Source organism: Nesoenas mayeri (assembly GCF_963082525.1).
Source record: "Nesoenas mayeri genome assembly, chromosome: 10".
Classification (NCBI taxonomy): Eukaryota; Metazoa; Chordata; class Aves; order Columbiformes; family Columbidae; genus Nesoenas; species Nesoenas mayeri.
In genome coordinates this window covers 22,440,976-22,697,576 of record NC_137560.1, presented here as the reverse complement: position 1 = coordinate 22,697,576, position 256,601 = coordinate 22,440,976, and the positions used below count along the sequence as shown (strand labels likewise).

General features: G+C 55.6%; 11 protein-coding genes across 19 annotated transcripts in view; 9 read left to right on the top strand and 2 right to left on the bottom strand.

Moving 5' to 3' along the window:
- Nucleotides 1-26,110: 26,110 nt before the first annotated feature.
- Nucleotides 26,111-44,151, top strand: IP6K2 (inositol hexakisphosphate kinase 2). Its single transcript, XM_080350782.1, has 6 exons — nt 26,111-26,196; nt 37,316-37,614; nt 39,726-39,948; nt 40,759-40,934; nt 41,833-42,008; nt 43,367-44,151. Exons 2-6 carry the CDS (start codon nt 37,413-37,415, stop codon nt 43,862-43,864), a joined length of 1,275 nt encoding a protein of 424 aa, XP_080206908.1. The 5' UTR covers nt 26,111-26,196; nt 37,316-37,412; the 3' UTR covers nt 43,865-44,151.
- A 9,342-nt stretch (nt 44,152-53,493) lies between these two features.
- NCKIPSD (NCK interacting protein with SH3 domain) lies at nt 53,494-95,954 on the top strand. 3 transcript variants are annotated; one of them, XM_080350543.1, is made up of 13 exons: nt 53,494-53,705; nt 68,165-68,277; nt 68,971-69,172; nt 73,276-73,363; nt 74,964-75,577; nt 82,131-82,301; nt 83,595-83,681; nt 85,039-85,177; nt 88,869-88,949; nt 89,872-90,000; nt 91,749-91,841; nt 93,613-93,785; nt 94,325-95,954. In XM_080350543.1, exons 1-13 carry the CDS (start codon nt 53,535-53,537, stop codon nt 94,526-94,528), a joined length of 2,265 nt encoding a protein of 754 aa, XP_080206669.1. In that variant the 5' UTR covers nt 53,494-53,534; the 3' UTR covers nt 94,529-95,954. The 3 variants fall into 3 exon arrangements, with proteins under 3 accessions (XP_080206669.1, XP_080206670.1, XP_080206671.1); XM_080350545.1 differs by lacking the exon at nt 53,494-53,705 and adding an exon at nt 55,492-55,517; XM_080350544.1 differs by lacking the exon at nt 91,749-91,841.
- A 2,716-nt stretch (nt 95,955-98,670) lies between these two features.
- Nucleotides 98,671-131,859, top strand: CELSR3 (cadherin EGF LAG seven-pass G-type receptor 3; the record flags this gene model as incomplete). Its single annotated transcript, XM_080350542.1, has 34 exons — nt 98,671-101,791; nt 108,180-108,812; nt 110,677-110,899; nt 111,869-111,984; nt 113,066-113,154; nt 113,548-113,705; nt 113,916-114,079; nt 114,512-114,637; nt 115,265-115,434; nt 115,633-115,818; nt 115,938-116,048; nt 116,306-116,474; nt 116,658-116,799; nt 116,985-117,105; nt 117,803-117,986; nt 118,077-118,178; nt 120,812-120,930; nt 121,629-121,838; nt 122,772-122,955; nt 123,439-123,588; nt 123,777-123,957; nt 124,218-124,385; nt 124,694-124,820; nt 124,978-125,184; nt 125,292-125,466; nt 126,433-126,545; nt 126,856-126,935; nt 127,531-127,657; nt 128,268-128,381; nt 128,990-129,126; nt 129,213-129,319; nt 130,086-130,259; nt 130,401-130,601; nt 130,778-131,859. 34 exons carry the CDS (start codon nt 98,671-98,673, stop codon nt 131,857-131,859), a joined length of 9,471 nt encoding a protein of 3,156 aa, XP_080206668.1.
- Nucleotides 131,860-136,262: 4,403 nt separating this feature from the next.
- SLC26A6 (solute carrier family 26 member 6) lies at nt 136,263-144,196 on the top strand (the record flags this gene model as incomplete). The annotated part of the gene is made up of 20 exons (XM_080350192.1): nt 136,263-136,277; nt 137,703-137,845; nt 138,388-138,527; nt 138,655-138,765; nt 139,005-139,180; nt 139,271-139,435; nt 139,565-139,717; nt 139,897-139,979; nt 140,075-140,222; nt 140,721-140,834; nt 140,921-140,998; nt 141,127-141,222; nt 141,347-141,453; nt 141,542-141,611; nt 142,175-142,267; nt 142,370-142,474; nt 142,955-143,140; nt 143,267-143,321; nt 143,590-143,711; nt 144,061-144,196. 20 exons carry the CDS (start codon nt 136,263-136,265, stop codon nt 144,082-144,084), a joined length of 2,184 nt encoding a protein of 727 aa, XP_080206318.1. The 3' UTR covers nt 144,085-144,196.
- Nucleotides 144,197-144,895: 699 nt separating this feature from the next.
- UQCRC1 (ubiquinol-cytochrome c reductase core protein 1) lies at nt 144,896-154,534 on the top strand. 3 transcript variants are annotated; one of them, XM_080350444.1, is made up of 13 exons: nt 144,896-144,975; nt 145,418-145,558; nt 146,146-146,232; nt 147,229-147,358; nt 148,657-148,855; nt 149,489-149,568; nt 149,712-149,827; nt 150,199-150,342; nt 151,080-151,240; nt 152,231-152,316; nt 152,747-152,835; nt 153,415-153,490; nt 154,331-154,534. In XM_080350444.1, the coding sequence occupies exons 1-13, from the start codon at nt 144,904-144,906 to the stop codon at nt 154,393-154,395; spliced, it is 1,446 nt and encodes a 481-aa protein (XP_080206570.1). In that variant the 5' UTR covers nt 144,896-144,903; the 3' UTR covers nt 154,396-154,534. The 3 variants fall into 3 exon arrangements, with proteins under 3 accessions (XP_080206570.1, XP_080206571.1, XP_080206572.1); XM_080350446.1 differs by lacking the exon at nt 144,896-144,975 and adding an exon at nt 145,211-145,310; XM_080350445.1 differs by lacking the exons at nt 152,231-152,316; nt 152,747-152,835; nt 153,415-153,490; nt 154,331-154,534 and adding an exon at nt 151,860-152,091.
- A 14,264-nt stretch (nt 154,535-168,798) lies between these two features.
- On the top strand, nt 168,799-199,149 carry COL7A1 (collagen type VII alpha 1 chain; the record flags this gene model as incomplete). Its single annotated transcript, XM_080350191.1, has 106 exons — nt 168,799-168,883; nt 168,988-169,168; nt 169,246-169,405; nt 169,496-169,589; nt 169,670-169,828; nt 170,040-170,203; nt 170,301-170,430; nt 170,505-170,627; nt 171,285-171,443; nt 172,148-172,267; nt 172,576-172,722; nt 172,893-173,009; nt 173,084-173,233; nt 173,826-173,954; nt 174,029-174,175; nt 174,336-174,461; nt 174,534-174,674; nt 174,757-174,882; nt 174,955-175,101; nt 175,176-175,304; nt 175,400-175,546; nt 175,924-176,043; nt 176,130-176,276; nt 176,358-176,494; nt 177,008-177,134; nt 177,214-177,357; nt 177,431-177,579; nt 177,686-177,733; nt 178,309-178,335; nt 179,002-179,073; nt 179,505-179,558; nt 179,780-179,848; nt 179,939-180,052; nt 180,624-180,650; nt 180,797-180,850; nt 180,960-181,022; nt 181,152-181,211; nt 181,427-181,462; nt 181,826-181,861; nt 181,982-182,026; nt 182,131-182,166; nt 182,759-182,818; nt 182,928-182,963; nt 183,152-183,232; nt 183,471-183,515; nt 183,606-183,677; nt 183,802-183,846; nt 183,954-183,980; nt 184,061-184,102; nt 184,809-184,889; nt 185,034-185,069; nt 185,174-185,209; nt 185,293-185,373; nt 185,506-185,541; nt 185,737-185,808; nt 185,959-186,003; nt 186,207-186,242; nt 186,739-186,774; nt 186,864-186,974; nt 187,309-187,344; nt 187,472-187,603; nt 187,727-187,936; nt 188,031-188,066; nt 188,254-188,298; nt 188,453-188,524; nt 188,882-188,944; nt 189,025-189,069; nt 189,340-189,375; nt 189,647-189,682; nt 189,868-189,912; nt 190,138-190,170; nt 190,323-190,385; nt 190,477-190,512; nt 190,623-190,703; nt 190,796-190,864; nt 190,968-191,003; nt 191,105-191,146; nt 191,478-191,522; nt 191,673-191,717; nt 191,816-191,851; nt 191,978-192,037; nt 192,182-192,307; nt 192,432-192,503; nt 192,714-192,749; nt 192,996-193,055; nt 193,233-193,277; nt 193,347-193,382; nt 193,511-193,546; nt 193,634-193,690; nt 194,020-194,091; nt 194,334-194,405; nt 194,506-194,541; nt 194,624-194,704; nt 194,778-194,831; nt 195,051-195,104; nt 195,181-195,243; nt 195,333-195,395; nt 195,666-195,782; nt 196,101-196,178; nt 196,258-196,311; nt 196,538-196,586; nt 197,127-197,213; nt 197,527-197,610; nt 197,879-198,004; nt 198,775-198,954; nt 199,074-199,149. 106 exons carry the CDS (start codon nt 168,799-168,801, stop codon nt 199,121-199,123), a joined length of 8,514 nt encoding a protein of 2,837 aa, XP_080206317.1. The 3' UTR covers nt 199,124-199,149.
- A 5,473-nt stretch (nt 199,150-204,622) lies between these two features.
- COPG1 (COPI coat complex subunit gamma 1) lies at nt 204,623-224,281 on the top strand. The gene is made up of 24 exons (XM_080350781.1): nt 204,623-204,719; nt 207,638-207,690; nt 208,332-208,412; nt 208,514-208,585; nt 209,140-209,219; nt 210,096-210,171; nt 210,312-210,404; nt 210,717-210,803; nt 210,953-211,110; nt 211,693-211,826; nt 212,556-212,623; nt 213,378-213,566; nt 214,040-214,135; nt 215,500-215,743; nt 216,130-216,205; nt 216,553-216,656; nt 216,766-216,891; nt 217,315-217,383; nt 217,686-217,828; nt 219,168-219,339; nt 220,351-220,448; nt 221,774-221,912; nt 222,891-222,989; nt 223,738-224,281. The coding sequence occupies exons 1-24, from the start codon at nt 204,683-204,685 to the stop codon at nt 223,866-223,868; spliced, it is 2,625 nt and encodes an 874-aa protein (XP_080206907.1). The 5' UTR covers nt 204,623-204,682; the 3' UTR covers nt 223,869-224,281.
- Nucleotides 224,282-224,456: 175 nt separating this feature from the next.
- On the top strand, nt 224,457-230,638 carry HMCES (5-hydroxymethylcytosine binding, ES cell specific; the record flags this gene model as incomplete). Its single annotated transcript, XM_080350696.1, has 6 exons — nt 224,457-224,639; nt 227,196-227,339; nt 227,705-227,824; nt 228,349-228,509; nt 228,891-229,083; nt 229,478-230,638. The coding sequence occupies 6 exons, from the start codon at nt 224,457-224,459 to the stop codon at nt 229,682-229,684; spliced, it is 1,008 nt and encodes a 335-aa protein (XP_080206822.1). The 3' UTR covers nt 229,685-230,638.
- Nucleotides 230,639-232,209: 1,571 nt separating this feature from the next.
- Nucleotides 232,210-235,903, top strand: LOC308044143 (histone H2A). 2 transcript variants are annotated; one of them, XM_080350630.1, is made up of 3 exons: nt 232,210-232,238; nt 232,323-232,765; nt 235,794-235,903. In XM_080350630.1, exons 2-3 carry the CDS (start codon nt 232,389-232,391, stop codon nt 235,849-235,851), a joined length of 435 nt encoding a protein of 144 aa, XP_080206756.1. In that variant the 5' UTR covers nt 232,210-232,238; nt 232,323-232,388; the 3' UTR covers nt 235,852-235,903. The 2 variants fall into 2 exon arrangements, with proteins under 2 accessions (XP_080206756.1, XP_080206755.1); XM_080350629.1 differs by having other exon boundaries at nt 232,212-232,242.
- Nucleotides 235,904-236,962: 1,059 nt separating this feature from the next.
- On the bottom strand, nt 236,963-239,034 carry H1-10 (H1.10 linker histone). The gene has a single exon (XM_080350541.1). The coding sequence runs from the start codon at nt 238,958-238,960 to the stop codon at nt 238,316-238,318; it is 645 nt and encodes a 214-aa protein (XP_080206667.1). The 5' UTR covers nt 238,961-239,034; the 3' UTR covers nt 236,963-238,315.
- A 9,334-nt stretch (nt 239,035-248,368) lies between these two features.
- RAB7A (RAB7A, member RAS oncogene family) overlaps nt 248,369-256,601 on the bottom strand; it is an 18,837-nt gene continuing 10,604 nt past the window's right edge. For all 4 annotated transcript variants that reach the window (XM_080350477.1, XM_080350475.1, XM_080350478.1 and 1 more), the window contains 5 exons: nt 252,175-252,235; nt 251,015-251,141; nt 250,107-250,325; nt 249,472-249,600; nt 248,369-249,323 (listed from right to left, as the gene is read on the bottom strand). In XM_080350477.1, coding sequence (XP_080206603.1) covers nt 249,228-249,323; nt 249,472-249,600; nt 250,107-250,325; nt 251,015-251,141; nt 252,175-252,227 — 624 coding nt within the window. In that variant the 5' untranslated portion in view covers nt 252,228-252,235 and the 3' untranslated portion in view covers nt 248,369-249,227. The remainder of the gene's footprint in view (nt 249,324-249,471; nt 249,601-250,106; nt 250,326-251,014; nt 251,142-252,174; nt 252,236-256,601) is intronic.

The following is a 256,601-nucleotide window of genomic DNA, read 5'->3' as shown; positions in this document are numbered from 1 at the left end:
CCGACTCAACGTGTTTCACAATCCTCTTGGACACGAACCGTGTTTCATAATCCTCTTGGACACAAACCGTGTTTTTCCCATGTACAGCCCCTCTTACTCACTGTGGGGGTGCCCTGCAGCCCCCCATTTGTGTCCCAGCATACCAGGGCACAGTGGGGACACGTGTCCCCCTCATGCCTCTGCCTCCCCATGATGTGACAAGGGTTCCCTGCCCAGCTGAGACTTATGGCAAATATAAAGAAAACCTATAGGATCTGGTGGATTGTTGTTTTGTTGGTTGGTTGATTATTTCCCTTTGGTTGTGGTTGTTTTTCCCCCTGGGGGGCCCTTTTCGGAACACCAGCCTCTCCAGGGAGGTTTGGGCTTGTTGGTGGAACACTTTGCTCCCTGCCATTCGCTGCCCGACAGCGCTGCCTGCTGCTGCCTCTGCCTGCTGCTGCCTCTGCCTGCTGCTGCCTCTGCCTGCTGCTGCCTCTGCCTGCTGCTGCCTCTGCCTGCTGCTGCCTCTGCCTGCTGCTGCCTCTGCCTGCTGCTGCCTCTGCCTGCTGCTGCCTCTGCCTGCTGCTGCCTCTGCCTGCAGCCTGGGACATGGAGAGCGAGCCTGGACTTCTTTTCCTACAGAAAAACTTCATCTTCAGCCATTTCTACAGGGTCACTACCTTTTTTCTAATATTATTTTGTTAATGCCCAGCAAACAGCTGCAAACAGGCCGCTCTGAGCAGCACTTTGGCTGCTCCCTGCAGCCGGGTGCCCGGCAGGGACGATGACATCGGCCGCTACCCGAACCTCACTCTTTCCCAGAAACATCCAGAAAGCAGCACCCACGCACGGCCCTGCTGTGCCGCTCTATCGATTTTTCACTTGTTTTCTTGCATTCTGGGAAAAGCTGGACGGGAGCGTTGGGTGAGCCGGCAGGTTTCCAGTAACAACACGGGGATTTGTGTTTTTCCCGGGTTCGCGGGGCATTCCCTCGCCCCGCTGCAGGTGACCTGCCCTCCTGGGGGGCAACACAAAGGCCTTGCAAGGGACGGGCAAATAAAGCTGCAGGGGAGCTTCACCCAGTCTTGCCTTGACCTCTGCTTTGCCAGCCGAGCGCTGAGGAAGCCCAGGAAGGGCCAGAATTTGTGCCTGTGCCCTGAATCACAGAATCACAGGATGTCAGGGGTTGGAAGGGCCCTGGAAAGCTCATCCAGTGCAATCCCCCCATGGAGCAGGAACACCCAGATGAGGTTACACAGGAAGGTGTCCAGGCGGGTTGGAATGTCTGCACAGAAAGAGACTCCACAACCCCCTGGGCAGCCTGGGCCAGGCTCTGCCACCCTCACCCCAACAAGTTTCTTCTCATATTTAAGTGGAACCTCTTATGTTCCAGTTTGTACCCACTGCCCCTTGTCCTATCACTAGTTGTCACCGAGAAGAGCCTGGCTCCATCCTCCTGACACTCACCCTTTAGATATCTGTGAACATTGATGAGGTCCCCCCTCAGTCTCCTCTTGTCCAGCTCCAGAGCCCCAGCTCCCTCAGCCTTTCCTCCCACGGGAGATGCTCCACTCCCTCCAGCATCTTGGTGGCTGCGCTGGACTCTCTCCAGCAGTTCCCTGTCCTGCTGGAACTGAGGGGCCACAGCTGGACACAAGATTCCAGGTATGGTCTCCCCAGGGCAGAGTGGAGGGGCAGGAGAACCTCTCTGACCTACTGACCACCCCCTTCTAACCCACCCCAGGTCCCATTGGCTTCCTGGCCACAAGGGCCCAGTGCTGGCTCATGGTCACCCTGAAGGAGGAGCCTGTGCTGTTTCACAGCCATTTCATGGGGTAGAGGTAATGTAGGGCTGGGAGAAACCTTGAGACATCATCCAGAACATCCCTACATTGACACCCGCATCAGCCCCAAATGACCCTCCCGGCCTTGGACGTCCCAGGGCATCCTCACGAGTAGCTGGAATCTCAGATGAAATTTAAGCTTATTGCTTCTCCTATCCCTGTCGGATGCTGGGAACATGGTGATAATTCCCTGTGGCACCTTCTTGTGGGTTCACAGACTTGCTGTGTCCAGGATAAAATCCTGCAGGCTCTGCCGCACCTGGGTTACACGGGCAGCTGGGGACAACCTCTGCACTCAGGCTCCGCTGGCTTCAACCAGCGGGTGTCTTGCTTCACGAGTGTATTGAGAGCAAACATGCCAGTTAGCTCAGTTTTAAAATAAATAAATAGTAACAATAACAAAAACAGCTCCCCTAACCCCCCCCAATGACATTGCTCAGCCCGTGAGTCACCCTGTCCTGCAGCCCTGCTCTCCATTCTCCCCTTGCTCACTGATTAATCACACCTGAGAGCACAATCCTGCATTGGTCTTTCCAGAATTATCTCCTCCTTTCTTTCCCCTCAAACCCCATGTTGGTGGGTTGGGGTTTGTTTGGTTTGGTTTGGGTTTTTTTTGGGGGGGTGTGTTTGGTTTTGGTTGTTTTGTTTTGTTTGTTTGTTTCATTGTTGGTTTTGTTTGTTCGTTTAATCTCTTTGCCCATATAACCTATACCCCCCCCAGCCCTCCCCTGCACCCCCTTGGGCGGTCTCAGCTGTGGGTTCATTAAGCACCCTGTCCCCCAGCCCAATTAGTGAGTTACTGGTGGAGCTGTGAAAAACAAGGCGTCTCCTTCCCCTCCCACAGGGAACCACCAGTAACGAGTGAGAATAATTTTGCTGCATGTTTTGCAGCCACCTTGCAGGTTGAATTAATATCGAGTTTCCTTATCTTTCCAGCAAGAATGACACAATCTCGCTTGACAAAAACCCTACTGAAAAAAGAATACAGTCCCGAGTGCTCTCTCTTTGCCTCAGGGGCCTGTTACCCTATTGCAAAAGAAAATTGATTTGGAGTAATGTGACTAATTCTATCACCCTGCTGGCTTCTAGGTGCTTTGCATCCCTGTTCCCAAGCTGTTCTGGGACACTGCGGGGGCCACCTCCAGCTCCGCTGCCCGGAACAGCCACCTGCCATGGGGGAATAACCCTCGGTGGTGTCCGGAGGTTGGGAAATATTTGGAGTCCTGGCTTTGACCCCGTAGGCAGGAGAGAACTCACTGGCCTGTTTGGAGAATAGGGGAAGGTTGTTCTTGGGAGGGCAAGTGGAGCTGGTTGGGGCCGCAGGTGTTGAGGGTGGGGATCCCCACGTGTGCTTTGCATCCCCACCCGTGACGCCCGTGGCATCCCCACTTTCAACAACCTGTGTCACTTGTGGTGAGGTGGCAGCAGGTGGCAGCAAGTGACCAGCGTGGGGAGGTGTTGCAGCAGCCTGGGGGAGCAGAGGGGAGCCCCAGCCTTTCCGTATGTCCCCAAGCCGTGTGTCACCTGTCCAGGGGCAAAGCTCCTGTCTTGTGTTTGGAGCTGGGTGCTCTCAGGGTCAAATTCTCTCCTTCCAGAAGATGTCCAGACTTTGAAGTTTAAGGGCAAGTCACCCCTGAAAGGAGTTAAATCATTAACTTGTTTTGCAAGAGCCTTGCTTTGGTCTGCAAGCAAACCCCCCCATGCTCCTGGGGACACTGTCACCAGCTCACAAAGGCTCTTTCTGAGCTCTGGTTCAGAATGGGGATGATGTGAGGGATGAGAAAGGAGAAAACAAGAGGGTGTTGGGCTAGAGTAACATCTATGCATGCACCCCATTCCTGAGGGGGTGATGCATGCACTGAGGATGGTGAGAGCCTGGCCCAGGGTGGCCAGAGAGGTGGTGGATGAACCATCCCTGGAGACATCTCAGGCCAGGCTGGACGGGGCTCTGAGCACCCTGAGCTGGTGAAGATGTCCCTGCATTTCCCATCCTTGCACCCAGAATGCTGTGGCTGGGGGGGGCTCCTGCAAATGTCCCTGCAGTGGTTGAGAGCCACCAACCTGGTTTGGGTTAGTGGGAGATGCACCTGGCCATAGGTACCTGGAATATTGTCCATATCTATCCTATCAAAAACGAGAGCAGAGGAAATGGCCTCAAGTTGCGCCAGGGGAGGTTGAGGTTGAATCTGGGGAACAATTTCTTCCCCAAAGGGCTGTGGGGCATTGGAACAGGCTGCCCAGGGCAGGGCTGGAGTCACCATCCCTGGAGGGCTGGACAGACGGACATGAGGTTCTCAGGACATGGGGCAGTGTGGGGTAATGGTTGAACTCAATCTCAAGGGTCTCTCCCGATCAGATTGGTTCTGTGACTCTATCTCGCTGCCGGACCGCGGGCTCCGCTGCATTCGCAGCCGGGACGGGCAGCGCTGGGTGGAGGCTGGCGCGGTGCCGGCCCCGAGCAAACGGGATCAACAGCTTCTTCCTGTTGTGCAACCGCCCCGCAGCCCACAGAGAGAATTTTTGGGAGATTTGTCAGGGCTTTTGTGTTTCCAGATAATATTTATCTGCTTGTTTCAGGTCTTGCTTTCCCAAGCAAGGGATTGAAACAGCACAGGCTGAGAGAAGGCAGAACCTCACCTGCTCTTCCCTTAAGTGCCATGTGCTGCCCCAGGGGCTCCCCATGCCCACCCTGGCAGCCCCCCAGGCCTGGCTACCCGATCTAGCTGGCTCTGGACCTGGAATTCTGTCACAAACATTATTCGGGTTTCACCCACAGCCCACACGTGTTCCTGCCCTTGTGCAATAGTTCAGCCCCAGGTATGAGCCCGCTCATCCGTCCCCTGCCAGCACAGGGGGCCTTGGGCTTTGGGTATCGACACCCCCACCCCAGACCTTGTGCTGAGGACAAGGGATGGCTGAGCTCCTCACGCTTGTGGGGCACCAGGTGAGCTCTGCCTGGGGGATTTGGGGCTGCTGGCTGCGCAGGACTGAGGTGTGAGCTCCTCTCCACTCCCAAACATGCCCCTTCGCCACTTCCCCACTCCCCAGTTCCATCTCCGTCTTCTCCTGGTTGGTACTGGGATGCAGCTGGGGCCGGGGATGAGGTGCAGAGCTGTGTACTCTAACCAGTGCCTTCTAGCAAAACCCATATTTACTTGATTTCCAGACATGAGGAAGAATTTGTTGGCCCTGAGGGTGGTGAGAGCCTGGCCCGGGTTGGCCAGAGAGGTGGTGGATGAACCATCCCTGGAGACATCCCAGGCCAGGCTGGACGGGGCTCTGAGCAACCTGAGCTGGTGAAGATGTCCCTGCTCATGGCAGGGGGGGCACTGGGGGAGCTGGGAAGGTCCTTCCAACCCAAACTGTTCTGTGATTCTACGAGTTCAGACGTTTTGGCTGCACATACCCCTGACCTTGCTGCATTTCTGCTTGTGGTTTCCGGAGCAAGCAGGGGGTGCAGGGTGCCCAGGCATGGGTGCGTGGCAGGAGAGCTTGGGGCATCGGACTTCCCGGGGCAAAGCCGTCCATGGTGTGTGGGGGAAAAGCAGGGCAAAGTTGCAAAAAGCAGGGTGAGGATCTGAGCGTGAGGTGTGTGGGGACACATGCTGTGTGTGGTTCAGCGGGGGTCAGGGCTGTGGGAGAGGGTGGGGGATCTCCTCAGCCTTTTGGGTGGGTGCTGTGGGGATGGGGTGCAGAGGTGTCCAGAGCCGGGTGCAAGCGATGCGTCAGATGAGGCAGGGACCAGCCACCTGCAAAAAAATCCCTTTGCTTTTTGAGGCTGTTGTTTTAGCTCATCCCCACGGCCCCCAGGAGCTGGGTGACCGTGCCCTGGCGCTGGGCACACTAGAAACCAAACACTTGTCGCTTGACTTCACTGCGACCGTGGGACGCTGCTCTGGGTGGATTTGCCTTTAATTTAGCAAGCGAGGCGCCTGCCAAACGAGCAGCTCAGGGCAGCTCCAGCTCTTCCACAGCTGATCCTCTGCCAGGCACGGAGGAGGAGGCCAACACCTCGCCCTGCTGACCCAGGAGGTCACTGTGCGAAACGCAATCAAGGGCTGGCAGGCAGCGTGCCCAGGCAGCACCTCCTGCCCGCTCTGAGCTGCACAGGCAGGACCAGGCGTTTCAAACCACGTGTGTTGCAGTGGGGTGGTGGGTCGGTCCTGTAACTGCAAAGGTTGTAAGAAGTTCTTTACCCTGAGGGTGGTGAGAGCCTGGCCCAGGTTGGCCAGAGAGGTGGTGGATGAACCATCCCTGCAGACATCCCAGGCCAGGCTGGACGGGGCTCTGAGCAACCTGAGCTGGTGAAGATGTCCCTGCTCATGGCAGGGGGAGCATTGGGTGGGCTGGGAAGGTCCCTTCAACCCAAACTGTTCTGTGATCCTATGGTTGCTGGCTGTGCCAGTGGGTGCAGCAGGAGTTGTTCACATTGCTTCAAGAAACTGAGGGATCCCTGGGAAAGTGGACAAAGCCAGCGTATTGGCAATGGCCAGCCCCTGGGATGGGAGTACCACCCCGCTTTGGGGGGACAAGCCCTTAGGGAGACGAGCATGACGATACGGGTGCCATTGGGAAGCACCAGCCTCTCATGAGGCCAAACCCAGCCACATCATCACCTCTCCATAATCGCAAAGTGCTCTGTCCCTCTGGGGTGGATCTGGGCACACGTCTGGCCCGACCTGGGGCATCCTCCCACACCCTGTCCCTGTGGGACCCCCATGTCCCCAGCGGTCAGACAGAGAGCTGAAGCAAAGGAGAACCACAGCTGCGAGGAACCTCCAGAGGTTTCATTGGAGCATTTGGAGGAGAGTGCGGCAGCTCCTATGCGTTTTCCCGATGGGAAAAGCCTCCTGATGCCCTTTGTTTGGTTTCTGTGGTGGGTCCCCCTGCAAAATGTCTCATTACGGAGGGAGTCAGTGTTTTCAATATTTTTAGATGCCGCTTGGGACTTTATAATTAAAGCAACTGTTTTGGCAGTCAGATGTCGCCAAGCTGGAGCTCTTGGTTTGAAACCTGCTTCCCCCCAGAAGGATGTGCCGCGTCCCGGTGAGGGCACGGCGGTGCCGGGAGGGACAGGTCCCTGTGGGCGCCCGGGAGGGATGGAGGGGCTCTGGGCTCATAGCCGGGTGGGCTCCAGGGTTTTTATTGAGACCTGTGAATCCGCAGCTGTGCGCTCCCTATGCTGCCCTGATGGCGGAGGCAGGAGGGGACCTGCCAGGCAGGCAGGGTGGCACGATGGGGACCAGCATGTTGGGACGTGTCCTGCTGCATCCTCTGCGTGTCCCTCCTCCATCCCCACCTCAGGAGTCACCCCACGTTCTGACAGGCTGGGCAGCGCCTAAGCCAGCAAAGCTGAGAGATAAACCTAAAAATAACCTCGTTATCTTCCACTTGATCCAAATCAACACCAGCCCCAGCTATAAATAACCACATGTGTGTCTACGTGGATCAATGGCGGGAAGGGCCACGCGTGGGGGTGTGTTGCAGGGGATGGGGGCTTGGTGGGGCCACTGTCCCACCGGAGGGTCTCTGTACCAGGCTGCAAAGTCACCGCTTTGCCGCCACCGTGGGGCTGAGGTGCTTGCCGTGCTGGGAAGGGCTGTGCCCCCAAGGTACCCACATGCCGATGGGCATGGAGGTTCTGCCCCATTGCAAAATAGCTCCCAAAAATAGTCTGGGATGAGTGCTGAATAAACACTGGCTGACGTGGGGCCTTGCGCAACTCGTCACCTGAAAATCCCCTGGCGCTGTGACGGCTGCAGGACCCTGTCCTGGGGGGCTGCTCAGGGGTCCTGCCCCGTGTCACGCTGTGCCACCCGGGCTTGCTGCAGCCCCTGCGCTGCCCATGATGGCCAAGGGCAGGCTGCTGGCACCTCCTTGTTTAATACCTGCACCTTAGGTCTGGCTGTCCCCCCAGGGAGGTTGTGCCTCCTCCCAGCTGCAAATGCAGAGGAAGCTTTGGGATGGAGGCAGTGAAAGAAAAAACCCTTCCTTGGATGAGGGAACGATGGGGTTGGATCAGTGAGGGGTGTGAGCAACTGTCCAGGAATGGGACTGGGAACCCCACTGCTCCCCACAGGCTAAGGGGGAATTACTGCACCATTAATCCTTTGGCTCACGCACTGGGAGCAGCCAAAATGGGACAAAGCCGCCAGGATAGGTCTTGGTTTTCTGTATTTCATTGATCTCAACTTCATTTTTGTGACTAAGATTGTGCACTGACAGTTGGGTACTAAGCCGCTTGCTTTGAGCTTCTGGATTTTTTTCCACCAGCTCGTGGGGCAGTGCTGGAGTCACCATCCCTGGAGGGTCGGACAGACGGACATGAGGTTCTCAGGGACATGGGGCAGTGCCAGGGGTGGGGTAACAGTTGGACTCGCTGATCTTGAGGGTCTCTTCCAACCAAAATGATTCTGTGATTCCACAACCATGCGGACACGCTGGGAATGGGCCACTGTCCCCTCACAGCATGGCCACCTGTCCTTGTCCCCATCACCAGGGAGCAATGTCAAGCTGGCGCATTCCACACAAGCCTCAGAGTGTGATTTCCCCTGCCCGGCAGGAGGGTGCCCGGTGGTGGTGGCAGCCACATGCCCACCCACAGCTCTTCCCAGCTGCTCCGGTCCGGGAAACCCCCGCGGTGACACGCTGTGTGGGGGAAATGATGCGGAGATCCGCGGCGTGCCGGGGGAGCCCGGCTCGTGTGCTGGCACCGGCGGGGCAGGAGGGGCAGAGCAGCCTGGCACCGCACCAGCCCTGCGGGCGTGTTTGGGAACGGGTGCTCTGGGTGGTGCTGGTGGGGGGACCCCCAGCATGGGGCTGTTCTGGGGCCCGGGGGCAGCAGCAGGGCTGGGGCTGTGCAGCACGTGGGGACAGGGCAGGGAGCCCGTGGTGTCCCCAGTGCCTCAATCAGCACCTTGCACTCGCTGCTCCGAGCACCGAGATTAGCCACTGACATCAAAGAAGAGCAAGGGGAAGAAAAAAAGAGGTAGAGGCTTTGTTTACTTGAATCAAAAATAATTTGTGGCAACACATCTTCTTCCAAGGCAAACAGAGCGGGAGCCTCTCCCTGCTAATTTGGGAAGCTGAAAGGGAATTAAATAAAAATATGGACCTCTGACAGGGAAACAACTGGTGTCCTGTGCTAAAATAGAGCTAGGGGTGCGAGTCAGCTGGAGCTGCAGGAGCCGGGAAGGGCAGGGAAGGCGGGTGAAGTCCAAGGCGGCAGGAGGGAGGCAAAGCGGCTGTGTTCTGGCACCGGGCAATAAACGATAACGGCAGCCCCGGGCGGGCAGGGCTGGGTGCTGGCATGGGTGGGCCTGCTGGTGCTTGTATACAAGGTGTTTATATAAATATATATCAATATGTGAGTATATATATAAATATATATAATATATGAGTTCAGAGAAGGAAGCAGAGCTGGGGAAGGGGCTGGAGCACAAGTGTGATGGAGCGGCTGAGGGACCTGGGGGGTTCAGCTGGAGAACAGGAGCTGAGGGGAGACCTGATCTCTGAACTGCCTGAAAGGAGCTTGGAGCCAGGGGGGTCGGGCTCTGCTCCCCAGGAACAAGCGCCAGGAGCAGAGGAAACGGCCTCAAGTTGCGCCAGAGGAGGTTGAGGTTGGATGTGGGAACAATTTCTTCCCCAAAGGGCTGTGGGGCATTGAACAGGCTGCCCAGGGCAGTGCTGGAGTCACCATCCCTGGAGGGCTGGACAGATGGACATGAGGTTCTCAGGGACATGGGGCAGTGCCAGGGGTGGGTTAGCTCTTGGACTCGATGATATTGAGGGTCTCTTCCAACCGAAGTGATTCTGTAGTGTGTGTGTATATGTCTGCCCACTCTCCTTAGGACTTAGGCTGGGGACCCAAATCGGCCATTGCATGAGACACAAAAACCCCCAGGAGCTCACGTCTGTGGCCAGGATTGCGGGAGGTGAAGTGTCACCCCATCTCTCATGGGACCCCAGGTGGCTGTTGGTGTCCCAGGCATGGATGTTGGCACTGGAAACACGTCACTCCCCTTGGTGGCACCCTAGGGTGTCACTGTGCCACCAGCACCCATCGCCCTGTGTGACCACAGGGAGCTGGATAAGCAAACCAGCTGGTTTTATGGGTGCGGTGATGTGTGTTTGGACACTGGGAGGAGCGGGGCCATGTGTGTGACATTCACACCTGCGGTGGGAACAGCATGGGCTGAAAGACAACCTGTCCCAGCGGCTTTCCAGGGGTGGACCTGGGAAACACCTCCAGTGTCAACCCCACCGGGAGCTGAGGGACTCCCCAGTGCTGCAGAACTTTGCAGGGAGCCCCCACGATGTGTCAGGGGTATGGGACCTCCTGGCATGTGCTGCGGATGGGGACAGTTTGCTCCCATGAGCTGCAGGAGCATTCTCCATTAGGGAGGGCGCCGGGCTCAGCCTTGCTCAGCTCCAGCCCCACGGCAGCTCTACTCTGGCTAAAAGCAATTTAAAAGTTGCCCATGGGGTCAGGTACTTCCCAGCAGCACCCAGACCCTCCTCTGCATGCTCCTGGGACACTGTGCTGGTGTCACCTGGACTGAATGACCTGAGATGGTGGGACGCTGGGGGCCACAGAAACCCCTTGTCAGTAGCGCTGGAAATTGTTTTCCTCTTGGGTTTTCTGAATTAATGGCGGAGAGGAGCCCTGGCCGTGCAGGGACGGGGGTTCTGAGCCCCGTGTTTTCCAGCAGAACCGTGCCGCCCTGCAGCCGCTTTCTCACTCGCTCGGGGTTCTGTAACTTGGTGTGGTTTGGCTTCACCTCCCCACCTGCTCTCCATGGAGGGGAAAAGGCCCATCTCGCAGAAAGGGATTAATTGCTTGTCAGTACCTTTAACTAGCAAAGCCTGAAAATCTCAGAGCTTGGAGCGAAGGGGAACGTGGCGTGGGGGCGGTGGGACCTGCAGGGGCAGCTGGCTGAGCTGGGCTCCTGGGCACGGCCCAGCCAGAGCTGCGGCAGAACACACCGAGGAAAACAAGCGCATGAGCAAAATCCAAAGCAAACAAAGCCACCCACACCCCCGAAATCTGCACCTCGGCTAATGACAGGGCTGGCTGGCTCTCGGGGCAGGTCGGTACTCCAAAGAAAGCCCGTGTGCGGCTGTCCGTGCCAGCTGCTTAAAATAACCGGATAGCAAGTGTGTTTAGTGCAAGGAGACTAAAGCAAAGGCGGTTTCTCTTTGGTGTGATCCCGAAGCGGGGGCTGCAGGAGAGCCATGCCGGCCAAGCCGCGGCATCGCCTCCGCCATCTCCCCAGGTACCAAGACACTTTGCAAGGCTGAAGCGCACACGCCGCTCCGGTGGCTGCCTGTGCCACCTCGGCGTTCTCACCTGGGGTGAATGTAGGCTGATGCCATCGATAATGATACGACGTGCGCTCTTCCCCCTAAGGGTTATTTCTCTAACTGAAAAATTGGGCTGAGGAGAGACCTGCCAGCAATTAGAGTTAATTGCGAAGAGGAGCAGGGAGTTGAGGGGTGTCAGCCCTGATGCCGGGGGTGGGGGAGCAGGGTGATTCAGCACTCCCCGAGAAAATAAATTGACAACACTTTAAATAAAACAAACCAAACCAAACCAAAACACAAAGAAAGAAAGAGGATGTTGGCTCTGCTCTTGGAGAGTGTTTTGAAAGCTGGGTCATGGCGTAAATGAGCAGGGCAATGCTGCAGCTGGGCGCAGGTACCAGAGGAGGGGTTGGGGACATGGCAGAGGAGGCTGCTGGGCTGGCAGGGTGACCAGGGGGCTGCTGAGACCGGCGGGACGGCAAAGCTGTGGGTGTCCTGGGGAGGATGTGCTGCAGCTCTTGTCCGGGGCGGTGACCGCAGGTGGCCGTGCCCAGGCTTGTACCGGCTGGCAAGGAGCTGATGGCAGCAGCTGTGACACTGCTTATTCCTACAGACCCTGAGATTAAACCCCCCGGTGCAGGGTGTGCAGGATCCCGCTGGGGACCAGGGCTGCCTGGCTTGCCAGAGGGACTGCGATGCATCCCACGGGATGCTTGGGAGCTGGTGTCACCCAGAGCTGTGGCCAGGGTGACACGGCTCAGCCCTGCCGGGGACAGGGACCCTGGGGTGGGTGAGGCTCTTGGGAAGCCATTGTCTGGCTCCAGCGTCAGATGGGAGCATTAGTTCCAGTGTTTTCCTGGAAAATCATTAAGTGTTGGACTCAAGTCGTTCCCCGGGGGAAGCAGCAGGCGTAGGCTGGTCCTCGCTGAGCTGCACAGCGAGGAGGTGACGGCACATCCGTCGGTGTCACCCCCCGTGCAGGACATCACTGCCCCCCGTGGTGTCAGCACAGGGGGGTGCCTGGCAAACCGTGATGCACTGGTGCCCGCAGCCTGTTCAGCTCCCGGCATGCAGGAGGAGTCCTGAATGTGCCCCGACAGAGGGAAGAGGCTTTGGGTTTTGCTCTGTGAGTCACCAGCCTGGGGGGCGACTTCTTTGTGGCTTCTCCCCATGACGCTGGCAGATGACGGCCAATTTTGGCTGTTCCCCCCGCCGTGCCCACTGTGAGGGTGGTGGTGGCTGCTGTGGGAGCCCAGGCAGGGGAAAGGGGCTGCTCTGCGCCTCGCTTCTCTCTGGATTTCTCCCCGTGAGGTTTCTGTATAAGGCTGAAGGGTTACAATCACTGAAACCAGCACAGTTGAACCCAAAATTTACTGCTGCCTGCACGAGTGAATCCTGGATGAGGGACGCAGGCAGCTGCCTCCTCCCTTGGAAGAGCTCTCACCGCTGGGCAGGGAAAGGTTCATTTCCGCGGACATATTATAATCTATTAATGAGGTAACAGACACTGTTGGTTGAGGTTTGGGTTTCAGCCGCCAGGATGTCAAACGGAGGTCAGGCTCTTGGCTCGTCCCCTGCCTGCCCTCGTTTAAGGGCTGTGCTGCCCGCAGCCGTCCCTCGGGCAGCGGGGACATCTCCGCCACCTGCCCTGTCCCCCCGTGCTTGGCACGGGCTGGCGTCCGTACAACTGTTTGCAGTGGAGATGCTTCTCTTTGGGATCTCAGAGGTGGGGAAGGAGCACAGAGGGTCCCCAGGATGCGGGTTTGAGACACGGGGGGATCGCAAGGGCGTCGGGGTGACCTTGGCATCACTCCACGCTCAGGGCGCTGTAGCCCGTTTTGCCAGGCGAGGACGGGCGCGGGCGCTGCCAGCTGGCGCGGCGGCGTTGGCCACAGCCCAGCCCCGCTCCGGCCGTGCCCACAGCTATTTTTACAGCCCAGAAACATTGCGATCCTGATTCCATGGGTTAGCACAGATACTGGGATGGGTTGGATTAATGAGGGCAGCTTCTTCATGACCTGGAAAGCTGCAAGGAGCTGAGGGCCAGTGCTGGGGGATCCTGAGGACCCTGGTGGGGGGTCCCAAATCTTCATGAGCTGTTGGGGACCCAGAGCCCATACCTGGAGTGGGGGTGACGTGAAGCCAGGCTTCTCCTGGGGTGGATGCTGGTGAAATCCTGGCTGGGGAAGGCAGACGGGGGAGAGCTGGCTGTCCGGGAGGCCTCGCTGCATTGCTCACTGCTGCAGCCCTCCTCTCATTTTAATTTGCTCTTCTCGTTTGCTGCATTGTTATTTTGTTCCGAAAGAGCTTTAGGAGGTCTCTTTGCATCCAACCCACCCCTCTGCTCTCCCTGCTCCCTGGTGTAAGGAAGCCTTTCTTTTCCCCCTTTATTTTAGTGCTTTGATGTCCTTATAATTTATTTTTGCCGCAGAGTTGTTTTCACGATAAAATGGAAATGTTTCCCGTGGGTGGCTTTCAAACGAAAGGCTGAGCAAGGAGGATAAAAATAGCCCCGCTTGAGCCGCTGGCTGCCGGCCTGCAGAGCTGGGGAGGGGACCTGGTGGTCCCCAGGGCTGTGACCAAGGGGACCCTCGCTGCTGCTTAACCCCCCCGCTCAAGCTGGAGCATGTGGGCTGAGCTTTGGGCTGTTTTGTCTAGAGCTAAGCTTGGTTATGCTGCCTTTGGGGCAGAGATGTTCCCTCTCCTGCGTCAGCCCAGTGGGGACGTAAAGGATCCCCGTGGGACCGCTGCTAATGGCAGTGAGGGGGTGCTGGGCCCCCCAGTCTCTCTCTACCACCAGGAAGGAGAAAACAAGGAGCTGATGAGCAGGATGACGCTGATGTGCCAAAACTCGGTAGCTGGGTCTGCTCAGCCCCAGCCTCTCTCCCCGGGGGTGCACGGGGGGAGCTGGATGAGCCTGGGGTAGGACGTGTCTGTCTGTCTGCATCTGCTGCGAGTGATGCTGCTGGGGACAGCCCTCCCAGGAACGTCTCTCGATGTGAACCAACTGCCCCGCCAACAGGAAAGATCAGCCCCGTTTACCCTGCTGACTCATCTTCTCCCCTTTCATCTTCTCTCAGACGTAGCTTATTATATAGGGCTATAAATAAGATTTGCTCCTGTTTACATGTGCCCGGCTATTGCCGTTTCTCGGCCAGGTGTGACGTGAGCCGAGAGCCTCCCGGCAGGGATGTGTAATGTTTGGTTATGGCTGTGGGAATGGGAGTGCGCGGGTGGGCTTGTCTGGGGCTACCTCCTGCTTTTATTTTTGATGGCAACAGCTCTGCAGGTGCCTCTGGCTGAATCTCACCGTGGCATCCCTTTCTCACCTGCATCTCTTCTGTCCTCCAATTTGTGACCCCAAAATTCCGCTGACCAGCTCCTGGGCCAGCAGAGCAGAACCATCCAGGCTGTCCCCTTGCTCTGCAGTCGCTGTGAGCGGCTGGGCAGTGTGACAGGTCCCTGTCCCTAGGGATGGGGATGATGCAGCTACTTGGCATCTCACGCTTTGGTCACATCTTATCAAGATTCAGGGCCCTGTACACATGCCAGGGCTGGCAGGGACACCATCGCGGGACGTTTATTCCCCGTGTAGGTGCTCGCAGGCTGTGATCACGCCACCCTGCAGCCGCCTCTGACAAGGAGGTGCCGGGCACAGCAATGCTCCCGGGAGGCGGTGACACATCACTCAAAGTTGTTTGGTATAAATAGATGGGAGGCTGAAACTGCAATCTGTAATCGTGTGCGTGCCAGCACGAGACGGGAGCGGGTAAACACAGGTGGCTGATATGTCCGCCAAATGGGTCCCTCCTGAAATGCAGCTCGATGGCACGACCGGTGTGCCACAGGAGTGGCCCGGTGACACAAATATCCCCAGTGTGGCTGAGGTGGGGAGCGGGATGCAGGCTGGGATGGCGGAGTCAGCAGCGCTGATGGGACCTTCAGCCTCCTCCTCCATCCAAATCCAGCCCTGGGAAGTTACGGACATTGAAAATTCCAGCAGGGATTGAGCTGATCCCCACTGCCTGCCCTGCGGTGCTGGGGGGTTTGGGGGCTGGCGATGCAGCTCACATTCCCCAGTGTGCAGTGAAGTCACAAATTTCCTTGGCAATTTCTCTCAGCTGAAAGCTCGCAGAGGTTAAATTGCAAATGAAAGTCAAATATTTACAGCATTCAAATGAGCACCGAGATCTCCTGGGCTGGGAGACCTTGTGCATGGATTGCTACGCTGCACAGAAATGTTTGCCCAGAGAGCGGGGGCCCGGGTGGCCTCGTGTCCCAGTGCTGCCCTTGGGACACACCAGTTCCCTGCGTGTTTTCGGTGCCAGTCGCAGCGGGTGAAGGTGCTGGGCTGCCCTGCCAGGTTTTTAAGGCCAGGAAGAACAATGATCTCCATTTAGCGGGACTGCTCCATAATAGCGACTATTGTGACTCTGGCATTTCTCGGTCACCGTTTGGGTGGTTAATTACCCTTGTTCTTAAGTAAACAGATAATTGTGCCTCATTGAAGGGTGGATTTGAAGAGACAAAAGATGGGGTATGGGCTCTGTTTCCCTCGTTTCTAGCAGCTCCTCTTGGCCCTGCTGTGGCTGGTGCCAAGTCTCTTGGATGGGGCTGCATCTCCGGACCACGAGCCACCACTGCAGCTCTGCCCTCAGCCTCCTCCGACACCGCGATCTCCGTGGGCCCCGGGTGATTCTTGATGAATTTTCTTGATTCTGTGAACAGGGAACTGATCACTTGCCAGCAGGGCTGGCGTCACTGGCTGATGTGAGGAAAATGGGATCGGAATAACCAGTATTTGTGAAGGAGCTGGCACTGGAAGGGCAGCACCCTGGTGAGAACCCCGGGGGAGAGGCTGGGACCGGAGACGCTGGGTTTCCCAGCAGATTTAGGCAGCTGGATCCAGGCAGGCTCAAGCCGGTAGAAGCAGAAGACTTAATTGCCCTGATTACTGCCATGCTGTGGTTTCTGCTTTTCCTTTGCATTGATGGCCAGAGACATGGTGGTTTTAACACCAGGGCTGAGATGCTGGAATCCGCTCCAGTGATAAGGAGCCAGTCAGGGCAGGGACATGTGAGCTCCTGCTGTGATGCTCCCAGTTCCCCATTTCCAAAGCTCTGAAATGAAAGCTCTGTAAAGCTCCGATAAGAAAGGCAGAAAAACTTAAAGAATCACAAATCCACACTCTGAAGAACTTCTCTCTTTGCCTAAAAGAAAAGGGGGGAAAGAGCCTGAGCACCTTTTGCATCTTCCCCGGGACGAAGCACAGCGGCAAGGCTGCCTTGAAGCCATCCAAGTAGAAATATGAGATATGGGGCTTTGCAGGCAGGTGAGGAAAAGTCTCCTGGATGGAGGGACCTGCACATCAGCAGCCCGGCTCTGCTTGTGATACCGACCGGCTGCAGCTTTGCTGCATGGACTCCGGCAGAGCCAGGGCAGTGACCGTCCCCCTGTGCTGGGCACTGGGCAGCACCTCGAATCCTGGGGGCAATTTTCGGCCCCTCGTGCCAAGAAAGCCCTTGAGGTACTGGAGCGAGTTCAGAGGAGGGAACGGAGCTGGTGAGGGGCTGGAGCACAAGTGTGATGGGAGCGGCTGAGGGACCTGGGGGGTTCAGCTGGAGAACAGGAGCTGAGGGGAGACCTCCTGATCTCTGAACTGCCTGAAAGGAGCTTGGAGCCAGGGGGGTCGGGCTCTGCTCCCCAGGAACAAGCGCCAGGACCAGAGGAAACGGCCTCAAGTTGCGCCAGGGGAGGTTGAGGTTGGAAATTTGGGATAATTTCTTCCCCAAAGGGCTGTGGGGCATTGGAACAGGCTGCCCAGGGCAGTGCTGGAGTCACCATCCCTGGAGGGCTGGACAGACGGACATGAGGTTCTCAGGACATGGGGCAGCACCAGGGGTGGGTTAACAGTTGGACTTGATGATGTTGAGGGTCTTTTCCAACCAAAGTGATTCTGTGATTCTGTGGCAGCAGCTGCAGCAGGGTGGCCCCGCCGGGCTCGCGGTGGCTCACGGCACATGTTCACACCGCCGGCCTCGTGCGTCCCCGCCGGCACGGCGCCAAGCCGCGGGTGATGAGGGAACCAAAACACTGTGGCCAGGAGGATTTTGCAGGCTTTTTCATTAACCTTGGCCCAGATAGAGTTTGGTTTAATAATCCCTACACAGATTGCCCAGATCAGGGCAGCATTGGCCTCGTCTCTGCGATGAGAGAGAGAAAATGGTCAGGAATAACTCTGCCAGCTGTGTGACCCTGCTGACAGATGTGGCCCGGGAAGGGGAGCAGCCTTTGCTCCGTGCTGGCCATCACTCGCATTCCCCCTATTTCCAGTGCGGCTGCTGTGCCCGCGCTGCTCGCGACTCTGCTCCGCTTTGGATCAGCCCACATCATCCCTGACTTTGAGGCGGTGACAGCTGCTGGCAGGCCTGGCCTTACGCTGTGTTGACTTTTTAAGCAGCTCAATGCAAATACAAATAGAACAGCTTCCTTGGGCTGCTTTAACTGTTTCATTATTCCTGCCGAGGAATTGAGGATGAATTAGCATGGAGCTCACAGTCTCCATGCAGCTGCAGCCGGTTGCACTGAATGAGTCTTTGGTCCTTCAACTTAATCCTGGGTTTGGTTATTGAGCCTTCACTAATAACTGCTTTAGGTTGGGCTCATGTATAATCCGCAGCATAACTCTGTTCATCCTTTTCCCTCGGAGGATGGAGGGGATCTTTGCAGCTCTCCGGTGACCTTCTGCACCCTGTTCCCTCCTGGGGATGCAAGGCTTTTTCTGGCAAGGTAATGCAGCCCCTGCCAGCTCTTCCCCGGGCAGAGGCACCACGAATCCCCGCTCCAGTCCTTCTCCATCAGCCAAACCCCCCTGCCGCCTCACTGGGAGAGCCTGGCCCCGTGGTGACAGCAGCTGGGGAGCGGCAGGAGGCCAGCAAGACGTCATCCCTGTGCTGGGAGCACATGCTGTTCCCTTCTGCAAATGACTTGGGAGGAAGGAATTTAACTCCGAATTTCCTCCTTAAGAGCTCCAGCTCTTGTTCTGGGCAGAGTCTTCTGGAAGAGGGATTTTGGCCGGCTGGGGTGCAGGGGAGGGTGGAGGGCGGCTGTGGGGGGCGGGATGCTGCTGGGGAGTGTGCTCAGCCAGCTTGGAGCCCCCAGTTTCTTCATTTCTGCAAATGGCCCCTGCGCAGGTTTCTGTAGCCCTGGCTACTGGGCAGGCTCAGAGATGGCGAGGTGGGAGGACAGAGATTAAAACTCGCCATGGCTCAGGCAGCCCTCGTGGGGCCTCGGAGGCCCTGGGTCGCGGTGACAGTGTCAGCGTGCCTGGGGAGGCATGAGAAGCATCTGCAGCCTCGCAGGCACGCCGAGGGCTGGCTGCCGAGATCCCCACCTCTCCTCGCTGCCCCCAGCAAGCCTGGACCCCCCCGCCCAATGCTCAGCATCTTTGAAAAGAGGTACAAGGCGAACTGTCCCCTTTGCCACGTGGCTGCTTGTGCCATGTCCCAGCCAAGCCACCCTTGCATGTGGCTGGGCAGCACGTGAGATGCTCTTGCCCAAAAGCAAGAGCCAGTTGCCAGGCTGGAAATTGTGACCTTCCTGTAGGAGCAGCTCCAAAGCCCTGACGTTCAGCTTTTGCTCACTGCTGCTTCAGCTCCACAGTGGTCTGGGTACCGGCAACAACCAGCATAATTAGCGCTTTTGGTGTCACTTGCTTGTCATGGACATTGAAGCCCTTTGCAGATTTCTCTGTAAGAAGTAGGTCAGCATCAACTCCCTCTTTGGAAAGCAGAGAAGCAGAGAGGATTAATTAACTTGCTTGGTTTTGCACAGCCAGGCAATGGTGATGCTGCCGGACAAGCATCCCCAGCCCCAGGGCAGCGGGGGCTCTCGCGGCAGGACACTCGGGATCCAGATCCTTCTTGTTTGCTCTCCCAAACCTGGCTCCGTCCAGCAGCTCACGAGTGCAGCCTGATCATCTGCTGGCCCAGTGATAAAGTTCCCATCCTCAGCCCCGTGGCTCACGGTTGCTGACTCCTGGCTGTTCAGAGTCCGTGCCTGTTCCAGAGCAGCAGGAGCTGGCGGTGATGTAACCCGGCACTAAAAATAGCCCGAGGAAAAATCCCTGAAGCAGCAGGAGAAACTGCAGGGAAGGGATAGATGGGATATATTTCACAAGAAATGACATTCCAAATCGATGCTGATTCAGCTTGGCCTCTTGGCATCCATCGCCCGGAGTGCTGGTGCTCTGGGGGCGATGGGCCAGGAACGCTGGCTGCTGCCCACTCTGAAGCATGTTCGTCCCAGCTGGGAGAGAGCGCTGCTTGTCCTCATCCTTCCAGCTCTTGTGTGTGTCTTCTGGTTTGCACCTTTAGCCGTGGAGAGCTGGTGGGGAAAACTATAGCTGGGTGGAGAGCCTGCAGCAAGGGCAGGAGGGTGCAGGTCCCAGCCATGGGCTCACACATTACAGCAATTTTTGGCAGAGGACGTGTCTGCTATTGAGTGGAGCAGTCTGCTACTGAGTGGAGCAGTCTGCTAGGGAAGTCCCCCATGAAATAACCACAGAATCTGCAATAGCTGAGCTCACAGCCGCTGCCAGCCTGTCCCATGGCACCACGGGCTCTGCCACCAGCACTGTCACCTCCTCAGAGGGGACAAACTGTCAGGGGAAGGATTTTGCTCTCCTAGGAATAAAGAGGAGGTGAGCTGGACCTCCTCATTTAGGAGAACTTGGTAGTTTTCCCCTTCGAAGTGGAATGAAAAGGCTCATGGGTGAAGCTAAAGGAGACGTGGGGGGATGTTCTGACTTGTTCAGCATCACCTCCTCCCTGATGGCTCGAGTGAGTTGGCTGCTCAGAGGGGAAGGAACAGGAGGAAAAAACACATCCATGGGAGAGAAAACAGGAGAGGGATGTGGGAGATGGAAGGAGAAAGGGAGGGAGGTTTTGGTTCCAGCGCAGGGTTAGTGCTGGAGCACCTGCAGCAGGATCCTGCGGTGGTTTGGTTGCTGCGGGCTTGGCGGGCAGGGCCGGGGCTGCCGGGGGCTGTGTGGTCCTGAGCCACGCGTGGTTTCTGCGGGGAAGGGGCATCGCAGCCAGCATCCCCCAGCTGCGGGGAGCGAGGCGTCACGAGCCATGTCCTTCCTGCGCAAAAGGCGCCCTGCGAGGTGTGAAATACAGACAGTCCCCTCCCAGTTGCTATTTCTGCTGGCGTTTATTTATCTCGTCTGACTTACTGGTGCAAAATCTTGCAATCGTTAAATTGGCTGAATGGGAATGAGAAGTTATCTGCAACTGGTTCTTCACGCTGGGGGGGCTTGATGAGGGACGTCTGCAGCTGCCGAGGCAAAGCTTCTGACCTTCCCTCCCCTGTAAATGCCTCCAAAAGGGCCTGGGGCTGTCCCTGACCCACAGAAATGCAGCGGGAGCACGATTTTGGGTGTATCTCTGGGCGAAACCAGGCTGTGCAAAGCAGCCGCAGAAGTGAAAATGGAACTCGAAAGCTGGGGGTGGCAGGTTCGGAGCAGCTGAAGGACAAGCTGACTTGTTTTTGATTGATGTTTATATCTGAACTGGCTTTTCTCTGCCCGAAATAGCAGCACCGGTGGCATTTCAGCAGGGCCAGGCAGGGAGGTGTGGCGGGGGCGCGACCGTGTCCCCCAGCATCCCCCACATTGGGAAGTTCACAAATTGTTCCCTGGGGGAATTTCAGCTCTGATTTGTGCTCCTCTTTGCCCACTGGGAAGTTTGGGCTGTTTTGGTGAGAACAGGAGCTGCTTCATGGTGAGGTTTGGATGTGCTGGTGACCGAGGGTCTCCAGGCAAAGCCTGGGAGCCGAGCAGAAAGCACAATCCCAGACACAGGAGGCTGGCACCACCGTGATAAACATAATTATTCCACAAATAATAACATAAATAGAGATAATTAGCCCAGCCTGCTGGAACAACTCTTGTGCTACTACCCAGCCCTATGGGATGGGGAAAGGAGCGGGGGGATTTATTCACTGAGAGAGGCTCGGAAAGAGGAGAATCAGGCGGCGAAGCTGCAGGAGGGCAGGCGGCGGGGACGGAGCTGTCACAAGTACAAGTGCCAAAAAGGGGAAACCAAAACCGCTGGCTCTTCACGGCGTCAGCCACCCCGTGCGGTAACGCCGGCTGTTGCCCACAGCCGCACGAACGCGGAAGGCAGGAGCGAGGGGCTGCCTCAAACCTGTGGATTTGGGTTCTTTCTCCCTGGCAGGGCTTTGAGCTGCCCCAAACACACACCCCACCGGGCCGGCAGATCTCTCCAGAAGAGCTGGCAGACCACGCGTGGGTGATGCCACCGCGCCGGAGTGGCCGTGGCTCCTTCACAACCATCCTGTGCAAAGCAGGGGTTATTGGAACGTACTGGGAAGGGGTCCCGAGGGAAGCTCTGTCTGTGCATTTAAAGGCTCTGACCTGCCCCACAGGAAAACTTAGAAAAGATTGTATGGAAAAAACCTTCCGGCTTCTCCTAACCTTTGGGCGCTTGCTATCTATGTATTGTTCTTTTCATGCGTGTCTTGGCAAGCGATTGTTTAATCCTATGATAACGCAAGAATTCTGCCATGGCAGCAGTTCCAGAGGTAAGAGAGTCCTGATGGCCTCGGCAGGACGGATAGAGTGAGGAGACACAGCAGTAATCAGTTTTGTCAAAGGGAGCGCAAGCCGGGTCTCCATGAGCAGCCCATGGACACCATCTCTGGGGCTCAGCATGGCCGGGTGGGCAAGTCAGGCTTTCTGGGGCTGGGGGGCTCATCCAGGACCCCAGGAGTGGGTCTGGCAAGAGTCTGTGCTCTCTGGAGAGGCTGAAGATCTTGCCAGGATGGGCTGGGGGGTGGTTTGCATATGTCACTGGCTCAGAGGCAGATCATTGTTGCTACTCTTCTTTCTCTCCTGCATGGTCCCCAAACAGCAGAGCAGGACACAGTCACACGCAGTCGGTCCAAGGGATGGAACAAGAGGAAATGGCCTCAAGTTGCAGCAGGGGAGGTTCATATTGGATATTATGAAACGTTTGTTCATGGAAAGGGTTGCAAAGAGCTGGAACAGGCTGCCCAGGGCAATGGTGGAGTCACCATTCCTGGAGGGGTTTAAAAGACGCAGAGATGAGGTTCTCAGGGACATGGGTCAGTGCCAGATTTAGGTTACGTTTGGACTCTTAGGGGTGTCTTTAAACCAAAATGATTCTACAATTCTGCAGAAACCCGGCAAGTGCAGGTGGGCTGGGCTGTGGCATTTAACAGTTGGACTCGATGATCTCGAGAGCTTCTTCCAACCAAAAGGACTCTCTGGCTCTGTGGTGCAGCCTGGCCAGGCGCTGCCATCCTTGTTTCCAGCACACCGAGGATCGTGTGTGCTCCGCGCTCGCCTGAAGCGCAGCCAACAAATTAACCCTTAAACCATAAGGTACAGATGTTTTTTTCGCTTGTGGTTCCTGGGTCTGGTCAGCTCAGTTAAAAGGAACTTGGGGTGGAGAAAAACCTTCCCATTAATCACAGATCCTTCACCTGCGACTGCTCGCGCCCCGGCTTGTCCAGCAGCTGTCAGCTCTTCATCCCCGCAGCTCTTGAGAAATCCCAGAGCTGAGCTTCCACCCCAGTAAACAAAGTCCAGTTGTGTTTTTCTTATGTGACTCACCCATCAATCTGCAATTGCTTGGGAGTAATAGAAAGTGCCTGGCAAGGGACAGGTCTGCCCGGCGGGCAGCTGGCAAAAAACCCCCATCGTTATCCTCCTTCTTCCAGCTCCATACTCATTATTATTATTTTTGACCCAGAGAGGCCTGAGGACAGAGCATGGAATCTATTTCCGTACAAGACATCTTTAAGGCATGACATTTCGCTGCGACTTCATTAAATTAAGTGCTGTCCTCCTTTAGTGGCCTGGCTTTTTGAGTCCTGAATCAGACACACCATCTGATGAAATGTTTTGCAAGTAAATAATAACTAGAACCATATGCATTAATTTGAACAACCGTAGGCACGGTAAAAACGGCAGGAACCACACCGTGCAGGCAGAGCACAGGATTAGGATTATGCAGTTAGAAAACTGTATTGGGCTGGAACAAGGTTGATGTGGTTAAGAGTGGCTGGATTTGGGGGGTTTACATCTTTTGATTCACGGTCTCAGTTTTCATATAAATTTATTTTGCAACGTTCATCATGGCAAGGATAATACTGAACCAGGGAACTTCATAACATTCCGCTGCTCTCTGAAAAAGAACAATTCCTTAGCAGAAGAGGCCAAAAAAATGAATATACATGAACTTTATGCTCAAGGGTGTTTCCTGTGGGTCACAGATTTGACACAGCCCAAGGGAGAGGAGTTTTCTCGGCCGCTTCCTATATTGTACCAGTCCTGTAAATAACGGAAAGTGCTTGTTGCTTTAAACTGTCAGTCTGGCACTTCTCACCAGCTCTTTAAAAGGTATATATATTTATATACATACACAGTGCACACACAGCGTTTGTGGAACCGGGTGTTTATTGCTGATTTATTTTGTGAATGGTTTTGGTAGCAGGAGGAACAGGCACCTTCCTGCTCGCCTGCCTGAGCCGATCCCAGGGGCTCCGAGGCTGCATCTCCTTTGTCTCGGCGACAGCGGGGTTGCTGTTGCAGTGACTCCCAGAGCAGCCTCCCCGCTAATTAAGAAGAAGGGAAAGCAGCACAACGAGGAGCATGGGGGAATATTCCCAGCCTCTGGAGGGACCATGCAACCACCCATGGGAAGGGGTCCCATGGGTACCTTGGCTCGCCTGTGGCTGGGGAACATCCATCAGATGTGAGCTCTGGGCTTGCAAATTAGGATTAAAATTAGTAGCACGTGTCAATAATCTCCAGCCGTAACGGCCAGGCTCCTGAGTAAATTACAGACCTGCTCTCACAACCAGCTTCAGCCCAGAGAGACATGCGTTTAAAACAAAATCATTAAATACCCAAAGAAAGTCACCAGTTTTAAATGGGGACAGACACATACAAGAACAGTTTTGAAATGAAGAGAATCGTGACGGCACCAGCCACGTAAACGAGGAGAATCTCAACAGGCGTTGGAACAGGCTGCCCAGGGCAACGGTGGAGTCACCATCCCTGGAGGGGTTTAAAAGACGCCAGAGATGAGGTTCTCAGGGACATGGGTTAGTGCCAGATTTAGGTTATGTTTGGACTCTATGATCTGCTTGGCTTTGACTGTCCGCCTGATAGACAAGAAAGGCAAATTTCAAGCAGAGAGAACCAAGGGGTATAGTTGTTTCACATACAAGATGTACGTGTTTTTGTACTTTAGAATAAGGAGAAATCAGAGATCTCTTGCCCCCTGAATCTCTTTGGTGAACCGATGGTCCCATCTCCAAACCGAGGAGCCGTTCCCGGGCCGGATGAGCCCTGTGCCCGCGCAGGGACGGGCGGTCGCGCTCGGACATGGGAGGTTTGGGCGAGACGCTCTGTGCACAGCCCGGCCTGGGCAGCCCGTGGCCAGAAAGGCTGTGTCCCCTCTGGGAACAAAGGATGCCTTTTGCTGGGCGTGTTGTACAGCAGAGTCGTGGCGGCTTGTGCAGCTTTTAGCTCCCTGACCTTTATTTAAATGAAATGCAGAGTAATTTGTATCTAAGTGGAGTTGTTCTGTCTCATTAGCGTGATTAAATAGATGGCAGAGCGTTACCAAGTTCATTGTCAAAAAGACTGTTGCTTAGTAATTTAAACTGCAATAATCTCATTATTCTGTCTTTTTGCCTTAACGATGGTGGCTCTGTCCTTAGGGGCGCATTGGTGGGCTTGCACGCAAACCCCAGCTGCGGAGATGGAGAAGTCAGTCGGGGTAAAGCGGAGGAGGGGGAGCCTCTGTGTATGTCTGAACGAGACTCTTGGTGGTGTAGAAACATAAATGCCGAACTAATGCACGAGCTCCTGTGAGCCTCCTCTAATTCCAGGGCTCAGCAGATGCTCTTCATCTCTCTCGTCACTGGGGTGAGGGGCAATGGCACTAAAAGCCACCTGGCAGCCAGGCCTTGGTTATGTAGGAAACGATTACCTTGCCAATAGAATAGGCCCAGGCAGCATCTCTTAGCAAAGCATATTTTATTAACCATTTTGCAAGACCGGGTGTTCTACCTAATGGTAGGCACACGGAATAGGGCAAAAAGCCCCCACTTATATACCCCAAAATCCCAGCCACAAATTGCCCTCCCTGTTCCCCGTTGGTTGGTTCTGCAGGTTTACAGACCACCCAACCCTGCCTCAGTTTACCTGTCTCGTTCATCTAATTCTTAACAACCCCCTCCTCTTATTGATTTATTTAAAATACGGATTCCTGGCTCTTTGGCTACCCTTTCCTCTATCTTAACTTTTCAAATACAGTAATTGGTTTGCATTCCAGGATTCGTTCGAAGAGACTTTGTTTTACGTTAAGGATGCATGGTCAGACGTCTCTCGGTCCTTCCCGCCCCGGCTGGGGTCTGGCACCAGCTACCAAGTTTTGTAACAACAACATTTCTCTTCAATGGCTCCTTGCAGTTGTGTCCGAGCTAACAGCACACCTTGCACACCAACTAACTGCTTTCCGGTGGGCAAAGTTAACGAGAGCCCCGTCTGTGGCTGCGAGACCAGGAGGCACAAACAGCTCCAAAGATCATTAAGGAAGAGGAAACCGAACCCATCCTGCACGGGGCGGGGGGACACCAGGGTGCTCGGCTGGGACGGCTCTGGCGGAGACGTTCGCCTCACAAAAGTGGAGGCCACGTCCCGTGGTTCTCCTCACAGAGGAGGCCCTCCCGGGCCGGCCATCACCGGCTCCCCGCGGCAGGAGCGGGCGGCCAGGCCGGGATGCACGGCCGGCTCCCGGGCCTGCGGCACCTCCGCCCGCCGCGGCTCCCCTAGCAACAGCGGCGCTGGCGGCCGACCAATCAGCGCGCGGCGGTGCGGGCCCAGCCAATAGGAAGGCGGAGCAGGCGGGGCGCGCTGGGGCGGAGGCGGGTCGGCCCCGCGCCGCGCCGCCATCTTGATTCCTGAGGAACAAAAGAGGCGAAGCCGCGGCTGGTGCCGGCCTGACATCAGGTAACGGGTCCGTCCCGCCGCTCCCCGGGCCTGCCGGCCGCCCCGCGCGGCCTCTCAGCGAACCCATTTCCGGCCCTTCCCCCTCCCTCGGCTCTGAGCGGGTGGCCGGGGCTGCCGTTGGCGTGTGAGTCGCGGGGGAGCCCTCCCTGTGCAGGCCCCGGCCCCGCCCGCCGCGGGAGGTCGGTGCCCGGAGCGGCGGGGGGGGCGGCTGCCCGGCGTCCCGCTGGGGATGCTCGGCGGAGCTTCGGGCGGGAGGAGGGGCCTTGGCGGGCTCAGCGGGCGGGGGAGGGCGCTGCCCTGGTTCCCCGCAGCGGGGAGGCAGCGGGGCCCGGTGTCACCCGGGATGCGGGTTTGCCCCGGGGACGGGTAGGGCAGCACCGCTCACGGAGCATCCGTGTTCGCATCGCGCTCCCTGCCGGGTCCTGCCCGCCCCCGCGGGCCGTGTGGGGCGGCGGGAGGGTCACCGGGCCTGGAGGCCTCGGGCAGCTCAGCCCGGAGGTCGCAGCGCTGCGGTTTTGCGTGTCTGCGTGACCCCGGAGCTGTTGGTTCCCTGTTACTCAGCAGTTCTTCTGAATCATAAGACGTCGGTTTTCCGTCTTGCCCGGGTGATGGATGTGCTGCAGGTTTGGCGGCTGTTGCACACACGGTTCATTACAGAATGGCAGCAGTGCCGGGGAGGTGTTGCGTCACTGGATGAGCTGCTCGCAAATACCCTTTTTCTGTGTAAAACGGAAATACTGGGTGATGTCTTGTTACGAGCTGTTTTGAGCATCACAGATTTATAATACCTTGTTAACGTGGCTTGCGGCCCTCAGACTGTTAAACAAAACCACTTACCGTTGAGGCTTTGGAATACTGCTTAAGAAAATAAATGTTATCGTTGTTGATAGAATAACAGCCTGTTAGTAGTTACGCCCTGATATGTCCTTGGCCTTAATTCCACTGTGAAAAGTACTCGTGTTTAACACTGATACCTTTCCTCGTATATGCTGGAATTTAATTGCCCTCTCCTTCTGGCCTGTCTTTTGGTTTTTTTGACAGAGTGCCTTATGTGTGCCACATATTCAGGTGTTAATGCATCTAGTGCCTGCATGCTTTTTAGACTCATGAATGTGTATGAGGGCAGTTCTGTATCAAATATTGTAATTAGAAATTTTGCTTTAATATTTAGCTCTGTAACAAAGTTAATGTGAGTTAGGTTTAACTTTTCAGCCAGCTGGTGTGTTATTGATCATTACTCAACATGTAACTGAAGTGTGAGCACAGCAGTTCAGATTTGACACTTGGTGATAAGGGGTTCTATAGGATCAATTAAATAGTTACCCTTTAAAATCTTTAATTCTTTACTATCTGAGCGCTTTTAGTAGATTGAATTAGATAAGGTCTGGGCGAGTTCTGGAGTAACTGGTATTAAATGTCACTCGTTTTTCGTGATTCTCATCTGGCGGTGTTTGGAAATGGGGAGGCAGCTGAGGTGTTTCTCCGGGAGCTGGGGAGCAGTTCCAGATCCAGAAAAGGCAAAACAAGTGTCTCCTTGATAATGCTTCTGATGCTGTCCTGCCCAGGGACCTGCGCTTTGCTGAGAGGGGCCAGGGGCAAAGGCAGGGTTGTGAAGTGAAGCATGATTTGATGTGCTTTATAATGCCAAAGCAAGGTGGAGCTTCTTCCTTTTTGATCTAGTCTGTTGGTTTCCTTAATATTTCTACACCAATGTTTGAACACAGAACTTGTGTAATGGGTAGGAACATATTCCAAAAGTTTGGATAAGGCATCAAAAGATTGGAAGGGCAGAAATTGGGTTGCGCCTAAAAATTTTGACTCAAATGCAGTCTACTGCACCCAGACGTGTGGGAGTAAGAGCTAAACTGTGGTGTTTGAAGATTAGACTGATATTTTATATCCATAATGATTCTTGTGTGTCTAGCAAGCATGGGCTAGAACCGTTATCTGGAAGCTATCAGGTTTTTACACTGGTGTGTGGAAAAACTTGCTGCCTCTCATTCAGTTCATCCGCTTATCAGTTGTTGAATTTGATGCTTGGCTCATCCCTGTTGGCAAGAAGCTGCGGTTGGTCTCCAGGCAACGCAGGTCCGGCTGAGCATCTCTGTGTCTTGCTTGAAGAGATGAAAATTTTCCATTGCGGGGAGAGGATTTTTCCTCTCTCGCTAATTCTTTTATCTGGCTTTCTGTCTTGTGCAAGGTTATTGTATCTTTGAAACAATATAGGGATGGCTTTCAGATATTAAGAGGTTACATTTTAGAGTTATAAGGTATAATTGCAGATATGTGTTTCTGTAGCTTTTGTTAGAAATATCTCATTAGAATATTATTTTGGACCTTTAATAATAACGGTTTTGTTTCAAAATAATTCTTTCTTTCCCCTTTTTTTGCAAAAAGCTGTGTGACACAATATCATGCACTGTAAGTAGCTAGAAATTTCTCCTGCAAAGTCTGGAATACTGCAGACATAATGGAAGGAAAATTGTTTATTCAGATGAAGGTCTAACATTGGTTGTGTTTAATTGGGTGTTTAGGAGCTTGAAATCATCAATGAAAGCCTTTGCAGCTGCTTGAATTGTATAGCGCTAAGTCTTTGAAGCCCTGACTGTGTCTCAGGAAGATGGGCTGTGTTAGAATAAGGTAATCATGATCTTTCTAATAGGTACAGAAAGTACTCTTGCTCTGCTGTTATCAGATATTCAATCTGCAGCCTTTGATGACTCTGGGTCTGGTGCATATGGAAGCTTGTCTGTTGGAGATGGTTGGAAACAGTGCCCAGTTTTTCACAGAAAATCACACTTAGAAGCAGCAAGAGTCTGGGGGGTTTATGCTGAAATCTGTATTGGAATAAGCACAGCAAAAAATGTTGGTTTTATTTTCTTGAAGACAGAGGGCTCTGAGCATATCTGAATAGCTGTGCAGTGCTGTAATGCAGAAACTTTATCAGGAATTGTGAGTGCTGCCTAATTTTATGCTTATTGAAGATTACATTTGCTTTTTTCCTTTTTCACATCTATTTCCAGAAGAACGTTTTGGATATATAGGAAGAATGTGAGGGCAGTTGATTTTTTTTTTCCAGTGACATGAATTAGATTAATGTAGTTCCTTGTTAGAAAGGTGAGGAGTGAAACCGCTGACATGATGAGCATCATGGTGATGTGTCTGAGGTGTTAGCTCCTTTAGAAGATTGATTCAATTTAACTGAAGATAGGAGGATGATGGATGATGTGCTCATACTGAAATAACTAGCGTTACAACTGGGAATCTGCTCAAGCTAATTCGGGAAAAAAATTGGATCTGGCTTAATATAACCAGTCAGTTTTCTGAAGAGACATCTGTGAATACTAAAGTTGAGGGGATAGTTCTAGATGGGGAAGGAACAAGATGTTTTTGGAGAATCATTTCAGAATTCATGGAAACAAGCGGTCCCTCAGGAGTGAGGAGAAATGAAGGAAATGCTGATGGAGCTCATTTGTGTGCTGAGAGGAGCACTGTCTTCCATGTCTGTTGAAACAAAACATTTCTCATGTTTAAATGTAAATGCTGGATGGTGATTTCTTGTTTTAAAGTACAAACAGTGATTTAACATCACTATGCACAGTTTGCTTCCAAAAAATAAAATGATCTTTCATAAGCCTGACTTTTTTTTTCTTCCCTGACAGTATGCTGGTTTTTAGAAATACAGAATTGCAACATGAGCACAGTGTGGATTGCAGTGCTATTTTGCCGGTTTTTGAAGAGAAAATGGGTTTTTGACAGTCACTCTGTCTGAGTCTTCGCTTTTGGTTAGTGATGGTCTCTCTTTGAAGACACTTGTGCAAACCACACTTCCTTATGCTGTGAGGTCGCTGGCTGCTATAAAAATTGCCTATAAGGCAACAGATGCGTTTAAAGGAAAGAGCTACTGTAGTTGTGTCTCTTTACCTGGGCTAATGAAACTGGCTCTTTTATATCATTAAACATATTTCAGTCTGCAGGGGCGATGAGAGCAATACAGCCAAGCTCCTGCAAAAGCTTCCTTTAATAGGTTACTGAAATTGAAAGGATTTTTTTCAAGTGTTTTGCACTGCTGTTTGAATATGTAAACTGTATGAGATTAAAACAGATTAATTATTTGACACTGATTATTATGGTGAGCCTATAATTGGCCACAGATGGTGTACTATGAGATCACTGAAAGATGAAACATGAAATACGTAAACATTAAAAAAAAAAGGCATTTTTGAAGTACCGTGCATGTGTGTTTGTACAAAAGGTCCTTGTCCATTCTACTAGGGAGAAACTATGTTTAAAATGAGTTACATTTACTGAGGAAACGTCCATGACTTCCTTCTCGATTTTGTTTTGTCACATCAGAGTCTTGTAAGGCTCTTCTCCTGTCTTCACTTGCTTATGTCCAATCTGCTGCAGTTTAGCAAGAAGCACAGTGAAATTATTCTTTTGTATTTTGGGGGTTTGAACTTCTATAATTGCTCAGTAATCCTAAAAGGAACTATATGTTCAAGGTCTTAGGACCCAGTTATTTTCGTAACTTTTGAGGGAAAGAGCATGTAGAGGTCACTGAATCATATAAACTCTTTCCTTTAAGATGCAAGTCTGGGTTGTGTTACCTGATTTGAGATGTGCTTTCAGTAGTTTGAAATGTTTTGAAACATAAATACTATTTTAAAAAGATATCTTAAATGCATATAATGAACTTGAGCTGTTCTGGAGCAAAAACTCTCTCATGATCGTCAGAAATCTTGGAACCTACACTTCAAGAACATAGTTAAAAATGTGTATGGGCTGTCTGACTATCTGAGCTACTTTTTGACCCTTTTCTACAAAAAGGGACCAAACGTCTTCATGTGAAGTAGATTGATAGTATAGATGAGTATACACATACGTGGGATGTATGAAATATGGGACTGCGTTTTGGGCACTATTCTTCCTGTAACAGTTTCTTTATAGATGATCTTTGCTTTGTGCTCCTCTGGAAATTTTTGCTGAAGGAGTTAGACCGGATTGCAGGATTTGGACATCTAAGCTTAAATTTAACAATCTTGTCCTGTGGGTTGCTTGTGCTTCTTGTTTAAAAAAGTATTAGGGATTGAGACTTCTGAACGGAATACAGGTGGAGAAAATCTTTGTGCAGTTCAGTGAATGTGACCTTTGAACAGGACTGGACAGGTGTCCTCTTGAGCAAATTCTCATATGTGGTAAATTGCTCACAACACAAGGGTGTCACAAAGATACCGTGTTCTTTTATTGAGTGACTAGAAATACAGTTCCCAGTCTGCTAAATTCATGGTAATGACCAAGGCATAGCCTTGGATTTATTTTAATCTAATTGCTGGAATTTCTGGCGGGTTTTGGTATCTTGAATAACACTTTCGTGTATGTAATCCACAGAATTTAGCTCTTGCTGTCATATTTTCAGAAGATTAGAGGCTGAATGCTATTTTGGTTTCTCCACGACAAAGGCCAGTATTGTCTTTTTATAGCAACTAGTGGTTTTAGCTGCTGGTGACAGAATACTCTTTTAAGATGGATCCATTTCTAAATAGGAAGTTTAAGTAGCTTAGTTTTGGTGGTTCAGGTTTCTTAGTTTCCATGGCATTTTCACTTGGAAAAGAGGCTCGTTCTTAAATTACACAATCCCTAGAAAAACTGCATGGGTCAGAATTGCATGCTCTTTTCTGGCTGAATATGCTTAGTAACCTGTAACTTAGCTTTATTTTGGTTCTAGGGAGACAAAATAGCTTTACTTAAGAAGTAAAACTCTGGCATTTCTCCAGAGCTTTGTATATGTAGTTGTTAAGCTTACAAATTACAGATGGCATAGGGAAAGCTGAAAGCTGTTGCTTTTTGGGAGGTTGAAATTTGAATTGTACTGAGCACATAACCTCCTCGCTGAGGTTTAAGAAGGTCCTGCTGAGGGTTTCTATGCAGCTTCAGTTGAGAAAATCTAGAAGCTCTTGGAGACCACCTTGGTGCCTGCTTTGCTTTTCCAGCCAAAAGGTCTGGGGAAGAAGATTTCTCCTAGTAAAGTAGAGCTGGTTTGGAAGAGATAGAGATAATGATTGTGCATGAAGAACAATAATAGAACATTATGCAACTCTTTTTTTCTAGTTTGTTCCCTTAATATGTTATGCTTAGATATATCAGTGTTCTATAACTCTTAATATCGTCTGTTAAAGTTGTATTCAAAAATCTTTCAGATATTTGCTACAAGAGGTGGCTCTGCAGCTGTGGGCTTAAGTTTACAGGTATAAGTGCATGTCTTAACCTGTGTAGCAGTGTTTATTTCTCATAGTAACTCTTGCTGCGTTTGGGTTATATTTAAAGGAAGACAAAACTAGAGGTCAGTGTTTAGAAAGTCAAAGGAGATAGCGGGAAAATGTTGCTATTTCCCAAAAAAAAAAAGGTTTTATGCTGAAAAAGTACACTTTTTTACATTCATCAGCATCTCTGTGCATTGTCTTTCCTTTGTGTATTATAGACAAAATTTCTACTGGGTAGACCTGATTCCCTCTTTACAAAAAGTGGTATGTTAAGCTGTTAAATGCTTACAAAATTGTTGGAACAATTTTTTTTTAAAAAAATCTAAACACTATTTCAGCTGTGTTTGCCTTGTCGTGTGCCCGTGATAGATGAGCTGTGGCACAGAGCATGGAACTTTCTTAAATTGTTGTTGGGTCACATAAGGACTTGTAAAATTCCTGTAAATATTCCAGCTTGACAAGCGTATTGTAGGTTCTTAAAATGTGTTTATTCTGCTTCAGTCATGAAGGGTCATTCCCTTTGAGCATTGTAATGACTTACAAACTCAGACCCGAGGCACCTTTTCAGTTCTGTGCTCAAAACAGGTGCTGGGCTCTCACAAACTTACCATGCACTTCCCACATTGGTGTTTGCATCTTCCTATGTCCTTTCTTAGCTGATATTAATAACAAATTTCTTCCTGAGTATTCTTCTGCTTGAAGCAGCTTTTTCTTTGGCTTCTCTAATGGGTCACTAATGCTTTTTTTTCCCCTCCTCCTGTTTGGGCTCAGCTTTGTCTGGTTCAGTGGGGTTACAGTGTCCCTTCCCCTTTCCACAACCCCGGGACCTGAGGAAAGGATGGCAGAAAGCTTTGCCTTGCTATTTCTGTCTCTGTAAAGCTGATTTATGGTTATTTGGAGCTGCAGGTACTGACTACTCAAAGTAAAAAGTCTGCACTTGAGATAACCCAATTTTAACAGATAGGTTGGGAGGGCAGATCTACATCAGTAATTGTGCTGTTATGAAGTTTTGGGAAGAAGTGTTATTTTTGAGGTTCTTATGAAGGAAGGAGCTGCTGCTTAATTGAGAGCTGCGGTTTCCAGAGGATGTGTTCATTAATGCCATTATGTACGGGACTAAGCTGAGAATCTGTAATACCTTCCAAAGAATGCTGTCAACTGAGATTAATATTAAAAGTCTGAAAACATCAGTTCATTGTGATATTTTTTTAAATGGTCTTTGTCACATGTGAATGAGAATAAGAGGTGTGTACATGTCACTTCTGTTTCACAGGTTTAGGTTTTAAACATCTTTTGCTGCTTACTGTAAGAATGACACTGCTCAAGCTGTTGCTGTGTCTAGACAAGTTTTTATTTGCTTCCTCCCAGTTATGTCAGATTTTTCTTTTAAAATGCTTGCCATGTGAAGGAACAGTACATCTGCTTTTTTTGGCTGATGTGTCCTTTGAACAAAATATCTTGGCCAAAGGCACTTAAAAGCACGTAGGAGTAAAAGGGCAGAGTACGCTGAGCCTGCATTTGGTATCTGGGAAAACTGCCTAAAAACAGCTGTTCTATGCTCTTTTTTGACCAAAGAGCATTGAAAACAAGCTGGGTATAGAATGGGAAGAAAGGCAGCGAAGAACTGCATTGTGCTTGTGCTGCTCAGCATCAATGCCACGTGAAGGTGCTGGTCTTGGGTCAGAGTTTTTATTTCTAAGGAAGTGCAAACAATTTGACAGACTTGTGTGATTGTTTATGGAAGTAAGGTATTTTTATAAAGGAAAAAGTGCAGAGCATTTCTGACGGGCGTTACAATTGTGCTCCAGGTCCTGAGTGGCAAGATTCCCAATAGTAAGTAGAGCCAAAATGACAAACAAATCCTGATTGATTGTGGCACTAATGTTAAAGTGTGCTGCAGAAATAAACTTTTAAGATCTTACTCAAAATTTTTTTGCGAGTGAGAAGAACTTCATTGGATGAAAGCAAACCGAATTTATTAGATACAGTGCTGCTTGTCTTGAAAAGCTAAACTATATTAAGTGTTCAAAGTGCAAACTAAAACCTGAATTCATTAAAATCTAAATTACTGATTGTACAAGCTTGCTGCTGCTTTCTGGAGCACTGTTGCTTTGTTCAAATCATATGCGTTATGGGTTGATAAGAAATCAGTACGTGCTTTGCACAAATAAGGGATTTAGTTCAAGGCTTTATAGCAAGGAGCTACTTGCTCCCACTGTTCAACAGTCCTCATGCACACTGTTTTATATTGCATAGCTGTATTAAAACAGCTTTTTCAGCAGGGACACATACTACAGAAGATAACCCTGCCTCGATATTTCATAACTGATAGTTTTATTATATCAGAGCTATAAAAAACTTGCTTTGTTATCCCTTGGGTGGGAAGTTAAACTGCATGATGTGCTGCCAGATGTTACTTTTTCAGGAAGCGGTGAAGTCGCTGGTGTAGTCCTGTCCCACTCTGTGCTTGCCAGTTCCATTGCCGAGTGAACGTGGTGCACCGCGTGCAAGCGTTGTCCAGAATACTTGGGAATATATGAAAGCAAACAAGCTGAGCTGCTACTAATGAGCTCCCTGAAGATGCCTTTTGCTAGACAGCAATTTCTCTAGCGTAAACATCTACAAGGCTTAACTCCTGATGCAACCCTGATGCAGCAGGACTTGGACTAACTATGTGTTTGAGTTTGAGGGATGTTGCAAGGTACTTTCTCAGTTTGAATCACTGCAGCTGCTGATCAATGTCCCTACATTGGGGTAATTAGGAAGGCGGCCACAGGATGGTAATGCTATCTTGGAAAGAGTGGCTCTTGTGATGCTGAGGTACCATGATGCTGTTAAAAGTGGCTGTGCCAGTGTCAAGCTCTGTCACCACAGGATCTCGTGCAAACGTAACTGTGCTTCCCAGGGAAAGCCAGCAGACTTTTGGCTTTCCCTGGGAAATTCCAGAAGACTGGAGGTGTTGTTGGCTCTAGGAGATCCTAATGGAAACTCTTGGGACTTTAAAACCACTTGGCCCTGCATGGAGTGGGTGGCAGGGAGCAGATTGGTGACTCCAGAGCACTCACACTGCCACCTTCTGACTGTGGCACCTGCGGAGCTGGGCTGGCCAGTGACAGAGGTCAGGCCTGGGGACACACATGGATGTTCACATGTGATGGTGCTCAGCTTGGCTGTAGTTAAACAGGTTTTTGAACATGGCTTGTGGCCAGAGTGGAACTGAGAGGCTTTTGTCTGTGTGTCTCCAAGTTGACAAGTTGTTGAGGTAGATGAGAAACTTCAGTCCCCACAGTATGAGAAATACCAGGAAAGTAGTACAAACAGAAATGGGAAGTTGGCTGATTTTGTTTTCATCTTAAAGTATAAATACATTATCAGAAGATAGTATTGGTTTTAGGTAATACGATTCCAGATTAAATTTTACATAATCTTGCAGAGAGGGCCTGGGTTTTGTTCTCTGTATTAAATAATTCATTTAAAACAAACAAACAAAAAAAAGATGGTACTTTTTTTTTTTTTTTTAAAGAAAACAAAGTTAACTGGTGTGCACTGAGTAAAACTCTATTGATCTGTTATCCTTAGGTGCAGTAAACATTCCAGGAGCTGGAGTTCAACTGATTGATCTGTTGTTTCTTTGAGCAGCCTCATTTAATTCCCTCGCTGCCCTCTCGTACAGCCCATGCCGTAGGCGTCCATAGTCCTGTTAGTGCTGCTGCGTTAAGCCCACAGGTCTCTGCATTTCCAGTTAATGTAAAGCTGTTAGATATCTAAGGAGGACAAATAAAAATAGCCCTGTGACCTAGAACACTATGTAGTCTCTTTGAATTAAGTGCATTATTGTTCGTGTAATGATCTTCAGACAAAATAAGTACGAGGTTGTTTGTAGCTTCAAAAAGTTAATGATTAAAGCTCAGGTCTAAAATTAGAGCAACTCGACTTAAAAATTTACTGGAATGTCCAGACCAGGGACAGTCATGGTTTTGGGTTTTTTACCTTTGCTCTTTTAATTGTGCATTGAAGTGCAAGTTGGATGAAACTAGAGGCTGCCCAGAACAGAGCAGTGTGTAGTCACAGGGTACAGTAGCACACCCTTGGGATGCAGGTGGCACAAAATACTCTTGCCTTCTGCTACATTTATGCAAAATTAAGGTTTTGGAAAATAGCTTATTAGTATTGTTTTCCATGTGAAAAGTTAGCATTTATTAAATATTTTAAATATCTGAGATGTTGTTGTGAGTAAAGTAGTGAAATAACTGCCCAGCCTGGACTTGAGCAGGTTTTCGTGGCTGCTGTCGTTGTCTGGAGGGGAGAAATCGTAACTCGATTTAATTGGGAATTTCTCTGGGGTGTGCTGGGTTAGAACCGTGTAGTGTCGGGGAGGGAGGGATCGCTGGGAATGCTCATCCGTCTGGCTCCGGGACGGTACGCTGGAGGGCGTTAGGTGTTACTTGAAGTAGAACTCGGTCAAGACTTATCGTCAGTGGGTTTTAATTTAAAAAAGGAAAACAAAAAAGGCACCAGGACTTTATCCCAGCTCACCCTCTGCCCAGCGCCGCCGCTGCGCATGCGCGACCACGCAGGGCGGGGCGACTCTCCCGCGGGGGTGTTGGCCCCGCCCCACTCCGCTCACGCCCCGCCCCGCGGTGACTCCCATTGGCTGCGATGCGTCGAAGGGCGGGGCCGCGGCGGTGCTGTCCGGCTGCCCCCCGAGCGCGCCCGCAGTCCCGCGGCGGCAGCGGTGGCAGCTCCGCCTCTCTCGGCTCCGAGGAGCCTTCGCCGCCGGCTTTGCCAGCGGCACCGCGTCCCAGCGGCTCTCTGCTAACTGACGGCCAGACGCTCTCTTGTGTTTGTTTTAACAGACTCTTGTATCGGAATAAAAACCTTCAGGTCTCGGAGGCTTCTGGCTCTGAACTGCCTTCACTACTGTCGCCGCCTTCTGTCTAATGTGCTACAAGGATGAGCCCAGCATTTGGAGCTATGGAAGTGGACCACTATTCCAAGGGAGTCCTGCTGGAGCCTTTTGTCCACCAGGTCGGAGGACACTCCTGTGTCCTCCGGTTTAATGACAAGACCATCTGTAAACCCCTTATTCAGAGAGAACACCAGTTCTATGAGACTCTCCCAACAGAAATGCGTAAATTCACTCCGCAATATGAGGGTAAGTTACCAAACCTTAAGATGACGTTGGGCTTTTTCTTTCTGTAAATGCAAGTGTGCTGTGCTCTCTGTTATCTCTGAAATCTCTTCTGTGTGGAAGAGATTTTAGGGTTTTCTTTTCATGTATTTTGATGTTGTCTGAGGCAGGCTGTGGAGATGCAGGGTGGAAATGCCTGCCATGGTGTTTGGGCTGACTAACAGCATTAGAGTAGAGCTGCTCTGCTGGTGATAGCCCATATATCCCCCTTAGGCACAGGTAAGTAGCTAACAGCTTGTGAATGTTTTCAATCATTCTCTGCTGCTTTCATTGTGGATTTCTTTTTTTTCTTTTCCATTTGTTTAATGTTTGTTTACGGAGATTGGGTAAAATTGGTTGACAGTGTTTTGTGTAAGCTTAGTTTGTGGTCTCTTGTTTTTGAATTTCTCCTCTGACTCTCATTTTGATCACAATGAATACGTGTCAGTAAGGTGTCTTGTTGAACATTTGCGGTGTTGTTTCTGCCATTAAGGAAATGAAAATTCATGGCATTTAGGCAGGCAAGGATCAAGTAGCCGTGATGAGGCTGAGTCAGATGTTATGTAGGAGTGGAAATTCCAGTTCTCCTAAGCATTGTGCTAGTTAACAGAAACACTTTTCTTTCTTGTTGCTATTCCATCAACTGCTGCCTGGTGATTAATAAATAATATGTCTGAAGCACTTTTTTTGAATGGAGTTGCTTTTTAAAGCACATTGATTTTAACAACCATAAGGGCGTTGCATACTGTTGGTGAAACTGGTGGAAGACTTCAGAGGAGATGTTTCAAAGTTAATACTCCCTGCTTGTTTACAGAGACTTTTTGACATGTCTGACTACAAGTTCTGTTGGACTGGAAGAAAACTGTGATCTTTGAATGACACTTCTCAAAATGTAATAGAACGATTGTACTAGTGTATATGGCTTTTTGGGCAATGTGGGGAGGGGTTTAGGGGTAAGGGGCCTCACTTGGTCCATCTCTGTTATTTTTTCCAGGATAAAGCCAAAGGCCATTGGCTATCTGGCTGTCCCCTTTTTTCCTGTTGTCCTTTGTGGCAGCAGGACTGTCACTCGGAGCTTCTGCGCTCCCTGTCCCGCTACTGCAGGTCTCGGAGCCGCCTGCCCAGCTCAGAAGTGCCCGTCTCTCGCCGAGACCTCTCCCCTCTGGCCTAGTGATGAGCTGCAAGAACTGTGCAGACTGATAAGAGAATAAAGAGAGAGGACTGAAAAATAAAATAGAGAACAATTCAGACAAGTGTTATGGCTTCATTAACCACTGAAACTTGCTAATGTAGTGCTGAGTGCATCTCGGAGTGCTCCACTAAGACAAAATGCTGTGCAGTGCTCCAGAGACTTGAGGGATGAGAAAATAATTTACTTTCAAAGTTCACCATGTTTCTGTACCACAAACAGATTTGTTTTGTACTGCGTTTTTGTTATTTATTTCACAAGACTGCTGCATAACCCGTATCAATAAAATATATTCCAAAAAGGAGAAGAAAATGTGTAATTAAACGTGGTGATTCGAAGTGGAAGCTTTTGGACTAGTTTCTGTTGTAATGTGAAATTTCCTTGTTTTGCTCTACTTGCACATCTTCCCTTTTCCCTGAGGATCTATTGACCAAATCTTGTTTGGATAAGTGCTTTTTGCTTTGCTGTCATGCAAGACTTGAAGCTTTTGCTATGGGTGGTTTTTTTTTTGTGCAGGTCACTTTTCACTGCAAGATGTTAACAAATGTTCTACATCTCACTTAGGGTCAGACCAGTCAGGTTTTTTAAATTAATAAAAACTTTTATTAATTGAAATTGTCTCCTGTTATTATTTGATTCTTACTTGAACACATCAGAGAGAGAAAAGAACCTTTTGCTTCATTGTTTTGTCAATATGATAAATTGTCTTTTGTGAGGTGTTATTTTTGTCTAGGTCCTTTGATATTTGTTAGGTTGGCAGATGGGGTTTGGCGTGTGGCGAGATAGAAACTAAGGACCAGGGTAAGAGAAAAAAAGTTGCTATATTCTTAGTGTAAAATCGTGCATTCTAAAAGGCTTATTTGTCACTTCAGCAATTCATGACTCTCCATGTCCTTTCTCTCCTCAGGTGTGGTGTCAGTGAGCTTTGAAGAGGATGAAGATGGAAACTTATGTCTAATAGCTTATCCATTAAATGGGGACCACAATAATTTAGAAAACTTAGATAATTCTGACTGTGAACCCAAAAGTAAGCTGTTACGATGGACTAACAAAAAGACAATGTTGTTAGAAAACGAGAAGATATCTAAGGAGTGGGTCCGACAGCACAGGAAAGAGGAAAAAATGAAAAGGTAAGTTTGTTGGGGGAACTGGAATGTGGAGCGTTGAAGCATAACGTCTTTTGCTGTCAAATTGCAATCTGGTCTCTGGAATTCCAGAGAATTTTCCAGAACTCTTCTACTTTCATTTTCTTCTCTTGTTTCTTTTTCCTGACCCCTTCAGTACAACCAGGTTGAGTGGTGAAACCAGTATGTTCTCAGCCTGGTAGCACATTGAGTCTTTTCAGTATGTTTTTGCTGTGGTCAATTGAAAAAGGTTTGCCAGTGTTACTTTTGAAGCCTCTGCAAATAACAATAATAATAATAATAATAATAGTAATAATAAAACCTGCAAAAGCACAATAGTTGTATAGAAATGAAAAAAAAGGTGTTACTCTATATGGCATAGTTGTGTAGCCATCCTGCTTTATCCCTCTTAGTGATGTTTTCCCCCTCGTTCATATATGTTAATTGTGCCTACTGTAAACTACTGGGATGCATTGTGCCAAAAACAGTGACCTTAACAAAGGGTAGAGCTCACAGCGTATTGCTGCTGCTTCTGTTACTTCTGTGGAAGTAATTCACACTGGTAAAGAATATATGAGGAGAGCTACTCTGTGTTTTGTGACATATTTGGCTATAAGCTAATTTATATGGAAGTAGTTTTATCAAGATTTAAATATTACTGATGGGCTGCTTGTCCAGTTATACAGACAGCAAAATCAAGCTTATGCTGGCTGTTAATGAAGGTGCACAAATGTAAAGTTAAATCCATTGACAACCTCTTTAAAGTGATTATTTTTCTACTTGGCCTCTAATTTGCTGCTTTGTTCTGTTTTCTAGTCACAAATTGGAGGAAGAATTTGAGTGGCTGAAGAAATCTGAAGTCTTGTATTATACTGTAGAGAAAAAAGGAAACGTCAGTTCACAGTTTAAACACCACAATCCTTGGAGCATGAAATGTCACCAGCAGCAGTTACAGCGAATGAAGGAAAATGCAAAACACCGCAATCAATATAGTATCCTTTCCTTGGAACAAGGGAATGAGTCAGGCTTTGCTTTTTATTCCTTGAACGTGCCAGATAAAAGTACAGCACAGCCTTAATCCAGAGAGGCTCTGAAGTCGTGATTTATTTGGTGACTTTGAAGGGATTACCCTTGCTTCCCAAAGCATGGGCTTTTCCAGCATGTAATAAAGCAGCTGGGCTAGGAAATTCAGGTAGCTTAATCCAAAAAAAGAGATCTTGCTGTATGCAGGCTTGGATGCAACCGATAAATCCTGCAAAAATATCAATATCTGTATAATCGGGTTAACAAATTCCTCACGTGTGAGGGAGTTTCAACGAATGGGTCACTAGAACATCTCTGACTACTAAACTGCTGAAAACGATGGAGAGCACTTCATGGCTGGTATCCTCCCCAGCTCACTGTAGCTGATTATTAAATGACCCAAGTAAAGTGCGTGATACCTCTGGAACTGTTTTACTGCAAATGTTCTGAAGAGGGTTTTTAACCTCTCTGTTTCAGAGGTGGTGTGAAGTTTCACAATTTTAGACTGGTAACTGAAGCACACAAATTCTTAACTTCCCCCCACAAAAAACCCTCTTGCTAGGCAGGAAATACCTCATAATTCCATGTCTGTGCCTCAGGTGCCAAATTATATTTCTCCAAGTCCCTGGTTACTACTTTTTTCCCCACTTAATATGGAAATTCACCTGTCTTCTCTAGAGAACAGTGAAACTGAAACTAGATACCCACTCTGCTTTATGCCAGGTTTATATAACTGTCATTTTTCACTGTTATATACTGGCTGTGTTTTGGGTCTGCTTAAGGTTAAGACTGTGACACGCTAAAATCTTCGGTGAGGGTTTTAAAACCTGTATTCCTCATTGTGTGGATTGTTCCTTAACTAATCAGAATTCATTTTGTTGGAAAACCTAACATCTCGATACGAAGTACCGTGTGTGCTGGACCTGAAGATGGGGACCCGCCAGCACGGGGACGACGCGTCGGAAGAGAAGAAGGCGAATCAGATCCGCAAGTGCCAGCAGAGCACGTCGGCTGTCATTGGCGTGCGGGTCTGCGGCATGCAGGTGAGCGCAAAACCACTTCTGTGGAGTGCAATAGACCCATTTCTGCCATTTTTTTTGAGCTACGCAGTCAGCCCACATGTTGCTGTCTTTGGGACGCTGTGCTTCGTTTCCTTCAGCGAGGGGAACGAGGCTTTTGGGTGTTGTTTATCAGTTGAAGGTGGCAGCGCTTGCAGGAGCAGCCTCTGCCACGTGCTTCACTTCTCTGAGCGCGTAAACAATCTGCACGATAGCAGTTCAAGATTGCGTAGTTAAATTACTGATTGGATTAATGTTTTGGGAAGGTGTAGGAAACCGCTGGCAGGAGGATCTGCCAGTACCTGCATTTTGCATGAGGCATGTGCAGATCTGCCAGAATATTGAGAAGCGATCGGTTCTGTCTTGTAGACTTGGAAAAGCCACAGATCTTCCGCTGTTTCAGGTAGGCGTGTTGCAGGCAAGAAGTGGCTTGGTAAATGTGATAAGACTCGTGGTCAAATAAGGAGATAGAGTTGCCTGGACTTTCACCTGAGTTTTTTGTTTACTTGATTCTGTATTCCCAGAGTGACAAATGGGAAACAACTTGTTTGTATTCGAGGCTTTTCTGGAGCCTCTCTCTTCCTGTCTGGTCGATTCCAGGAACGCCAGCAGTGTTTGCTGGGATTTGTTCCACTGTTGGCACGTGTGACGTTCAGCTCCCTGTTTAGCTTCAGAGAAAAGCACGAGGCAGAAAAGGACGCGACCCTGTGTGCTGGGGTCTGAGTGGGGCCTGCTCATTGTTCCCGCACTGCAAAACAGGGACTCTGGAGGCACCCTCTGTCCTGACTTGACCCAGATGTTGAGGCATCACCAAGCTACGTGGTTCATGGACTGTCCTGTAGGAAGGAATCTTCCCACAGGAGCACCCGTTGTTGTTAAACACACAGGATTTTGGGGCACACTGTGGTTCCATTCGGTGTTTGGTGTCACTTAGAGCTCAGCACTCCGTGCATCGGCCGCTGTGCCAGGGAGCAGCAGCTGGTCAGGAGCTGAGCGAGTGGCTGCGGTGCAAGTTGTAGCTTGACTGTGCAGATCTTGGCTGCAGCTTTCCCAGTTTCACTTAAACTCCTCATTCTTAAATTCGTGGTGGTAAAGCCCAAATCTAAACTGAAGGAATTTTCCGTTTCCTCCGTGCTTCTGAGTTCCACAGACACTGCTGGGTCTGTTGTTGCAGTTTCTGTAACAATGCAAGAAAAGTTTTAAGAGAGTAGTATCTCATCTTGTAAAAGCTTTCTGTAGCATGTTGGTGGGTTTTTTCCTTTCCTGCCACCCCCCTTCAAGGCTCTGTGTCACTATTAGCAGCAATTTCAATTATTCTTTTTCTTCTGTGTTTGTATGTGCAGGTCTACCAGGCAGGCACTGGCCAGCTGATGTTCATGAACAAATACCACGGAAGGAAACTCTCAGTCCAAGGATTTAAAGAAGCACTTTACCAGTTCTTTCATAATGGCAAATACCTGCGCAGGGAACTCTTTGAATCTGTTATCAAGAAACTGACTGAACTCAAGTCTGTCCTGGAGAAGCAGGAGTCTTACCGCTTCTACTCGAGCTCCTTGCTGATCATTTATGATGGAAAGGAAAGGCAGGAGGTCGCTGTCGACTCGGACCCGGAGGACTTGGAGGATCTTTCGGAGGAATCTTCGGATGAGTCTGCAGGAGCATATGCCTACAAACCAACCGCTAGTACTGTCGATGTCCGCATGATAGACTTTGCCCACACAACCTGCAAGTACTACGGAGAAGATAGCGTGGTGCATGAGGGCCAAGACACGGGTTATGTTTTTGGACTTCAGAATTTAATAGATATTATTAAAGAAATAAGAGACGAAAGTAGCGAATAAACAGTGGGGATGCACAGCAGTAGAAAGCACTATTGTGACTCTTTGTATTCCAGAATTATTGGCCACTTTCTGGTGGTAGGAATCTCTACAGGCTCTGCAGGGATGGTCCCGTCAGAGCCAGACTTGTTCAGAGGGCATTTACTTCCATTGGTGCTGGACCTAGCACTGGCAAAACTTGGTATCCTTATTTATTTTAACTTTCTTAAACATTCCATATTTGATTACTCAGATACCTCTGTTATCCCTGTGTGTATACGTTCCAATAAAATTCTTTTTGTTCATTGTAAGTGATGCTTCTGTTGTTGCTGGTGACCGAGGAAGAGGTGAAGCTCCACGTTCTCTCTGGTGTGATGCAGAAGCAGCATGTGAACAGCAACCTCCAGTTGCACTGGGAAGGTTTAGGTGGGATACTGAGAACAATTTCTTCCCCAAAGGGCTGTTGGGCATTGAAACAGGCTGCCCAGGGCAGTGCTGGAGTCACCATCCCTGGAGGGCTGGACAGATGGACATGAGGTTCTCAGGGACATGGGGCAGTGCCAGGGTGGGTTATGGTTGGACTCCATGATCTTGAGAATCTCTCTTAACCAAATTGTTTGTATGGGAGCTCTGGAGGTCCCTTCCAACCAGAATGATGTGACTTAGATAAGTGAGAACTTCTACCTCCAAAAGCCTGTTTCCTGTTTCAGGATCTTGTAAACTCGATCTCATGCTGTGGAACCCATTTCTAGAGAGGCTGTTGATTTTTTTAATCTAAGACAAGCGAAAAACGTGTAAAACTCCGCCAGAATCAGCTGCAGTGGCAGCGACCGAGGGGGAGCTGCAGAGCTTGAACCACTTCAGATCTTCCTTGGGACAAAGAGATGGGAATGAAGTGTTTGAAAGTGAGAGCAACTAAGTAATGGAGCAACTCCAAACCACTGGTTGTTCTTTTAAGAGGACCATTTATTTATTTAACCATTTTTAGATAGATTATTTCTACCCGGTGAAGCTTGAAAGTCATCGGGATTGTGCAGGAGTCATTGGGAGTGTGGAAGTGCCACGCTAAGTGCGGGAGTGTTGCTGCTTGTTGGGCTTGTCCAGGGTAAAGCAGCAGGTTTAGGTAGCAATGAAGATTTTTGGGGAGGTGGGTGATGCTGGGATCATGTCCCCAGCCTGTCTGGCTCCCCGTGGGACAGGTGGGATGTGCTGGGGAGGCTGCAGATGTGCTGCGAGGTCACCCTCTGCCATCCCCTGCAGCTTCAGTTTCCTATTCCCCAGCTATTGCTATCAAGTTCTCCTGATCAAAGTCTCTCTGCTGGCTGACCCATGTTCTCTTGGACTTGTTGAAGAGGCTTTTTACCTTTGCTCTTAGAACGTTAGTCTGTGATTGCCTTTTTGTTTGTTTCACAGCATTCAGGCACAAACCAATGTCGATATTAAACCGGCATTTTTACATCTTGTGGCCACCTCACTACTTTGTATCAATGTGGTGAGGATTTATTTCGCCATGAGGTGGGTTTGTCCATCCTTAACTTGCCATTTTTTGCTGTTTCATGAGTTTCCGGTGCTGGGTGCAGCTGAGGGACCCTGAGCTGCTCCTGGCACCAGGGGTGGCATGGGGCTGGTGATTCTTGGCACGGGGAGGCAAAATGCTTTGGGCAGTGACTGGAGAGGTTCTGATAGGATGAGAGGAAATGGCCTCAAGTTGTGCTGGGGAGGTTTAGATCGGATATTCAGAAAAACATTTTCCTGGAAAGGGCTGTGGGGCATTGGAACAGGCTGCCCAGGGCAGTGCTGGAGTCACCATCCCTGGAGGGTTGGACAGATGGACATGAGGCTCTCAGGACATGGGGCAGTGCCAGGGCTGGGTTATGGTTGGATTCTATGATCTTGAGGGTCTCTTCCAACCAAATTGATTCTATCATTCTGCCTGCTGTCCCCAAGGTGTGTGCCGTGGGTGTCCTGCTGTCCCCAAGGTGTGTGCCGTGGGTGTCCTGCTGTCCCCAGGGTGTTCACTGCAGGCGTGAGTCAGTGCCTGGAACACAGAGCGGCCGTGGCTGCAACGTGATGTTTCCTTTTCAGTTCTCCGGCTTAGGATGCGATGCCCTCTGCTAATGAGCTAACGAGCAGCCTCTTGGCAGTGGCGCTGCGTATGAATAAGCCCGCCTGTGCAGATTCATCTGATACACCGTTTGACTTTGCAGCCCGAAATTAGCTCGGATAAAGCCCTCTAATGTACTTGTGTTACGTAGGAACTCTGGAGGGAATTCGTACAATCCGATGAGAACAATCGCATTTGCTGTGATGCAAGCTGCCTCCAGAACAAGTCCCCTTTGTTCCGCTGCCTGCAGGCAGGGCCCTGGGGACGGGCAGGGAGCTGCCTGTTCGGTAAAGCTGCCAGGGGTTAAGCTTGGGTCTAGACTGGGTCTCAGACCAGTGCAGCCAGAGCCATTGGGGGTGCGTATATAGTAGTAATAATAATAATAATAATAATAATAATAATAATCTGGGTGGAATTGGTGCTGCTGCAGGAAGGCAGGGGGACAAACCCAACCCCTGCACTGCAAAAATCCATCTGCCAATGTTGTCAGAGGATTAGCGAGGGCTGTGCCAGGGCTGCAAAGCAACAACAAGGTGGTTGGGAGCTTCCTGCAGCGTTGGGAGGGGGGAGCAGGAACACAAATGACCTTGTTTATTAGTTGCTTTAAAAGCTTCAAAATATCAGGAGGAAAAAAAATCCCTCATCTGCACATTGATCTAAACCATGGGCATCCCAGGCTGTGTACTCAGGGGTTAAAGAGGGGGTGACCCACATGGCAAGTCGCTCTGAATAACATATTTTCTTGCAAAGTTCAAGAGTGGGTTTGTTTTGCTTCCATGCTGTTCTGCACAAACCCCTGGGAGCAGTTCCTGGTGCTTGCGGAAAGGCCACTGTGTCACTGCTGGGGGACACGCGGGGGTGGAGTGGGGATCCCGCAGCCCCTCACCCTGTGCCTGGGCTGCGCGGGGAACGGCGCTGGGACGAGCAGGTTGTAACCTTGGAGGATCTGGGACGAGCAGGTTGTAACCTTGGAGGATGTGTTGTTGTCAGGAGGTCCAGGGGTTGCCCACCCCTCAGGCCATGGCTGGAGTGGCTGGCTTAGGAGAGAGCAGCAGCCGGGCTGTGGAAGAGACCCAAGGGCTTTTCTGTTCCTGTTTTTCCTCCGCTGTTGTGGGGCCACAGGACAAGGGGTGATGGTTTTAACCTAAAGGAGGGAGATTCAGGCTGGACATGAGGAAGAAATTGTTGCCCTGAGGGTGGTGAGAGCCTGGCCCGGGTTGGCCAGAGAGGTGGTGGATGAACCATCCCTGGAGACATCCCAGGCCAGGCTGGACGGGGCTCTGAGCAACCTGAGCTGGTGAAGATGTCCCTGCTCATGGCAGGGGGGCACTGGGGGAGCTGGGAAGGTCCCTTCTAACTATTCTATGATTCTATGGCCTGAGCATAGCTCTGTTCTTCCCCAGGCACTAACACCCCAGCTGGGCACCGGCTGTGCTGGCAGCAGTGCTGGGAAGCAGCAGCCAGGCTGGGTCGCTGCTCTGTCCTGGGGAGCACTGAGCCCTGTCAGAGTCACCTCTATGGGGCAGCCCCATAGCCGGCCAGGGGATGGGGAGCTGGGCAGCCTGTGCCCCTGGCAGGGACGCCCCACTCTGCAGACGCTGCAGCTCCTGCAGCGAGGAGGACGATGCTGAGTGCACGTCTGCCTTCCTCGCGGCTCCCCCGTGTCTGGTCCCCTCCCTGGCCGCTGCTTCCTGCGCCTCCGAGGGGACCCACCTTTTCCTGCCAGCCCAGCCCGAGCGAGGCCGTTGCCGCCCTGCCCCGGCTGCTGTGACGCGCTGGGCCTGACCCCGTGCTGGGCTTTGCGGGGCCTGGGTGAGCGGCAGCGCATGGTCCAGCCTGGCTGGACCTGAGCACCCCCAGCGTTGTGTCCCCATGGTCCCCCGAGCGCCATGCTGCGCTGGCCCCGGGCTCACGGGGAGCTGGCCTGGCGTAAATAGGTCACTTCCAGCCCAAAAGTGGGGCGGCTGCCGGGAATCGCCTTGGGTCAGCTGGCCAGAGATGAAACACATTCCTGCGGCCGGCGCCGGTTTCTCCGGTGAATTGAGCTCAGCTTTACTGCCAAGTTGCTGGGGACGGGGACAGGGGGTCGAGCGGGACCCGCCAGGGCCTTTTGACAGGTGGCAGCCTCAGCATTGGGGCTGAGCGGGAGCAAGAAGAGGCAAAGGACAACCCATGGACCCCAAAGGAGAGGACACCTCTGTCCCCACACTGTCCCCATCCTGCGATGCTGCCTCTTGAGTAGCCACTGGACGTCATCCCCCAAGCTGAATCGCTGCTGGCAGAGAGGGACACACAAGTGGCTTTTTGTGGAGTAAGAGCAAAATATTTCCTCACGGCCAGGCAGCAGCATCCCCGCAGGGCGGTGGCCCGATGTCCCTGTGACCCCTGCCCGAGGGAGAGCGCTGTGTCCCGCTCACCCTGTGCCCTGGCGCTGCAGAGCGCTCGCTCCCCAGCAACGCCACGGGCACGTCCTCCTGCCCCGAGCCGTGCTGGGGACATGGTGGCTCCTGCTGCGGGGGGACAGAGACCCCCTGTGCCCCCATGGATCTGCAGTGCCACTCCACAGGGACGCAGGTGTGTGGCTGTGCCCTCGCTGTTCCTAACGCTGCTGGGTTCAAGTTTGTGTAACTGGACACTAATACAACTGGGTTTAAGCTGTTTGAATGGTGATGCCATCGCAGGGCTGGGGGCAGGCATCCATTCGTCCCGCATGTGCGCCCATCTCCTCTTGTCTTCCTTGGGTTTGCGCCACAGCAGTGTCCCCACCGGCCGAGCTGTCACCGGCTGCGCTGGCCCCGTGGGGTCTCTGCAATCTGTGAAAGGGGAGCCGAGGAGCTGCTGCTGCACCCCAGGGAACCCCACATAGGCAGGACCAGAGGAAACGGCCTCAAGTTGCACAACGGGAGGTTTAGATTGGTTATCAGGAAAAATTTATTCCTGGAAAGGGCTGTGGGGCATTGGAACAGGCTGCCCAGGGCAGTGCTGGAGTCACCGTCCTGGAGGGTTGAACAGATGGAGATGAGGTTCTCAAGACATGGGTCAGTGCCAGGGGTGGGTTATGGTTGGACTCAATGATCTTGAGGGTCTCTTCCAACAAAATGATTCTATGATTCTTCCCTGGCCACCATCCCTAAACTCTCCTGACCTTCTGTCTTCTTGGTTTCCAGGAAGCGCAGCTGTTGGCAGCCGCTGCTGCTCCTTCCTCCCGGCGCAGGAGGGACCTGGGTCCGGGCCAGCCCCGCGCAGGCCGGTTGCGCAAGGAGCCCGCGACACGGGGCGGGCGGAGCGGAGCGGGTCCAGAGCCGCCCGCACCCCGGCAGCGTCGGCTCCTTCGTGCTCCGGGCTCTGCGGGGAGCGCGGCCTCTCGCTGGTGTTTTTAGGCTGGACATGGAGTGCACACCCCAGGCCAGAGGCAGCAGGGGGGTTTGCTCCTGCCTGGCAGGGCGCCTGTCCCTGCTGCTGGAACCGGCCCTTGCTGTGTGGCTTCTCCCGTAAGGGAGCAGATGCCCTCATTCTGGAGCAGGGACACGGTGCAGCCGCCTGTCCCCATGTGGTGCCCAACTGCCCTGTGCAGTGGGGGAAGCGATTGTCCCCCTGTGCTTGGCACTGGGGAGGCTGCACCTTGAATCCTGGGGTCAGTTTTGGGCCCCTCGTGCCAAGAAAACCCTTGGGGTGCTGGAGAGAGTTGAGAGAAGGGAACAGAGCTGGTGAGGGGCTGGAGCACAAGTGTGATGGAGCGGCTGAGGGACCTGGGGGGTTCAGCTGGAGAACAGGAGCTGAGGGGAGACCTTCTGATCTCTGAACTGCCTGAAAGGAGCTTGGAGCCAGGGGGGTCGGGCTCTGCTCCCCAGGAACAAGCGCCAGGAGCAGAGGAAACGGCCTCAAGTTGCGCCAGGGGAGGTTGAGGTTGGATGTGGGAACAATTTCTTCCCCAAAGGGCTGTGGGGCATTGGAACAGGCTGCCCAGGGCAGTGCTGGAGTCACCATCCCTGGAGGGTTGGACAGACGGACATGAGGTTCTCAGGACATGGGGCAGTGCCAGGGATGGGTTATGGCTGGACTCAGTGATCTTGAGGGTCCCTTCCAACCAAAATGGGACTCTATGCATGATGGTCTGGGCTGGCACAGCCTCGCACTGCTCACCCTCCTGCTGCGCTGCAGAGGCGCCTCTGCTCCCTGGCACCTCTCCCACTTACAAACGTCCTTCCTGAGAGCTGGTGGCCACAGCAGGTGCCAGCATCACTGCAGGAGCTGCTGGCAGCCTCCCTGGCACAGGCACGGGCATGTGGCCCTGTCTGCCAGGGGGGCCGGCACTGTGCCCCCCGCCAGTTGTGTCCTGAGGCTGCAGGAGCAAGGCAGGGCTGCCCTTCCTGGCTGTGACACTGAGGGCACTGACTCCCCACAGGTGGCCCCCGCTGCTCTCAGCAAGGTGGCACAGGAGGGTCTCAAGGCATCTGGTCAGGGCACCCCATCTCCAGCCTTTTAATGAGGTTTTCCAGGAGGAAGGGCTGCTCAGGACATCAGGACATGCTCAAGGGGACATTCAGTGCCTCTCCGTCCTGCTCACACGCTCCCCCAGTCCCCGTGGGACACGCTGGTGATGTTGTCCCCAGAGCCACAGGCCTGTGGTCCCCACAGCACCATCCACCCTGCGTGACTTTCCACCTAGAGACGGCTGGTGGGAATACAATAATATTTGTACACCTAAAAGCAGAGCGATTGATCTTGCTGCTGTTTTGCAACGTGTTGACGGCCGGGCAGTGCAGAATTATACAAGTGGAGCTGGCAAGTTTGTGTTCCAATCATATGAGTGCTGTTGTGCAACACTTCCCCGCCGCGGCCCCAGAGGAAAGCGGGTGCACGGGGGATGCACCGAGCCCCGCGAGTGCTCACCGCCATCCTGGTGCCCACGGCTCTGAGGGCAAGGGATGCAAGTGTGATTATCTGAGGTCTCAAGTTCGGCTTTAAAAGTCACTCACGAATGACGCAGCCCATTGCTCCTTGTCCCTCCCCGTCTGAGATAAATCACCTGGCGCTTGCGATTTGGAGCCGGTTCCTCAGGAGCAGAAATCTGTCCTGGGGTTCCTCGGGGGCTCTTTGGTCCCCGTGTAGTGTCCCCAGGAGCAGGGAAATTCGGGCTGGCAGAGCCAGGTGGGCAGGCGGTGGGGATCCTGGTCCCATGGGACCTGGGTGACAGCCAGAGTAACAACCCCACAAGCTTGGTTTGCCCTCCCATGGTGCTGCTCGCCGCCTGCCCACCCCTTGCCCACCGTCACACTGTGGGAAGGACGGTGACTGGGGACAAAGCCCAGACCCCGAGAGGCTCCTGCAGGATTCAGCCCCACCTGCATCTCCCAGTTCCCACCCAAAGCACCTGTTGCCCCCCCAGCCCCAGCTGCAGCTCACTGGAGCTGTTTCCAGCACACAGCCTGGGCAACCACCGCCAGTCTACCCTCCGTTCCCACTGCTGGGACCCGAATCACTTCACTGGCAGCTCTGGGAAAGCTGGGGGGCTGCGGGGCCCGTGGGGAGCAGGCAGGGGGCTGTGGCAGCCACAAGCCTGGCTGTTATTATATAACCACCGGCTGGATTTGATTGTTGATGGTTTCTGGATGAATTAGACTCCCCCGTTGCTGGGAGCTGGGGTTTGTGGACTGTTCGGTTTCTGCGTCTCTCCACCCCCGCACCCCAGCGGGATGGCAGGGGAGGGCAGGATGGGTGGGGGTGTCTCTGCAGGGGGCTTGGCTGTGGGAGATTGTTTACCAGACTCATAGACATCATAGAACCACGGAATGGTTTGGGTTGGAGGGACCTTCCCAGCTCCCCATGCCCCCCCTGCCATGAGCAGGGACATCTTCACCAGCTCAGGTTGCTCAGAGCCCCGTCCAGCCTGGCCTGGGATGTCTCCAGGGATGGTTCATCCACCACCTCTCTGGCCAACCTGGGCCAGGCTCTCACCACCCTCAGGGCAACAATTTCTTCCTCATGTCCAGCCTGAATCTCCCTCCTTCAGTTCAAAACCATCACCCCTTGTTCTATCACAACAGGCCCTGCTAAAAATTCAGAGGTCCTGGGCTGTTGGGGGATGACGCAAAGGGTCTTTCTCCCAGAACGGGGTGTTGTGTCACAGAGATGCGTGGGGGCAGCTGTGTGACCTCTGAGAGCTGCTGGCCCAAGGGGCAGCACACCCGTGTCCCCGCGGCCACGTGCCAGGTCACCGTGTCCCTGCAGGGGACAGATTTGGGCCATGCCCAGCTCTGGCTGTGCCCCCTTTCTGTGCCGGGGGGGGCTGGGGAACCGCAGTCGTTCTCCATGGGGAGAATGGACAGTCCTCGGGGACCTGACCCGGGTGATGTCCCCCGGGTGGGGTCTCACTGACTTCGGGGATTCAAAGGTCGCTGCAATGGGGGATCGAAACCCCGATGGCCCGTGCCCGGGTCCCGCCGCTGCGCTCCGCTGCTGCCCCCTGGCGGCCGGCGGTGGGTTGGTCTGGAATATCGTGTCCGGTTGTGGCCCCTCAGTTCCAGCAGGACAGGGAACTGCTGCAGAGAGTCCAGCGCAGCCACCAAGATGCTGAAGGGAGTGGAGCATCTCCCGTGGGAGGAAAGGCTGAGGGAGCTGGGGCTCTGGAGCTGGACAAGAGGACACTGAGGGGGGACCTCATTAGTGTTCACAGGTATCTATAGGGTGAGTGTCAGGAGGATGGAGCCAGGCTCTTCTGGGTGACAACCAGTGACAGGACAAGGGGTAATGGGTGCAAACTGGAACACAAGAGGTTCCACTTAAATTAGAGGAGAAACTTGTTGGGGGTGAGGGTGGCAGAGCCTGGCCCAGGCTGCCCAGGGGGTTGTGGAGTCTCCTTCTGTGCAGACATTCCAACCCGCCTGGACACCTTCCTGTGTAACCTCATCTGGGTGTTCCTGCTCCATGGGGGGATTGCACTGGATGAGCTTCCCAGGTCCCTTCCAACCCCTGACATCCTGTGATTCTGTGTGACAGCCGGTCACACGTGTTTTGACAAAAGACAATGAATTTTGGGAAATGCAAAGGCCATGCTGATAGCATGCCTTTAGCTACCCTGAGCTCAGACCTCAGAATATTAGATATAATCCTTCCTTTGGTGATTCTGGTTTTCCTTGGGGTTTTTTTTAATATTTATGGAGATCTAGATCTGGATGAATTATACTTTATTTTGTATGGGATTTCAGAAAGGGAGAGAAAGAAGCAGTATTTTGATTAAATGGAAATTCATGATAAATTGCATGCAATGCCTTTCTACAAGAGTGGGACGTTTTTAAAGGAGTCCTTTCCCTTTCTTCAGTCAATTTATAACCTCAGTGTTGTAACGTGCTGCGTACGCATTTAAGCATGTTTTTTAAGTGAACTCCTTTTTCTAAAAGGCAATGTTGACATTTGACGCTGCCGCCCCCGCCGCGCCGCCAGGGGGCGGTAGGGTGCGCTGCGGGGGCGTGGCGGCGATGTGGGTGGGCGTGGCTTTGGCGTGCGGGGGCGTGGTTGTGACGTGCGGGGGCGTGGCGCGCCGGGCCGGGCCGGGCCGCGGCGCTCGGAGGTGCCGGTGCCGCCGCCGCCATGTACCGGGCCCTGTACAGCTTCCGCTCGGCCGAGCCCAACTCGCTGCCGTTCGCCGCCGGGGAGACGTTCCTGCTGCTGGAGCGCAGCAACCAGCACTGGTGGCTCGTCACCCGCGCCGGCTCCGGCGAGACGGGCTACGCGCCGGCCTCCTACCTCCAGCGGCTGCAGGTGGGCCGGGCCGCGGGGCCCGAACCGGCGGGGGAGGCGGCTGTGCCCGGGGGGTGGCAGCTCTGCCCCGCACGGGAGGCGCGGCCGGGGGTGCGGGGGGGTGTCAGGCAGCCGGGCTTCCCCTCAGTCCAGCCCCGGTGTGGGTTCGGCGGGGGGTTGCACTGGGTGATGTTTGCAGGTCCCTTCCAGCCCCTGACGTTCTGCGGTTCTGTGTGCGGGAGCAGCTGCGCGGCCCCGAGCGACCCAGCGCTGCCCCAGCCGCTCCCGCCGCGCTCCCGGGAGCGGCGGGTGTGTGGTTCTGCTGGCCGTGCTGCCCCCTGCAGCGGGCTGGGGCACACAGGGACCGCCCAGGACATCGTGTTCCCACTGAGACTGGGATTTGGGGGTTGAAAGGGAGATGGGAGACGTCTCCTGGGTGTGTCATGTATGGAAAGCGAGGCCCAGGGAGCACCAGCTGTGCGGGTCTGGGGTAAAATGACAGCTCAGCAGCTTCATCCAGAGGATGTGGCCCAGGTGAGGGTCCCCAGGCCACCACCCCGTGGTTCAGGAGCCAGTGGACTGAAGGACTGCAGAACTCTCAGAAAAATGCCTTGGGGACATGGCAAGGGTGGTGGTTCCCCCAGGAGCACACACGATGGTTAGATAACCTGGAGTCTGCCAGCTCGCAGCTCGGGTTGGTGTGAGCAAGCAGCGCTGGTGTGGCCATCCCCACACCAGCTGTTCAACCACAAGAGTTTCTGCCTGTGTGGTTACCCTGGCACTGGGAGGGCACTGCGGGGGTGACGGTCCTCCCACCAACACAGCAGGGCTCTGACAGCACACCTGTGCCGTCCTGGGGGCCGGGAGAAGCCACAGCAGCTGCTTGGGGTTGTGATGACACTAATTGCAGCCAAGTCGGTGACGTGCGCACCTGCAGAAAGTCGGAGCAGGCTGCTGCAGCCCTGCCTGGACAGGGGGAGGGAGGGGACCCTGCGAGCCCCGGGCGGGGGTCACGGGAGAGACGTTGGTTACGGCTCATACAGCGCAGGGGCCGTTTGCTGGAGGCTTCTGAGGGACAACGCAGCTTCTGAAATTAAAGCAGGCCTTTCATAAAGGCTAATTCATTGTTTGTTTGTTCATTTGTGGTTTTGTTATATACTTCTGGGCCTCGGGATAGCTGTGGGAACTGCACGCTGAAAACTCTTTGCATCAGTGAATGGGTAACCACGCACAAATGCATGTGAACGTTATAAATGGGCCTTTTAATGTCTGGCTGCAAATGGTGACAAACCCCTTTATTCCAGCGCGCTGCTGACGCTCCTTCGGATGCCGTTGAGTTTCTGATGAGCGGTAACTCAGCCCGCACGTGAGCGGGGGCGTGTGCTTTGCAGAACGCTTTGGTGAGCCCGGCGTTACCTGGGGGGCACGGGGTGCTGGGCGCTGCCGGGGTTCTTCTGCAGCCCCGCGGAGCAGCCTGGATGGCAAGGACATCTTGCGCATCAATAAGCCGTTAAGCCATTTACGTGAGCTATTTAGTTACAGCCAAAGACCTTATGAAAGTCCTGGATTTTAAAAGCTGGCGGTGGCACAGCTCCAGGCTGGGGCTCGCACGTCTCCGGTCTGCAGTCCCTGTGCTGTCACATCTCGCTGCCTTTTGGAGCAGCCTTCCCCCATCTCGCCGCCTCGCTCATACCAGTTGCAAAAATATTAACAGGAAAGGGGTTTATTCACTGACTTTACCTTCATTTCTCAGGTTCTGTTTTGCGACGACAGCGTGCAGGCTGACTCCTGACAGCCCGTTAGCGATGTGCTAATATTTAAGCAGCATTGCAGGTGACTTTCTGAGCGTGCTCCTCTCATTCAGAGGTAACTTTCCCAAATGCCCTTAGAGCTGGTAGCAGGAAACAGAAGAGCCTTCCCTGCATCCGTTCATCTTTTTTTGGCCATTAAGTTTCCGCCACCAGAACTTGCCGGATGATGCGTGAGGCAGCAGGATCCGATGTGTTGCTCTGCAGTTGCAGTAATGCTGTCTGTGATTTTTTCCTTCCTTCTGGTGTTACATCCTGCCAGCTCCAAAGAGCAGATCCAAAGTCAAAACCCGCTTTTGTTCACAGGAGAAGGCATCTGCTCGCTGAACACTTGCTTGAGACAGTTTGCTGAATATCTGGGATGAGAGCGCAAACAATTTGTCACCCAGTTTCGGTTTAATAAGGACGCTGAGACTAATTAGTGACAGTGATTTGGTAGACAGTGCTGCTCCAATCACAACAGGGAAGAAAACACAGCTAATGATTAGTGTTATCTGTTTAGCAGAGAGAGAGAGCGGCCAACAGGAGCCACCGATGCAGAGTCAGCCCCGGGTGCCAGGTGAGCGATACCTGCACAACAGCCACAACCAACAGCAGCTGAAGTCCCCAGAGCCCCTTGTAGGGGATGCTCAGGGAACTCGCTTGGGCTGCTATTGGGAGCATTGGCTTTCTTCTGAGCTCCTTTGGATTTTAATTTTTTTCTGGTTTATTTTTGTTGTTTTATTTTTTCTCAGCTTTCAGTATGAGAAATTTATGCCTTTGCTTCTCTAGATGAAAAAATAATTCCTATTTATTATTTAAAGCTGATTCTTGGCCGATGTCTTTTTGCAGCAGAATTTTGTACTGAAATGCTTGTGTTGCTATTAAAAGGGGGTTCGTTTGGGTGGTGGAAACAACAAACAAATTCTTCTTAGAAACACATAATGCATCTAAGAGGCAAGTCAGGGCCAAGCCGGGGCGCCAGAAGGTGCAGATGATGTGAAGTTAATTTGAGTCAATTAGAAACACCCAACTTCAGCTGATATTCCTGCTGATTTTGCTCTTCTGTAGTTCCCTTTTAGCTCAGTTGCGGGTTATTAAGAGTCGTTTGGAGTCGAGTGCCAATCTGGGGGAAGATCCTGAGGCAAAATCCTGCGAGCGCTGCCGCAGCGAAGCTGTTGGCACGGCTGCTGTGGCTTCCGCTGGAATGGAAAGGTGCCCATCAGCACGAGGTTGGTCTTTAGTCTCCAGCCGTGAGCTGATGCTTCAGTGATGTGTGAGCAGCAGAAAAACGTGGAGGTTAAACTGGAGCTGAGGGTGTCCCTGGAGTCAGCGCTGCCGCAAACGGGACGTTCAGAACTTTACATTGAGCCGTAAAAGTTCAATTTAGGGAGATGCTTTAGGAGCAGCCGGTTCGCTCGGTGTCAGGATGGGACAAATGCCGAGTCTAGCAAATAACGAGAGTCCTTTTGGGTTAAATAGCCCAGATGTTGCTATCGTTACAATGAGACATGGAAGTTTTTAACGGGAGCCTGGAGTTATTCCAGGTTTGGATGAAGGTTTTGGGCTGTACCGCAGCAGCGCAAGGAGCACAAAGCCAGTGGCTGTCCAGGGGGACGCCAAACCCATGGGTGACACTTGGCCGAATGGGATTTTCTCTGTTCCCAGTGGGGCAGGGGCTGGTCAAATGCTGTTTTGGTAAACGCCAGGGGTGCAAAAATAAGCACTTAGTCGCAGGGGGATGTTTCTTGGTGGCTTGATGGGAATGGTTTTATGCTGCACCAAAGAGACAAATCAGCTCAGCTGTGCGAAGCCATTAGGAAATAGCTTTGAAACTATTATTGACAGCCTTTTCAAAACAACTTGAAATTTATTTGGAATAACTGAAAAAGTGTTAGAAACATGGGTTTAGGTTCTCCGGTCGGTCTCACTTTCCCGTTGAGCTCTGGGGCAGCGAGGAGGGGGCTGGTGGAGCGGGAAGGTGCTTGTGCTGATGGCCAAGCAGCTTTGGCCCGTCTGCTGGGAGAACAGACCCAGCTGAGAGCATCATGAGCATTTTGAGGATGCCTCGGGTTGCTGTTTGCTGTATCTTTTTTCTACAAGAACAAACAGGCGTGTGATAAAAATAAGAGAGAGCTTTGTGCAGCCTAGCAACAACTCCGAATTGTGCCGCAGGCTGAGCAGATGCGGTGCCAGGGTGCAGCGAGTCCCGGCTGGGCAGGAATGGTGTTTCACCTCCCGAACCGCAACGAGAAGAGAGGTTTCTGCCCTGGAGTCAATTTTGAGGTCTCTTTGTTTGCAGGAAACCTTTTAATCCCAGCTGGTTACATCAAATCCAGCTTAAAGCATGGTGAGCACCGTGCGGAGTCGTACGGACCATCTCCCGCGCTGCAGCCTGCGTCGTTATTTGTCATCTGCGGGACATCTGAAGCTTCCGATGGGCGTGAGAGCTTGATCGCAAAACTCACACAGATCCTGAATAAGCGCTTAGGCTGAAAATAACATTTTATTTTGGAGCACGAGCAGCTGGTAGCGTTTTGCAGCTGAGGCTGCATTTCTTGACACATGCAAGAAACTGGAAGAGCGAAGCGTTTTTCTGCAGGCTGTCACGGTAGCGGAGATGCCATCGTGTCAGAGCTGCTCATGCTTTGAGATGAAGTTTTGCTCTTGAGACTGAGTTACACAGTCAGGGGAATTATAACCATTTCTAATTTCCATAGCTAAAGACTTGACATTTTAGCCAGACGTTCTGCAATCTTGCGCAGTTTAGAGTGGTTAAAATAGAAATACGCTAGTGGTATTTAGCCGATGCTTTCACTTAGTTGGGAAGATGTCTTGTTCTCGCTTTGATTAAAAATGCTTAGGCTTTTTGATATGAGATAAAGTTTGCCTTTGTGACCCGGACACCTGTGTATGAGTGATATTGGAGGTGGTGGTGCTGGGGGGTGCTTGGGTGGTCCCGGGGGGTTTGCTTTGGGCTGGAAGCATTAATCTGGTTTTGGGGTTGGACAACGTTGGTGTCACGGTCAGAAGCACAGGAGGTGTCTGAGGGCAGCACCGAGCGGTGTGAGCCCGTTCGCCCGGCTTGGGCTGCCTGTCACGCTCACAAGGTGTGATTGGGAGGGTGTCTGTCTGTCCATCTCCGCTGCTTCGTCCCTCGTTCCTACTCCCTGGGCTGGGGGGTGTGAAAATGGACCGCGAGGCGTTGGGGTCTGTGCCTACAATCTGGAAATGCCACCCTAGGCTGATATTTTAGTTTGTTCAGCTGCTAATGGGTTTAATTTAAAATAAAGTCAAGCTGTCGGACTAAGCGTGCTGGATAATTCCAGGCTGTGGGTTGTTTCTTGTGCAATCACTGGTTCCAAGTTCAGATTACATCTCTTCTGAGTAATAGCTATTAATTGTTTCTTGTACTTTTTTTTCTAGTACAAGTGGAGACAGTGCCTTGTAGTATGGAAACTGAGGGCAGAGCCCAGCTCCAAACCTCCTATTATATTGAATAACAACAAAGGGATGAGGGAGAAGAGGAGGCAAGAGCTGCAGAAATAGCCGCTCGCCCACAAGGAGGAGGGAACCACAAGGAACCTGGGGTGATGTCTTGATAAAAATAGGCTTGAATGCTTGTCCCCTGGGTTTGTCCCTGATACCTCCAGAGCTGTTGGGGTTTGGGGTGTCACCCCCCCTGTTCTGCCCCAGCCCTGCTGAGCTCAGCCCTGGAGCTGCGTCCTTCTCTGTGGTGGGAAGAAAGTCTTGGTGGACCACACAGGGGATGTTGAGCCGCTCACATGTGCGTCCCTCAGGACAAGAAAACCCTTGAGGTGCTGGAGTGAGTTGAGAGAAGGGAACGGAGCTGGTGAGGGGCTGGAGCACAAGTGTGATGGAGCGGCTGAGGGACCTGGGGGGTTCAGCTGGAGAACAGGAGCTGAGGGGAGACCTTCTGATCTCTGGACTGCCTGAAAGGAGCTTGGAGCCAGGGGAGTCGGGCTCTGCTCCCCAGGAACAAGCGCCAGGAGCAGAGGAAACGGCCTCAAGTTGCGCCAGGGGAGGTTGAGGTTGGAGCTGGGGAACAATTTCTTCCCCAAAGGGCTGTGGGGCATTGGAACAGGCTGCCCAGGGCAGTGCTGGAGTCACCATCCCTGGACGGTTGGACAGACGGACATGAGGTTCTCAGGACATGGGGGAGTCCCAGGGGTGGGTTATGGTTGGACTCAGTGATCTTGAGGGTCTCTTCCAACCACAATGATTCTATAATTCTAAGCGGTGGGCAGGTTTTTGGACTCTGTCAGCGCGGTGTCTGTGCTGTGCTGGTTGTTCCGAGACCTGGGGCAGCTCCTGTACAAACCAGGCGGCTCCCGGAGGAGGTCGGGTGGAAGCTCCGCGCCGAGCAGACAAACGCAAACCCCCCCGGCCTCTCAGTCTGCTCTGGTGACAGTTCTTTTTTGAGTGAACTCAGTGAATCCTGTGGTTTTCCAGGCTGGATGGAGATACCCTTTTTCTCTCACCCCTGAGGAAAGGGACGTGTTTGCAGGAGGAGGAGGCGGCACCATGGTTTGAACATCATGCGATACCACGGTTTGAACATCATGTGTACTGTGACCAGGTCATAAATCGCACCCAAGACAGGCCAGAAGGCAGGTCCTGTTCCCTTCCCTCCATACCCAGCCTGGGCTGTCCCTCAGGAATGTGTGGGGAGAAGCTCAAGTATCAGAGAAACCCATGTTTTTCAGCATGCAAAAAGAATAATTTCTTGAAAACCCGGTACCTCAAATAAGAATGATGATCATAAAAATTCATTACTTAATGCAGAAGCTCAGGGATTTCCCTGAGCCTCACCCAATCAGTGTTTATAGCTGAAGACTTTTTCCATTTCACATAGTGCTTCAAGGGATGCTGTTTTGTCTGAGTTCTAAGTAATGAAGTTTTTGTCTGCCCCAGAATCCTGCTTGTTGCCTTACGCTGACAAATGCATCCCTTTAATTTGTTATTTTGAATTGATTTCATGTGTCTGCCTTCCAATAACTTGATGACAAGATAGCAGTATTGAAATAATTCTGCAGTCGTTGTCAAGGGGCCTGTACAGTATAATTCTTTACATCAGGGATGGAAAGAAACCTCTCCATCGTGCAGCTTTGCGCTTGTCTGTGGCCTTGGGCTCTCTTCAAAGTGTTGCCCAGTTGGCATCTGAGACTTGGACATTCACGAACACACGTGAACTGGCTGTATTCTTGAGCTCCTCTTCAGAAGCTTAAGATCTCAAGATGAGACCAAACTCTGATCAGCTTTTAAACACTATTCATGGGTGAGAAAACAGATCTTCTGGCAAAACCACAGTTGCAGCGTTTGGTTCTTGGTTGGTCCTCCACATCTGACGGGTCACACAAGCGTCTCGTAGGTGGGTTGTAGGGAGCTGTGAGCAGCAAAGAGTGATCGGCCATGGCCTGGGGGGGTTTAGAAGTGGGGAAGGACAGTGACAACCTGGGCTGTGCAAACCACCCGGCTTGAGGGTTCAGTGGCCCCTTGGTTGCTGTCGGCAGCTTTCTGTGCCCCGCGGTGGCCTTGTGCACCGGAGGGTTCCTGCTCCGCGCCCTCTGCGCCACCAGCTGGGTCCAGGCCACCTCCCGTCCTGCAGGATTTGTCCCTCTGGAGATGAACTGGGGAGATGTCTCATAATTTGGTCCCAGCGGTAGCGCTGAGCGGGGTGGGTGCTGACACGGGTGAGAAGGTGAACGTGAGAAATCGATGCTGTGATGGGGCCTGTGAGCTGGGTGAAAGTTTTCCACATGAGAACAGCCTAACAAACGCACTTTATTTTGTCCGCAGCCGGAGGAAGCGAGGAAAACAGGATTATGGCTGCTCTGCTGCCTGTAGCACAGTGTCCTAAGGGGACATTCCCCTCCTGTTCTCATTTCGTGGTGTTTGTGGGGCGCCTGTGCCGCTCTAAGCTGCGAGAGGAGATGGGATTATAACCTGCAGCTGGAGCAGGCGGCTCTTTTTCCCCTGCAGATAGTGTGGAACACTAATTAATTGCTTTTCTTCCGTGACCCACCTCTCACTTCCTCACAGGTGAAATGTCAGCAAATCCACTTGAACCCCGTAATCTTCTTTTTTAAGGTGAAAAAAGCCCACTAAACAAACCCCTGGATTTGTTCTCGGACTGAATCTGGAGATAACAGTAAGTTAGCCTCATTCCTCTGATAAACGCAGCTAAACTTGCAATTCTCAAGGTCCTTTTGTAGGTCAGTGGAAACTAAGTGTTGCAGCCCAGAAAACTGTGTCCGCTCCCACCGTCTGCCGGTCAAAAACCAACTCGAGAGGCTGCGGGGTCCTTGGTTCACCATTTTCTGGATATTTCTTTGCTTTGTGCTCTGTCTTTATGATCCAACACGTAACAGTTGTAGTTATGAGACATTGCCGCAGGTCTCAATGGTATCTTCATTTCTTTTTGAGCATTAGCATTAGCTTGATCATTGTCCCCATAAGGCTTGATGGTGTTGACTCCCTGAGTTTTTAAGTGTCTGGGTGCCGATTGCTTCAGCAAAAGCACCCACTTTACCAGGAATAAATGTGCTTGCGGAGCAGCTCTCGGTTAACAAGCACTTTGTGGCATATTTGGGTATTTTATCTATGGCAAATTAGCATCTTCAGCCTCTTGACAGGAGTATTTCAGCCCCTCTCGTACCCCTCCCTTGCCACCCTGCACCTGCACCCTCCACAGTCTTTAATTGGCTTTGCCATAATTAGCCAGCACAGCGAACTTCATGCAATTTTTGTGTATGGTGCTAATAAGCCAAAAGAATGAATAGCATCCCCTGTTTGATAGTGCTACCATGGACGTGCTGAAATATGTATAATAGCTACCGACATCCACGGGAGGGGAGCAAGGGAGGTGCCTCTTTGCTTTCAGAAAACCTTCCGTGTTTTGTTAGCTTTACACCTGAAAGCAAAGGGGTGTTTGAGGGTTGTTCTTCACCAGGAGCACAGCCATCGTACTTGTTTAAATCCCTCAAGGAGTGTTGGTCAGGTCAGATCTGTTTGGCAATGACGTGCCAAAAGGACGCTGAAGGGGTGACCCCAAGCGGGGCAGCGCTGGGGGCTGTTCCGGGGCCTGGCCGAGCCAGGAGTCACTGCAGCACCGGGAGTGGTGAGAATTAAGGCACCAGAGAACGGCAAAATACTTCGGTATGTGTTGACTGCTTTAACTTAAATACCTCTGTCTCCACATTTATCATCCTGGCGTGTTTTGGCTCAAGAGACGCGTTCTGGTTAGATGTTCTGGTTAGATGTTCTGGTTAGATGTTCTGGTTACTGGAGGCCACAGAATTGCCAGGGAAGGAATCGGTGGCGGATCCTGATGGTTGTGGCCGGTACTCGGGGTCTGAGCGTGACTGGAGACCCAGGACGAAGCGTTTCCAGCCCTGGTGGGTCGGGCTATTTTGTTGTTCCTTAGCAGGTCTCCGCACCCTTCACTCCGACTCTAGAGCTGCCCGGGACATAAATCAGTTGCAATCTGGTTGCTGTGCATCCCTCTGCTGCTGTCAGGGTTCCATTTATTCCAAGTGCCACTTGTGCCTGTACTGTTCCTAGTTAGTACATCTCTGGCTTTTGCTTTAGCACAATTTCAACCCTTTCCCCGTCTCTCGTTTCTCCTCGTTTCTGGTTTTTGCAGGCTGCAGCAGAAAAGCACCGAGCTGTTAGAAACCCACCGTCGCGTATCAGCGGGAATCCCAGCTCTGTTTCTGGGCTGCCTCTTTGTCGGGAGAGCTCAGCCATGTCTTTGTTTGCTCGCTAGCAAGCCAGAGATGCTGCAGGTTTGTTTGAAGCTTTTTTCGTCTGATTTACTCGGTAACCAGGACAGTTGCTCATTGTTTCACTTGCTTTTTTTGTCGCGCTGCTTTAAGCGCACAATATCTTCATGCTGACGAGAAGTTAATGCGTATCTCTTGGCTAAACTAAACATTTCTGATTGGGGCTGCGGAAAGGGGAAGAGAAAGGAGCTGGATTTCCCATAGCGATGCAAAAAGCAGAACTCGGCCCATTTGTCTGAGCTGAGCGGTTCAGGAGGGGGAACCCATATCTGGTCCATCACTCTGCCACGGACAAAGCCGGTCGGTTTTTGTGCGCTGCTGCCACAATCATTTAAATCCGGAAGGAATACAGTGTGCAGACAGCCGGGCGGTGACTGGGGACGGGTGGCGTGTGACCTGAGCGGCGGCGTTCGTCTCCGATTTGAGTAACAAAGAGCCAGCCTGTGCCTGTGTACGCCAGTGGGATAAATACCCTCATTTCAGTGGCGTTCCGTGTCAGCGCAGCTGCGTGAAAACCGAGCTGTCGCTGCAGACAAAACTTTGTCTGTGCTTTATTGTGAGAGCCGGAGCAGTGACACGAGGGTGACAAGCGGCAGCGCTGCCCGGGCACCCCTGTGGCTGCGGGAGCCGCTGCTGGGATGAGGGCACCGATTCCTGCGCGTGCGGGAGAGCGAATGCCTTTGATCGCTAAAAACTGGGGAGGCAGGAGGGAAAAAAGTCACGTTTTCTCGGCTCAGCCCCCTGCGGAGGCGAAGAAAAGCTTGCGGTGCATTAATGGGCCACTTTCGCAAACGTGGGAGCCTCGCAGGCGCGGGGTGGCTCGGCCTGTCCGCGCCGCCGCAGCCGTCAGCTGCTGGGGGGGAAAATGCTTTTCTGAAAGGTATGATTATTCTAGACTGTTGAGCGAGTTCTTCTGTGTGAGCGCGTTTCAACAACGCCGGCGGCACACGTGGAAGGACTCCCAACGAGGAGGGAGGGGGTGACACTTCCCATAGCCCCGGGGGAACAGGAGAGGAGCTCACGCAGCCCGGACGCCCGCAGCGTGTTCAGAAACGCCGGGATCTCTCATCAGCCCGCGTGTGGGAAAGCAGGATGTGCCACTCGTCCCATGCACGTGTGGGTTTTTTGGGGAGGCTGCTCACGGGCAGGGACGCTGAGAGCGATGTGAGCGCGGGGACAAACGCATCCCTGGTCGTGCGTGACTGTGACTTGTGTTGGCTGCACTGAGGTACCCGCAGGACATCCTGGAAGGACGCTGTTTAGAAGCCTGGCTTTGGTCCTGGGAAAGACGTTCTCTGCAAAAATGATCTGAGGCTGGAACAGCTCTGCTGGGAGGACAGGCTGAGAGAGTTGGGGTGTTCAGCTGGAGAAGAGAAGCTCCGGGGAGACCTTATTGCACCTTTCAGTGCTTAAAAGGGGCTGATAAGAAAGATGGGGACAGACTCTTGAGCAGAGCTTGTTTTGATAGGACAAGGGGTGATGGTTTTAAACTAAAGGAGGGAGATTCAGGCTGGACATGAGGAAGAAATTGTTGCCCTGAGGGTGGTGAGAGCCTGGCCCAGGCTGGCCAGAGAGGTGGTGGATGAACCATCCCTGGAGACATCCCAGGCCAGGCTGGACGGGGCTCTGAGCACCCTGAGCTGGTGAAGATGTCCCTGCTCATGGCAGGGGGGGCACTGGGGGAGCTGGGAAGGTCCCTCAACCCAAACCATCCTGTGATTCTTTGATTCTCTATGATTCTCCGCCTGCCTCGGGAATGGGGATGTGCAGAGCACCCCAGGGCAGCGCTGAGGTTCTGGCTTTGCCCCCGTCATACAGGGAGCCCCCCCGCAGACAGGGGCAGGAGGAAATTGGCAGCAGGCTCTGGGGAAACTCTTTGTTTGCTCGTGTTATTAGCAAGGAGAGAGGAAGTAATGATTTATTGATGCTTCTGTGATTCTCCTGTGCTGGGCTATAAAGGCAGAAATTGGGTTTCCTGGCTGATACCCGTGGCTCTGATGCAGCTGTAACTTGCCCGCAGGGCGCCGGTGGTGCCCCAAGTCTCTGATATGGTGCCCATCAATCGTCTGGTCCGTGATCGTCAGGGGTCACCGCTCTGCCCCTTCCTCCGTGTGGCCAGGCTGGTCCGCACAACTGTTTCTATAGCCTGGCATTTCTCTGCTGCAGCGTTTTACTTGATCAAAGCAGCGATATCTGATAGGAGGGGTGGTGGCCGCTCCTTTCTGGGGTGAGTCACCACATCCATGTGGGTCAATACCTCAACAAAACACCTCTCTGTTTGCACGGTATGTTGGGCAGAGGGTGACGTGTCCTATTGATGCCTCTTGTCCACACCTGATAGCTGTGGACCCCGCGGAACCGAGGAGACCCCCGGCCCTCACCCCGCAAGGTGGGCACGCGTGACCGGCACCTTCCACCACCACCACAGAGTCATACAACAGTTTGGGTTGAAGGGACCTTCAAAGACAACCCAACGCCACCCCTGCCGTGAGCAGGGACATCTTCACCAGCTCAGGTATGGCTGTAGGGCAGGGGATCCCCAATGCGGGGTGTCTTGCAAGCCCCAAATGCGAGGCAGCCCCTGTGCTGAAGACCCTGAGCTCAGCTGAGCAAGGGAGGAGGAGACGATTCACGAGAAGCATCAATAATGTCACAAAGTGCAAGTGGCATGTTAATGCTGCTTTTTTATTCCAGCCCTTTTGACAAGGCCCTGTTAATAGAGGGTTGGGGAGAGGAGACAAAGGAAAGAGCGCGGCAGCTAAAAGGTGGTTGTCACAGCGCTGCTGCATTAGTGTGCAAATGCGATGTTGTATTAGAGGAGAAGCTCCCCCTCCATAACAAATGGATCGCACGGCGAGCAGCAGCTCCAGCCTGTGGATTCCTGGGGATTGGGGGTGATGTCAGAGGATCACAGAATCATTTGGGTTGGAAAAGACCCTCAAGATCATCAAGTCCAATCGTAACCCACCCCTGGCACTGCCCCATGTCCTGAGAACCTCATGTCCGTCTGTCCAGCCCTCCAGGGATGGTGACTCCAGCACTGCCCTGGGCAGCCTGTTCCAATGCCCCACAGCCCTTTGGGGAAGAAAGCAGCAGCGTGCCATAAGAAAACGAGATATATCCTCTGAAATAACTCACCTTTCCATACAGCACTTGTTTAACTGCGTTCAAATGAGCTTTGCCCCATTTCCTTCCTTAGATCTGGAGTGAGAGGTGTTAATGCCACCGAGGCCATATGGGGCTGCTTGGAGCCTTCATCCCAAAGTTGGCTTCTGAGTGTTGGTTTTGTCCTTGATCTCATACTTTTAATAAATCTGGTAGATACATTTTAACACACATGGTTTTCTTCTTAAAGTTCTTCCCAGTTGCTTTCTTCCCTATCTCTGTTTCTTGGGAAAACAAACCCACAAAAAAACCTCCTAAATTTTCCTTCTTCAAAGGCGTCGCAGCAGGGGCATCTCATCCCCACCTTGTTTGGAGGTTGTGCTGGTTCGTTGTTTTTGTTTGGTTTGGTTTGGTTTTTTCCCCACAGTCTGCAGTTGCTGTTAATTCACATTTGGTTTAGTAATTAATCAGGACATAAATAATACATAGCATGTTATCAGAAAACTGCATGCCAGTGCTATGCAGGCAGGCGCTTTCCGCCCTGTTGGGGGGGGTTTGCCTTCTGCTGCTCTGCAGCCCCCAAAGGCCAATTAAGGTGCATCCGTGATGAGGTTCCAGCCGCTCCTTGGCTGGATAAATGGTTGTTGTGATGCAGGGAGGGGGCAAAGGAAGCCAAGATGAAGGGGGTTTAGTGTTCAAACAGCTGCAGCGAGCGCTGGAGTCCGAGTATCCCCTTCCTCTCCTCCTGCTCACCCAGGCCAAGGCTGCTGGTACCGAATGGATGGTGCTGGTACCGAATGGATGGTGCTGGAACCAGATGGATGGTGGTGGAACCAAATGAAAGGTGCTGGTACCAAATGAATGGTGTAGGAACCAGATGGATGGTGCTGGTACCAAATGAATGATGCACGAACCAGATGGATGATGCTGGGACCAGCTACAGGAGACCTGCAGCTCTGCTGGATGCAGGGCAAGGATTCAGTAGCATCTCCTTTGCCTTCAACCTTATTCCTGTAAAGGTCTTGTCTTCTGAAGGCACGTCAGCTGCTGCAAACAAAGGCGTGGAGCATGGCCCAGGTGTGGGAACCTGCTTTACCTTCCCATGGCCCTTGGCCACAGCTCTCCCGGCCTCCCGCGTCACCCCGGGGAATGGCACCTTTGGTATTTCTTGCTTCAAAGCTGATGTTTATTTCAGCTGCAGTGGAGAGTGCTAAACCGGCTGGCAGGAGAAATAAATGTTGCTATGACAGTTTGGGTGGAGATTTGGAAAAGGCACTTCGAGTTGCAAAACAAGCATAAAAACCATCAAGGAAAAAAGCGAGCGAAAATGCAAACCTAGAGGCAATGGACCATGAAGGGCACTGGATTTTGAGTAGGTCTGTAGCTCTGTGTGTGCTCCACAGCTGGGCAGCAGGAGCAGAAATAATTGAGCTTGGGATAAGCTGGGCTTTGCAGTGTGGTCTCAGCAGGTCCCTGCAGCCGCTGCATATTCAAGGCCTGGTCCTGGAGCTCCGTCCCCGCTCTTCTAGAGCCATCACTGGATTTCGGTGCTTGTAACAGGGACTTGCAGACTCGGTTTGAAGCAGGGCTTCAAGTGTGTTCCCTCGGGAGGAAGGAAGGAGGGAAAAGTGAGGTGGTGCTGAGATGGGTTCTGGCTCTGGGAGCTGGTCCTTGGCCCTTCGGCGGGTTCTGTGGTCTCTCCTGCCTTACGCTCCGGTGCGAAAGAACCGCAGCTGAAGCAGCACAGTGTCGTACGGGATTTTTTGTGTGTGTTTTTTTTCAGGTGCTGGAGCAAGATGTGGTTCTACAGTCTATCGACCGTGCCATTGAGGCTGTGCACAACGCGGCCATGAAGAACGGGGGAAAGTACAACCTGGAGCAGAGGGATGTCCTCCAGTAAGTGCAGACCTGGTGCTCAGCTCTTTTGTGTTCTTGGGGGTCAAGTTGAACGTCGTTGAGTTGAGTCCCTGTGCTGCAAAGCCCATTGGAGCTGGTGGCCAATGCTGCTTCTCCTGTCAACTGTGTCCAGCAAAGCGGGGCTTCCATCTCCCCTCTCCATCCCTGCGCATGTGAAGAGGAGCCAAACTCCCAGCTGTGCTGTAGGCTCAGAGGAGAAATCCCAAACTTTTCCAGATGTATTTTCTCCTCTTACCAGCCAGGAATTGTTGAGGTTGTTGGCATGTGGCACGAGGTCCTTAATTTGTTCTCGAATAATTGCTTGTGAGAAGGTTCTTTTTGTTCCTCTGCCACCTCGCACTCTGCGCTGGGGCACGCTGGTTTAATCTCAGCTGAACACTGATTCTAAAGTGCAGGCAATTTCTGGAGCTTGCAATGCAATATGTTGCTCTCCCCTGAGGAAGAGGCATTTTTCTCCAGCGAACTGATGAATAAATCATGGACTCTTGCAAAGCTTCTTCCTTCCTCCCCCAGAAGTGCTTCCTTAGTTGTTAATGAAACCGTAGTTGGTGCTCAGAGTAATATAACCCATTCTGGTATATATAGCCCAAATGCAATAAATCATTTAAATCCATCATGCAAACGTTGCAGCGCGGTCGCTCTGCTGTTCCTGACACTGCCGTCCCGTTTCAGAAAGCTGATCCATCACCGCAAGGAGACCGTGTCCCGCAAGGGTCACTCCCCCGCGCCGCAGGGGACGGTGATGACACAGTCCTCCAGCGACCACCACCTGGACGTGGCGCGGCAGCCCAACGGCGTGTGCCGGACCGGCTACGAGCGGCACCACAGCCTGCCCAACACCGAGTTCGAGGAGGAGGATGAAGGTCTCTACCAGGTAACAGCAGCTAAACGCTTTCTAGCTTCCTCCTTTGCTGGTGTGACCTCGCTTGTCCTGGTCAGTAAAGTGCCTTTGCAGCTGGAGGCACAAATCGAGCGCTTATGCTGCTCACCTGGGGTCACCGCGGTATAAATTGATGCTGTCTCTAAGAAATCTAGAACCAGTGCTCTGCCTTTCACATTTGTGTTGGTTTTGGGGATCCTTGAGGGTCTGTGGTTTTATGGAGATATGTGAGATCCACTCTAGTCTCTTGACAACTTTCTCAAAGAGCTGCACGCTCCCCAGAGGATACTTTCAGTACTGGTTTTGATGTGAGCAGAACCACCCCCCGAGTGCTCAGCGCCGCTTTGTTGCCCCCTTTTAAATCCACACAAGAAGGTCTTTGGTCCTTAAGCATTTCTCTGCTGTGCCTATTTGTACTGCTCAAAATACGAAAACAACAACACACAAAGATCCTGCTTTGTCTGAATGTTCCGTGTCATGATGAATTAGAAGTAAATTGCAGGAAATATGATTTAGAGCGGATTTCTTGTATCTCGGTGACGCACAGCACCGAGGTCACTGCGCAGCACCAGCGAGGTTGGCACAGGATGGTGCGCGGTTGCTGGGGCGAGCAATGCGGCCGATGGTGCTGCGCAGGCAGAGCCGGCTGTTAGGGCTTCAGGCTCCGTGCAAGGATGAGCACGGAGATATATATATATATATATTTTCTGCTGCAGATGAACGTGTGCACTGTAGTTTTTCTTCATCTCCCTGGAATAAGCGTTTATGAGCTACTGAAGCGCTGTCACTCCTGGCAGATGAGGTGTGTTTTACACTTGAAGAATTGCGAGTCCGCAGAGACGAGCGGTCGCTCCGGCTCGCGCAGAACGCGGCAATCCCTCCAAACCCCGTTTTTCTCCTGGTGGTTGTTTTCTGGGCAGCCAGAGCAGCTCCATTTGCATTACGGGCAAAGCCAATGCAGCACCTTACGGCCCGTTTGCCGTGCTGATTCCCATCTTTATCTGGTCTGTGGTTTGGTTGCCCACCAGATTCCTTGGCTACAAGGAACTGTTTCTGGCTGAGTGGCACTGAGGGCGCAGTCAAAGGGCTCCCAGCGATGCCCTGTGCTCAGGGGGCTCCTTGAGGTTTTAACAGCTCGGTTGGGGGATTTCCCGTGCGCTTTGAAAACCCGAAATGCAGGAAGCAGCGTTGACTCTGCCACGGGTCATGCAGCTGCCTAAGAGACCTCCTGAAATCTAAATGTTCTCGCCAGCTCCAGAGAAAGCACGTCTTGGGATGTGCTTTTCATTGCTTTGCATTTTCTAGCGTGCTCAGTGTTTGCATCTGGGAACTTGTGCGAAAATTGGAAGTGCAAATCTCCCATGGCTGGCTTTGCTTCCCTAGGGCTGAGCCGGCGGAGGGACTCAGCGCTGGCACCGGTGCTGAGCCTCTGGTCAGCTCTGCTGTCATTAGCAGGAGCTGGGACAGTCACACAGCAGCTGCCAAGCGAGGAGGTTGGGCTCTCAGGGTGTTTTTAGTCAGCCCGTGGCATCCGCAAACACTCCGTGGGCTGTGATGCTGTGGACCAGTGCGCCTTGGCAGAGCTGGCTGAGCGGAGGTGGTGGGCGAGGGAGTGTTGGTTTGGTTTGTTTGGGGTGGTTTAGTTTGTTTGAAGGTTCCCACCCCACTAGCAGGGTTCCCAGGAGCTGGGGCTGAAGGAGGGTGCTGGTCTGTGCCCCCCAGCAGCGGGTGGGAGGGCCGTGGTTGAGTCGTGTCTGCAGCGGCGCTGGGAGCGGAGCCGCTGCAGCAGCCCCTGCAAAACGGGACGCACGCGTGTCAAATCTGTGCATTTGGGAAGTTCACAGCCCCCTCGTAGACGCTTGGGGAAAGGAAGGGTTTTAACACGTGTAGGTGCTTCTCTCTGCACCTTTGACAAGGTTCCTCCTTCCCACGGATGGGGGGTCTGAGCTGCAAGGGCTCCTGCACCATCACCTTCCCCACGGCAAATGGAGGATGCTTTTCTCCCCTTTCCTCGCTTTCCCTGGGGGTTTTGATGCTGTACATCACCCCCTTGGCCCCGTGGGGCGGAGGGAGGGGACACCCGTCAGTTGTCCCTCGTGGCTCCGGGCCGTGCGGCCGCTCTCAGCTCGGGGGAGTTCACGTGGTGCCTCACGTCTAGACGAGGCTGGCAGGGCTCTGAGCCGACATCAGCCATGCGCCCATCAATTTAAACCCTAGCCTGTGATAGCTGTGTTAAACTTGCACGGTGTGTTTGGAAGGGCCAGTGAGGCCATGGGAACGCTCCCAAATGCCAACCCAAGCTGTACCCAAACCCGTCACGCTGGTGCTGAGCTCTGAGCGCTCCCGGCTGTGAATCCCGCTGCACTGTGACCGCGCCGAGCGGCTCCAACTCGTGCCGCTGTCCCCACCGTTCTGCGGAGGGGACTCTGCTCTTAGCACAGCTGAGCTCTCCGGATTTGGGACCACACGATGCAGAGACCCCTCCCGAGCTGTGTGGCCTCTCTCAGCTGTGCATTCTCTCTTTCTGGACTGACACAGGTCATTTTTGAAGCCGTGTGCAAGTATCACGTAGCGTTTTACCCAGAGAACAATGTGGGAGGGATTGACAAGAGCAGCAGAGCTCGGGCTGGGATCTCCTGCTAATCCACCAGCTAAAGGGGCTTGTAAGGGAGCGACTTGTGATGTGGCACAGTAAAAGGTTGGATGCGTTGGGTGGGAGGAGAGGACTGAGAGATCCTTTGTCAAAGCCTTGGTAAGCTGTGCAAACTGCTGCGTCTTCACTCACCTGGGGAGCACTGTAGCGTCAGCTTTTGGCATCGAGTCTTGAACGTTTGAGGTGGCTCCTGGAGGTGTCTTATTCCCAGGAATATCTTTGCTTCCATTTCAGAGGAAGTTTCTACCCTTCCTGGATCCAGGGAAGAAAAGAAAGCACATTTTTTTTCATTCTCCTTGTTCTGAGCCATTTAAAATAGACCTTTCAGAGGCATGTTTCAGGTTTTCATTGCAGGGACTGGCAGCGCTGCTGGTGTTACAGAGCAGGTCACAGAAAAACTTCTTTTCCAGGGCTAAAGAAACGTGGGAAATTGGCACCACGTGATGGTCTGGGTGTCACTATGGCAGGTAGATTCCAGCTGGCTTCAACCTGGGCCACCTGAGACGTTCTGACCATCATCTCCATTCCCATCCCGCGCTGCCCGGGGCGGTTTTGCTGCAGCAGCGATTGCAATATTCCATAAAAATAAGGATGTGTTTTGGGCAGCAGGTGTCTCTGAACTACCCGAGTCCTGAGAGTCTCCTGGCCATGGGGTGTGAGGATTTAGAGTATTGATGCAATGTGCTCCCACCCAGCCGATCAGAGGTCACCCCTGCGGTAACACCGCACTGGTGTGAGCAATGCTGGTGATCACGGTGTCTGGATCCAATGGGAAAAGACAAGTAAAGGAATCTGGGTGGCTTGGCGTTGCTCCTGGAGACTTGCAGAGAGATCTCAGATGTTGAGAGTTAATGCAACTCCTTGGCAAAAGCTTTTGCCAGCGGGTCTTGCTATAGTGTAGGATTGCATAGAGGGTCTAGCCCTATTTTCTCCCTCCCTGCATGAGCAGAAATAGCTCTGAAAGCATGGAAAAGGCATTTATGTGTCTCCAGTCCTTGGCTTTGTCTTTCTGCAAGGGTATTTGTGGCTGATGTAATGGATCTCTCCAGAAGAGCGTCTAAATACGGGCTCTGTTTGCAGCCGCCGCGGAGCTGTTGAGAGTAATGTGGAGTCACGGCGTGGGTTCGTGTGTGGGTTCGCGTTTGGAATAAAGGAGGAGTAAATGCTTGACAGGTCTACACGACGTGTGCGCTGAGTGCAGCCGAACACGGCAATTAAACAAGGGCTGCTTTGCCTGTCACAGGGAGGGGATGAAGCAGGCGTGAGTCCTGCTTTGTTCTTCTAGGAAGCTGCCTATTAATATCTGTCCTCCTGAGAAAACTTCCCCAAATGATGAGAGAGATGTAAGGACAAATCTACACACGCACGCGAGAAAGGAGGTTTCAGAACAGACAATGTCTTTATTGTCAACCGCCTTTGATTGCTCTGAAATCTTGCCTTGCAGATCCCGCCGCAGCCGCGGCGCGCGGCGCCCGTCACCCCCCCGCCTCCGGAGAAACGCAGGAACGCGCAGATCGCCGGTCCCGTTAAAAGTAAGGACGGACCGCTCTCCGGATCCTGGGCACGAAGCGGACACTGCGTGATACAGCAGTCACTGCGCCTGGATGCTTTTGCTTTGTGCTTAGGAGGACATCCTTATGTATACCCTGAATTTATATAGGGGAGGTTGAGGTTGGATCTGGGGAACAATTTCTTCCCCAAAGGGCTGTGGGGCATTGGAATAGGCTGCCCAGGGCAGTGCTGGAGTCACCATCCCTGGAGGATTGGACAGAGATGAGGTTCTCAGGACATGGGGCAGTGCCAGGGGTGGGTTATGGTTGGACTCCATGATCTTGAGGGTCTCTTCCAACCAAAATGACTCTGGTTCTCTGATCCAGGAGGGTCTGGGCACCTGCGGATGGCTGATGGGTACAATGTCCTCCTCCTCCATTGTCCATGGCCCTTGGGGAACATCGTGCTTTCCAAGGAGCAAATTCTCTCCCTGCTCTTGTGGCTGCTCTGGCCAGCACACAACCTTGGCGATTTACTCCCACAGACACCGTGGCCATCTCCCACGGCAGAGCTGTTCTCTGCCCATTGCAGCAGGGCCACAGGCTGACGGCAGGAGCTCCAGACAGTGGTCACTCTCAGCGCTGTGACGGTCACAGCACCGAGTGGCGGATGGAGTGGTTGGAGGGTTCCCAGGAGCAGTGGGGCAGGGGGGTTGGGAGTTGCCTGCAGAGCTGCAAAGGTGTCTGTGTCTGTCCCACAGCCCTTCCTCTGGTGTGGGGAAGCTGCCTTTTGGTGGGGCACATTCCCCCCCAACATCAGCTGCTCTCCTGAAGCTCTAGATGACGGTAAACCAGTGTTTGCCCAAGTCACTGTTTTCATAGTCAGGGAAGGACTTGGATACATTTCTGCTTCCTGGAAACAAAGGGATAAGCTTTGCCAGAATTATATACTAGATCAGGTTAAAGGGGAGAGAAATCTCAGCATCTCTTTGCTTGTAGCAGATTTTTTTCCTTGGAAGGTGAGACAGAACCGTCACTGGAGATACGCAGAACAAGAGCAGGGGGACAAATACAGCAGACCAGATAACATGGAGGCTTGTGCAAGTGGTGGATGCTCATGGGGTTCCAGGGCTCCAGATCAAATGTTGGGGAGTCCCACAAGGGAGAGATGGGAGCTGGTGTCAGCCAAACGTTTCCTTCCCCGCAGGGCTGACTGTGGCGTGGTCGCTGGGGTTCCTGCAAGAGGGAGCTGTGAGCTGCTCTGCAAAGGCTTCGGTGTCTTGCAGTTCTCAGACATAATAATTCCGAAGTGAGGGCTTAGAACCTGAGCGCAGAAGAAGAACCCTCGTTAAGCCTTAGTCCTGTCCCCAATTCCCTTCCCCAGTAAGACACTGAGCCCTTTGAAGGGTATTCATCTCAATAGAGCAGTTTTCCCATTTCTAAAGAGGTGATTGTGTGGGAATGCTCCAGAGAGAACTGGTGTAATTTTGCTTTGAGATAAGTAAGGCAGGAAGAGGAGTTAAACTGCTCTGGTCGCATGCACAATGAGCCTTTTAATGGACTGTGCTGTAGCAATTTGTTTTTTTTCTCTTTTTTTCCCTTTGATGCTGTTGCTAAGGCATTTTTAATTGTTCCCTTTCAGATGCTGTTGAAATCATCCCTGGGTCAGCTTCTAGTGCCTCCTCCATAAGCACCACGTCCCTGGACACCTTGTACACCGCGTCTTCTGCGTCAGAGGCCGCTCTCCCCACGGCCACCTCCAGCCCCGCCAACACGCCGCCCCCCGTCCCCAGCCGCAGCGTCCACACCACCATCACGCGCAATTTGGACGCCGGTTCCCGCTACGGGACTTCCCCGAAGGACGGGGCCAGCAAATCTCCCCAGAGCAAGAGGGCTGCCCCAGCACCCCCGGCTGACGGAGGGACCCAGAGGTCCCACACTGTGGATGGGGAGAAGGCTTCTCAGGTGAAGAAAGCAGCCCCGGCCGCCCCTGCGAGCCTGGACGCCTTCAGCTCGCTCTGCCTGGAGGAGAAGGCGGCCGCGGTGGAGCCGGTGCCACCAGAACCCAGTGGTTTGGTGGCATCCGTGCCCAAGACAATAGGTGCCGAACTGATCGAGCTGGTGCGCAGGAACACCCACCTCAGCTACGAGCTGTCCCGCGTGGCCATCGGCGTGGTCATCGGCCACATCCAGAGCTCCGTCCCAGCAACCAGCGGCATCATGGAGCAGATTCTCATCTCAGTGGTGGAGAGTAAGGTAATGCCTGCGGGGCTGGGCTGGGGGGCTGCTGCAAACCCCCTCCCGGCATTGGGCAGATGGTCTTACAGGCTCCATGAGCTCTCCTAATGTTTGGGATGAGAGGTGAGATAGAATCACACAATCATTTTGGTTGGGAAAGCTCCTCAAGATCACTGAGTCCAACCATAACCCACCCCTGGCACTGCCCCATCTCCCTGAGAACCTCATGTCTGTCTGTCCAACCCTCCAGGGCTGGTGACTCCAGCACTGCCCTGGGCAGCCTGTTCCAATGCCCCACAGCCCTTTCCAGGAAGAATTTTTGCATAATAACCAAGATCTTAAACAGAAGGAGAGATGCTTGGTGGGCTGGACGTCTAACCAAGGGAACCAGGGCTTTAAACCAGCTCTGAGCGTGGTTAGCAGGGAAGTGGCAAACAGAGGAGTTTATTCCCCAAATGAGCTGCAGATGACGGGCAGAACCTTGAGTTTGGCGCTGAGCGGGGGGGGTGGAACCAGCGGAGAGGGTCCCTGGTGCCCTGTGTGGAGGGGTGAGTGTTGTGGGTGACGCTGCGGTTTGGGTGGAGGGTGATGGGGTGGATGGCAGCGATCTGAACCACAGGAGCACAGCGGGCGGGAGGTGACAGCCTTCCAGGTCCCGGGGACAGCGTTGGGGACAGCGCAGGGAAGGGATGCGGCAGGACTTGGAGTGTCCTGCGGAAGCTCTGACAGGAGGTGTTGAAAGCTCACAGAGAACCGTTGTGGCAGCGTAGAATCAGAGAAATAAATGAACGGTGGCTTTTTAAAGAGGTGTTTTTAGTTATGAATGCGACAAACAGAGGCTGAGGAAAGTGAAGCTTTTGCAGTAAGTGCTTCTTTATGGAAACCTTTTATAAACCAATGCATTGTATAAAGTTGTTCTCCTCTACGGTGCTACACATCCTCTGTAGATTCAGCGTGCCTACGCATGCTGTAAATCCCCAGGGGTTCTTGTCTCTTTTGACAATGGAGCATCCAAAACTTTTCATGTGTCTGGCCTGGTCTTTCATCCAAGTGATTTAAAGTTTTCCATGGATGTGAACCTCTATTCCATAACACAGACCTCAGCCCTGCTTTTTAAAAAGAAACACAGAAGAGTAGTTTTTCAGCCCCTGGAAGAAGAGCATTATCTTGAGCTTGTTCAAAATAAACCTTATGCCAAAACAATTGTCTGTTCCTCCTTGCTCCGCTGCAGACACGCGAGGAGGGAAATAAAAGGCTGATTCTTGTAGCAAAGCGAAATGCACCTGGGCAGCTTCAGTCGGAGGGATAATAAATGGCAGCTCCCACTTGCTGAATACAGCCCCGAGGAGAACGTTTCATATAAGCACCTATTGGAGTTCCATCGCTAATGGCAGGATGATAATGAACTGTTCAGAGGCACTGGGATATGGAAAACTAATGGCATTCAAATTTTAGATCAAATCGTAATCTGGGTAACTGTCTGCGCTGAGCAGAGGGTCCTAGGAGCAATCAGCACGTCTCAGTTTGTGGCCATAGCCCAACGGTTAATTGCTTCCCACTTCAGTAACAAAACCGTGTTGATGGGCGATCGAGATTCAGCACAAAAATTTTGCTGTTCCAAGCAAATGTTCTGGCTCCAACTCACATGCTAAGAAGTTCAGTTTTCTGCTACTTGGACCTTGGATGAGCTTTGTATATTATTTTTATCTTTAATACCTGTTCTTGAGATACAATAAGCTGAATTGCACAGAAGTGAGTGCCAGGTTTCTGCAGAGGGGATTTGCAAACCCCAATTTCATGGCCACAGCTGCAGTGGAAAAGATGGGAAGAAATTCCCATGCTGGTGTGGGGTGAGTATGGATCTACCTGTAATTGATGTGGTTTATGTCATTTAAGACATCCACAGGACTTAAAGGTGGCCGGTAGAGTTTGGAGACCCGGCAGAAGGTGCCGTGGCACCGGTACCAACCCTGAGCGGTGCTTGGGACAGTCCGGGTGGGCTCGCACAGTGCTCAGGTGTAAATGCTGTGTTTGCAGTGGCTGTTTGTCCCGAGTGTCCCACGCAGAAGATGTGGCTGTGCCGACACATCGGTGCCCGGTCCCAGACCAGGTTGTTCACCTGGTGCAGAAGGACCAGCTCTAACAATCGAAAGGATGGTCTCACGTCACCATGGGGCGGCCGCACCGCCGTAGTTTAACGGTACAGATTATCACAGTTGACTTCGTGTTGATCATTATTCCAAATTGTTCTGCGATCTCAGGGGCTTCTGTGTGTAATTGTTGCTGAGTTGTCAGTTCTAGGTCAAGGGCTGCTTTTTCGTTAATTTGTAGCTTCTGAAATCCCTTTATGCCCCAGTCTGTGCAAATACGCAGTCAGTCCTCCCTTTGTATATTTTTCAAGGCTTTTCCTCCACCCTCTGGAACAGCGTGAGAGATCAGCTTTGATTTGAAGTTTTGGTTTGCCCGTGGCAGGTAGTGTACCTGCTTCAACCTTTTGTATCACGTTGTTTACTTACTTATATCCTTTCTATTTCCATTCCAGTCCTAATTTGAAGTCAGATCACTGGTTCGCTAAATCAATTCCAGAATCCATTACCTCGCTCCTATCCCCAGTGCCTTCTGAGGGTTGAAATGTGGTGGCACTTCCCTCTTATTTACCTTCTTCTCCACCGAGGAGTCTGCCCAGGAACGTGTTTTTGGCAGAACAGAAGCCTCTTCTGCTGGGACACCTCGTGCTCCTGCTTTTCCAGAGGTGACATAAGGCTGCATTGGGGGAACAGCAAAGACCAGGAGGCTGCTGAGGTGCTCACACCTTAGGAAAAGCACTTCAGAGGTACCGAACTGCTTGGAGAAGCCTCATCTGCAGGAGCAAACATGCTGAGTTGTCTTCCTCAGGTCAGGATTTGACCTGGCCCTGAAAATGTCCCCTCTTGTCCGTGAACTGACGAGTGACGTGGTGACCGGGCAGGATGTGCAAAGAGTCTGTTGTGACAGGACAAGGGGTGATGGTTTTAAACTAAAGGAGGGAGATTCAAGCTGGATATGAGGAATTGTTGCCCTGAGGGTGGTGAGAGCCTGGCCCAGGTTGGCCAGAGAGGTGGTGGATGAACCATCCCTGGAGACATCCCAGGCCAGGCTGGACGGGGCTCTGAGCACCCTGAGCTGGTGCAGATGTCCCTGCTCATGGCAGGGGGGGCACTGGGAAGGTCCCTCCAACCCAAACCATCCTGTGATTCTATGATTCTAAACCTCTCAAAGGCATCGCTGCAGTGACCGTCTGAACCAGAGCTGGCTTTTGTGGAGCTCGTTTGAAATTTGGACGTGACTAAAGATAATGTCAATGCCGCCTGATTTTTTTCCAAGCATCTAGAGAATCGCTGGGATTAGTGTGTATGGGTGATGTGTGATTGCCTTCAGCTCTGCTGAGTGATCTCCTGTCTGAGGGGGGGCAGTACTGTAGATGTTTTGCCTTGGGAGGCTGATTTGAGAATGTATTAAGCGGAGTGTGAGGTGAGCAAAATTGCCTAATGCACAAGCCAGCTACACCTTGGGAGGGAGCACTTAGAAATCACTTATCTGCTTTTTATTAAATTAGCATTGCTATATTGCACTTGTGACTCAGACTCGTCTCTGACTGCCTTAAATTTAAGCCGGAAAACCGCTGACAAAGGTGTATAACTCAGTTCAAGCTCGGAGATGAGCCCAGGCTGGTGGGGTCGAGCGGTTCCTGGATGTGTTGGAGATGGAGGGTCACGTTTGGAAGTTGGTGACGTGTTTCTGGAGGGGTTTCTATCGCAGTGCTGGGCTGTGACTGGTGCTTGGTGGCTGCCTGTTGTCCCCAAGGGGCCGTGACAACCCAGTGGCTGATGTGGCCGAGCTCCCTCCGCTTCCCCGGCCCCCCGGGCTGCCTCTGTTGGTTCATCGATTCAGCTTTGCTTAAAGGAGAATTGCTTTGATGAGGCCAGCGCTGCTATGGGGCTCGGCTTCTCCCGCGGGAGCTTTGTCCCTCTGCTCGCTGGGGACAAAGCGGGGTCACCGGGGCGAGCGCTTTTAATGCTGCCTCCTTAGGCTGGACTGTCAGCCTGCCTAGGCAGGGCTCCTCCTCTGTGAAATGCTGTAACAACAGTGAGTGGGGAGGGTGGGAGGAATGCGTTAGTGCTTAGGCAAGGCCTTTCATTAGTGATAATTGCTGGGGGAGCCTTTATGAAGGGGGCATTGCCGACCTGCCCCACCGCGGGGCTGTGTCCCCGGGTGCCCAGACCTGCTGCTGCCCAGAGAGGGGAGTTAGGCCTGTCCTGGGGAGCTGGGCTGGCCCAAGTCAGGAGTCTCTCTTGCTCCCTGTTCCGCCTGGTTTAGTGGCTGCACAGGAGCCCGAGTGCAGTGTCAGCGCTGGGTTTTTGTAGTGGGGATGGTTTGCTGGCAGAGAAGGGGTGAATTCCCAAAGCAGTTCCCCTGCAATGTGTCTGAAAACCTGCTGTATGGTTTGCCCCAGGCACATCTGGGCTCATCTGGAGGGAAACTGCTGGCAGATGTGTGTGTGTCCGCAGCACTGGTGATCCAGAGACTCACAGAACAGTTTTGGTTGGAAGAGACCCTTAAGATCATCAAGTCCAACCATAACCTAACTGGCACTAACCCATGTCCCTGAGAACCTCATCTGTACATCTTTTAAATGTATCCAGCATGTGGGATGGTGGAGAGGAAGGTGAGGAAGAGCTTGGGATGATGATGGCACCTGGGCAGGTGTGGTGACCTCTGAGCAGTGTGGGTGCGACGAGGTTCCCAAAAATGGGTTCAGGCATCTCAGGAGGAACAAAATTCCTGCAGCAGTTTGTTCTGTGGGGCTGGGGGGAGGGAACTACTTGAAGCAGCAAGATAACGCGAAGTGGTGGTGTTAGAAATACCAAAACCTCCTCCTGTGCACAAGCTCTCCAGTGGATTCCTGGAAAGGACCTTATGATGAGGCTGCAGGTTGGAGCAGCTGCCAAGATGTTTAATAAGCAGAGCCCTGACCTGGTATGGGAGGGCTGAGGATGGTGCTGAGACAGCGTCATCGTTACAGCGGTGGGATTGACGAGCTTGTTAATGGGTTGATCTCATCCCAGTCCATTAGGCGCTTGATGCTCGGCGGAGCCGTAAGGGCTGCAGATGAAGGATTGGGGGAAGCAGATTAGCGATAAGAGGCTGGATAGAGTGGTCATTAAAACGAGTACTCGTTAAAATGCTCATCCAGAAAGGCTGAAGCAGGACCAGCCCTGCACTGCTTGGCGTGAGTAAGACACGTACATGGAGCACACAGCTGGGACGCACAGGGACAGGCAGGTGACACTGCGGTGTGGTAGGTCTTCCTAAAAAAAAGACGGGATGGCAAGAGCAAGCGAGCCTCTTAATTAACGCATTTGCTCCTGTAATAAATCACTGTTCAGTGGGATTTCTCTTGGGTTTGTGCTCGGCTCCAGAAAGCCGCCGTCCTCTCTCGCAGCCGGTTACATGGGTTTCTGTGGGGCCATCCACAGCTCCCCAAGTACTCAGAGCTCACAGAGGCTTGTGCCCACCCGGCAACGCTCCTGCCTCCCTACCTGCCTGCCTAAAATTATGTCGTGAGCAGCAACAACAAGAATCCCTTTTTATTATAGAATTGAAGCACCGAATTGAAATCCTAATTAGTTCACCCCCCAAATACCCTGAAGAAAAATACTACCATGTAAGAGTTTTGGCGTGTCCTCTGAAGGGCTCTGAGCACCTGCCCTGTGCCCATGGTTCATTTGTTTCGTCGGGGGGTAACAGGGTATTATAAATACCTGTGGGTTTGAGGCTGGGTTGCCCTGTGCTCTTGGTGACCTGTTGTTGTGAAAGACGCAGCGTTGTTTGGCCACCCCCTGGGAATGGAAAATAAGGGTTTAGCTGGTACTGAGCGTCACGCTGTGGCCGAGCGGTTTGGGTTTTCCTTTAGGTGTTAGGAAATGTGCAGGGGGCCGTGGTCACCTGGGTTGGCTTCTTGCCTGAAGTTCCCCTCTTACAGGAATGATAATTCCCCTTATGGCAGCATTTGCCCTCCGCTGGTTTGTGGCAAATTGGGAAGTTTATGACCTGCCCGTGTGCTGGGAGGTCACAATTCTGTGATCTTGGGGCAACTCGGGCACCAGTTCCCGCAGCTTTGGGAGTGCCGGCTTGTCTGGATCAGCCTTAAGTTACTGAATGCAATAAGGAAGAAGAGGTGTAGGTTTGTTTGAGCTGAGGTTTCTCGGGTTCTCTAACAGCCTCAGAAGACAGATAACCATCCGGCAGGGTGGCAGCAGCTTGGATTTAAAGACTTTCTGACCACACACCAGTTCTGGTAACTATTTTGGTTCATTTACTGCATTAGCTGTGCAAGGAAAGGAGGCCAGTAGAGGACCCAAAAATACAGAGCTGAAATAACGCGTGTGCCTTAAACTTGCTGTCTTTTCGCTGCCAGCTCTTGACTGAATGAGGTCAGCTGCCAGTCCCGAGACACAGATTAGAGGAAACAGGCACCCACACAACCCCCAGCTGTCTGGACCCACTAACGCGCGGTTTCGCTGTCGTGCAGAACCTGAGTGCGGGGCTGCCCTCGGGCCAGATCTGCCACGACGAGCAGCGGCTGGAGGTGATCTTCGCCGACCTGGCCCGACACAAGGACGACGCTCAGCAGCGCAGCTGGGCGCTCTACGAGGACGAGAACGTCATCTGCTGCTACCTGGAGGAGCTGCTCCGCATCCTGGTGAGCGCGGCGCTGGTGGAGCCCCCTTCCTCTGGCTCCTTCGCCCCTGTGCTGCCGTCGGATCTGCTGTTTCAGAGGACATGGGTTTCTTGTGCGTCCTTTATTGTCAACGTGAAGCCCTGGCCTGTTGTGCAGGGTCTGCGGCGCTCTTGAGCTGCCTTCCTCTCCACCTCACAGAGCGGTTCTGCAACGAGCTCTAGAGCTGTTCTGCAAGGGGTTCTAAAGCAGTTCTGCATCATCTCTCGAGCAGTTCTGCAATGAGCTCTAGAGTGGTTCTGCAGGGGTTCTAGAGCTATTCTGCAACGAGCTCTAGAGCAGTTCTGCGTGGGTTCCAGGGCTGTTCTGCAACGAGCTCTAGAGTGGTTCTGCATGGGTTCTAGAGCTGTTCTGCAAAGGGTTCTAGAGCTGTCCTGCAGAGAGCTCTAGAGCTGTTCTGCAAAGAGTTCTAGAGCGTTCTTCCCAGTGTCTGTAGCATCTGCAGAATATAAACCCTTCACCTCCAGGCAAACCCAGCCTCCCACAGAAAACCTACGAGTCTGCACTCCCCGGCTCATTTAAAACGTCTCCCGTGTATAACATCCTCCGTGACTGGAAAGTGCCCGCGGGGTGAGGCAGATTAAATGCAACCAGAATTCTTTGGTTACCTCGAAAGTGAGCTTTCAAAGTATTTTTTGTGGGAAAGTATGAAGCATCTCGGCACATCTGTGCGTACGGGAGAGGCATCCGCACAGTGAGCAGCCGTGGGACATGGTGTCCCCGCGCTGTCACCAGCACGTACAAGCTCTGCATATGGCGAGTGTGACGATGTGGGAGCTGCTCCTTAGTGCAGTGACATGGTCTGTCTTGTGGGTTCCTATGTGGGGTTTGCTCTGGCCCCTATTTTGTATTCCTCTCCAGTTCTGACATAAGTAGAACTGATATTTTGTTTTGCGTAATAAATCCCAGTGTCTTTATCCCTCATCATACGGCCTGTGCTGCATCAGCGGGATTTTGTGCAACCGTTTCCTCCTAATTTAGGGGTGGGAGGAGATGTGCAATTCTTCTCGGGATAGGAACGGTGCTGGAGCTGCTGTGTGCAGCTGCATGTTGTGCTCATCGAGGTGCTGCTCAGGTCGTGGGGTTTGTAGATATTTTCAGCCCAAAACATGCTGCACGGCAGGGAAGTTTCTCAAGAATTCCCTTTGATGCCGAATCTATGGGGCGATGGTTCTCGAGCTGTCTCTGGGCTTGCTTTGGTGGGCACATTGTTGCTCTGACATGGCGCTGGGCTGACTTGTTCATTCCTGCTTCCAGACAGACGCAGACCCAGAAGTTTGCAAGAAAATGTGCAAGAAGAATGAGTTCGAATCCGTCCTGTCCCTCGTGGCGTATTATCAGATGGTAAGGTGGCAGAACGCATCCTATCTCTCCCTTTTTGAGATCTCCCTGAAGATGTAAAGGAGCAGGGTTGCTATGAGGAATATATCTAAGGTGTTCCCCCCGGATGGCGCAGGTCTGTGAAGGAGATGGAGCTGCAGCACGTCCCTTTGCGTGCTGGTGAATGTCAGTGCTATGGATTTGAGTCGTATGGGAGAGCAGAGGATGCTCGAGACGTGGAAGCGGTCGCTGGCGCTGCTTTTATTAGCTGCGCTGAGGGACAGAACCGGCGTCGCTAATATCTAGAGGAAGGATTTCCGAGGACGCCTTGGGAAAGCTGACAGGCTGCGGCTGCTGTGCATCAGTAAATAGCCTTGCTCAGGAAAGTAGGTTGTGAGCAGAAGCCTTGGGAGCAAGGAAGGAAATCAGTATTCAGCGGAAGGAATGGAGGTGTTGCCTTCAACGCCTCTGCGGTGTTGCTTTTCCCCTCTCCTTCCTGCAACGTGCTGTTGTGGGACTCCGGGGGGGTTAGAAACTTGTCCCCATCTTGTCCCTAAGTCCCCAGCTACAGCACATTGAGCCTTGTGGCATTTAGCTTTCATGTGGCACTCGAGTGTCTGAACCTGGAGCTCAGCACCATAGCGTGTCCAAGAGCACTGGGAAGGCAGACTGGGCATACTGGAGCCTGCTGGTTTTCACTGCCTGCTCTTTGACTGGGATTTTGAGGAAGCCTGAACAGCTGGAGAGCAGACGGGTCTCCTGTTGTGCCAGGGCTTGGCTCACTTGTGTTTTCTGAAGCCCGGAGTTGTTGGCTGAGGCTGGAATACAGAGGTTACCCCAGCACCAGAGCTCTTGTGTGGGAGCTGCAGGTTCAGCATCATCTTTGCTGGAATTCCCTGCGTGTCCCAAAACTTGTCTGGTTATACTCTCTGCTCCCAGCACAAACCCGACAGCTCCACAGTGGAGGAGCTGCTCCCATCCTGTTCATTAACCATCACACACCGAGGATTTGCAGATAGGTCAGGAAACCTCCTTCAGAGCAGCGTTTGCAAACCCTCGGTGTGCTGAGGGGCTCCTCGCTAAACCTCAGTTTGCTGGGGATGGGTGTAGGTTGTTGGTTTGTATTCACGTTTAGGGCATGAACTGGGGCATTTCAGATCTGAGCTCTGATTGTGCCAACAACCTGTAGCCAGCCCACTTGTGAACAGTATAAGAAAATGACTCCTATGCTGTAGCTACAAGCAAGTAGATCTTCTGGGTTCAGCATCAGCCTGGGAAAGTCTGTGGCTGCCCAACAGTGGGAATTTCTAGCCGTTTATGTTTCTGCCTTAGAGCGACCCCCATGTGGGACAGTGTTTCATGCAGTGAATTGTTTTTGCAGGAGCACAGGGTGCCGTTACGGCTGCTACTGCTGAAGTGCTTCGGAGCCATGTGCAGCTTGGACGCCGCCGTCATCTCGACGCTCGTGAACTCGGTGCTGCCGATGGAGCTGGCGCGGGACATGCAGACGCACACACAGGGTGAGCAGAGCGACAGGCACGGGCTGGAACACAGGACGTTCCATCCGAACGTGAGGAGAAACGTCTTTGCTGGGAGGTGCCAGAGCCTGGCCCAGGCTGCCCAGAGCGGGTGTGGAGTCTCCTTCTCTGAGACATTCAAACCGCCTGGGATCCTGTGTGATCTGCTCTGTGACCCTGCGTGAGCAGGGGTTGGGCTGGATGATCTCCAGAGGTCCCCTCAACCCCAAACGTTCTGGGATTCTGTAAGCAGGTGAAAAGTGGCTCCGCTGTGTCCTGAACTGCCAGCCCGCGGCTCTGCAGCATCTCTTCTTTCCCTGGCATTGTTTCATGGTGAGGAGTTTTTCCCTCCTTGCTGCAACACATGGGCAGGACAGGCGCAGGGTGAAAAGCTGCCTTTCCTTTGCTGACAGGCCACTTTTCGTCACAGGAGCCTGTAAATCGGTGTCCTGATCCCCTCAGCTTACGGCAGGCGCTTGCACAGATGTCTAGTCCTCCTGGTGACCCGCCTTGACCCAGACGTGTCCGTCCTTCAGAGGTGGTTCCACTAGCGGTTCCCTCCTGCCATTGTGGTGCTTAGTGCTGCACGTCCTGCCAGCTCATGGCAGGCGGTACCTTGTGTGACAACATGACCTTGAATCCTAGAACAACTTGGCACTTATTTTGGTACTAAAACCCGGGGAATAGCAGCTGATCCGTGACATACTGCAGAATAACTAATCCCTCCCGCGGATGGCGGGGACCGGAGCGACCGGTGCCAGCGCTCAGCAACTGGGGAGCGTCGAACTGGCTGCGGCAGCTCTGTGGGATCCCCCCTGGCCTGTTCCTGAAGAGCAGGCGATGCAGAAGCTCCGTGCGTGGCTGCTGGGCCCCTTTGATGAGAAGGCGCTTTACCCTGGGGCTGCTGCAGGCCCATTGGCCGCTGGCCAGTTCTGCTGCCAGATGCTTGGGTCTTATTGCTCCTGGACAGCCGCTTCCCTCTGCTGCCGCTGGCCTGCGCATCCATCAGTGTTAGAAGAGCTTATAATAAGCCACAGTGAGGCAGAATTAGCCAGAACAATTCCAAAGAAAACAGAGGGGGATAATCCAGCCTGTAATTGTGACTTTCTCCCCGGTCGCAGCTCAGTGTTCAGCTGTCGGGCTCCTTTCACTTCAGCGCAGACAGTCGCGTGTGCTCCTAGCGCCTGCGTTTTGCGCTGCTGCGTTTAGAGGTGAGAAGCAAGGTCTTTGAAAGCCTCTGAGAAATACATTTCACACATAATAGCAGCTTTCTTACCGGCACCTCAGCAGGCTTCGGAAACGCAGGATGCTGAGCAAACAGCCGCGTCTCTCCTGCCCTTCACGGCCACTCCAGCGGTTCCTTGTCAGCAGAGTCCCCCTGCTCCAGGACAGTTGTATTCATGCTGTTTACTTTCTTGCAGCCACTGGTGCTGCTCTGGAAGGAAAAACATAAATAAAAAGCTGTGCTTTGGCTGGCAGGGACTCTGTTCTTCAGCATGGTGAGTCTTGGATGTCTCGCTGCAGCTGGGACGCTCCAAAAACTTGTAGCATCTGTGCTGATTTCACTGGGTTAATGTGCCCCAAGTTCAGCTTTCCGGCTGGTGTTCAGCACCCTTTGATTCCGCATCCTCAGGCAAATACAACAAGATTTGCCGCCTTGTAGTGGAGTCTGCTGTCGACAGAGCCGAACGGACATCAGCGCATGGCAGATGGGCCAAGGACACGTAAAACCACCCTCCCCCCTCCCAGCTTTAATTAAGCTCTTCCTCCATATTTGCTACAACCATTGCTGGCTTCTGGTTCTCAGATCATTATCTCATTGCCTTTGATGTGATGAGAGAAGATGTTTTGCTCGTGAAAGCCTTGCTGGGAGCAGCAGGTCCCTGTGTCTGCCCCTGCAGCCTCGGGTACCCAACTCCTGAACCCGGGGAGGAAAACATGGAAAATCGTGCGGAGAACAGTGTGTCAGATTCTCTTTCTGCTGCGGTGAGCTTTGGCATCGCTGGCACCTTGTAGCCAAGAGCTTCTTATATAAGTCTGAACGATATTTAAGTCATTGAGTATCCTCCATCTCCATTTACCAAGAGTAAACAGCAGTCTCAGCTTCCCTTTGCTGCCGCACGGTCCAGAGCGCTCTCCTGCAAACTCTTTGTGCTGTAGTAGCTCTGATTAAGCCCCAAACGAGCTATTTTTACTCAAAGCATTTGGTATTTGAGAACTCGGGCGTGTTGCACAGCGCTGACAAAGTCTGCATGCCCTTTGTTTAGCGTTTTTCCCCCGTGCTTACAGTAAACCCAAGAGCCGCTGAGTGTTGCGAGTCCTTTGGCCCAGCCCAGGAGCGAGTGGTGACAGCAAAAGCATCAGCCTGTGCGCTCAAAACCAAAGTGCAGGTGCTTGGAGGTGGATGGATTTGTGCACCGAGAAGGAAAACATTTGGAGGGGGCACTGGAACCAGCAGGTGTTGTGTGGGAAGCAGCACTGTTGGGAGGAGCATCATATATTGAAGGGACTTTTTTTCCCCTCTAATGAAAAGTAGTTTGGGTAATTTTTTTTATAAGTACACCCTCAGTTTCCTTGTAACAAGTGCCCCTAGGCTCTTTGGGCAGATAGAACTGAACTTTATTTAGCCAGTATGTGTGGTAACCTGATTTATAAAAATAATCCTCCTTTTCCTATAGTCTTCAGACTTGCTGAACTGGATACGGGGGACAAGGGGGATATATAGGATATGAGGGATGCTGACACGTGCGAATGCGGAACAGCAAAACACCACGGCTCAGCCCAGCTCTTGCTGGCTCTGGTAATGGTACCTCATTAACCTGAGAGCAGCTCATGGCAAACACGTAGTAAATGTTTATTTTCCATAGGAAACCAAAGTCCCAGATCATGTCCTCCTTGTCTGCCATCAGTTAACACCCTTTAATTTATCGCAAACCCAGGGAGCAGGCATGGGTGACCCCCTTCCAGCAGCTCCTGCCGCAGGGACCAAACCCACCGCGTTTCCCACCCCGGGGCGGGTTCATGGTCATGCTGAGCTGGACAGACCCTATGCCATGATGGCTTATTTTTCCTTCTGCAAATATCTGTTAATTAAAATGGAGGGAAGGCTGCGGTTCCGCGGGGCATTCGGGTCGAGGTGCTGCCAGCGAACGCTGTGCCGGACCAGCGGGAGGTACCGGCGGCCGGGAGGCGGGCAGACGCGCAGCCCCAGTGGCGAGCAGCGACCTGGGCTCCCCGGGGGCCGTTGGCGGCTCCAGGCAGAGCCGCGGTGGCGATCACAGCCACGGTGACGAGCGGCGTTGCCATCCGGGGGCGGCGGCGCTGGGAACAGGCGGCGTTTGGAGGTGGCCAGATGGATGCTTTTTCTGGGTTCAGTAATTACATAACTACGGGACGTGTCCTGGGACTGCGCAGGGGAGGTTTTTAATTATTCGGATCGAGTTTGCCCAGAAAAAAAAAAATCAAGAATTCTTGTTGTGGTTATTTATAAATTGCTTTGGAAACACGTGGCACAGAAGGTGCGTGGTGTGCTTAAACAGGGGGGAAAAAACACCCTTATTGCTCAGTAAATATAGGAGCGAGGAGCAGTCTAATTGGTTAAATGTCTGTATTATACGTGTGGCTTGCCAGCTGCAGCTGCGAGACATTTTTTCCCATCTGCAGAAGAACTAATGGCAGGACCTCGATCTTGCAGATCACCAGAAGATGTGCTACTCCGCGCTGGTGCTGGCCATGATGTTCTCCATGGGGGAGCCGCTGCCGTACCATCACTACGGTAAGAGCAGCTGGTGGTTACTTATGGCTTGGCAGGACAGCAGAGCCCGTGGTGGGACAGGCGGGACCTTTCCTGGTGGGGTCTCCTCCCCGTCTCCCTTCTCACCGGACGCTGCAGTCCTGGGTGCTTCCAGCTCTTGGGAAAAACAGGGATGATTAAGGATGTTGCAGTCAATAACAAAGCGCACACTTCGTGCCACATCTGCCTGTTTTGTCCTCTGTCCTTTCATTGCAGCCACAAACCCCTGCCCGCTTCTTCCCCAGCCCATGTCGTGTTCCCGTATTTGGGAAACTCTGGGCTCAGTTTTCCTAGAAACGCAGTTGAGATTTTTTTGTAAGCAGCTTCACCTTAGCACCCTGGTAACAATATGAGATTTAAGTCAGTGCAGCACAGACTGTGAAATGAGCCTTCACACCTCCTGCTCTTCTCTCCTCGTGTAACCCTGGCAATTATTTCCTGCAGATGGGCTTACTTGCTCCTGAGCTTTCCTAAGAGCTCAGTTGAAAAACAGGTTATTACTAATGATCTGGATGATTACTTCTTTTAGTTTTTAAATAGATGGATTAAACCAGTGGTCGAGAATACAGATCTTTTCCTACCTGAAGCCTTCCTTGGTGGCAGCGATGCTGCAACAACACCTAGAGCAGGATTTGGTGCTTGATTTACTCCAAAAGTTGCCAGTGGAGGAGCAGTTTTCAGGGTTCCCCTGCGCTGTGGGTAGTTCTCTGAGCCACTTGTCTCCCACACAAAGATACTCAGTGGTCGGTTTAGTCCCCTTGCAGGGTTGTTAACTCTCTGGAGGCTGACACTGACACTGCTAATGGTTTTTAAGCACAAAAGCCCGGAGAAGTGGCTTATGTGGTCCCTGGTTGCTGGGCTTGTCTTCCCTGTGCTGTGAACTCCCCTCTTTCTCCTTGCGCAGAACATCTCAACTCCCAGTTTGTGCAGTTCCTGCTGGATGTGATCGAGGACGGGCTGCCCTCCGACACCACCGACCAGCTGCCCGACCTATTTGTCAACGTCCTTCTGGCCTTCAATCTCCACATTCCAGGTGGGTTAAGTGCTGCCGTGCTGGGCAGCGCTTCGAGGGGCTGAAACCGGGGAGCGAGACCCTCGCTGGGTCTTCGTGGTGCTGCGATAGCCGCTCCAGCTCCCCTGGCCTCTGGAAATACACTGTGCTTAAATATCATGCAAACCCTGGAGGAAAAAATGGTCCAAGCAGCCGAGCGCTGGGGCGCAGCAGCTCTGCGGAGCCCAGCGCGTTTCTCTCTCTCTGCTTCCACGATCAAGCGGCTCCTGGGCTGCACTTGCAGAACATGAGTGGGGTTTAACTCATAGGCACAGGTGATTTGGGAAAGAAAAATCCTTCGTCAGGCATTTCTCGGTGAGAGTCGAGAAAGTCCTCTGCCTTCAATAGGTCTGGACAAACCTGCTCACCCGGCTGCACCTCTGGAAGCTCATTCAGTGCCTGTGTGTTGGGATCAGGCTCTTCAACACTGGCCTGAGCTGTCACCTGAGTGTCCTCGTCCTCTGTCCCCCTCCCCGGTGAGAACAGATGCCACATCTGGTCCCCAGAGAAGGGCGTTTGCCCTCTCACCGGCTGTTGTTGGACGGTGGGAGAGCAGTTCCACATCCTGCTGAGAGAAGCAGCTCAACCCAAAACCTCCTGTTGCTCCAATTGTCTTTAGTTAATTACTTCGTCTTGTTCTGCTTCATGGCTTTACCCTTGATTTTGTGGAGAGGAGCACGGAGGATAAAGCAGCAGGGACATGTCCAGTAATTTACCTGTTATTCTGAGTGAAAATGTATGTGAAAGTTTGTAATGTCATGTGCGAGTTGATAGCAGAGGCTGGTGAAGCGTAACCTCTGCTGCTCATCCATTACCCCTTCCTGCAGTTACCCGGGTACCTCTGGCTGCAGTAATTAGGCACTAACACGCGACAGGCAGCGTGTTTCTGGGGGTTATTGCCCACCTGGGTTGTAGCCAAGAGCAGTGACTTTAGATACTAAGAGCATGTTAAATGATCAGGTTGCCTGTTAGTGGATTGCATTTTTAGTCCTCTCTGTGCAAGGTCCATCTGTCGTACCATTCGGGGGTGCAGCGTTAGTTCAGAAACTCTCACGAATTGCTGCCCTTCAGTGTAAAGGATCCTAAAGCACTTTGCAGCCTGTGAAATATCATCAGGTTGCCAGCCCTGTGCCACAGAACCAGCCGTGCCGCGCTGCTGGGATGCTCTGAGCATGCACAGGCGAGGTCTGCTAGGGTGAACGTATTTTAATTACAAAAAAATCACCCCCAGAGCAGCTAGGGGATGTGTCCTAGAAGTCGTCCTCAGCCTCTCCCCTTGCACAGCCCCATGCTGAGTGCTGGGAAGAGAAACATTTCCCTTCTGGTTGCCCCTTCTTACGAGAAGGTAACAAAGCCCAGCAGGGCACTGGTGCTACAGAGCGCGAAGGTACCAGGGAGCGGAGCTTTGGAGCTCGGTGAGCAGAGGTGACGTTCCACAGCATGAAACCTTTGCACGGGATTTCGCAGTATTTGCCTGGCTGGACGGGAGCTGACATGTGAATCAGGTGCACACAGTCCCAGGTGTTTCATGCGTTGTTGCCGCATTTATTTCACCTTCCCTCTCCCTTCCCACCTGCTCTGTGGGGCTGAAATGTTTCATAGCCCTGATAGACTGTCGTTCCCCAAAGCTCCCCAGAGCATTGATGCGAAACAGGAATCCTCCGCTATATGTTTTGATTACCATGGCCTTCAGGAAACAAAGGGATGTGCTGAACAGGTTTGTTCTTTAGTTCCAGAACACAATGTGATCATGACTACAATAAGCAAGCACTCAAATGTCAAGACTTTCACAGAAAAGCTGCTGCTGCTGCTGAACAGGGGAGGTGAGTGTTTGCGGCGCTGTTACCTGCCTGGCAGGGGGTGCAGGGACACAATGAGCCCGGAGCTCGTTAGGGGCTGGGTTGTGTTGGAGAGGCAGGTGGCTGAGGAGCTGCAGGCTCAGGCAGGACGTGCTGCTTCATAGAATCACAGGATGGTTTGGGTTGAAGGACCTTCCCAGCTTCCCCAGTGCCCCCCCTGCCATGAGCAGGGACATCTTCACCAGCTCAGGGTGCTCAGAGCCCCGTCCAGCCTGGCCTGGGATGTCTCCAGGGATGGTTCAGCCACCACCTCTCTGGCCAACCTGGGCCAGGCTCTCACCACCCTCAGGGCCAACAATTCCTTCCTCCCGGTGAGTCTGTGAGAGTGACGGGCTGCATTGCTGAGGACGGAGCTGCGCAATGAATAAAGTGGTGCTGGTGGCATCTGGGCGGAGAGGAGAGGCCTCGGGGCTGCTGTTTCTGTGTCATTCTGGGGCAGATCAGCCGTGGCCGGCTGCAAGGCGGGCAAGCTCCTGTCTGGGAGAAAATCTGGTCCTGAGCCACTTCTGTCCTTGGGCAGACAGGGCTCCATCAGCGCTGGCACGCAGACCTCAGCCTGTGCTGGCAATCGTCTGCCCCAGGGGACAGATCCAGAGGGAGCTCTTGCCTTCCAAAATGCTGCTTCGAGTGGAACTGCCCATTTCAGAACCGCCGGCAGGTTGAGCGTTGTGTCTGCTCCAGCCAGAGCCAGACCCACTGCACATGGAGAGCTTTTGCCAAGCAGATTGCTAGAAAGCTGGAGCTCTCCGCGGGCAGAGCGGTGCCAGGTCTCTGCCTGCGCCGTGTGCCACTATTGTGCTTTCTAATACCTTCTGGAGCGCAGGGGCTTTGCTGCCGGAGATTCATCTTCTTGATCTGCTGGTAAATAACTCATCACGTGACGCTTGCGGCTCATCTTACTCTGGCTTTAGTTCTCTTTGGGGTTACAAATCACTATATCAGCTTCCATCTCAGTGCTCTTCTGTGTGGCCTCCTCCCAAAGCCTTTGTTTAGCCTTTTCCCTGCAGGGATCACCTTCCTGCAAGGGCTGGGGGAAGAAAGAGGGGGGCACAACCTAATGAAGATGCTTCTCTTGTCCCTGCCTTCCTGACAACTGCTGGGGGCTGCAGTGGCACAGAGCCCCGCTTGGGAGGTTTAGATTGGATATTAGGAAATAAATTCTTCCCAGAAAGGGCTGTGGGGCATTGGAACAGGCTGCCCAGGGCAGTGCTGGAGTCACCATCCCTGGAGGGCTGGACATGGGATGAGGTTCTCAGGACATGGGGCAGTGCCAGGGGTGGGGTAATGGTTGGACTCATCATCCTGAGGGTTTTTTCCAAACAAATGACTCTGTGCTTTGGAAGAGAACAGGATGTGACGGCTCATTTACACTTGGAGGGGTTTCTTTTCTTGCTGCAGGATGGCACCAGCCTGGTCTCCCTGGTGCAAACTCATTTCTGGGACAGGTTTTTCAGAGGGGTTGTTGGGCCAAACTTAATAAAGCGGGGAGAAAATCAGTGGTAGCCTGTTGAGCAGAAAGGGGAGGCACCGGGAGGGGGTGTGCTAATGAGCTCTCACCTGGGATGGTAGGTGAAACATAAACAATGATTAATGCTAATGCTAATGAGTTGGGTCTGGGCTTGACGCCCTGCAGAGCTGCCATCCTGATTACGCAGGTTTGTGCAAGGGGTGAGTGCTGAATATGAGATGGGCACCGTGGGCGTGTGGTTCAGCACAGTCTCTCTGCCTCCCCCAGATGATCCAGTTTGTATCTTCAAGCACCAGCCTCAGCCGCCACACTCCGTGCTGAAGTTTCTGCAGGACATCTTCGCCAGCAAGGACACGGCCAGCATCTTCTACCACACGGACATGATGGTCCTGATCGACATCCTGGTGCGGCAGATTGCAGATCTCTCCCCGGGAGACAAGGTGCTCGCAGGAACCCGTGGGTGCTGGGGAAGGGAGCACAGTCCCAAAGCGATGCTGTTGCTCCTGGCCCCCTGAGGGGCCGGCTGGTGCGGCCAAGGGTGGAGATCTGGGCTTGGCACATTTTTGGGTGCTCACATCAACCCTGGGGGATGAGGAGGGGGAAGGAAGGGGTTTATCCTGCCCGGCACACAGCAGTAGAAAGGCGGCTTGGAAGAAAGATCTGCCAAGCTTCTGGTGGTCTGTGCTCTTCTGAGCAGGGACCTTTGGGGATGGGGGTCGTAGGAGGGGTCTCTCTGTATCGGTATTGCAAGAAGCAGGGGATGTTTGAGAGCAGGTGAAGAGCAGCACTGGGCTGCTGTGGGAAAAATGGGAGTTTTCCATAGCTACTAATGAGCCTTAAGGAAAAGAAGGTGTCTCTGGAGTCGCTCTGGCTGGTGGGGCAGCAGCAGCTGTTCCTGTGCTCACACTAATGGAGGCTGGCGCGCTTGTTTGTCTCATTTTCAGTCTCTCACTGCGCTCTGTGTTTTGTCGCCCGGCAGCTGAGGATGGAGTACCTCTCGCTGATGCACGCCATCATCCGCTCCACGCCCTACCTGCAGCACCAGCACCGCCTGGCCGACCTGCAGGGCATCCTGCAGCGCATCCTGGGCGAGGAGGAGGAGAGCCAGCAGTGCCAGATGGACAAACTGATCATCCTGGAGATTTACAAGGAGTTCCCAGAGATCTCCCCCGGTACCAGCTAACCGCCCCTCGGCTTGGACTGGAGTTGGAACCACTTGGATCGACGACGTCTCTTGTTGACACTTCCTCCCCATCCCTTTCCCGTACAGCTCATACCTTGTACCCCTGAGGTTGGGACGATGTTCACCGGCCCTTTAGAGACGCCAGCGGCAGGAAAGGCGTGGGGTGTCCCTGGGACCTGGTGCTCGGGGACAGGCGGAACGGGCTGGGCACTGGCGCGTGGTTTGTCTGCAGAACTCGGGCAGGAGGTGTTTAGGCAGCCGGTGTTCGCGGGAAGGGCAGAGAGCAGCAAGGGGCTTCAGCAGCTGAGGTGGGGGGGTATTCGGCTGTGCTGGTGTCTCGAGGTCCCCAAGCAAAAGGCCTTTGCCATAGAGTGTCACTTCTTCTCCATGTGCATCTCTTCTCCCTGCAGTGACCAAGTGGAGTCCGCTGGTTCTTGGAAGAAGCTTTCGTAACATCTGTTTTGTTTGCTGCTGCTAGTGCCAATGTGCTGCGGCCCTGCCACGGGGAGGCAGCTCGCTCGCTGTCCAACGCCTTGTCTGGTGAGCCCGTCGCTCCCTCCTGGCCCTCAGCTTTGCCTCTGGGCAGCAGCCCACCTAGGCTCATAGGGGTCTTACCCCAGCAGCTGCTTTTTTTCAATCCGCTTTCTCTAGTGACGTTGAAATCTGAATTTCTCGCGCACTGTGGCAGCCTAGAAGCAGCGACCACACGGGCGATGCTGCCCTTGGTAAGCCTTTGGCCCGGACACGGCGCAAAGACGTGTCCTGCCAAGTGACAGCTGCCACTTGGCGCCCGTGGCAGCGTTGCCGGAGCGGTGCGCGGGCAGGCGCGCTCTGTTCGTCAAGCGTGTGCATTTCTTGCCTTGAGCTTCGTAGCAGCTCTGCCTCGCTGCCGTCCCTCCCCACGTGGCAGCGCGAGCCTGGTGTCCGGTAGCTGTTTGTGACTCTGCACGAGCGCGGGGAACCCTTGCTTATGTTTTCTGTAGGTTTCTAGCACACGGGATTAACCTGTTTCCCTGTTACAGATAGTCACACGCACTAACGTGGGTCTCTTAGATATTTCTGTGTGCGGTCTGGTCATTCCCTGTCTCCAGCTCTTCCTTTGTAGTATCTAGTGTAGGAGCTATTGGAAAGCTGAACTGGAAATACTGGGCGTTGTATTTTTTAACTCCTTTTTAGCTTGAGGTGATGGCAGGAGCTCTGCTCTGCAGGCCCGGCCTCTGGGCTGAGCAGTGGTGCTCAGGAATGGAGAGGGTTGGCCTGGCAGCCAAGAGGGGCAAGGACCCCCCGATTTCAGCCTGGGAACACCCAAAGCTTCATAACCACCCTCGTAGAGAAACCTATTTTTCCCCTGTAAAAAAAATGTATGAATGTCAAAAGGCATCCTGTATTTTCTTAAACACTTAAGTGTAACACGCAGAGGAATAAAAATGTCTTAAACTGGACTTCTGTGAGCATAGTCCTGCTTGCGCTGTCCTGTTACGAGTGAGCTGTGCTGTGCGGGGACTGAAGGGGTAGGGATGGTGTGGGTGCCAGCTGCCCGCAGAGGAAACCGGGTGCTGCCCCCCACGGGTGCTGCTTTGGGGGTGCAGGTGGTGGGAGGGCAGCGGGTAAGCTGTTCTCTGCTCCTGGCTGACAGTCGAGGTGTAAACGCCTGGCACAGGCTGCGCGCCCCCCAAATCTGGGGGGTGCATCAAGCACTGCTGCCTGCAGAAATGGGGCCAGGGGATGCTATGGCCGGTGTCTCCCAGGGGCTTGTGGCCCTGCGGTGTGTCACGCTGAACACTGCGGGGGAAATCATGGTATGCGGGGGGCTGACGACACTCAGGGTGGTCGCTTCCCGGTGCCCCTTGCTCTGTGTAGTGAATGGTTACGCGAGCCCTGGAGCCAGCCTGGGCTGCCTCAGGAGATGAGCCCCTGTCAGCATCCCTGAGCCATCACTGTCCCTGGGGGCTGCTCACCCCATGTCCCAGCTACACAGTGAGCGTCACCCCATCTGCACCACCACAGTGCTGGGGAAGGGGCTGGAGCACAAGTGTGATGGAGCGGCTGAGGGACCTGGGGGGTCAGCTGGAGAACAGGAGCTGAGGGGAGACCTTCTGATCTCTGAACTGCCTGAAAGGAGCTTGGAGCCAGGGGGGTCGGGCTCTGCTCCCCAGGAACAAGCGCCAGGAGCAGAGGAAACGGCCTCAAGTTGCACCAGGGGAGGTTGAGGTTGGATCTGGGGAACAATTTCTTCCCCAAAGGGCTGTGGGGCATTGGAACAGGCTGCCCAGGGCAGTGCTGGAGTCACCATCCCTGGAGGGCTGGACAGACGGACATGAGGTTCTCAGGACATGGGGCAGTGCCAGGGGTGGGTTAACTCTTGGTCTTTCCCAACCAAAATGATTCTGTGCTGTCACCGCAGCCAGGGCTGGGGGGGCAGATGGGACAGCCAGCCATGGGGAGTCCCAGGGGGTCCCTGCACCCACTGCCTCTGCACATCGTAGGGAATCAAACCACGGTGTGTAAACCCCTCATCCCCAAGGCTCCTCAGCGATTCCTGCTCCGTGCACGGGTGACAGGCACAGATAACATGATTGTGTTGTGTTTGCCATAACACGGCGCTATTGGTGCGGTATCTGCCGTATTGGTGTGTGTTTATCGCGGTGCAGCAATGAGGGGTGTTGGGGGGATGGTGCGGGGGGAGCGACGTGCAGCCTGTGACCTTCGCCTCTGCTTTATTGTCTGGAATGATTGAATTACCACTATTTTGTGGCAGTAATACTTTGATGATTTTCTTCTCCTCTTCTAAGCTGTCAGCTGAGTAATTAGAAGGAACAAACTTGGAAGCCTTCATAACTTTTAAAAGCATCGCCTCTCTCCTGATTGGGTTTCTTGACTGCAAATCCCCATTTTGAGGAGGTGTGATGTGTAATCCAGCTGCCCTTCATTAGATAAGGTTTTCTGGGTGAGATTTGCACGGGGCTGGGGCTGCTCTGATGGTACCAGGAGGGCTGAGGCTGGGGAGAACATAAACACCACCAGGGCATGGCAGGCATGGCCACAGCCCCGTCAGCACTGGTGCTGGACCAGCCAAGCTGGAGGTGTTTTGTGGTGGCTGAGAAGTCAATCACAGCAGGTTCCTGACGTTTGGGAATCCTACAGAGCCTATAAATGAACACGCCAGCTTCTCTGGAGGTTAGAAATCCACACCCACCAGGTGAGAGCCCTCAGCGTCTGTGAGCACCAGGGGAGCGTCTCGCCGGCATGTGCTGAGCTGCACTGGGAGCCAACTGTGATCGTGGAACAGTTTGGGTTGGACGGGACCTTCAAAGCTCACCCAGCCCAACCCCTGCTGTGAGAAGGACACAGAATCAGAGAATGGTTGTGGTTGGAAGAGACCCTCAACATCACCCAGTCCAACTGTAACCCACCCCTGGCACTGCCCCATGTCCCTGAGAACCTCATGTCCGTCTGTCCAGCCCTCCAGGGCTGGTGACTCCAGCACTGCCCTGGGCAGCCTGTTCCAATGCCCCACAGCCCTTTGGGGAAGAAATTGTTCCCCACATCCAACCTCAACCTCCCCTGGCGCAACTTGAGGCCGTTTCCTCTGCTCCTGGCGCTTGTTCCTGGGGAGCAGAGCCCGACCCCCCTGGCTCCAAGCTCCTTTCAGGCAGTTCAGAGATCAGAAGGTCTCCCCTCAGCTCCTGTTCTCCAGCTGAACCCCCCAGGTCCCTCAGCCGCTCCATCACACTTGTGCTCCAGCCCCTCACCAGCTCCGTTCCCTTCTCTCCACTCGCTCCAGCACCTCAGCGGAGCGAGTTCCTCGCACTGCCCGTCACCCTGTCCCGCTGTGCGCGGAGGGTCCGGCCGCCGGCCCCGGGGCGGCAGCGCCAGCACGGCCGGTGGGTCCTGCCCTCCGTCAAGATGGCGGCCGGGGGCGGCCGGGCGGGGGCGGGGCGGGGCGGGGCGGCGGGAGCCATGTTGGGGCTGCGGGAGGAGCCGCCGCCGCCACCTCCGGCCCCAGCAGCAGCAGCAGCAGCAGCAGCCGCGGCAGCGGCGGCGCAGCAGCGGGGCGGGGGCGGCCATCGCCGCCGCTGGGCGGGGGCGGTGCCGAGCCCAGCCGCCGTGCGCCCGGCCCGGGCGGCTGCCGCCGAGGCACCATGGCGGCGGAGGAGCCGGTGGCCGCCCCGAGCCGCCGCCGCCGCTGCTGCAGCCGCTGCAGCCGGCACCGGGAGCCGCCTCCGCTGCTGCTGCTGCCGCTGCTGCTGCTCCCTTTGTTCCCCCCCGGGCTGGGCGCCGCCGCTCCGCCGGGCTGGGCGCCGCCGGTCCGCGGGGGCTGCCCCGCCGCCGTGCCGTGCCGGGCGCTGCCGGTGCCCCCGCGGCCGCCCGCCCTGCGCCGCCGCTCCCCGGCGCGCTGCCCGCCCTGCGCCGCCCCGCCGCGCCCGCTGCCCTGCCCGGCTCCAGCCCCAGCCCCGGGCCGGCGCGGCCGGCGCGCAGCCCCCAACCGCCACCCGCTGTTCCCGCAGTACAACTACCAGGCGGAGGTGGCGGAGAACCAGCCGGCGGGGACGGTGGTGGCGGCGGTGGCGGCCCAGGACCCCGACGGCGGCGAGGCGGGGCGGCTGGTGTACTCCATGGATGCGCTGATGAACAGCCGCTCCCGGGAGCTCTTCAGCATCGACCCGCGGGCCGGGCTCATCACCACCACCGAGGCGCTGGACCGGGAGAGCATGGACCTGCACTACTTCCGCGTGACGGCCACCGACCACGGCGTGCCCCGGCTCTCCGCCACCACCATGGTGGCCATCGCCGTGGCCGACCGCAACGACCACGACCCCGTCTTCGAGCAGGGCGAGTACCGGGAGACCATCCGGGAGAACGTGGAGGAGGGGTACCCCATCCTGCAGCTGCGGGCCACCGACGTCGACTCCCCGCCCAACGCCAACATCCGCTACCGCTTCGTCAACGAGCGGGCTGCCCACGCCGTCTTCGAGATCGACCCGCGCTCTGGACTTATCACCACCAGCGGGCCCGTGGACAGGGAGAAGATGGAGAGATACTCCTTGGTGGTGGAGGCGGATGACCAGGGGAGGGAACCGGGGCCCCGCTCTGCCACGGTCAAGGTGTACATCACAGTCCTGGATGAGAACGACAACACCCCTCAGTTCAGCGAGAAGCGCTACATCGTGCAGGTGAGGGAGGACATACGGCCCCACACAGAGATCCTGCGCGTCACCGCTACGGACCTGGACAAGGACAATAATGCGCTGGTCCACTACAACATCATCAGCGGGAACAGCCGCGGCCAGTTCTCTATTGACAGTGTCACCGGGGAGATACAGGTGGTGGCCCCACTGGATTTTGAGGTGGAGCGGGAGTACGCCCTGAGGATCCGGGCTCAGGACGCAGGGCGCCCTCCTCTCTCCAATAACACCGGCATGGCCAGCATCCAGGTGGTGGACATCAATGACCACGCTCCCATCTTTGTCAGCACCCCTTTCCAAATCTCTGTTCTGGAGAACGCTCCCCTCGGCCACTCCGTCATCCACATCCAGGCCGTGGATGCGGACTACGGCGAGAACTCACGCCTGGAGTACAAACTGACGGGGATTTCGGCTGATACACCGTTTGTGGTGAACAGCGCCACGGGGTGGATCACGGTCAGTGGGCCTTTGGACCGGGAGTCGGTCGAGCACTATTTTTTTGGGGTAGAGGCTCGGGACCATGGTTCTCCGTCTCTATCTGCCTCTGCCAGCGTCACCATTACTGTCATGGATGTCAACGACAACCGCCCTGAGTTCACCCAGAAGGAGTACTTTATCCGCCTGAACGAGGACGCAGCCGTGGGGACCAGCGTCCTCAGTGTCACAGCCATCGACCGGGACGTGAACAGTGCCATCACCTACCAGATCACGGGAGGCAACACACGGAACCGCTTCGCCATCAGCACGCAAGGCGGGATGGGGCTCATCACTCTGTCCCTGCCACTGGACTACAAGCAGGAGCGAAGGTACGTGCTCACGGTGACGGCCTCCGACCGCACCCTGCGTGACAACTGCCACGTTCACATCAACATCACTGATGCCAACACGCACCGGCCCGTGTTCCAGAGCGCCCACTACTCTGTGAGCATCAACGAGGACCGTCCCGTGGGCAGCACGGTGGTGGTGATCAGCGCCACAGATGACGATGTGGGGGAAAACGCCCGCATCACGTACTACCTAGAAGATAACGTCCCTCAGTTTCGCATCGATCCGGACTCTGGGGCCATCACTCTCCAGGCGGAACTGGACTATGAGGACCAGGTCACCTACACGTTGGCTATCACTGCCAAGGATAACGGGATCCCTCAGAAAGCAGATACCACCTATGTTGAAATCATGGTCAATGATGTTAATGACAACGCCCCCCAGTTCGTCAGCCCTCACTACCAGGGCATGATCTCCGAGGACGCGCCCCCCTTCACCAGCGTGCTCCAGATCTCTGCCACCGACCGGGATGCCCACACCAATGGGCGAGTGCAGTACACCTTCCAGAACGGGGAGGACGGGGACGGAGACTTCACCATCGAGCCCACCTCGGGGATCATTCGCACCGTCCGCAGGCTGGACCGTGAGAATGTCCCTGTGTACGAGCTGACCGCGTACGCTGTGGACAGGGGCATCCCCCCTCAGCGAACTCCTGTCCACATCCAGGTCACCATTCAGGATGTGAACGATAACGCCCCTGTCTTCCCCGCTGAAGAGTTTGAGGTCTTGGTAAAGGAGAACAGCATCGTGGGGTCTGTTGTGGCCCAAATCACGGCTGTCGACCCGGATGAGGGACCCAACGCCCAGATCATGTACCAAATTGTGGAAGGCAACATCCCCGAGATATTCCAGATGGACATCTTCTCTGGGGAGCTCACAGCATTGATAGACCTGGATTATGAGACAAAACCCGAGTACGTGATTGTAGTGCAAGCCACCTCTGCCCCGCTGGTCAGCAGAGCCACGGTCCACATCAAACTCATTGACCAGAATGACAACAGCCCTGTTCTCAAGAATTTCCAGATCCTGTTCAATAACTACGTGTCCAATAAGTCCAACACCTTCCCCTCAGGGGTCATAGGGAAGGTCCCAGCTTATGACCCAGATGTATCTGACCGCCTCTTCTACACCTTTGAGCGGGGAAATGAACTGCACTTGTTGATTGTAAATCAATCGAGCGGGGAGCTGAGGCTCAGCCGTAAGCTGGACAACAACCGTCCACTCGTGGCCTCCATGCTGGTGACCGTCACAGGTAGGGTGTGAAGATCGTTAAATCATTAAACCTTTAGTGCAGTTCCTTCGGGGGGGCTCTGTGTGGTCCTCCCCAGGGAGCTCCTTCTGCATCAGGAGGGTGAGTTGGGGAATGGCAGCAAGATTTGGATTGGGAGTCCCAGTCAGGGAATACTGGGGGGACTGGGAAGGGTGGCAGTGGGGGCACGCTGTGCGAGGGGCCTGGGGCCAGAGGTGGTCTGCGAGAACAAAGCATCGTTACTCAGCGCTGAGGATGGCTTGTAGCTGCTGGTGAGACACCTTCGGAGGTGCTGTCACCAGCGAGGCTGTGACATGTGCTGGAGGGCACTGGCTGGGCCAGCAGCCAGTTCCTGGGGTGGCCAAGCTGCTGGCCCAGGGGCTCACACGCCGCTTTGCTCCCAAGCCCAGGTGGCTCTTCTCCCCGCTGGGACCGAGCGCTTCCCGGCTGCGCTCGCAGGAGGGATTGAACTCGGCGCAGAGGGAGTCCCCTTAAAAATACCGTCTGCTGGTAGCACACGGTTCTGTCCGGATCCAGGCTGTGGCACCCGGCAACGCCTGCGCTTTCTGCTGTGACTTCTAAAGCCTGGTACCACCTTTCTGCAGCCAGCTTAGTGTTGCAAGGGACAGCTGTGACAAACCTCAGAGCTCAGGGCTCAAAACTCACATTGTGTGTGTTACTGGAGTATCCAAATGCGGATGTGAGCGGTAGCTGCTGGGGTGGCTTTGGGGAGTGTTGGGGTCCCCTCCAGCCGGGCTGAGGGCAGGGCAGAGAGAGACCTGTGAGCAAGTGGGGTTTGGACCTGGAGCTCCCCGCCGCCCGGGCTTTGCCTTCACCATCAGCCTTTCTTTGCTGGCGGATGCGTGATGTGAAATGGAGGCACCCGTCCATCACTGAGCGAGGAGCGGCGGGGGGAGGGAGGGCAAGCGCCCTCTTTGGAGGGGCCAAATGCCAAATTACCGAGAGTGCCTGGGGAGCTGTACGTTAAATCGTGATGCTCCCCTGTCCCTCGGCTACCAGCTGTCCTCCCCTTTTTACCCCTTCACTCTCTGTCCGGCTCATTCAGCAAGGGGAGGGTTTCTTTCAAGAGATGGAGCGAGGGCTTTAAGACGAGACCCATTCAAAGCGTGTGGGCAGCACCAGCCCGTCGGTGGATCTGGGGCTCCTTGGGGGTTAATTGTACCCGCGGGGCTGTCTCGGAGCAGGTGCAGGCACACACATGCCCATTGCTGGAGATGCAGGGGGTGGTTTTGACCTTTCCAGCTTCTGCCCCGGTGTGTTTCTGCAGATCCTGCCTCCTCGCACCCTTAACCCTGCACAAAGGCAGGAGACAATCGCGTCCCAGGTCCTGCATCCAGCCGCCTCGCGGCGAGGGGGCCCTTGCAAATAGAGTGTCTTCATCTTCCAGGGGGAAGACAGGGAGATGCGCTTGTGAAGGAGTGGAGGAGATGGAAGGGGAAGAGGGAGAAACAGGCCTTTTGTTGGCGGTGGCTGTTGGCTGTGGCGGTCTGGTTGGGTTTTTCTGTGTGTATTGTTCGAAGCCCCGCCAGCCCCGTGCTGTCGCTGTGTGCAGGGGGAGGGAGGTTTGCGGAGCTGGCAGACAGGACGTTTTCACGGCTGCATTGTTTGCCGGGGCTCAACACAGTGCCGGAGCACCTTCCTCCGGGGGAAGGCAACAAGGGCACCAAGGTGGGTGCCCCAAGGAGGGAGCAGCTTCCCTGCCCACCTGCCGGCTTGGTGGTCCCTTTGTGGGAGGTTGGATCCCCCTAAATCACAGGGCAAGAGGCCCTTCTGTGAGCTTAGCCCCTTGGAGGAGGCAGGGGAGACCTGGGCTGTCACAAACCAGCTCCTCACAAATCTGTCGGCCCCTCTAGCTGCTAAAAACCGCTCTTGGCCGCCAATGATGCAGGACAGTGGGCGGTGGGGCTGTGTCCGTGGCTGGCGGCACAGTGTGAGATCGGGGCATTGTAGGAACTGACGTCATGTTGACTTCAAACCATTCCAGACTGGTTTCACTGGCCAGGCTGGTGGCAGGGGCAGAGGCTCAGCTATGGCCGCTCTGCTGCCCCCGTTCCCCTGCAGCCCAGAGCTTGCCCGGCTGACGGGATCCATGTGGCCACCTAAAATCCCAGCCTGGCAGGGAATACCCCCCCAGAGCACCTTTGTTCAGATGCAGGAGTCAGGACACATCAGAGCTATGTTCTCAAGCCCCATAAGGGTCCCAGGGCTGCCTTGGCCCATCAGAACTCGCATGTCCCTCTTCTCTTAAGGAGCCCGATTTCAGGAGCTTCCTCTCCTGTTGGGTCTGTCACAGATGGAGGTGCTGACCATAGAGTTAGGGTGGGAGTCTTCTTGGCTATTATATTCTAGTCCCTGTCTTTAGAGCTACTGAGAGAGTGACGTTCATACTATACTATGTGCTGGGTGAGGGGAGTCTGATTTACTTCTGAGTTCTCTTAACATGTTAAGTATCATCCGAATCTTGAGAGGTCTGTCAAAGCCCTTTGGAAGTGGCGAGGAACGTTCACCTTACCCATACGTGTCCCCTCCATCCCTGGCTGCTCCATCTGGAGGTGTTTCACTACCCTGTCTGTTCCCACAGTACCTCACCAGCCTGGGGTGGCTGCTCAGGGTGTTGCGGTCAGACCGGTGGCTTTTGCTCTCTGGGATGTTGGCTCTGCTGCTCAGACGGTGATGGTGGTGATGCACTGATTTCTGAGCTCCTGGTCCCCCCAGGTGAGGGATGGGCCTGTGTCAGGGATGCCGTTTGAGCTGAGCTGACTTCTTCCCGATCCCCGGAGCTCCTGGGGAGGCTGGGGGCTCTGGGCTGGGAGCGTTGGCTGGAGCCCATGCCTCGTGCTGCATGGCGGCTGGGCTGGGGTGCTGCCCAGGGATCCGGAGGGCGAGCAGACCAGGAGACCCTTGGGCAGTGGTTGGCAGCCCTGCTCCCCCCATGAGGTTTCCAGCACAGGCCTGGAGCTCCATTCCCAGGCTGACAACACAGCCCCCCTGGGAGGAATCTGCTGCCCATCCCGCTCTCTGCACCGAGCTCTTCCTTCTGTAGCTTTGCTGCTTTTGAAGCTGGTAGTTGTCAGTCTCAGAAGTGCTAACACGATGACCCGGTGCTGGGTTAGAGCCCCTCATGTCCCCTCTCTCTGCTCCTTTCCCTGTAGGCATGTTTCCAGGGCTCTCCGTTCTGCTGAATGAATATTCACCAGGCACCAGCTCTCCAGCCACAGGATTTAATCAGAAAGGCTGAGCATTCGTGATTAAAATGCCTCCCATGGGGGTCAGTGCCTCCAGCCAGCTTTGAGCTTTCTTTTGGTAGCTTTATTTTTCTCCTCCCCCATTTGCAGCAGGTCATTCTTTTAACCATCTGCTTCCCCTTGCACAGAGTGGAGCGGGAGGCGGCCCTGGGTGTGATGCTGGGGTGGGATGATGTGTAATGGGGCCAGGGCTGGTCCCCCATTGCTTTGGGGAACCAGGAAAGGGATATTTGTGCTTCCTGCGGTGGGCTGGGCAGTGCCACAGGCACCGGGCACCCTGCAGCCTGCCCTGTGTGTATGAGGTTCTTAGGGCTGTGGTTTAGTGCAGGGGTTGGGTTAATGTCTGGACTTGATGATCTTGAGGGGCTCTTCCAACCTAAATGGTTTTGTGATTCTTCCTCAGAGGCATCGCTGGACTCGGCCCTGCCCCAGGACCCGGCATCGCAGCAGCCAAGGCTTTCTAGTAGCCATAAATCAGGCAGATGTCTGCCTGCCTGCGGCTGGACACCGAGCAGCCCTCAGGGAGAGCAAGAGCTGTCCCTGCGGTCACAGCTGCTTCTGGGTGAACCAGAGGAGGGAGGAGAGCGGATGGCAGCTGGGCTCCAACCCAGCTGATGCTTAGAGGCAAACAGCAAGCAGGGGACAAAAGGAGAGGAGAGGGAGCGGGGACGGGGACGTGGTGTAGCTTCCCTCTGAGAAGGGAGCTGGTGTCACAGTGCTGGCATTCAGGGTGCTGCCCCACCAGGCGGTCCCTTGGGGAGGGACGCCGAGCTGCTGGTGGCTTGGGGAGCATCTTACCCTACATGGCTGAGCCAAGCTTGTCGCTTTCCACTCGCTCCCCAGGGCTGGGTGCTCTTGCCAGCCCATGAGTCTAGACATGAGGAATTGTCGCCCCTGAGCGGGGTGAGAGCCTGGCCCAGGTTGGCCAGAGAGGTGGTGGCTGAACCATCCCTGGAGACATCCCAGGCCAGGCTGGACGGGGCTCTGAGCACCCTGAGCTGGTGAAGATGTCCCTGCTCATGGCAGGGGGGGCACTGGGGGAGCTGGGAAGGTCCCTTCAACCCAAACTGTTCTGTGATTCTGTGACCCTCTTCCAGAGAGAAGGTCCCTCAGGGAATGAACACAGGTAACAGTGCAGGTTCCTTGCACTGAGCCCAGACGGGTCTAAATCCTTCAGCACGTTCAGCCGGGTGCTGCCCAGGGCTGTTTGGTGACGCTGCTTGTGCTGCCGTCCATGTCGGAGCTGGCAGGGTGTCACACAGAAAGGTGGTTTCTCACCTGACTTCTATGTGAGGCTGGAGCAGTTTGATTTCAGAGGAAAGCAGCCCCCCTTCCTCCAGGAGATTAGCTCCTGGGTGACTCTACCGGCCCCGCCGCTCCCCAGCCCGCTGAGAGCCTTATCTCCAGAGCACCAGCCCCAGCATGGGAATTTGCAGGGTCTCCTGCAAGCTTTCACCTTCTGAAGAGTAGAAGAGAGAGAGAGAGGGGAAAAAAGGGAGACATTTCAATCTTTAAATCCTCCTGCGCTGCGAACTTCAAACTAGGCTAAAGGAAATCAAAAGGCTTTGCAGCGCGGCAGTGATGGGAAGAGAGGAAGAGTAAAGGCAGCTTTGCAGGTGGGGGCTGGTGAACTGGCATTTACACCGCGGTCTCCGCCGGGGCTGGGCGAGTGCTGGGAATCCTGCTGTCTCTCTGCCTCTTCGCACTGGTTTGCAGGAGGTGAAGCAGTGCCAAGCGGGGTCTGGCTGGGTTTGCCGGGCTTGTGTCACATCTGGCCACGGCACGGGCTGGCCAGGGCTGTCTGGTGGCAGTGGTCTGGTCCATTAGTCTGTCCTCTGTGTCCTGGTAGCAGTGTTTGTTTGAGCAGCTGCCCAGGTTACATCTGTGTGTGGGAGATGTGCCACGCACTTATATCCGTTAGGACAAGGGGTGATGGTTTTAAACTAAAGGAGGGAGATTCAGGCTGGACATGAAGAAGGTATTTTTTCCACTGAGGGTGACGAGAGCCTGGCCCGGGTTGGCCAGAGAGGTGGTGGATGAACCATCCCTGGAGACATCCCAGGCCAGGCTGGACGGGGCTCTGAGCAACCTGAGCTGGTGAAGATGTCCCTGCTCATGGCAGGGGGGGCACTGGATGAGCGAGGGGGCTATGGGCAGGATGCTTTGTGGGATACCTCCCGGCAAAGCCAGCTCCCATCTTGGCCAGTACTTCCTGATGTGCAGTGGGGTATGACCCTCCCAGGTAGTGGGATCTATTGGGTTTCTGGGAGCTGTGTCGGTGGGATGAGGCAGGAGCCCCAAATTGTGCAGCTGCTGGGGTGGGGGCTGTGGTGGGGGCTGTGCCATTGCCTGTCTGGGCTGGTGCTTTGCTGCCTGCACTGCCCGCACATGAATGTGCCCAGCCTGGGGGCAAGATGCTGCTGATGGGCACGGTGCTGGGGGAGAGCAGGTGGGCACGGCGCTGGGGAGAGGAGAACAGCTGGGCACTTTCCTGGGTTGGTGCCTGGGAGGTGGCTCGCATGGTGCAGGGTCCCAAGGGGAGGGAGTTTTGTTTCCAAGGAAAACAAAGATTCAAGCGAATTAAACAAACCGGAGATGGGCCGAGGGAGGAAGAGCTGCGGAGCAGATGGTGAGAAGGGGGGAAGCAGGGAGACTGGCACAAAGGCCTTGGAGAGTGTGGAGGAGAGGAAGGAGGCGGCAGGAGGAGAGCGCAGGAAAAGGCAGCATGGGGGGCAGACAGGGCACAGCGGGGATGCAAACCCACCCCGGGCCCTGCCTCCCGTGTTTGCCCAACCTCCTGCTGGGACTGCCTTCTGCCTGCTTCTCACCAGCATCTTTGTTCCTGAGAGCTCACTTTGCTGCCAAGAATCAGGATGGGGAGGAAACCCAGGAGTTACCTCGGTGGAGAGTGTGATGGGAGGGAGAAGGTGCAGCCACACCAACCGCTCCCCCCAGCCCAGGTGCACCTGCTGTCCCCCCGGGATGTGGGTCCAAGCTTTCTTAGCCAAGAACTTGGGCCTTTTGGGGGTCACTCTGGGGTGCAGTGCTGTGCCCTGGGGTGGGAGGGAGGACACCCTCTAAGCAGCAGGCAAAGCCCTGTAGCATGTCCCTGTTCCTTCCCACAGACGGGATCCACAGCGTGACGGCTCAGTGCGTCCTGCGGGTCATCATCATCACGGAGGAGATGTTGGCCAACAGCATCACGGTGCGGCTGGAGAACATGTGGCAGGAGCGGTTCCTCTCCCCGCTGCTGGCCGCCTTCCTGGAAGGGGTGGCCACTGTGCTCGCGACACCCAAGGAAGACATCTTCATCTTCAACATCCAGAACGACACGGACGTGGGCGGCGCGGTGCTCAACGTCAGCTTCTCGGCCCTGGCGCCGCGGGGCGGGCGCTACTTCAGCTCGGAGGAGCTGCAGGAGCAGCTGTACATGAAGCGCATGGCGCTGACGGGCGCCTCCATGCTGGAGGTGCTGCCCTTCGATGACAACGTCTGCCTGCGCGAGCCCTGCCAGAACTACATGAAGTGCATCTCCGTCCTCAAGTTCGACAGCTCAGCCCCCTTCATCGCCTCCCCCTCCACCCTCTTTCGGCCCATCCACCCCATCACCGGCCTGCGGTGCCGCTGCCCGCAGGGTTTCACCGGGGACTACTGCGAAACGGAGATCAACCTCTGCTACTCCAACCCCTGCCTGAATGGCGGGATCTGCACCCGCAAGGAGGGGGGATACACCTGTGTTTGCCGCCAGCACTTCAGCGGTGAGTGCCCGGGGCTGTGCAGGACACAGGCGAGCGGGTCTCTTGACGTCACTGTCACCATGGCGGGGTACTCTTCCCGGTGGGGAGGTGGGTGTCGGAGCCCCTGTTTGCCTGTGGCGATTGGGCTCTGCTCCCAGCTCTCTGTGTTTCCATGGCGCTGGATGTGCAGGGCTGAGGTTGCCATAGAAATCTGTCTTGTAGGGAGGTGGCTTGGAGGGGACTCTGGCCACCACCTCCCAGCCTTTTTCACAGAGCACGAGGACCAAGCTGGACCCTGGGGGCACAGGAGGCTCGTCAGCCCCATGCCAGAGGGGTGATGGGCTCTGGGACCACGGGAGCTGCTGGTTTCAGCCTGTGCCAGTGTCCAGCCCCTCTGGCAGAGGTGTGGAGCACACGCTGGCTCCACGTACAGTGGGTGAGCCGCTGCCCACCCAAAACAGAAGGGGAGGCTGGGCCTAGCTGCCCCACCAGGCAGGATCTGCTTCTAGCTGAGGGGGATCGCTAAACCAGCCAGTGTCTTGTGGCCACAAGTCACCAAGAGTCCGTAGAGACCCGTGTCCAGCCACTGGCAGCCTGGGGCTGAGGGAAGGTGGCCTGTGGCTGCTGAGAAAGGAGCCCTTGTCCTCCCTGCCAGGAGGCTGGCAGCAGATGGCTGCCTGGGAGCTGCTCTCCTGCTGGTGACTCCTGGGGAGATAAGCGGAGTCAGTGGTAATTAACCCCCAGCGTTTGAAGCGTGAACAGCCATTAACAGAAGGGTTAATGAGCTCGTTTCCCTGTCACTTCATGCTGTCTCCTCATCCCCCTTGCACGCCATGGAGTCAGTAATGGGAGCAGGGCTCGGGGCGCAGGACTGCAGCTGAGCGGGTCCCTGTGTGGACAGCAGGGGACGAGGGCCTGGGGCAACCCCGTCATCAGCACCAACGAAGTGCAAGAGTGTTTGGTGTCCCTCATCTGGGTGATTTCCACGTGGCTTTGACTGCTCTGTCAGAGCCTGTGTGCAGGGTGAGGAGGCTCCTGCTGCTGAGAGTGAGACTTTTGGAGCGATTGTTGGGGAGCTCAGTGGCGCTGGGCTGCTCCCACACCCCGGAGCCAGGACTGCCATGCCTGTCAAGTCCTTAGGACTGTGCAGCCCAGCTGTGGCCTGTCCCCTCCTGTCCCATTCCTGTGCCATCTGGGGTCCAAACTTTCCCCTTCAGCTTAAACTGGCATCCCATCCAGCCCGGTGGCTTGGGCTGCAGGGCCGGCGGTGGTAACTGGTTTGCTGGCTCCTGTGTGGAACACGTGGGTGACACCTGGGTTGTTACATCCTTCACGTGCCCTCAGCCACCTCAAATTCCTGCCCCAAACCTGGGCTCAGGTCTGCACTCCTGGAGCAGGAGCGGCTGGGTGGCCGCTGCGTCCGTGTCCCACAGCTGGGACGTGTCCCAAGCCTCTCGTCATCTGCCCATCAGAAGGGAACAGAGCTGGGGAAGGGGCTGGAGCACAAGTGTGATGGAGCGGCTGAGGGACCTGGGGGGTTCAGCTGGAGAACAGGAGCTGAGGGGAGACCTTCTGATCTCTGAACTGCCTGAAAGGAGCTTGGAGCCAGGGGGGTCGGGAGCAGAGGAAACGGCCTCAAGTTGCGCCAGGGGAGGTTGAGGTTGGATGTGGGGACCAATTTCTTCCCCAAAGGGCTGTGGGGCATTGGAACAGGCTGCCCAGGGCAGTGCTGGAATCACCAGCCCTGGAGGGCTGGACAACTGACAGAGATGAGGTTCTCAGGGACATGAGTTAGTGCCAGAGTTGGGTTAACGGTTGGACTCGGTGATCTTGAGGGTCCCTTCCAACCAAAATGATTCTATGATTCTATGATCTTGCTCCCTAGGTGAGAACTGTGAAGTGGACAGCCGCTCGGGCCGCTGTGTGCCTGGCGTGTGCCGCAACGGTGGCACCTGCACCAACAGCGCCGACGGGGGATTCCGCTGCCAGTGCCCGGCCGGTGGCTTCGAGACACCTTTCTGCGAGGTGTCCACTCGCTCCTTCCCACCGCGATCCTTCGTCATGTTCCGGGGCCTGCGCCAGCGCTTCCACCTCACCCTCGCTCTCTCGTGAGTGCTCTCCCTCCTCCACTGGCCACCAGCACCCACTGGCTTGCCTGTCCCTGCTCTGGTGGCCCTTGTGCACCCTGGGCCTGGCCAGGGACTCAGTGGTGCTCTCCAGACCCCTGGCTGCCGGCTTTGCCTTGTCCTGAGGCTGCCCTGGCACCTGTAGCCAAAGGGTTCCGCACTGGTGCAACCTCACTGGGAGCACTGTGTGTGATTTTGGGCCCCACAGTATAAAACAATATAAAGCTACAGGAGTGTCCAGAGGAGGGTCACAAAACTGGTGAAGGGTTTGGAGGGGGAAGCCGTACGAGGAGCAGCTGAAGTCCCTGGGTTTGTTCAGCCTGGAGAAGAGGAGACTGAGGGCAGAGCTCATGGGGCTGCAGCTTCCTCACAAGGGGAGGAGGAGGTGCAGGGCTGAGCTTTTCTCTCTGTGACAGTGACAGAACCCAGGGAATGGCAGGAAGATGTGCCAGGGGAGGTTTAATTTGGGCATTTTTGAGGAAAAGGTTCTTCACCCAGCGGGTGCTGGACACTGGAACAGGCTCCCCAGGGAGGTGTCACGACCACAAGCCTGACAGTGTTCAAGAGGCATTTGGACAACACCCTCAGACACATAGTGTGAACTTTGGGGTTGTCCTGTGCAGGGTCAGGAGTTGGACTCTGTGATCCTTGTGGGTCCCTTCCAGCTCAGGGCATTCTATGATCTGCACTGGCACGTGTCCCCTGGCATCAGCTCATCCCTTCCTGCAGAGCCTCTGCCCATCCCTGCAGCCAGCGCTGCTGTCACGCCAGGCCCAGCCGTGCTCTCAAATCATCTGCTGCATCTTGCTCCCAGCACCTTCCCAGCTGGGCCTGCGCCTGGGGCCAGGCCTGGGTCCCCCCCTGTCCTTGTCCGCTGGTGCCACGTGGGAGCAGGGACCTCCACGTGCTCCTTGTGCAGCCCCTGCCCTCCCTCTTCCTCCCTTGCCCCAGGTTCAGCACCGTGGAGCCCAGCGGCCTCCTGCTCTACAACGGGCGCCTGAACGAGAGGCACGACTTCCTGGCGGTGGAGATCATCCAGGGGCAGGTCCAGCTGAAGTACTCCACAGGTAGGCTGAGCCCTGCCCGGCTGGGGTTTGTTCTGTGGGAGCTGTGAGAAGGGCGGTGCTGAGCGGGGAGAGCGGGTGCTGCCCGGGATGGAGCCTGTGCTGAGGGAGACAGGACTGAGGGGGGTGTTGGTGAGAGTCTGGGTGGCACAGGGGACGGCTGTGTGTCTCGGGACCCTGCCTGGGCTCAGGAGCACAAGGGCAGCAGTGTGGGCCTGAGCACAAACTGGGATAAATCCTTCTGTGAAGGGGGGTAAACTGCTGGGAGGACAGGCTGAGAGAGTTGGGGTGTTTAGCTGGAGAAGAGAATCTCCACAGAGACCTTATTGCACCTTTCAGTGCTTAAAAGGGGCTGATAAGAAAGATGGGGACAGACTCCTGAGCAGAGCTTGTTGTGATAGGACAAGTGGTGATGGTTTTAAACTAAAGGAGGGGAGATACAGGCCAGACATGAGGAAGAAATTGTTGTTCCTGGGGGTGGTGAGAGCCTGGCCCAGGTTGGCCAGAGAGGTGGTGGATGAACCATCCCTGAGACATCCCAGGCCAGGCTGGACGGGGCTCTGAGCACCCTGAGCTGGTGCAGATGTCCCTGCTCATGGCAGGGGGGGCACTGGGGGATCTTTGGAGGTCCCTTCAACACAAACTGTTCTGTGATTCTATGATTCTTCTGAGGTCTCCCCTGTTGTCCATCCTTCCTGCCCCCAGGGCTTTCAGGAGAACTGGGGGGCTTCCCCCCATCCTGTGTTCAGTGCTCCTCTCCCCTGCACCGCCTGGTACCCATCCTGCAGCTGGTCTCCTCAGGGCAAGGACCAGCAGCGAGTGGCTGGCAAGGGGCCAGCCCCACAGTGCCAGGGCACCCTGGCCATCAGCCTGGACCAGGGACACATCCCGGGGGACAGGCTGCCTGTCCCAGGGCTGCAATTCCTGCTGCTTGGCTGCAGCAGGCAGGGCCTGGCGTGCTGAGCTCCTCTTTCTGAAGCCCTTTTCCATCCCTGTGCGAGGGTTTGGTGCCTGCAGGAGGGGTGGATGCATCCCTGGGCTGTCCGGCTGTCCTCAGCCTGTGTCATCGTCCCTGTCTCCACAGGAGAGTCCAGCACGGTGGTGAGCCCCTACCTGCCGGGGGGTGTGAGCGACGGGCAGTGGCACACGCTGCAGCTGCACTACTACAACAAGGTACGTGTGCCCCTGCTGTCCCCCAAGCATGGGGCTCTGTCCCTGCGAGGTGTGAGCGAGCGGCTCTGGCTCTCCCGTGCTCTGACTCTGCCCCATGGGGGAGGCTGTGGAGAGAAGGTGGAGGTGATTTTCTGCCCTTGGGTGGGTACAGGGGGAGGTGAACCCTCAGGACCACACTTGGAGGCCGCAGGAATTTGCTCTGTGCACTATCCTTGTCCTCATTCCTTTCCGGCACAGCTTGCTGGGCTCAGGGATGTCCGTCCTGCTTCACCCACACTCCAGCAGCTCCGCAGTGCCTGGGCCATGCTCAGGCCCTTTCCTTGCGGTCGTGTGAGCCTTTGAGTGCCGGGCTCTGGGGCACATGTGCTGCTAACTCTCTACATTTGTCTTCAGCCCAAGGTCAGCGCCCTGGGGGTGGTGCAGGGCCCCTCCAAGGACAAGGTGGCCATCCTGACAGTGGACGAATGTGATGCCTCGGTGGCTCTGCAGTTTGGCAGTGAAATTGGGAATTACTCCTGCGCCGCAGAGGGTGTGCAGACCAGCTCGAAAAAGTGAGTTCTTTGGGGGCTGCTGGGCACTGCTGCCATGGAGAGAGGAGCAGGACACTTGGGTCCCCTGCAGAGACAGCCCTTCGCATTTGGGACCTTGGCTGTGTTGCCGGTCCCCAGGGATGTCCCCTTCCCAGCTTCTCACACTGGGGAACCAGCTGGCCAACCTGAGGTCACGGTGGGTCTTCAAGCCCTGGGCTTCTGTCTTTGTAGGTCCCTGGACCTCACAGGTCCCTTGCTCCTTGGAGGGGTCCCCAATCTGCCGGAAAACTTCCCTGTCACTCACCGGGACTTTGTGGGATGCATGAGAGATCTATACATTGACAGCAAACGCATCGACCTGGCCTCTTACATCGCCAACAACGGAACCACTGCAGGTACCAGTGCCCCTGCCCTGGGAATCGCTGCTCCTGCTCACGCAGCAGCACTGCTGGGATCTACCAGGGTAACGGCAGCAGAGCTGGAGCTGAGCAGCTTCCCATCAGAGAATGGGGCCTCCAGATCCCCCTAAATGAACCAGTCCCCACCCCAGCAAATGTTCTGGGCATGTCCCCTGATCCCAAATATAGAGCTGGTCTGTCTGGGAGGTACTAGACAGTCAGTCCAGCTCCACAGCATCTTTCCTCTGGCATAAGGAGCAGCAACAGCCTTGCCCCTCGTCCTTGAGCAGGCAAAGCCTGTGCTGAGTGGCCGAGCAGTGGGCTTGTCCTGCTGGCAGGCAGGAGGGGCTGGCGGGCGGGGGTCCCTCTTATGGGCTGGGGGAGCTGGTGAGGAGCTCCAGGCTGATGTGGGTGATTTGCTTCCTCTAGGCTGCCATGCCAAGCACACTTTCTGCGACTCCAGCCCCTGCAAGAATGGTGGCACCTGCTCTGTCAGCTGGGGGACCTACTCTTGCCTCTGTCCTGTCGGCTTCGGGGGCAAAGACTGCCGGCACCGTGAGTGAGAGGGCACTGCTGGGCACGGGCAGCGTGGGGATGGGCCAGGCTGTGCTGGGGTTGCTGTGGGAAGCAGGGGAAGGGGTCTGAGATGAACCAGCTCTGTTGCCCCTGCATCCAGTGCTCCCTGTGTAGTGCCCAAAAGGATATAAAGCTACTGGAGAGTCCAGAGGAGGGCAGTGAAGTTGGTGAAGGGTTTGGAGGGGAAGTCATATGAGGAGCGGCTGAAGTCCCTGGGTTTGTTCAGCCTGGAGGAGAGGAGACTGAGGGCAGAGCTCATGGGGCTGCAGCTTCACCAGGGGAGCAGGAGGGGAAGGTGCCAAACTCTTTTCTGTGGTGACCAGTGACAGAACTCAGGGAATGGCAGGAAGATGTGCCAGGGAAGGGTGAGCTGGACATGAGGAGAAGGTTCTTCGCCCAGAGGTGCTGGACACTGGAACAGGCTCCCCAGGGAGGTGTCACAGCCCCAGGCCTGACAGTGTTCAAGAAGAGAATGGACAACACTGTCAGACACATGGGAATTTTGGAGTTGTCCTGCACAGGGACAGGAGTTGGACTCGATGATCCTTGTGCGTCCCTTCCAACTCGGGACATTCTGTGATTCTGTGATTCCACTTTCCTTTCCAGCCATGCACCATGCCCACTATTTCCAGGGCAACAGCGTCCTGACCTGGGACTTCAAGACAGACGTGAAGATCTCCATGCCGTGGTACCTGGGGCTGGCATTTCGGACGCGCCAGCTGGACGGAGTGCTCCTGCAGGCCCACGCCGGCCAGTACACCACCCTGCTGTGCCAGGTACGACCGCGGCCGCCGCACCGAGCCCCAGGAGAGCAGCAGAACCCTGCCCTCCATGCCGTCTCCAGCCCACGCAGGGGGTGGTTGGGGGAGAGGTGTTTAGCAGGCTGAGCTCCCCTCCTCATGCTCAGAGGGTGGGCTGGAGGCAGTTGGAAGTGGTCAGATCTTTGCTCACTGTTACTGGTTCCCTCTGTGCAGCTGGCCGGGGGGCTGCTGTCCTTCATGGTGAGCCGGGGGTCCGGGCGCAGCACCAGCCTCCTCCTGGACCAACTGCGGCTCAGTGATGGGAGGTGGCACGACCTCCAGCTGGAGCTGCGGGACGTCCGCAGCGGGAGAGACTCGCGCTATGTCATCACCCTCACCCTGGACTTTGGGGTCTACCAGGTAAGTGCTGCATGAGACCCTGGCACCAGGACAGGAGCTGGGGGGTGCTGGGCACACACGGGCCAGGCTGGGGCTGGGCTGATGCCAGTTGCCCCATATTCCTCTCTTTCCTTCTGCAGGATACCGTGGTGGTTGGGAATGAGCTGCATGGCCTGAAGGTGAAACACCTGCATGTGGGGGGAGTCCTGGGCTCCGGTGAGGTGCAGAACGGGCTGAGAGGCTGCATACAGGTGAGTCCATTGCTCTGAGCCTTCTCTTTCCAGAGGAGCTGTTACACAAGGGGGTGGAAACACAGGCCTGGCAGCTGCTGCCAGTGTCTGTCCTGCTGGTGACACTCTCCCTCTGAGCATTTGAGACTCCAAAGTGCCGTGGTGCAGCAGTAGAGGTGATGGGAGGCAGCTTCCCCTGAGATTTTGTAGAGGACGGGAGGACTGGAGCCTCGTGTGTGTGTCCTAGCTTCACCTTGACTTTGTCACTCATGTTGCAGGGTGTACGCCTGGGTGACAGCGTCACTGGGATGGTGCTGCCCAAGCCCAGCCATGCCCTGCGCGTGGAGGCTGGCTGCAGCGTGCCCAGCCCCTGCGACTCCAGCCCCTGCCCAGCCAACAGCGTCTGCAAGGACGAGTGGCAGAGCTACTCCTGCATCTGCCAGCCAGGTAGGACCTGCCACCCCTCTGCTCTCTGCGCCTCTGTCCTCTCCTTCCCCCCTGTGGCTCCTTCCTGGCCTGTGACCGCTCTCCTGTCCATCCCTTGGGCAGGAGCCCCCTGAATCCACCTCTGGGTGCTCTGGCACCTCTCAGGGTTCTTACTTTTACATGGTGCTCCCTGTCCACACTCAGGGTACTACGGCGGGGACTGCGTGGACGTGTGTCACCTCAACCCCTGCAAGAACAAGTCGGTGTGTCGCCGCAAGCCAGGCTCCCCCCTGGGCTACGTGTGCGAGTGCGGAGGGAACTTTTTTGGGCAGTATTGCGAGCACAGGTGAGATGCAGGGCACAGAGCAGGGCCTTTGCCTCCAGTCCCCTCTCATCCCAGCTGTGTGACCAGGGACCTCTCAGTGCCACTTGGCTCCTCGGAGCTGCTGAGCAGCTGGGCTGGTGGCAGGAGAAGGCCTGGGGGATTTGGTGATTTGGTGGTTGCAATAGCAGAGGTATTTCTCTCCCTAGGATGGACCAGCAGTGTCCAAAGGGCTGGTGGGGAACCCCCACCTGCGGGCCCTGTAACTGTGATGTGAACAAGGGCTTTGACCCCGACTGCAATAAAACCAACGGGCAGTGCCACTGCAAAGTAAGGGGCAGCTGTGCCCGTGGGGACCTGGGGATACTGGGCGATAAAAGATTGGTCATGAGCTGGCAATGTGCGCTTGCAGCCCAAAAGGCTGGTTGTATCTTGGGCTGCATCACAAGGGGTGTGAGCAGCAGGTGGAGGGAGGGGGTTCTGCCTCTCTGCTCCACTCTGGTGAGACAGCACCTTGAATACTGTGTCCTGCTCTGGGTCCTCAGCACAGGACAGGCACGGACCTGTTGGAGAGGGGCCAGAGGAGCCACAGAAATGATCCAAAGCTGGAACAGCTCTGCTGGGAGGACAGGCTGAGAGAGCTGAGGTGTTCAGCTGGAGAAGAGAAGCTCCAGGAAGACCTTATTGCACTTTTCAGTGCTTAAAAGGGGCCAATAAGAAAGATGGGGACAGACTTTTTAGTGGGGCCTGTTGCGATAGGACAAGGGGTGATGGTTTTAAACTAAAGGAGGGAGATTCAGGCTGGACATGAGGAAGAAATTGTTGCCCTGAGGGTGGTGAGAGCCTGGCCCAGGTTGGCCAGAGAGGGGGTGGATGAACCATCCCTGGAGACATCCCAGGCCAGGCTGGACGGGGCTCTGAGCACCCTGAGCTGGTGAAGATGTCCCTGCTCATGGCAGGGGGGGCTTTGGACATCCCTTCAACACAAACTGTTCTGTGATTCTATGGCTGTCCCCATCTCCCCCAGGACTTCCACTACCGCCCCAAGGGCAGTGACACCTGCCTGCCCTGTGACTGTTACCCCGTGGGCTCCACCTCACGCTCCTGCGACAAGGAGACGGGTCGGTGCCACTGCCGGCCTGGGGTCATCGGCCGCCAGTGCAATGGCTGTGACAGCCCCTTTGCTGAGGTGACGCCCAGCGGCTGCGAGGGTGAGTGTGGGCACGTGGGACCAGTGCCGTGGGGCTGGTGTTGGTGTTGTCACCCCTGTGACCAGCCCCTCGGGGTGCCTGTCTCCACAGTACTCTACGATGGCTGCCCCAAAAGCCTGAAGGCAGGTGTGTGGTGGCCCCAGACCAAGTTTGGTTTCTCGGCTGCGGTGCTGTGTCCCAAAGGTTCCTTGGGTGAGTGGGGATTGCAATGGGGAAGGGGAGAGGGCAGTCTGTCCTGCCAGGGGCTGTAGCAGCCCCAGCAATGTCACTCTTTTCCCGTGGTGTCCTAGTCCTGTTTACCAGGGTTTGAGGGCTGGGAAGAGGAAGCTGGAGGAGAAAATGCTCCAGTCTGGGAGAGAGCAGAGCGGGCTCGGAACAGGCTGTGGGGTGCAGGTCCATCACCCAGCCCTGGGGCTGTGCTCTTCCCTCAGCCTCGGTCCCCACCTTCTTCCTGCTGCTTTTTGGTGTCGTCGGGCTCGAGGCCGGGGCCAGGCCTGGCACGGCAGCTCAGCACCCGCAGCACTTTGCTCTGGCTCCTCCAGCCCCGTCCTGGTGTGCGCTGCACAGCACGGGTGTCTCGGGTGGCAGTCACATCCTGAGCTGGAGGAGCCCATCCCTGGGGATGGCAGAGGTGTGAGGAGGGTGTTTAGGACTGTCGGGCAGCACAAGCCCCACGGGACGATACCAACCCTGTCCTTCTCCAGCCGTTCGCCCCAGGAGGAGACAGGTTTGGCTCCTAACTGTTGTCACTTCTCTCCCTGGTTCTCTCGCCCTCCGTGCTCAGGCTTGAGGGGTGCAGGTAAGGTTGTTCCCATCTCCTTCTCCGCTGCGCTGTAAGGGCTGCACCATGCGCCTTTCCCTCCCTGCTCCCTGCCTGGCACCCTGCACACTCCCTGCGCTTTCCCCACCGCTTCTGGAGCTGCCCAGTGTCTTCCCAACGCTTTGCCTGGCCTCACTGCTCCTGCGTGCTCTGTCCTGTTGCCAGCACGCTAATTAACTGGCACACTAATTAACCAGCACAACCCTGGCTGCAGCCGCATGCAGGCCCTGCCACCCGCTGTCCTGAGCGCTGGCTCTGGGGGGGTCCGTGCTCTGCACTCCGGCTGGGGTGGCCGCGGGCTCTGCCGGGCTGGTCCCTGCTTATTTTGGCTGCAAGGGGAAGGAGCTGGTGCTGAGCAAAGGGTGGTGAGGCTGGGGAGGAGTGGTTGTGGGGTGCGGGGGACAGTGGGACAGGGCAGGAGCTGCTGGGCAGGCACAGCATAAGGTCCTGTCCCCTCTGCCCGGCTGGCAGAAGGACATGGGGGACAGATCCTGCCTGGATCGGAGGCTGGGCGTATCTCTGTTCTCTGCCGACCTCTGTTCTGTGCCAGGGGAGTGCCAGCAGTGCGGAGGTGTCTTTGTTGTCCCTGGTCCCTGTGCTTCTGCAGCTGGGGACAAGGTGCTTGGTGAGGACAGCCAGGAGATGGAGGTGGAGATGGGGATGGTGGGAGTGGGCACACTGGTCACTTTGTCACTTCTGAGCAGCAACTGACGGCTGCTCCAAGCTCCCTGTCCCCACCCTGGCAGTGCTGCTGCCCTCTCCCCATCATGGCACTTGGGTGGGCTCCTGTGCCCTGATCCACAGCCCTGCTGGGTACACTGGGGTCACCCAGGTTCCTCTTGCTCCAAGTGTACATGGTGATGCTCCTGGCCCAGGACACTGCTCTCCGTGTCGGCTTTAGCAGCGGTTTTGGTGGTGGGTAACAGCTGATCTCGTTCATCACTAGTATTTCCTTGCTTGGACCCCAACCGCGGTCTTGTGCTGTGTGCTGAACCCACAGTGCAGGATGGGGGGCCCTCCATCCCACCTGACTGCAGGGGTCATATCTGGGGCAGGTTTGCCAGCCCCACAGCAGGGTGCTTGTCCTCCTGGGGTGACTTGGCCCTGTAGAGAGGGGCAGGAGCTCAGCGGGCACTGCGGGCTGCCAGAGCTGCGTGAGCTTCAGGAGTCTGTGGCCAGATGTGCCCTAAAGACACAGACGCCTCCCCACCAGGGACCAGGCACTTCTCCAGCCTGGGCTCTGCAAAGTCACTTACTCCACTTTGCAATTCTCTGTGATGGTGCCTGGTGTGCTGCAGCCCTGAGCACCTCGAGTCCTGGGGGCAGTTTTGGGCCCCTCAAGACAAGAAAAACCTTGAGGTGCTGGAGCGAGTTGAGAGAAGGGAACGGAGCTGGTGAGGGGCTGGAGCACAAGTGTGATGGAGCGGCTGAGGGACCTGGGGGGTTCAGCTGGAGAACAGGAGCTGAGGGGAGACCTTCTGATCTCTGAACTGCCTGAAAGGAGCTTGGAGCCAGGGGGGTCGGGCTCTGCTCCCAAGGAACAAGCACCAGGAGCAGAGGAAATGCTGAGGCCAAGTTGCGCTGGGGAGGTTGAGGTTGGATGTGGGGCACAATTTCTTCCCCAAAGGGCTGTGGGGCATTGGAACAGGCTGCCCAGGGCAGTGCTGGAGTCACCATCCCTGGAGGGCTGGACAGACAGAGATGAGGTTCTCAGGGACATGGGGTAGTGCCGGGGTGGCTTAACAGTTGGACTCAATGATTTTGGGGGTCTCTTCCAACAAAAATGATTCTCTATGACCCCAGCTCCTGTGGAGGGAATGCAGCAGCTGGCTGAGGTGATGCAGGGCAAGGGTGGGATGGGTTGCATGGGTGCAAAGCAGGAGGACAGCCCTGGGGTGTCACAGGCCCCCATCACATGCTGGTGCTGCTTTTTGGGGTCAGCTGGTGCAAGGGTCCCTGCGGGGCAACGTGATAGGGAAGGCGTGTGTTCTGTGCTGAATTTCAGACCTGCCCCTTCTCCTGGTTTTAGGTGCCGCCATCAGACACTGTGATGAGGAGAAGGGTTGGCTGGAGCCAGATCTCTTCAACTGCACTTCGCCTGCCTTCAAGGAGCTCTCTGTGCTGGTAATCCCCGCTTGGCTCCGCAGCCCGGCAGAGCAGGAGCCGTACGAGCAAGGGCCCATATAGGTTTCCGAGAGCTCAGCTTTCCATGGGCGCCGTGCCGCAGTGCTCAGCACCTTTCTCTTCCCATCTCCTAACCCCAAACCCAGCCTGTGGGAGCGTTGGTCTGAGCTGAAGTTCACTTCGGTTTTGCTTCATCTCTTGAGCATCCCTATCAGAAATGAAATACGTCCTGCCCCAATATTTGAGAGGAAAACAAATAATCCTGAGGAGGGCTGAATTGTTTAAAGCTGGCGGGACATCTGCCCCATGGGATATGTGTAACCCCCAGACCCTTCAGTGACAAATCCCTTTGACATACCCAAGCAAGTTTATTAAACACTTGCGTCTCACCAAGGATGAGCTGTAACTGCAGCCAGGAGTTTCCAGGAAAACATTGCTAGATACTTGCCGTCTCCTTTTATCTCCTTGGCCTCTGTCATGTGCGGTACTGGGTTAACAGGACCGGGCCCAGTGCATCCTCTGATGTGTTGCTGGAGGCTTTTTGTCTGCCCAAGATGGTCCCTGTTCTAGGGACCACCGCTGTGAGCGTCCCTGTCTTGTGCTGTGCTTTCCAAAATCATCTCGGGTCCTGTAGCATCCCAGTTTCCCAGGGAGGAACTGCTGAATTGTTCAATCTCCTCCTTTCTCCCCACTGGCAGCTGGAGGGCTTGGAGAGGAACGAGACTGAGCTCAACACAATCGAAGCCAAGAAGCTGGCCCACCGGCTCCGGGCCGTGACGGACCACATGGACCACTACTTCGGCAACGACGTGCACATCACGTTCCGCCTGCTGTCCCGCCTCATGGCCTTCGAGAGCCGGCAGCGAGGCTTTGGCCTGACGGCCACGCAGGATGCGCACTTCAACGAGGTGAGTCCTTCCCAGGCCAGGGCGGCCTCTGCTGCTGCTTCTCTTTGTCAGCCACCCTGAGCCTGGGGCTCTGAGGGGGCTGAGGATGGTGTGAGACCCTGTCAGGAGCACTGGACTACCCAGTGACACCACACAGGCAGTGACACACAGGAGCAAGACTCATAAAGGCCACCTGTGTGCTGGGGGCTGGAGCGCAGGGAGGGTGAGGAGAGGCAACAAGCTGGGATTGCTCAGCCTGGGGAGGGGAAGGCGAAGGGAGATCTTCCTGCTGCCTGCACGGCGGGAGTGCAGGGAGAGGTGAACCTGTTGGAGAGGGGCCAGAGGAGCCACAGAAATGATCCGAGGCTGGAACAGCTCTGCTATGGGAACAGGCTGAGAGAGCTGGGGTGTTCAGCTGGAGAAGGGAAGCTCCAGAGAGACCTTATTGCACCTTTCAGTGCTTAAAAGGGGCCAATAAGAAAGATGGGGACAGACTTTTTAGCAGGTCCTGTTGTGATAGGACAAGGGGTGATGGTTTTAAACTAAAGGAGGGAGATTCAAGCTGGATGTGTGGAAGGAATTGTTGCCCTGAGGGTGGTGAGAGCCTGGCCCAGGTTGGCCAGAGAGGTGGTGGCTGAACCATCCCTGGAGACATCCCAGGCCAGGCTGGACGGGGCTCTGAGCACCCTGAGCTGGTGAAGATGTCCCTGCTCATGGCAAGGGGGGCACTGGGGAGCTGGGAAAGTCCCTTCAACACCAACTGTTCTGTGGTTCCATGCAGGACACTGGCTGGTGAGCAGTGAGGGTGGGGGCCCACGGTAGCAGGAAGTGCCTCCTCCCCTGAGCCCTCGTGCAGCCCCTGGGCAGAGGTCACTGTGCTGCAGCCCGCGGGTGGTCAGGACGGGACCAAAGGCCGTGCTGCCCTCACCCCATCCCTGTGTCTCTCCCACACAGAACCTGCTGCGTGCAGGCAGCTCAGTGCTGGCACCTGAGAACCGGGAGCACTGGGCCATGCTGCCGCACGGCGAGCACGGCAGCGCCAGCCTCATGGAGCAGCTGCGGGACTACTCAGGGACGCTGGCCAGCAACATGAGACTCACCTACCTCAACCCCGTTGGCGTCGTCACCCCCAACATCAGTGAGTAGGAGCTGGCTGGTGTTGGGGACTGGCTGGGGTGGTGTGGAGCCACTTCACTGTCGCACCCTGTCCCCTTCTCATCTTGCCGCACCCCAGCAAGGGTGCTGAACAGGCTCCTCACCTCTTTGTGGGTCCTCTCAAACACGGGGAGGTGTTTGTGATAAATGTCCTGGTCGCATCCCTTCCTGGAGCAGCGGAACCAGGAGTGTGCTGCCCTCTCCCAGTTACCCTCAGTCCATCCTGAGTCTCTAGTGAAAAAGCTGCTGATTCTAGTGGCAGGAGTGGCCTGAGATCTGGACTGGGAAGGAGCACTGTACATGCTGGGATCTCACGTCATTCCCAGCCATGGGATATCTCTACAACGCAGCCTGTGGCTCATGTGGTCCCTTTGCTGGTGACATCAACCCTGGGCTGCCCAGGAGTGTGACTGGTCTCTCGGTGGCACATCCTGGAGCTGGTTTTTGCTCCCATGCTCCTCCACAGTGCTGAGCATCGACCGCATGGAGAACCGCTCCCACGTCCGCCGGCGCTACCCCCGCTACCACAGCAGCCTGTTCCGCGGCCAGCCCGCCTGGGACCCCCACACCCACGTCGTGCTGCCGCTCTCGGTGCTGAGCCCCCCGAAAGCTGAAGGTGAGCACGTGAGCATCACTCGAGGAGCAGCGCGGGTGGGTGTGGAAGGGAAGACGTGCCCACACTGAGACCTGTGACCACCAGTTACCCTTGAGAGCTCAGAGCTGCTGAGTTCACCACATCCCAAAGGCTCTTGGTGCCTTCTGAGCATCATGCACGTGTTCTCACCATCCGCTGTTGTGCCTTAGCTGCCCCCACGGTGCTGCCCACGCTGGCCGGGGGTGAAGGGAACTACACGGTGGAGAACTCCTCCCCGAGGCAGGCGCTGCCAGAGCCCGAACCCGCTCTCACCGTCATCATCCTCATCATGTACCGCACCTTGGGGGGGCTGCTGCCCCCGCGCTACCAGGTGGATCGCCGCAGCCTCAGGTACGTCCTTGCCCCCTTGGTCCTCTGCAATCGTTGAAGGAGAGAAGCTGGCTGGGCTCTGCCCTGACCCTCCAGCAGTCGCTGAGCCTGTCTGTGATGGTTGGGGTTTGGTTCCCACCTTGGTGTTGCTCTGCCCCACATTTCCTGACCCCACAGCATGGACTGGGCTTAGCTGTTCCTTCTGAGATGTCAGTGAAGGATGTCCCTAAGGGCTGCAGGTGCCAGGCACGGTGGTGGCAAAGCTCTGTTGCTCCTTGCAGGCTCCCCAAGAACCCCGTGATGAACTCCCCCATTGTCAGCGTGTCCGTGTTCAGCAATCACACCTTCCTGCGGGGGCCTCTGGACACCCCTCTTGTGCTGGAATTCCGCCTGCTGGAGACGGCCAACAGGAGCAAACCTCTCTGTGTCCAGTGGAACCACTCCAACCCGTGAGTCAAGCACGGCAGGGCTGCTTCCCCTCGGCACCTCGTTGTTCCCAGTGTCTCCGTGGCCGTGACAGGCTGTGTAACTGGGTAGCACTGGGACATGGGGTTTTCTGCCCACTCCGTGGGATTTGTTCCTGCTGGGGGCACACAGCACGGTCCCTGCAGGGCTCTGCTCCAGTACTGGAGCTGGAGGAGTACAGTTGTATCTGCTGGGAGAAAACCCCTGCCAGCCATCCCTCTTCTCTGTGGTTCCTTCCCCACACTTGTCTGTCTTCTCTCCTAAGTGCACTCTGCTTTTTTGGTGGCTGCAGGACCAACCCCTCCGGCTTCTGGACAGCCAGGGACTGTGAGCTCGTGTACCGAAACACCACCCATGTGCACTGCCAGTGCTCCCAGTTTGGCACCTTTGGGGTTCTGATGGACAGTTCACACCGAGAGGTGAGTGTGGGCTGTGGTGGTGCTGGGGGCTGGTCACCACTGGGTCCCAGAATAAGCAGGCACAGAAAATGTCCTGTGGGTCATGAGTTTGGGAGCTCAGCTGGCCCCTTGCCTCCCCCTAACTCCGCTGTTTGCCTTTGGTTCTCTGCTGCTGCAGCAACTGGAAGGTGACCTGGAGACACTGGCAATTGTCACCTATTCCTTGGTGTCTCTCTCCTTGGTGGCTCTGCTGCTGACCTTCTCCTTCCTGACCTGCCTCAAAGGCCTCAAGTCCAACACGTGTGGCATCCACTCCAACATATCAGTCACCCTCTTTTTCTCTGAGCTGCTCTTTCTCCTGGGCATCAACCGCACTGAGAACCAGGTCTGTGGGCTTGAACGCACACACCCTTGGCACTGGGGACGAGGCATGAATGACGTGGTTAGCATTGGCACCATAGGACTATCTCTGAGTGGCTTTTGTCTCCCCAGTTCCTTTGCACTGTGATTGCCATCCTCCTCCACTGCTTCTTCCTCTCCACCTTCGCCTGGCTTTTCGTCCAGGGCCTCCATATTTACCGTATGCAGACCGAAGCCCGCAACGTCAACTTTGGGGCCATGCGTTTCTACTACGCCATCGGCTGGGGAGTGCCCGCCATCATCACCGGTAAGAGCTGCTGCTCCTACTGCTGCGCCAAAAGCGCTGGTTCTCGGCAGCCTCCTGCTCTCCAGGTGTTGCCTGGCTCACGTACCTGGTGGGGAGAGCTGAGGGTGCTGTGCTGGGCAGCGGAGGGCTGTGTGTCAGGGGCTGGCATCTTGCCTCCTGGGGAGGAGTAATTCTTCAGTGCATGCCCCATGGGCACAGGGCTCCTGCTGTTCCAGGGCTCATAGAATCACAGAATGTCCTGGGTTGGAAGGACCCACAAAGATCATCGAGTGGGCTCATAGAATCACAGAATGTCCTGGGTTGGAAGGACCCACAAAGATCATCGAGTCCAACTCCTGTCCCTGCACAGGACAATCCCACAGGTCACACCATGTGTCTGAGGGTGTTGTCCAGTCTCTTCTTGAACACTGTCAGGCTTGGGGCTGTGACACCTCCCTGGGGAGCCTGTTCCAGTGTCCAGCACCTCTGGGTGAAGAACCTTCTCCTCATATCCAACTGACCCTGCCCTGGCACATCTTCCTGCCATTCCCTGGGTTCTGTCACTGTCACAGAGAGAAGAGCTCAGCCCTGCCCCTCCTGCTCCCCTGGTGAAGCTGCAGCCCCATGAGCTCTGCCCTCAGTCTCCTCTTCTCGAGGCTGAGCAAACCCAGGGACTTCAGCCGCTCCTCATACGACTTCCCCTCCAAACCCTTCACCAACTTGTGGCTTATGGTTCAGATCTCCTGGCTGCTGGCCGTGACCGTGGGCTGGGCTGTGTCAGGGACCCCAGAGAAAAGGCAACACAGGCCCTGGTGTGGGGACTTGCGGTCCCGGCAATTTCCCCCATGGCAGGGAAACCTTTGCCCAGGGCAAGGAGCAGGGAAAGAGCAGCCTCCTCGTGGCCTTCAGCGCTGGGAGGGGATCAGCGTGGCTTGGTTGAGTCCGAGGCTGCAGGGTCTGGCCCTGATGTCTCCTCTCACCCCGCAGGGCTGGCTGTTGGCCTGGATCCTGAGGGCTATGGGAACCCCGACTTCTGCTGGATTTCCATTCATGATAAGCTGGTCTGGAGCTTTGCAGGCCCCATTACTGTCGTCATTGTGGTAAAACCCTGTCCTGTTTCACCCACAGCCCTCACCTACCTCACTTCTCTGCACCACGGGCACTTGTCCCTTCCTTGGCTGCCCACTGCCTGCCCCCGTCTATGTTCTTTCCCTCCTTGGTCAGAAACCCTGTCTCTGCCCCTCCTCGCTCCAGCCAAACCTGGGGGAGGCCATGGCTCGGGCGTGAAGGGGAAAGGAGGGGACGTTCCCGTGGGCCTTGGGGACCCAGAGTCTGCCCATGCTCTGCTTTGGGGGTGTCAGGTCAGAGCCAGCCCTTGGCACAGCTTCTGATCGGTCCCGATGCTTTCAGATGAATGGGGTCATGTTCCTGCTGGTGGCCAAGATGTCCTGTTCCCCAGGCCAAAAGGAGACCAAGAAGAAATCGGTTCTGTGAGTATTAGTGGCCAGACTCCCAGCAGAGCTCCTGTGGCTCATGATTTTTAGCATTTTCAGTGACCATCCTTCTTCTTCCACCATTGCAGAGTTGCCCCTCTGGGCGTCCAGCCTTGCAGCCGCTCTCTTCTCCCACACCCGCTGGCCATGTTAACCCTTCCTAAACCTTGTCCTTTCCTCTTGTTCCTACGTCCCCATCTCCTCACTGTCCCACCATTCTGTCTCTGTTCACCGCCTGCCCTCGCAGCCACCCCTCACATCTCTTCAGACTGTTGACTCTCAGCTTCTGCTGCTGCTTCTCCTACATGCTCCTTGTGAGACCTTTCCCTGCTCCCTCCTGGGCCAGGCCTGAGCTTGGCTCAGCTCTCGGTGCCTCCAAATGACCCGGGACGTTTGGGACGCTGTGTTTGCCATGTGTGATCCAGAAGAGAAGGCCCAGGGGGCTGGGGGAGCCGGGACATGCCCGCGGCGCTGGGCAGGAGCACGCTGTCCCCTCTGGATCTCTGTCTGTGAGCGCTAGACTGTAGATTAACACGCCGCACTAACCTCTCGGTGTGTGTCTGTGTGCTTGTCTGTCTCTCTCTCTCTCCAGCATGACGTTACGGAGCTCCTTTGTTCTGCTTCTAGTTATTAGCACTACCTGGCTCTTTGGCCTCTTGGCTGTCAACAACAGTGTCCTGGCTTTCCACTACCTCTACACTGTCCTCTGCAGCCTCCAGGTAACTGCCCGGCCTCTGCCCGGGGAGGGCATGAGTCAGCCCAGGACAGTGTCCCTTTTGTCCCCGCAGCCACCTGTGGAGAGCGGGCACCCCGTGCATTGCCCCCAGTGTCCCACTGTACTCCTTGTCCCTCCTGCTGTCACCACTGCGGCAGCAAGTGACTCCTGCCGGTCCTAGCTGCTGTCCCCGCGGTGACACAGCACAGGAGGTGGCTGCAAGGTGCTTGGTTCAGTGGTGACATCCAAAGGACCATCTTTGGAGGGAAGGGGCCTCCATGCTTCCAGAGGGCAGAGCAAGAGAGCACCGTGCAGGGGGGGTGTCAGGCACCCCGATATGACCCATGGCAGCGCCCTGCAGACCTGCTGCCAACACCATGGCTGTTGTCACTGCAGGGGACCCTACCAGCCGCTCCTTGGCCACTGCCAGCCAGGAGAACACCCCAGCCGTTCCCCCCTCACCCGTGGCCACCACGGGAGGTAGCACTGACCAGTGCTGGGGGGCTCTTTGGTGTACCCCAGTGCGGGTGGCCACTAAAGCCAACACACTGGGCTTTGCAGGAGCCGGGGACTGTCCCAGCAAGGGGCTGTCTCTGATGGTGTCTGTCCCCCAGGGCCTGGCCGTGCTGGTCCTGTTCTGCGTGCTGAACGAAGAGGTGCAGGAGGCCTGGAAGCTGGGCTGCCTCGGCAAGAAGGGGCAGAGCGAGGAGACCACAAGAAGCGCGCAGGTGGGAGAGCAGGAGCAGCCCAATGGTCTGGGGACAGGTGCTGGAGAGAGTTCAGAGGAGGGAATGGAGCTGGGGAAGGGGCTGGAGCACAAGTGTGATGGGAGCGGCTGAGGGACCTGGGGGTTCAGCTGGAGAACAGGAGCTGAGGGGAGACCTTCTGATCTCTGGACTGCCTGAAAGGAGCTTGGAGAATGGAGGCAGTTGGTCTCTTCTCCCAAGTAACAACCGGTAGGATGGGAGGACATGGCCTCAAGTTGTGCCAGGGAAGGTTCAGATTGGGTATTGGGAAAAAGTCCTTCCTGGAAAGGGCTATGGGGCATTGGGACAGGCTGCCCAAGGCAGTGGTGGAGTCACCATCCCTGGAGGGTTGGACAGATGGAGATGAGGTTCTCAGGACATGGGGCAGTGCCAGGGGTGGGTTAACGGTTGAACTCAATGATCTCAAGGGTCTATTCCAACCAAAATGATTCTGTGATTCTATGACAGCCTGGGACAGGAGCTGGTGGGAACGTCCGTGGGGGGATGGTAGGTACAGGTGGGATGGTCGTTCCCTGGGCTGCTGTGGCACTTCCTTACCAGAGCCCGTCCCCTCTCTCCCCGCCTTGTAGGGCCCCAACGCCTACAACAACACGGCACTGTTTGAGGAGAGCGGGCTCATCCGCATCACCCTGGGCGCCTCCACCATCTCGTCGGTGAGCAGCGTGCGCTCTGCCCGCACCCACTCCAGCCAGCGGCCGTACCTCAGGTAGGGAGCGGCGTGGGGCTGCGGGGGTGCCCGGGCAGAGCTGGGGGCTCCTGCCGCTCTGACCCTTCGAGCCTCTTGTCTTTCAGAGAAAATGTGGCAGCACGTCAGGGCTCAGCCCTGGATCACAGCTTGCTGGCTCACGCCGGCCCCACGGACATCGACGTGGCCATGTTCCACCGTGATGCTGGGGGAGGTAAGGCTCAGCTTGGGGCCGATCCTGCACATCCCGAGTTAACTCCTGGCTTAGGGAAATCCTTCCCAGTGCAGGCTGTGGCTGCACGATTACATCCTCCACCTTGTGATAGGACCCGAGGGAATGGCAGGAAGACGTGCTGGGAAGGGTGAGGTTGGACATGAGGAAAAGGTCCTTCACCCAGAGGGTGCTGGACACTAGAACAGGCTCCCCAGGGAGGTGTCACAGCCCCAAGCCTGAAAATATCCAAGAAGTATTTGGACAACGCCCTCAGACACATGATGTGAATTTTGGGGTTGTCCTGTGCAGGGGCAGGGGTTGGACTCAATGATCCTTTCAGTACATAGAAGGGGCCAATAAGAAAGATGAGGACAGACTTTTTAGCAGGGCCTGTTGTGATAGGACAAGGGGTGGTGGTTTTAAACTAAAGGAGGGAGATTCAGGCTGGACATGAGGAAGAAATTGTTGCCCTGAGGGTGGTGAGAGCCTGGCCCAGGTTGGCCAGAGAGGTGGTGGCTGAACCATCCCTGGAGACATCCCAGGCCAGGCTGGACGGGGCTCTGAGCACCCTGAGCTGGTGAAGATGTCCCTGCTCATGGCAGGGGGGGCGCTGGATGGGCTGTGAAGGTCCTTTCCAACCCAGACTGTTCCATGATTCTATGGTTCTGTGTTCCTGGAGGCAGTGGGAGCCCAGCTTGCCCTGCCACCAGGGGCCTCTCCTGCCTTAATTCCAAACATCTCCCCAACACACACCATGTCCTTGCAGACCAGGACTCGGACTCAGACAGTGACCTGTCTCTGGATGAAGAGCGCAGCCTCTCCATCCCATCCTCGGAGAGCGAGGAGAACGTCCGCCTGCGGGGCCGCTTCCAGCGCCAGTTCAAGCGGGCGGCACACAGCGAGCGCCTCCTCACCAACCCTGCCAACACCACCCCCAAAGGCAAGTGCGGGGGCTCTGGCAGGGGACAGGGAGAGTTCAGGTCCCTGGGGACGTGCCATGGCTCACGATGGCTTCGTTTGCCCCTCACAGAAGTATTCTCTCTCTCTTCCCCCACACCCATTTTGCTGTGTCCTTCACCAGATGTGGATGGCAACGACCTGATGTCGTACTGGCCGGCTCTGGGCGAGTGCGAGGTTCACCCCTGCTCCCTGCAGAAGTGGGGCTCCGAGAGGAAACTGGGATTCGACATCAACAAAGACGCAGCCAACAATAATCAGCCGGACCTGGCCTTGACCAGCGGGGACGAGAACTCACTCACACAGACCCAACGGCAAAGAAAAGGTAACGGCCTGGAGCACGTGAGCAAGCGTGGCCTTGCCTGGCTCAGGTTGACATGGCCCCGACGGCCATTAGATCTATGTTGCTGTGTCACTGGGGAACTATGGCTCATCCTCCCCAGCGTTCATGCTCTTTTTAGTGTTCTACAAAGATCTGACTTCTCTTTCTGTCCGGTGCAGGGATCTTGAAGAATCGCCTCCAATACCCTCCGACTCTCCAAGGCCTGCCGGCTGTCGGCAGGATGACCAACGAGCTCACGTGGTACAAGACGTCCACGCTGGGTCACCGGGCTGTCCCTGCCGCCTCGTACGGCAGGATCTACTCCGGGGCGGGCAGCCTGTCACAGCCGGCCAGCCGCTACTCGTCGCGGGAGCAGCTTGACATGCTGATGAGGAGACAGATGTCCCGGGAGCAGCTGAGCAGACACAACTCAGGAGAGTGTTTGGAAGCCGTGCCCAGCCGGCACGGCTCCAGGGAGGAGCTGGACACCATCCCCAGCAGGCATGGGTCTACCGAACACCTGGAAAGTATCCCGAGCAGACACGGGTCTAGGGAAAATTTGGATGTGCTCGCTGCTCGACCCAGTCAGAGAGATCACGGGAACACGCTGCCGCGGAGGCAGGGCTCCAGGGACCGCCTGGACGCTTTACCCTGCAGATTTGGGTCGAGAGAGCAGCTAGACTGTGGGCCAGTAAGAGAGGTCTCTAGAGAGTGGCTAAACACATTGCCAAGTAGGCAAGTGTCCAGAGACCCAATAGACATGTTGCCAAGTCGAGAGACTTCTCGAGAACAATTGGATTTGCTTTCTAGAAGACAGCCTTCAAGGGACCAGCTCGTGTCGGCTAGACAGACTTCAAGGGAGCAGCTGGACTTTCTCTCTAGAAGATGTAATTCCAGAGAAGCTCTGGACACAGTGCCTAACAGGCATCCCTCGCAGGACAACCTGGGCAGCCTCTCCCGGAGGCAGCTGTCTAGGGAAAGCCTAGAGCCGCTGCCCAGGAGACAGCCTTCTAGAGAGAACCTGGAGACCGTTCCCAGCCGACATCCTTCCACCGAACAGTTAGATATCCTTTCTTCCATCCTTGCTTCTTTTAACTCCTCTGTCCTGTCCTCGGTGCAATCTTCCAGCACGCCCTCGGGCCCCCAGGCCACTGCCACCCCCTCTGCCATGCAGACCTCGACCCCCTCTGCGATGTGCCCCTCCACACCTCGCTCCACCACCTCCCACAGCATTTCGGAGCTGTCGCCGGACTCAGAGTAAGTGTGGCCCTTCCTTGGCCAGGCTCTGTTCAGCTGGTCCTCTTCAAGTCTTTTTTTTACCTCCTCTTCCACTTCCCTTCTATACCCACTCAAAGGAAACTTAGTTTTCAGTCCACTTAGAAAAGCTGCTTGCTTGGAGTATGGGAAAGAAAACAGTAAAAAGCTAAAACTCTAGTTTCTTCCATACGGAATATTCCGTTTTCTGAAAATTACCATAGGCTAATAAGGCTGCAGAACAAGTTCTCTGTGAATTCAGGCTGGTTTGTGCCTTAAAGCCTTCTTCCTCAAGAAGCAAAGAAAATCATAATAATAAAAATAAATCTAGCCATGCAATTAAATATTAAAACCGAAAAGCAATTAAATAGAGCCCCTTCCTCCTTTTATGTTTTCCGCCTGTTCTAAACAAGCCCAAAGCACTGTGCAAACTACAAAGGGAGGTCATGAAACACAACCCAGTCCCTGTGGTCTTTAGCCAGAAAACTGAAATACAGATGTTTCTAGTGCAAACCAAAGCGGTTTTTAAGTAGGACACAACTTGAGCCCTGCCTGCCCCAGCCACATTTCTCCCCGGGAACCCTGTCCCGGTCTGTCATTTCTTCCCCTCCAGCTCTATTCGCTGCTGGTACTGCTGTCACCCCATCCCTCCCATCCATCCCACCCCATCTCATCTTTCCTCTTCCCTCGCCTCAGGGGCTTGGGAAACAGTTGTCCTACCGTGACACGGGGTTTTCTGCCCTGTCCCCATCTGGCATCCCTGGGGGAGGCAGTGGAGCCCAGGGGAGATGCCGCATCTTAACTCTGTTTTTCTTTTATCCGAGAAGAATAAGAACCGAGGGCCATTCCTGAGGGGCTGAAGCCGTCGGCAACAGAGACAGAAGAAGCAGGGCCCTTTGCCAAGCCGGGCGCTGCCAGCTGAGGTTTGATGTCCCCAGGGGGCAGGGGCCAGAACTGATGATGCTCAGAGGCCCCAAACCTCCCCTGCCCTCCCCTACCCCCTGGGCCGAGGGGCCGGCAGCCCTGGCAGCCCCAGCGGGAGCCTCCTCCGGGCTCTCGGCCGCCACCGTGCTCCCTGTCGCCCGCCTGGTGTGACAGGTACGGCAGGAGCCTACTGGGGCGAGGGGGGTGTCCCTGACCCCCCGGGGCCGAGCTCTTTCTCCACCACCCATTTGTATGCAGGGGGTGCGAGGAGGGCGGACAGGGGCAGGGGGATGGAAACGGAGCCCAGGACGTGGGGGCGGGGGAGGGTTTTTTCTACCTTTTTGTATCTTTGTAATCAGAGAGAAGAGAAATTTCTATGGTTATTTTTACGGATGGTCTGTTCCCAGGACCTGGAGCATTTGTTTTTGCCAACAGCCCTTGGCCAGCTTCCCGGGGGGTACCAGGGACTGCGATTGCTGGAGAGACGGTGCCAGGGCAGCCCTTACGGCTTTGCCAGCACCACTTCGTCCCATCTCCGCTGCCCCTCGCCCTCCCACCGCGCAGCTCCACGCGTCTCAGTGCTGTCCCTCTGCCCTCCCATGGGACCCCCTGGGGCTGTCCCCACCCATGAGCTGGTGAGTGGGGCAGCAAATTTGACTCTAGGGACCACCAGCGGTGGAAACGAGCTTTGATCTTCAGTCCCGTCCTGTACCAGGATGGTCCCGCTCCTCTAAGCACTGGTTTCCTCCGCTCAGCAAATGAGCGCCATGTTTTTACCCACTGGATGTTGTGCTCTTTAACCTGCGTGTTACAGAGCAAACCTCTGGTGGTTTGAGGTTCTGGGCGCCCCTGGTCCTGCTCAGTTCCCAAAGCCGCTGGTCACCCTGTGGAGCTTTAGCATCCGCAGGAGCGTGATGTGGCTCCGGTCTCGGGGTCCAGCATCACCCCCATAAGCTGTATCTGGCTGGTTCCCCGCGGGCTCTGCCTACATACGCACATGTCCCTGCGCTCTCTGGCTGGCAGAGACCCCCAGCTCCGAGCAGCCTGGATTTTGGGAGATGGAGATACAACAGCACTTTGCCCTCTCTGGAAATTCAGGCCGCCCTGTTGGTTTCTGTGCTCGGCCAGGGGCCTGGCCCTGCAGGGAGGTGACATTCCTGTGCCTCGGGGGGCCGGCTTGGGGGGCCGGCACGTTCCCCGTCACCGGCCGAGCGCGGTGCCTCTGCTCGGCTGTCCCCGTGGTGCTTTCGGGGCTGCGTGACAGCGCGCTCCGTACTGCCTTACCGCCACACCGCCGTGGCTTCGTCCTGCAGCCCAGCCCCACACGTTTACAGGAGAGGAGTGTACAGGAGAGGACTCGTCCCGCTGTCCTCCAGGTCCCCAGGGAGGCCACGGCCTCTCGGTTACATCCCTGAGTCAGCAGGGAGAGTGTGGAGAGAGCAGAAGGGCTGGGGGGCAGCCCGGACGGACAGGCTGGCGCTGCCGCGCTCGCGGGGCGGGGAGGGAAGGGGCTGCAGACACGTTTACAGGCCGAGCAGAGGGAAAACCTGCCGGCCCGCGCGCCGAGGGCAGCCGGGACCCTCCGCCCTGCCTGGCTTTGCCTTCGGGAACAAGTTGGTTTACATGTTTAATCTCCTGGGCTCCCGCCGCACCGTACGGCCCGTGTTGCTGCCCCATTGTGCGTGGAGGCTCTTTGTGCTGGTGCCGAATGGAGAGCAAGTGCCAAAAAGGAAGAGAGCAGCCCACAGAACCGGGCTGGCCCAGAAGCAGGAGTCAGTGTGGCTGGGTCCCTGATTGTAGCGCTGTGGCCTGGGCTCTGGGGAGCATCCTCATTGGGTTTGACTTTGTTTCTTTGCGGGGTTTGGTGGCTGTTTTTCTTTTTTTTTTTTAAATTTATTTTATTTTCCCTCTCTCCGTCTCCCGATTCTGTGGGCAGGGAGCAGGGAGGTGCTCATGCTCCCCCCAGGCTGTGTAAAAGTGTATCATGGAAGCGCCAGATTTGGAAATAAAAGTCTATAAAACGGCACCGGCCTCTCTGCTGTCTCCGGTTCGGGGTCTGCAGTTCGGGGCGATGCTGGAAGGGGTGTCGGGCAGGATTCGGGGCTGATGGTGAGTTCACTGTGGCCCTGGGTGAGGCGAGCGCTGGAACAGGCTGCCCAGGGCAGTGGCGGAGTCACCATCCCTGGAGAGGTTTAAAAGATGTATAGATGAGGTTCTTAGGGATGTGGTTACTGCTCGGCTTAGGTTATGGTTGGACTTGATGATCTTAGTGGTCTCTTCCAACCAAAATGACTCTATGCTGTGATTTCAGGTGACGGGCACTTGAGGTGCTGGCAGCTGCGTGACCGTGGCTGTGCCCAGCTCACCGGGGGTTGGCCGCGGTGCTGCGCCGTGGCCCCAGCGCTGGCAGGGCTGTGCTGGCTGTGGTCACCTGTGGGGCCCACGCTGGCAGCAGCCAGCACCCGTGGCCAGCAGCCTGGGCGAGGCTAAGGGTAGAAAATCCACCACCCAAAGGCAGCGTGACCTCAGTGGGGCCAATCTGGCCTGGGGGAAGGAGAGCGAAGTGTGATCCCCGCGTTCTCCGTCCTTCCCTTTCTTGTTGTCGAAAGGGAAAGAAAGAGCAGGTGAGCAAAGGGCGGTATTGACCCACGGCGCCCTGAACAAGGGTCACCTTCGATCGTCATCCCTCGGTCCCTCCTTGGCGCTGGCCTGAGCCTGACCCAGCGCGGGGCGGCTCCGCAGCGCCGGGGGCCGGGCTCCCCGGGGAGCCCCGCAGTGCTGGGAGCTGCGGTCCTGTCCTGCTGGCCGGGCTGAGGGGCTGCGGTGGCCAAGGGGACCCTGGGCAGGGTGACGGGCCAAGGGTGCGGTGGGAGGCGGGGGTGCAGGAAGCAGGGGTGCCGGGTGGGGAGTGGCGATAAGGAGGCAGTAAATGGCACCTAGTGCTATCAGTTGCTGACAAACAGGAGCCCTATGGTGGCCTCCGGTGCCAGGCAAGCGGTTAAACGATGGGGAGGTAGCAGCCACGTGCCTGTGTCGGCATCGGTACCGCTAGCTGGCTGTGGTGGGACCAGTGGGCATGGGGTGGGACAGCAGGGGCTGGGGGTGTGGGGAACATGTTCAGCCCCATGGCTGAAAGGCAGCCAAGGTGTCTGCGTGTGGCTGCTGTGGGGCCCAGGTGATGTTGACCGTAGGGAGAGATGGTGGCCACAGGCTGTCGCTTACACAGCAAGTGGTGATGGAAATGAGTGTCTCTGACCCTGGAGAGCACAGTCCTGGATGTCACCACTCGTGCCACCTGCCAGCCCCATCCCACCACCCAGGGCACCCTGGGCTCCCCAGCTCCTGCTCTGCCCGCCAGCTTCACCCCACAGCCGGACACTGGCCAGCGCAGCCCACGGGTGTCTGGATTCCCACTGCCATGTCCCCACGGGCCGGGCCAAGTATGACTCGGCAATGCTCCAAAACCAACGGCGGTATCAGGTCGCGATGGAGCCCAGAAAGGTGTGATGGGTGCAGTGGGGCTCAGGTGCCCCACTGGGGACTTTGGAACAAGATAACGGCTGGGTCTGTGCCTGCTGAGGGAGAGCGGGGCAGTCCACAGGGCACACAGCACACCCGTGCCCAGCAGGTAAGTGGGGGCTGGAGCCTGCGGAAAATCGCCTGGGTGCCGCGGCCGGAGGCTGCGGGTGACCCTCCTTGCCCTGGGCACAGCTTCTGCTCCAGGATGGGGCGGGGGGAGGGGGCCACCCCCCCAGGAGCCTTGGGGACACAGGGGGGCGATGGCAGGACCCCGAGGAGGTGAGCACCCAGCTCCTGGTGGGAGGTTGTCACCAGGATGTGGCGAGCAGCAAGAAGAGCCCTGGTCTGTGCCTGGCGTGGGTGCTGGAGCGCAGCGGCACCCCGGGCATGGCTGCGGGCCAGCAGCTGGGGCTGGCCAGGACAGTCCCCAGGATGGGGCACTGGGGACAGCGGTGACAGCCCCAGGCGTGCGGCAGCTGGGACATCCAGCACAATGGGGGAGGATGGCGGGTGCTGGGACACAGACAGCTCTTGGCAGGGCAGGAGGGAGGGAAGGAGCAGGGAGCGGTGTCTCAAAGATCACGGTCAGGTATTGATAAATAGGAGGGAGCAGAGTGTGCAGTCGGCTGGTGACACCTCACAGACTCGGGCACAGCAGGTAGGAGGGCTGGGGACAACCAGGAAACTCAGGCTGGCACAGCCCCGTGTGTCCCACAGGCGGGTTGCAAGTGGGTGAGCATCTTGGGACCATTCAGGGCCACCAGCCAGGGTGGTGGCAGCGCTCAGCATGGGGCCAGGCTGCGGGTCTGCAGGAGGACACCTCGGTCCTGCTGTCCCCGTGAAGGGAGAGACCCCAGCCCAGCCCTCCTCCTCTGTGCCCACGGGCTCAGCCCCCGCTGCAGTGCCAGGGCTGGGGAGGGCACCAGTGTGGAGATGACACCAGTGCGGAGATGGCACCAGTGGGGAGATGGCACCGGCAGGAGATGGCAAAGCCTGTGACGTGTGCTGGGGGTTGACATTCCTGCTCCCCTCATGTGTAAAGGGACAAAGTCTGCGGCGGGGGCTGTGGGGTGGAGGAGTTTTGCTCGGCAGCCGTGCTGACCCACTGCCCTGGCTGCGCTGTCGGATGGAGGGAAGGACCGAGGTGGGTCCTGCGTGGGCAGGTGGGGGGAAGCCCCCACGGGGCGGGGGGAGCGGGCAGCACTGATTGCTGAGATCTTGGCTCGCTCCCTCCCTGCAAGCTGGCTGCTGGCCGCTCTCACCACCAGCGGCTGCCGCTGCTCCAGGACTCCCAAAACACGGCTCAACCTCAGCACCAGAGCTGACCCCGCATGCCCGGGGGGGATGGGGTGAGGGGGGCTGCAGGAGGGGCCGCAGGGTGCTCAGCTGTCCCTCGTGTCCCCGCAGGAGGGCCAGGTGGCCATGACGGCGGAGATGTCGCTGAGCCACCGGCTGCCCCGCGGGGTGCTGAGCGAGGCCGAGCTGGAGGAGGTGGGGCAGAGGAACCCCCCGGCCAAGCCCTCGCTGCACAGCTGCCTCCGCAAGGCCAGGTAGGACCGCGCCGGGCAGGGTGATGTGCCTGGGCAACAGGGAATGGCAGGAGGATGTGGCAGGGGAGGGTCAGATGGGGAATTAGGAAAAGGTTCTTCACCCAGAGGGTGCTGGACACTGGAACAGGCTCCCCAGGGAGGTGTCACAGCCCCAAGCCTGACAGTGTTCAAGAAGAGACTGGACAATGTCCTCAAATCCGTGGTGGGAATTTTGGAGTTGTTCTATGCAGGGTCAGGAGCTGGACTCGACAATCCTTGTGTGTCCCTTCCAACTTGGGACATTCTATGATTCTGTGGACCCCACCAGGCACCGTGCCCCCAGCCCAGCTGCCATGGGCACCCCAGCTCCAGGTGCCACATCCCTGTGGCACACACGCTGGTTCCCCAAGCCCAAACACCCATGTCCCCACTCTGTCCTCCTGCCTGGAGGGACACCTTGCACCAGCAGCTGGAGGTCCCACAGGACCCATTGTCCACCCCTGCTGATGTCCCTGAGCCCCTGCGCTTGTGCTGAGCCCCGGCTCTTGCTCCTTCCCTGCCAGGTGCTCGGCCTCCGCCGCCAAGTCCCTGCTGTTCCGGTTCCTGCCCTTCCTGCGCTGGCTGCCCCGCTACCCGGTCAAGGACTGGCTGCTGGGGGACATCGCCTCGGGCTTCAGCGTGGGCATCATGCACCTGCCCCAGGGTGAGCGACGCGGTCCCTGTGCCGTGCCCAGGTCCCTGCGCCTTGCCCAGGCTGTCAGGGCTCCCCGCAGGCAGAGGGGCTGGGGCTCAGCCTTCCATGATGTTTGTCCCCTCTCCCCCATGTCCAGGGCTCGCCTACGCGCTGCTGGCCGGGCTGCCGCCTGTCACCGGGCTCTACTCCTCCTTTTATCCCGTCTTCCTCTACTTCTTCTTTGGGACATCCAGGCACAACTCTGTGGGTGAGCTGAGGGACCACAGGCTCCCACAGGGATGGTGGGGAGGGAGTGAGGATGAACGGGCAAGCCTTCATCTGTGCCACATCAATGACTGGGGAGGACCTCTCTTGCCTTAAATTTGCCCCATCAAGGTAGTTGGCTATAACAGAGCCCAAGTGCTTTGAGCCCAGCCCAAGGGGGCAAGTGCCAGTGGACTCCAGAGAGGTCCTGGGGCTCCCTGTCCACCCCCTTCCTGTCCCCAGGTCCCTTTGCTGTCATCTCCGTCATGATCGGCAGCTTGACGGACTCCCTGCTGCCCAGCGACAACTTCCTGGAGTCTGTCAATGGCACCAACGTCACGATGGTCAATGAGGAGCAGCGTGACGCTGCCAGGGTGGAGCTGGTGGCCACCATCACTGTCCTGACAGGCATCTTCCAGGTAAGGGGGCCCCAGCCCAGCCTGGCAGGGAACGGGGGGCTTTGGTGCCCCATGGCTGTGGGACACTCCTCCTTCCATCTCTCCTTCCAGGTGGCCCTGGGCCTTCTGCAGTTTGGCTTTGTGGTGACCTACCTCTCAGACCCGCTGGTGCGCGGCTACACCACGGCTGCCTCCGTGCATGTCCTGATCTCCCAGCTCAAGAATGTCTTTGGGGTCTCCTTGGGCGAGTACTCGGGGCCACTCTCACTGTTCAAGGTGAGGGGATGTTTGCTGCTGCTCTTGGACCCCCCAGGCACTCACCTGTGGGGCACATGGAGGTCCCCAAAAACCTGCCGTGGAAGCATCTGCTTTCTCAATCCCATTTCATCCTCCTGTGTCCTCTAGACCTTCATTGAGATCTGCCGGAAGCTGCCAGAGACCAATGTGGGCACCCTGGTGACGGCCATCATTGCCATGGTGGCTATCTTCATCGTGAAAGAGCTCAACCACAAGTTCGCCGCCAAGCTGCCCATGCCCATCCCCATCGAGCTGATCACGGTACCCAGAGCTGCCCCAGCTCCCTGTGGGGACGCAGCCATGGGTGGCCCTGTCCTCTGCAGGGTGGGATGGGGTGGGATGGGGTGCCGTGGCAAGTGCAGCTCCAGGGCATGCATCTCCTCCTCCGCCTCGGTCCCTGTGTGAGAAGACCCTGCCTCACTCCCGCCATTCTCCCCCAGATCATCATCTCCACCGGCATCTCCTACGGTGTCAACCTGTCCGCCAAGTTCGGCATCTCCGTGGTGGGCAACATCCCCAGCGGGTGAGCCAGGCTGGGTGGTGAGGGTGGCTGTGCCGAGGCGTCGTGTGACCCTTGGGACGCCCCTTTTGAGCCCCGTCTCCCTGTCTTGGCTGTAGGTTGAAGCCGCCTGTGGTCCCTAACTTCAGCTACTTTGGGCAGGTGGTGGGCAATGCCTTCGCCATTGCTGTGGTGGGCTACGCCATCTGCATCTCCCTGGGCAAGATCTTTGCCCTGAAGCACGGCTACAAAGTGGACAGCAACCAGGTGATGCTCTGACCACGCTGGGGAAGGGGCTGGAGCACAAGTGTGATGGAGCGGCTGAGGGACCTGGGGGTTCAGCTGGAGAACAGGAGCTGAGGGGAGACCTTCTGATCTCTGAACTGCCTGAAAGGAGCTTGGAGCCAGGGGGGTCGGGCTCTGCTCCCCAGGAACAAGCGCCAGGAGCAGAGGAAACGGCCTCAAGTTGCGCCAGGGGAGGTTGAGGTTGGATGTGGGAACAATTTCTTCCCCAAAGGGCTGTGGGGCATTGAACAGGCTGCCCAGGGCAGTGCTGGAGTCACCATCCCTGGAGGGCTGGACAGACGGACATGAGGTTCTCAGGACATGGGGTAGTGCCGGGCGTGGGGAATGGTTGAACTCCATGATCTTAAAGGTCTTTTCCAACCAAAGTGATTCTATGAATCGCTGGATGAAAACCAGGCTGGTACTTCTTGCGGCTAGGGTAATGCACGGTTCTTCCCCAGCACTGCTCTGTCTCTGCAGGAGCTGATCGCGCTGGGCCTCTGCAACTTCTTGGGGGGCTTCTTCCAGTGTTTTGCCATCAGCTGCTCCATGTCGCGGAGCCTGGTGCAGGAGAGCACGGGGGGCAACAGCCAGGTGGGTTGAACCTCTGTGGGGCTGGAGCAGGGGCACAGTGAGGGGTGGGGGGTTCAGCCCTCGCCTCCTGCTCTTCTTTTGCTCAGGTAGCCGGTGTCATCGCATCGCTGGTCATCCTGGTGACCATCCTGAAGATCGGAGAGCTCTTCAGGGACTTGCCCAAGGTACATCTGGTCCTATAATCTCCGTGCCATGTCCCACACTGCTGCCCGTCCCTTGGCAAGGTGATGTGACCAGGATCACCCCAGACCTGCCCTCAGCATCCTCATAGCTGCAGGGACTTCTCTCCTAGGCCATCTTAGCTGCCATCATCATCATCAACCTCAAGGGCATGTTCAAGCAGTTTGCTGACCTCCCCATGCTCTGGAAGTCCAACCGGGTAGACCTGGTAAGGTGCTGACCCCACCTGAGGGCTTTGCTTGTGTCCCTTGAGAAGGTTTCTCCACCTTCCCTGAGGCTTGCAGGTGCCGGCGGGGACACCGTGCCGCAGCTGACCGTGTCCCCCCCTCCAGATGGTTTGGATTGTGACATTTGTGGCCACCCTCCTCCTGAACTTGGACATTGGCCTGGGGGCCTCGGTGGCCTTCGGGTTGCTCACCGTCATCTTCCGCTCCCAGCTGTGAGTACCGCGGGGCTGGGGCCAGTGCCACGTGTCCCCAGGGCGGAGGACACCGTCGTGACCTCAGCCCCTCGCTCTGTCCCTGCAGCCCCCACTACTCCATCCTTGGCCGCATCTCTGACACTGACGTCTACAGGGACGTGGCTGAATACCAGCTGGTAACAACACCGGGGGTGGGAGAAGAGCTGCCTGATAGAATCATAGAATAGTCTGTGTTGAAGGGACCTTCCCAGCTCCCCCAGTGCCCCCCCTGCCATGAGCAGGGACATCTTCACCAGCTCAGGTTGCTCAGAGCCCCGTCCAGCCTGGCCTGGGATGTCTCCAGGGATGGTTCAGCCACCACCTCTCTGGCCAACCTGGGCCAGGCTCTCACCACCCTCGGGGCAACAATTTCTTCCTCATGTCCAGCCTGAATCTCCCTCCTTTAGTTTAAAACCATCACCCCTTGTCCTATCGCAACAGGCTCTACTAAAATGTCTGTCCCCATCATTCTTATTGGCCCCTTTTAGGTTCAGAAAGGTGCAATAGGTCTCTCTGGAGCTTCTCTTCTCCAGGCTGAACACCCCAACTCTCTCAGCCTGGCAATGGGGGGCGGGGGCGGTTCAAAGCACCCCCAGGGGCTGTTCTCTGGGGAAAGGAGCAGGGAGGGACATTTTGGGGGAGGGATGGAAGGGAACAGAGGCTCCATCCCTGTGGTAGCGCCTTCCCCATCTGCACCCAGGCAAGAGAGGTCCCTGGTGTGAAGATCTTCCGCTCCTCCTCCACCCTCTACTTTGCCAACGTGGAGCTGTACGCTGAGGCTCTGAAGAAGAAGGTAAGAGAGCTGCCCTCCGGTGCTCCCCACGTGTCTCCCTGCCTGCTGGCACCAGGGTGGCAGTGGGGACACCTGGGGACACAAGTCTGTGTTGCTTTGCAGAGCGGCATCAACGTGGACCGGCTGATCGAGAAGAAGAAGAAGGCACTCAAGAAGCTGAAGAAACAGCAGAAGAAAGCGGAGAAGGAGAAGGCAAAGAAGAAAAAGGTGCTTCCCTGGCGCGGGGGAAGCCTCTGGTGCCACCATGCCGCGTCACCCTCCTGCCCGTGCGTTCGCTGGGCTCGGTGACCCCTGGGGCTCCCAGTTCAGTCTGGGGACACCGGGTGAGATGAGCAGCGGGGGCAGAGCGGGGCCACGGCGGCACACCCAGGGCTGGCGGGGAACACCGGCCCGTTAATGATTAAGTGGTGGAGCCAGTGAGTCATTAGCTATTTGCTGAGTTAATCACAATTAAGAGAGAGAGCAAAGGCTGATATGGTGCCAGCCAGTAAGCCCAGCTCTGGAGAGGGTCACTGGAGAGAGGGGTGAGCCCCAATACATCCCAAAAAAGCCCAAAAAGGGGTGAAGGTGTGAGCGATGTACCCACTCCTGGGGCTGCCTGTACCCCAATGCAGCTGAAGAGCCTTGCTGGGGGCTGGGGGTGCTGCCAGCTGCCCGTAATGAGGCTGGATCTCCTTCTCCCCAAAGGTCGCAGAGGACGGGCTCAACAGTTCTGGGGTGGCGGTGATCGAGCTGAGCGGGGCGGAGGGCAGCGCACCCCCCGAGCCCACCCTGCGCTCCCTGGGGCTGCCCCAGCCCGACTTCCATGCTGTCATCCTGGACTTCAGCCCCATCAGCTTCGTGGACACCGTCTCCATCAAAATCCTGAAGAATGTAAGGGGCTGGAGGAGCGAGTGGGCTGGCAACCTCAGCAGGATTGTCCCCAGAGCCCTGAGGGGTTGCCCGATGGCTGCTGCCTGTCTCATTTCCTGGGCGAAATGTGTTTTCTGCTGTTCACAGATCTTCAGGGATTTCCATGAGATAGAAGTGGATGTCTTCGTTGCCAGCTGCCCGGGTGAGGAGGCTCTGCACAGCTGTCAGTGCCAGCTGGCCATGCCCATCCCTTTGGGATGCAGCTGCTGCCCCCCACGGTGTCCCCGTCCCCAGGGGACAGATGCTGCGGGTTGCTCCTGGGATCCAGTCTGAGCCCACAGACCCCAGCGGAGCAGCTGGATCCCAGAGCTGGCCCCGGTGCCCCCGCAGCCCAGGGGTGGGAGGCTGGTCTGGGGTGGTGTTGGGCTCAGCTGGGTGCTATAGCTTTGGGTGTTTCTGCCCCCACACAGGTCCCGTCCTTGCCCAGCTGGAACGGGGCAATTTCTTCAGCTCAGCTGTCACCAAGAGCTGCTTTTTCCCCTCGGTGCACGATGCCGTGGTCTACAGCAGTGAGGAGCAGCGCAGGGCCTCGGTGAGCACGTCTGCAGGGAGGGGGCGTCCACAACCTCTATGGGCAACCTGGGACAGGCTCTCACCACCCTCAGCATAAAAAAATCCCTTCCTCATGTCCAGCCTGAATACCCTCCTTTAGTTTTAAATCATCACCCCTTGTCCTGTCACAACAAGCTCTGCTCAAGAGTCTGTCCGCATCTTTATCATCGGCCCCTTTTAAGCACTGAAAGGTGCAATAAGGTCTCCCCAGAGCTTCTCTTCTCCAGCTGAACACCCCAACTCTCTCAGCCTGTCCCCATAGCAGAGCTGTTCCAGCCTCGGATCTGAGGGGGACAGGCACCCCAACCCCTCCCGTCTGTCTCCCTCAGGTGGACCGCAGCACCAGGATGTAGCCCCGTGACAGAAGGACGACCCCTAAGGATTTGGGCAGGTGACTGGGTGGCTCCACTGCACCAACAGCACCACCTCACCAGCCCCCAGACTCTGCAGCTGGGACCAGCGCCCACCCTGGCACTGGGACCCCATGCCCAGGAACCCCCCTGCTCTCCCCCAGCTCGGACCTGTTTTTGGGGTGCAGAGCCATCCGTGGCTGAGGGGGGGGTCCTGCTGCTGACAGTGGGCTGGTATCGCGGATAAAACTGTACCGTCGCTCAGGCTTCTTTTTAATGCACTTTTCTCAATAAAGGTGACCTCAAGCTGGGCCACCCGGCTGCACCCTGGCACTGGTGGGCACTGAAAGGGACTGGTGGGCACTGAAAGGGACTGGCAGGCACTGGTGGGGACTAGTGGGCAGTGGTGGTGATTGGTGTGGGCTGCTGGGCACTGGTGCAGACGTGTGGGGGCCACTGGGTACTGCCCAGCCCCGGGTCTGTTGCTCCCTGCGGGCAGGCTGGGCCGCCAGCCCCCTCCCTCTGCCTCTTTTTTGCCACTTTTTCCCCCCGACCTCCTCCGGATCCGCCGGGCTGCGGCGCCCCCGGGACCCGAACCCGCGATCCCCATTCCTGGGGAGCCCCGCCGCGCGTCCCCGCCACCTCCCACCCGCCAGGGGGCGCCGCCGCCCGCCCGCAACGTCTTGCGCATGCACGATCCCTGCGGCTGGCAGAGGCTGGGCCTTGTGAGCATGCGCTCCCCGCCCACCAGCCGTGCCCCGGGCCACAAGCCCCGCCCCCCGCGCAGGCGCACTGCGGCGCGGGCGGTCGCGGCAGGACAAGATGGCGGCTTCCTCTGTGTGCCGGGCCGGCTGCGCGGCCGGGCGGGCCCTGCTGCGGGGTCCTCGGCCCTCCGTGAGTCACCGCGCCCAGCAGCGCGGGGGAGCCGCGGAGTGGGCCGGGGGAGGCCGGTGAGGGGAGCGGGAGGCCCTGCGGTGCGGTGGGGCTGCCGGGCCCGGCCGGCCGGAAAGGTCACGGGGACGCGGGCGGGGCGGGGCGGACGGCGGTTGCCATGGAAACCCGCGGCTTCCACCCCGCGTGGGGCTGAGCAGGGACCTGCTGTCCGCTCCCTGCTCCGCCCCGGCACCGGGTTTGAGCGGCCCAGGGGGCCTCGCCGGGGTTTCGACCCGCTGCAGCCCTCAGGCGCTGCGTGGCTTCCTGGCTCTGCGGTGAGCGGCAGGAGCTTCCCGGTGTAAGCGTTAAAGAGCTTGTCTGGCTGCCAGCAGTCTGCGTTCTGGAGCTGTGCCCCGCAGAGGGGAGCGCCTGTTCAGTGCTGATGGTGGCGTTTTCTTTTTAGGCAGCTTTACTGAGTCTGACAAGGAACCGAGGTGCTGCCACCTATGCCCAGACACTCCAGAATATCCCCGAGACCCAGATCACCACTCTGGAGAATGGTCTCCGTGTGGCTTCGGAGGAGTCCAACCAGCCAACGTGTACGGTAAGTTTTACAAGCCCATTTAAATGGTATATGGATGAGGTTCTTAGGGACGTGGTTTAGTGCTAGAGTTAGGTTATGGTTGGACTCTATTTTCTTGAGCGTCTCTTCCAACCAAAATGATTCTGTGATTATATGAAAAGAGGTTAACGACTGGCTTGAAACAGTCGGGCATGCCTGGTCTCCAGCTGGCCTTCCAAAACTGATAAACCCCTGTTTGAACTGAAGCGTTTGACAGAGAGCTTGCCACTTCTCTTTATTAATTGGTCACGCAAATGTCACAGCAGAAGGCCCAGCCTGGCTTTATCTTTTGCACTCGACGAGTTTTCTCTGCCTCACACTTTTTGTGTAAGCAGGAAGTGACCAGTAGTAGTTACACCACTAGTAAAACTAGGAAAGGCTTTTGTGAAGCTGCTGGATAAAAAGCCAAAATGTGTATGAGAAACACTCGCTGGTGCTTGTTCTTATTTTGGTGCTGCTAGTGTTTGTGGTGGACACTTCTTGTCCATGCTGTTACATTTGTGTTAAAAGGCTTGAGCGTGCTGATTGTTCTCTTTTCTAACATATGTGCTTGATGTTTTTGCCGTTAGGTGGGTGTGTGGATCGGGGTGGGCAGCCGCCATGAAAACGAGAAGAACAACGGGGCTGGATATTTTCTGGAACATCTGGCTTTTAAGGTGAGGAGCTGTGCTGGGTCTGGCACAAGACTGCACGGAGAGCTGTTCTGAATATTCGCTTATATATTAAGCTCTCGCTTCAGGGGCTGTAGCTGTTAGAAGAGCCTATGAATGGAGTCGTCTGAGTCCCAGAGACTTTGCCCAGTGTATAAAAATAAACTTTAAAAGGCACCTAGACTGTATGATCCTGTTTGTTTGAATATACAGCAACCTGCCAGCCTGCATGAATTAAGGCAACTCTTATTTACTAGTTGGTGTTTCCCCTCTTAAAGGAAAAAAAGATGTAAGTAGCAAGTGAGACCAAGGCTGTGATTTCAGTCCCTGACGATCCCAACCACTGTGCAGAGCACAAATGGGGCTGCGTTATGGGATTTCTTCAGGTTGGCAGGCAGAGCTCAAAGCATCGTTCCCCGTAGCCATTTGTTTTTCTTTGGTTTTCTTAGTGGACCAGCAGAGTTTAGAGGCTACAGTTCTTACTTTTCTAATAACGCTTCTGCTGAACAGCCCCAGGGCAGAAGGCAGCTAAGCCTGGGACTTGCTGACTGGAGTCCAGCCTGTGTCACCGCAGGCAACTACAGCATCTGCCTTGCTCCTTGGGAGATGAGTTCTGTGTTAGAAGAAGTCTTCAGCCTCTGTTCTGGCTGCCTTTGAATGTTGCTGCCTGAATAGCTTGAAATCTGCTTATTTTTGGTTTAGGCTCGTTCTTGGTTTACTTCCACTGATGTGATCTTCAGGCAGTGTTGTCTCTCAGCATAGATCTTCTCCTTCCCCTCTGGGTTTTTATTGGTCTTTCACAATACACTTCAACCATCTTTTAGTTAAAGTAAATAAGCTCAGCTTTAAATCTCCTGCTTTTTCCACTTGCTCTTGGCTTTTATGAATTGTGTGATTAGTTTTATTGCTGTAGGTATTTATTGTCTTTTTTTTCTTGGCTTTGGCTCTGCCGGAGAGGGAAATCTGTTCATTTCATAGTTGTGTTTCTCTGTTTACTTTTAGGGCACAAAGAAGCGTCCTGGCGCTGCCTTTGAGAAGGAGGTGGAGAGCATGGGCGCTCACCTGAACGCGTACACCTCGCGGGAGCAGACCGCCTATTACATCAAAGCCCTGTCCAAGGACATGCCCAAAGGTAGGATGGCTGGTGGGCAAAGCCTGATCGGAGGTGAAGGATGGAGCAAGCCCATGTGTTCATGTTTCTCCCCGTCCAGCATCCTTTCTGACAACAGAACAGTGAATGAAGCTGTGGCTGAGCAGTAAATTGGAGGTTCTGTTGGTAGTTGAAGAGAGCATCGCTGTGACACAGTGCTTCAAGGCTACAAGTTCTTGTGTTTCTAAAAAAACAATTTTATTATGTCTGGCTGCACTGGATGGCCAGGAGGGAGGAGGAGCATTTGATAGTCTGTGGTTGTTAATGGATCTGAGAAACCGAGGCCAGCGACAGCTCCTGCGTCAGGGGCACTCAGTGCAGCTTCTGCGAGTGTTGCTCATGCTCTGCACCACCGTGTGCAGGCTCCTCTTTGGGTTGGTTTTGTCCAGAAATGGTGATTTGAGTCAGAGCTGTGGGCCCTACTGTAGATGTGGGCTACGCTGTGGGTGTCACAGGGTCTCTATAAGGATTCAGCGTGTTTCTGCATCAGTACCTACTGCTTCTGACATACTTCGCCTCCTGCAGTTGTTGCTTTCACTGGCAGTGATGAGCCTTCCCCATGCAGTTTTCTGCCTCAGATGTGTGGTGTGTGTCTGGGAAAGGTCATGCTGGTGTCCTTGCTAATCATGCTGACTCCTTGTCCGAGTTTTGCAAGAAAAAGCAGGATTAGGGTTGTGTTAGTTTTGTGTGTGTGTGGATTGAATAAAAAAGAGTATCTTTTCATGTGGAAAAATAGATTGAGGGGAGGCTGATGAGATGAAAGCTAGCTAAGAGTGAATAGTACATCAATAGCTGTTGACAAGACACCCCGTTTTAACATTCTAGACATGAGATAGAAATTGTTGCCCCTGAGGGTGGTGAGAGCCTGGCCCAGGTTGGCCAGAGAGGTGGTGGATGAACCATCCCTGGAGACATCCCAGGCCAGGCTGGACGGGGCTCTGAGCAACCTGAGCTGGTGAAGATGTCCCTGCTCATGGCAGGGGAGGCACTGGGGGCGCTGGGAAGGTCCCTTCAACCCAAACTGTTCTATAATTCTGTGAGCTGGCAGTGATGCTTGCCCAGCTGACATGGAGACTTCACACTAAAGCCATGGTGTTTATCCCTCTCCAATGCAGTGGGAATGGGCAGGACTGATCTCTGTTACATTGCATCCCCTCCCCAGCATGGTTTGTCGTTCACTCCTCTTGTGCTGCCCCAGCTGCCTCTGTGTCTTTTCTCCTTGCAGCAGCGCTGGGTGGCCATGAGGCAGCGGGATCGCTAACATAGGAAATGTGTTGCAGTTGTAGAGCTCCTGGCTGACATCGTGCAGAACTGCGCGCTGGAGGACTCTCAGATCGAGAAGGAGCGCAGCGTCATCCTGCAGGAGCTGAAAGAGATCGACAGCAACATGGCGGATGTCACCTTCGATTACCTTCATGCCACTGCATACCAGGGCACTGCGCTGGCCCACACTGTCGAGGGGACCACAGAGAATATCAAGTGAGCACCACAGCCCATGGGGTCAGTCCCTGGGGTGCAGGACTGCTGCTTCTCAGTTGTGGTGACTGCACGAGGAAAACAGTCTGTGCGCAGAGGTGATCTGTGCTTGTGGGCCTCTACTTGTGTCTAGGCTGTGTTTTGCCCATGAGTGCTGGTGAAAGCATAATGCTGTGCATGTTCTTCTCTCAAATCCCCCTTGTGCCAGGTGGTAGGTTGGTATGGCCAGGTTGAACCTTCTCCGACGGTTGTCAGTTTGACACCATTAGAGACGTAAAATGCTCAGGGTGCTTGTTAAAGCCGTGGCCTTGCCCCAATGCCTGGTGGGTCCTGGTGGGTCCTGGTGGGTCCTAGTGGGTCCTGGTGGGTGGCTCGTTGACCATGGTCAGTGCTCCAGTCTGTATTGAACTCTGTCCTTAACAACCCCTTTTGGTCACTGGTTTCCACTGTTCTAATTGCAGAACACAGAGAGAACACAGACAATGCAGTCTTGCTTCTAAAAAGTATTGTTACCCTGAAACTAAGAGAATCAATGTCATCTACTGCTGTCTCTGCACTGTGAACTTGCTTCTCCTAAGCCTCTCATCCTTCATCTCAGAGATGCTGATTTACTGGGTCTCTCTGTCTTCTTTCTAGGCACCTGACTCGAGCAGATTTAGCTTCATATGTTGATACTCACTTCAAGGCACCTCGTATGGTCCTGGCAGCTGCTGGAGGTAAGTTCTAGGTCCATGTGATTCTGGGAAGCCTGGGTATTTTCAGACGCATGACCAAACTCCTCTCTCACATTTCTAATGTAAAATCAGACAATTTTGTTAAGTTATTTAAGACTGTAAATCTCTCTGTTTCTCATTGCCAGGTATTTCCCACAAAGAGCTGGTGGATGTAGCTAAGCAGCACTTCAGCGGAGTGCCTTTTACATACAAGGAGGATGCTGTGCCTGCCCTCCCGCGCTGTCGCTTCACAGGGAGTGAGGTAAAGTTGTTTTGCTCTGAAACAAAACAAGCAGCTGTTGCAAAACTGTTGAATTAACCTGAAACCAGTTATAGCTGCTTCTGAGGGGAAAAAAAAAATCTGTGTATTACAGAGAAGCTGATGATGCTGTGTCTTCATAGTGCTCCCATGTTCTGTTCTTGGGGCTCGTTGCCACAATGTGTTGGGTTTTAGATGGAGCCAAAGTCCATTAGAAATGTGTTGCTCACATCCTCTGCTGGAAAACTCATATCAGAGCAGCTGGTTTGGCTCGGAAGGGATAATACTTAGTTTGCCAGCCTGGCATTGCAGCAGGTTGCAGACAAAGGCACCGTGCTCATGCAGTTCTCCCCAGCTCCTCGATGATTTTCTAGATCCGAGCCAGAGATGATGCTCTGCCCGTGGCCCATATTGCTCTTGCCGTGGAGGGGCCGGGATGGGCTGATCCGGACAACGTTGTCCTCAACGTGGCTAATGCCATCATCGGACGCTATGACCGCACGTTTGGAGGTGGCAAGGTAAGAGGCTTGGGAGTGTGACAGGGAGAAGCCAGAGCCTTTTAATATGAAATATGGCAGAGGCTCTGGTTGAATGCGTGTTAGAGGCTGTTGCAGTTACCTTCCAACTGTGAGGTGGTCAGGAGTTTCCTGGAAAGTAGGATAGAAGTGTAATCAAGGCTAATCCAGGACACATCCTGAGAGGTGATGCTGGGAGATGAACTGAGTCTTCTCTGCCAAGTTTGGAAGAGGTTTAGCTGATGAATTCTCAGCAGCTTGCTCCTACCCTGACAAACTCACCGCTCAGTGGGGGTGGCCATGGGAGCAGGACAGAGCAGTCTGTAATCTTATGATGCAAGCTCGTCTTACAGCTGCAAAGCAGGTGGAACTTGTTTAAAACTCCAGCGTTACATCCATTCTCATCTGGAGTCTGTCCGGCCAGCATAACTGTGCCAACCCCTGCTACTGGGAGACCTTGAGCTTCCCATGTTCTCCCACTCCGTGTGCAGACCAGCTCTTCCTCTGCGGCTGGGGAAGGAAATGTTTTTGCTGGATGGACTGTTAGTCCATTGTCTGTGGCTTTTCCACCAGTTAATCTCATCTGTTGACCACATGAAGGGCCTAAATTAAGCTCTCCTTCAGCAAGCATTCCACTCTGTCTTGTCTGTGGTCTTTGTGAAAACATCTCAGTTGGAAAGAATTTGGGCTGTGAGGAAGCTGTAAGACTGACATGGCTGGTGGTATCTCTTTATTTCCAGAATCAGTCCAGCAGGCTGGCGACGCTCGCTGTGCAGCATAACCTCTGCCACAGCTTCCAGACGTTCAACACCTCTTACTCCGACACTGGCCTCTTTGGTTTCCATTTTGTTTCTGATCCCCTGTCCATCGATGACATGATGTTTTGTGCTCAGGGGGAGTGGTGAGTATAACTGTGCCAAAAACTCCTGGTGAAGAGCTGACCCTCTTGTGGGAAGCTGAGCTGCTGGGTGGGCTCTGAGGTTTTCAGAGAGCTGTGTGTCTGAGCAAATTCTCAGTAACTCGCATTCTGGTTAAGAGATCCTGGAAGCGGTTTCTGCAAATGTTGTAGGATGTGGCTTTTGAGGAGCTGTTTTAATCCCTTAGAGCTCTTCAGGTCTTTTGTTTGTGCTTCCAAGTGTTAGCGCTGAGGCTTTGTTTTTTTTTATATACAAGCGAGATCATTCCTTAGGGACAAGGCTTTCCCGGGTGCCCAAGAAGCGTATCTCCGTTGTCTTGTTAAACTGAGCAAAGCAGGCAGAATTCCTGCCTGTTGTGCTGTGGCTGACAAATACCCTGCTGCTGGAGTCACGCCAGCGTTTGGAGGCCTTCTGTCTGTCCATCTTACTGTTCGTATGTACATCCCGGTAGCAGTTCGAGGCTACAGCTGAGATGCAGAGCCGAGCTGTGCCTGGAGCAGATGGAGTTAGTCCTTGCCCCAGAGACATTGCAGTTGGCAGGGGAGGAAGGGATTTCACAGCTGGAGTCCAAACAGACTCTGTAGAACTGTCTTGTTCTTTCAGCATCAGTTTCCACAGCAGCTTGCTGTGCGTGGGAATAGCTGACGTGCCTTCCTGCGTACCACAGACCACTCGCGCCTGATGGGCAAAGTAGAGCTGGCACCAGGGCTGCTTAGACCTTTGTGAGTGTAACTCAGCGTGTCACCTGCTGGCCGATGTCCCCTGCCTGTCAGCTTGAGCTCTTGCCTCCTGCCATTGAGCACTCTACAGTTCTTAACTGCTCTGCAGTGATCACAGATGACTCAAGCCTGCAAGAGAAGTGATGTTGGTAATAACTTATTTCTGCAGATGCTTAGGAAAGGGAGGAATTCACTTTCTGTCCGAGCAGACAAACATCTTTAAGAACTTTAGTGATATTTCCATCTCCTTTCCAGGATGCGTCTGTGCACGAGTACCACAGAGTCAGAAGTGAAGAGAGCCAAGAACTATCTCCGAAACGCCATGGTTGCTCAGCTGGATGGTACGTTCTGGTTTATGGATTGACCACTGTGCAGCTCTTAGAGGGTCACTGCTTTTCTCTCTCCTGGGGAGCAGGAGCTCTGCTAGACATGGCGGTGCTGCTGGCAGGCACTGCGCAAAACTTCCTTTCCCTGCTCTGCTCCAGGCTGGCTCTGACTCTAAACTGAGAGTGAATAACGTGCTGCCTGGGGAGGTTAAAATTGAGACCCTCCAACTGGTCTGCCTTGGCTGGAGCGCTTGGGAGACTGCTGAAGCAATCTTTGTATTGCCCAGCTCCTGCCGGAGCTGCTCGGAGTGGTAACCACGACTCGTCCTTCATTAGAAGCAGGTTAACGGCTCGAGCTGCGTCTCTCTGCTTTGGCTGATGATCAGGGTGTGCAATTCTGGAAAACTTTCTGCTCTGCTGACCATGTGGTATCTTCACCATCCAGGTACTACGCCAGTGTGTGAGAATATCGGAAGCCACCTCTTAAACTACGGACGCCGTATTCCTCTGGAGGAATGGGATGCCCGGATTGCGGTAGGTACCTCTTTGTTTTGGTTGGGGTACCTGAGCGTGGTTGGTGGCAGCATTTTCTGGCCTTAGTTTGCTGCAGTAACATGAGTTCTACGTATCCCGTAGTCAAGCTGCCTGGAGTCCAGGCCATCAGCTCACTGATACTGATACAAATCTGTCAGAACCTCTGGCATAGACTCGGTATATCCTGTGTCCCTGTGGCTGGATTCAGTCCATCCCAGAAAGAAGGCGTAAGCCGTTGTTAAGCAGCACAACTGGAAATTCCTTTAACAGTTTCCCTAGAAGTGTTCAACATCTTGATTGCGTAGTTCTGCAGCTACTGTGTATCCCTTGGAAAGCTTCAGATTTTGAACTGCCTTGTCTATAGAATCATAGAATTGTCTTCTGTACCCTCAGAAGAATACGCTGTGTAGAACATGAGCTGTCCTCACAGACAACAGCTGAACACTTGGTGCAGATGGCCACCAAGGGTCGGACAATTTCTTCTTAGTGATCTTGCTAAGGAACGGCAACAGTAACTTCTGATTTGAGAAATGCAAGTGTGCTAGAAGGGTCATTAATTGCTTGTTTGCTATTTATTAGGCTGTTGATGCAAGAATGGTGAGAGAGGTGTGCAGTAAATACATTTATGACAAATGCCCGGCGATTGCAGCAGTTGGTAAGTAGCGCACAACAATTAGTGTACAGTAGCTCAAAAGCCAGGAAGGAGTTGAGAGCTGGGTGGGTGAGCTGCAGGCACCTCTCACGTGTCTGTTCTGGCCTCCTGACCACACTGACTCTTTGCTGGTGTCCTGCTCCTGCATGTTTGATGTGCCAAGGCACGTTTGCCTGGAGATCGGAGCCGCGGTGGCAGCGTGCTGCTGGCTGTCCTCCCGCCTCTCCGCTTGCTGCGGAGCCGTGACTAAGATCGGGAGTCCCATCGCTGGGTGCGGGCCCGGCAGCGTCTGCCAGGTGTCCTCACCCTGGGGTCATGGTGGTTTATGTAAGGGAAGCGGAGGGGCCCGATTCTCTGGTGCTGCTCTGGCACGTCTGTCTGGCCAAGGACAAATTCGTCTCGGAAAACCTGCCTGAGCAGATCCGCTCAGCTCTGCTGCCTCCTTCCTGCGCTGTGGATTCCCCTCCACGCAGCTGCTTCCTCTGGCCTTCAAAGCGGAGCAGCTTGGAAAAGGGTTTTTGAACACAAGTTGGTGTGAACTGGCCAAAATCTCTGTGACTTGATGGCTCCCTGTATATCATACCTGTATTTGAGCTGTGTTGAGCATTGTGGAGCAGTGTGAGAAAACAACCTATTAAACAATAAGTAACGGTTTCTCTGTCAGGAGATGGCGGTTGCTCATTTTCCTGATGCAGGTTTGGGCTGTAGGTGCCTGTTTTTGCACAGAGCTGCTCTGGATTGTGAGCACAACCTGCTCTGCCACCATCTGCTTTAAGCCCATGGGGAACTGCGCAGGGATTTTACCTACGTCTCCAGTGACTGACTTTCGTTCTCCTCACTCAGGTCCCATTGAACAGCTCTTGGATTACAACCGAATCCGCAGTGGCATGTACTGGATCCGTTTCTAGGACGCGTTTCTGCAGGCTGGAAAGAGCGAAGTTGTGTCCTGTGACAGGTTCCGCCTGGCTCTGAATGTCTTGTGCACCAGGGGCAAGATGAGTCCCATCAAAACGGCTGTCTTCTTGGTGTTAAATATATGAAAATAAATATCCTATATGGAATCGGTTCTGCTCTGAGTTGACCATATTTTGCTTGGTCATGTGTGTAGACATTGTTAATCTTGCCAAAACTGGTGAGGTACTGGTCCAGTCAGTCTTGGTTTGTCAGGGTTAATGCTAGGAACTTGTCTGTGTGTCTGTCCGCAGCTCTGCCTCTGTGCTGAGCTGGCAGTGTCCTGGTTCAGAGGTCTCGTCTTTAGGTTGGTTGGAGGAAGTTGGACAGTGTTGGTCTCTGCTCCCAAGGAACAAGCACCAGGACCAGAGGAAACGGCTTCAAGTTGCACCAGGAGAGATTGAGGTTGGATCTTGGGAACAATTTCTTCCCAGAAAGGGCTGTGGGGCATTGGAACAGGCTGCCCAGGGCAGTGCTGGAGTCACCATCCCTGGAGGGCTGGACAGACGGAGATGAGGTTCTCAGGACATGGGGCAGTGCCGGGGTGGGGTAACGGTTGGACTCGATGATCTTGAGGGTCTTTTCCAACCAAAATGATTCTGTGATGTTTTTCCGCTGGTACGAGCTGCCCAGGGAGCTCGAGCTGATTCTCCTGTGCCTTTCTGTGTGCTGGGGCTGCAGCATCACTGCTGTGCAGACCTGAGAACGAGCAGTCCTTGTCTGGAGGGATCTCTGTGATCCTTTTCCTGGCTGTGGTGTCAGTTTTCAGGCTGGTTGTGGCGCTGTTGTTGGAGTGATGGCCATTGTGGTAGGGGCAGTTGCTGCAGCCCGTCTCTCCATCACCAGTTACAGGCAGAACTGAGTTCCCACCGCTGCTTTGAGCCGGTGAAGGTGGTTGGCACAGCCTTGCCTGGTGCTGTCTCAGTGCCGTTGTCTTTAGCAGAGGTGGGATGGTGCGAGTGGGACAAACAAAGCCCGTATGGCGATGTGGTTTCTCTCATCCTAAACTCCCCAGTGAGCTGTAAACCAGCTCAGTAATGAGCAGAGATTGTTGTGGGTTATGTTGGTGTTTGTCTGTGCTTTCCTCTTGCAGCTCAGCCTCCATCTCTCCTGTCAGTGTCACCTGTGGCTAAGGAGCTGCTGGCTGAAGTACCAGGTGACCTGCTTACACCTGGAAGTTAATCTCTAGGTCTGAATAGCTGAAACAGCTGCCCAGCCCTTTCTGCTTTGTCTGGTGTAAATCTGGTTGTTGCTCCCTTGTCTTCCCTGCAGGAACCTGGAACATGAAACAGAAAAGATGAGGCTGAGCAAGGGGGATGGAGAGATGCGTCCCAGCAGGTGGCACCAGCCTGTCACAGCGGCCCTGGGAGCTGCCAGGTGCTCCTGCTGGGTTTTTCTCTTTGGGATGAATCTCCCTGGGATTTTCATTTAGTTTCCAGGTGCTGCCCTGACAAGTGGGATTTAAAAATAGTGTAAAAGTTTCTAGGAGTTAGTCATTACACCGGAGACTAATCCGGTGTACTAAATCATTTGTGTTGAATCTGGATTCTTGATGAGAGAGTCAGTGTGTCTGAACTCATTGCGGATCCTAGGCAAGTTTGAAACTGTTAAATGTTCTCAATGCAATTTGGATTTAACTATCCTCGCAAGCTCTGGCTCGTTACGAGTGCACCGAGGGCTGAAAAGCTGAACGAGCTCACGCCTCAAGCCTTATGGAATCAGTAACGTCTCTGTCTCGGTTTTGTGACTGCAGTCAGACTGTAATGGTCTTTTGTTTTCCATTTTGCCATGTACCCCCTCAGGTGAGATTCCAGGGTGAGAAATACAAGCAAAGGGAGATGTATTAATATATCCTTGCTTCAGCATTTCCTACAAGTTTTCTTCTATGGAGGTATCTTGGGAATGGTTGTTTTCCTTGAGTAATTCCCCAGCCCTTCCTGTACTAATTTGTCCAAGGAACAGATTCAAACCCCTCTGTGATGCGGCTTTCCAAACAGCTCTGACTGTGTGCGGGCTGCCTGTGCCGAGCGGTGTTCCCAGCAGGACCAGCACCCACCCTCCTCCTGCCCCACCAGCTCTACCAGGGCAGCTGGGTCACACAGCGTTGGAAGGTATTTGGTAGATGCTTTTATCCATGTAGAAATCCGAGTATCTGGGCTGATCTTGACTCCAGACCGTGCCCTGGTAGCGGCACTGGGTGCAGAGCGCTGCCAGCAGCTGAAGCTGGGCTGAGCTGTGCCCGGCGTGTTGGCGTCTCCCTGCAGTTCCAATGGCAGTCGGTGCTTCCAGAAACACGGGTGTCTCACCAGCTCTGAGGATGGAGGTGACAGTGAGACCATTTTCCCTAGGTAACAAACAGGCAGGCAGGCTGGGAATCTGAAGTGAGGAGGCGAAACCCATTCAGGAGTGAAGAACGTTGTTTCGCAAAGACACTCATGCCCAGAGCCTTAGCGAGGGGCTTGGTAAGTGTAACCTGGAACTGGTGAAGAGTTGGCAGGCGTTTGGCAGCCGAATCCCTCAGTGCCGGAAGAACCGAAGCTCTGGTCTCGTTGGCAGGTCTCTTGCTGTTGGAGCTGCAGGGGTGAGTTTCTGTTCCTCCACCAGAGCAGCCTCAGCCCAAGGGAATCCAAACTGGGGGACGTCTGACACAACAGAAATGTCCTGGGCTGGTCCTTCTCCCCAAGCTTGACAAAGCGAGACCTTTCGCTGGACCTCTCCTGTCCCCGCGGCTTCCGCTGCCCAGGGAAGGACAGCGGCAGTGCCAGAGCAGGGAGTTGGAACCATCCCTAGAACAGGACAATTCCACTGAAACTGGAGATGCCCTGGGTGACCTGACGGATCTGTTTCCTGGCTCCCTGGACAATGCGGGATTGTTCAGCGGGGCTCTTTGACCAGCCTAGTTTTCAATGGCTTAAGTGTTTTATTTGGCTACTTCAGTTGGAAGGTTACTTGGGATCCCGTTAGACTGCGCTGATAAATGTAGTTCGGTGTGTGAATCGGCTTTGCTCCCTCCCCTTTGCCGTCTGATCCACTTTGGGGAAAGTTCCCTCTTTGAAGCTGGCGCCTCCACCTGCCTGCAGGCAATCGCTTTCCCTCCCTGCCACCTTGGCTGGAAGAGAGGAGGGTTTGCAAAAGAGGATGCTGTGCATCTATCCAAGGCTCTGCAATGCCGTACAGCACCCTGGTGACTCTTTTTCCCTCCATACAAATCTATTCCAGGTACATAAACTGTAGCAGTGAAAATGGAGAGCGCTTGTGCTGAGCGTTCCAGGATCCCCTGGCGCTCGGTACCCCCAGCATGGGGGATGTTCAGGGTGGATCTGGTTGTGCAGCCCCTTTGATATGTGAGCTGCTTGTTTTGGGATCCTGGCGCTTGCCAAGAGAGGGGCCACAGCAGGCGATTGTCAGGAGTTGCCTCACCTGAACTAATTACCACCCCTGGAAAGTACAGTTGATGATACTAATCATGGGTGCTGAGCCAAACCTGTCCTCGGGGAAGCTGCAGAGAGGCTTTCACAGAAATGAGAGACTTGGCACCGTGCCCCTCGTTGGTGCCAGGGAGCTTTTGGGAAGAGAACCCGCTGCCCCCGGGGCTGCTGCTCTCCCGCTCTCTGGTGCAAAACCGCAGTGGGAGCCACGGGTGGGTGGGTTTGGGAGCCATGGGTGAGCGGGTTTGGGAGCCGGGCCAGGGGAAACGCAGCTCTGACAGTTGGCAGATCCTCACACTGCGCCGACCCTTTGGTGCAGGGATTGACGAAATGTCGCGGATGAGTGATTTAGGGTCCTGCTTGCCGCAGAGTGGTCTTTAAATCACTTAAAGCGCAACTTAACGGAGCTGAATGGCAAGGTTTGCTCTATTACTTACTGCGTGGAGGAAATACAGAATCAGGGAAGAGTTGTTCCAGAGCAATTTCTATGGGGACAGGACATGTGGAAGGATAGAGAGAGGCCTTCCCGTTGAGTAATGGGGTTCAGAACAGACCCCCAGCTCTCTGAAATCCTCAGAGAGGAGTCCAGGTGTAGCTGGATCCAATCTCAGCCCCAGACTTAATTAATGGTTCATGTCTAAGGGTCAAAGAGAATAAGGGGAAACATGTCAGGGGTTATATGTATTTGCACACCTGATTCTTTACATTGCTTGGCTGGGTTTTCAAAATTTCACTATTCCGCATCTCAACCTGCTTACGTCCCCTCCAGGGTCCTGGTGCCAGCTCGCTCCAACACCTGGATCCCGGGTCTCTCAATGCAAACTTTTAGGCGTCGAAGTTTGTAGAAATGAGTAATTTAATGTAGTAGCACAGCAGCAGGGTCAGCTCGAGCTGATGCCTTTGCAGAGGTCCCAGCCCAGCATAGAAATCCCCAGGTTTGTAAATCCTTACAGGCTATTTACTTGCTCCCCACACTACGCATCGGTGCGTGCCTGACCAGGGATCTGTTTCCCCGCTGGCCCCGATGCCGTGTGGTTTGCTCAGAGGAGCGCTGGGTTCCCCCTGTGCCAAAGTATTATGGGTTTCTGGGGTGCCGGTGGGACCCGGCGCTCGACAGACTTGCAGGTTTGCCCTGTGCTTTGCCTCTGTGCGCAACGGGGGCTTCGGAAACCAGGGGAGAGGCACCCGGACGCCTATCCAGAAATCCCACTTTCCTATTCGGAAAAGGAAATGGCTCATCTAAAGGTTCATTGCCTGGAAAAGCCGGGGACAAAGGGCCCATCCAGGCCTGACCGCCAGCTACAACCGTCCCGGCTGCCGCGCGGACGCGGCAGCACCGCTTGTGCTCATTGTCTCAGCTCCGTCTTCCGTGGCGCGTCTGGAAGGGGGTGAGTCTGAGCCCTGAACACCCTCATTAAAAGCTGCTTTGCCCCACACGCCATCCAGAGAGGACTCGTGGTTCTCACTTTTGCACACAAGTCTCTTTTTCTCCAGCTCTTTCCCTTTATGCGTTTTCCTTTCTCTGAGGTTTTTAGTGGGGCTGCTAGGCTGAGGTTTGGCTTTGCTGCCCTGGAGCCCATTGCTGAGGAAGCCCAGAAAACTGACTAGAAGTGCGTGGTGCCTGGAGGAGGATCTGCCCGTGTTCCTCACCTGCCCAGGAATGCAAAATGAAGCTCTTGGCCCAGCACTAGGCTGGGGTGTGAGCCTGGGGAGGTCCCAGCTCTGGTCTTCAGAGCAGGAGGGGTTTTCCATACAAAAATTTGTCAATGGGAGAAGTGCTGGTGCTGGATCACCCGCCAGATGTGCTGGATCACCCACCAGATGTGCTGGATCACCCAGCTCCGGAGATGCCGCTCCTGCTTGGCATCACATGGTTCATCGCGGAGCCTTCGCTGCGCTCTGCGGGTATTTAAGGCTCCATACGCTGCTTTGTCATGAGAACCGCAGAGCACAGACAGCGTGAGGACAGCAAAAGAAGCCGGATCAAATGCTACGTGACCTGATTGGAGTGAGGCTAATTATGTAATTAAGATATTGAAACAGGAGCCTGAGTATCTGAGTGCTCTTCTAGCCTTGCCAAGAGCCTGCAGTGGGATGCTGAACTTTCTGATTTGTGCTGTGAACGTGGGTCCTGACGCTCGGTGCAACACGCAGAATGAAACCACTCCGTGTGCGCTGCCCTCGGCACACGGCGATGCAGATGTGCAGCGTGTTTTGTAAAACAGCTCCGCTCCTGTGCATTATTTTCTACTTTCCGTGTAACTTGGACAAAGCTGTAACAGGAACGTGCTTCTTCGCTCGTCTTTGTTGTATTTAGGAAAGAGCCAGCTGACTCTTTGACAGGGGCATTCTTTCTTCCTTATTTGAATGTTTAATCTAGGGAATTAGAGTTGTTTTGCTTTGAGATTTAGGATTTGGTGTATATTCAGCTTCAGAAAGCTGCATTCTGAGCTTCTTGAGTAGGGTTTAGCATTGTACGGTTTCATACTCACCAAATTCCATGACCTCTCAATTGAGCACATCACTCTCGAGTAGCACTCGTAGCAACTGAGAAATGGAACTTGCAGGGTGTGATTTCCAGGTCAGGATTGGTGAAGCCGTAATTGCTTGTGGACACGGCAAGTGGGGCTGGAGCCTCTGGCGTCCTCCGCTCGCCGAGGATGCCCCGGTGCGCACAGGGGCTCCCAGGGAGAGGCGGCAGGTTGAACACACCCCACGTTCTGGGCTCCACGTGGCTGTTCTGCATTTATTTCCACCCTTTTACCCCCCCAGCGCAGCTGCTGCGAGGCTGGAGGTCCCCGCTGCCCCCGGCTGCTCTCTGCTGTGGCTTCCCCTGCTTTGTTTACAGCTGTTCCAGATGTGCAGCACTTGGCAGGAGCCCCTATGACATGGGAACACGAGCATCCCCTGTTTCTGCGTCGCACGCACGGCGGTGACTCACAGGTGACCTTGCCCTGGCTTTGCTGAGGACAGAGGGGGCTGAGGTCCCCGGCTGGTGAGTCCCAAAGGTGGTGGGGGGCTAGAAATGGGACCCTGCGTTCCTCCCTTCTCAGGGTGGGTGCAGAGGTGCTGCGGACATGTTTTCTGCGAGAAGCTGGGTGCCCCTCATCCTTGTTCCTCTGGAGATGTGCAGAATGAGCCCCTGCCCTCTGTGGGACCCTCGCCAGGGCTGCTCAGCCCCCCGAACTCTGCAGCGTCCTCGCGTGAGATGTCCACGGCCACCTATCCCGTGCCACCCCGTCTGTCTGCTCGATGGCGAGATGAAGTCATCCCGGGGGGGCCTGGGGCGGGCGGGAGGAGTTCCCATGGTGACAGACAGCGATTCACCCGACGGGGCAGGGTGGGTGCTTCATCCTTTTTATTCTTTTCTTCTGGAGTCGGGCAGCCGGCCAAAGAGCTGAAGGAGCGATGGCACAGCCTCGCGGGGGAGAGCGCGAGGACAAGTCTGGTCTTGCAAACTGCACAAACCCCTCCGGAGCGTTGTTCCCCCCACACCCTGGTGCTGCCCCACAGGTAGGAATGACCCCAGCCCCTCCTGCAGCCTCGGTCCCCTGGGCACCAGGTCCCCTCGGCTTCCTCTCCACCCCAGCAGCCCCATGGCCAAACCTTTGTCATCCTTCCCATGGGCTGTGGCTGCTGCGAGGAACATTCAGGGCAGCGTCCTGCAGCTGCTGGAGATCGCGCAGCTTTTATAGCAGCAGGGGCTGTTACAACAGGATGAGGGGTGATGGTTTTAAACTAAAGAAGGGAGATTCAGGCTGGATGTGAAGAAGAAATTGTTGCGCTGAGGGTGGTGAGAGCCTGGCCCAGGTTGGCCAGAGAGGTGGTGGATGAACCATCCCTGGAGACATCCCAGGCCAGGCTGGACGGGGCTCTGAGCAACCTGAGCTGGTGAAGATGTCCCTGCTCATGGCAGGGGGGGCACTGGGGGAGCTGGGAAGGTCCCTTCAACCCAAACTGTTCCACAAGTCTATGTTCTGGCACTGGTAGCCAGGGTACCCCAGTACCTGCCCCCTTCCCTGGCCCTGCCTGTCCCGGGTGCACCTGGGTGCGAGCTGTGCCGTCCCCTCCCTGGCGGAGCACATACCCGCGGCTGCGGGCGATGCTCCCACGGCCCCATCAGGTGCCCCTTGCGCAAGGAGCGACCAAGCCCCATGAGGAGCGGGATGGGGGCTCTTTCATGAGCCCTGCCAGAGGTTTATATGGAGCCTGCAGGTAGTTTTTTAGGGGGTGTTGGTGCAGATTGTGAAACACTTTAATAAAGGCGGAGAGGAAGTGTTGAGCAACCGCACGTCCTCCCAGCAGCCAGAGCTGCATCCCAGATGCCAAAGTAGGGCAGTGAGAGCGGGATCGGCCAAACGGGGAGCGAGGAAGGGGCAGCCGTGCAAACTGCTGCTGTGCAGCTCGGGAGCGGTTCCCTGTCCCCGTTCACTGGTGAGCACGGGCCGGGTGCTGCTCTGCCCGCGCTGCCGGTGCCTCTGCCCATGGTGCAGCAGCAGGAAGGCTTGTGCACAAGCCATTAGTGACTCGTTATTTCCATCTCTTGGGATGCATACCATGGCCAGATTAGTCCCCAGCTGGCCCCGTGGCCCTGTGTGCCATGTTGGGAGCCACTATTTCCCAGCCCTGGGAGGGGGAAAAGCTCAGTGTGGGGCAGCAGAGCAGGGCTGGTGGCCCTGGGTGCCTTGTCCCCCTGCACCGGCTGCTCTAGGGTTGTGGGAGGAGGGACGGGGCAGCCGCAGCTCCCCGGTGCTGGTTCCCCTCTGAGGGGTGCAGGGTGCTGCAGGGTTTTTTAGCTGGTGGGCAGCTTGTCCCTGCATGTGGCAAGGACTGCAGTGCTGCCGGCAGGTGCCCCAGCTCTGCGGGGTTGGGCTCCATGTCCTGGGCTCCTGCAGGTTGCACATGCCCCTGGGTCAGTCCCATTCGAAGCAGAGAGAAGCAGAACCATCCTGCTCATGGTGCTGGTGAGCGTCCCCGGGTGCAGTGCTGGGCTCCTGCATGTCGCTCCGGTTCCCTGAAGCCACAGCATTCCTCCTGCCCTGCCCCTGGCAGCCAGGCTTGGTGCAGAGCAGCAAGCGCTGTGTGAGGGCAGGAGCAGCCCCTGGCCCTGTGACAGCCCCCCCAGCACCCCATCTTCATGCAATGCCTTCCTGGAGGGATGCTGGTGGCAGCTCAAGGCAGCCAGCGCCGTGGCACATTGGCGTTCACAGGTAAGATGATCTTCTTGCCTCCCCCAGCGCCGCAGGGAAGCCCCGGTGACCTGGCCTTGCCCCAAGCTGCTCTCCCAGGGGACACAGCGGTAGGAATGCCACCTTTCACCCCTGCATCCACCACCGGCCACGCTGGTCCCTGGGGACCCTCTCAGGGCTGGGCGGCACCCATGGGTGCAGGCGCCGGGTGCAGGCGGGCACGGGCTGGCTCAGCCGCCCGGCGTGTCTCATCACGTTCCGCTCGCCGCGGCCCCAGCCCACACATGCCCTGAGCGCGTGTGTGCCGTGAGCTGTCGGCACTCGCTCGGCTTTTCCTTCATCTTCTCTTTCCTGCCGCCATCAGAAGGGAATCAGCCCCCTCTGTTCTGCCAGCCCTGGCCCTCGCGCCCTGATGGGTCCCTGGGTGCACCCCCAGCTCTGGGCGCTGCCTGTCTCTGCCTGCAAACCCTGGGGTGCCTCAGTCTACAGTGTCCCCGGGGCAGGGAATCTGTCTGCCCCGTGAAGAGACAGGAGTTTCCCTTCCATGGGAGCGTGTGCTGGGGCATCTCTGGGACATGTGCACCCCGCAGGGCTGTCAGCACGGGGAACGGCAGCACTGGCCCCATGCAGAGGTGCTGGGGGAGCTTTGCTGCATCTCGTCCCTGCCTTTCCACCCTCTCCCACATCCCCATCCTCAGGGCTAAGCCAGGCTTATTGTACAGAGCCTGGTCCTTGCTGCGGGTGGGAGCTGCGGGGCTGGGAGCAGCCTGTGCCTCAAGGAGTTAAGAAGCCAGATTCCTGCGGGATGAGCCAGGCTGCATGGGTGGCCACTGTGCACTGTACAGCGTGTCACCTCCAGGGACACTTCAGCCCCTGTGTCCCCAACAGCCACCCCAGCTGCAATGCAGCCTCTCTGGGCATCCCAGCATCACCCAAACCCAGCCGCAGGATGCAGCTAATGAAGGTCGCTTGTTAACTAGGGACTCTCGAGCCCCATGCAGTGCTGCTGGCTCCTCATCCTGCTGCCATTGTCCCCACTGTCACCCTCCTTTTCTGGCACGCTGGCCCCGTGCCGTTGCAAAGTGCCGCTGGCCCTGGGCTCTATAGTCAGCCTGGACTCTGCAGTCAGGCTGACCAAGGCTGCCTGACTCAGCCAAGGGGGGTGACATCCCCGCGGTGTCACCGCTCCCTCCCTGAGCCCTGTCTGTGGACAGCAGGGCCTGGCCCCAGTCCAGCACAGCTTCGTGAGATGCTGGTGTGCGGCCACGCCGGCAGCAGCCTCCAGACACAACAGTTTATGGGCAGGAAAATCTTCTCATCTCTCCACAGCAGCTGTGGGGGGAGCCGAGGCACACACCCCGCATGGGGAGCCCTGGTGGGCGGCACAGCAGGCTCAGCCCAACCCCAAACCTGGCTGCATTGGGACCACTTGTCTCCATCACCCCTCAGCCAGCAGAGCCTCCTCACTGCTGCCCCTGCACCCACCATGTGCCCTGCAGCTGGGAGCATAGAATCACAGAGTTATTTTGGTTGGAAGAGACCCTCAAGATCATCAAGTCCAACCATTAACCCACCCCTGACACTGCCCCATGTCCTGAGAACCTCATCTCCATCTGTTCAACCCCTCCAGTGATGGTGACTCCATCACTGCCCTGGGCATCCACCTTGCTTTGGTTATCCCCAGGGCTGCTGGGCTGAGAGGGCAGCTTACCCGTCACAGTTTCATCCTGACATGACATTTTGCTTCCTTTTCCTGCAGGGATGTGGCTTTGGCTGCAACAGGATGGGGGGTGCTGGCAAATGTCCCCTTCAGTATGGTAGAGCTGGGGATCTGCTGCCCATTCTCCCTGCAAGGCGCAGCTGAAGGGCTGGCACTGCTGAATCCCACCCCAGAGCCCCAGCGCAGGTCACCAGCAGGTAAGAGGTGACCAGTTCTCTGCCCTGGGCTTGCTACAGAGCCCTGGGGGATGACATAGAAGTGTCTGAGGTCATGCTCATGGCTGGCCCTCCAACACTCTCCCTGAGTGGACTGGTGACAGTGACAGGGCTCCACGTCCTCTGGGTGCTGCGGCAGGGAGCCAACAGTGGTTGGTGCTGGGAGACATTCCTGGAGTGTGTCCCAGCTGGCCCCCCAGCAGGCAAGGTTCCCCCTCCGGCCAGCTCCTCCTCCCCTCGCCCACCACGCTGCCAGCCCCTGCTGCTCCCCTCCACCCGAAAACCCCCAGATTTGAGAGCTCCCTTCCAGCAGCCCTGGAGCTGCCCCGTGCCTCTGCAAGCTTTGATTAGTGGAGAGGAGTCACCGCGACTTGGGGCCAGGCCAGATGGAAGATGGGGAACCCCAAGCCTGGGCTGTGGAAATAAGGACTGGTGGCCTGGCTGCTGGCCCACCAGGCTTGGGAAAGGGCCGAGGGATTTTTGGGCTGTTCCCGGAGGGACGGGCGTGCGGCGGCGCGGGGCGGCTGTGTGAGTCACTCGCACCTGGTACTCTCCTGCATGAGCAGCACCATCCCGCGCCCGGGGCCGCGGATTCCTTCCCCAGCCCTGGTATGCAGTGTGGGGGGGCAGCTGGGAAACACCATGGAGGGGGAGGCATTCTGTTTTGGGGACCAGAAACCAGAGTTTTTGCGGACCCAAACCCAGAGTTTGTGGTTGGACTTGATGATGTCTTCCAACCAAAGTGGTTTTATGGTTCTATGACCCAGCATCCCTGCGTGCCCCCCTCCTGTGCCAGCACCAAAGGGATGCTGCTGACAAGATGGTCCAGATGCTCCTGAGCTGCCAGGATGGGGAGTGGAGTTTGGAGACACCCCCACACTGGTGCCTGCCATGTTCCTGCGGGCTGGGGCAGCAGACAGAGCCCCCTGCACAGCTGCAGAACATCGCTGCCTCTGCCTGCACTGCCCACCGGGCACTGCTCCCTTAGCCAGGGCAAGCCCCGGCCGCCCGTGCCCCGCTGCCGACACTGCGCCGTGGGGCTGCTCCGCCAGCTCCGGGCCCTGGGCCAGCTGCAGAGCCCTTGGCAGACCTCTCCACTCTCCCTGTTTAACGAAGCCCCTTGTCTAATTAGGGCAGGCCGCCCTGCCTTCATTAAGCAAGAGCTCTGGCGGGAGGAGGGTCTGGGGACAGTCCTGACCTGGGGATGCTGGACCCGTGGCCAGACCTGCATTGCCAGAGTGAGCAGGGGGAAACTCGTGGCCACGGTGAACTTTGGAGCTGGCTGGCCAGGTTTGGGGGCCAGGGCTGGGGCCCAACAAGAGGAAGGCTAATGAAGAGGAGGGGATGCACTGCTTGCTGCGCCTTTAAGAAGAGTGGGGGCATCACCGCTCCTCCCCTGTTTGGGAACAGTGTGTGCCTGGGAAAGTTGCCTGTAGCCGGCCCTGGAGCATCTTTACTCAGTGGCAGGTGGCCCTGCCCTCAGTCCCCAGCTGTGAGGTGGCCCTGGGCCCCAGGGACCCCCGCATCGTTCCTGTTACTGCCTGCAGGAAGATGCTTCTGGACCTGCCCACCGTGCCGCCAGGAACCGCACAGAAGCCCCAGGTTGGACAGCCAGGAGCGCACAGGTACACAGGATGCTGGGGGCTGGGGAATGCGAGTGATAAAGGGGACAGAGATGAGATGGCACATGCTGGGGCCATGAGCCGGGTCAGCCCTAGGAAAGCACAGACACCAGTGGGGAGGGTGGGGGTGCAGTGTGATGCACCCCCAGGAGCACTGTGGTCCCACGGGGTGCACTGGGACACATGGGCACCCTGAGGGTCAGGGGTGTCCCTTTGGCGAAGAAGGAGCCCCAGGGGACAGTCCCACCAGCTGTTGGGTGAGCTGGGAGCGAGACCAGGGCAGTGCAGGGTCTATGTCCACATTGCTGGGCATCGTCTCCCTTTTGCCTCCTCCTGCCAATCCCAGTCACATCGCTAGCGGATTTCCAGTGCTTTTCTCCAGCTCTGGGGTGGGTCTTGGCCACCAGTCTGCTCTGACGGCTGCTGAGAGGAGGTGGTGTCTAGAGCAGGGTGGGAGGACACCAGTCCCCATTCTTCAGCTGTGGGTGCTTCGGTGCCATGTGATGGGTGTCATGAGCTGTGGGTGCAGAAAAGGTCATGGTGGAGGCCTGGCTGTCCTGCAGCCCCGTGTGAGCTGCGCTGAGGGGAGCAGCCCTGCACCATCATCCTTCCCAGGGCTGGTGCTCAGAGCCAGGCTCTAACCTGGACGGGCCAGGGACCCGGGCCCCGTGGCAACTCTGCCCAAGGCCAGGCAGTGCCCTGAGAACACATTCCAGATGGATGGATGGATAGATGGATGGATGGAGGTGTGTGGCTGGGTCGTGGCTGGTGTAGGTCCCAGAGCTCCTCACCACATTCCTGGGACATGGAGGATGGAGATGCTAAAGGGAAAAGTGTCCTGAGCCTCCCTGGGGCCCACTCAGCCCCGCACCGAACCCACAGAAACCCTTCCCGGGTGTCCAATCCCCTCCCGCCCCAACTCCATCCCAGAGCCCTCCAGCCTCCACCCGGGATGCAGCCGACGGGAGAGCCAGAGGTGGCACTTTGCGGAGCGGGGAACAGCCCGAAAAGTCGCTTTCCTCCTCTCCCCGGGGTGGGAAAAACTCTTTTTGAGGGAGGCGGGCTCCCGCTCCCCCCCCCGCCCCGGCACCGCGCTCCGGGCCGCCCTCAATAAAGGGGCGGGAGCGCCGGGGGCCGCTCCGCGCCGGCACCGCCTGCACCCAGCCCGGCTCGGCACGGCGCGGAGCGGCGCGGAGCGGCCCGCGGGGGCGGCGGGTGAGTGCTGCGGCGGGGGGGCTGTGCCGGGGGTCCCGCTGCCGGGGCTGCGGGGCAGGAGCGGGGGTCCCCCGCGGGCACCGCTGGACATTCGCTCTCCCACGCCGCGGCGGCTGCCGGGCTCGTCCCGCCCGGGTTTCGTACCCGCCCGGGCTCAGCTGGGCTGGGACCCGGCGTGGCCATCACAGCGGGGTCGGGCCGTGTGCCTCCCCTGCAACTGTGTGCGTGGGAAGCGGTGGGATGTGGGGCTGGCGGGCAGGGCTCATCCACCCCGGCTGCCCGCCCTCCCTAGAGCACCCCCCTTTTGCCAGCGGGGTAGTGGGGAGCCCCTGCGGGCAGGGGGAGCGGTGGGCAGGAGGCGCTGGGGTGCGGGCAGGCAGGCAGGAGGCAGCGGACGGGGCTTGTGCAGGCAGAGCCCGCGCACACCCCGCAGCTGGGGCTCCAGCCTCCCCCCGGCCGGGGCACGGCTCCCCGGGTGTCGGGCAGCGAGCGGAGCTGCGGGCCAGGCCTGGTCAGGCTGAACGGGGAGCGCTGGAGCGGGGCCAGGTACTGGTTGGCGTGGGACACACATAAGACCGTGCGCTCCTGCACCCAGCACCGTCACCAGCCTGCGCCGTGACATGGGACAGCCGCCGGCACGGCTCCCACCTGGCCAGACACAGGCCACCCGCTGCCTACCTGGTGCTGTTTGGTGACCCTGCGTGCTGAGCAGGCACTGGGTGCTGCTGGCTGCGTCTCTAGGACGTGTGACAACGCGGCCAGGCACAGCCCTGCTGCCTCCCTGCCCCACTGTGGGTGCCAGCGGCGGTGCCCGGGGAGGCACTGACACTTCTCCCTCCCGAGGTGACCAGGCATCCGGGCACAGTGCGGTGCTGGGCTCCTCCTGAGCCCCACTGCTCTGTCACCGCTGTCCCCAGAGGCGGGGGGCTGCTGTGAGGTGGTGGTGGCAGCATCCTCTCCCGCAGGCTCCCATGATGAGCAGCCAACTCCTGCTCCTCGCCGTGCTCGCCACGCTCCTGGGGCCCCCAGCTGCTGCGGCGCAGAAGAGGAGTCAAGGTGGGTGCTGAGCACTGGGTGCCTGTGGCAGGGGGGCCAGAGGGGCCCAGCACCACCGTGCCATGGTGCCAGTCCGTGCCCTGAGCACCGTCACTGCCTCGCAGGGGTGTGTGAGGATGTGCTGGAGGCTGACATCGTCTTCCTGGTGGATGGATCATCCAGCATTGGCAGGAACAACTTTCGTGCCATCCGCACCTTCATGGATGACCTGGTGGGGCCCTTCGTGCAGGTGGTGGGTGAGAAGGCGGTGCGCTTCGCCGTGGTGCAGTACAGCGACGAGCCACGGTGAGCCCTGGGGAGGGGCCGTGTGGAGCGGTGGGACGGTGGGGCCGGGGGGTGACACATCCACCCGTGCCCCTCAGGGTGGAGTTCCCCTTCTCCCAGCACACCGACGGCATGAGCGTCCGACGGGCCATCCAGCAGCTGAGCTACAAAGGTGGCAACACACGGACCGGCGCCGGCTTCCGCTACGTCGCTGACAACTTCTTTCGACCCACTCAGCTTCGGCCTGGGGTCCCCCAGGTACGTTCAGGGTGGTGGCCCTGGGGGTGCCCAGAGGGGTGATGCAGTGTGTCCTGAGCTGGGTCTTATGGCTTGTGCCTGGCCCTGCAGATCTGCATCCTCATCACGGATGGCAAGTCCCAGGATGATGCTGAGGGACCGGCAGCAAAGCTGAAGAACCAGGGCGTCAAGGTCTTCGCCGTGGGTGAGCAAGGCTTTGGCGCTGGGTGAGGGGTCTCCCACCAGGGTCCCTGCCTCCTCACCCATCATCTCCATCCTTGCCAGGGGTCAAGAACGCTGACCACAAGGAGCTGGTGCGCGTGGCCTCAACGCCCACCGATGCCTTCTTCTTCTACGTCGGTGACTTCAAGCTGCTGGGGACACTGGTGCCACTGATGACACGCAGGGTGTGCACGAGCGTCGGGGGAACTCTGCGCCTCCCAGGTATGAGCACCCACCTCCTCCTTGCGGGTATGGGTGCCAGTGGTGCTGGATGCCGGGCTGTGCTCACTGTGGGTGCATACTCAGTACCCATCCTCTCCAAAACACCCTCCTGGTCATCCTGTTCTACTGGGCACATGGCTGTGCCACCCCGGCAAGCTCTCCCTGTCACCCCACACACCCTGGAGCTGACGACCCCTGTGCTCCCTGGCAGATGGGCTGAGCCACACTGGCCCCTCCAACCTGGAGATCTTGGAGCGGGGCCTCGACCAGCTGCGGATCCGCTGGACGCCGGCCAGTGGCCCCGTCACCGGCTACCGGGTGCAGCACGTGCCGCTGACAGGGCTGGGGCAGCCGGTCGTGGCAGAGAGGCAGGAGGTGAGTGCGCCCACCTGCCTGCTCCGACTTCCCAGGGGCTCTGACCACCCATTGCATGGCCTGGGAATGGCAGGGGGGTGACACTGTCCCTGCCCAGGTGAGCCTGGGGCCACGGGAGACAAGCGCCGTGCTGCGGGGGCTGCGCGCAGGGACGGAGTACATGGTCACTGTCACCGCTCAGTACGCCAACAGCATCGGCGAGTCGGTGTCCAGCCGAGCGCGCACTCGTGAGTGTCTGTGACCACGGGGACGGGGACACAGGCAGACGCTGGGTGCCCACCCTGGCTCCCTGTGTCCCCAGAGAGCCGTGCGGGCTCCGTGCTGGATTTCCGTGTGGTGGAAACTGGACCAACCTTTCTGCGTCTGGCCTGGCAGCCCAGCCCCGAGCCCCTGCAGGGCTACAGCCTCAGCTACGCCGTACAAGGTGAGGGGACGGTCCTGCTTCTGCAGCGCCCTGTGGGCTGGGCAAGACATGAGGACATGGCAGGGGCTTGCATGGTGAAGGGCATGCACGCGAGGGATGCATGGGGTGATGCAGGAGTTGCATGCACAGGGGCAGCATGCAAGGGGTGATGCAGGGGGTGCATCCTGAGAGCACCGCAGGTGTGTGCACGCCTGCCTTCCCCACAGCGACTGGTGCTTGTGCACAGGCTATGGGGCACGGGTGTGCACACAGAGGCGTAGAGCTGGCGTGTGTGCTCTTGTACCCAGAGGCTTCGGTGTGCAGGGCTCGAAGCGTGCGCATGGGTGTGTGCAAAGGCCAGGGAGCCCCACGTGTGCCCCTACCCGGGGCTGTGAGTGCAGGCGTGTGCGTGCCCCCGCGGTTGCTGCACGTGGGCGTGGGTGGCAGACCCCCCGCCCTAGCCAGGCGCTGGGCTGGAGCTGCGCACCTGGCAGCCCCTCCCTGGCCCTGGGTGCTCCCATGGGTGCCCCTGTTCTGGCTGCCATCCCAGCCTCTCCCAGCACTCCCCACCCCTGGCACTGCCTGGTGTTCCCAGGGCAGGGTGCCCTCCCATGACACCCCTTCCCTGCTGGGCTGGGGGTGTGCTGTGCCCCCCTGATCCTACCTGAACCCCTCCAGGAGCAGCCCAGGAGGAGGAGAAGAGCCTGGGGGCCAGCACACAGTCAGCCACGCTCACCAACCTGCGCCCCGACACCGAATACGTGGTGACGCTCCGACCCCGCCACGCGCAGCCACCCGCTGTCCCCGCCGTACCCGCCACCCTCACCGCCCGGACACGTAAGCACCGCGCCTGGCCCAGGGCTCAACCGGGGACGGGGGTGAGTTCCCAGCATGGGGACAACCCTCCTGTCACTGTGCCCCTGTGAGCTGCCTTGGGGGGAGCTGGGACCGGGATGTAGGTGGGCACGGTTGCGAGGTGATGCTCTGAGCCCCAAAATGTGCTCCCAGGGGGATGCAGCACTCTGTGCCCTGGAGCTCCTTCCCAGCCTCCTGGGAATGTTTCCACTGGAGCTTTCCTCACGTGACGTAAGAATGTCGACTGAAAAAATGCAAAAATGCAAGGTTTTGTTTTTTTTTTTTTTAATAAGTTTAAGCCCTGCACTCTTTAGGAGGAAAGTAATGGTTTCCGCCAGGGAGGAGGGTGGTGGAAAGCATTGCCAGGCAGGAGCAGGATGGTGGCCCCAGGGCAACATCTTTGCAAGCCTCAAATTTTGGCAAACCAATTCCTCCAGCTGCCCCAGGCAGAATTAACCCACAGAAAGTATTTAAGGCATTAAGAGGAAGGTGTTCAGGCTCCGGTTTGCTGGAACTGGGGTACTTTGAAGGAGCCGCCTGGGCTGTGCTCGGTGACCTCGCAGCAGGGTTCAGCGGCACCCGGGGGTGCGGGGGCTTCCACCCAGCGGGTCTGTAAGCAGAGGTGGTTCCCAGTGTCCCCTGCCCCGCTTCCACGGCAGGGACAAGACAGGCGTCTGTCCCCACAGGGCGTCCGGCGGGCGTGCAGCACTTGGCCGTCCACAACGTCTCGGCGCAGAGCTTGCTGCTGGCCTGGCAGCCCGTCAGCGGTGCCACCGGCTACCGGCTCTCCTGGGCCACCCTCACAGGTAGGTGCCCCCCTCAAAGCTTATGACAGAATCACAGGATGGTTTGGGTTGGAAAGGACCTTCCCAGCTCCCCCAGTGCCCTCCCTGCCATGAACAGGGACATCTTCACCAGCTCAGGTTGCTCAGAGCCCAGAGCCTGGCCTGGGATGTCTCCAGGGATGGTTCATCCACCACCTCTCTGGGCAACCTGGGACAGTGTTTTACCTTGTGTCCCTTCTAGTGACCCCAGAGAGGGGAGGGGACAGGATGGGGGCTGCTGGCATCTACCTTCCAGATCCCACAAGGGATGACTGTGGTGGCTCTCACAGGGCAGGACAGGCACAGGGTGGATCTGGATGCCAGGCGGACATCACATGCGCTGGGGGGGCTGCAGCCCAGCACTGACTACGTGGTGACAGTGGCCCCGCTCTTCGGTCAGCTAGAGGGGCCCACGGCCACCGTGAGGCAGAGGACAGGTAAGTGGTGGTTGCTTGGTGGCTCTGCCACAGGATGGGGTGGGGACTGGTCCCTATGGCCACACACCAAGGTGATGCTCCCCACCTTGTCATGTGCAGTGTACACTGTGGGTGGGTGACAAATGGCAAAGCAGCACGGGGCAGCCTGGCCCACAGGGTTCCTCTTGCAGAGGCGAGTGCAGAGCAGATGCTGCGAACCAACATCCTGGGCCCGACGTCCATCCAGGTGCTCTGGACCAGTGCCCATGATGCCCGCGGCTACCGTCTGGAGTGGAAGAGAGCCACAGGTGGGCTCGGTTGTCCCAGTCCCCTCACAAATCCTTTGTGCCAGCTGCCGGCAGTGACCCTCCCCTCCCTGCAGGACCAGAGCCCCCCAGGACAGTGTCGCTCCCCAGCAGCACCAACACCTACCAGCTGATGGGGCTGCTGCCGGGCACCGAGTACCGCATCACCCTGTACACGATCTACGATGGTGGGGAGGTGGCCACTCCTGTCACCACCTTCCAGACAGGTGAGAGACCGCCACGGGTCCCCGGGTTGTCCCCAGCCATCCCAAGCTCCCATGAAGAGGCACTGAAGGACCTGGGGGGTTCAGCTGGCGAACAGGAGCTGAGGGGAGACCTTCTGATCTCTGAACTGCCTGAAAGGAGCTTGGAGCCAGGGGGGTCGGGCTCTGCTCCCCAGGAACAAGCGCCAGGAGCAGAGGAAACGGCCTCAAGTTGCGCCAGGGGAGGGTGAGGTTGGATCTGGGGAACAATTTCTTCCCCAAAGGGCTGTGGGGCATTGGAACAGGCTGCCCAGGGCAGTGCTGGAGTCACCATCCCTGGAGGGTTGGACAGACGGAGATGAGGTTCTCAGGGACATGGGGCAGTGCCAGGGGTGGGGTAACAGTTGGATTTGATGCTCCTGGGTCTTTTCCAACCAAAATGATTCTATGATTCTAAGCTATTGAGACAGAGGGATGTCCCGTGTGGCATTGCTCAGCCTGGGGATGACCATGTCTATGAGACCCCTCGCTCTCCAGTCACAGCCCAGGGTGAGGATGAGGGCTGTGCCATTGAGGCTGTGTAGCTCTGACCGTGTGTCACCATGTCCCTCTGCAGGTGTGGAGGTGCCTGTGGGTCCCGTGTCGGACCTGCGGCTCACGGAGGAGTCGGGCAGGCGTGTGCGGCTGGGCTGGACCGGTGTCCCCGGTGCCACTGAGTACAAAGTCGTGGTGCGCAACACCCAGGGTGAGGCTGCGGACAGGGGCGCGGGTGGCACCTGGGGGACCCCAGCCCGGTGCTGAGAGTCCCGCTCCCGGCAGACGGCACAGAGAGGACGAGGCGCATCCCAGGCAGCCAGACGGGGCTGGAGCTGGGTGACCTCCGGGAGGGTGTCACCTACCTGGTGCGTGTCTCGGCGCTGGCAGGCGGCCGGGAGGGCAGTGCTGCCACAGTCACCATCCGCCTCAGTAAGTCCCTGTCAGGGTTTGGCATCAGGAGTCTCAGTGTTGTGTTGTCCTCCCTCCTGGAATGTCCTTTGTGCCCCCACAAGCCTTTGGGGCACCAAGGCAGCCGTGGGCCCCCTCAGGGCACCCTGAGGTGACGCCCCGGTGCCATGGGGTGCTGCAGAGTACCCGGCGGTGGGCAGCATCTCAGAGCTGCGAGTGACGGAGGCCGGTCCCAGCCAGCTGCGGGTCACCTGGCGAGGGCTGCCGGGCGCCGGGGGCTACCGGCTGACGTGGCGAGGCAGTGACGGTGAGTGTGGGGACCGTGAGGTGCTGCGGTGGTGGTGCCAGAGCCCTTTCCCAGCCCAGCTGTCTCTCCTAGGTCTGGAGCAATCCCGTGTTGTCCCCGCTGACCCCACTGCCTTCACTATTGAGGGGCTGCGTGCTGGTGTCTACACCGTCGGTGTCTCAGCCATTGTGGATGGCCGTGAGGGCAGCCCCGTCACCGCTACAGCACGGATAGGTGAGGTGTCCCCTCACCTGCTGGTCCCAGATGGTGCCACTTGCCCTGGACCTGGGTGACAGTGGTCCTCTCGGTGTCACAGTGCCTGAGCAGGTGGGGACAGTGTCCCAGCTGGAGGTGCAGGCATCCAGGAGCAATGTCGCCCGTGTCACCTGGGTCGGTGTGCCGGGAGCCACTGCCTACCGCGTGGTGTGGAGCCGCAGGGACGGTACCGTGGGACGGGGATGGGGACGGGCTGTGGGGACAGCGGGCAGGCGGGTGATGCTGTGGTCCTTGGCAGGGGGCCCGGAGAGCAGCCGGCGGGTTCCTGGCCACACCAGCTCCTTTGACATTCCCGACCTGGAGGGTGGTGTCACCTACACCGTGAAGGTGACAGCGCTCATTGGCAACCGGGAGGGCAACCCCGTCTCCATCGTCGTCACCACCCGTGAGTGCTGGGGTGGGGGGCAGCACCTTGGGGTGGCAATGGGCACCCCTAACGCCTGTCCCTCTGTCCTGCAGCGGAGGTAGCCCCAGCGTCCCCTGTCAGTGGCTTCCAGGTGACAGAGGCCTCGGAGCATCGCCTGCTCCTGGCCTGGGTGCCGGTGGCCGGCAGCGCCGGCTACCGCCTGCTCTGGCGCCTGGCTGAGGGTGAGCATGGCCAGTCGGCACCCCAGCACCCTGCCATTCCGCCTGCACCCCGCCATCCCCCTTGCACCCCCTCACCCCTTTCTCCCCATGGACAGGGGGGCCCGTGCGCAGCCAGCAGCTCCCGGCCACCGCCAGCTCCTACGACCTGGGAGGGCTGGAGCCCGGGCAGCGCTACCACGTCAGCATCACCAGCCTGGCCGGTGGCCGGGAGAGCGAGCCAGCCACTGTCACCGCTGTCGCTGGTAAGGGGCTGTGTGGGGCCAGGGGGACATCAGACCCCTGGCACAGGGCTAGAGCCCAGAGAGGGGGCACTTAGGGAGTGGGCAGGAGGCACCTGGGGATGGGCTGTCCCAGCCTTGGGTTGGGATTGTCGGGCATTGGAACAGGCTGCCCAGGGCGGTGGTGGAGTCACCATCCCTGGAGGGGTTGAGCAGACGCACTGATGAGGCTCTCATGGACATGCGTTAGTGCCAGGGTTCGGTTAATGGTTGGACTCTATGATCTTGAGGGTCTCTTCCAAACTAATGATTCTCTGGTGGAAGGTAATGGGTGTGGGGCCAGGAGTGGGTGGCAGCTGCCCCATGGGGCCCAGACACTCTTTCTTCCTTCTCCGTGGCAGCTGCCCCTGGCCCCGTCACCAGCCTGCGGGTGACAGATGTGCAGAGAGACTCGGTGACCCTCACCTGGACCCCCGTCCCTGGTGCCTCCAGCTACATCCTCTCCTGGACCCCCCCAGCAGGTGAGGCAGGAGGACATCCCTGGGGTGGGGGGCAGTGTCACCGTGGGGGCTCAGTGACCCCCCTGACTCTGTCCCCTGGGCGGCAGCTGGTGGGGAGACAGGCCGGACGCTGCCCGGCACCGCCAGCTCCCAGCAGGTCACCGGGCTGCGCCTGGGCCAGCGCTACACCTTCACACTGCGCCCGCTGCTGGGGACCGCGCCAGGCGCCGAGACCTCCGTCAGCGAGCGCACGGGTACGGCAGGGCCGCACCGCGGGGACGGGCTGGGATTGTCCCTGCTCTGCTGGTGGCTTCACCCCTTCCCTGTACCCACAGTCTGCAGGGACGCCCGCGGTGACATTGTCTTCCTGGTGCATGGCACCCGTGACAGCTCCCCCAGTGCCGATGCCACCCGCACCCTCCTCTCCAACACCGTGTCTGCCTTGGGGCGCCTGGGCCCTGAGGGCACCCAGGTAGGTGCTGCCGTAGCCGTGGGGCTCTGGGGGCTGTGGGCAGGTAGTGGTGTCCACTATAGGGCTACAAATATGCTGAGGGGTCTGGAGCATCTTTCTTATGAGGAGAAACGGAAAGAGCTGGGGCTGTTCAGCCTGGAGAAGAGAAACTGAGAGGGATCTTATTTATGCTGATAAATATCTCAGGGGTGGGTGTCAAGAGGATGGACCAGACTCTGTTCAGTGGTGCCAAATGATGAGGCTGAGGGCGAACGGGCACAGACTGAAACACGGGAAGTTCCGCCTGAATATGAGGAGAAACTTCTTTACTTTGGGGATACCAGAGCCCTGGAACAGGCTGCCCAGAGCGGGTGTGGAGTCTCCTTCTCCAGAGACATTCAAACCCGCCTGGATGTGACCCTGTGCGATCTGCTCTGGTGACCCTGCATTAAGAGGTGGTTGGAGTAGATAATCACCAAAAGTCTCTTCCAACCCCAACCACCCTGTGTTTCTGTGTCCCCTGCACCCTGGCAGGTGGCTCTGGCCACGTACAGCTACCGCAGCCTGCCCTGGCTGCTCCTCAACCGCTCCAGCGACCTGCCCACCGTGCTGGAGCGGATCCACACCGTGCGCTACGAGGAGCCCAGCGGCAACGCCATCGGTGAGGGGCTGCGCGGGGAGCTGGGGCAGCGGCTGGGGGGCCCCCCATGCTCATCCTCCTCCTCCTTCTCCCTCCCCAGGTGCTGCCATCACCTTCACCAGGACCTACCTGCTGAGTCCAGGCGCGGGGCGCCGGCCCAGCGTGCCAGCTGTGCTGGTGGTCCTGGCCGATGGCCCCTCCGGGGATGATGCCATTGCGGCAGCCAGGGACATCAAGGCTGGGGGTGAGGATGGCTTGGAGGTCCCAGGAGGGCATGTGGGGAGTTCCACAGGGTGCTGAGGGTGCTCTTGGCTCAGGGGTCCGTGTGCTGGCGGTGGGTTTGGAGGGGGCGGACCGGGAGCAGCTCCGGCGCATGGTGACTGGCGAGGACCCGCGGTACATCTATGGCGGTGGCAGTGCTGAGGGAGAGCTCACCGATGATCTCTGCACCATCATCTCCACTCGGGTAAGGGGATGGGGACTCGGGAGCTGGGGAGCGGGAGCAGCCCCGTGGGGGCCAGGGTCTTCTCCTCCTACTCTCAGGTTCACGTGGGCTTCCCTTGTCTTGCCAGCCGGAGCTGGAGCCGAAGCCGAAGCCCTGCACTGTGCAGTGCCCCAAGGTGAGCGTCCCCATGCTGTGCTGTGCCACAGAGGCTCAGAATTGATTGTATTGTGTGAGGACTGAAGGGCAATGGAGCTGGTGAGGGGCTGGAGCACAAGTGTGATGGAGCGGCTGAGGGACCTGGGGGGTTCAGCTGGAGAACAGGAGCTGAGGGGAGACCTTCTGATCTCTGAACTGCCTGAAAGGAGCTTGGAGCCAGGGGGGTCGGGCTCTGCTCCCCAGGAACAAGCACCAGGAGCAGAGGAAACGGCCTCAAGTTGCCCCAGGGGAGGGTGAGGTTGGATGTGGGAACAATTTCTTCCCCAAAGGGCTGTGGGGCATTGGAACAGGCTGCCCAGGGCAGTGCTGGAGTCACCATCCCTGGAGGGCTGGACAGACAGACATGAGGTTCTCAGGACATGGGGTGGTGCCAGGGGTGGGTTAACAGTTGGACTCCATGATCTTGAGGATTATTTTCAATCAAAATGATTCTCTGATTGATCAGCCCCCCCCAGCTTGCCAAGGGCAGCAGCTGCAATGGGGAGTTGAGCAGGGGGGCACAGCCTCTAACCCCTGCCCTCTGTCCCCTTGCAGGGTGAGAAGGGGGACCGTGGCGAGGTGGTGAGTGTTTGGGTGTCCCCCCCACAAGCTGGTGGCTCTGGGGGAGGGCTGCGTCCCCTCAGCCACTGCTGACGCCAACCTGCGGGTGATGCTCAGCTCTGCCTTTGTCTCTGCAGGGACCACAAGGACGTGCGGGGCAGCCAGGCCCCCCCGGTGAGCCGGTAATGTCCTGATGTGGGGCTGGGGGGTCAGATCCTTGTCCCCTTGTCCTGCTGGCAGGTGGCTATGGGGCAGAGGGACCTCTCCAGCCCTTGTCGCAGGGCAGATGGGGAACATGCGTTGACCATGACCTGCCACCAACTTGTCCCCTCTGCTGTCCCTCCAGGGCCGCCATGGGCTACCTGGCCCCCCAGGACCTGCGGGGCCACAGGGGCTGCCAGGAGAAAGCGTTGGGCAGCTGGGAAAGAAGGGGGATAGGGTGAGTACCCCAAGTTACTGCACCCCCACGCCCCAGTGTCCCTGGGGACAGGGACATTGCCGTGCAGGGACTTGTTGCTCCTTGTCCCTCTCTCCTCCTCACCCAGGCTGAATGGGGAATCTCCTGGGGAGACTAGTCCAGCCTGTGCTGTTTTCTGGACCCCCAGAACCAGCTCTGCCTGGGGCACTGGGGGGTCTGGCAGTGCTGGGATGCACCAGGTGCTGGCACGATGCTCCTCTCTCCCGCAGGGATTCCCCGGAGCCGATGGGACACCAGGAAGCCCCGGACGCCCTGGGAACCCCGGATCCCCTGGCCAGCCAGTGAGTGGGGGTGTCCCCCTGGGTTTGCTGCTGCAGGGGTGGGCTCTTCCCATCACCCCGCCTGCCCTGCCTGCTCCCTCAGCCGGACTCTGCACACCCCTGCTTTGTGCCAGGGGGGTTTTCCATAGCTGGCAGGGTCACTGCTGTCCCCTGGGTGTGTGTCCCAGGCCAAGTGTACTGGACAGGGGCTGCCTATCCCTGCCCTGGTTGGTGCTCCCATCTGATCCCCACCCCATCTCCATCCCATCCCATTTCCATCCCATCCCCACTCCCCTGCCTGGCCGGGATACACATTCACCTCCTGACCTGTTGTTTTTTAGGGCACCCAGGGTAGCCCTGGCCCCCGAGGTGATCCTGTGAGTATGGCCCCCTCCCTCCTCAGCTCCACTCCTCTCCCTGCACCCTCCCTCATTCTCCTCTTTCCTTTCCAGGGGCCACGGGGGCCGACAGGACTTTCTGGCCCAAAGGGGCAGAAGGGCGAGCCGGTAGGTGACGGGGACGGGGCTGGCTGGGGGGGGTCCCTGGGAAGCAGGGGGGACCCTGGCAGGCACATGTCAGCCCCAGGCACTTCCTGACGCTCAGTGTCCGGGTGACCTTAGGGTCATCCCGTCTCCCTGCCAAGTCTCATGGTGACATTGTGGCCCCTGTCCTGTGGTGGGGACACAACATGGGGACACTGATTTTTTTCCTCCTTATCATCATTCAGGGAGAGCCCAGGGTGATTGTGGATGGAGGACAGGGGCTGCCGGGTCGGAAAGGGGAGCCAGGCACGCCGGTAGGTGTGGGGGTGGTGGTGCCAAGGGGTCCCTGACAGCACCCCTATCCCATGCTGTCCCCCCAGCTAATGAGTATCTCTGTCACTCAGGGTAGCCCTGGCCCCCCTGGCAGCTCCGGCCCACGGGGACCCATTGGTGATCCAGGGCCCCCTGGTCCACTGGGACCTATGGGGCCACCAGGACCTCCAGGAGAGTTTGTGAAGGTAGGTCTCTCTGGGTGCTGCGTGGGGACAGCCTGGGGGGACGTGTGGACAGAAAGATGGGAGGATAGGATAAGGGGTGATGGTTTTAAACTAAAGGAGGTGTGATTCAGGCTGGACATGAGGAAGGAATTGTTGCCCTGAGGGTGGTGAGAGCCTGGCCCAGGTTGGCCAGAGAGGTGGTGGATGAACCATCCCTGGAGACATCCCAGGCCAGGCTGGACGGGGCTCTGAGCAACCTGAGCTGGTGAAGATGTCCCTGCTCATGGCAGGGGGGACACTGGGGGAGCTGGGAAAGTCTCTTCAACCCAAACTGTTCCATGATTCTATGATTCTGTGACAACCAGCACTCCTCCTGGTCCCACTCATGGGCTGTGCTCCCCTCAGATGTGCCAGCCCCAGCCGTGCCCACACACACATTCATGTGCATGAGCTGGTGCTGGGCAGGGTGCAAGGAAGCACATCCGCGTGCCCTGATGCCACTGTTAGTGGGCTTTACCCAGCATGTTCCTCCTCCCCATTCAAGGGGAAAAAACCCAGCCCTGCCCTCACCTATTGTTTTTTGCCCTTGCAGGGGGAGAAGGGTGACCGAGGGGAGAGGGTGAGTTGCTCTACATTTCCTTGCATCCCCTGCCCTCCTGGATGGAGGTTCCGTGGGTGCCTGAGGGCACTGCAGCCCCCTCAAGGGTGCTGGGCAGGACCAAGCCCTCTGGGGCTGTCACACAAAGGTGACCCCTGTCTCTGCAGGGCCCCCCTGGACTTGTGGATGGGGCAGCACCTCGAGGGGACCCCGGCCCCCCGGTGAGTCTGGGGATGGGGAGTGGGGACAGCAGAGAGGAGTGGGGCCACAGCAGCCATGTGTCCCCAGGGCTGAGCTGTGTCCCCAGGGCTGAGCTGTGCACTCTTGTAGGGTCTGCCTGGGGACCCCGGGCCCCGAGGACCTGCTGGACCCCCTGGCCTGAAGGGAGACAAGGTAAGAGGGCAGTGGGGATGCTCAGTGCAGGCACTGGACCCCCACGCTGCTCTCCAGCCATGATGTCCATCCCTGTCTCATGGGCATCCCCATCTCACGGGCTCAGCTGTCACCTTTCCTAATCCCTAGGGCGACAGTGAAGGAGGTTTCCCAGGGCCACCTGGCCGCCCAGGGGACCCAGGAGACCGGGTGAGTTTTTGGAGAGATGGCAAGGTGGGCAGGAGTCAGCCTTGCCATGGAGCTGAGCCCCAACAGCTCCCAGAGGGCTCCTGCTCTGGTAGTTGAAGATGTCCCTGCTCATGGCAAGGGCTGGACTAAGTGAGCTTTGAAGGTCCCTTCCAACCCAAACTATTCTATGATTTGTCCTGTCACACTGAAGGTGACATCTTCTCCATTCTTTGCAGGGCCCTCGGGGACCACCGGGCGAGCAGGGCAGGAAGGTGAGTGGCAACTGAAGGGATGCTCTTGCCTTCAGTGGGAGGAAAAGGGGTCTGGGTGCTGTGTTGGGACCCACGGCATCCCCCGTTGGTCCTGCTGCCCCTGACCCCATCTTTCTCCTGCACCAGGGGGACCGTGGGGCTCCAGGCGAGCTGGGAGAGACAGGCGAGAAGGTGAGACAGCGCTGGAGAGGGACCGTGACATTGGGGTCATGGTAGCTGTGCCTGGGGTCACTGTCAGAGCCCGGTGACCTCAGATGAGATTCGGGGCTGGGCCTCAAAGGGCTCTAGGGTAGCACATGAACTGGTACAGTGTGGTGGGGAGGGAGGCAGGCTCCTGACACCCCCCTCTGCTTCATTCTGCAGGGTGACCGCGGCGTGCCAGGCCCCGAGGGCGAGAAGGTAGGTGGACTGGGGTGGCTGTGGCCATGTCGAGGTGATGCCAGCCCTGCCCTGGAGCAGCTGTCCTGGCACGGGATGCGAGGATGGCCCTGATTCCTTCCTCTTCCTCCCCTCTGGCAGGGCGAGGTGGGAGCCCCGGGGCGGCCAGGGCCATCGGGCAGAGAGGTGAGTGGGGGCAGAAGTGGTGGTGCTGTGTTCCTGGGGCTGCCATGCCCCGGTGTGTGTCCCCTGGCACTGCCAGCCCCTTGATGTCTCTTCTCTCACCGCAGGGAGCTCCGGGACCAGCCGGCCCCCGTGGGGAGAAGGTGAGGGCAGAAAAGAATGCTGGTGGGGTGGCAGGGTGCTGCTGGGGAAGGGGCAGGCGATGACACTCATCTCTTTGTAGGGTGATCCAGGACCACCTGGCAAGCCGGTAAGTGATGCTGCCCAACCGGTCCAGCTCTGCCTGCCCTTGGACAGGGAGCCCTGGGCAGCATCCAGCGCTCTCACCTCTGCTTGTCCCCCAGGCTCCCAGTGTGGCTGGTGTTGGAGGAGAGAAGGTAACCCTGCCCTGGCCGTGCCCCCTGTGCTGCACTGGAACTCCCGGGCACGGTCACTGGCTGGGGAAGGGGGTTGCACAGCCAGGGGATGCCTGTGCTGGTCCCCAGGCCTGGCTGTCCCCAGCTGCAGTGGGGGGGCAAGGGGAGAGGTTTGCAGGATGCTGATGGTGCCATTTCATCTGCACCAGGGTGACAGAGGCTTCCCAGGACCAGAAGGACCTCCTGGCCCCAAGGGCGATGCGGGAGATCCAGGTGCCCGTGTGAGTACTGCCTGGGGAGGGAGGGCACACGGGTCACAACACAGCCCCCTAGGGCTCATGGTGCCATTGCTCCAAGCTGTGTCTCTTCGTGTCTTTAGGGTCCCCCTGGTCTGAGCATCCCAGGGCCACCTGGCCCCAAAGGCGAGCAGGGTGACCGGGTAGGTCTGGGTGAGCCCCCGGGGCACCAGCTCATGGCCCCGGTCCCTCCCCTGGCGTGGGATCACCCTGCTCCCCGGTGACACGTGCTCTCCCCTCTCCAACAACCAGGGTATCGTTGGCCTCACGGGCAGGAGCGGTGCAAAGGTAATGTCATTGCAGGAGACATCCCCGCTGTCTGTCCGTCCATCGGGCTCTGGAGGGGCTGTCCTTCCAGGCTGTGCTGTGATGCTGCTCCAGGGAGTGGAGGGTGCTGTGCTGAGCCTCTTCTCCCCCCAGCAGCTCCCGTGTCCCCCCACACTGCCCTGACCCCCTGTCCCTCTCCCCCTGCCTAGGGTGACCCAGGGGAGCCAGGGGAGAAGGGCGAGCCGGGGCGACCAGGCACCCCGGGGCTGATCGGGCTGCGCGGCAAGGAGGTAGTGTGGGGCAAGGGGGGGCTGTGGGGCACGGTGGCCCTGAGGAGGTGGGGGTGCTGACAGGGAGCAGGAGAACACTGGTGACTTGTGCTTTTCTCCTCCTGGCTGGTGCCTGTTGACCTGTGCCGCAGGGAGAGCGTGGAGAGAAGGGTGATGAAGGCACCCCGGTAGGTGAGGACCCCCCCAGACCACTGTCCCCCTCCCTGCTGCCCCCCACTCACCCTATCTCTTCCCGCAGGGTGAAGCGGGTCTGCCTGGCAAACCTGGAGACAGGGGCCCCCGGGTAAGTGTGGGGCTGGTCAGCACCCCAGGGGGGTTGAGATGCCTTGAGAGGGTCTTGCTAATGCACACCCTCCCTCTGCCCCCCACCCAGGGCCTCCCTGGCTACCGCGGCTCCCCCGGGGAGAAGGGTGACCCAGGAGATCCAGGTCCCGAAGGCAGGAATGTGAGTACAGCTTCTTGGGCACTCATGACCCTATGGACCCCCTCATCACTCACTCACCCTTACCCCAGGGGCACCCTCAAGCCCATGGGTCCCCTGTCCCCTCACCCCGTCCCCTCTCCCGCAGGGCAGCCCCGGAGTGCCAGGGAGCAAGGGTGACCGCGGGGAGCCGGTGAGTGACAATGCTAGTGAGGGGACCGTCTGCTCCCACCCCACAGCCCTGCCCTCCCCGGGGCTGTGTCAGTGCCATGTAACCCCCTTGCCTCACCCTTCTTGCAGGGTCTTCCCGGACCCCCAGGACGAACTGTAAGCTCTGCTCCCCGTCATCCCTGCCCCCAGGCTGGTGCTTGACCCCATTTGCTCTGACAGCTCTCTCTGCCCCACAGGTTGACGTGGGGCTTGGAGGAGCTGGGGAGAAGGGGGAGAAGGTAATGAGTGGGTCCCCTGGGATGCTGCTGCCGCGGGGGTGCCCTGTGCTGGCCCCCCCTGGGCACTGGGATGCTGGTGCACCGAGCCCTCCCTGCCCAAAACAGCCCCTGAGAGGTGTGAGGGGATATGTGGGATCCAGGGAGCACATGGGCTGATGCTCCTGCCCAGCACTGGGAGGACGGTGCCCTTGTTGGGGGTCCCTGTAGGGCTGATACCCTTAAGGGATCCAGCATGGTTGTGGCTCTCCCCTGCAGGGTCCCCCATCGGCACCCCGTGCTCTGGGTGTTCTGCTGTGACAAGCCAGCTCAGGCTGGGGACGGTTTTTGCCGTGGGCTGTGCTCGGTGGCATCGTGGTCCCCGGCCATGGTGCCTTCCCCTTGTCCCAGCTGGCTCCTGGCTCAGCAGCATTGCTCATCCTCCACCTTTCCCCGCTCCCTGGGTTGCATTTCTTCTCTGGACACTCTGGAGCTGCGTTGGGCCCAGCGACTTCTTTTTTTCAGCTCGTGCCCGTACAGGGTGTTTGGAAATTACTGTATCTTTGAAATTGGGTCCCTCTTTTTGAAACACTCCGTATTTTGAGACCTTTGCTATTATCCTGCCCTTAAACCATGCAGCACAAGCAGAGGTGCTCAGCACAGACCCTGCGCAGGCGTTTGTGCCAGTGGAGGGGCAGCACCCTCTAACCACAGTGCTCTCCCATGGCAGGGGGACCCTGGGGACCCTGGCGAGGATGGCGCAAAGGGCGCCCGGGGTGACACCGGCTCCCCTGGGCTGCCTGGAGAGAGGGTAAGTGCCGGGTCACTGGTGCGGGAGGTGGTGGGACAGCAAGATGGGTGACATTCTGCAGGAGAACCGGGGGTCCTGGTGTGCAGTGGGTGGGCACTCAGGACCCCCGCATGTCCCACTGTTGAGCATGGCTCTCTCTTGCAGGGTGTGGAGGGTCCCCGCGGCCCCCCCGGCGCACGGGTGAGTGCCCCCTTCCTTCCCCATGGGGTCTGAGCGGCGAGGTCTGCACCCATTCTGTCTCCCATTTGGAGAGGACAATGCTCACTCCTCTTCCTACTGCATAGGGTGACCCTGGGGACCGAGGCCTGCCAGGAGAGAAGGTGAGGGGGCTGGGGGCTGGGTGGGCCCCACAGCACCCTATCTCGCCCCATGGATCCAACCCTTCTGCTCTGCTCTGTTACAGGGGGACCGTGGCCCCCCGGGGCTGGATGGCCGCAATGGGCTGGAAGGCAAACCCGGACCCCCGGGCGCCCCTGGACTGCGGGTGAGTGTGGTCCCGGGTGGGATCCCCCCAGACATCCGCCCCCTGGACACCCTCTGCTCCAGGCTGGGGATGCTCTTGGGGGGCCGGTCGGGGGGGGCTGTGTCCCTGCCCTCACCTCCTCCTTGTCTGCAGGGGGACCCGGGGAAGCAAGGGGACCCTGGTCGGGATGTAAGTACCTCTGCGGGGGGCAGGTTTGGGTTGTGCTCCTGCTGGGGGCATCATGCTTGCAAGGGACCAATGTCCTTGGTCTAGGGGACTGTCCCCTTTCCCCAGAAGTGTCACTGTCCTGGTCATGCTCCCAGAGCTGGCTGGGGGAGCCGGGTACCCTGTTGCCCTGTGCTCTCCCTTCTCCTTTCCCCACAGGGTCTGCCTGGGCTGCGTGGGGACCAGGGACCGCCTGGCCCTGTGGGTCCCCTGGGACCGCCTGGTGTCCCCGTAAGTACCAGCTGCTCTGTGCCATGGGGAACCCCCTGCCCAGCACCCCCTTCCCTGCACCCTGGGGCTGCGGTGGGGCCTGGGGACCCCCAGCTGCTGGTGCACTGGAGGACACAGTGGGGGTCTCTCACTGCTGCTGCTTCCTCCCAGGGCAAACCCGGTGATGATGGCAAACCTGGCCCCAGCGGCAAGAACGTGAGTAGGGGGAACAGGACTTGGATTTGGGGCTTGCCTGGGGCTCCCAAGGGCTGGTGACCCGAGTCCAACATAAAGGCAAGGGGGACACACAGCAAAAGGTCCCCAAGCTCTGAGCCGTGTCCCTGGTGTGGTCCCTGTCCCATGCGGTGCCTGTGCTGGGGAGGTTGAGCTGTGTGCTGACTGACAGCCTATGTCCCCAGGGAGAAGATGGGGCACCAGGAGAGGATGGGAGAAAGGTAAGGAGCCCTAGGTGTGGTGCCTGCATGGTCTTCACACTCCCAGTGGCGCTTCCCTTTGCAAGTCCAGGAGCATCCCTTGGGTCCCGCAGATGGGGCAGCATCCCTCTAACTCCTTTCCCTCCTCTTGGTTAGGGAGACAAAGGTGACACAGGCCCCCCCGGCAGAGAGGTGAGTACTCGCTGCAGAGCAGCGTGGCGATGGGGGAGGCGGGTACATGTCCCCACTGGAGGTGACACTGCTCTCTTGGCAGGGGCCCAGTGGTGCCAAGGGCGAGCAGGGGGACAGAGGCATGCAAGGCCCCCCTGGTCTCCCCGGTGTCCCGGGACAGGTTGGCCCCCCAGGGCAGGTGCGTAACCTTCAAGCCCATGGTGCCACTCAGCACTGGACCCTGGTGTCCAGGCTACCATGGGGCAGGCAGGTCCCCTGCCCATGGCTCCCTCGGGGTACTGTGCCCTGACCGTGGGTGCCATTGTGTCCCCTCTGTGTGTCCCAGGGCTTGCCAGGTGTCCGTGGGGTGGCTGGACCGAAGGTAAGTGTGCTTCTGCCCCAAGCCCTCCAAGGTCTAGAGGGATCCTGTGCCAGAGGGGACGGGTCCTTGGGGGGACTCCCTGTCCCCAGGGCTGGGCCCTGGCTCTGGAGTCGGCACCGGGCAGCCTTGCCCTGCCGGTCCCCGATGCCTTTGCTGTGTTTCAGGGAGACCCAGGGGAGCCTGGACTGCGAGGGGAGCCGGTGAGTGTCCAGCACTCAGCCCAGCAGGCTGTGAGCAACCCAATGTGGTGGCAACCACAGCCTCTGCCCAGGCAGCACTCAGCGGCGTTAACTCTGAAACCTACTGAGGGCATCATCAGCGCTGCTCGCCTCACCCACCACAGCTCTGTACATCTTTGCATTCCCTCTCTGCAAATCTAGGGGAGACCTGGCAACCCTGGAGCACGTGGAGACCCTGGGAGTGCTGTGGTGAGTCCCCCACTGACCTGCGGGGCTGGGGACAGAGAAGGCTCCAGAGCCCTGATGGTGGGAACAGGCCAACACCCACTTTATTTTTCACGTCTTGTTTTTGCAGAACATTGAACGCAGCCTGGAAGCGCTTGGCATCAAGGTGTGTAGCAGGACGGGGGGGCACTGGAGGTGGTGGGAGACCTGTGTGACCTGGGACATGTTGGCAGGGCTGTGGGGTGCTGCCGTGGATGGGTTCCACTGACCAGTGGCTTTTTCCTCCCTCCCAGATTTCATCCCTGAAGGAGCTCACAGGTGCCTATGATGGGAGCTCGGACTCGTTCCTGCCGGTGTCCGAGCGGCTGCGTGGCCCCAAGGGCAGCCGGGGGGAGCCAGGAGAGAGGGGGCCCCCAGGCCGAGAGGTGAGCGGAGCCGGGCTCCCTGCATGCCAAACGCATGCAGCCAGCTCAGCCCTGGGATGCTCCATGGGGGCTGACGCCCCCAGCGCAGGGCTGGCTCTGGCAGCGCCGTGTTATGTTTTGCAGGGCTCCTTAGGCTTCCCTGGTGAGCGAGGACCCAAAGGTGACAAGGGGGACCCGGGTGCCCCCGGCCCCCAGGGCCCCACGGGCCGTGCTGTGGGCGAGCGGGGTCCCGAGGGGCCGGCCGGGCAGCCGGGGGAGCCTGGCAAGCCGGGTATCCCCGGGGTGCCGGGCCGGGCCGGGGAGCTGGGGGAGGCTGGGCGGCCTGGCGAGAAGGTGAGTGTGTGTGGGGGTGTGGGGCGAGGGCTGGGGGACCTGGCCCTGGGGGCTCGGGGGCAGCACTGTGACAGCCATCACATCGTTTTCGCAGGGCGACCGGGGTGAGAAGGGTGATCGGGGCGATCAGGTGAGCTGGGGTGGTGACGTGGTCCCTCCTGTCCCACTGTGTTGTGCACCCACTGGGGGGATGTGCGGCTCTCTGTGGGGCAGGAGGACGCCCTGTGGGGGCCAGCAGTGGCCATACTACAATGGCTCTTCTCCCTGTGCTCTGCTATGTCCCTTTGATGCTCAACCTATTTTTCTCCCCCGGCCAGGGCAGGGACGGCTTGCCCGGCCCCCCGGGACCACCGGGGCCCAAGGTAGGTGACCGTCCCCAAGGGATGCCAGCCTGCACCTCCGGGGGTGGATGGCCACATCCAGTCCCCTGGCATGGGGGCTTTGGGAGGGCTGTGACCCTGGGGGGACCTTCCTGGGGTCCCCTGGGTGCCAGCCCTGCCTGCACCCTGCCCGCAGGCAGACGTGGCGGAGGGCAGCCTGATGGGCTTCCCGGGCGAGCGCGGCCCCCCTGGACCCAAGGGACTGAAGGTACGTGGCTGGGCAGAAAGGAGCAGGGCAGCCCAGGCCACTGAGCTGGGGACAATGTGATGAGCTGGGCTGTGGCGGGGGACAGCAGCAGCAATGGTGTCCCCAGGGCAGCAGCAAGGTGGCCGACGGCATCTATCTTCTTCCCACTGTAGGGCGAGCCAGGAGCTGAGGGCGAGCGGGGACCCAAAGGCGATAAGGTCTGCGGTCGTAAGTCTCCCGCTGCCAACAGTGCGGCCCCATGGAGCAAAGCCCCGGGCAGGGACACTGCTGGGGACACCCCTCTTTGGGTGTCAGCAGGGTCTGGGGGGGGACAGAAAGGTCCCTACCTGTCCTACGACCCTGCTCCTGTCCCCACAGGGTGAGGGTGGCCCGCGGGGCGAGCGAGGAGAGCCTGGCGAGAAGGGCAGGGACGGTGCCCCGGTGAGTACCACACTGTCCCCCTGTCTGGCACTGACCCCAGAGCCCCCCAGCACTGACTCTGTTCCCACCTGTTGCTCCAGGGCCTCCCGGGTGAGAGGGGACTGGCCGGCCCCGAGGGGAAGCCGGTGAGTGGGGACTTGGTGGGGGTTACGGGCTGGGATGAGGGGAAGGTCTTGTGGTACCACACCAGCCACCAGTGAGCAGCACCAGTGGGAGCATTCACATCTTGTTCACCCCCTTCCCCTGCTGCTTTAGGGGCCCTCCTGCCCGCCCTATAAGTACCCTGGGTTGGGTACCCCACACTGGGAATGGGGAGCATCTCTGGGGGGTAGGCAGGGCTGCTTGGGGGTGGCAGGCTCATGCTTGTCCACCAGCTCTGACATGGTTCTTTGCAGGGCTTGCCAGGCTTCCCCGGTGTGCTGGGACGCCCGGTAAGTGTCTGTGTCCCCCCATGCCACTGTGTCTCACCACCACGTCGTGCAGCTGGGTGCTCCTGACTGCAGGCACTGGGTGAAGTCGTGGGGGCCACCCTGCTGCCTGGGGGGGTTCTTAACCCCAGGAATCTCACCAGGCTTGTCCCCACTCAGCTGAGGTGTTACCAGAGCCTCTGGTTCTCTCTGGGTCCCCTCTCCCAGGGGACACCTCATGCACCCAGTTGCGAAAACCCATCCCTGCAGTGACCCCATCTTTTCCTCCTTTCAGGGCAACCAGGGAGAGCCGGGACCCCCAGGACCTCCGGTAAGGTGACACCCCATGGCACAGGCAGGGGACTGTCATGCAAGGGGGATGTCAGCTGAGGCAGGTGTCCCCCCAGGGAGCAGGGAGGGGTGGCAGTGCTGGGACCACGCTGCCCCACTGCCTCGTCCCTGTCCTGTGCCACCAGCAAGTACCTACCCAACACAATGTCCCCTTGTCCCCCACAGGGCAGCCCTGGCCCACCAGGGACCCAGGGCCCAGCCGGGACCAAGGTATGACATTGGCTCTGGCATCGCCACGTCCCACCTGGCAGAGGAAAGTGGTGCCTTGCCAGATTTGGGGGCTGGAAGGAGGGTGACGTTTTGGGCTGGAGGGAGGGGCATTTCAGGCTGGCCCCCTCCTGGATGCAACTGGCCCCATGGCAGGCACGGGGATGTGACTGTGACCGTGGTGGCCAGGGGTCGGGGCGGTGGGACTGACGCAGGGACTCTCCACAGGGCGATCCAGGGGAACCTGGCTCAGGCATCCGGGTGAGCACTCGCCCCCTCCCCACCAGCCCCCTACAAACCATCTGGCCCCCGCAAAGCTGGCCAGCCCCGCCATTCCTGTGGGGACAACCAAGGTCCTGGCCATGCCAGGGCAGGGTGCTGTCCCCTCTCTGATGTGGCTGTTGCCATTGCAGGGCTTGCCTGGTCCCCAGGGCAGCATAGGGCTGCCTGGCCCCACCGGCCCCCCTGGCCCAGGGGTAGGTATTTGCATCACCCATCCTAAGCTGCCGTTTGGCTCTTCCTGGTGCCTGGGCTGCTGCTTGATTTCTGCTCATGTCTCCCTCACAGGGCCCACCGGGTGTCCCTGGGCTGCCAGGACAAGTGGTGAGTGTGTTGTCCCCCTGCCTTGTCCAGCTTCCATCAGCGTGGGTGCTGGGGGCTGCTGGGGGGGCTGTGAGACCCTAGTGCCCCAGCCCTGCTCTCGCTGCTGGCAGGGGGAGAGCGGGAAGCCGGGGGTGCCGGGCAGGGACGGCGTGCCAGGGAAGGACGGCGAGGCCGGGATGCCGGGGAAGATGGTACGTTGCTGCTCACCCTGTCCTGTCCCAGTGGGAGCCCCCTTTGGCTCAGCTGGGGGTTCTGAAGCTGAGGGCTGTACGCCTTGTGCCAGGGTTTACCGGGACCATCAGGTCCTGCCGGTCCCAAGGGAGAGCGAGGGGATGCCGGAGCCCCAGGGCAGGTGAGTGCAGAGCTGGGAGCTTCCCTGGCGCTCCTGGGCTGGGATGGGTGGAGCATCCCCCTGCAGTCCAGCTGACCTGTCACCACTCTCCTCCCTGCTCCAGGGCATCGCTGGCCCTCCCGGTGCCAAAGGGGAGAAGGTAAGGAGGTGTGGGGTGAGGGGACCCCCACCCCTGGGTGGTGGTGCATAGGGTGCAGGTACCCACTGTGGGCACATCTGAGCACCCGTGTGTCACTGCAGGGCGAGCCGGCACTGCTGGAGGGTGTGCTGCTGGGAGAGCCCGTGAGTCAGCCTTGTTAACCTCACCCCACTATTAACCTCATCCCACTATTTACCTCATCCCCCCACCACCACCCCATGGCTTTTTTCCACTGAGGCTGGTGAGAGCCTGGCCCAGGTTGCCCAGAGAGGTGGTGGATGAACCATCCCTGGAGACATCCCAGGTCAGGCTGGACGGGGCTCTGAGCAACCTGAGCTGGTGCAGATGTCCCTGCTCATGGCAGGGGTGGCACTGGGAAGGTCCCTTCAACACAAACTGTTCTTTGATTCTATGCATTTGGGGGACCAGACAGCCCTGTGGTTGCTCCCCCCCGACACTGTTCTCCCCATGTAGGGCTCCAAGGGTGACCGGGGCTTGCCCGGCCCCAAGGGTGAGAAGGTAAGTGCTGCCCCAGGGGCTGGTGGGGAGGGAGCCATGGGGATCCCTGGGCTCCCCAGCTACCTGCCCACAGCTGGGGGCACCCAGCTGCAGCTGCTCCCCCTGCATAACGTCTCCCAACTCTGCTTTTTCCTTGTTTTACCCTGCCAGGGGGAACCAGGAGGATTCGGGGAGCCAGGAGATCCTGGGGAAGATGTGAGTAGGAGGCATATGGGGGGCAGATACCATTGCGGGTGACCTGTGTCCCTGCCATCCAACACTCAGCCATTCCTGGTGGCTTGGTGTCTTCGCAGGGAGCCAAGGGGTCGCCTGGAGCCAAAGGGGAGAAGGTCAGTGTCCCCATGTCCCAGAGGAATGGGGTGCTCCCCAGCCCTGTGGGGCCGCTCTGGGGGGCACAGGGCCTCCCGCACCCTCTGCTCCCCAAGGGACACACCATGTGCTCTGTCACCATCCAGGGGTCACCAGGTGTCGGTGCGCAGGGACCTCCAGGACAGGATGGGCCTCCAGGCTTGAAGGTAACTCCTGTCCCCATGTCCCTCTAGCTGTCCCCGTGTCCCCCTGGCTGTCACCATGTCCCCGACACCCAGGTGATGCCATGGGAGAAGCACACTCCTGGGGGGCTGTTTCCATGGGCCCCATCTTTTTCCTCCTTGCTGCAGGGTGACATTGGCTTGCCAGGGCCACCAGGACCCCCAGGCTTAGCAGGCATCGCTGGGACGCCAGGGCAGCCTGGCCTGAGAGGGGACAATGGGCAGCCTGGCTCACCGGGTCCCCCAGGAGAGAGGGTAAAGCCAATGGCCAGTGCTCGGCCTCGCTGTTCTCGGTGACCCCAGACCTCAGGCAGTGCCAGCAGGGTCCCTGCCAGCTCCTGCCCATGTCCCCTGCCTGCTCACTGTGTTTCTCTGGCAGGGTTTGCTCGGCTTTCCTGGGAGAGATGGCACCCCTGGACCACTGGGACCTGCAGGGCCCCCAGGGCCGGCCGTGAGTATGGGGCTGCAGCGTCCCTGGGTGTGCAGGCTCTGCCCCGGCTCCCCCAGTCTGGGCAGGGTGATGGGGACCCCCCTGCACCTTCCTGGCCACAGCCCTGGGGGTCACTGGGGGCCCCAGCACAGGGCAGGACCTGCTGTGGGAGCCCCAGGGATGCTTTGTGCCTTCCCCCTGTGGTTCTCTCACCCCTCTTCTTTCTTTTAGGGTGTACAAGGCGCCCCTGGCCTGAAGGGTGACAAGGTAGGATGGGGACAGCCCCATAGCATGAATGTGGGGCCACTCCTCTGGTGGTGCATCCCTGCTGCAGCCACCCCTGGGTGATGCTGAAACCACTCTGAATGGTGGCACATGGGATCCTACTCTGTACCAGGAACCTGGGGTGGGGGGGTCCTGTGGGGTGTCCTGTGACATGGTGGGGGACACGGCATGGCTGGGAGGAGTGGTGAGCAGCAGGGACAGGGACGAGCTCTTGCCTTCCCCTGGCAGGGTGCGCCGGGGGCCGGGCTGCCGGGAGCCAGAGGCGAGCGTGGAGACCCAGGGCCGCGGGTAGGTCCTGCCACGGCCCCCCCAATGTCACCCATGTCCCCACCACCAGGGATCGGAAATCCCACTGTGCCAGACCTTGGGGCACAGGGAGCCAGCGCCGCGCCTGTCCCCATGGCAAGGTGACACTGGGGGTGTACCCATCCCAGACGTTCTTCTCACGTCTCTTTCTTCTCGCAGGGTGAAGATGGGCGCCCGGGGCCAGAAGGGGATCGTGGCCCGGCGGTAAATCCCCCCATCCCTGGCTGCACCCCCAGCCCAGCCCCTCCCTGACCACCCTTCTCTGTCCCGCAGGGCTTGCCTGGGAACCGGGGGGAGCGTGGAGACAAGGTAAGGGACCCTGGGGGCTGGAGAACCAGTGTGGGGGGTGAATGATGGACCTTCAGGGATTGGGGTCTCCAGGGAGGTGCTGCCTGCTACCCGATGTGCAGCATCTCACCCTCTCCTCTTCCTTGCAGGGAGACGTTGGGGCCCCGGGGCCCAAAGGAGACAAGGTGAGGCCATGGGGTGGGGGCAGCGGGAGGGAGGGACGGCAGTGCTGTCCCCCTTGCTCACCCCCAGCTCTGTATTTCGGCATGCAGGGCGATACTGTGGTGGCGGAGGGGCCTGCCGGAGCACGGGGCAGCAAAGGGGAGCCGGTAAGAACTGTCCCCCTCTGTGTCTCTCCTTGTCCCAACGGGCAGGGACCCTCCTGTGCATCCCCCTCCCCAGCAGCTCCCAGCCCTGCAGGTTTGATCCTGCACCCCCCATCCCGAGTGGCAGAGGACAGGACCCCCCCACCGCTGCCTGCCAGAAGAACTGGGGGGGCTTTTCGCTGCTGAGGGCCCCTCCCTTGCAGAGCACATTGTCCCCTCTCCTTCAGCCACCCTACAGACCCCTGTGTCCCTGCCCCAGGCGGGGTCTGTCCTCCTCACCCTGCCATGTATCTCCCCATTCCCAATCCCTCCCTGTGTTTCCCCCTTTGCAGGGAGAGCGTGGCCTGAAGGGCATGGAAGGGGACAAGGGGGACAAGGGGGAGCAAGGCATGCCTGGAGAGAAGGTACGGGGCTGGGGAGGCCTGTGCAGGGCCAGGGGGTGCTGAGTTGGGGACCAGACCACAGAGGGACCTGGACATGGTAGCATCTGTGTGCTGGTGCTTGTGGGCACCCTGGCATGGTGCTTGGCACGCTGGCAAGGAGAGCTGCCAGAGCTGGCCTTGGAGGCCGTTATGGCCATGCCATGGCTGTGCCGTGGCCCAGCTCTCCCCGCCAGCCCCATGTTGATCTGTGGTTCTGTTTGTAGGGGGCAAGGGGCGAGCAAGGCGAGAAGGGCTCCATGGGCTTCCCGGGGGCACGTGGACCCGGTGGGCAGAAGGTGAGGAGCTGGGCACCCCTCAGTGCTGGGAAGGTGCCCATGGGTGCTGGGGGGACTGTTTCCACCTTATCTACCCTGACCGATGCCTTTGCCTTCCCAGGGAGAGGTGGGAGCATCAGGAGAGCCTGGTGAGCCGGTGAGGAGCTGCGTCTCGGTGCTGCTGCCACCCCCATGTGGGGCAGGAGCGGATCCCCATCACGCTGTGTGCTCTGCTGCAGGGCCAGCCTGGTCGCGACGGGATCCCCGGAGTCCGGGGGGAGAAGGGGGACATGGGACCCCTGGGCATGCGTGGCCCTAAGGTGGGTTGGTCCCTCTACTCACCAAAGCTCTGCTGGGTTAGCGAGGCTCTGACTCCCCTCCTCATCCTCACAGGGTGACCGGGGCATGAAAGGCGCCTGTGGCCTCGATGGGGACAAGGGTGAGAAGGTGAGTGGGTGTCTGTGGGTGCCGCAGGAGCCTGGACGGTGCCTGGAGGCTGCAGCCCTTTGGTTATCCCCTCTGCCAGTCGGAGGGAGCAAGGAGATGGCTGAGGGGGGAGCTCAGCCCTGCAGCAGGGGCACGAAGTCCCCCCCTCAGCCCCTGGCTCTGGGATGAGCATTGGGGGGCACAGGACTGACCCCTCTGCCTCTCTCCTGCCTGCTGTAGGGAGAGCCGGGGATCCCAGGGCGCTCAGGACTGCCAGGGAGGAAAGGCGAGCCGGTAAGCACTGCGCTGGCACCGGGGAGGGACAGGGACACACGACCAGTGACTGACAGACATCTGCTTTGTCCCCCAGGGAGAGCTGGGGCTGTCAGGACCACCGGGCATCCCCGGGAAGGAGGGACTCATGGGCCCCAAGGTAGGTCAGGGCAGCGCCAGGAAAAGCCATGCTGGCACTTCAGCCACCCTGCTGCTTGTCCCCTGCTGCCTGTTCCTTCCTCTCCACAGGGTGACCGGGGATTCGATGGGCAGCTTGGAGCCAAAGGAGACCAGGGGGAGAAAGGAGAGCGGGTGAGCAGGCTGGAAAGGGACGGTCTGCGTTGCACCGTCTTGCTTTTGCCAGGATCCAGCCGTCAGAGCCCAATGCTCCCAGAAGAGCCATCTGGTGCTGCGTATTTATGTCACTAAGCTATAAGTGATGACAAATTCCTGCTCTTTACAGGAAGGCAGCAGCATTGGTGCTTCAGGGGTGCTCAGCTGTGGGGTCAGAGGGTGCCCCTGGCACCTGCTCTGGGGCTGGGGTCTCTGACACCCCCAGCCTCACCCTCTGCTGTCCCACAGGGCGCTCCTGGCATTATCGGTGGCCCGGGTCCCCGGGGCAGTGACGGTGCTCCTGGCCCCCCTGGGCCCCCAGGGAATGTTGGTCCTCGAGGTCCTGAGGGCATGCAGGGCCAGAAGGTGAGTCCTGACCATTGGTGGCCCTGTCCCTGCGTTGGGTGAGGGTTTGGTGGCATCAGGAGCTGCGTCCCAGCTCTGTCGCTGTCCCTACCAGCACGCTGCCTTTGGTGTCCTCCCATGTGTCCCCCTGCCCAGGGGGTGGGAGCCTGGAGTGTTGGAGACCTTCTCATTGTGGGCCTGCATTGGCTCCATCCCCATCCCCACCTGCATAGGTGTCCCCGGGGTGTGGGGACAGGGACAGCAGCACATTCATAGCACTGGGGAAGGCAGAGAGTCTTCAGAGCCACCAGCCAGACCCTGAGCCTGTGTCCTTTGCAGGGGGAGAGAGGCCCCCCAGGACAGTCGGTGCCGGGGACCCGTGGTGTGCCCGGCATCCCTGGCGAGAGAGGAGAACAGGTGGGTGAGCAGGTGACAGGCTGTGAGGGGGTGACCCCTGGCTGGGGACAGCCTCCAACCCCCCTCTGCTTGTCCCTAGGGCAGTCCTGGCACCCAGGGAATCCGTGGGGAGAAAGGGGAGCCGGGCATGACGGTAAGGAGCCGGGAAGGAGCCAGCACGGGCTTGCGGTGCTCAAGTCACCAGGGTGGGATGGGGCACAGGGTCTGTCCCACCACCGATGATGAAGGGGCTTCCTGCCACTCCGGGCTCTGCTCGGGCACATGGGCCTGGGGCTTTAAAGGGGTTTTCCCTCGTATCTAATTAATTGTACCATCCCCTGTTGCAATGTGGATCCTTTGCCCCTTCGCGTGCCTGGCAGGAGGAGGAGATCCGCGCCTTTGTCAGGCAGGAGATGAACCAGCACTGTGGTGAGCTGAGCATCCCCCACCACGCTGCCCCAGGGCCAGGGGTCTCCCCTGCTGCCCCTGACCCCCTGTCCCATCTGTCCTGCAGCCTGTGGTGGCCAATTCCCACGGCGTCTGGATTCACGTGAGCACTCAGGTTGCGGCTCTCCCTTCCTACCCCCCTGCCCCATGCATGTGGCACCAAAGGGGTCCTGGTGCCCCAGTGTGTTGCTGGTTTTAGGGGGGCTAGAGGTGGCTGGGACCCCCTGGGACTCCCTTGGTCAGGGCTGGCATCAGTGTGGGACTGTACACAGGGAGGAGGGCTGGTGTGTGTCAGAAGGGATGGCACAGCAAGGATGGGTGCCGATGGGGTCCTGGTGCTGCCAAGGTTTGCCCAATTGAGAAGGGACCACGAGAGGGACAATGAGGACTGTCCCATCCATCCTTGGGTGCTGAGCTGGGGCAGGCGGGCTCGCAGGGACCAGGACTGCTGGAAGGGAATGGTGGGCTGAAGGGACGGGGCTGAAGGGTGGGCTGGGATGAGGTGGGTGCTCTCTTTCCAAGGAGGCTGGGGGGCTCAGGCCAGGAGCAGCTTCCATTCTGCCCAGGGAGGAGGAAGAAGCGTCCGCCAGGAGAGGGAGCATCAAACAGGTGATGGGGAGCCTGGAAGACATACAAGACCTGTGTCCCCTGTCACCCCCATCCTGCTGGGGTCCCAGCCAGGCAATAACTCCTCCTGCCTGCCCCTGCCCTGGGACCCCCAGCAGCCCTGCTCAGTGGTGCAGAGAGAGGAGGGGGTGTCCCCAGGTCCCCCATCCCTGGCCATGTACCCCAGTACACTGCAGCAGTGCCAGGGCAGTGCTGGGCTGCTCGGCACCTGCAACAGGGGGGGTTCCCCCTGGGGGTGCACCCCAGGACCCCTCGCCTCCTCCCTGATGCCTGTGCCATGTCCTTCCCCTCGCAGGGCGCTTCGCCACCCAACTGTTACCCGCTGGCAGTGCTCACACAGTCCCAGTGCTCAAGTTGTCACACGCTGAGGAAGAGGAGGGTGAGTGTCACCCCTGGGCTTGCAGGCCCCATTCCCCTTTTCCCCTGCGCCACGTGTGTGGCCGGTCATGTCCCTGTCCTCCTCTTGCAGGCAGTGAGGGTTAATCCATCAGTGGTTGTGCTGGTGGTCCTGGGGGTTTTAATTAATGAGTGGGGAGAGGAGAGGGCAGCAGGGAGTGTGCGTGTGTGTGCAGAACTGGGGCTGGGGGGAGCAGAATGGAGGGACCGGGGGGAAAAAGGGGCTGCTCACACCCAGCACTGTCTCCCAGGGCAGGACAGACGGGTCACGCTTGACACAGATGACTTGGAGTATGAGAGCATGTACACCGAGGAGGAGGAGGACGACTACGATGAGGTCCTGGAGATGGACAGCTCAGAGCATCCGAGGATGGGTGGTGAGATTCCCTGCGCTGGCCTAGCATTGAGGATGGAGCACATAGAGGGCAACTGCTGGAGTGCTGGGGCTTTGCTGGGGCGATGCCTCCATGGCCTGTCTGGCAACAGGTGTCTGCACCCTCCAGCTGGGGTGGATTTGGGATTTGCAGCCCTCTGACAGGCATGCAGGCAGGGTGCACGTTCCCCATCGCAGCACAGTGCTGCGCATGCCTTGTGGACCTCCTGCTCTGTGCCCCTCACCAAACCCATCACCCGTGGGACCTTCTGCGCCTGTGAAGTTCCTGTGCTCCTGGGCATGAGCCACAGGAGGGGGTCCCAAAGCCCCCAGAAGAGCAGGGAGGCCCCAGTGGCAGCAGCAGCAGCAGCAGCTGGAGGATCCCTCTGGTACCTTTCTAAGGGATCTGTGACCATCATGTCCTTATGCCACCTCCCTCCCAGCTCTGTCTCCAGCTTGAAAGGAGGTCGTAGAATGAAGGGTGTTGGTCTCTTCTCCCAAGTAGCAAGTGATAGGATGAGAGGAAGTGGCCTCAAGTTGCACCAGGGGAGGTTGAGGTTGGATGTGGGGAACAATTTCTTCCCCAAAGGGCTGTGGGGCATTGGAACAGGCTGCCCAGGGCAGTGCTGGAGTCACCATCCCTGGAGGGGTTGGACAGACATGGAGATGAGGTTCTCAAGGACACGTGTCAGTGCCAGGGGTGGGTTAGCAGTTGAACTCAATGATTTTGAGGGTCTCTTCCAACCAAAATAATTCTGCGATTTGCCCCTGCAGCCGAGCCCTGCAGCCTGCCGCTGGACGAGGGGAGCTGCCAGCGCTACACGCTGCGCTGGTACTACAACCAAAGAGTCACCCAGTGCCGACCCTTTGTCTACAGCGGCTGCGGGGGAAACCTCAACCGCTTCGACAGCAAGGAGGAGTGCGAGCTGCGCTGTGGGCAGCGCCCAGCGCCAGGTAGGCACAGCACAGCCAGCGGTACTGGTGACTCCAGCAGCATCCCCGCCAATGCAGAGCTGAGGGGACAATACTGGTGTCCCCCCTTGGCTATGAGACCCTCTCGCTTCTCTCCGCAGATGCCCGCAGCGTAGCCGGCAGCAAGGCGGGCGGGCAGCCGGAGGCGTAGGCGCAGGCAGCGTCTCGGCAGGCAGGGCTGCCCGGCGGTGGAGCGCGGCTGCCGCCGTGGCTGGCCCATGGCAGGGTGGGGAGGGCCATGTGCTCGCCAGCCCCCAGCAGGAACCTGGTGCTATTTCTAACGTGTTTTTATGCTGCTCATGGGGTTTTCCTTTCATTTCAGTTGTATCACCCATTAAGGTGAAATTTATATCAAATGGGAATTCACACCCCCTCCAAGGCTCTTAACCCCTTTTCCCACCCAAAGGTTTCCTGGGCTGTTCTCAGTTTGATTTTTAACTTATTTGCTGCCGATGGGATGGTGCTTGGCCCCATGCCCCCTCTCCAGGTGTCCAGGAGCGAAGCTGGGACTTGGCATGATTGGGCTCCCCTTCCCTCATCTAACACCCTTGTCCCCTGCCCTGCCTCCAGGTCCCCAAAAACCCACCTTGCTCCCCGCTTTCTGCTGGCGGGGGCGCTTCCCACATCCTCGAGCAACCTGAGCTGGTGAGGATGTCCCTGCTCATGGCAGGGGTGGCACTGGATGAGTTTTGAAGGTCCCTTCAACTCAAACTGCTCTATGATTCTATGACCCTTGGGCAGGCAGTGCCTCCCTGCGTCCCTCACTGCCCCCCACTCCGCAACCAGATCCAGCTGAATAAATTTCACCTTAACCTCAACCGGGACCTGGTTCCCCTTTTGCGGTTGCAATGGTTTGGCAAAGACCTGTGAGCGGTGCGGGGGATGGAGGATTTCTGCATTTGTTACCCTCCAGCCCACATGCCTGTCTTTAATCTGGGGGGGCTCACCTGCAGCCCCCAGCCCATCAGGGAAACCCTGCGGATGGTGCTATGTTAGAGGAGGTTCCTGCTCACCTACATTCGCTCTCAAAGGCTTTGTGAAAGCGATGTTCACTCCTGGGGGGCTCCACTGTCCCTGCTGTACCCCAGTCCCAGTGGAGCCGTGTCCCCCCGCACTGCTTTGGGAGTCCACAGGCTGCCGGGCGGGTTTTGTGGCACCCATATGTGCCACCGCTCTCTGTGTATATCTGTATACAGTGAATGTATATGTGTTCCCACGTGGGGGAGGCTGTGACATTAAAGCTGCGCTCATGGGGAGGTGCCATGCTTCTTGGTGTGTCGCACGGGATGCCTGTGAGGTTTGGGGCCAGCTCTGGAGCCAACCCCAGCTGGGATGCTCGTCCCACTGCTCACTGGGGGGTTCTCACCCCCCTGGAACCCTGGTGCCCTGTCCCCGTGCCCGGCGTGTGCCCGGCTGACGTGTGAGCACGTGGGGCTGCGTGATGTGCTGGGTGAATCAGTGCCACCGGCTAATTTTGGCTGCTGGGGGTGAGTTCCTGGCCATCCCCGGGAGGAGGAACAGAGCCGGCGTTATTTCCTCTCACTGCCACCGCTGCGGGGGCTGGCAGGGAACAGGTCACCCTGTGGACATGAGGGGGGGCAAGACATGCTGTGGTCTGAGCGGCCCACCCGCGGGCACCCTGGCTCCTCGCCCGGGCCAGCCCAGGGCTGAGCACCCACCAACTCATCTCGCAGAGGTGCCTGCCCAGCCTGAGACCCTGCAGGTGCTCCCACAGCCGCCGAGGGGGGAATTTGGGGGTAAGATCTTTCTCCATGGAGCCCACCCTGCAGCAATGACTATAGGCTGCTCCCCACTGTGGGCACTGTGGGCCGGACTGGTGCAGGTGGGCTGCAAACTGGTGGCATCCCAGTTGGACTGAGTGAAGGTGATATGCAAACCAGTGGTGTCCCAGTTAGACTGGATGAAGGCGGGCTGCAAACCAGTGGTGTCCTGGTTGAACTGGTGCAGCTGGCTGCAAACCAGTGGCCCAAGCAGCACTCTGGGATGGGCACAGCAGGGAGGTGACATGTCCCCAAGTTGGCTGGGGTATCCATCAGGGTGGAAGCACCAAAACAGCACCAGGAGACATCCAGGAGCCTCGTGCAGCACAACGCTGAGGGCTGGCTATAAACGTGCATTTTCTCCTTTCCTTAAGTGATGAACCAAGGCTGACAGGAGCAGGAAGACTCAATTAAGACAGAGAAAAAACAGATGTGAAATAATTATGCCTGGGCCACCCTGGGTTCCTGGAATCCCCTCCAAACTCAGCAGATAGAGCTGCGAGGGGGCAAACGCCAACCCACAGCCCAGGATGATTTCATCTGCTATTAGGCAAAATGTATTAATAACATCATTTCCCCCCCCCGCCGTGTGTCACCGTCACCCCCACTATGGGTCAGAGGTGGAGCTGGGGGCAGGATAAGAGCTGAAGCTCAGCAGGGAGCAGGGGAAACCACCAGCTCATGGTCCCCACACCCCAGGAGCATCATCTGAACATCGCAGGGACGAGGACCCACTGGAAATGGTGAGGCTGCACCTTTGGATTGTGCTTTCTGGAGGGGGGGTTAGCTGGGTTGCAGGTGGTTGGATGTTTTTAATTACCTGTTTTCCAGGGAGTTAAATTGCCTCCAGCTGCCCGGGCTGGTACTTTCCAAAGGGTTTCACCCTGGAAGTGGGTTGCAGGAGGTTGGATGCGTTTCCAGTTTGGCAAAACCCTGCTGGGTGACTGATTTTAGGGGAGAGGTGGCCATACAGCTGGATTTGTGTATAACTGACCCCCCCCAACCTACAGCATAGCACCCTGACCCCTACCCCACAACACAGCACCCTGCATCCCCCAGGACCCTTATTAGGACCAGAGCAGGGGCTGAGAAAGATGCTGAGGCTCAGCACAACTCAGCACATGTGGCTGGACTCACGTCCCTGTCACCCCATTGCCACCAGCCTGCTGTGTATTTTAGAGCCAGTGATTTGTGTCCCTCCTAACAGGGTGGCTTTTGCCCCAGAGAGCCCCGTGGCCCCATGGGGGGGACAGCATCCTTCAGGGAAGGCGTGGGAGGAGGAAAACCCTGGAATTCTGGGCATGTCACACGTCCCCGGCCAAAGGGCAGGTCTGGGCTGGGGAGCGGCTGCAGTCCCCACACTGCCACCCACGGGGGTGGGAATGTCCCTTCCCGTGAGTGGGAAAGGGCTGGGGGCTGTGAAATGGAGGGGACAATGTGCGGCTGGCCAGGGGCTGCAGGAAAGGACAAGGACACCCAGCTGATTTGCTTCCCATGTCCCCTTCAGCCTCCTGAAAACTTTCTCCTACCCCATACAAAAAGGTTAAAATTGGTGTAGAAAACTCCCTAAAAGGGAGGTGAGATTCCGCCTTATCAGGCACAGCCATCTGGTACGTGTGTGATACCTATGTGTGACACCTATGTGTGACACCCCAGCGGGGATGTGTCCTGCCCCAGAGGGTGATGCTCAGTGTGCTCCCCGCAGGTGCCCCTGGCTGTGCGGTGCTGCAGGACGCTGCTCACCATCCTGGTGGTCCTGGGGGAGCCAGTGACAGCCTGGAAGGGACCAAGCCTTGAGTTGCTCCCTCCGGCCCCCCACGCCGGGGATAAAGGCAAACTGACAAAGCAGGAAAGCACCGTCGCTAATGAGACATTGCCGGGTCTCCCCGAAATGAAGATGAGTGATGATGAAGCCAGCCCCCTGCCGGAAGAAGGGTCAGCAGGAAAATCATTGCCCTGGCCCATGAGCCCGGCCACCAAGAGACCTGCTCCCAGGAAAAAGGCAAGAAAAGTGTCCCTGTCACTCGATGTCCCCACCCATGTACTGAAAGTCGTACTTGACCTGGCCAGAGAGAAGGAGCTGCAGGCCAAGGCGGCCGCCAATGCCGAGCTGATGGCCCGGCTTGGGCGCAGGAGATGAACCCCCATCTGGGGCCGGGGAGGGCAGCAGGGCTGCCGAGGACACGGGGTGACACTGGTGTGAGCGCAGGGGACAGCGGACACAGCACATCCTCCTCCAGATCCCGGCACCCATTGCACAGGCAGCAGCCATGCGAAGATTTGGTGCAATAACCTTCACCTCAGCACCACCGAAGAAGATGGAGCCAGGTTTGCCTTCACCCTGGAGCACAGCTGGGTCCTACCACAGGGATTTCTGTGCCTAGTGTCACTCCCAGCTCACTCACTGCTGGGATGGCTCCAACGGGGCCGCATCCAGCCAAGCGAGATTTCCCACATGCCGCCCCTCTGGGTGGCTGTGATGCACAAAATTCCTCCCCGAAGCTCAGCTGAGCTTGGAAGCCAGCAGTGGTGAGCGTGAACAATTAAAAGGTGGCATGAAACATGACGTTGTGGTTTATAAAGGTCCTGAATCCCTCTCCACCCCCGTTTTGTGTTTCCTCTCCCCAAAGCTGCAGGAGGGGTATGTCTCAGGCTGGGGAACAAAGCTCGCTAAGCCACAAGTGATGGGTGTCAACCTGGGTGTCACCTGTTCCAGCAACTTTGTGCCAAAGGGGACGTTGCATTAAGCTGCCACAGCTGGTGTTTTCGGCGAGGCCAGGAGATAAGAGCAGCGCGGAGCAGAGTGTGGCCGCCCTGTGCAAAGTACAGGGCAGCGGGAGCGAGGCAGAGGCTGGGGGACACCCAGCGTTAGGGGGGACACAGCCATGCTGTTTGAGGAGCTCCTGGTGCAGGGTAAGTGCAGCCCACGAGCAGGTGCTGGCGTTGGGAAGGGGGCAGGAGCCATTGGGGGGACCCCTTGCCCCATGGAGGGGGTTGTACTTCAGCAGCTGGTGAAGGGATGTGCCAGCAGGTGGGTGGGTTGGGTGAGATGGGAAGGTGGGTGACAGGTCCTTTGCCTTCCCCAACTGTCCCCAGAGCTCAAGCGATGCCCGGGCAGCGCTGGATCCCGGGGACGCCCCACTGCAGCGGGTGGGTGCCATGGGGCTGGGGTTTGTGGGTGCGGGGTGCAGGACGGCGGGTGGTGGCAGTGGGGACACGGGGCACGAGAGGAGCTGCTGGTGACGGTGCATCCCAATGAGGACACTGCAGGGCAGGCACTCTGGGTGACAACCACCTGTCCCTAAGAGGGGTTAACCCCCGCTGTCCCCCTCATCCCAGGGGCACTGAACCCCTGCCTGCATCTCACCCTCCCCATGTCCTGCCCCATCCCCCGTCACTCCTGTGTCCCACTGTGCTCTCGCCGCTCTGGCTGCCTCTGGTGTCCCCCGAGCTCCCCGGTGTCCCACTCCGCCCTGCCCCTTCCTGCCCCCCGGGGGTCCTCCTGCCCGGTGTCCCCCTCCTGTGATCCCAGTGCCCCCTCCCAGTCCCAGTGTGCCCCCCGCCCCCACCATGCTGTGTCTCGTCCCGTGTGTCCCCTGATACCAGTGTGTCCCCCCATATCCAGTGTGTCCCCTCCATCCCAGTACCCCCAGTGTCGCCCGCTCAAGCGCTGCCCCAAACCCAGACCCCTTTCTAGCCCCGCCCCCCGCCAATCAGACCGAGCCATTCCTTCTCGGTCCCGCCCCCTCCCCTGTCAGTCATCGCTCTGCGCCACGTCAGGGGGGCGGGGACGCGCCTGCGCAGTGCGGCGGGCGACGACGGCAGTGACAGGCTGGCAGGAAAGGGCGGGGCGGAAAGGGGCCGGAGGCGACACCGGCACCGGGGAGGGGACCGAGACGGGCCTCAGCCAGGGGCCGCTGGGCAGCACTATGCTGAAGAAGTTCGACAAGAAGGACGAGGAGTCGGGTGAGGGGAAGGGCGGGGGATCCGGGCCGGGAGGGAAGGCCGGGGAGCGCTGTGAGGGGAGACCCCGCCGGGGCCGGGTGAGGGCGGCAGCCGTGAGGGGCACTCGGTGCCAGCGCGGCCGGTGTGCCCGGGGAGAAGCACCCTGGAAGCACTAGGGCAGCCTGCTGCCCTCCTGCTCCTCGGGGTCGGGCTCTTCTCCCGAGTAACAAGTGATAGGATGAGAGGAAACGGCCTCAAGTTGCACCAGGGGAGGCTGAGGTTGGATGTGGGGAACAGTTTCTTCCCCAAAGGGCTGTGGGGCATTGGAACAGGCTGCCCAGGGCAGTGCTGGAGTCACCATCCCTGGAGGGTCGAGCAGACATGGACTTGAGGTTCTCAGGGACATGGGGTAGTGCCAGGGGTGGGGGAACAGTTGGACTCTGATCTTGAGGGGCTTTTCCAACCAAAATGATTCTGTGATGTTACTGACATTACCTGCTGCTGGTGCGGAGTTCAAGTCTAAATATTGAGCACATTGGCCCTGTTCACAGTTGTCCAACTCTTAGTCTAGGTGATTAAGCAGTGTAGAAGACAATTTGTAGTTTCAATGCTTTTTTTCCAACACACATGGTCTGCTTTGAAGGTTCCTTCCAACCCAAACTGTTCTATGATTCTACGATTGCTTGACCTTTCAAAACTTTAGGCCCAAGTAGTAAGGAAGAGGTTGGTATTTTATGTGGTGTATAATTCAGGTGGAGTTGAGGCCAGATACGGCAGCGTTTACTTTCATGGTTGTGCCTCGCACTCTCTTTTTCATATGGCACTTTCTATGCAGCTTGTTCTGCATAACAAATCAGCGTGTCCTGAAGGAAATCAATTCAACATAAATCTTAGTGATTGTTCTGTGTGACTGTGCTTGCTTTTTATTGTAGCGTGCATTAAACACTTTCCCTTGTTTCCTTTGTCCAAAGCCTCCAGTGACATCTGGATAAGCAGAGAACCTAGTGAGGCAGCTGTTGGAGGGGAATCGCTCTTGGCTTTCATTTTTGGGGCTATTCTTCATTTGCACCTGCTGCCCGTTTAAAGGTATTGCATTACCTGTGGCCCAGGCTGGCAGGAGAGGCACTTCCTTCTATTATGGTGCCAAGTCTTGTTGATTTTGTTCATACTGAGAGCTTGCAGGGCTCTCCTTCCTGGCACTGCTGTTTGCATGCTCCCCAACGTTTTTTAATTCGCTTTTGCCTTTACTTCTCGTGCTATTGCTTCTGTTTCGAATGAAGATTCCTAGGATTTACTGTACCTGCCTTTCTCCTGTGAATTGTGCGTCCAAAATGTGTAGCCTCGGTGCTTGTTGTCCTTGGTCTTAGGTGGAGCGTCACCTCTGAATTCACAGGCCTTTTATATCCATTCTTCCCAGGTAAAGACAAACTGCAGAGTCTTCTTCTCAAGATGAGTGTGTCTGCTTATTTGCTTTCTGTTTCTTTAATTTTCATGGATGGTTTAGGTAGTCCTGGATGATGAGCTGCTTCCACTGGTTCTAAGAAATGCACTTTTAGATGTTATTTTGGACATAGCATTGTTCTGAGATCCTTGCTTGGTCAGTGACGTATTTGTCTGAAAATCAGTCCAGATTGTTGTTAGTCATCCAGTACATTCTGAACGCAGCCTCTGTCTTTTCCATGTCACTTTCTCCTCTGATGAAAAAATACTTTAACACAGGGTTCTCTGAGGACCAAGACCTCACGTGCAATATATTTCACGATCATTCGTGCTATGAAGGATGAAGAGGCCACGCTGTGATTTAGGGATTGTAGATGTGCTGGGCCACGGGAAATACTGCGCTGCTGAGGTGTTATTCATGTGCTCATACTAGAAGTGGTTCATAGTCATACTAGAGACATTGTTTTTGTCCTTTCCCCATGTTTTTTTCTCTCGCCAACCCCACAGAAGTGTCTGTGCTTTGTTTGGCCACCTACTGCATTTGCAAACTTCTCCTGTGCTAGAGGAGGGCACTTTGTGGCCTGGGAAGGAGCCAGCATGCTGATGTGTTGGCCTTTAAGTTTAAGATTTACTCGTGTAAGGGCTCCTGATGCCAGTGTAGGATGCTTTAGGCCCGGCTCAGAGCTGGGCCCAGGAGTTGTGCTTTCCAGCAGATCAAGCTTGTTAAACATTGCCACAGTGCTGGAAATGGCTGCATTTTGTCCCAGGGCCAGGCTGAACATAGGTACTAATTAAAACCTGCTTATCAATAACTGGCAGCTTTTGAAAAGCTGCAGCTCACAAATGCTTAGGAGGCGAGCTAACAGAGACTGTGCAGAATGATAGTGCTTTTCCCTTTGATTATTTAATCCTTAATTGGTGAGGCTTTAAATTATTTAATATAATTTATTCTATTAAGTGGAACAATGAAAGTTACTCTGTGTCCAGACTCTCTGGTCTGCTGTCTTATTCTCTTAATTAGCGATAGAGCCAAAAATCCCTTACTGGTGGATTCCTGATTGGTTTATAAGGGAGCAATGAAGCACTCTTGACTTGCCAGTCTGGCAAGCGATGCCTCTTTTTGTCTGAGCTTTTGTTTCTAGGCCTGTCTTATTGATGCTCTAACTGTGAGCAAGCTCCCAGCCCAGGGACTGGAAATAGGTCTGTGTGGATAACAGCGGAGCACAGTTACTTTACAGCTAATCAGTCCACCTCAGCTCATGGCTCATTACTTCTTGGGGGGGATGACAAATCAAAGAATATCCTGTCTGCTCTGCCTTCCCTAGTTGCTATGAAGACATCCAATTAATATAGCTTAAAGAGGGAGTTCTGGTTGCTTGGTTTTTGTGAAAAAGTTACCCCAAAATGCTCAGTCTGGTTTTAAAGTATGGGCATGTTTAGAAAGCTGCTTTTCCATAGCATTATCCCTGGAAAGACTTTTACTCTCTTTTTTTTTGCAGGTGGGGGTTCCAACCCATTCCAGCACCTGGAGAAGAGTGCAGTCTTGCAAGAGGTAAATTCTCAGATGCTCTCCTTTGTGTACCCCCTTCTGTCTAGACTGTGAACTATAAATAGCAATAAAATGAATAAAGTTACCTGGGAAATCTCAGCCTAAACAAGGAAGGCTGGAACATTTGCCTTGAACAACCTGAATGTCTTGTAGATGACAAAGTTAATGAGCAGGGTGTGAGAGGTTATTGAATAGTTGATGAATTTGCTCTGAAAAAAATGCATTTCTGTTCAACATCAGAGAAATGATCCCCAGACTGTGTTGTTTCAGCGTTATCTGTTTGCTTGCAATGTTGTAAATGGTGTTGGCTCCCGTCAGCCTCGCAGAGCCCGCATACATCTGGCAGAAGGGTGGTGTTTTAGCTAGCACACAATCCAGACTTGTGTGGGTGAAAGTGTGATGAGAATTTGGCCTTTAAATCTTAACTGCACTTGGATTGGCAGTCCCAGGATAAGACTATAGAACCAGCTGTTTAAAGGGTTCCATGTTTAAAAGGAATCGAGAGGGAATCTGATCCAAAGCCACTAAGGAACTTGCTGTGCCTTTCTCACAATGTCTTGTTTGTATCAGTGGCCAAGACCAGACAGGATGGCACTTGTGAGGGGGTATTGGTGTCAGCATCCTTGTGTGTGCTTTGTTTTCAGGCACGGGTGTTTAATGAGACTCCCATAAACCCGCGAAAATGTGCTCACATCCTCACCAAGATCCTGTATCTCATAAATCAGGTAAGGAAGAGAAAATGACACCTATACAGAGAGACCTGCAGCAGGCCCAAAGCTGGCTGTGGTAACTGGGATTTATTTCCTTCTTTCCAAACATTTTCTAGGGGGAGCACCTTGGTGCCGTGGAAGCTACCGAAGCCTTCTTTGCTATGACCAAGCTATTTCAGTCCAATGATGTAAGTCTGCTTGTTGTTTTCTGCTGTATTTATCTGATGGGACAAATTGTCAGTGTCTTTTTCAGCCTTGAGATGTGCCTTTTTATAGAATCAGCTTTTCTGTCCTGCCTGGAATGGGAAGAGTAGGATGAAAATTTAGAAACAGAGATAAGCATCCCAGACCTTGTAGCAGCCTGACTGAAGCATTCTCTGTTCTTGAGATGGAGAGTCCTCCCTCTGAACTGGTGTTTAGCTCCTGAGATTGTGTGAGGTACAGATTGAGCATATAATCACCTAGAATACATGTTACTTTCTGCCTGGCATTAGCAGATCCTGCTTCCTGCTGAGAGTCAGCAACTGTGTGTCCTGGAGGAGACCCAGAATTACTACCCACCCACAGCAGTAGTACCATCGCTAGTTGTCCCCCAAACCGCAAGGTGTGAGACCAGTGTAGGAATCCCCAGACTGAGGAATATAAATTGCTTTCTTGCTTTTGAAGTAACAGTGTGCCATCAACAAGTGTTTTCAAGCTTTTCTCCTTGTTTGTATGAATGACAAGTGGCTTTTCTTGTCAGCCAACTCTTCGCAGGATGTGTTACCTGACTATCAAAGAGATGTCTTCTATCGCAGAAGATGTAATCATTGTTACTAGCAGGTCAGTCACTTTTTTTACTGTTATCTTCATATGTCCTCCAGTAATGCCCATCCAGCCTCTTGGAGATACCTGTAGTCCCTATGCAGGGTGAGGATAGGGAATGCCCTTGGTGAGGAAAAACTTTTCCTTTAAAAGAAGCCATTAAAATGCAGAGACTGAACTCTTAGTGACGCATGTGAAATTTGCCATGTCCCCATATCCTATGGGTGTTTGGATTGTCTCTTTTGGATACCTGATATGGCAGCATTCCTGGTTTTTCCCTTGCTGGTTTCATTAATTCCTGCTTTCCCATCTGAATGCCTTGAAGCTTGTTGAAGGTTTCTGGCATAAATCCTAAGGCTTTCAACAGGGAAGCAGGGATTTACTGCTCCTGTAGCAGCACGGGATCAGAAGTCGCCAGGGAACAAAATTCCCACTGTCATTCCTGAATAGCTGCGCACCCCACTGAAAGGCCAATGCCACATCAGGAGACGAGAGCATGAGGGTCCAGGTTCTGCCCGAGGGCCGAGGCCGTGCCGCAGGCAGAAGCCAGTCCCAAGTACTGCAATGTGATGGACTCCTGTCACCTCATAGATGGTCTCGCACTGCCCAGGATCCTGGGCAAAGGGCAGGAATGAGCCTTCAGTGATGAAGACAAATGGCTCAGGGGTGTGTTTGTGCTCTCCAGCCCCGCATGGTGCTCAGGAGCTCAGACAGCCTGCTGATAGGCTTGGAACCCAAGTGCTGATCTTTTCCTCCTGCCTTGGGACTTACCTGAGCCCTGTGCTTGCCTGCTGGGTATTCAGGGGTGATCCTGCCGCTCTGTGTGCGCTGTGCATGCACCTGAGAGCTGCTGGCTTGGGAGTGCAGCATTAAGAGCTTCCTGTTTTCAACCAGCTTGACCAAAGACATGACTGGGAAAGATGACAATTACCGAGGCCCTGCTGTGAGAGCGCTCTGCCAAATCACAGATGTAAGTGCTGCTTTTCCCTTGGGGCAGCCCTATGCCCTTCACCTTTCCCTACTTCACCCCCTCTGCTTTTCATGCTTTTGCATGTCCCCTTCCACACTCACGGCTTTTCTATATCAGCCGTTGTTTCCCTGTCCCTGCAGAGCACCATGTTGCAGGCCATTGAGCGCTACATGAAGCAGGCGATTGTTGACAAAGTGCCAAGTGTATCCAGCTCTGCCCTGGTATCCTCTTTGGTATGTCCTCCCTGCAGGGTGGGCCTGAGGGACAGTCAAGCTGGGAAGCGGTCACCAGTGGTGGGATTGGACATCTTGGGAGGGCCAGGGTTTCATTCTTTGTGAACTGATGCACTGGTGCTGATTTTGTGGGGTATGATCGACCTCTTGACGCCACATCCGTCGTGGCCAGGTCTCTGCATGCTCTTCTATGAATTGTTGCGGCCGGCGCTGTCATGGGGAAAGCTCACTGCTTCTTAATACGAGCTATGATTTGCAAATCTTCCTTCATGCTTCTCTCATGGGTTGTCTATGGCTTTGTCTCTCCCCCAGCACCTGCTCAAGACCAGTTTTGATGTGGTGAAACGCTGGGTAAATGAGGCTCAGGAGGCAGCTTCCAGTGACAATATAATGGTGCAGGTAGGAAACCCACCGCCAACACAGGGAGTAGCTGCTGAGCCGGGAGTGGAGCAAACTACCAGAGCTCAGCCAGGCACTTCTGTGCAACGGAGGGGATAAAAGCAGAAAAAACACACCGCAGGTTTGTGACGATCTCTTTCCCTGCACAGTATCATGCTCTGGGCTTACTCTACCATGTGCGGAAGAATGACCGCCTGGCCGTCAACAAGATGCTCAGCAAGTTCACACGCCACAACCTCAAGTCACCGTTCGCTTACTGCATGATGATTCGAGTAGCCAGCAAGCTGCTGGAGGAAGAGGCTGGCAGGTGAGGGAGCTCCTTTGCCCTGCTGGAGGGATTTCCTCAGGCCCTGGTTCCATCACCTCTTGCAGGCTCACTTTCCATATCACGAGGCTTCTGCAGCTTCTGCTCTCTTATGGTTGATTGAAAGGCAGCAGAGAAAATGCAGGATGCTTTCATGATGTTACAGGGGGGCATCTGTGAGTTTTGTCTAAGTGCTTGCACATCGAATATTTTCTTGTTTCTCTTGCTTGCTTTGCATGGCTGTTCTTTCTTGAGATATTCCTTTTCATTTACTCTGTCTTCTGTAATTATTTGGCCGTCATGTATGCACTGCAGCTCCAGGTGGATAAGACTTTGATGTGTGAGGGCTGAGATGCCCTTTAGCCCATAAAGTAGAGGGTGTCTTCTCAGGAGGCAGCCTGACATCCAGCCCAAGTGTGCTGGAATTACTGCATGATGACCACTATAAAATCTGGGCACACTTGATTTATGTCTGCTTTTAACTTTCCACAGGCTTTGGGACGTGCCTATTTCTGCTGCTAGATTCTTCATTTCTTTTGGCACCTTGGTTTTAACTCATTGCTGTGGGTTTTTTTTGTCCTTTAGCCGTGATAGCCCCCTGTTTGATTTCATCGAGAGCTGCCTAAGAAACAAGCACGAGATGGTGGTTTACGAAGCTGCATCTGCCATCGTGAACCTGCCCAACTGCACTGCCAAGGAGCTGGCTCCGGCTGTCTCGGGTAAACCTGATGCTGGTGGCGATGGTGAGGGGGTTACGGGCCTGCGGTGGTGACACCGGCTGATGACCCCGAGAAACGAGAACCTTGTGTAGTTTCAGGCTTGTCATGCGCCATACCCTTTGCTGCTTTATGCTGCTGTGAGCCTGTGGTGTGTGTGAATAGCTTTGCTCCTGTCAAGGTGTTTGCCACTTGTGTTCAAGTGTGGGTTACTGGAGAGGTCTTTTTTTTCCTGTTAAATGGGGCTGAATTCTGATAAATCTCCCCACTTTAGAATGAGTGTAATAGCACAAAGCCAGGGTGTTGAGGTCCTACCTTCCCAGCTCAGTCCAGTACAGAGATTGTCCTGAGCTGGGACTGCTGGCAGGTTGGGGGCTGTGTGTCACCTCCCTGTGCAGGGAGAGTGCCCTTCATGGGCTTGCATAGAAATGGAGAACAACTGTTCAAACTGACTGAAAGGAAAGATGACAAGGTGATGACATTGGCTTTCAAGAGGAGCAAAGGATAGAAGAGGAAGAAGAGGGAGGCGCATAAAAACTACTTGTCAGCAGGGATGTGTGGCAAAGGGGGTGACGAAGGGAGCTGGTAAATTCACAGTTGCTTCTTAAGCATGCCTCTAGCTGTCTTGTGCTTGCAGCTCTCTCTTCATTGAAATTCTTGCTTTAAGTATGAAAAGTTTCTCCATAATAAATTACCTAAATGTCTACCTTTGTTGGTTTTCCCTCTGTGCAGTTTTGCAGCTGTTCTGCAGCTCCCCAAAAGCAGCTCTGAGATACGCAGCTGTCCGGACCCTCAACAAGGTAGGAGCTGGTCTCTTGGGAGCTGCAATATTTTCTCACGTGCAGGAAGGCGCAGGCTGCAGAAGAGAAAGGCAGCCAGATTATGTGATTATTTTATGTGAATAACCTCTGCCCTGGGCTTCAACATTACATTTCATTGGTTTCTGTGTGGAATAAAACCTCAAAAAGCAGTTTACAGAAGTTGGGGAAAAAGCAGTTGTGTTCACAGGTCTCTGTAAGAGTCTCACTCATTTTATGAGTTACTGCTTTTCCTCCTGAGCTTCCCGTGGTGAAGGAGCTCCTTGTAAAACAGGGATCAAGCCCTGATGCTGCTACTTGCCTGCTCCATGGCGGTCTTTCCTCCAGCATTTCCCTTTACCTTGTCTACTCTGAAAAAAAAAAAGGACAACGGCAGTGCTGTACTTCTCCCACAAAGCTGTTCTGCACAGCTAGGCTGAATGAATATTTTGGTGGGAATTCATAGCTTGCTTTGGACAATCTGAACCTTAACATATGGAGGAGAACAAGAGAGTTAAAAATAGTAAAAGATTGTTTATTACTGCTGCTTCCCTTCCAGCAAGATATGCAATTCTGTGGAAGAAGTAGCTTGTTACTTTAACCTCAGATGAGTTGTTTGTCTGAGATGACCCTTGTGTACAGTCTGTAGCATTTATTTTTATATGAAGGAGTGAGAGCTTATAGAGACTTAGTGTTTTTTGCCAGCTGAGTCTTTTTTTTATATTCAGTAATTTCCGTTCTTTCTTCTCTGCTCTAGGTGGCCATGAAGCACCCATCTGCTGTGACTGCATGCAATCTAGACCTGGAGAACCTTGTGACAGACTCCAATCGCAGCATAGCCACGCTGGCCATCACCACACTGCTGAAAACTGGCAGCGAGAGCAGCATCGACCGGCTCATGAAGCAGATCTCCTCTTTCATGTCTGAAATCTCAGATGAGTTCAAGGTAAGGAAGTGGGAGAAGGAGGAACATCCAAGTTCCTGAAGAAACCCCATGGTCTTTGTCCATGTTTGTGTGTACACTCTGAAAACTGCAAGGAGCCACTTCCAGCAGCTTGGCTGCAGCACATTTGTATGGAAGAGAAAGAATATGAGGCTATTGGCCTAAGCCATACCTCAATCATACAGCATCCAGCTCCGAAGCCACATGCTCTCATCTGGGGAGAAGCCATTTGAGAATTAAATCTCTTTTTCTTCTTTCCACTGCATGTGGGCTTTTGCTAGAGGCTGGTGAGTGCATGAAGATCAATCTCCACCAGTTTGTAGGATTGTACCTCTTGGAACTGCATTTGTTGGATAACCAAAATTAAAATCATGGTTTCCAGACTAGGGACCAGCACAAAATTGACACATTTCAACTTTCTTTTTCCTGCCTGTTGAGACAGAATCCTTTTTTACTTGTCTCCAATTTTCCTCCAGGTTGTAGTGGTGCAGGCCATCAACGCACTGTGTCAGAAGTACCCTCGCAAACATGCCGTCCTCATGAACTTTCTCTTCACTATGCTTCGGGAAGAGGTAAGTTGGCAGAACAACTGCTTTGTGTTCCTTGTTTGTGTGTGTGAACTGTGGGGCTGCCCAGTGGCCCCTGAGAGAGTCAAGCTTTTACTGGTAACACGGTAAGAGCCTCTGTCTAAAAGGTTTGGATTCTAAGTGGCAGAAATGGCCAGTTGTGCACAATAGTTATACGTGTGCTGCCAGGCATATTTTTAATGTGGTTTTCATTATTTGATTTTTCTGGGGGTTTATTAACTCTCAAAGCAATTGCAGGCAGCAGCAGATCTGTTGGCAGTCCATGTGTGTTTCACGTTTGAACCAGCTTTCTTTTATACTTTGACAGCAAATTCCAAGAAGTTTTGTCTTGTGCACAAAGATTTGGTAACAACCTATTTATTGATGACACAGGACCACTTTTGTTCTGTTCTCTGTGCTGTGGCGGTGAAGGGATCACGAGTACCTATAACCATTCTCTGCATTCAGTCAGACATAGAATTGCAGAAAGACAGCTTTACAGAGGTTTGCTGAGGCCGTTTCTAAATGAACTAACGCGCCTGCAACACAGCTGGCACCACTGCTTGCTCTGACCTCACTTTCTGCCCATTACAGCCTCCCGTTTGGGAACAAACCAGAGCCTCTCATTTTGCTCCTGTGAAAAACGGACCATTCTCCTCTCCCAGATTTTCTGTGGGTGGATAGTATCATTTTGAACGTGGTTTTGTAGCTCAAACCAGTCTGTTTTTACAGCTTTTTTTTTTTTAATCCAAAGTAGCTTCAGAAAGATCTCCCAGATGCCCAGCACTGCGCATGTAGTTGGCAGAGGATAGTGTGCAGTTTAATCCCCTGCTGTGTATTGAGGATGCTGGTAAATAATGTCTGAAGATAATGCAGCATTAACAGCACGTCAGGTGATGGGCTGTGCCCAGGGAGTTATTGACTGCCTGTCTTCCTACTCTCAGGGGCTGTTTGCTGGGTCCTGCTGTGGCAGATATCATCCTGAACATATTTCTCTTGTGATTCATCCTCAGATGTCTGGTGCTAAAGGAGAAAGGGTTGGGTTTTTTCTCCTCCCATATGGCTGTTTTTATGCATTAATTCTAGCAGCAGAGGATTTTGAAAGGGATATAAACCTTTCAGGCAGATGGATTCTTTTACCCTCTTTAGTACTTGTTGGTTTTGGGTTGTTTTTTTTTTCACTGCAGCCATTCTAAAGGGTGTAAAGAGAGTCAAAAGTGGGGGCAGCATTACTGCCCTTCTCCTTTCAAACACAGATTAAAAGCACTGAGTGTCAGTGACCTTTTTGAAGGAACTTCTTTCCTGTCTGACCAGTTCAAAGTCTCTAAAATACTTTGGGATTTCCAGCTGATTTTCCTTTTGCTCCTTAGGGCGGCTTTGAGTACAAGCGAGCCATCGTGGACTGCATCATTAGCATCATTGAGGAGAACTCAGAGAGCAAAGAGACAGGCCTGTCCCACCTCTGCGAATTCATCGAGGACTGCGAGTTCACCGTGTTGGCCACTCGGATCCTCCACCTGTTGGGGCAGGAAGGGCCCAAAACCAACAACCCCTCCAAATACATTCGCTTCATCTACAACAGGGTTGTCCTGGAGCATGAAGAAGTCCGGGCAGGTAAGAGGCAGACCTGGAAAGCTGTCTGTCCCGTGACAGATCTGCAAGGGGATATATAGGAAATATATGAACATCTCTGTTTTTGAGGACTGCGGTTTGCTCTAGGCCTGAGCGGATCTTTTTACGCAGCAAAGATCCTGCAGTGGTGTTGATAGAAGAGGTGACCTGCAACTGACGAATGGGGAGGGAGAGGCAGCAACTCTGAAATTAGACAGAGGAGGTTTGTGGGCACTTCAGTGGAATACACCTGCCTCTTTCTAGTCACAGTAATGCTTTGCACTAGTGCTGCTGTCTCTGACATGGCATTTGAACAAGGTCAGGAAACAGAGGGAACTTTGGGTGATTTCTTTGCTTTCTAATTATTTTTTTCATGGCTTGTGCTACAGGTGCTGTAAGTGCCCTGGCCAAGTTTGGAGCCCAGAATGAGGAGATGTTACCCAGTATCTTGGTGTTACTGAAAAGGTGAATTGTACTTCAAAGTTTCTCAACGTCCTGGGTAAAAAAACGTGTTCACTTGAGAGCTTGTTAGCATCCTCATGCATGTCTAGTCTGTTCTACTGGTGGATCTGAGAAGATGCAGTGGGCACCTGGGATCCTGTGATGGGCTCGCTGCTGCATTCGGTGCCCCAAAGGGGACATGAGAAGCCAAGTGTGGCAGATGGTTGCTTGTCTAATACAATTACTAGTAGATTGCCAGTTGTCTTCTGTGGCATATTCTTTCTGGCCCTGTAAGGCGGCTTAGTCACCTGGATTTGTTTGCGTGGCCTCTGCTGCCTTGCCTTGAAGCAAGCTTTACATTTTCTTCTCAGGTGTGTGATGGATGATGACAATGAAGTGAGAGACAGAGCCACCTTCTACCTGAATGTTCTAGAGCAGAAGCAGAAAGCCCTCAATGCTGGCTACATCCTGAATGGTAAGACAGGAGATCCTCAAAACAAGTCTGAACCTCCTTCCTGGTTTAACAAGTGACAAAGAGCTGCAAGTATCCGTGGTCTCAGTGACCTGTCCCTTCTTGTCCTCAGGTTTGACAGTGTCCATCCCTGGCCTGGAGAGGGCTTTGCATCAGTACACCCTGGAGCCCTCTGAGAAACCCTTTGACTTGAAATCCGTTCCTTTGGCAACAGCTCCCATCGTCGAGCAAAGAACAGGTGAGGAACAGACTCCCAAACCCTGGTCCCGACCCTGAGTGATTCCCGAGCAGCTCCAGTCCTTGGACAGTAGACTGCAATGGGCCTGCTGGGAATTGCTGAGCTCCATCCTGTTTGAATTTGTTGGGATTACATCTTCTGTAAAGACTAAGGCCAGCAGATCTGGTTGTTCCCATGTTAATTGTTTTCATTTAGTCCAACTGCTAATGGTAGTAGTAACTGGTAATCCTCACTGGAGCTGCTGCAGTTCCAAAGGTGTTCAGGAAGCTAAATACAGATGTTTAGTCCGTAGCAAGATAAGTAGTGAGCTCCTCAGTCAAATCTCTCTCCAGACAATATGCTTTCTGATTTAGTTACTTCTTACTCTTCACCTTCAAATATTTTATGGGGGTTTTGTGTTTTTTTTTCCTTTTTCTCCTGCAGAAAATGCCCCTGTTGCTGTAGTCAAACAGCCAGAGAAGGTGGCAGCAACACGGCAAGAAATATTCCAAGGTAATCAGATACAAGGCCTCTCCTATGCCCACGTGTGAGAACAAAATAGCCACCTCTGGCTGAGCCTGCCTAGTGTTCCTGTCTCCTTTCAGAGAGTGACATGGACTCCCAAATTTAACTGTTGTTCACTCCTGGGGGGTGGGGGTGCCTGCAGTCCTGTTCTGTCCAGACTGCAATAGATATGGGCAAAGGATGACTTTACCTTTAATTTTACAAGTCCCTAGTGAACGTTTATTGATGTTTGAGGGATAGTTCCTTGCTGCAGCAGCTTCTGGCAATGGTTTCTGTGTCCTCTGTTTCAGAGCAACTGGGGGCAATCCCAGAGTTTCGGGGCCTGGGCCCGCTCTTCAAGTCTTCCCCAGAGCCTGTGGCCCTGACAGAGCTGGAAACAGAATATGTGGTTCGTTGCACCAAGCACACGTTTGTCAGACACATGGTGTTCCAGGTGGGTAGCTGTGGTATGCGATGCTGAAAAAGGATTGGAAAATAAGCTTCTGACCAGTTAAAAGCTCCACTGGGAAGAAATAGCTCAAGCATCTCTGTTCATAGCATGTCACTGCAATGAGGAGTCCTTAGTTTCTCAAACAGGGCAGCAGAGCCCTGGAAAAAATTAATTAGGGAGTGTGTGTGTGGCTGAGCAATGCTTACACATCCAGTCCAAATAAACCAGACGGGCACTAGATGGGGCTCCTCTCACGGAGCCGTTGGCAAGGGGAGCTCTGTGCTTAGCTCTGTGCTTTCCTCAGGTGCTTTGGGCACAAAAGAGCAAAGCTCTATCTGATAGGCTGAAAAAGGACCCCAAGAAAGGGGTGTGGTGGGGGAGAGCTCTTCATCCCCTACTTTTGTTTTAGCCTGTGTAGTACAGGTGCTTGTGTCTGTACTTCTTGGCCTTGGCTGTACTGCGCTGCCGCTGCGTGGAGATGTAAGGATCAATGTGCCAGCGGTTTTGCCTGGGCCTCGGGGGGTTCAAGGCACAGCAAGTCCTGCGCTAGCTTGTGAGCCAGCAGCGTTTTGTCCTTAGGCAGCTCCTTCCTCAAAAGCTCAGAATTGCTTATGTGCTCCTCACAGGGCTTGATCTTTGTTTCTTTTGTCCATCCACCAGATGCAATTGTATGAGGTTAAGTGACTTGTCATTGGAGCTGGAATGAAGTCTAATCAGCGAGTTTAGACTTGCTGAAACCATCAAACTTCCTGAAACTCACTCAAACTGTTCCTAGTTTGGGCCGTGCAAAGGATCATCTTCCCATTTGCTGTGGGGCACTGTGTCCCTGTAGCATCAAGTGAGACGTAGACAATACGATACTCACATTTCTGTACAGCAAAGAGTTAAACTGGGAATCACCATCCAGGGAGAAAGGACAAAGTACATTTAGAGGAAAAGATTCCATACTAACTAGTGAACTTAAACAGGCAGAAGCTGACACATCCCTGCCCTCGCTGAATTTGTGCTCCTGCGCAGGTTGCAGAGGGATGGTCATCTGCTGGTTCATTTTAAGTGGTGTTTCTTTAAAAAAGAAGTTTTCTGAAGCACTGTGGTCCCCTGCAGGGTTTTACTTTTCCACCCAAAGCATTTCAATTAGTAGTTCTTAGTCACAGTTGCTTTGTGACTAAACTGGAGCGCATGAGCCCTGTGACTTGCCAGCTGACAGTGAGGTGCACTGTGAACACAAAGAGCTGGGGGTTCGCAAGTTGACACCATGCTACCGCTCTGCCTGAAGTGATTCTGCTATTAGAACTGTAGCAAGCAGCTTCAAACAGTTGCCGCTTTCTCCTCCCCTGTTTAGTTTGACTGCACGAACACCCTGAACGATCAGATCCTGGAGAATGTCACAGTGCAGATGGAGCCGACAGAGGGGTATGAGGTCATTGGCTACGTACCTGCCAAAACCCTGGTGTACAACCAACCAGGTACCTGCTACACACTGGTGGCACTGTCTGAAGAGGATCCGACAGCAGGTAAACAGTTTGCCGTCTGTGTTTTCCTGACATGCCCCAAATTAACCGTACCATGTTGCTCGCCCCCACACATTCTACCTGGCGTCCTAGTCAGATATTTATAGCCTGTGTGTGGGTGCAGCCCTGAGTGCTGCTGAGAATGATTTCTGTTTGCAGTTTGGGGGCTGTCAAGCCTCCCTTCTTCTCTCCTGGTTCCCTTGTGCTGTAGGATTGTTGATTTTGGCTATTAGAGCTGGCAGATGAGTGTTTAGCTCTTTGCTGAGTCCTCTCCCATGCACCCAAGCACGTCCTTTAGCCTGTGTGTCCTTTGAGTACAGGGGAAGGCTGGTATTTTTAAAGTGCTGAGTGCTCAGATGCTTTGAGTAGCAAACGGGTATTTCAGAAAAACCTCTGGAACTTCAGGGATGTCTATTTGAAGTGAACATCCCCTCATTTGTCACTGTCCAGAACATGAACCAGGCCTTCCCTGTGCCTTGGTCTCCCTGGTTTGTGTTCCGGAACTGCTCACCTCTGCGTGTTGCTGCTATTCACCCAGCAGTGCCCGTTATCTTCGAGATGAGTCATCATCGCTTCCTCTCCCAGCCGAGTGGCGTTAATCAGCTGTCGCGTTGCAGTGCAAGGTGGTTTCATCTCAGAGGCACATGAACTGGTCCCTAGATAAGGATCTTGCCTCCTCACGTGGCGCTCGTTGGACATGTTCAGTTAGTATTCCCAGCACAACTTGGGGTTCATCAGTAATAGCACTTGATCTGAGAATTATGGTCTTGTACAACCATCATTGGTCTGTCTTTATCACTGTTTGCTAGTGTTAATATTACAAATAGTACAAATAAATACCTTGTCCCTGAGAGACAGAAACTGTTGGAGAGCCCTCTCTAGGTCACTGCTAGGCCTGTGCTGCCACAGTGACGGGGAGAACCCAGCTGCCCAAACCTCTGGGCCATGCTCTGCTGCAGGGGAGTGCGGATCTGGTGCTAACGGGACCTTTGCTTTTGCCTCCCCCACATCCAGTGGCCTGTACCTTCAGCTGCATGATGAAGTTCACTGTCAAGGACTGTGACCCGAACACGGGTGAGATGGACGACGAGGGTTACGAGGATGAGTATGTGGTAAGGAGCTGGGCGTGTGCCTGACCACGGAAACTGCTGTAGTTCTGAGGGTTTTTGTGAGCTGTACTCAGGTCCCTGCGAGCAGTGATGCGACCGCTGACGCTGGTGTGGGCAGCATCGCGTGAAGAGGGGCTTCTTGCTGCGTCCATGGTGTGTCCTCCAGGTTCGCCTGGCTGTGCCCTACAGGCTCCAGCAATCGCACGGTCAGGTTTGCAGGGACAGAGGGCCGCTAAATGTCTTTTGTTCTCCCTGAGTTGTTGAGTTGCTCTTCATGGTGGCACGGTGAATTGCCGACTGGCTTGCCTGATGGAGGGAGATTGCTGTCCTTGTTCTTGCTCTGGGAAAGGTGGAGCTTTTCCCTTCCCAGCACCAAGGCTGATGAAAGCACCAATGCTGCACCTCTCTCCCAGCCTTTGCCCTTCCCAGGCAAACTGTTTCACCATAAAGGAAGAAACTGAGACCGGCTAACAGAGCGTGGTGCTTACCCTCTGGAGAAGGGATGTTGTGACACCACCTCAGCTTGCCCTGGTAGCTCCAGAGACTGTTTTCTCTGCAGTACCTGTCACTGCTACAAATCTGATTAGAGGCACTGCTGTGCAGTGAGTCACTGAGGGTACACCATCCTCCTGGGAGGAGCAGGGAAGGTTTTTTCCCAATGGAACGTGCAAGGTTAACCGCTCTTTCTGCTTCCCACCAGTCAGCAGGGCAGTTGAGTGATATTTAAACAAACCTTTCCATGTGTTTCAACTAGAGTCACGAGGAGATTCTTTCCTGCAGCAGCTGCTGAAATCAATGCAGGCTGGTGTCCAGCCAGCTCCAGTACTGACTGCCCTTCAATATGTGCTCTGGGGGGATAAGCCTGGTCCTGTCTCACACAGATGTGGTCACAGCAGCGGTTCAGCTAAGCCAGCACGCAGCGTTAGGCGATAGCAAGTGTCTGACAGTGTCTCATTGTTCTTTACCAGCCTACAAAACCATAAGCCAGAAAGGCAAAACACAAGCTTATGTGCATTCCAGGGAAGCAAATGCTTCGTCTATGTGAGCACAAGCAGCTATTTCTTTAGCTTTTGATTTTTCCCTCTGTTTTGGATGCTTTGAGGTGTGTCAGGCCAAGGGCTGTGCTCAGAACAGGAACCTCCTTTGGAAACCCTGGAAATGGTGCAGCCAGTGGCTTTCCCAGGCTCGGCAGTTGCTCAGCCAAGGGGTATTTGCTCAATCAAACCAGAAGAGGCAGGGCTTGTTCTGATGAGTCCAGTCTAAAGCTCACTCTGGAGAGAGCAGAGTTCAGAACAACCATGTTTCACCTGAACCTCTTCTACCTCCAGCTTGAAGACCTGGAGGTAACAGTGGCTGACCACATCCAGCGAGTTCTGAAGCCCAACTTTGGAGCAGCCTGGGATGAAGTGGGTGATGAGTATGAAAAGGAAGAGACCTTTACCTTATCTGCAATTAAAACCCTTGAAGGTAAGAGGGTGTGTGAGCCCAGCAGAGCTCTTAACATTCCCTCCAGCTGGCATAGTCCGGCTCAGCTGAGATCTCTCACAGAAAGATTAATGGGGCAAAACCCTTCACAAGCTATTTGACCACAGCTGTTAAACGTGGAGCTACTGTGATAACAAGTTAGTTCAGGTTTCAAACAACCAAATGAGTGTTCTGGGCCTTGTGGAGACCAGGCTGGATTGTGGGAGGCAAGAGAACATCTTGCTTTGCTCTTGTACTCTACCCTCCCAAGCAGACAGACCATAGTTCAGCTGTCAGCTCCCACTTTCCTTCTCAAAACCAGTAAGAAAATATGCAAAGAGCAGAAGACATGAGGTTGGTGGGCAGGCTTATGGTGTAAGCCCTCTTCTCTTTCATCATGCATTGAAGAGTCCTTTTATTTTTCCTGCGAAGCCTGTAAAAACTCGGTCATTTTGATGGCTTAGAAGGGTGTCCTTGTCCTACAGCCATCTCTGTGCTTCCTCACACAGCCCCCTGGGATTTGAAATACCTTCCCTGAGGCCTTGTCAAATTGCTCCTGAAGACCTCTGTCTCCTGCAAAGTCATAGAATTGTTTTGAGTGGAAGAGACCGTCAAGATGAAGATGTCTCCTTCATTCTGCCCCCGTCCCCACAGAAGCAAGCAGGCTGTGAGGGCTGTGCAGCGAGTGCGCAGGCAGCTGCGCTCTCCGGCTTCCGTTCTGACTCATTCACCTTCCTATTTCTGCTGCACCTTTGCTGCATCAGATAACAGAACTGCCGTGTGGCGATGGGGTTTGTGTGTGTTGTCTTTGCTTCTGTGGTAGCTTCCAAAAACATGATACTGGCCAACACCATGTGTCCCTCAGGACAAGAAATGTGAACCCTAATGTGTAGGGAGGGCTTGAGTCACCTTTAGATGCTCTTTGTGCATCCTTGTTAAGATACTTATGACACAGAGCCTGTTTTCTTTTTGCTTGCACAGAGGCAGTTAGCAATATCGTGAAGTTCCTGGGGATGCAGCCCTGTGAGCGGTCGGATAAAGTGCCCGATAACAAGAACTCTCACACGCTGTACCTGGCAGGTGAGCTGTGGGCTGGCGTCTGTGTGAGGAGCAGCTCTCGGGGAGGTGGCACAGAGCCGCCTGTCCAAAATTGGGGCAGGAGCTTCCGATGGAGGCCCCATGCTCCACGCAGGGTTTGGAGGTTTGTGCCTGCCCTGGTTTCTGTCTCCACAAGTGCAGAGCAGCTGGTGCTGGGATCAGGGAGGGTGTGTGGGGGATGCTGGGATCAGCCACAGGCTCAGCTGGGCGGATTTGCTGTCTTCATGGAATCCTAGAATCAAGCTTGAGCCCCTCAAGCTCAAGTCCAACCGTTAAAGCAGCACCAGCACTAACCCACATCCCTGACAATCTCATCTCTGCGTCTGTTCAACCCCTCCAGGGATGGTGACTCCACCCCTGCCCTGGGCACCCTGTTCCAATGCCCCACAGCCCTTTCTGGGAAGAAATTTTTCCTAATCTCCAATCTAAACCTCCCCTGGTGCAACTTGAGGTTTGGAGTGAGCCTGTGGGGGGAAGTACAAGCACCCTTGCCCAGCAAAGAGGATGGATCCTGGAGCTTTTACACAAGTGACTGGTGGTCACTTGCAGAGTGCCTGACCTCTGCTCAGATGAAGTTTACTTTAGACTTTGCTTTCATGAGCTTTACAGTGGCAAGAGTCCCAGTCCCATACGGGAAACCTGCCCTGGCCAAGCAGTACTGTTCCTTTTTAGGCTCAAAGAGGGGAACACCTGCAGCCCGCTCACTCCTTCCTCCTCCTCTCCCTTCCAGGTGTGTTCCGTGGTGGCCATGACCTCCTGGTCCGCTCCCGCCTGGTCCTGACCGACACGGTGACGATGCAGGTCACAGCGCGCAGCAGCGAGGAGCTGCCCGTGGACGTCGTTATGGCCTCTGTGGGATAAACCACCTTCTCCAGGACTATCCGGTCACCGGGGCCCCGCGGACAACGCTTCTTTCAGAATAGGAATCACACTCACTACAGCAGCTTTGGTGTTCTCCCCAGTGCAGCTCTATGGGGGGCTCTGTCTATAAAGTAACGATGGTTTTACCAAGCGCTCCGGAGGTTTTTATTGCGGGGGGACGGTTTGGGTGGCGGTGGCGGAGGCGCCGTGATGAGCCGCTCGCTGCTCTTTTTTTATGTCGTTCAAATAAAAACGTCTTGCAGCTCTCCAGGGTCTGTCTGACCGGCGGGAACGGCGCTCGGGGCGCGGGTCCTGCCCCGATCCACCCCCGGTCCTGCCCCGATCCACCCCCGGTCCTGCCCCGATCCACTCCCGGTGCCGCCCCGGTCCTGCCCCGATCCACCCCCGGTCCTGCCCCGATCCACCCCCGGTCCTGCCCCGATCCACTCCCGGTGCCGCCCCGGTCCTGCCCCGATCCACCCCCGGTCCTGCCCCGATCCACCCCCGGTCCTGCCCCGATCCACCCCCGGTCCCGCCCCCGCGCCGGGCGGAGCTCCGAGCCGGCCCCGTCCCCCGCAGACCGGCGGGATGTGCGGCCGCACCGCCTGTTCCCTGGGTGCCGACAACCTCCGCCGGGCCTGCGCATATCGCGACAGGGTGGGCCAGCGGCGACAGCCCGAGTGGATCCGGGCGGAGCGGTACCGGCCCTCGTACAACAAGGGCCCGCAGTCCAGCGGGCCGGTGCTGCTCTCCCGCCGGCACCTCCAGCAGGTACGTCCCTCCCTCCTTCCCTCTCTCCCGTTCGGCCGAACCAAAACACGGCCGGCGGGGCCGCATCCTGGTCGCTGCTGCCGCTCAAAAATCTGCCTGTCTGCCGTGGATCCTGGGGCTTAAATTGGGGGTCGTGCCTCCCGGGGTGGTGCGGTGCCCAATCCGAATTGGAGCGGCTCGTTTGGCTTCTCTTTGCTCAGCGTACGTGGCGGGTATTGAGTTTTTCTACTTGCCAAGATGTCTCTCCTTGTTAGTGTTTACTTGTTCGTGAGGAGGGCGGGGGGTCGGTACCGTGCTTCCAGCATTGTGTTGTGTTTTCTGCTAATATTCACATATAAGTGATGAATTGCGGTAGGTTTTTTTTCCTGATTGTCTCTGTTGGCTTTATTCTGTTTTCCTTGGGATTTTTTTTCGTCTCATAATGCTTCTGAGTGTGTCCAGGCTGCATTAGTAGGGGAAAGTAGACAAAAAACATCTCAGCATCAGAGCTGTACAATAACTGTACACCTGGGGTGACCGTTATCCCGGCTAATTTAAGCCTCACCAGACCTTCCCCAGACAACCTGAGCAGCCTGTGCACCCATTTGTGCGCCTCGTTTGGTTTCCGCAGAAGAGGGTACCCGGTGAACTGCTGCTCTTTCGTCTTCATTGGGGTGAAGCTGGGTGCACCCAATTGAAACACCCCAATCTGGGCTCCCTCCACTCTCCCCCCCAGGCTGGTGGGGCAGCCAAAGGGGCCGCTGCTCCTGCAGCTGTTACCGGCACAGGGGATGGGGTGGGACGTGGCGGTAGGGACACTTTGGGGTGCTGTGGGTGATGCCATCGGCATCCCTAGTGCCCTCCTGTCCTGCCTGGGGGTCCCCCAGGGCTGACACCTTCTGGGTTGTGCATCTCTTCAGCTGCTGGGTCACAGGTGCGGTGTGAGGTGTCCCTTGTGCTGCCCCTCGTCTGTGGGAGGCTCTGGAAGAGTTCACAAAGCTGGGCACATATACATCCCTGTATGTATATTTATAGAGTTGAGAGAAGGGAACGGAGCTGGTGAGGGGCTGGAGCACAAGTGTGATGGAGCAGCTGAGGGACCTGGGGGGTTCAGCTGGAGAACAGGAGCTGAGGGGAGACCTTCTGATCTCTGAACTGCCTGAAAGGAGCTTGGAGCCAGGGGGGTCGGGCTCTGCTCCCCAGGAACAAGCGCCAGGAGCAGAGGAAACAGCCTCAAGTTGCGCCAGGGGAGATTGAGGTTGGATCTTGGGAACAGTTTCTTCCCCAAAGGGCTGTGGGGCATTGGAACAGGCTGCCCAGGGCAGTGCTGGAGTCACCATCCCTGGAGGGCTGGACAGACGGACATGAGGTTCTCAGGGACATGGGGTCATGTCAGGGGTGGTGTAATGGCTGGACTCAATGATCTTGAGGGTCCTTTCCAACCAAAATAATTCTATGATTCTATGTACATTTACAGTAGATATATGTGTGTATATATATACATATATATATGTGTATATATATATAAACCAGTACTGCGGTTCTTTGGGAGCAGGTGCCCCGGGGCCCCGCTCGCCCCGGGCTGCAGCCGCGGGCAGAAAGCGAGAGCGAGCTGGGCGAGAACTGAAAGCCGCAAACCGTTTCCATTGTCCAAGCGCAGATAATATGCAAAGCGCGAGGAGTGAAAGTGAACCAGGTCCGCAGAAATCACGCTATTAAAATGAAGGTGAGGCTTACACCTCATGGGATGCTCGCTTTAAAGAGGGAAGGTTTGAGGACCGTGACACCAGCCCACCATAACCGCTTACTTAAGAGCCAGGGAGCTCACGTGTCCAGGCACTTCCCATTGAAAAAACCACCTGCATTCATTCCTCCAGAGAGTCATTGGGTGAGCCTCGCTGAGACAGTTATTTATTCCTGCAGAATATTTTTGTGCTTTTTGCTGAAGATTAGTTCTTACAGGAAAGGCATTAAGAATATGGAAAGGTTTATGTCGCGGTTGAGATGGACAAACGACATGGACCAGGTTCTTTCAAGATGAAAGTAATAGATGCCATTTATTGCTACAAGTGCATTTTTATACAATTCTACCAGTTCATGTGTCTTTTCACTATTGGTTACAAGTTACAGCACTAACATCTCGTTGGTTAATTTTGCTGTCATCCGTGTTATTCTTCTATCCCCTTCTCTCTCACGGGGACATCTCTCCTCTCTCCGGATACTCCTTTACTCCCATCCTTCTCAAGGGTAAATCTTCATATCTCAAGGCTGATCTCTACTCTCATATTTTCTGCCAAGGATTCCACAGACCCGCTGCAGTTTCCCACAGGGTTAGAATTCATGGCTGTTTCTGCATGGTTTGCGAGTAGCATCTGTGCCGAAGAGCAGAGGCGGATTTGGTGCTGAAGGGGCTGTGAGCCCCGGCTCAGCTCTTGGCAGAGACACCGGCCTGTTCCTCCCGTGCAGGAGGAGAAGCTGCTTCCCCGGGCTCAGCGAAGCCCCTCTGGCACTGTGTGGGGGCTTGCGGTCCCTGCGGCGCGGCTCTGACCTGAGGCGTTTCTCTGTGTCGTTGGAAAGGATGCCGACTCCTCCGAGCGGGTCCTCATGGACATGCGCTGGGGCTTGGTTCCCTCCTGGTTCAACAAGGACGACCCTTCCAAAATGCAGTTCAACACCTCCAACTGCCGCAGCGATACCATGCTGAAGAAGTCCTCCTACAAGGTGGGTTGCTGCTCTCTTTCTGGCCAGCCCGAAGAGATCTTGTAGCCACCAAAACCAGAGATGAAGCATCTCCCGAGCGAGTCCTGGTCACCGTTTCCCTGCAGCACAGGGCAGGGTGCTCCTCAATGAGTCCCTGTACTGCACGGCTGGCAGATTTCATTAAAATAGAGGAACTGAAACGGTTGTTGCTGGTGAAGCTCATCCCTCACTGCATCGCTGGGTGGTGGCGTTTGTGCACCCCGTGGGGCGGCTTTAGGGGACCCCAGGAGGGAGGGAGCGGGTTGGGTGGTCCCCGCAGCCCCATCCTCCCTTGCAGGCTGCCCGGGGCTGCAGTTCACATCTTGCTTGTGTTTTCTGTCCCCCAGGGTCCTCTACTCAAGGGCAAGCGCTGCGTGGTCCTGGCTGACGGCTTCTACGAGTGGCAGCAGCACAGCGGCGGGAAGCAGCCGTATTTCATTTACTTCCCCCAGAGCAAAGACGCCATGGTATGGAGTCTGAACACTCACACCCGGCTCTGAGCCCCTGCTCCCTCCAGCCGCCTGGGGAAAAGCCCCTTTCCCTCCAGCTCTGCCCCTATCTGGGGCTCCATCCCGCGGTGGGCTCAGCACCCCGGCATCGCTGTGCTGTAAACGCTGTGGTCCCCAGGCTGTAAACGCTGCCGCAGCGTCCCCGCCGTCACGCTCGCTGCTCCCCGCATGCCGGATATTTGCATGGATGGGCGATACATCTCACAGGGGACTGGGCTGGGGGTTTCGCTACCTCTTTCCTTCAGCTGAGCCAGCGGTTGGGGTGTTCGGAGGGGAAGGAGGGTGCTGGCTTGCCTGTGGGAAGATGAAGCTCCTGGTATCTCTCCTGGAATTGCCTCAAAGTAGTAGAAAGGCTCCTGGAAAGTCCCCAGCTCAGTTCATGACTTAGATCGGAGTCACCTGCTGCGGCACTGGCAGGTCTGCGGTGCTTTGGCTGCCCTTGGGTCGGCACCGACCGGGGCGCTGGGACCTTTGTCCTGCAGGCGGAGGGGAAGGATGGAGACGAGGAATGGAGGGGCTGGAGGTTGCTCACCATGGCTGGGATTTTCGACTGCTGGGAGCCGCCGGCGGGAGGAGAGACGCTGTACACTTACACCATCATCACCGTGGACGCCTCCAAGGACGTGAGCTTCATCCATCACAGGCAAGTGAAAGCCGGGGGGCGGCTGCAGGGCTATGCGGGGACAAGGGAGGAAAGCTGTGCTATTGAATGCCAGTCTGGCAGCGTGCGGGCAGGTAGGCAAGGGAGACGCATGCTACAACGTCACCAGCTCGTTTCTGGTCTCTGGCTTGCACCCTTTCTGTAAATCACCGTCTTTGTGCCCCTGCGGGTGGCAGTCGGGCCCCTCCGCCTCCTCCAGCAAAGCAGCTACCTGGGCAAAGCGAATGAGTTCTCTGCCTGTTTCAGTTTTCCCTGTATTTTTCCCCAAGCTGCTGGTTTGTTGCTAGCTTACAAACCTGGCGTTTAGCACCCTGCCCTGTTGTATTGGCACCGGGCTTTGCCTCTTACTGTAATGTCCCCTAGGATGCCAGCCATCCTGGACGGGGATGAGGCCATCAGGAAATGGCTGGACTTTGCTGAAGTCCCAACCCAAGAAGCGGTTAAACTCATCCAGCCTACAGAGAACGTCGTTTTCCACCCAGTGTCCACCTTTGTCAACAGCGTCCGCAACAACACACCCGAGTGTGTCGCGCCCATCGAGCTGGGAGCCCAGAAGGTGAGGGCGGGCAGGGGGCGGCTTGGCCGCGGTGACATCCCTGGGCAGGGACGGTGCTGCCAGGCTGCAGGGGGCAGGACTTGGACTGGGTGAGCTTTGAAGGTCCCTTCCAACCCAAACCGTTCTGTGATCCTACGCCTGTGCTTGAGCGCAGAGCCCCGAACGGATTCCCTTCCCTCTGCTTCCAGAGATAAATCCTCACCCTGTGCCGGGGTTTCTCTGCCAAATGAAGCGAATTCCATGTGAAATGGGGCTTGGAATGAGCCTGTTCCCAGCAGTGGGGCAGCCTCCTGCAGATGTGCCTGGTTGCAGGCAGGGCTGTGGATCCATCCCCTGCGGCTCCTGCCTTGCTCTGTGCTCCTGACTTCTCTCCCACCGTCTTTTGTCTGTCTAGGAGGTCAAAGCCACCCCCCCCAGCAACGCGATGCTGAGCTGGTTAAAAAGCTCCCAGGAGGGCTCCCCCCAGAAGAAAGAAAACGATTTGCCCAGGTGGAAGAGTCAGTTCATCCACAGCCCTTCGCCCAAGAAAACCAGCGCAGGTCTCCTGCAGCAGTGGCTGGGGAAGGAGGCAGAGCCGGCTGCGAAGAAGCGCAAGGTGTAAGCACCATCTAGGATGGCTGGCCATCCTTTTCCCTCCTGGTTTTCTGAAGCAGAATGAGGAACATTTTCTTTGGAAGGCTTCACAGGTGGCTGTTGAGATTCTCCAAGCCTCTCAGGTGTTGATTTGATGCTCTAGGTTGTTTGTCTCCATTCTTCGTGTTCTGTTAAAGGTTGGTGTTCGTCTTTTAAGGTTTTGCCTTTGTCTTGTGCTGAGGGGAGTGGATATAACCTGCTGGCCTCCCTCCCTGGGGGTCACAGATAAAGCCTTGAGAAGCATCTCAGCCTGCTGAGGAGTCTCTTCTGCCTCTGGCAGCATTCACAGTTCACATCTCCTGTTTTCTTTTCCCTTTTTTTTTGTGTATTAAACTGTTACCTCTTTTCTATGTAATTCCATATTGATTCTGTACCAATTTCCTTTTGAATGCTCTCTCGAAAGATGGCTGCAGTGCAGAGGAACATGCAATAAATCCTAGGAGGAAACCCCAGGTTCAGGAAGATCTGCCAGAGTCGTCCCATGTTGCCATGTGCATTCCTGGCTCCTGAACAGGGAGATGTTTAAGCGGGGCCTGGGTAGAACTGGGCTTTGCTTGGGTTTCCCTGCGGGCAGCGGGTTGGGACAGCACATCTTGGTCACGTTGTTTGTACAGGCATTTCGTTAATGGGATTTGAAGACTTAGAAAGGATTTTCTTGATCTGTGGAGGGATGTGCTCTGCCTTGTTCATAAAGGTCATTCATTAAAGCCCGGATAACCAAAGTGCCATTACAGAACAGCACAGGGCGGTTGTTTTTGAGGTCAGGGATTTTGTAAACAGAGCCAGATGTTGCAGACCAAAAGCCTTACACGATGGGACCCTTGCTGGAAAACAGTACTTCACTTTTATTGGAAACAATAAAATGGGATTAACTGGTTGGCTGCGCGGTGCCCTTGTCCGTGTGTGTGTCTTTGTCCCCCTTGCCCACCACGGCCCTTCTGCTCCTGTTTTGCAGGCAGAGCTCATATCTGCTCTCCATCTGCTGCGCGGGAGACCAGCTACTGCTGCTGAGCTCACAGGGCACCCGCAGGGCGATGTTGCTGGAGCGTTTCCATTTGCCAGTGGAAAATACCCCCCGGGGATTTATTTCAGGGCTCCTCTCAAATGATGTGTCCCTGGGGAGCTGCAGGGGTGGCCGTAGCTGGGTCACATCACTGGTGACCGACAGCAGAGCTGGGGCAGGAGCTACAGGACAGAAAACCGGGGAGACCTGAGCGCTCTCAGAGCCAAATCCATCTCTGAATCCCTTGTGTGCCATGGAGGCAGCTGAACCCTGAAGATCTTTATGGGAAGCTGGGGTGGGATTAGGATTTCTAGCCAGAAAGCCTGTTGCTAGCTGGCTCCACATCCCTCCTGCAGTGACTTGAGGCTATTGAGTCACTGCATTAGCAGCTCCTGGTAAAATAAATAGATTTTCAGGTGCTGGGGCTGTCACCTATCCTTGCAGGAGCCACAAGGGAGGTTTCTCTCCCTGCCTGGCCATCACTGCTGCAGGGTGAGCAGCTCAGCTGCACTGGCCTGGTCACTGCTAGCTGTAGATCAAGCTTTTCCAAAGGTCACCAGCTCATCTCAAATTCATTTCAGGTCTCCAGTTGCTGTGGCAGGAGTGAAGATGCTGAGCACGCATGGGGGATGCTCACCTTTCCCACTCTGGGGAACACGATCCTTCCCTTGGGGAGGCAGGGACAATGCAAAGATGCAGGGTAAAGATTATCTCCCTCCAGGCTGTGAACACCAGCAGTATCATCCACCGAGAAAAACTACACTGAGGGTTTAATGAGGTGTTCTTGCTGAACTACGCCACCTTCAAACTGAAGGCTGGTTGCTCGCTCAATGCCGTTTGCAGTGGTTGCTCCTACCAGGCAAGGAGTTGTCTGCATTTAACCTGGTGTGACCTGGCCCCCAAAATTGGCTTGGGAGCAACTTTCCCCTTCGATGCATGATGCTCTGGCAGGGAGGGAAGCACTCGCTGCAGGCGGGGGGATGCTCCGGGGGGCTGGACCCCCCGATGGGGGGAGCCCCCCCCATCGGGGGGTCCAGCCCCCCGAAGCATCCCCGAGCCGCAGGTCCTGGCACTCTCCCTCCGGCCGGTGAGAGGGCTCTGGGTTTAGGCAAAAGTGGCAGGTGATGAGAAGCAATGATGCCGGGGCACCCACGGGGCCTCCGGCCAAAACCGCCTCCCGCCGGCCCTGGCCCAGCCAGGAAGCAGCTACCAGCGTGTAGAGGAACCCTGGCTGCTGCCGGGCTTGGTGTTGGGAACCGGGACCCCCCGGATCAAGGGGCCGAGCCGGGTCGCTCCCCGCCGGGCGCTGCCCTCGGCGTCGACCCCGCGGCGGAACCGGGGCCCTGCGAGCCCTATGCAAATCAGGGATCAGCACAGCGACCAATCAGCGTCACGTCGGCCGCAGCAGTAACCAATGGGAAGCGTCGTGCGGCGGGGCGGGCAGGGATATCCGCGGCGCGGCGGCGCCGGCCCTGGCAGTGCGGCGGCGGGCGGCGCGCAGGGCGGAGCGGCGGCGGCTGTGGGTAAGGGCGGCGCGGGAGCGGGCGGGGACGGCGGGTCCCCGGCCCGGCAGCGCGGTGTAACGGCGTTTATCTCCTTGCAGGCGCCGGGACCGTCTGTGCGTGGCGCTTCTTGGGCGGCGGCGGCGAGGGGCCGCTGCCTGCCGGCCATGTCGGGCCGGGGGAAGTCCGGTGGCAAAGCGCGGGCCAAGGCTAAGTCGCGCTCGTCGCGGGCCGGGCTGCAGTTCCCGGTGGGCCGGGTGCACCGGCTGCTGCGGAAGGGAAACTACGCGGAGCGGGTGGGCGCCGGCGCGCCGGTGTACCTGGCGGCGGTGCTGGAGTATCTGTCGGCTGAGATCCTGGAGCTGGCGGGCAACGCGGCCCGCGACAACAAGAAGACGCGCATCATCCCGCGGCACCTGCAGCTCGCCATCCGCAACGACGAGGAGCTCAACAAGCTGCTGGGCGGTGTGACCATCGCCCAGGGTGGCGTCCTGCCCAACATCCAGGCCGTGCTGCTGCCCAAGAAGACGCAGAGCTCCAAGAAGTGAGCGCTGCCCCTGTCTCCCCTCCCAGCCCTACCTCCTCACTCGTACCCTGCCTGTCCTCCTTGTGGGGCTGGGGGTTCCTGTCCTAACCCCCAGCCCGGGCTGGGTGCTGAGCCCTGGCAGCACCCTGCCAGCCCTCCACTAGTCCCCCAGCCTGGGCTGCAGGGTGCTAGGGGAGCATGAGTGGGGTCAGGCCCTGCTTGTGCCCCCACTCTGCCCCTCTTTCCTCTGGAAGAAACATTTTTGGAGGGGGCACCTGGATCACAGCTGTTGGCGGTGGTGGCATGTGGAGCTGGATGGTTGAGTCATGGTGCAAAGCTGCTGGTAGCTGCTGAGGATTGTTCTGGCTGGCGTGGGGATGGACACGGGCACCCCCAGCTGCCTGTCCCCTCTGCCAGCCCTGGGGCCATGCAGGGCCCCCCCCCAGCCCTCCGTGCTTGCCCTGGCACAAGGATGGGACTGGCTGCTGCTGTGCCCTCCCCGCCGGCAATGCCATCCCGGCAGCACTGCAGCGGGGAGGGCAGGGGGCTGGAAAATGTGAAAAGGAGGCAAACTTTCTCCATTGGCAAGAAGTGACTGTTAGTTTTGTTCATGGTAAAGCTAGTGCGTTGCCTACTGTAAAGAAGCTCTGGTCCTATTTATTTTAAAGTCTCTTATTTTTGGGGGTACCTCCCTGCAAAGTCACTGTCCTGCAGCTCCCTGGCTTGGTGGGCGCTAGGGGACTTGGTGGCCTCGTATTCCGTGGGTCCTGCTCGTGGGGTGGGGCAGAGGGTGCGGTGACAAATCCCCTCGGAGAGCGTCGCAAGGTCAGGCGCCCGCTGGGAGCGGGAGCTGCCATCTTCTGCCGCCGCTCCCCTGCTCTCCCGGCTGCAGAATCCCTTCGTGTCGCTGAGAGCTACCCATGCACTTCTGGAAATGACATGTTGTGGCTCTTTTTGTTGTTCGTTCAACACTATTTCTGGTTCTGAGAAATAAAGTGATGATGCTATCTGTTAATTGTTACCCTCTATGGATTAATATTTTTTTTAAAAAAGAAAAGACCCTACAGTTTGTGTTAAAACTCACTCATAGCTAGTACCGTATTTATTTAATGCCTGTGTGGGTAATGTGGGAGCATGGGGACAGGCTAGCTGTCCCGTGACGCCTGGAATAGCTGATGCAGAGACAGCTTTCCTCGCTGCCCAGAGCAGCCGCTTCTGTGGAAGCCGATAGTCGTGTGCATGCGGCACTGTCTAGGCAATCCGACTGTAGACCTTTGTAACATGTTTTTTAAGTTAAAAAAAGCAACTTCTATTTATGTGCTGTAAGTAGCATGTCTTCAGCCTATTGAATCAGATGTTGATCTTGTGGATGAAGTAATTTACCCTGGCTCTGAGTCTTATTACCTAAAGTAGATGAATCTGGATGCTTGTCAACTGGTTTTATGAAGGGGTTTTTCACTCCGCTGTGGAATGTGGGAGCGGTGTGTTCGTTAGTGTTGTGCTAATGGGGGTGCAGATGTGCCCTGTGGTTATGCTGGGGTAGCCTGGGGTGGGTGGGAGGCACTGTCCACAGCGCTGCTGTGTCACGGGCCCCCAGGTTCTCTTCTCCCATGATGTGACGGTCACCGTAGGCAAGGTGGGGACAAGGGGTTTCCACTGCCCGGTATGGTGTTTGATGTGTCTGTATCAGTGTCTTGTTCTCTCCCTCATGTTTTCTTTAGGACCAGTGTTCTGTACAACTCGAGAGTGCTTTGTATTTCTTAGAAAAATGCAGAACTTGTGATACTGAAAAGAACGGTGCAAACCCAATATCTGATTAAACTGGTTCCCTGTTGAATGCTGTCACATGTGCTGTGTCTTGTCACCTCTCCAAATCTGAATCTGGCAGCGGTCTGCGGGAGCAGACTCTGGTGGCAGCTTGGTATCTGGGCTTGGTTTTCTCCAAGTGGGGAAGGATTAGTAAAGCACCAGATCTGGCCTAGCAGTGGTCCTGCTTGCCGTTCACTTGAACAAATAGTCTTTTTCTACCTGTGGAAACAGATTAAACCGTTTTCTTGCTCTAGAGGGGATGAGGCAGGACCTGGGACCTTCTCCCATGCTGGAGGTGTCATCCCCACCCCATGGGCTGCCCAGGCCCCTCTGGGTGACCTTGCAGGCAGAGATGGGCTTGTGGAGGTCAGATGGGAAAAGCTGATCCTGATGGGGAGGGAGAATCCTGGAGATACGGGGCTGTTTCTTACAGCGCCCTCTCTCTTGGGATGTCTCCCAGTTTGCTGTCCTGGTGACTGGTCCTCAAGGTGGAGTTGATCCCAGCTTGGGTTTGGGAGGGAGGGTTGTGGGGGAGCTTAGACACCTTCCAGTGTGATCAGGGTTGGGTGGTGGCAAGGGCTGTGCTGGGGACGGTGTAGGTCAGACTGGAGCTGCTAAGGCTGATGTCTGTAGGTGCCACCTTCTGCCCCACCAAATGTGCTGGCCAGAACAAAAGGCAGGAGAGAGTATGAAGTATTTGGGAGTGCCCTGGCGCAGGGAACAGGGACAGGCTGGGCTGCTGCCCTGCGCACCAAGGGCCAGGTAGCTCTGTAACCGCTCCAGTGGTGTATGGCTCTGCCCAGGGTGACACCTGCAGCTGTAACTGGGAGCTGGTGGCAGATGTGGTGCCCTCAGTGCTGAGCTCCAGCTGGTTAAACTTCTTCTGCCACCCACGTGATGGACCAGCTGGAAAAGCTGGGCTGCTTCAAGGGAAATCCTGTCTGTCTGGCCAAGCGTTGCTAAAGCGCTTGGCCTTTATCACCTCCTCAACTTCACATTTAAATATCATCGTGACCAGGCGAGCGGAAGTTTTGGTCTTTATTAGAAAGCTGTAACGGACTCTGTCACCTTCAAGTGATTGGTCTTGTGGCTTCTTGGAGCAGTGTTGCTGGTCCTGGCTCTTTTGTAGCACCAGAGCAGTTGAGCTCATAAAATGTGAAGGACTTGGCTGAGTTGAGCCTTCTCCAGAGGTCATGTGAGCCTGAAAGGGTGTCCGTTGGTCTGTCCTTCCCTCCAGGAGAGGTCAGGGAGGCTGCAGGGCTCTTCCCCTTCCTCCTCCGGGCACCCAAAGGTGAGACAGCATAGACCTGAAGCTGGAAGCTCCTGTGCGTCTCACCATGCGCAGCAGTCTCCACCGCCTCTGGGACTTGCTGTGTTAATCTGGGGGGTGAGACTGGAGTCATTTGCCCTTGGAAGTCGAGGGTTGGGTTTCCCTCCAGAGCCCAGCCCTCGCAGCCGACAGCACGCGTGGGAGTCTGCTCGGGATGCTCATGTTGCAGCCCCCGACAGTCCTGGTGTGTACGGTGAAATGCTGCCTTCCCTCTGACTGAGAGGTGAGCTCTCCAGCTGGACCAGTGCGATGTGTCACGCTTCTGCCTTCCCTCCGCCCACAGCTGCCTATGGGAATGCCAGCAGTGGTTCACCTTCCAGGTAATGCTCCTTACCAGTCAAGCCTTGCAGGTTGAGACTGGCCAGACCTGGGTGATGGCATCTCCATCCCTTCAAAACCTGCAGTGTCATCTGCTGACCAAGGAGACAACTGCAGGTCACAGCTGGAACGCAGCAGCGCTCTCCTGGTACCTGAGGGCACTGGCAGCTGCTCAGGCTCCGTGTGAGATGTACAGGGGCTGCCTATCCCAAATACTGACTGGAGGGAGGCTACAGCCCCCCAACAGCAGAAAGCTGCAGGTCTCCCCCAGGAGCAGAACTGGCTTCTCTTCCTGAATTTAGCTAATGGACAGTTCTTCAAGGAGTAAACGTGCTTCCCTTCTCTCTGCTTGTGCTCCAAGAGGCACAGGGATGAAGCAGCTGTAGAGGGGCCTGGGTCCAGGAGGAAGGGGGCTGCTCCTTTCCTGGGAGTGCTGGAGGAGCCTGGCTGTCCCCAGGCTCCAGCTGGCTGCTGTTCCTCTGTCCCCTCCTCCTGGAGGCCTTGTGCATTGGGCTGATTGGTGCTGTATTTCCCCAGGCACCGGGAGCATGGTGATGCTCTGGGGTGATGCTCTCCTCCCTCCTTGGTGGAGGCAGCTGAGCAGGACCCTGGGGTGACAGCAAAGCCCTGGTGTGGGCTTAACCACAGCTGACCTGTGGGGTACAGTGCGACTGCAGCACTCCCTGCCCCACTGCAAAGAGTGAATATGTGGCTGGGCTCCTTTCCCCTCCTGCTCCTGCAACCCCAGTATAAGCTGGGGGACCCAAGGAGCATGGAGCTGCAGGCTCAGCCCCTGCTGCTGCAGACAGGCAGAACAAGATGGCCCAGATCCCTTGTAGGGCTTTATGCAACCTCGCTGGCGCACGCTATAAATAGGCACAGCGATGGAGGCGCGGGGTGCACGATGGGCCTCTGCTCGCAGCGCTGTGTGTGCATGGCGGAGCCCCAGCTCCCGGAGAAAAGCTCCCTGAAGCTGAGGCTGGAAGGGAGGGATGGAGGTGGGGGTGCTTCCTTCTAACCCAGGTGCTGTGGGAGGTCTGTGCTGCAGGGTACCCCCATAGGTACCCCTTTCCTGCCTCTATGGCAAGGGAATCCTCACCCCCTCTCAGCGGTGCTGTGCAGCCCCCTGGGTCTGCTCTGCTGCATCAACACCTGCGTGGGCAGCAGGGCCCCCCCTCTCCTCCGCGGGGACACACGCAGCGTGGCTGGATCTCCCGCCTGTCTCCGGGGGCTCCGCTGCCCCAGCCCGCCCTGCCCGCTCCGCGGTGCCTGCAGGGAGCGCACGACAGCATGACGTTTTGTAACAATTTATTTGAAACGACGATAAATGAAAAAAAAAAAAACGGAAACATTAAAAAAAAAAAAAAAACCACAACAAAAAACCCCAAACCACCCTCCCCAAAAAATAACCGAAACTAACTCAAAACCGATTTTAAAACAAAATTATAAAGGCCATTATCGAAGATGCGACCTGCACCGGCGGCCCGGGGGCCCCGCGGGCTGCTCCGCCAGGGGGCGGGCGGCCAACCCGCGCGCGCCGGCCCCGTCACGAGCGGCCGGACGCCGCGGCAGCCAATTGGCGCCCAACGGGCCGTTGCCATGGCAGCGGGGACCCGGGAGCCAATAGGGGGCGCCGTGGCTTTTCGAAATCGCGCCGAGGAGGCGCAGGGCGGCCGGCGCGAGGGGCGGGGCGCGCGCGCGGAGCGGGCCGGGGCGGCGGGAGCCCGGCCCACGTGGCGCGGGGAGCAGCGGGGGCGCCGCCGCGAAACGGCTGCTATGGAAACCGGGCGGGAAAAATCCCTGTGAAGCACCGGGGAAAGAGGGGGGAGGGAGAGTCGGGGACTGTCTACACGCGGGGAGGGGCACGGCCGAAAACAAAAGGGCGCGATCGGGGAGAAGCCCCGGGGTGGGGGATGGAAAAAAATAAGGCGGCGGAGAGGGGGAAGGGGGTGCTGGGGCAGCCGCAGCCCCGCTCACCGCGCACGGCGGCGGCTGCGGAGCCGAGTCAGCAACACAAAGACAAAGCGGGTCCCCGGGGGTCCGTCCTCAGAGCAGTCTGTGCGGCGGGGCTCACAGTCCGGGGGGCGGCGGGGGCTCCCTGCGCCCCGCTCTCATGCCTTCCTGCTCTTGAGTGCCTTGGGCTTTGCGGACTTCTTTACCTTCTTGCCCCCGGGGGACGCGGCTCCCTTCTTGGTGGCCTTCTTGGCTTTGCCCTTGTCCTTCTTCGCCGCCGCCCCGCTGGCTCCTTTCTTGTGCGATTTCTTCTCGGGCTTCTTGCTCTTGGCTGTCGGCTTCTCCGCCCGCCGGGACGTGGAGGCCGTCGCCTTCTTGTGGGCGCTGCTGCCCGCGCCCCCTTCGCCGCCGCCTTCCAGCTTCTTCCTGTTGAGCTTGAAGGAACCGTTGGCGCCGGTGCCCTTGACCTGGAGCAGCGTGTCGTTCTGCACCAGCGCCTTGATGGAGTATTTCAGGTAGGTCCTGCCGTTCTGCTGGTCGAACCAGGACACTTTCTTGGCCTCGTTGTAGATCTTGGCTAGCGAGGAGCCATTGCGCTCGCCCAGCTTGCGGATGGTCTCCACCACCAGCTGACTGTATTTGCCTGGCTGGTTCTTCTTCTTGTTGTTCTTTTTCTTCTTCGACGGCGAAAGCGACGAGCCGCCGCCTTTTGCTTTCTTAGCGGCCGCTTTCTTTTCCGGAGAGAGAGGCAACTCCTCCGCCTCGGTCAGAGGCAGATCGGCTTCTTCTAGCTCCACCGACATGGTGCTGAGGGGGCGCGGGCGGGCAGGGGCGGCGTGGCGGGCAGCGGCCGCGCTTCTATCGGACTCCGCTTTGCTCCGCGCCGCCGCGCTCTAGTGGGGCGGGTGCCGTCGCCGCCTCTTTATATGGACGCGGGGCGGACCACGTTGAGAACAACAACAGCCTGGTCCGCCGCCAGCTCCAACTTGTGCTTCTTGGGGCCCTTTCGCGGGGCTCCCGCGCCGCCGCCGGGGCCCCTCTGGCCGCCCCGCCCGCCCCGTGCCCTGCGCCCGGCCCCCCCCCAGCCCGCCGCCGCCCCCGCGGCCCCCGCCGCGCGTCGCCCGCCGCCCCCCGCCGTGATTTCGGGGGTGCGCCCGGCGCGGCGGCGAAAGCGAGGATAGGGGCGCCTGGTACGGCGGCGGCTGGGGCCCCGCGGCGGCCCCCCCGCGCGTCGGTGCCGCCGCCGCCCGCTGCCCAAGAGGGGCCGCCGCACGGGGGTTGTGGCGGCGGGCAGCAGGGGGCCGCGGCGGCGGCGCTGGCCCCGGGTTCTCCGGAGGGAACTAACACAGGCGACGCCCTCCCGCGGTCGGCGGCAGCAGCGCGGAGACGCCGCGCCGAGGCCGGGGGTCCCCGCCCCGGTGACGGGGGCCGCCCCCCCACCGACCCCTACCCCCACGGCCACCCGGACGGGGCCCCCGAGGGGGGGAGCCCTGCGTGTCCGGTGTGCCCCCCCCCCCCCCCCCGCGTCCGGCAGGCATCGCCCCGCAGCGGAGGATGCGGACAGCGCGGCGGGTCTCAGGGGGCTGGCGGTGGGGGCACGGTGGGGGGGACCCCCGGCTTGGCATAGTCCGGGGGCTGCGCGAATCGCTGCAGCCCCTGCGCACCGACAGGGGGACTTCTTGCCCCTTCGCAGGCTGCAGCTCTGCAAGGGCTGGGGGTTCAGCAGCGGTGCTATGAACCCGCTCCCAAATACATCGCACGCCCCAAATCCCACCGAGGGGACGAGACTTTCTTCGTGGGGGTTTGGAATGCACAGGCCCTCCCTTGCAAAGCCCCAGGGCCGGGTCCCTCTTCCCCAGCAGCTGGGGGTGGGATCCGGATCGGGGGGGGAGGGGAGCGTATCGGGGGTGTGAGTGCGCGGGGGCGCGTGCGAGGACACGGGCACACGCACAGGGTGCGCACACGCACAGATCTACATGCACACGCATGTAGAACCCGCACATAAACTCGCACCCGCCTCCTGCCCACGCACGCCGCGCCGAACTCAACAGCCCCGCCGCCTCCCCTTCCGCCTCCTCCTTCTCCTCCACCTCTCCCCCTCCTCGGCTCCTCTCCGCCATTTCCCTCGCCCGGCCCCCCCCCCCTTTCCGGGGACGAGACCCCTCTGCCCGCGGTGCTGGGGGGTCCCTGGGGCCGCCCCGGATCCTGCCCGGTCCCCTCGCCCTGCAGCGGGGTGCCCTGTGCCCCCCTTTGGAGAGACCCCCCCCACACCAGCGGGGCTCTGACCCTCCGTAGCAGCCCCGCCCTGTGATGAGTTACGTTCGGCCTCGGGCAGGAGCGGAGGACACATTGCACGGCTGTAGCGGCGGCGTTTGGAACGTATAGATACGTGCGTATGGAGCAGGCCAGCAGGTCAATGTCTACATGTGTAGATCTAGCGCTGTAACCAGATGGAAACTTAACAGCAGGTGAGCTATAGGTTGTATAGAGGGGGCACGTAGGTCATGTGTGCATTATAGATATGTAATATATAGGAGTTATTTATTGGAATAGTAGTATGTACATTTAAAAGAAAAGTAAATGCATGCATAGGCACATCCCCCCACGTATGTATTTTTAAAATAGTGATATAAATATTTAAAGAATATGCGGTGGGTGGGCAGGGGTGTGAGGGAGGGTCCAGTGCATCCCCCAAGAGGGGTAAAGAGAACACACATATGCATAGGTGAAGATATAAATATTGGAATAACATATATGGGGGAGGCTGTGTGTGTATCTGTGCTTCTCAAAGAGGGAGAGAGACACAGGATGGGAGAAAATAGCCCCAAAACACACATGTTCTCCCCCTGTATGTACATATAGACACAGAGGGTGAGTCTTGTTTGCATACATATCTCTCTCATATATGTATATACATGTATAAACAGAGCTGTTCACACATATACACGCTTCTCTCACACTGTATGTGCATCTATACACAGAGTTAACTGTTCTCACACAATCTTGCTATATATACACACTATACACACATATGTAGGCATACATACTTATAGGCACCTCACACATACTTCTCAGTATATATATATGCATATATACAGAGAGAGAGAGTGCAAGAGGATCACATACAGTTCTCTGGCACTATATATGCGTGTATATATATATATATATATATATATAAAAGATGGAGTGAGTGCATGCTGTTCAGACAGTTTCACTCTACACACACGTATGCATAATGTATGCATTTCTACTGATATGGGGAGACCAGTTTTCACACTTTTGTCTCTCTCTTGACCTCTTTATGCACATATGTGTATGTGTGTATACATATATACACACACACACACATATGTGTATACATACATACACACCCCCCATGGGATTTCACACACAGACAGACTAGCCTCATACACACTGTGTACATCTACACTTAGCTGTTCACCAATACATATATTCTCTTCTGTTATATACATAGATACATACATACAGAGGGAGCAAGGGCTGTTCACACACATTCACTCTCTCTAGATATATATGCATATAGACATGAGAAAAATAAGGAGAGCTGTTCTCTCACACACACACATTTTCTGTCATTCTATCTCCCCCACCCCGTATATATGTATAATCTCTGGGGTACATAAATGTACACATATATATGTGTGTGCTTATATAGTCCCCCTATATATGGATATACATATATGAGAGTGAGCAAGAGGTTTTCTCACACACAATACTGTCTGTCTCTATATAGATGCATATATACGTGTATACTTATATACAGACTGTTCACATGTAATTTATATATGCATATATACACATATGATTGAGAGCACTGCTTACACACTATTTTCTCTCCATGTATATGTACATATAGCTGTATGCTGAGCTGTTCTCACAAACATTATACTCCTTTCTCTTGCTGTATGTACACATGTATGCATATGTACTCTGTATACAGAGCTGCGTACACACAGGTAATTCACTACATGTATATACATATAAATACTTCAGAAGAGCTGTTCACACACAAATTCTCTTGCACTATATATACATAAATATATACATGTGTATATGCAGAGAGAGCTGTTCTCTCTCACACATGTGGCCCCCCCTCCATATAGATAGATAGGTAGATAGATAGATGATAGATAGATAGACAGATAGATAGATATATACACACACACATATAGTAATATATGTATATCTATACAGAGAGCTGTTCTCAAACACACATAATTCATGGCATATTTACATACATGTATACTTAGAGAGCTGTTCACACACAATTCTCTTGTTAAGTATGCATATAAATATAAATGTAAATGTAAATATAAATAAATATAAATACATAAATATAAATATAAATATAAAGTCATATATGCATACATATATATATACAGAGAGCTGTTCATACCACATAATTATCTTACCATATAAAAATACGCATATATGCATATATACATATATAATGCTGCTCCTCTCATGCACACACTTTCTGTCTTGAGCAAGAGATCTATATATACATATATGCACATATATTCATATATATGAGAGAGCGTGTGAGAGATGTTCACACAGAGTTCTTTGTCAATATATATATAAAAATAGATATATACACACACATATAGAGAAAGGGGGAGAGAGCTGTTCACGCACAAACATGCACAACACAGACACTGTCTGCATAGGTACATATATAAAGTGAGAGCCAGTGAGTTGTTCACACACATTCTCTCTCTTGTTATATAGATGAATATATAGATACACATATATATACATATATATATACACACACACAGATCGTTCACATAATTCTTACTCTCTTGCTATACATCTATACATATATATATAAAAGTTAGAGCACATACTGTGATACTGTTTACACAAAACCACACTATTGTCTCTCTGCATGTATATATATGTATATACACGTGTTCTATATAGAGAGTGCTGTTCTCATGCACTTCTCTACATATATAGATATACACTTAGCTGTTAACACTCACAATTCTCTTCCTATAACCATCATACACACACAGACGTATTTATATACAGAGAAACAGCTGTGGACACACACAATTGTCACTTGCTTCACAGACACATATAAACACGTATACACTTAGATAGTGGACAGGGGAAGATATTGGGTCTCTCACTCCCTCTTTTCTTCCTGCATATATACACATATAGAGAGAGATGTTTGGAGACCTCACACATACAATATTTAAAATATATATATATAAATACACAGAGATTAGAATAGAATAGAATAGAATAGAATAGAATAGAATAGAATAGAATAGAATAGAATAGAATAGAATAGAATAGAATAATTTTATGAGATCCGTATATTACATGTATTATACATTATGCAGAGAATAGAATAGAATAGAATAGAATAGAATAGAATAGAATAGAATAGAATAGAATAGAATAGAATAGAATAAAATAATTTTATGAGATCCGTATATTACATGTATTTTACACTATGCAGATAATAGAATAGAATAGAATAGAATAGAATAGAATAGAATAGAATAGAATAGAATAGAATAGAATAGAATAGAATAATAATATGAGATCCGTATATTACATGTATTTTACACTATGCAGATAATAGAATAGAATAGAATAGAATAGAATAGAATAGAATAGAATAGAATAGAATAGAATAGAATAGAATAATTATATGAGATCCGTGTATTACATGTATTATACATTATACAAAGAATAGAATAGAATAGAATAGAATAGAATAGAATAATTAAATGAGATCCGTGTATTACATGTATTATACATTATACAGAGAATAGAATAGAATAGAATAGAATAGAATAGAATAGAATAGAATAGAATAGAATAGAATAGAATAGAATAGAATAGAATAGAATAGAATAGAATAGAATAATTTTAGGAGATCCATATATTACATGTATTATACATTATACAGAGAATAGAATAGAATAGAATAGAATAGAATAGAATAGAATAGAATAGAATAGAATAGAATAGAATAATTATATGAGATCCGTATATTACATGTATTTTACACTATGCAGATAATAGAATAGAATAGAATAGAATAGAATAGAATAGAATAGAATAGAATAGAATAGAATAGAATAGAATAGAATAATTATATGAGATCCGTATATTTCATGTGTTATACATTATGCAGAGAATAGAATAGAATAGAATAGAATAGAATAGAATAGAATAGAATAGAATAGAATAGAATAGAATAGAATAGAATAGAATAGAATAATAATATGAGATCCGTATATTACATGTATTTTACACTATGCAGAGAATAGAATAGAATAGAATAGAATAGAATAGAATAGAATAGAATAGAATAGAATAGAATAGAATAGAATAGAATAGAATAGAATAATTATATGAGATCCGTGTATTTCATGTGTTATACATTATGCAGAGAATAGAATAGAATAGAATAGAATAGAATAGAATAGAATAGAATAGAATAGAATAGAATAGAATAATTATATGAGATCCGTATATTTCATGTGTTATACATTATGCAGAGAATAGAATAGAATAGAATAGAATAGAATAGAATAGAATAGAATAGAATAGAATAGAATAGAATAGAATAATAATATGAGATCCGTATATTACATGTATTTTACACTATGCAGAGAATAGAATAGAATAGAATAGAATAGAATAGAATAGAATAGAATAGAATAGAATAGAATAGAATAGAATAGAATAGAATAGAATAGAATAGAATAGAATAGAATAATTAAATGAGATCCGTGTATTACATGTATTATACATTATACAGAGAATAGAATAGAATAGAATAGAATAGAATAGAATAGAATAGAATAGAATAGAATAGAATAGAATAATTGTATGAGATCCGTATATTTCATGTGTTATACATTATGCAGAGACTAGAATAGAATAGAATAGAATAGAATAGAATAGAATAGAATAGAATAGAATAATTAAATGAGATCTGTGTATTACATGTATTATACATTACACAGATAATAGAATAGAATAGAATAGAATAGAATAGAATAGAATAGAATAGAATAGAATAGAATAGAATAGAATAATTTTATGAGATCCGTATTTTTCATGTGTTATTCATTATGCAGAGAATAGAATAGAATAGAATAGAATAGAATAGAATAGAATAGAATAGAATAGAATAGAATAGAATAGAATAGAATAGAATAGAATAGAATAGAATAGAATAATTTTAGGAGATCCGTATATTTCATGTATTATACATTATACAGAGAATAGAATAGAATAGAATAGAATAGAATAGAATAGAATAGAATAGAATAGAATAGAATAGAATAGAATAGAATAAATATATTAGATCCATGCACTCTTGTTTGTGCTCTGGTTCTTCCTGGCATTTTTGCAAGCGAGAGAGTAAAAGATATTTTCTGATAAGTATATACGTAGACACGTGACTGTGTAAATGCCTTACAATATGTAACAACGCAAACACAAATGTTTAGCTAAGAATATTCCTTTGTGCTTCTAGAGTCCTGGACCGATTTTTGTGCTTACGAGCACACATGTCCCTACAAGCACCACAGGTGTGTGCTGGGCAGAGGGTCTGTGCCCCCCGGGTGCTGCGGTGGGTTACAGCGGTGACAGCGGGGGTGGCAGCGGTGACGGCGACAGCGTTTGGGGCTGCAGGTGCACAGCACTGGGTCTGGCACCCTGCCCGCCCGCGGTGTCTGCCGCAGCGGGTGATAGGCTGGTGGGGGTCCCGCCGGAGGGCAGCGCAGGTTGTGATGCAGAACAGTTGTGTCCAGTCCTGGGCCCCTCAGTTCCAGCAGGACAGGGAACTGCTGGAGAGAGTCCAGCGCAGGGCAACAAAGATGCTGAAGGGAGTGGAGCATCTCCCGTGTGAGGAAAGGCTGAGGGAGCTGGGGCTCTGGAGCTGGAGGAGACTGAGGGGCACCTCATTCATAGTTATCAATATGTAAAAGGTGAGTGTCAGGAGGACGGAGCCAGGCTCTTCTTGGTGACGACCAGTGATAGGACAAGGGGCAATGGGTACAAACTCGAACACAGGAGCTTCCATTTAAATTTTAATAGAAGCTTCTTCCTGGTGAGGGTGGCAGAGCCTGGCCCAGGCTGCCCAGGGAGGTTGTGGAGTCTCCTTCTGTGCAGACATTCCAACCCGCCTGGACACCTTCCTGTGTAACCTCATCTGGGTGTTCCTGCTCCATGGGGGGATTGCACTGGATGAGCTTCCCAGGGCCCTTCCACCCCTGACATTCTGTGTGATTCATTGACACATCCAGCCCCAAATTCCCCCCAGGTGGTGCTGCCACCAGGGCATGATCCAAGATTTCCCACCTTGAGCATCACAGCTCAGCCTCTCCATGTCGCCTGCCTGTAATTTCTGTGATGTCGCTCTCTCCCCACAGCCCCCGCTGCACAGATGTTCAATTCCGCAGCTTTTGTATTCGCACCAGTAGCCGATAAACCACAGCTGCGCTCGCAAACGGCTCCCAGCCCTCAGAGGGGTGCAGCCCCCCAGCCCCACACCTGCCTCAAGCCCACAGTTAAACCCACTGGCAGGGCCATCACACCCTCGCATGTTCAGGGCGCTGGTTGTAGCTGTTGCCTGTTACACACGGTGTAGTTTGTGGTACTGACCCCCACCCCTCCTTCTTCAGGTCTCCCTCTCCTCCCAAAAACAGCAAACCCAGCCCTGGAGCTTGGCTACTGCAGAGCATGGGCTGAACATCGCGAGTGTCCCCTTCCATTGCCCAGCATCACATCCCTGTGTCGCACAGCCTTGTGGCACCTGCAGCTCCTCCAGCAAAAAGGTCAGAAGAAGCCCCAAGGCAGCCCTGGCGCTGCAGGAGGGGTTTTAACAGTGGGTTTGAGCCCACTTGTACTCAGCACCTTCTCCAGATCACAAAGATGACACAAGTAACTCTCACAGCTCCACCAGCCCCGCTCTGTGAGAGCATCAGCAGGGCACTAATTCCCACACCAGTTTTGTACACATATACATCTCCTATTTCCACTTGCAAAAAAATATGGGTTTGTAGGTGGCAAATGGAACCCTCCCCTTTAGCATCCACAGCATCCTGTGGCCAGGAGTTCCCTGGCCATCCTACTTCTTTGCCTTGCATCACCACCAGTTTATTTGATGGCAGAGATTAAACAATCTCCCCAAGGCTCTTCCCCATCTGCACCAGGAGGTCAGTACAGAGTCAAAACCACCCCCTTATCCCCCAACTGCCACTTTAGAGTCATTTCACCCCACTCCCCCAGCTTGGTGTGTTCTAGGCCAGAACTGTATCTACAGAAAACAAGCACAGAGTGACACATTAAATGGAGATGAGCAGGTCTGAGTGTTCCAAAAAGCTGCAGCCAGGAAAGTGGTCCCACCAGCACACATCACTATTGCACAGTTGTTATTTGAAATGGACATGGACAGCAAAAGCCCAGTGAAGTGAGAGAAAAGCGTGATAGGACAAAGGCATAAAATAGGATATAGAACACAAAGACTGTTAGAAGGCTCTTGAAATAACTGGCCTCATTTCTCTACACTTTGTTTTCCATCTTCCTGTGGGCACAGGAGCAGTGAGCTCAGCCTTGCTGAGTGCAAGCAGAAGGTCATGCCTAGCACCTAGAAATTAAAGGCTTAAACTCAACTAGGCTGCACCAAGGAAAGGTCCTTAACTCACTAAGTCCAGCCTTGCACAAGCATCCTTCAATTCACTTGCTAAAACGGTGACTAGACAGAGGAAAGCAAGCATGTTAGTGCAGAAAAAACAAAGTCAGAAACAGAAGTAAACAAGAAGGCTTGTTCTTGTTAAGTTTATTGGCATCATGTTTGTCTCTTTACAGAAGAGCTCAGCCTACGTACTAGAATGTAGACCTCTGGAAAACAGGTAGAAGGGCTCCATTTAAGCAAGCTACAAACGCAAGAACAAATACCAGGAAGAAAGGAAGAGAGGAAAGGGACTAGATTGCCAGGTTTTTCCATACCAAAAATCCAGATTAGCAGTCAGTAAGAAGAAAGGGAAGATTCATAGTCCAGGTCACTCATTGAGAAACAGCTCCCGCAGCCCCGGTGGGAGAGGAGCTCCTTCCACAGCCCCAGAGCCACGGCGACACCTCAGCTCTGGCTCCTTCGCACTCACTGCAGGGTGGCAGGAGTTAAGCAGTAGGGGAGGTGAACAAATGAGGTCATTTCATAGCTGTATTTAATTTTAAATCCAATAATCCAGTGTGCATATCAATGCTGTTATGCAAATCTGAGAATTTAAATACAAGGAAGCCAGACAGATTTTTTTTTCCCAGAAGATGAAGCCTTTCGGCCTCAAGACAAGAAGGCTTACATAGTTCATCTCTACTGTACAGAATACTGCCTCCCGCTGGACCCCGCGCTGCTAGCACGCTGCAGTTCACAAGTGTCCTCCTCACTTTCCACACAATCTGTGTTTCAGTACTTGAACATGTAAATTCAGGATTTTTACACTAATTTATACATTTTTAATTGGTTGCATATATTAACATGTACTATAAGATTTTTCCTAAAGAAGCATTACATAATACATGGATACTGTAAAAAGATCTGATTAGTTAAAAGTAACAAGCATTAACAGAGATACATACAAAACTCAACCTAGTTGGACTGAGTGCTGAGCTTGCAATGAGCTATGGGTGATCAGCCTTTCCAGTTGCAGCCTTCACAGGGGAAAACACGAGACAGTTAAAAATGTAACTTGTTACACAGATTACCTGTAAACAGTTTCTCTCCATTGGACACCTGGAATTAAGATTCAGTTCCAAACATACATAAAGAGTTTCCATTTTAAACTAAGAGAAAGGTCTGTTACCATGAAGTGTGATGTGGATGGTGGGGGATGTGAGCTCTGAAGTGTGGGACTCACAGATGCTCATGGGAGATGGGTGGATTTTGGCAGCTGGAGATGGACATTTTTCTTTAAATTTTGTTTTAAACACAGAAGAGGGGCTGTGTGTTTGAAGGCCTAAGTGTGATATTTGTTTGTGAAGGACTGTGCTCAACCCCTCCCTCTCCGCTCAGCAGCTGCAGCTCTCCGCAGAAGCCTTCACTCGGTCATTCTTGTCTAGTTTGATGGGTTCGGGGAATTCATTGTAAAGCTCCACTTCAGTTTCCTAGAGGGAGAGAAGGCGGCAGGAATTAGTGCTGTGGTTCTACAGGCAGCTCCGAGTGTGCAAGGAGCTGTTCTCGGCAGGGGGAGGCTGCTGGAGAGCCCAAGGCTGCCCACAGCAGCCAGAGGGAACACACCGCCCCCCTCCCTACCTGTTTAAGTGCATTTCGTGCAATCGTCTGGAAAGCTTGTTCCACATTAATGGCCTCCTTGGCACTGGTTTCAAAGTAGGGGATGTTGTTTTTACTGTAGCACCAGGCTTGTGCCCGTTTTGTGGTGACCTGGTGAGGGAAAGAGAGCAGCTTCACCTTCAGCTATGTGGGAAGAGGGTTTTATTTCCAGGGCAAGGCCAGAGACTCCTTATAGCCAGCCTGAGCCATGACAGCAGTTCTGATCTCATCAAAACTACAGCCTTGATACAGAGCACAGGAGATGCTGCCCACCAGCAGTTACCCCCAGCCCCAGGGCAATGAGCACCACACCCAAGGAAGACAAGACCGCAGGACAGACTGCTCAGGCAGAGACTTATTCCCATAGGAGTTGCTCAGCAATTCAGGAGGAGAATCAACTCCTCTCCTTGCAGGGATTCCCTGCGATCCTTCCAGCAGTGGGCAGGAGCAGGCTGTGCAAAGGTGTCTGACCCTCCAGGCAGGAGAAACTCTTTCCCAGCAGCTGAGCAGCACCAGGCACCTCCCACTCCCATTCCTCAGATAACCGGCCCCTGTTCCCACCAGCTCTCCCACTCCAGCAGTTTGCTAAGAGGTGGCTTGCAAGTCCCCATACTCACTTGTCTGTTTTCTAGGTCAATCTTGTTTCCCAGCACAACAAAAGGAAAGTTCTCAGGATCTCTTGGACTAGCCTGAATGAGGAATTCGTCCCTCCAGCTGTCTAGAGTTTTGAATGTGTTGGGGGCCGTGACATCAAACACCAGCACGCAGCAGTCCGCTCCCCTGTAGAAGGCAACTCCCAGAGACTGAAATCGTTCTTGTCCTGCTGTATCCCATATCTGGAGCAAAAGAATAGGGCAGATAAGCCAGCTCTGACACAGCCAGTCCACAGTTATAAGGCATTCATTTCAAAACTTCCCTCCAGGAACCAACAGCCCCCAGCGAGCCAAAGAGAAGACCTGAAGAGTGGGGAATCTCTGCAGGCACCAAGTATCAAGAGCCAGGAACACAGTTCTAAAGACAGTTAACCCTTTTTGTGTTCAGCCTCAACAACATAGCCCTGTTCTAGGCAAGCAGGACTTGGAGATGAGGATCAGCAGGTGATCTGCATGCAGAACTTGGCTGCACTGAGGCACCAGTACAGTCCAAGCACTCTCCTCCGGCTGCAACAAGGCTTTTGCTGCCTTGCTGCCAGTCTCACCACAGAGAGATTAAAGATTCAGATAGTGGAAACATAAGCAAACTGGCAGATGAATACTGTACCCACAGGACTCAGGACAGCATGAGTAGTTGACCCAAGGAGCCCTTTCCCAGCCCTTTCCAGCTAATGAATGTAGGGAAGTGCATGTTTCTACCAAGATCTAGTTTACTGACAGTACCAAATGCTGGCAAAAGCTGCTCTTAGCTGAGCCCACACTGATCTTTGCCTTCCCTTGTACACTGACTCCTGCACAGCTCTGGATGACACAGGAGCAGATCCTTCCACACATGCATGGGCCCTGCAGCAGGGAGCAGAGTCACTCCTTACCTGCATTGTCACTAGCCTGTCATCCACCATCACCTCTTTTGTCAGGAAGTCTGCACCTATCGTAGCCTTGTACTGGTTACTGAATTTCTTGTTCACATACTGGTTCATAAGTGATGTCTTTCCCACCCTGTACAGAAAGACCAAAAAAAAAAGATTAAGTAGGCTGCTTCTACAGTGTTTGAATTAACCACCCATCCAAGTGCCCTTCACCTTCTACCACAGCCCCCTGCTCTTTCAACCAGGGAAAACACACCAACCTCTGCAAGAAGGAGCTTTTACAGCAACAAATGTTGAAGCAACATGTTAAGTGCACTAGCTACCTAAGGATAGAAAGGATTACAACCCTGAGAAACCTTGTTTCCCCATCAGTAATCTGATCCCTGGTGAGGAGCATGCATCATATTATGATCATGAGGGCAATTTTGGAAGAAGATGAAGGGCCCCAGAGAAACCCACCAAAAACAGTCATCTTCAGCCTCTGCAGAAGGAGGAGGTGGAGGAACAGACAATCTCAGCTGGCAACAGCACACACACACATCTATCAGGTACACAGAGAGCCGGCTTACAGGCTCACATGCCCTCTCTGTGGCTGAAAAAGACTCTCTGATCAACAGCTTGCTGGACACAGTGGTATAAATAAGCCTTATGTCCTGGGAGTCCAGTTACAGCCTGCACAGTAAGCAACCTGTAAGCACAGAGCAGACTTCTTGCTCAACAGCACAGAGCAAAGCCTTTCCCTGCAAGGGTCAGGATCGAGCCGGGTCAGACAGGAGCTGAGCAGATGGCTCAATAGAATCCATGTGTCTGACAGGCAGAGCTTTAAGAAGTCACCTAAGATTGCTTACTACTGGGGTTTGTTTTTTTCTTGTTTTAAGTGAAATGCTCATTTCAACACTCCTTGCAGAAAGGTTATATCCAGTTCTACTACTGGAGTGGTCTGCCCCATGCATCTCTCATTTCACATTGTGACAGGACTTGCAGATATTAAACTGCAGGGACACATTCAGGACAGAGGGTGGCAAAGAGTTGTTAATGCTCTCAGGTATCACAGCTGTCTCGGGCTGTAAACAATCTCTCCTCCCAGCACAGATGGTTTCTTAAAGAGCACCCAGGTTCCCACTGGGAACACAAACTGGCAGCTTGAAGCCTCCTCCACTTACCCAGAGTCTCCAAGGATGATGACTTTCAGTAACACTTTCTTCCTAGAAGTCATCTTTTACACTAGGAAGGAAGAAGAACAATCCCATTGTGAGCATGTCATTCCTCAAGGCAAAAAGCAGCAAGTCAGGAATCTGAGAAACCCCAGTCCCAGCAATGGGCAGAGCCCAGCACTCCTTCAGTTCTCAGCTACTAACCAGGTGTTTGACCATTTCATAGGCAGAAGCATGTTAGACCAGCAGGGACAACTTATACCAACAGGTAGATGAGCCAAGCACTTGCCCTTTACAGCACTAAGTCCATTTCGGACCTTATTTACAGGCCATTCTGTGGGTTTACTAGCACAGGCCATGTCCCTTAGCCTCACCAGAGGCACTGCAGTAAAGGAGATCAGCTCTCAATACAGACTAATTCTTACAGATGCTGTTAAGTGAGATGTAAGCACAGATGTGCCTAACACCACACTCAAGCTTTTTTATGCTGTTCAGTAGAAGAACAAAGGCTTCCTCCACCTTTGAGGTTCAGCTTGGCAAAGCAAACGCTTTCTCTAGCAGCTGTGCTTGGTGAAGGTGTTGTGTCCCAAGAATACACTGTGGTTGAAACAGCCCCAACACAACCGCACAGGTCAGCTGAACAGCTGAATTACAAGACAAACTGCTACCAGACTCCGCAGCTTTGCTGAGAGCATCTGAAGCCAACTACTGTCACCTCCCATTGGGTGGCAGGACAAGGCTATGGTGACAAACCTCAACTTTCAGTCTGTTGCTCTGTTGGATGATGAGCAGTTTGTTCAGCTGCATCCTGCCATGGCTCCAGTCCTTTATAGGCAGGTAGCTCTAAATGGGTCACTAAGGGTCCATCCAATTAGCAAGAGTGAGCTCCTAAGATCCACACTTACTCACTCTCAGGTCTCCTTCAGGTTAGTGAAGGAGCTCCAAGTGCATCAGCTGCATCAGACCTGAATACACTTCTGGATGTGCTTCAGCACAGTGAGGGCAAGTTCAAAGTCTGGTTATTAGTGGTTCTGCACGCTCTTCCTACCACAAGACCCCTCTCCCCACCTCTAGGGAGGGGATGGGACAATCCATTCTTAGGTGCTCAGACCCTAGTTTGTACTGACTTGGTCCAGGGCACGAGGACTCCTTGGCTTTCCCTGAGGAGCTCTGCAGGTCCTGTACAGCAAGAAGAGCCTATGGCTGTGCTACTTGAGTTCAAAGACCCTTGACAACAGGTTTCATGTATTAAGCCCTTATATGGGGTCTTGGATACCCTAAAACTCCCATCCTGCTACACCACATTGATTGCACCACACAACTGAATCTTCAGGAGCTACTCCTGAGTTTCACAGCCAAGGAAGCCTTCAGTTCTACAACAACATGGATATATGGATCTGAGCAGCTCGGTCCTATGCATTTCCTGGGATATGCAACAACCTAAGCTGCTGGATAACTGCAACTCGCTTAATTCCACCACTACAGGAGGCAACATGCTCCAAGCTCCACGAGCCTCTTACTAGATGCCGAGTCCAAGTGCAAAAGGCCTTAATCATCTCAATCTTTGAGTGTTAAGACATGCAGTCTTCTAGACTTTGCCATCAGTGAGTGATGCAGAAGCCATGCTGTGGTGTACCTACAGCGACACCTCATTGGACTGCTCCCACTTCATGCACCTACTGATAAATCTAGATGGGAAACACTGTTCAGAAGATAACAGCCAAGAGGCTGTTAAGCAAACAGCAGTGATAGGCCACCCAAGGAGCTCATGCTGTCCTTAGATGGTTGTTAACAGATGCCCGAGAGCCTGCCCAGGACAGTTTTCTAAGTGTAAACACCTCTCTTTCCCAAGGCTCTCCATGCTGGAGTGTGTTGCTCAATGATCCAACTGGCAGCGCAGCTACACTGGCCAAGATGTAGCCAGCTCAAAGTTGTCAACAACCCCAACATTCAGTCCTGCTTCTGCTCCTGCCAAGATTCACACTTCACAGCTCATCTCCTCTGCAGCCACAGGGAGAACAGCCCATTTGAGCTCCTTCAAGCACCCCCTGTGTTTCCAGAGCACATAGCACAAGTGACACTGGTGCTAACCAAGTCAGAGACTTCTGCAGCACAATGAGTCCAGACAGAGCAAGAAGCAAGGGAGCAGAGCTTAGAGACAGCTGTGTACACTGAACTGTTATGGAAAACATCTGTATGGGTTCAAATCCAGTGTGAGAATGACCTGTTTTCCTCAGGACAGAGGAAAACAACTCACCCTGAAGTGACCGTGCCAGAACCCAGCATGTCCTGCTTCTGCTTTCCTCAGTGTTTCCAGTATTGCTTGCCACCAGCTGCTGCAGCTCATTGCTTTCTGCTATTTGAAGCAGCTTTGGACAAGCTGGCATTAGTTCTCCTGCTCAGGGAGGGATTTGCAGAGCCCTGAATTAAAACTCTAAATCACACTGGATGCTTAGCACTCCAGTTCAACACAGCCTGAAGCCCCACTATGAAGGGAAGGGAAACTGCTCTGTCAGGTCTCATCACCTTGGCAGCAGCTGAGCTGAGCAGCCATGGGAAGGAAGCCTGAGTCAGAGGTGACACTGCCTTCTTGTCATAGCTGACAGGCCACCCCAGCAGTGTGAAGGGCTATTAGTGCCTCATGAACACCCAGAAGGTGAGACACACCTTCCAGCCCAGGTGAGGCAACGGATATGAGCCACAGCACAGAGGGAGCTGCCTCACTTGGTATTTGGTGCGGGCCATGGGACAGTGAGGAACTCTGGTCCTGTTGGGGCCAGCAGTGGCCACTACCCAGAGTTCCCTAGCCCCCTTCTGCTTGCCTTGATCAACGCTGCTTTGAAGCCCAGCCAGTTGACAGGCCAAGCCCTCTTAATCTTCTCATTACAGTTATAAACAGACCAACACTTCAGGGTTATTCCTTGCCCAGTAGAAGAGACTTCACCTTAAGACAACACCACAGCTCCAGGTCTACCAGTGTCTGATCTCCTGGAGCCTTCCTATAGAAGGAAACCCTTCTAAGTTTAAGCAGCATCAAGTTGCTCTCTACAGCACCACCATTGCTATTTTTTCCCTTATCCTTACCACGTTGTGTGTGCCTGAGCAGGTCTCCAACAGCAGCTCCCATTTTGTATCACTGACCAGCCCTAGTGGGATTTTCAGTCTAGATAGACTGAAGACATCCCTGTTGTGTTAAATGGGGTTTCTTATGAAGCAACCCAAAGGGACACACTGCTCCAAGGACAGGATACTGTACCTCCTCCAACATTTACTTCCAGCCCATGTTTTTAACAAGCTGAGTACTGGAAGTGAAAGACACTGGTGCTCTGAGGGTCCTGTGAGCAAAGCCTTAGTACAGTGTCCTTAACACCATGAAAAGGATCTTGGTGACTTCAGCTCATATTAATCCAACAGCAAATACAATATCTTCATGCCAGAGGACACTTCCACACACTGCAGTCCAAGTAAGCTCAGAAATACTTCAGTTGATCCTGGTTACCACATGCCATTTGCTGTGTCAGTAGAACCAGGCCTAAGCAACCAACCCCAGGCCAGGTTCAGTACTCAAAGATTTGCTTGCCTGAAGCCAAAAGCAATTTATGATTATTCCCTTGTTAATATAGGTGGTTTCCTCACATTACATGGCATTGAGTAGGTTCATCACTACCTTCTGTCCCAGAAATGGAGCCCACATACACGCTCTAAACTATGCAGATCTCATTCCCGGTGAAGCTTGCTAGCACAAAAAACAAAGGGAGATCAAGAAGAATGTAGCTTCAGCTCACAGACAAAGCAGGTTTGAATACCTGAAGGAGAAGCTAGTTCACCTGAGGAGTTTCTCACTTTGTATCTGTACGAAACATTAAATTACTGAATTAAGCTGATTTGTAGGCTGTGCAGGGCTTCCCTCATGCTCATGCAAAGAGCAAGATCAGCCTGAGATGAGATCAAAACTGTGATAGTGCTGAGTCAGTAATATCCAAGACTTTCGCATTATAGGCATAGCTCATCTTGCTTTATGATATTTGTTATAATTACCTAGAGCAGCATCCTGTCAGAGTCACAGAAGCCCTTAAGATGGCAGTGTGCGAGCTCACACAGGGCTCAGAGCCAGTCCCAGGAGCATTTCTGAACAAACGCTTCCTTTTTCAGAGATATCATGAAGAAAAACCAGTTTGTTAAGATTCAATCCAAGACATCAGTTCTGTTTTTCCACTGTGTGAAGTCTCTCAGAGCAAAGTCACCTGCGTGACTGCTCAGAACACAGCACACCCAGCCAGCCCTGTTTGGGAGCCATCAGAAACCTCCTGTCAATCCGGAGACCAGTCAGCATCGCTCCTCCTCCTGGTTTAACTGGTGCCAGAAGAACGATACAGCCGCCTCTATTACAGGAGAGGAGTCCTTCCACTCAGTTTTTAATGCCTAACCCTCTAGGC

Excerpts from the sequence above, each read along its gene's own strand:
- IP6K2 (XM_080350782.1), top strand. The coding sequence starts at position 37,413 with ATGAGCCCAGCATTTGGAGCTATGGAAGTGGACCACTATTCCAAGGGA. Across the intron at positions 39,949-40,758 it reads AAAGAGGAAAAAATGAAAAG|TCACAAATTGGAGGAAGAAT; the intron begins GTAAGTTTGTTG and ends TCTGTTTTCTAG. Across the intron at positions 40,935-41,832 it reads AAAACACCGCAATCAATATA|AATTCATTTTGTTGGAAAAC; the intron begins GTATCCTTTCCT and ends TTAACTAATCAG.
- NCKIPSD (XM_080350543.1), top strand. The coding sequence starts at position 53,535 with ATGTACCGGGCCCTGTACAGCTTCCGCTCGGCCGAGCCCAACTCGCTG. Across the intron at positions 53,706-68,164 it reads CCTACCTCCAGCGGCTGCAG|GTGCTGGAGCAAGATGTGGT; the intron begins GTGGGCCGGGCC and ends GTTTTTTTTCAG. Across the intron at positions 73,364-74,963 it reads GATCGCCGGTCCCGTTAAAA|ATGCTGTTGAAATCATCCCT; the intron begins GTAAGGACGGAC and ends GTTCCCTTTCAG.
- COPG1 (XM_080350781.1), top strand. The coding sequence starts at position 204,683 with ATGCTGAAGAAGTTCGACAAGAAGGACGAGGAGTCGG. Across the intron at positions 210,172-210,311 it reads CGCTCTGCCAAATCACAGAT|AGCACCATGTTGCAGGCCAT; the intron begins GTAAGTGCTGCT and ends CTGTCCCTGCAG. Across the intron at positions 216,657-216,765 it reads TGCTGGCTACATCCTGAATG|GTTTGACAGTGTCCATCCCT; the intron begins GTAAGACAGGAG and ends TCTTGTCCTCAG.
- LOC308044143 (XM_080350630.1), top strand. The coding sequence starts at position 232,389 with ATGTCGGGCCGGGGGAAGTCCGGTGGCAAAGCGCGGGCCAAGGCTAAG. Across the intron at positions 232,766-235,793 it reads AAGACGCAGAGCTCCAAGAA|GAGAGGTCAGGGAGGCTGCA; the intron begins GTGAGCGCTGCC and ends CCTTCCCTCCAG.
- UQCRC1 (XM_080350444.1), top strand. The coding sequence starts at position 144,904 with ATGGCGGCTTCCTCTGTGTGCCGGGCCGGCTGCGCGGCCGGGCGGGCC. Across the intron at positions 146,233-147,228 it reads TGGAACATCTGGCTTTTAAG|GGCACAAAGAAGCGTCCTGG; the intron begins GTGAGGAGCTGT and ends GTTTACTTTTAG. Across the intron at positions 149,569-149,711 it reads GGTCCTGGCAGCTGCTGGAG|GTATTTCCCACAAAGAGCTG; the intron begins GTAAGTTCTAGG and ends TCTCATTGCCAG.
- H1-10 (XM_080350541.1), bottom strand. The coding sequence starts at position 238,960 with ATGTCGGTGGAGCTAGAAGAAGCCGATCTGCCTCTGACCGAGGCGGAG.